A 233419-nucleotide genomic window follows, 5' to 3' on the forward strand; every position below is an offset into this window, starting at 1 on the left:
CAATGAGAAGGCCTCATGCAAGATGTATCTGATTTAGTGGCTGCATAGCGGTCACTGCCATGATGGAAGGCACATCTAGGTGACCTTTAATACTCACTGATTATACAGAAACTGGATATCGTGATACACATCCCACCCATTACCCTTAGGGATACATTTGGAAAAGGATTCTTATCAGTGGTCAGAGCCACAAGGTAGAAACAAGTGGGAGCCAAAGTACAACCCACAGTGTAACATTAAGCAAGTAGCTGGAAATCTTTGTCTCCCCAGATGAGAACAAACTTTGGTAAAACAAGGGCTTCACTGAAAACCAGGTGTTTTCCTTAGAAACCATCTCAAAAAGTCCAGCCTTGTATGCTAGTTCTGGATAGGGTGACCAGATGTCCCAATTTTATAGCGACAGTCCTGATATTCGGGGCTTTTTCTTATAAAGGTGCCTATTACCTCCCAGCCCCTGTACCGATTTTTCACACTTGCTATCTGGTCACCCCAGTTCTGGGTCATCCTGATAAGCACAGGAAGAGTGAAACATTGCCAGAAAGCCCAACTGGCTTCTGAAGCAGGCTTCCCTCAGCACCAGGATTCCCAACCACCTTCTGGAGCAGGCTTTCCTCAGTGCCATGAGGCCTAGTCATCATGGGGCTAGTTTGACACTCACATCCAGATCCTCAAAGGTCTGTAGGTGCTTAATCCTGTTCAAATCAATGGGAGTTAAAGATATTTAGGCACCTGAGGATCTGGGTCTCACTGTCTAGGTAGGGAATGGTAATTGGGGCTTGCTGGTGAAGGGTGGCCCTGGAAGGAGCCATCTTGAAAAGACTGTTTACTTTGTAACTTCTATTTTTCAAGTTTGCTATTGCCTGCAGCAATTCAGCAGCTGAAGTGGAGGGGGAAAAGATTTTTTTAAAAAAAGGCAAGAAGGAATGATAAAAAATAATGAGCCAGACTGAAGCATGTCTTAGAGGAAAGTCTATGATGTCCTATGGCTCAGTTTAAGAAAATAAGTACTGATTGCCTTAGTGCAAAACGGTCAGCTGCTTAATCGTCTTGGCCTAAGGCAGAAGCAGGGTAAGATACACCAGATGTTTCTCCAACACTTACGTCCTTTAGATAAAAGATGATGACATTTTAAGGAGATTTCTCAGTCATTTAAAACATTTCCCTGTCTTTGTATTTTTGCAATGACTCTAAGTGAATGCACAGTAAATCATGAGTTAGCAGGAAGGTCCAGTGTTGGGGTGGGGGAGAAGGTACTTAACGTGCCAAAACAAATGGAAAAGTTCGACCAAATAGGCAAGATCCTGAGAATTTAAAATTGTGTATGCACCAGATGCTGATCCTGTCACTCTATGGGTTTAGCACTGAAGTCGAGATAGGTATGTGGCTGTCAATGTATAGAGACTGGTCCAAACAAAGTCTGCATCTGAATACCGGCAAGATTTAGGATTTTTCTTAACGTGGATCTAAATTTTGGTGCTGACTCCTATTTCTAATAGACCAAACCTAACTTCCCTTTCTGAACAACTTGAAATGTTGAGGGATGAGGTTTCATATCCAGAGCAGGTCTGAATTTTGCAGCCCCTCTCACCTTATCAAGTCCCCTGGGCAGAAAACTTGGTTAACCTGGAGCTAAGGTTGAAATAATCTATCCCATAGTTAGCCAAAAAACCCCTTAAGAGAATATTGTACCTTTCTCAAACACCGCCCCCCACACACAAACATTAGAAAGCTGGAAACTTCCAAATTAAGGTTCCACTTTACCAAAAACAAAAATAGCCCCAAACATTTGAAAGCATGTTGTTAGTCTCACAAACAACCTTAACGCTGCCATTCTCTAGCAGCACTCTGAGAACAAGCGGAAACAGAGACATGCTTAGCTATCCATCATGCAGGTATATTATGTTCATATTTCTATGCCTGTTAATGAAGCAATCCTTCATGGTAGATAGAGAACGATGTTTTGGAGTTTCTGAATGTTTGCAGGAGTCCTAGGATTTTAGGTCATTTTTCCTATGGCTCTCTCCTATCACCAATGTTGTTGTGTTTGGATTCACAATACTGATGAAATTTACCGAAGGAAACACTATTTTCAATTTTTTTTTTTAAAGAAAAAGAAACAAAAACCTCTCAACTTCAAAGCGCTGCCTATGCAGCTATTTTTAGAGCACTAGCGCGAGTCTGAGGCTGTTGACCAGGGCTAGGATGCTCACTGCCACGGACCATGTAGATGTACCCCAAATAACACAGCTTGGAATGGTCTTCGGACATAATGCTCTCTGCCCAATTTATTTGTTAGAGGCCATGTGGCAGAAGTTAATGTTCTGTTCAGCCATTGCTCTCCTAAAGCACTCTGTCATTTGTGAGAGAAACACTGTGAAGGATGGTATTCACACCATCCTCGACAATGCTGCACATTTACTCACTGCAGTGTAAATGAAAATGTATGCCCATTTCTGGGTGGGAGCCAATGTTCCTATTGCTGCACAGATGAGGTATGTCTCCCTCCCATTAGTAAGTTATCTACTTCTCTCTACGATTCAAGAGAACCTCACTAAGGGCCCCATCCAGCTCTCTTGAAGTTAATGGAAAGACTTCCTCAAGAGTTGGATTTGGCCCTAATATCCCAAAGTCTGCCCTTCCTTGGAGAGTTGCAGACACATGGATTGGTATATCTCTGCAGTTACATACCTGATGTCTCCATATGGTGAGACCTGGTGTAGATACATCAAGCATGGAAGCATCATTCAATTTTCTTACAGATTTTTCAACCAAGATTTTAAGATGTGGAAGGCCTCTCCATCTCGCCAGACTCTGCACTTTCTCCTCTGGCAGTGGCGGGGCCTGGGTTAAATCAGCCCCACTTTAGACAGTGTTTGTCCTCCCGCTCCGTGTTCTCTTATCAGTCCTTTCAAAGTAGGCCTGAAGACAGGACCAAGGACGGTTCCTCCACCAAACAAAAAGGAACCAATTTACAAACACAAAGCAAAAGGGGAATACCTTTCCCATGCCCTCTTTGCTGGTGGAGGAGGGGAGGAGGGAGGTGTCCTGCTGTTGAGCCCGGGGTGTCAGTCCTTCCCCTAAACAGGCAATCCACCTTGGGGGTTTCCCCACAGTAGGGAGGAGAGCAGCCTCTCACCCTGGAGAAGCCTATTTCCCTGCTGCCATTAGCCCGGCAACAGCTTCTCTCTCCTCCCCTCTCTAATCAGAGGAGGTGCTTTTCAAGGTCTCAGGCAGCCCTTAATTGGACTCAGGTGTCCCTAATGGACCTGAGGTAACCCCTTCGCAGTTTATAGGAAAAAAGGCTCACATACCTGCCTTCCATGACTCTCTTGCAGCTGCCCAGCTTAACTTTGTCACATGGGAAACTTGGAACAATAATACCTAGCTCTTATATAGCACTTTTCATCAGCAGATTTCAAGGTGCTTTACAAAGGTCAGTATCATTACCTCCACTTTACAGATGGCAAAACTGAGGCATAAGGAGGGGACACGACTTGCCCAAGGTCACCCAACAGGTCAGTGGCAGAGCTGGGAATTGAACCCAGGTCTCCTGAGTGCCACTCCATCCTCTAGCCATTAGACTATACTGCCACCACTACACTAAGCACATTTTATAAAGTTCAGAAATGGTTTTTCTCCATCTCATTTGTCTTCAGACAGAAATCTCAGGCAGGGAGGCCGAAAGCGTGGTTTTGGAGACCGTCTGAACTGGTTTGATCTTCAGTCTCTAGAGGTGTTGGGCTGATTTATATGCTCAGACTTTGCATGTGGGAAAACTCTCTGGAAAAGTTTATGTAAAAGCTGTCACTCTCCTTTAAATGAAATATAATCTAAAGCTAATGGTTCCATATGTTGTTCTTGGAAGTATCATTCTAAGGTTGACAGCTATCATGTTTGCAAAAGACAGGAAATTCAGGCACATACTGTATACTGCAAAGATGCATGTAATGGAAAGCAATGAAATGTGTCTTAAAGCAACTGAAATTTTAACAGTTAAGGTGTTTTGTGCATTAATGGTTTCCCTTCCCAAAACAGGCCATCGCCCATCAATGAAAATATGCATCTGGAAACTGCATTTAAACGTGTTTTCCTGTTACATTCTGTACAGGTTAAAGCAGGCAGGATTCTCTCTTTGTTAACGAGCTACCGTAAGAGTATAGAAAATATGAGTCTGGTTGTGAAGTTTCACATCTAAGTGTCACTTAGAAAGTAATGGCTAATAAATAAATCACAACCATGATTTGTGAGTTTTTGTCTGACTCTTTAAAATACACTAGAGAAAGGGCACTGCTCCCCTCAGGAGGAACATTTTTAAAAGCGAGGAACTAGAATACTACTTTTACATGCACACTGCTTTTCATCCAAGTGTCTCAAAATGCTTTAACAACTATTAAGACCTAGATACCTAGACAGTAGCCTGGACTGTACACCCATATAATATGGAAGTAAGAGAAAGAGGTAAGTCGCCATCCTCCTGATGCCCCTGCATGGGCAATCCAGACCATGGGTCCAAGGATGCCGAGACAAGGGGTGCACCGTGCTACACACCTACTTACTCTCTCCCAGAGCAGCAATCTGGAGTCCGACTCCACCCTCAACGTACTGGCCAAAAGAGCTGAGCCAGCACAGCGTGGAGGGTAGCAACTTGCACTAGCAGCAAATTATTCTCCACCACAGGAGGGGGTGAATAGGGAAGGAACAGTGGCTCCTTGACACACAATTCCTTTCCTAGGATGGCTCATCAACATGCCAAGAGACCCAATTTAATCCTAATTAAGCCTCAAAACATCCCTGTGCAATAAGCACGGGAGAGCTAAGGAGCACCTCATCCACAGCTGGGGTGGACCACTGTAGCTGATTAGCTGCACTACAAAGCTGGAGAGGGCGGGAAGCATATCCACTGAAATCGAAAGGGGGGGGTGGGGGGGGAAAATCAAACCTTATTCTGAGAAGTGTAATAAGAAAACTAACATGATGACCAACCTGAGAGATATCCATTGAAGCCTTCAGAAACCTGCACGTTGACATTAGCTTAGGGGTGTGGTTAGGGGATCTTGGCCATTGTAATAGGTTCCTCACCCAAATTGCGGTTTGATGATTCATACCTTTAACAACTGTAACCCCTTCTCTGGCTTTCCAAAAAGCTGCTCTAAATCTCTCATTCATCCTATAACAGTGTTGCACCCACCTCTTGCGAGCACCCCCTGGCCGAGTATGTGTTTGTGGTGGGTCTTCGCTGACTCAGCCCTCCGGCCAAGTCAGACACCGTCTGTCTCAGGGCCTTGTCCTGGTGGAGTCCCAGCAGCCAGCCCAGAGCACCATCCACTCCCCTCCCGGTCTAGCAAGAAACCGAACTCGCTCTGGCCCTGCACCTCTTCGTATACTAGCCTGCTGGGCCTGACTGGCTGCTTCCCACACAGCCGCTCTAGGCAGCTTGGAGGACGTCTCTACTGCCCTTTTCTGGGGCGGGGTGTGGCAGGAACACTAGGTCTCCAGCAGGGGGCCTCAGGGCCTAGCCCACACTATCTCACACCCTCAGATCCCTCCAAGCACTTTCTTGTTTTGCATACAAAGAGTTTAAATAGACAGACTTACCTAAGATGGCTCATGTCTGGGAGGGTGCTATGGTCACGTAAAAGAACCTGGATAGAAAATAGAATCAGTGAGTCCAAGTAAACCACCTTTGACTTGATATTGGATGTGCAGGCCTCTCAAGTGCCGCTGTCTTCATTTTCAAGGCTCTTCATTACTGTATCCCATCTATCAATCTGCAACCATTTATCAATACCACATGGTTGTAATGCTCTTTATATAGTATGGGCTGGAATAAAGCACCACAACGGGGCCCTAACCCTGAATTGCTCCCAGCTTTAGCTGTTTAAAATCAAGCATTTTAATTCTGAGGTGAATTAGACATGCAATTCAGGAGCTGACTGCTGTAGCAGTTGGAGGGGAAACACCAAGTGCAACTTGACAGGTATTGGCACAACTGGAGGTTGGATATCACACTTGATGGACCAATTAACTGATCAAGCGTGGCAGAGAGTGTACATTAATAAGCCGTAGAACACATTGCCTCGTGAATTTTGGAGCACAAGTTCAAAGGCAGGATTTCCTTCAGCCCACTGAGAAACTCTGCAGCAGCACACGTGGGGACCCAGAGCCAGCTGCCTGAACTGGGAGCTGCAGTTTCCCTGTGAAGCCTGTTTGCATTGCTTTGAATTTCTAGCTTGAAAATGGAGAGGTGCATCTGGAAACCTGTTTTGGAGTTGTGAAGTAGTGTGGAGCTGGGAGTCCCAGGTGTGTGTTGTGTACTGGGCTCAGCCCCAGCTGTGAATTGCAGTGGCTGTCTCATCAGGAGTTTGGGGTGTGTTAAGCAAAGTTGAAGTGGGTGGGCTGTCAGTCTAACTTCAGAAAAGAGAAGGGGTGTGGTATTTAGAGGATGCTGTCAACTCAAATTTGGCCCAGAGTTTAGTCTCTGTGAAAACTAAGTTCCTTCAACACCCAAGAATAGTATAAATCAGTGATACTCAGACCTCAGTGGTTCAGGAGCCAAATTAGCCATCAACATTACCCAAAAGAGTCACAGTAGTGTGACTTCATTGTTTCCATTTACTGTAGTATTATTCATATTTAAACACAAGGGACTTTTTTTTTTAATACATATATAAAAAAAATTTAAAAAAAAACAAAACTTATCACAGTAGATAAGTTAATACCTTAGTGCAAGTTGATAACATAATTGGTCAATAATGAAAGCATCCCGATTGGTTAAAAATTAAATCACATAGTGCAGGGATCGGCAACCTTTGGCAGGCGGCCCGTCAGGGAAATCCGCTGGCGGGCTGGGACTGTTTGTTTACCTGCAGCATCTGTGGGTTTGGCCGATTGCAGCTCCCACTGGCTGCGGTTCGCCGTTCCAGGCCAATGGGGGCTGTGGGAAGCAGCGTGGGCCGAGGGATGTTCTGGCCGCCGCTTCCCACAGCCTCCATTGGCTTGGAATGGTGAACCGCGGCCAGTGGGAGCTGCGATTGGTCAAACCAGCAGACGCTGCAGGTAAACAAACAGTCCTGGCCCACCAGCGGATTTCCCTGATGGGCCGCGTGCCAAAGGTTGCTGATCCCTGATAAAGTGTTTTAATATCATGTTCTGCAAAGAGCTGCTGCTGCACACTCTGGCATAGCTTAACAATGGAGCATGGATCATTAAATAACCCTTTAAGAAATAGTTTTGTGAGGAATTATCCAATGGTTGTTTCCACTATGAAAGATACTTCCTAGAAGGAAAAAAATTCTAGCTTCTTTTCCCTACTAGTTTGACTACATTTCTTCTAATTTTTTTTCCTCTTCTTTCAAGTTTACCTGAACTATATGGACCCCATTTCCCATCCCCAGATGTTCTTCTAGCAGCATTTCATCACCCAGCAGCCACTTTCAACTCACTTTACCCAGCATCTTGCATAATTATATATACCAGTGCACAGTAGGTATAAAATGCTACCAGTGTAGAGAAACCCTACATAGCTAAGAGATTATACTTAAATTGCTTACCTTACAGAAACAACCAAATGTCATTATGTACTGCACCCTCTCTCATATGCTGCAACTGTCAAATGTTCTAGGGTTGTTGAGAATACACTGTGTTGCTGTTTTTATTTAATAGCTCTAGTGGCAATGGAGAGAAAAGGAATATTGTATCTCTAGTTTGCTGCCCCCTCTATGAAACCATGAATACACCACATACCAGAAATAACTTATGATGCAATCATTTCATAATGAACTTTAGTTTATTCAGGCTTGTGTCACAATTAGGCATAATAAATTACATGTAAAACACCACCTATTTACAAAGCGGTCATATACCATAGGCACCAGTACATATGAAAGCAGCAGAGTCTCACACAGAATGCAATACAAGGGTGAGTTGCTGAAATCAACAGGACTTATTCTGTTCTCAGTTATACCAGCATACATAAGGAGGAATTCTACACAAGCCAATAGTTATCCTGGCATAAAACTGGGGTAAAGTCAGAATCTGGACCACGGTCAAACCACACATTCAAGAGCTGCACCTGTAATAGGGAATACATCCCTAACCCAAATGGTATGTTTGAGAGGACACTGTCAGGTTAAAAAAAAAATGATGAGCCAAATTCAAAGGGGCTCTCTGATTAAGCTGGGTTTACAGGTGCTTTGTATGGCCAGTGTCAAAAAGCAGCTGAAACATATGAATGAATCTGGCCTTATATTTAAAAACCAAAACACAAGTGTTCTTATCTTCTTAGTAACAGCTTAGATTACTGAAACACATTGAAGTGTTTGTATAGTTTTTTACTGTTCAAAGTGCTGCACAAACATTCAATAATTAATCCTCAGAACACACTTGTGAGGTAGGTAACAGTATTATCTCTATATTACAAATGGGGAAACTCATTCAGGAAGCTGAAATGGCTGAGGCAAGGTGGCTAACTGAAGCAGTGGAAGAAATTAGACTCGGGAGTTGCTGAGACCGCCAGACCATGCTGCATGGAATAAAACAGATCATTTTTCAAAACTGAACAGACTTTGGATTGGAAGGGAACTCGATAGGTCATCTAGTCCAGCCCCTACACTGAGACATGACTATGTATTATCTAGACCAGTGGTCTCCAAAGTGGGGTCCGCAAGAAGATCCTTGGGGGTGCGCGGCAGGAGGAGCCTTTTTTTTTTTTTTTTTTTTTGCTTCGTCAGTTCAGGTGGGAGTCCGAGTGGCTTTTTCAGGGGGTGTGTGGTCAAAAGTTTTTTACTGATAGGGGTGCGCGATCAAAAAAGTTTGGAGACCACTGATCTAGACCACCCCACACACTAGCGCAGTTTTGTAGCATCTGGGCTGCAAACAATGCAGAAAAATGTTGGTCTAAACAGAACCCATTAATCTGATTTTTTTAATACTACAGAAATATTTTAGGGGTTTTTTTTTTTAAGCTTGCTTTTACAAAAACCTAAATTTGGGGTCAAGTTTATCTTTTTAGATTTAAAACACTGTATTTACAGATATGGTGAAATGCACTTACAGTGAATTTGGACATAAGGTAACTACTTTTGTAGTATCAGAGGGGTAGCCGTGTTAGTCTGAATCTGTAAAAAGCAACAGAGGGTCCTGTGGCACCTTTGAGACTAACAGAAGTACTGGGAGCATAAGCTTTCGTGAGTAAGAACCTCACTTCTTCAGATGCAAGTAATGGAAATCTCCAGAGGCAGGTATATATAACCTCGTTATCTCCACACTGATATATACCTGCCTCTGAAGATTTCCATTACTTGCATCTGAAGAAGTGAGGTTCTTACTCACGAAAGCTTATGCTCCCAGTACTTCTGTTAGTCTCAAAGGTGCCACAGGACCCTCTGTTACTTTTATAGTGAACTAGAATGAAAATCCCTGATGTCTTGTGATGGGCAAACTGCAATTCCAGGTAGAGTAAGAATGAAATTACTTCCCCAAAGGAAAGTATATGAACCCTCTGTTTATTTAAAAGCTTGTATTCTGAATATCAGGAAAGCTTCTCTGCCACTGTGCAACACTAATCACGTTACCAAACAAACAGAATTATTTATTTATAAATGATTTATAATTGGGTGTAATGTTCCACAGGACACATAGGAGCAGCAGTGCCTGCAAATCACTGCAGAAATGAGGAAACTCATTCTGCAGCTGTGGAATCATCCCTTAATCAAATTGCAGAGGGGTGCACGATACCAATGAACATGTAGCCCTGGAAATAAGAATACCTAGAACTTATATAACACTTCATATCTTTAAAGCACTTTACAAATGTTAGGGGCCCATTCAATGGGACTATTCTCAACTGAATCAGGATCATGGATCTGAGGTTTACAGGATCAGGCCCTTCACCAGTGAGAAATATTATTACCCCTATACAACCCTAGTGTATGATAGACAAACACGTGCAATTGAGGACACTGAGTGTTCTGGATTACTATACATAATACAGCACCCATGTGACCCAAATCATTAAGCTAGGGCCAAACCTCTCTCATATACAACTTTTATTATCAGTTTATCATTGACTGCACTGGAATTAACTGCTGATTTACACTAGTGTGAGAAGAGAAAAAAAACCCTTAATATATAAGGCTCGAACTGATAATTCTCTAGTTTTCCTTGTCAACTTCTGAAATCCAATGGGCTTTACTCATTTTTTCTCATCGGACATCCCAGCCCCAAACCTGGACACACCCTATTCTGATCTTGGAGCTGTGTTTTATTTGCACAACTTAAAAACACAATACACATCCTCTGGAATCACAAAACCATCCAAACAGTTTTAACTGTTGCACTTAGAAAAAAGACTATCCCATAGTTTAAAAAGATACCAATACTGTTCTCTTGGAGAATACCCAGCACTCAGTTGCACAAGCTCATGCTAGAAGGCATCTTCATCTGTATCAATGTCACTGTTTGCTTTGGTCAGTCTCTCAAGTTCCTCTCCATCCTACAGGAGCCGAAAAATGGAGGGGAAGAAGATAGTAACAGCATTAGCAAATTTTCTTCTTGTTAGTAATACTTACCCTGCAGCAGTCCAGTGACAACTGCAAAATCAAGGACCTGTACTTAAAAGCTTTTGTCCTGGGACACTAAGATCCTTGTTTAAGATACAACATATATAGCTGTTCCTGAAGGACAGTCCCTAGATATTTTTTATAGCTAAATATTTACCATTTTTCCATGGTGTCCTTCCTGAAATCTTACCAATTGCACTGTATTCAATTAATAGATGTGTCCCTTCCTATGTTGGCAAATACATAGGTGCTGAATAACTTGTACTGTAACTAATTAATTACATCTGCTGAAACATGCAGTGATTGATTTTACAAATGTGAGACTATATGTGTTATTTACTGTTAAATATCACTCTGCAATAGCACTGTGCAGAATTCCAAGGAAACATCGACCCTCCTCTTTCTGGGATAAATGAAGTTTCCCAGGACTAAATGCAGACAGTGCCCTCTGCTGCTCACAGACCATAAATACACTATAAATACTGCAGACTTATTTCTCAGTTCACCTGAATGTGAGGTCTGGGAGCAAGCCCCTTCCCCACAAAGATTTTCCTAGATTTTAAGCATCTGGATCTTCGTTCACAGAAGAGCAGAAATTATAGCAGGAGGCTGGAGGAACTGATTCATGAGGAAGGGGCAACTACCCTGTTGAAAATCTTACATTAAAAATATCTTTACCTGCGTTTCTTAAAAAAAAAAAAAAACTTACCTGAATTTCTTAAAACATCTTAGACTGTTAAAGCTGAAAATTTTTTAAATATCTAATTTATTTTCCTCCATTTATGCTATATGTTTACTTTCTGCATTTAGCTGAACCTGGGCTGTGAAAACAGACTAGTCAATTTTCCTTGTTTATAATCAGTTCCCCAGTATAATGCTGGGATATTTGGGTTTGATGGGGTATTTGGCTGCAAATGCTAAAAGAATGTTCAAGCCAAGATGGCTGAAGAATCATCTGAGGTCAGAGCAGAGAGGTAAAGCTTCAGCCAGGCATCAGGAAACAAGAGGAAGCTACACATAGAAGTACGGAGCTAAACAAAGATTTATTTACAAGACCGAGATTGATCTTGTGTCATTTAAATGAAAGTGACAATTTGGTTGAATTATGAGTCCAGCCACGCGTGTAGTGAACTCTGAATGGTCAACTGGGTAAACAGCCTGCGAGAAAGGGAGTCAACCAGAGACACAAGCATTTCAAAGCCTTACCCCGCTGGATCGCTCCCAGATCTCACCGAGGAGTTTGTTCCTCTCCTGCTGAGTGGCATATTCCAGGCCTTGATGTTTGCTGGCATTGTAGATAAATATGGAAAGAAGCACCACAGGTGCTTCCAAGAAGAAGTCCAGAGAAGGCTTGAAGTCAAAGATGACAATGGATACAATGGTGATGATCACAGTGGTGATCTGTGCAGTCAGGACGTGGAACATGTTGTCTCGGAACTTCAGAATGAAGGCCACGGACAGCCCCAGGAAGGCAGTGACAAAAATGAGAGCTACAGAGAACACATTGTGGCCATAAAAGAAGCCACAGTACTCTATCTGCCAACGGTTCTCAGAGCGCAGGCCCAGCATCAGCCCATTGAACAGCACCCCGAAGACATATAGCTTGCTGTTCTGCACAAATATACTTTCATTGAGCTGGTCCCCTTCCTTCAGGATCTTTTCATTATAGATGTTGGCCAAAGCAGAGATGAAACACTGCACTATTATCAGCAGATGGCCCAAGCCGAGGCGGAGAGGTTTCAATGCTCCTGCAGTGGTAGCAGTGACATTCCACTTGAAGCTGGGAAAGAACCCTGTTTCTGTACAGTTGTCTCCTCCCCAGCACTCTTCCTCCGGCCTGGTGTACTGAAGGCAGCGATTAGATGAGCTGAAAAACATGTCATGATGAAACCCGTGTGTGGCCAAGCTGTGCTGATTGCTTCCGGTCCCTGCAGTCAGGGCTATGATGGACAGGAACAAAATCAGTAGAGATGCCCACTGCACCCAGGAGAGCTGCCGTCTGCGTGGAGACAAAAAACCCCAAACCTTTAGAGTACAGGGACAGGTGTTCAGCATTTTGAAAACAAATGACACGTGGCACGGAGAAACCTCCACACCACAGGCAAACCCAGAGAGAGAGCAGGAAATCTCAGCTCCATTGAGCAGATAAAATTCCCATTAACTTCAATGGGGTGAGGATTTCCCTAGAGCTTCATCTCAGACACCAAAGAGGCAGTGTGCTCAAGTGCCTCCCCCAGCTGCCTAAGAGAAGCCCCTGCACGACTCACAATGGAGACAACATTACAATACAATAATGATTTTATTTATCCATTACAGAAGAATGAAGGACTGAGACAAATAAGCTGAAATTTAAACTTGTGGTTCCAATTAAACTAAGTATTTCATACCTACAGTAACAGTTAAACCACTTAGCCATTATTCGCGCTTGTATGCCAAAGACTACAGAAAATACAGAGTATTCAAAATACTATAGCCCTCATGTGGAGAGAAGGAATCCACATAACTTCCCCAATGTTTTATTTGCTTTCATAGCTACTTACTTTAGCACTATCCTGAATAGGAGCGCAGTTGTTATAATGATAAAATTTGAGAATAATACAGCCATGGCCTAGAAAAAGAAGACAGGGGAAAAATTACAATCCAGACAGAATCTGACCAACAAAAATCAACTCACAGTGTTCATCTATCAGAAGACCCCACAGCAAAAAGTGATCATATTGGGACAGACCTTTCACTCGGGGCGAAATTCACTCTTGCAAGGAGGAACCACACAAGATCCTAAATGCCAGTTTCACATTAATGGCTTAAGTGGTGCACAGAATCTTGCTAGGGTTTTCTGCAATGGGGCAGATTTCACCCTGGGCTAAACAGAGTTGGAAAAACTTCCACTGACTTCACTGAGCGCTAGATCAAGCACTTTGGGCCAATAAATTTCTTTTACAGCCATGAGTTAGAATTTTAATACATAGAATATTTAGTCATTTCAATTGTGGCGTACGTTCAGATTTTTTTTTGCTGTTTGTACTCTGACGTTTGAGCATTATTACAATCTCAAGAGTGCGCATGAAAACAGATGTATAAATCACAGTTCTACTCTGGAAAGTGACTGTGTAAAAATGGATCCTTCCTAATCCTATTTTCTGTGAGTATCAGAGTCAGATCTACAGATTTTAGTGAAAGAAAGAAAAAAAAAAGTGGAGTGCCTGCTATTTTTTACTCTGGCTAGCTGTGCATAACCAATACAGCTCCTGGAGTCTATTCTGGCTTACTCATCAATAGAATTATCAACTAGCTATCAATTACAAGACTAAGGCTTTGCCTACACTGGCATCTGAACAGCAAAACTTTTGTCTTTCAGAAGTGTTAAAAAAAAAAAACACCTCTCCCAAAAGACAAATGTTTAGTGTTGCTAAAAGCCGCGTAGTGTAGATTTAGCCTAATGCTGTTGCACAGATGTAACAGAGCATAATTTGAAGACAACGGGTCTGCACAGGTGTAACTGAAGGAAGAATTTGGTCTGCAAAATCTTCATTATTTGTGATAATGAATGGAAGGCAAGAACCCAGGGCAAGCTTGCAGCAGCATTAATTAAAACAACAACACTGTTTTATTTGGGAAATGGGAACAAATTTGATTTGGATACTTCATAAACAATGGCATTTTTCAGAGCAGAACCACAATTTAAAAAGTCTTAAGAGTCAGAAGATTCTCAATTCAGGTTCCCACGGGGATTTTCTATAATCTTAACCATGTCCTCAAAGTCATTCCAGGCTGACTTAGCTAGGAAGTAGTGGGTTCCCATTAATATGTCTGACATGCCATGACCCTAGTCTTTAAACATGAACTGCCAAGCAAAATTCAAAACTGAATTACTGCCCTCATCAACCAGGTCAAGGGATCATTGAAGACATCTGAGAATGCATCATTTATAGTACATCATTGGCACCACAGGAGCCAGTGGCCATATGAGACTTGTAGTATCTTATGTCCCAGAACAATGTTTTTCTGGTGCAACTCTAATGAATCCCGAACAGAAACAGAGGTTAAAAAGTATTTTAAAAAAATATTTTTCTGTCATATACCTCTCCTTATCTCTCAGCCTGTTTAACAAAGAGCGACAAACACAGAAATCTGGGTTTAACTTACCTTGAGTCTCTCCCTGCAGTAGACCTTTATGAAGAAAGATCTCTTCGTTACATAATAGATTTTAATCAAATATTTATATAAATAATTTCCATGTTGTGCGTATATTCTGACCTTCATGACTTATGTCTTTAAATTCACAACCCTAACTTTGCATTAATGTTGTCTTGCGTTAACCAGTAAAAGGGGCAGTTCCTTTCTATTATAATCCAGTGTATTATTTGCCAAGTAGCAGGTCACATTTTCCAGTACTGTGTTCCCATTTAATCAAAGATGCTAAGTGCAATGAATACACACAAGAGGTCAGTTAAAGTTTCCTCTGATTTTCTTGACTTGTGAAATTAAAGTCTCATTTTTAAAACTGTTACTAGACCATTAAGCATAAAATTTCCTTAGTTCTGCTTTTAAAAGTAAGAAAAATATTTGACTAGATAAGTGAATCCAGAACTGACAGAGGTTCTTCAAGAGATGGACTAGCAGATACAGGGACGGATACAAAATTGAAACATACGCTCCATTTACATTTTTGTTTTTGCTTTGTGGTCATCAATCAAAGTACAAACCAAAATTTTTATTATGTCCCGTCTCCAACAGCCTATGGTGCAATATCTACTGGATATTGTTTTCCAGTATTTATTTACAGATGTCCCAAGGAACAAGACAACAGGGCAGGAATCGGAGCCAAATCTACCAGAGACCACTACGCAACACATCAGATAACAGAACATGAAATTATATTTACAAGTCACATTAAATAATTAAGAACAGCCACTGCTCCAAGCATAGAGCCCTCGGTATTTCAGGCAGTCACTCATTCAAGTACTAGTAAGACCCATACCTACTTAGTTTTTAAAATCACAGGAGACAAGGCTTACATGCATCTTCTTTCATGCAACTAGCTACTGTCTCTTCAATTGCAGCTTATCATGCCTTCCAGAATTTATTCAGCCCAGGATGCACTTAAATATCGGAAATGTTATTATTCATTCTTGTTTTACCATTATAGCATTACAATTTTAATAAACCTCTATGAAATATACCAGATCGAAAGTTAAAGAAAAAATTATATAATGGAAATGGAGGGTTTTGAACAGCGTTCGCTCTAAGGGAAGAAATACAAATTACTAGTGTGTGTACAAGCTTGCTGTATGATCTTTATAAAAGATCCCCTCAACCAAAAGCCAAGTTGCTTATTTAAGAAAATGACTGCATGTAGATGTAATCTTTCAAACATTAGATTCTGTAATTATTCAGGGCATTATATCTGTGCTCACCTTTCAAAAGTTACTAAAGCAGTGCATATGTTATTTTAAATCACCCAGACCTTTTTCCCCCTAAAACCAGATGTTTGCAAACCAGGCAAAAGCAACAGTCCTGTTGACTACAGCTGTCCATGCCAGAAATTTGAGCCTTAAAGGACAATTTTTTGAGATAGCCTGAGAGTGAAAATAAAGGTTTAGATTGAGTTTAACTATAGTTTCTCTAGTGTCATGATAAATATATTGAGAATTCCCTGTTATTTTATAGTCAACACTAATAAAACTTGAACCAAAAAAAAAAAAAAATCATCCCAGGCTTAAAATGAAGATCACAATTTTTCTGAACATTTGTAGATTGATTCCAGGTTCTATGAATAAAAGCAGCAAATGTCAGTCACACTGGATACTAGCTCAGGTACGAGAGGTAATTAAATGCAAAAAAATCAGCATCCAACACTCTTTCCACCTCCCCTTCCTCTCACTTTTGGGGTTTGATCATAATGGTATCGATGCAAAATAGAAGAAAGCAAAATACAAAAGTGACTGAATGAAGTCATTCATATAAAGACATTAATGGTAGGAGCTGTATAGGGGATGGGACTCAAAATCCCCCCTTCAAATCAAACAGATATGCTGAGCTCAAGAAAGGAGAAGGAAGGACCAAGTCTTGCATCACTTTGAAGCCATTCAACGCTACCTCTAAATCAGGAAGGAAGAAGATAATTCAGAAAGATTCTCTCCCAACTGGAAGCTACAAAACAGGATCTGATGGGCAGGTGGATGGAAGGGATTAATAGAAACAGTCCTTGTGTACAGGGCAGCCTTAGACAGATCAACTGCAGGACCATGAAACCCCAACTAGCAAACCTCCAACAAGAGAGAGACTTGCATCATTTCAATGCTATTTTATTTGGTCTGTGTATACTTACTGGTTGGAGGTAGGACAATACATAGAAAACAATCAGGTTATCCAAAAAGTACAGAAAGGCCGGAACTGACCACTTCATGTAGCTATAAAACTCCCTCCATGAGGTGCATCCAAAATCACTATATGAACGTCCCTCTAAAAGAAAAGGAAAAAAAAAAAAATCAGTCAGTAAAATGAACTTGATTAGAATGATAAAAATCTGTGTAAAAGACTTTCCATGTTAATGGAAGTGTGTTTTAATCCCCATTTGACAGGACAGCAATTGCTTTTTTTGGTTTGTTTTAAAGCAAATGTAGCATTTGATGAATGGTGTCAGAATGACAGCCCTGGAGACCTTAGTCTTCCATTAATCCACAGGAGATACACAACACAAGCAGAGGCTAGCTTCCCCATACTCTCGTCAATCTGCCTTAACCGAGAACCTAAAGCAACAACCTCTAAGGAGAGGAGTTCAATCTCAACAGTCATTTGGTCTTCTGCCTCAGCAGAGAGACCATCAACAAGGCTGGTGTTCCTTTTGCACAATACTCACCAGGAACTAGGATAAGACCACCCTTCATTATTGATGCCTAAAGAATGACAGTCACATAGAAATGACTTTTGCTGACTACTGAGCATGCCTAGATTTGAAACAATAGCCTAGATGTAAGAGACCTGCATATGTAGCACCCAAAGTACAGTAGCATTTTACAGACAAAAAGACAGTCCCTGTTCTCAGAGTTTACAATCTAAATGAAGATATGACATAAGACAAGACAAAACAGAAGGTGAGCAAGGGGAGAAGATGCACGATTACACATGGTTTGTAAGCTTTTTGTGGCAGGGATCACCTTTTTGTTCTAGGTTTGTATAGAACCTAGCATGCTGGGATCCTGGTCCATGACGGGGGTGCCTACGTGCTACGGTAATACAAATTAAAAAAGAATAATAATTACATGTGCTTAAATGTTCAGGGGATGTGTGTCTTAAAACATAATGTAATTTTAAATGTGAATAGCAGTGAGGGTGCGGATGAGAGGAATAGGAAGAAAGAGATGTGTTTAAAGGCTCAAAAGGATAAGGAAAGGGGAAGAAGGTGAAGGGGGAAATTTAGGTGGGAATGGGCTGACTAGTTTCAGCTTCCCTTCAAACTATATTAGATTTGAGGGGAGAAAGTTTGGAAGATAAATGTACCCTTAGCATTCTCAATCAATAGTCTTTGAATGCAGGTGTGCGTCATTTCTTCTCCTCGATCTGACTACACTTTATTCCCAAAGCAAAGAATTAAATTGCTTAGTAAAAGTTTGTAAAGCACTTTGGAATGACAGGTGCTCTGTCCAGGAAATATACTGAAGGAGCAAAACAGCAGTATCAAACATAAGAACATACATAAGAATGGCCATACTGGGTCAGACCAAAGGTCCATCCAGCCCAGTATCCTGCCTACCGACAGTGGCCAATGCCAGGTGCCCCAGAGGGAGTGAACCTAACAGGTAATGATCAAGTGATCTCTCTCCTGCCATCCATCTCCACCCTCTGACAAACAGGGGCTAGGGACACCATTCCTTACCCATCCTGGCTAATAGCCATTAATGGACTTAACCTCCATGAATTTATCTAGTTCTCTTTTAAACCTTGTTATAGTCCTAGCCTTCACAGCCTCCTCAGGCAAGGAGTTCCACACGTTGACTGTGCGCTGTGTGAAGAGGAATGTCCTTTTATTTGTTTTAAACCTGCTGCCCATTAATTTCATTTGGTGGCCCCTAGTTCTTATATTATGGGAACAAGTAAATAACTTTTCCTTATTCACTTTCTCCACACCACTCATGATTTTATATACCTCTATCATATTCCCCCTTAGTCTCCTCTTTTCCAAGCTGAAAAGTCTGAGCCTCTTTAATCTCTCCTGTTCCAGACCCCTGATCATTTTAGTTGCCCTTCTCTGAACCTTTTCTAATGCCAGTATATCTTTTTTGAGATGAGACCACCACATCTGTATGCAGTATTCAAGATGTGGGCATACCATGGATTTATATAAGGGCAATAAGATATTCTCCGTCTTATTCTCTATCCCTTTTTTAATGATTCCTAACATCCTGTTTGCTTTTTTGACTGCCACTGCACACTGCGTGGTCGTCTTCAGAGTACTATACACGATGACTCCAAGATCTCTTTCCTGATTGGTTGTAGCTAAATTAGTCCCCATCATGTTGTATGTATAGTAACATGCAGTAGGTAGAAAACCTTCACCATCAGGGAGATGGATTGGATGACCTAATATGTCTTTCCACCTCTAGATCATCATCAGCGTGGATACTTGCCCATAAAGACTTTACTCCTTTAAACGTGAACTTTAAAAAACAGCATTTATTTGCTGAGCACATGGCAAAGGACACATATGCACAAGGCACTGGCATGTGTCATCCTCATCTTCTGTGACTGGGAAGCTGGAAATTCTACTCAGCTGATGCTGGTTGGTAGTGACATACCAACTACACTGTCCAGGCTGATAGCCCAACTCTTTCATGTGTGAACCTTCAAGTAAATACATGTAGCAGACATGTCACAGTGGCTTCTGGTTAAAAAAAGGAACTGATTGTTATATATATTTTGATACATAGTTGATTACGAGGGAAAAGGTCAACCTACTACAGTTAGGAAATCAACCTATTTTGGAAGACAGGCCAGTTTTATCTACCCCTTTCATACAATACCTTGTTGGGCGCTACAGTCGTGCGTGGGGAAAAAAAATATGCAGTTTAGTTTGTTTTTGAAAACACGGGCTGTGCACTGTATTTATGATCTACCTGAACTTGGTTTTTTCATTAACATTTGTGGAAACCAGTATTTCACTCAAGTTCCTTTTCAGTCTCTATTACAAAATGGTTGAAGTCCCACAAGGTTGTCGTTCTCTCCTGTACAAAAGTATCAGTCTTCTACTATTTTGCTTTATGAAATGGTGATGTTAACCACTGATCTTTTTCACTTTATGAAGAAGCTACAGAGAGGCTGGGTGGAAAAGAAGGAACTACAATCAACAAAAATATACTATTCTCTTGTGCCTTTCCTACGAGTCTCTCCAAGTGCTTTATAAACATTAAACAAGCCTTACAAAACTTACACTGGAAAAAACGGAGAACAAAGTAGTTAAGGGATTTGTTCAAAGTATACAGTGATGGAGCCAAGGAGCAGAACAAGAAATTCTTGTTTCCAATTCTACACTTGAACCACAGGACCACTCCCTTCTTTCTAAGGTTGAAGAATACTGTATCTAACAAACTACAGGGAGAATTTTGCTAGACAGAATATAGTTACCTAAAATGAAATTCAGGCAGATCACCATAAAATCTTTAATGACCACAAGTGATCAGAAACTGATGTCTCATCTGAAGAAAAAAAAAAGGGTACCCCAAGCAGCATGCACTGTGCTGGGACATTGAATCAGCACCAGCTCAGAAGGAAGAGTATAGCCTACTGAATCGCTGAGACACAGAGGCTGCTTGGCAAAGGGTCCCCTGTTCTTTGCAAACAGCTCACCTCAGACCTGACAAACTCACTACAGCAAACATGTTTTGCAGGATAATTATCCATAAATAGTAATATATAAGGTATCTATGGAAAGCTTGTAACTTGTCAAATTCATAACCATTGCAAGATGCATGTATGGGCAATATTTAAGGAACAATGTAGTTATACTGAAAGTATGCTTTATGGACTTGGAGCAGAAGTAAGTCACCAGGGGATAATGTATCTCTGTGATGGCTCATTCAAACAGGAAGGAGATGTCACCCCCTGTCCTGGTTAGCCAGTGATGAAGGCTCAATTGTCTAGCCTTGCTCCCTTCTCAAGATTTTCAATGGAAAACCATCGGAGGAAACTGCAAACTATCGAAACCACTTGGAGGTAAAAAAGAAACACTACAACAGACAGAGAATTACCCTGCCTATGAATAGAGACAAAAGATTGTTTCAGTACAAAACAGAGCACGGAGAGATACTCTATATACTTACACTGAGGAGGAAACATCTTGAGGCGCAGGAATGTTCTCATGAAAAATTGGATCCTGGTCTGTGAAGCCAGCCAGATCTGCCACAGACTGTACATTTTTTGGGGGTGGGGGGGGACCTACTTTTTTAGATAGGAAAGGTAATTATTCATGAACGTAGACCCAGGTTCATCCTTTAGGATTTTGCTTTGTATTTTAACCATTTGTTTCCACCACTCTCTCATTTCCAGTGGAACATCCATTCTTTCTTAATCTTCTTTTAAGTGCTCATAAATGCTGTGCATTATATAGAGGAGAGGATTTAAGATAAAACTAGTAAACTGCAGTACACTGTGCCTTTGGGGGCAGCGGATCTGGGATTTCTGACAGTAGCTAGTGTCGGGCTGGATATCACAGGGGACTCTTGAAGGGATTCAGGGACCAGGATGCACCTACTGTTAATCTGAAAGGTAAAGACAGGACTGGCATAGTTCAGAGGAGAGTGCTTCAGTGGCTGACAGGCTGGTGTTAGGGAGCTGATGCCCAGCAAGGCACAGGCAAGACTCCCTCATGCTGGAGACAGAGGGTAATAAGATGACTCACAGTCCTGGGTATCCAGAGAACCATAACAGTCGCCAGCAGCACTTTTTACAGCATTAGGTAACGAAGCCTGACCCTGGCTTAGCTTATAAGATCTGAAGAGATCACAGACCCAGGGCTTGTCTTCACTTCAGAGTTAACTCAAGTTATAACTTGAGTGTTGCCCCTAGCTCTAGTCCTGTCCATACACAAAAACCCTTCACTACAGTATGATGGTGCTTTTTACTTGAGTTGACTGCCTGTCGGGGTGTACAGACCAGGGTGGATAAAAAAATCAATGATTAAAAAAAAAAAAAAAAAAGCATTTTTTTTAATTAAATGCTTTTTGAGGGGGAAAAAACCTATCTAAAGAGTTTTAATTAAGATACATTATAGCTCAAAGATATCTCATCATGGAATAGGGATTATAAATTCTAATTCTATAGTATGACACAATACATTCATGTAATGTTTAAGAAAAGTTTTGTAAATGAGTTCCAATAGTTCATGGATTAGGGACCCAATCTTATGGGGTTCCAGGGGCTAATCTTTCTATCTACCCAATGGGACTCAGTGCTCAGTCTAGAAGATAGCATCAGAGATGCTTAGTTTTGCAGTTCTCAAACTGTGGATTTGTGTCTCCAGAGATATGCTTGTTAACAGCAAAAATGTTTTAAATAAATAAATAATACATAGAAGTGAGAAATAACAGACCTATTGTCCCTCTGCAAATTTGTGTGCGCAGAGTCAATCCCTTACCTCTCTCTAAAAGATGTGGACAAGGAGAAGTCTGGAGATAAATGTGAGAAGGGAGGGACAGGCAGTAGAAACGAAAGTGAAATTGTTTGAGCAGCATATTCCAAAAGTCTTGAGGTCTTTCTGAGTGTAGCCTTCATTGATTTGAGATCTACCATACTATTCTCTCACTAGAAGGGAAAACCTATAATGGCAGCAGTCCGTAAAAGAGACCCAGTTTGGGAATAAGAACCGTTCAAGAAATATATGTTTGCTGATGATGTTTTAAAGAAAGTCACACCAGTGAACTGGTGGAAATCACTTAAGCACTTGGATTCAGAGACTGTTGAAGTGATAATCTCACTTTTAACAGCAGTAGCTTCTTCTGCTGTTGTAGAAAGAATATTTTCTTCTTTTGGACTAATTCATTCCAAGTTGAGAAATAGTTTGAGACCTGAAAAAGCAGGAAAGCTTGTTTTTCTTTTCCAGATTATGAACAAACAGGAAAATTAAGGTGAAGACGACTGAGTTTACTGCATAAGCCAATATTTTATGTTTCTCACGTTGACCTTACTGACATAGTCGATTTAATTTTTTTGGTTTTTTTTTTAATATTTATCTATTTTAGTTAAAAATAATTTTAACAAAAACAAACCTGATTTTAAAAAACTTGAATGTTTAACTAAATTCAAAAATTAATATGCTTGTTTTGTAAAAATATGTTTGCTGTTGAAGAAAAAAATCCAGAATACATAAAGTTGTTTTAGTTAAATAAAACAATTTAAATGTCTGTCTGGTGATGTTCTCCTCCTAATACAGCATGGCAAGAATCCATCATACAAAAGCAGAGGAATTTAAAGTATAAGGTGAAGATTTCCTAACAGATTTTTAGCAATATGAACTTACCTTTTGTTGTTATCCAGAGTGCCACTGTCATACATAGCACCAGTTTAACTAGCTCTGAGCACACATTCACAGTTGCAGGAAGGTAATCGTATTTGTTATCTGTGAAATTCAGCAAAATTATTATAGCAAATAAACATTCTTACTCATCCAATTTTTCCAATCACATTTAGAGCAACAGAAAGAGCACAACAATTCCATGATAATCGCTTAAACACATCCATTAAAAAGTTTTGGCCAGGTTCCATAAACAACGCACACTTTGTAAGTTAAGGTTATGTTCATGACTTTAATTATAAATAATCCATATTTTCAATGGCACACAACTTCTTGAACATTTCACTTTCCAGGCTGAAGTTTTCCATGCTTAGTTTCAAGCTCATAAGTTTGAATTCTTCAGTAAAGGTTGAGTACAATTAGTTCAGCCATTATAGAGTGCTACTGAAAGATGAAAAATCGTACTTTCCCAATTTAATTAAATTTGAGCTTTTTTTTTTTTTTTGCTCACACAAAACAAAACTGACAATTTTACAAGTTTGAGGTTGTTAAGTTGGCTAACCCTTCTTCAAGGATTAGGCCCTTTCATTGTTATCCAGATAAGTATTTAAAATCTGTTTCACACATATTCTATCAGTTTTTGCTAAAATTGGCAGCCACAATACTATATAGTAACAAAAGGCCTGATCATGAAAGACTGACTTCTGTGGGAGTTGAGGGCATAGCACCTTCCAATATCAGGCACATCTAGGGCTAAATAAAAGGTTTTCAGCATAGAAAAAACTCTCTTTGCTGACAGATTCCAATGCACAATAACAACAACAACAACTAAGTCTTATATCACTCTTGTCATCAGTGGATCTGAAAGTGCTTTAAATGAAAGAGGTGCCATACCCCCATTTTACAGATGGGGAAACAGAAGCACAGACTTGCCCAAGGTTACCCAGCAGATCAGTGGCAGAATGAGGAATAGAATCCAGGTCTCCTGAGTCCAGTGCTCTATCCACTAGATCAGGGGTTCTCATAACAATTTTTTTGGTGGCCTCAGAGTGCGGCCACCAGCAAGAGTTGGTGAAAATTTTTCCTAAAATACTTAATTAACTTTAGGAAAAACAAATAAATATGCAAAGGTACATGTCCAAATCATTGCAATCTATCTATGTGGGGTGTTTTCTTTTTATAGAAAATAGAATAATAAAAATAGTGTACAGTTGTTTCTATTCTTTTTGGACCTAAACAGAATAGAAACACAAATAAGGTGTTTTGAACGTTCTTATCATTTTTCTTATTGTTTCTGTTGCTTTTTTTGGTTGCCTTTTTTTTTTTAGACTTGCTAGCTACTAAGTGTGCTGTGAAAAGTGATATTAACAAACATACAATATCACTTTTCACAACAGACTTACTCAGCCCTGGCAAGCAAGCCCTGGGACAAATTAAGCCTTGGTTGGGGAGGTAGGTACAGAGGCAGCAGGGGCCAGGGGTGATGGGGCACTGGGAGAGGCAGCGGGGGGCAGAGGTGATGGGGGTGGAGGATGAGCTTAGGGTCAGAGCCCATCACCACGCAGCCAGGGAATGGAGCCCAAAGCCACACGCCCAGGGGACAGAGCCCGAAGCCCCGTGGCTAAAGCCTGCCACCCGAGGGCTAAAGCCCGATCCCACTCTCCCTGGGAAGGTGGGGAACTCATTGGCTGCCTGTTCCTCCAGCTTGTCTCTCTTCGGAGGGAGGCAGGTCCCAACCACTCCTGGTGGCCTCTGGGGAGGGGCCACTGCTTTGCGCCTGCCCTGCCCCCTCTCCCCCCAAATCACCGCCCAGGAGGCTGTGGCCGCAAGAAAAGCCCCTGGTGGCTGCATTTGAGAAACACTACGCTAGACCACACTGCTCCCCCAGAAACAGATTCTGTATTAAAACATTTATGCTCCTAACAAATCTGCAGGTGAAAGGCAAGGAGAAACACACTGCTCGAATGGGACATCAAACCTAGTAAATATATTTGCAATAGAGTGGTTTAATCTCAGCATCTACATTGTCTTACCCCAAGTAGAAAACTAATTTCTGCAGGTAATACATTTTATATTAAACATCCAACCTTACCTTCATTGGCGGAATACTTCATCAGGAGAATACGACTTGAACCCAAGGTAACAAATGCTCCTCCTAGCAGGAATGTGTACAAGGCTGACTTGGAGCACCATAGAGACGGGCTGCAGCACTTGGTCTCCATTCTGCTGTCTGGCTGTCAATGCCCTTTGGACAACAAAACGAAAATACCTTGTACACGTATTTTCAGACACTGATAACAGATATCTAAGCACACGATTTTATTGCTTTCTGGAGCCCTACCATAGTTTCATTCGATTGCTGCTTTGGAAAAATCTCTGAGCAGCAGCAAAAGAGATACACAACATGCACTGAATGCTCCAGTGGAAGACCCAAAAAAGCAATGCTGGGAGAAGGATGTATTTGTACAATGCTGAATAACTACTGGGGTTAAACAAATGGCATAGTCTTGGTATCGATCTATTCTTTTATGACGTCTCACATTTTAAAAAACAATCTTGTTTCTACCGATGGCAATTTGCTATGTCTCAGGTGCTGAAACAGGATCTCATTCGTTTCCATAGAGTCCAACGATAGTAGTCCAAACCCCTACACAAACCTCTCAGTCTTACTAAACAGCATAGATTAACATCATCAAGACTTATGTTTACTATAATTCAGTTACCTGAAGCACTGAAATTAGGAAACAAGAATGCAAACAGAAACCCGCTCCTATTTCTTATTGGTGCTGCTAAGACAAAGAGCAGGAGAAGCCCCAAACTTTGTTTCACTAAGGGCTGGTCTATACTACGAGATTAGGTCCAATTTAGCCACTTTAGGTCAATTTTATAAGCAATGCGGCTACACAACCAACCCCTTCCGTTGCCCTAAAGGGCTCTTAAAATCGACTGCTGTACTCCTCCCTGATGAGGGGAGTAGCGCTAAAATCAACCTTCTTGGGTCAAATTTGGGGTAGTGCAGACACAGTGTTGTGCAATTAGACGGTATTGGCCTCCAGGAGCTATCCCAGAGTGCTCCAATGTGACCGCTCTGGATAGCACTTTGAACTCCGATGCACTAGCCAGGTACACAGGAAAAGCCCTGGGAAAATTAGAATTTCATTTCCTGTTTGGTCAGCATGGCGAGCTCAGCAGCACAGGTGACCATGCAGTCCCCCCAGAATTGCAAACGAGCTCCAGCATGGAGCGAACGGGAGATACTGGATCTGATTGCTGTATGGGGAGAAGAATCTGTGCAGGCAGAACTCCGATCAAAAAGAAGAAATGCAAATATATATATGTCAAAATCGCACAGGGCATGGTGGAGAGAGGCTACACCAGGGACACACAGCAGTGCCACGTGAAAGTTAAGGAGCTCAGGCAAGCCTAGTACAAGACAAAGGAGGCAAACAGACGCTCCAGATCAGAGCCCCATACATGTCGCTTCTGTGATCAGCTGCATGCCATTCTAGGGGGGGGCTCCTACCAGTACCCCACCACTATCCGTGAACACCTGCAAGGGGGGAGTCTCATGCAACATGGAGGAGGATTTTGTGGAGGAGGAGGAGAATGCGCAGCAGGCAAGGGGAGAATCCGTTCTCCCCGGCAGCCAGAAACTTTTCATCACTCTGGAGCCAATACCCTCCCAAGGCGAGTTCCCAGACCCTGAAGGTGGAGAAAGCACCTCTAGTGAGTGCACATTTGTAACTAAACTACAGGGGTTAAAAGCAATTGTGTTTAATGTTTGATTTGCCCTGAAGAATTGGGATACATTCATGGCCAGTACAGCTACTGGAAAAGTCTGTTAACATGTCTGGAGATGGAGGGGAATCCTCCAGGGACATCTCTGGAGGAGATTTGCTGTACTCCTCCCTGATGAGGGGAGGAACAGGGGCTGCTAACAGGGAGTTTCACAAGGGAGTTCTCCAGGTGAAGGAGGAGCAATACAGCACCCTTTTGGGGTAAGTGACTGTCTGTAGTGTGTGTTTGTTTGTGTTTGAGGGTTACTTGCTGTGTGCTGAGCTTGTGTTTGTCAGTCTGTTTGTTTGTTTTGGTTGTTTGAAGGACCGTGTGCTGTGGCTGGCAGTTGGAAGGTTTGAAAGCTAGAAGCCTCTGGTAAGTGGCTGAGCCTTCATCAGTGGGCGGGGCATTCATACAGGCCAGGGCTTTATAAAGCAGCGCACAAGCGACCAGGGAGCTTTGCGAACAGGGAGTTTCACAAGGGAGTTTGGAAGGGGAGCAGGAAGGGGGCGAGGGTCCCTTGCTGGTTCCATCCGTTTACTCTTGATTACCCTTAATACCTATAAAGCAACTACATTCATAACTTTTTGCTTAAACAACCCTTTCAGCTGACAGGGGGCTGCATACGGGAGTTTGACAGAGGGAGGCTTACGATGGTTAGGAGGACCCGCAACACCTGTGCCAGCACTGCTACTGTCTCCTCCACCTGTGCCTGTAGCCAGACAGAGTGCCTAAGCATGTATGCCTCTACCCAGATCCTGGTGTGGTTTTGCAAAGACTGTAACTTGCAATTTCCACTTACTGATATCCAGGCTGGGGGGACCATCCAATGTGAGAGGTGCCTGCTGGTGGAATCTCTCAGGCAGCAGGTGGGAGAGCTACAGGAGGAGGTGGCTAGGTTGAGGAGCATCCGTATCCACGAGCAATTCCTCGACAGTGTCCATGTGGAGACAGCTGAGGTAGCTGTCCCAGTACACAGGACTGCTGATACACCACTGGTGGAGGAGGAGATGGCTCAGGGTGGACGCTGGCAGCTGGTTACTTCTGGCAGCAGGCAGCGCTCCACCCTTGCTCCGAACCCTCCTGCCGTGGTTATAGGTAACCGTTATGCTCTTCTTGATACAGGAAAGAAGGAATCACTCCCTACAGTAAAGGAGGAGAAGCCTCGTACCCCTAAGGCTGGAGAGTCTGCTGCCACCACTGCGAATAGGAAACGTAGGGTAGTGGTGGTCGGAGACTCTCTGCTGAGGGGGACGGAGGCGCCCATCTGTCGCCCTGACATTTCATCTCGGGAGGTATGCTGCCTGCCGGGGGCCCGTATCAGAGACGTTACGGAGGCATTGTCGAGGATTATCCAGCCCTCTGACTACTACCCCATGCTACTCATCCATGTGGGCACAAATGATACTGCACGGTGTGACACTGAGCGGATCAAGAGTGACTACAGGGCTCTGGGAGTACGGGTGAAGGAGTTTGGAGCGCAGGTGGTATTCTCTTCAATTCTTCCTGTCAAAGGTAGGGGCCCGGGCAGAGACAGATGCATCATGGAGGTGAATGCCTGGCTGCGAAGATGGTGTCGCCAGGAGGGCTTTGGCTTCCTAGACCACGGGATGCTATTTGAGGAAGGACTGCTAGGCAGAGATGGCGTTCACCTTTCGAGGAGAGGAAAGACCCTATTCGGCCACAGACTGGCTAACCTAGTGAGGAGGGCTTTAAACTAGGTTTGACGGGGACAGGTGAGCAAAGCCCACAGGTAAGTGGGGAATATGGAGACCGGGGAGATGGGTCGGAAACAAGAGGGAGTGTGGGCTATATTGGCAGTGAGAAAGGAGAGTCAGGACAAAACTGGGAGGAAAGATCAAACAAGTATCTTAGATGCCTATATACAAATGCAAGAAGTATGGGGAATAAGCAGGAAGAACTGGAAGTGCTAATAAATAAATACAACTATGACATTGTTGGCATCACTGAAACTTGGTGGGATAATACACATGATTGGAATGTTGGTGTGGATGGGTACAGCTTGCTCAGGAAGGATAGACAGGGGAAAAAGGGAGGAGGTGTTGCCTTATATATTAAAAATGTACACACTTGGACTGAGGTAGAGATGGACATAGGAGACGGAAGTGTTGAGAGTCTCTGGGTTAGGCTTAAAGGGGCAAAAAACAAGGGAGATGTCATGCTAGGAGTCTACTACAGGCCACCTAACCAGGGGGAAGAGGTGGATGAGGCTTTTTTCAAGCAACTAACAAAATCATCCAAAGCCCAAGAATTGGTGGTGATGGGGGACTTCAACTATCCGGATATATGTTGGGAAAATAACACAGCGGGGCACAGACTATCCAACAAATTCTTGGACTGCATTGGAGACAACTTTTTATTTCAGAGGGTTGAAAAAGCTACTAGGGGGGAAGCTGTTCTAAACTTGATTTTAACAAATAGGGAGGAACTCGTTGAGAATGTGAAAGTAGAAGGCAGCCTGGGTGAAAGTGATCATGAAATCATAGAGTTTGCAATTCTAACGAAGGGTAGAAGGGAGAACAGCAAAATAGAGACAATGGATTTCAGGAAGGCAGATTTTGGGAAGCTCAGAGAGCTGATAGGTAAGGTCCCATGGGAATCAAGACTGAGGGGAAAAACAACTGAGGAGAGTTGGCAGTTTTTCAAAGGGACACTATTAAGGGCCCAAAAGCAAGCTATTCCGCTGGTTAGGAAATGTGGCAAAAGACCACCTTGGCTTAACCATGAGATCTTGCACGATCTAAAAAATAAAAAGGAGTCATATAAAAAATGGAAACTAGGACAGATTACAAAGGAGGAATATAGGCAAACAACACAGGAATGCAGGGGCAAGATTAGAAAGGCAAAGGCCCAAAATGAGCTCAAACTAGCTACGGGAATAAAAGGAAACAAGAAGACTTTTTATCAATACATTAGAAGCAAGAGGAAGACCAAAGACAGGGTAGGTCCACTGCTTAGTGAAGAGGGAGAAACAGTAACAGGAAACTTGGAAATGGCAGAGATGCTTAATGACTTCTTTGTTTCGGTCTTCACCGAGAAGTCTGAAGCAATGCCTAACATAGTGAATGCTAATGGGAAGGGGGTAGGTTTAGCGGATAAAATAAAAAAAGAACAAGTTAAAAATCACTTAGAAAAGTTAGATGCCTGCAAGTCACCCGGGCCTGATGAAATGCATCCTAGAATACTCAAGGAGCTAATAGAGGAGGTATCTGAGCCTCTAGCTATTATCTTTGGAAAGTCATGGGAGACGGGAGAGATTCCAGAAGACTGGAAAAGGGCAAATATAGTGCCCATCTATAAAAAGGGAAATAAAAACAACCCAGGTAACTACAGACCAGTTAGTTTAACTTCTGTGCCAGGGAAGATAATGGAGCAAGTAATTAAGGAAATCATCTGCAAACACTTGGAAGGTGGTAAGGTGATAGGGAACAGCCAGCATGGATTTGTGAAGAACAAATCATGTCAAACCAATCTGATAGCTTTCTTTGATAGAATAACGAGCCTTGTGGATAAGGGTGAAGCGGTGGATGTGGTATACCTAGACTTTAGTAAGGCATTTGATACGGTCTCGCATGATATTCTTATCGATAAACTAGGCAAATACAAATTAGATGGGGCTACTATAAGGTGGGTGCATAACTGGCTGGATAACCGTAGTCAGAGAGTTGTTATTAATGGTTCCCAATCCTGCTGGAAAGGCGTAACGAGTGGGGTTCCGCAGGGGTCTGTTTTGGGACCGGCTCTGTTCAATATCTTCATCAACGACTTAGATATTGGCATAGAAAGTACGCTTATTAAGTTTGCGGATGATACCAAACTGGGAGGGATTGCAACTACTTTGGAGGACAGGGTCATAATTCAAAATGATCTGGACAAATTGGAGAAATGGTCTGAGTTAAACAGGATGAAGTTTAACAAAGACAAATGCAAAGTGCTCCACTTAGGAAGGAAAAATCAATTTCACACATACAGAATGGGAAAAGACTGTCTAGGAAGGAGTACGGCAGAAAGGGATCTAGGGGTTATAGTGGACCACAAGCTAAATATGAGTCAACAGTGTGATGCTGTTGCAAAAAAAGCAAACATGATTCTGGGATGCATTAACAGGTGTGTTGTGAGCAAGACACGAGAAGTCATTCTTCCGCTCTACTCTACTCTGGTTAGGCCTCAGCTGGAGTATTGTGTCCAGTTCTGGGCGCCGCATTTTAAAAAAGATGTGGAGAAATTGGAAAGGGTCCAAAGAAGAGCAACAAGAATGATTAAAGGTCTTGAGAACATGACCTATGAAGGAAGGCTGAAAGAACTGGGATTGTTTAGTTTGGAAAAGAGAAGACTGAGAGGGGACATGATAGCAGTTTACAGGTATCTAAAAGGGTGTCATGAGGAGGAGGGAGAGAACTTGTTCACCTTAGCCTCTAAGGATAGAACCAGAAACAATGGGTTTAAACTGCAGCAAGGGAGGTCTAGGTTGGACATTAGGAAAAAGTTCCTAACTGTCAGGGTGGTTAAACACTGGAATAAATTGCCTAGGGAGGTTGTGGAATCTCCATCTCTGGAGATATTTAAGAGTAGGTTAGATAAATGTCTATCAGGGATGGTCTAGACAGTATTTGGTCCTGCCATGCGGGCAGGGGACTGGACTCGATGACCTCTCGAGGTCCCTTCCAGTCCTATAATCTATGATTCTATGATTGATTCTATCTCCATGAAGCTCTCCTGGATGCATTCTGAAAGCCTTTGCAGGTTTCTGGGCAGGGCTGCCTTATTTCTTCCTCCACGGTAGGACACTTTACCATGCCAAGCCAGTAACAAGTGGTCTGGAATCATTGCAGCACAAACCATGGCAGCAAATGGCCCTGGGTTTTGGTCGCATTCATGCAACATTCGATCTTTATCTTTCTGTGACAGCCTCAGGAGAGTGATATCATTCATGGTCACCTGGTTGAAATAGGGGAAGTTTTGTAAGTGAACAGTAAAAGGACCCCGTTCATGCTGGGCTGTTTGCACTTGGCTAAAATGGATCATCCTGAAGAATAGCCACACAGTGCGGGGAGGGGTATGCTGCACATCCACCCCAAAACCGCAGCCCCTCCTTTTAAATGGCAAACCCAATTGGCATTGCTTGCTATGGAAAAGGAGGGTGCTGCAGTTTGAAACCATTCTCACATGTTATGAAGGCAGAAGCCAACCCTGCATACCCTTTGGCTTACCATGGCTGCCCGGAAACCGAATTCTGTTGCCCAGCCGTGTGTGATGTGTCACCATACCAGCAGGCGCTCATTATAAAAGGCAAAATGTGACCTTGTACCTTAAGTACACGTGCTGTCTGCTGTGAATTGTTTGATTCACTATGAAAGAGTCTCCATTTTGTTCTCAGAAATGTATCTTCTTAAATTTTACTCTCCCTTTTTACCCCCCCTGCAGGTGCAAATGTTTCTATGCTCCCCTTATCATCTCCATCCCTGAGGTTATCGCAGATCAGAAGGCGAAAAAAATGCACTCACAATTATGTATTTTCTGAGCTCATGCAATCCTCTCGGACTGATAGGGCACAGCTGAATGCATGGAAGCATTCAGTGGCGGAGGCCAGGAAAGCATTCAGTGAGCATGATCAGAACATGCAAGAGGAGATGCTGAGGCTAATGGGGGAGCAAACGGACATGATCAGACATCTGGTGGAGCTGCAGGAAAGGCAACAAGAGCACAGACCGCCGCTGCATCCATTGTATAACCGCCTTCCCTCCTTGCCAAGTTCCATATCCTCCTCACCCAGACGCCCAAGAACGCGGAGGGGAAGGCTCCAGTCACCCAGCCACTCCACTCCAGAGGACGGCCCAAGCAACAGAATGCTGTCATTCAAACAGCTTTGATTTGTAGTGTGGCTGCAATAAGCAATGTGGCCTCGTCCTTCCCACCTCCTCCACCGCACCTGGGCTACCTTGTCAGTGATCTCACTTTTTAAAAAATAAATAAAGAATGCACGGATTCAAAACAATAGGGACTTTATTTCCTTTGCCTGCTGTGGTCGGAGGGGTGGAGGGGGAGAGAGATTGGCTTACAGGGAAGTACATTCAACAAAGGGGGTGGTTTTGCATCTGTCACACCATAGCCTGGCCAGTCATGAAACTGTTTTTCAAAGCCTCTCTTGATGCGCAGCGCTCCTAGCTGTGCTCTTCTAATCGCCCTCGTGTCTAACTGTTCAAAATTGGCCGCCAGGTGATTTGCCTCAACCTCCCACACCGCCATAAACATTTCCCCCTTACTCTCACAGCTATTATGCAGCACACAGCAAGCTGCAATAACAATGGGAATACTGGTTGCACTGAGGTCTAACCGAGTCAGCAAACAGCACCAGCAGGCTTTTAAATGTCCAAAGAACTTAACTGCACGTGCCCAGCCTATAGCTGAACTGCTCCTTACTACTGTTCAGGCTGCCTGTGTACGGCTTCATGAGCCATGGGAGCAAGGGGTAGGCTGGGTCCCCAAGGATAACTATTGGCATTTCAACATCCCCAACGGTAATTTTCTGGTCTGGGAAGTAAATCCCTTCTTGCAGCTTTTCGAATAGCTCGGAGTTCCTAAAGATGCAAGCATCATGCACCTTTGCCGACCATCCCACATTGATGTTGGTGAAACGTTCCTTGTGATCCACCAGTGCTTGCAGCACCATTGAGAAGTACCCCTTGCGGTTTATGTATTGGTTGGCAAGGTAGTCCGGTGCCAAGATAGGGATATGCGTTCCATCTATCGCCCCATCACAGTTAGGGAACCCCACTGCAGCAAAGCCATCCAGTATGACCTGCATATTTCCCAGACTCACTACCCTTGCTAGCAGAAGGTTAGTGATTACCTTGGCTACCTTTATCACAGCAGCCCCCATGGTAGATTTGTCCATTCCAAATTGATTCCCAACTGACCAGTAGCAGTCAGGCATTGCAAGCTTCCACAGGGCTATCGCCACTCGCTTCTCAAGCGTGAGGGCAGGTCTCATCTTGGTATTCCTGCACTTCAGGGCAGGTGAAAGCAACTCACATAGTCCCATGAAAGTGGCCTTACACATGCAAAAGTTTCGCAGCCACTGGGAATCATCTCATACCTGCAACAATATGTGGTCCCACCAGTCTGTGCTTGTTTGCCGGGACCAGAATCGGCGTTCCACTGTATCAACCAGACCCCCTGCCGTCATGATATCCCAACTGCCACATCCTATGCATTCAGGAACGTCTGTGTCCATGTCCTCCTCACAATCATCCTCGTGCTGGCGGCTCCTAGCCAAGTTCTGCACATACTGCAGAATAATGCGGGAGGTGTTTACAACGCTCACAACAGCAGTGCTGAGCTGAGTGGGCTCCATGCTTGCCTTGTTATGGCATCTGCATGGGTAACCCAGGGAAAAAAGTGCGGAACGATTGTTTGCCGTTGCTTTCAAGGAGAGAGGGAGGGAAGACTGACAACATGTACCCAAAACCACCCGTGACAATGTTTTTGCCCCATCAGGCACTGAGAGCTTAACCCAGCATTCCAATGGGCAGCGGGGACAGTGGGATAGCTACCCACAGTGCATCACTCTATGAGTCGATGATAGTCACAGTATTGAAGACGCACTCTGCTGACCTACAGTGCTTAGTGGGTACATACACGATCAACTGTATAAACTCGTTTTCTAAAGATTAATTTCTATAAAATCGACCTAATTTTCTAGCGCAGACATGCCCTGAGAGCCAAGCTGGCAAATTGCCTGGAGACCGATGGACTGAATCAAGTGTCAGTACAGAAGAGGCTGCAGGTGCCCAGAAATCGTAGGTACAAAGACGTGGCATGTGCAGCTGCCCGGCCCGGTGTTTATCCTAGAAAGCTGCTCCCGGGGGCCGCCCTGCTGCAGTACAGACGGGAGGCGCCGCCGGCAGCACGGCCACCCGCACGGGGCCGCCTCTGACGGGGAGCAGTAAATACCCAGGCTGGTGCTAGAGAGGGGCGCGCTGGGCACGGGCCGCCCTGGCTACCGGATGCCCCGACATGCCACCGGCGCGGATCGCCGCGGCGCGAAGCCAGAGACGCTTCCCGCGTAAGACCCGGGCCAGGGCAGCCGCGCCTCAGAGAGCGCCGCTCCCCGGGCTTCCGCGCCGGCCCCGCCGCCACCATGACGCCGCATCGCGGGCCCCTCGGCGCGGGGAAAGCGAGCGACACGCGCCCTGACAGCTCCCAGACCCCGCCCCCCCAGCTCACCAGGCGGCAGCGGCTCCCCCATCCAGCATCACCACTCGCGCACGCCCCTTGCCGCTTAGTCACGTGTTGGGGAGCGCCCCATACAGTCATGTGATCTCTTCCCCGTGCAGCCCACCGCGCACGTCCTTTCTCCTCTTCCTTATCCGGCCCCCCATTCTACGCGTGCGCGCAGGGAACTGGCCCTTCACGTGCGCATGCGCGTTCTGGGCTCTAGCCGGCAATCTGCCGAGCAAGCATAAAGCTGTGAGCGGAGCTTTTCCCTCTCTAGACTTCTGTATCACGTGCGTGGGGGAGAACAGGTCATGTGACTCTGGTTGGCGGTGGGCGCTGCTGAAGGCTTGTGGCGCGAGCGGGGCTGTGGGCGCTAGGGACCCCCGCGCGCGCCGGCAGGATGCAGAACGTCATCAACACGGTGAAGGGGAAGGCGCTGGAGGTGGCCGAGTACCTCACTCCCGTGCTCAAGGTACCGCCCGGTGGGGCCGCCGCAGCCTGACCTCGGGGGAGGGGGAGGGCCCGGAGGTGCCTCTTCCCGTCGGACCCTCCCCCCCCCCCGAGCGGTTCCCGCGGCGGCGTAGCCCGCTAGTGTCTGGGGCAGGCTGGTGTCCCAGCGAGAGCCGCGAAACGGCCCCCAGCCTGCTCCGTCCCCGTGTCGCCTTCATGTGCACGTCCCGCCAGCGGGGCCCCGGGGCCTGCGGGGCTGTCACAGCGCGGGGAGGGAGCCCGCTCTGCTCCAGGCCGGGAGGCGGCGGCGGGCGCAGCCTGGACACTGAGGGGCCCGGCTGGTGCCCCAAGCTAGGCTACAAGTGGGCAGGGAGCCTTTAACGGTGACTTGCCCTCGGGTACCGGCTCCTAGGCCTGGGCGATGACAGTTCTGGTGCCGGTGTTGCTGTGTTGGTTAGGGGCGTGACTTTGTACTGAGATGTTTACACTAGGGGTTGTACTAGTCTAGGTGCAGTTTCATGGGTGGAAAGGTGCCTTTAGGGTGACCAGATGTCCTGATATTATCAGCACCACCCTGATACTAAGGGCTTTGTCTTTATACATAACTATAGCTTCCTTGTCTCCTCCCAAAAATTTGTCCTGTTTTTCACACTTGCTATCTGGTCACCCTAGGTGCCTGAGGCTAGGTCTACACTACCCGGGGCGGGGGTTGACTTAAGATACGCAACTTCAGCTATGTGAATAGCGTAGCTGCAGTTGCGTATTTTAGGTCGACTTACCTGGCTGTGAGGATGGCGGTGAGTTGACCGCTGCCGCTCCGCCGTCGACTCCGCTTCCGCCTCTTGCCGCGGTGGATTTCCGGAGTCGACAGCAGAGCGATCAGTGATCGATTTTTATCGCGTCTTCACTAGACACGATAAGTCGATCCCCAATAGATCGATTGCTACCCGCCAATCCGGCGGGTAGTGAAGACGTGCCCTTATACCACTATAGCTTGTTCCCCTTCCTTTATAGAGAAAAAACTATGCTGGTATAAGCATCTGGGTATAACTGAGTCCACACTCCGTGGGTTGGCAGGAGGATTGTACCACTCTTATTATACCAGTGTAGTTTAAGCAGTACAATTTTTGTGTGTTGGCAAGGCCTTTAAATAAGGCTATATCTACACAGTAGCTAAACTACTGCAGCTGGCATGTGCTTGCTGTGGGTGTCTAGTTGCTCTGTTAGACCTAGTCTAATACTTGCCAAACCCTTGTAATGTGCAAATACTTTTATCTACTTCTGTGCTTTATGTAGCTGTGACACATGCAGGTACTTCTGTCACTTTAGTTCTTTGTTACATGTAGTTGTCCTACTGCAAAGTATTCTTGCCTCTGTTACTAATAATCCCTGGTATTAAAACTGATGATTTTTTTAAAAAATCCCCATTCTCTTCTCTTCCTGTCAGTTTAGTCTCTGGATTTTCCTCAGTCCAGGTAATGAAAACAGTGAAGACAGTTTTGCTTTCAGATCTTTACTGCATGCTTTCAGAAGAGTTGTTTCTACTGGGACCCTTTTAAGGGAAAAAACAAAAACGCATTCCTCTTGATCATTTCAGGCTTCTATAATGTAACTTCCTTACATATTTTGTACTTCACATCAGAGATCTTTGTTTGTAGACCACTTTATAGCATTCTTCATTCATAACCAAATTTTCTTGCCCCTGTGAAGTAAATATTAGGGTGTCCATGTTTTAACTAAGTTTTTGGAACATTGCCCATCACTATAACTGTGAGTATAGAGACAGAAACTGAGGCACAGGGAGTTGAAGTGACTTGTTTAAGTTTACTGAACGGGACACTTGCTGTGCTAGAAATAGAACCCAGGAGTTCTAACTTCAAATTTCCCCGTCTAACCCCTGTAACACATTGTATTAAAGGAAGACACATGCTGTTCACTATCCTTGCACTTTGAATAGCTTGTTGTGAGAGACTGGAATGCTACAAAACAACAATTGAAAACTAAATGAATTGTGGTGTGAATTGTTGGCTCTGTGTGTGTTCTTGCTGAGTGCTGCACAGGCTCTGACAAGATAGCTCGCACAGCAGACTTCGATTGAACTGCCCAAGAAGACCACAGACTGTTCAGTGGTGAAAGCGCTAGGCCAGGTTTATTGCCAACAAAGCACAGTATTAGTTCCGTATATGTGCTACGGGTAAACTTAATACATGTTTGCCCATGACAGAGAACCAGCAGCTGGACAAAGGGTTAAGGTGAAGCATTCCAGCATTTATAGACTGAAACAAACCATCTGAGATAAACAACTTGCATACAGTATTACCTTACGTGTTTCATGATGTTTATTACCACCCCTTGTACCTTTCTCCTGATGTTTTAGACAAAACATCACTAGTCATCACTTCTGTCAAGCCATCTTATCGTGTGCTAGGTTGGGGTGTTCTTGTCCTAGCCTGCGGGAATGTATTTACATAATCAGTATATTTTAGCAACGCTAGCAGTACTGGCGTCGAGTTCATGTACCGAACAGTGAACTTACAGGCAAGCATCTCCTTTTGAGAGGGCCTGACTTTTGCTCAAAGCATAACTTTTGCTGACTTTGATTCAGGTCTTGGACCAGGCCTCTGCTTCAGGCTCTCTTTCTACTACAGATGGATGGGATTTTAAAAATACCCACTAGGAATGCAGCATAATGTAGCCTTGCCTTCTAAAGAAGCTAAGCTTTTTACACTTCACTAAATTGACAGGAGATCCAGGCTGGTCTATTTTTGGCCCCACCCACTCTCAGGATCTCAGACTTGTATGTGCTATATGATGCACCTTGGGAATGAGTCCTAAGGTCATTGCATTCTGAGACTTTGATACGGTAACACAATGTACTGCCATAAAGTCTTGAGATTTATGTATTATTCCAAACTCTTAAAAGGAGAATTTTCATTGGCATGCAGTGTTGATATTCTATTGTCTCGCAGTGGTACAACAAGAGTTTTGCCTGTCTCATCTGAATCATGCACTTAAATTATATTTTTTTCCTTCATCTTTGGGGGGGCAGGGGGAGGAGAGAGACTAGATTGCTTATATGAAGACTTTGCTTTTTTCAGCTTCCTTGTTAGAAGGAGACAATTTGGACATCCTCGGACTTTGTGCCCCATGCTGTGCATCTATGGCAATTAACTCTGGCAGTGGAGGCAGTAGAATGTATGCTTAACTGAAGACTGAATGATGTTGGAGGATTGAACAGGATGGAAGTGTAGCCTAGAGTCAGAGTACTGGTTGAAAAGAGGCCTGAGACTTGATGATGAAATCTGAGGGCTGTTCAGGGCAGTAGAAAGGAAATCCACCACAAATATTACGGTGATGGGTGGCACATCCCAAATATGGATAACTACTGGTTCTCTCATTCTTGGGTAGTCTTAAAATTACGGGGGAAAACTTCTGGTCTTTCAGTGCTGATGTTATTTCTTCTGGAGTCTAAAATTTTCTGTGTATTCTGGGTTTACATGAGCATGAATTACACCTGTTCTTTACACTTAACAAACTTTCTAAATGTCTGTCTGAATGCAAAAGTAAACTGAAATCTTATAGATAGCAATGTACCTTGTCCAAACCGAGAACAAGTTAATGAAAACAGCATGAGAAAATTCAAGAAACTCAAAACTGTTTCCACGTGGCGCACAATAAAGGGATGGATATATACACCAAAAAAGCAAATAATAAAATCTCTACAGAATGGGTCCAAGGCACATTGGCAGTGGGAACAATCATTTGTCATTTCTGGACTTCTTTGCTTTTTGTAATCTCAAACTGATGCATTACGTTAATATTTTTTAGTTTAGTACTTAGGGCAGCTACACAAATCATGGCTGAGAGTGCCTGGTTCTGATTGGCTTTCTGCCTCTTAAGCAAGTATAGCATTGATCACAGGAGCTCTCCTATTAGCCAACTGAACTGTTTATAATTGCAGAAAAATATGCTTTAGTTATGTGGCAGTTCTGATAACCTCTTGGATTCTGCAAAGAACTACTTCCTTGCTAATGTTCTGTGCTATAGAAAATGGATGCAGGCTGGCTACAAACTAGGGTACTGACCCCACAACTGCCCTCAAGCTGGTGCACAGAGCTACCTATAGCAGGGGTTCTCAAACTTCATTGCACCGCAACCCCCTTCTGATAACAGAAATTACTACAGGAGCCCAGGAGCAGGGACTGACGCCTGAGCCCCACCACACTGGGTGAAAGGGCCAAAGCCTGAGCCCCACTGCCATGGGTGGTGTGGGGGGCCAAAGCTGAAGCCCAAGGGCTTCAGCTCCAGGCAGGTGGCCTATAACCTGAGCCCCGCCACCCAGGGCTGAAGTCCTCGGACTTCGGCCCTGGATCCCAGCAAGTCTAAGCCAGCTCTGGTGAACCCATTAAAATGGGGTCACAACCCACAGTTTGAGAATTGCTGACCTAGAGAGAAACAGTTGCAGGACCAGAGCCTAGCAGAGTTTCTTCAGCCTTGGAGAGTGGGATTCAAATGTCAACAGAGATATAAATGTTTCTGAATTGTCTTTATTCTAGGAGTCAAAGTTTAAAGAAACTGGAGTCATCACTCCTGAAGAGGTGAGTGTTCAGAACTTATAAAATGTACTTAAGGAAGCTATTAAAATAGTAATAACTTGTGGTAAAAGTTGCCATAACATTATAATCAATCTTAAATTGACTCTTGCAACTGCTAACTTAGTGAAAATTTGAGGATGTGATAGCTACTACTATGTGCAAAGTATTTCTGCTGTTGGAGTCTGTCAGCAACAGAATTCCTCTTGGAATGGAGTTTGGGGCGCAAGCCCTAGGCATCCTAATATAGGCTGAGGGAGAACCCACCCTTCTCTGAACATTGTATAGATCGGGGTGGGCAAACTACAGCCCGCGGGCTGGATCCGGCCCCTCAGGGCTTTGGATCCGGCCTGCGACACCGCCAGCGGCCTCTTGGCAGGGGGGCAGAGGGCTCTGGGCATTACCTCCAGGCACCGCCTCCTCCCCCCCCCAGCTCCGATTGGTCGGGGATGGGGAACCCCGGTCAATGGGAGCTTCGGGGGAGGTACCTGGAGGTGCAGCAAGGGCAACATACGCGGAGCCCTCTGCCTCCCCTCCCCCAGGGGCTGCAGCGCTTCCGGGGGCGGGGACAGGGCAGGCAGGGAGCCTGCCCTGGTCCCAGTGCGCGCTGCTGCCACCCCAGAGCCGCTTGAGGTAAGTGGGGCCAGAGCCCGAACCCCTCCTGTACCCTGCCCCCCAACTCCCTGCCCTGAGCCCTCTCATATACCCCGCACCCCTCCTGTACCTCAACCCCCTGCCCTGAGCCGCCTCTCACCATCCGCACCCCTCTTGCACCCTTGCCCTGAGCCCCCTCATACACCCCGCACCCTTCCTGAGCCCCCTCATACACCCCACATTCCTCCTCTGCCCCAATCCCTTGCCCTGAGCCCCTTCCTGCAACCGCGCCCCCTCACGCACCCCAACCACTGCCCTGCATACAATTTCCCCACCCAGATGTGGACCTTGGCCCAAAAAATTTGCCCACCTCTGGTTTAGATGGTTTGGTTTTCCTGGGTCAGCAGCTCCATTTTGCATTGAAGTTGGAGCAGGAAAGAGTTCATTGGATTGAAAACTCCGCCTCCGTTAAGCAATCCAGGGACCGCCATATGTTTTATTCACCTGCTGCTGAGTGTGTGGTGGGGTCACAACATATTGTTGGCCACCTGCCATGCACAAGCATTTTTCTGTACTCCTCTATAGGCTGCCCTTAGCTTGGCCATGTTTCCAGTAAGTGCCTGTAGTAGCAGCTTACAAAGGAGTCTGTTGTAAAAGGAAACCAGGATTACAAATTCCTGGCCTGTTTCTTCTCTGTATCGAATGCAATGGTGTTTTTTGGTTTTCCTCCTCTTCACACAAGGATGGGAAGGGCTAGCGTTTGAAAACTGTTGTCTCTGAAACTGTCTACGCAGAGACTACAAAAGAGTAAAATGAAAGTAGGGAGGATGAAGGAGAGAGGTAAGGTAAAGACAAATGCAGAGAAGGAAGGAGACAGAATCAGACAAAAATGAAGATAGTGGTGGCAAGGCAGACAAATAACATAGGAAGATAAATGAGGCAGAAATATTATACCAATATTGGCATCTGAAACATTTCTACTGAGCTACACTATGTGCCAGAGGAGATCATTTTTGCTAGCCTGCTGGAGTACTATAGAATTAACCAATTTGTTTAGTGCTAAACAATCTTTTGAGGTAGTTGTGTTTATTTTCTTCTAACTTCACGGTGACCACCCAAAAAAATTCTAGATAACTCTGAACCACTGACACTTAGCCCTATCATCTGTGGGGAAAAGCTGCACAGGAGTGCCTAATTAGAAGGGGTTTCCCTTTTGGGTCAGCTGGCTATATGCACTGGAGTCTTTGCTGTTTGCAACCTCAGATATAAATCCATGCCAGAGGCAGGACCTTAGATTTAATGGACCATTGGTGTGACATATGGCATACATTCTTCTTGCAGGATGTGTAAGGAGATTGCCTGTCCTCTAGACTAGTGGTCCCCAACGTGGTGCCCGCGGGCGCCATGGTGCCCACCTACTGACAAGGGAGGACCCTGCCGCCGAGAAGCGGCAACGTCAAGAAGCGTCGCTGCCGAAATGCCGCTGCTTCTCGGCGGCATTTCAGCAGCGACGCTTCTTCGCGTTGCCACTTCACGGCGGCATTTCAGCTGCTGCTTGTCCGGCGGCCGCGCTCTTTGGCGGCTAGTTGTCAGGCGCCTGCCACGCTGAAAAGGTTGGGGACCACTGCTCTAGACTCAAGGGTAGTGATTCCCAAGAGGTTGAGAGCTCATGTGCTCTCCATGTATCTTGGTAATTTGCTTTCAAAGAGCTACGGCTTTTTATTCTAACTCTGCCTTGGTGTATGTTGTATCAGTTGGGCCTCTGGTTCTGACTCTGTCTTCATAAACGTGACCCATGTTATTAAGATGCACAGAACAGCTCTGAGTCTTCTAAAATAAATTAATCGCTGTGAAAGTGTTTCTTTTTTAGGCAACATTGTGTCTTAAGAGACCCACATAAAGTATCTTCAAATGTACTGAGATAACCTCAATCTTTAGCTCCATGGAGGAACTGATTTTTGGTTGGTTCTTTGTTTGGCCATTTGGTAGGTTTCCATAGCTGAGTTTATTTTCTGCAGGGGTGTGGAGAGGGAAAGTGGAGGTGGGTCAAAAAGAACCAGTGAGAGACCTGCTTTAACAGGGTGTCTTCTCTCTATGGAAACAGACCATAGTAAAGCAGATGGTCAGAGGAGTAAAGTAGTGAATCATTGCACCAAGATTGGGTGCCTTAACCAATATAGGGTAGGATTTTTAAGGGTCAACTGCCATTTGTGCTTCTGAAAAATCTTCCTCCACTATCCCTAATCGTTCTAGGAGTTGTAGCTCTTAAAGAGAAATTCTGTCAGGTGTATAAGAGGCTGTCTCTTTAATGGTAGCGCCCATGTGCTCTCTTTGAGAGTGTCAGTGAACTGTAACGCAAACAAGCAATGAAGGGGTACCTACTGCCAGATAACTCATGTTTTGCTGGCCCACAAACTTGTACCACCTTGCTAATGCATTTCAATTCCAGGCTTGCATTTTTGTTGTTGTTGTTGTTGTTCCAATCTTTTGTCTCTGAAATGCTGATTGCAAATTATGATGAATTCTATGGCAGTTTTGTGACTTGGTCCTATGGTCTAAAGCTAGGTCTAATCATATCTCTTGAGGTGGCTAGCTAGCTAGTTTACCCACTGCATCACCTAGCTAAACTCCTATCCTGCCTCTTCTTGTTTCTAGTATATCAACAGATATTTGAATTCATTTTAGCACTTTTTTTGGATGTCACATGAGTATTCTGTTAAATCATTGCTAGTAACATTTCAAAAGGACACCACCAGACTTACTTTTATGAAATTTTAAATGTACACTTACTGAAAACTATTTGTATTAACATATTTAAGGATGTTTAAGTTAAACATTTTCCTGCAGTACTGTGAACACAAACCTATGTTCACAGGACTACTTCATGGAAATCAAAGTGAAACTGACTGCCTTAGTTTCACTGTAAAAACTGAAGGATGAAAAGCAAATGAGATTTAAAGTTCATTTTAGTAATTTACAGGGTTAACCCAGGTAAGAAAACACTTTAAAATGACATCTTATGTTGACGATGTCATTAAAATGGTTAGGATGTACCTATTTTCCTCACTTCTACAAGCAATCCATTCAAGTGTTTTAAACAAGTACAGGATTATAAGGAATGCTGCAGTTTTCTACATTATACAGAGTGTTCTCATGTATGAGTGAATGGCTTTATAGGTCTTCCCTGATTTTTTTTTTTTTTTTTAATTTTTTTTTAAACTGTTTTCCCCATTACGGTAAAACTTTACTTTTAATAGAGGTCAGTCTCCAGACATTTTCCTAGAAAGAGGAAATTACTTTTCCATGGAGTAAATCTATTATCCATACTGAACAAATGTTGTGATATTTTTGTTATGCTGACTAGCATTGTTTTTGGAGCACAAGAGAAAATGGTTGGCCAAACTATATACATCTCTACCCCGATATAACACAACCCGATATAACACGAATTTGGATATAACGCGGTAAAGCAGTGCTCCGGGAGGGCGGGGCTGCGCACTCTGGTGGTTCAAAGCAAGTTCGATATAATGCAGTTTCACCTATAACGCGGTAAGATTTTTTTTAGCTCCTGAGGACAGGGTTATATTGGAGTAGGGGTGTATCTGCAAGTTTAGGGTATCAAATGTAACTACCCATTCCATTAGATGAAGGGGGATCCTGCCCTTCCCCAAGTAGTATGAACTGGAGGAAACTACTCAAATGAAAATTCACTTTAGTTTCTGGGCCAAAACATGGGGTTTAACAAGGTACGGGGGAGTTTAGCCCTGTGTCAGAAGTAGTATTGTGCAAACTAGACCATCTTGATTCAGTATGGGTATTAGAGTAGTTGCTTTGTTTGTACAGCCTTCTATGGTGTTTCATCCCCCAAAGTGCTTACAAAGATTAAAAGGAATATAAAATTGTTTAATTATATTCAGACCCTTATATCTGCACTTAATCCAATAGTTAATTTGCCTGACAACTATTCTCACTTTTTTATAAAAGCATAGAAGTTATAAACTGATCCTTTGCTGGAACAGATTTACATAGAATAAAACACATCATACTTGTTTCACTCAATTATTTAAAAAAAATGTTTCGTTAACGTTTACATGTAGGATACATTTCAAATAATGGACCAGATGCCCCTATCCTGAACTTTGGTTGTTCCCTGGACATTAGGCATACAACGTGATTTGATTCTACAAAAAGTCCGTGCAAGTAGACCTCTACCCTGATATAACGCGACCCAATATAACACAATTCGGATATAACGCGGTAAAGCAGTGCTCAGGTGGGCGGGGCTGCGCACTGCGGCGGATCAAAGCAAGTTCAATATAACACGGTTTCACCTATAACGCAGTAAGATTTTTTTATTTTTTTTTTGCTCCCGAGGACAGCGTTATATCAGGGTAGAGGTGTACTATAGACTGTGACGCCATTCTGCAATGGGTTTCAGTCAGCTGAGTAGCATGTTACTGTGAAATAGTATTTTAAAATGGGGAAGCAGCTGGAACAACAGATGTGTAAGTCATTTGCAAAACTAATAACATTGTAAAGAACAAGCAAAACAAATTCACTATGGCTTTAAAACTTCAGCTGTTCCTTCCCATTATGAACAGAATAAAGGGACAAATAAATGATTGGATGAGACTGCATTAATATTCACTCTATGTAGCTCTTAAATGCTGTTGTTTTTTAAAATATACTAGAAACATAATTAAGAAATTTCTTTATCTCAGTTACTATTAACAGTTTATTAAAAGAGAGTTTTAAAAATCTAACTCTTCAGGAAAGGGACCTATTTTCATGTTTTCACTGCATCTAGCACACTTTGATATTCATTCATGATTGGCATCTCTGGGCACTGCCATACTATACTACTTGTATCCACTTCTTGCATTTCTCTCGACTTTAACAGTGAATAAGTGATGTCCGTTTCACTTTCAGTTTCTTCATGTTGCAGTGTTTGGTTTTGAACACTGCAGGGAAATGTTTTTAAGAACTTCTAGTTAAAATTTGAGAATGAGGAAATACTTCTATTTGGGTATTTTTTTAAAAAGAAAAGCTTTCACAAAAAATAAATGTCAATCCAAATTCTACTTGCCTGTACTGCTAACTATAACAAGCATTTATTTAATAAAGCAGCCTTGTCAAATCCTGATATAGGAGAGAGTAAACTTTCCCCATGGGCAAATAAAACTAGCTTTTTTCACCACTGTCTTCATAGTGGAGTGAACAAGTATCAGGGTTTCCTCCCCACTCTGAACTTTAGGGTACAGACGTAGGGACCCGCATGAAGACCCCCTAAGATTATTTTTACCAGCTTAGGTTTAAAACTCCCCTATTCCTTGGATTAAGTAACGCTGCCACTACCATGTGATTTAAACAAACAAACATTTAGGGAGGGCCACTTGGAGCCCTACCTTCCCCAAATATCCCCCCAAGCCCTTACATCCCTTTTCCTGGGCAGGCTTGAGAATAATCCCCCAAGCCCCAACACCCCCTTTCCTGGGGAGGCTTGAGAATAATATCCTCACAAATTGGTACAGGTGAACACAGACCCAAACCCTTGGATCTTAAAACGATGAAAAATCAATCAGGTTCTTAAAAGAAGAATTTTAATTAAAGAAAAGGTAAAATAATTACCTCTGTAAAATCAGGATGGTAAGTACTTTACAGAATAACAAAAAACTCAAGAACATAGGTTTTGCCTAGAGAGGAGATCCTCTTAAAGTTACAAATCTGGGGATAAATCTCCCTCTAGACAAAAACCTCCCTCTAGACAAGGAAAATTACAAGCCAAAATAAAAGTAAGCTAACACATTCCCTTATTATTACTTACTAATTCTAACTGAGTTGGATTGCTTGCCTTCTTGATCTGTCTTCAGCAAGCACACAGAACAGACAAAACAAAACCTTTTCCCCCTCCCCAGATTTGAAAGTATCTTGTCCCCTTATTGGTCCTTTTGGTCAGGTGCCAGCTAGGTTACCTGAGCTTCTTAACCCTTTATAGGTAAAAGGATTTTGTGCCTCTGGCCAGGAGGGATTTTATAGTACTGTATACAGAAAGGTGGTTACCCTTCCCTTTATATTTATGACAACAAGTATATTTTATCTAGCCTGGTAAATGTTCATAAACCTCTTCGGGTTTGCCATAAGGTATAGAGAAAACTCTTGGAAGTTCTGTCCATCTTTGCAGTTATGACTCTCTTTACTGCATGGTTCCTCGAGATGAAAGAAATCAGTCAGTGTCTGTCTACACCAGTTGGAGGAAACAGATGCTTTTTCTTTTCACTGCATCTCTAAAGCATAAAGCGCTATAAAGATTACATTGAACACACTTACAAAAATGTGATCTCTGTACAACTGAAATGTTAATATTGCTCAAGTTTATAAGAGTTTCCTTATACTACATACATATTTCACTTTTTTCTTTGTGCCCAAACAGTTTGTGGCAGCTGGAGACCATTTAGTTCACCACTGTCCTACTTGGCAATGGTAAGTAAAAGAGAATGAAGCACAAAGAGCTAGAGGTGCGGAAAGCTAGAGGAACAGCAAGTTTTTTTTGTCATATTACATTTGCATCAGATGCAAAAATGTATGGTATATCTCAATTTAACGTAGATGAGAACTAAATCTAGACATGAACTCTGGCAGTAGAACCCATGCCATTGATATCTTTGTCATGATCCAAATTACAGTCACTTTTGGGGAGGAGGCTTTTGTATTAGCTACCATTTGTAGCTGCAGTCAGGATGGTTTCTCTGAACAGACCACTCTGGTATGAATACTTTCAATTTCTAATGGTAATAGCAGGCTCATTCTCCCTTGGGCCTTTCTTGGCTCCGTTGGTTATTGGGAATCTGAAGTCTTGAGATCATGTTCTCTGTCATGGTGGCAGAGAGTTACTGAAATTACAAAGGGCTACTTGTAAAGTCATTGCCTTGATGTAACCTACATATTAAAAACAATAGCTTACACTACTTAAATTTGATCTTGAGTCCATATCCAGCTGAGTTATAGATCAGAAAATGCTGGTCTGTCTCTGAATGTACATGCCATAATCACTCTGAGAAGGCTTTTTTTTAACCTCTGGAATGCAATGAGAATGTACAAAAAATGTATTCAGTACATTTTAACAGGATCTTTCTTGCATCACAAAAATAAATCATGAAATGGTTAGTGGATAGAACATGACATTAGTGTCTAGATTATTATTGTTCAAGCCAAAAACCAATGCATGTGGGCAATATACGATTAGTAGATTTAGATTTGTCAGCATGGCAAGAGTCACAATAGGTTGTGAGGCGATTCTGCTGAAAGCTCTTAAATATACTTCTTCCCAGCCCCTTCCTGCTCACACTTGGGATCACCTCATTGGTCAGCTTGGTACATTTCAAATTGCAAAGAGATACTGCAAAAACAACCTATCTCAAGTTCTGCTACTACATATGTGGTAGTTACTAATCTCAAACCGAAGCAGGAAGGTGGTATTTTTGTCTTCTGGCCACACAGAATGAAAATAGAAGTGTTCTTGTCTACAAAACAAGTTTTCACTTTTTTGTGGTATGCTTTTTTTAAAGGGCTTCAGGAGAAGAATTAAAGGTCAAGGCTTATCTGCCAACAGACAAACAGTTTTTGGTAACTAAAAATGGTAAGAATGACTCTTAGTAGAGTTGAATGCAGTACAGCTCTTGTGAATGACTTGAGGGGAAAATAATTGTAGGCCTATTAGAACATTTAAGTTAAATCCTGGTGAGGGAAATAGAAAGGAGCATAAACCCAGCCTCAGCTCAGTGGAGATCTCTGACCCTCCCCCGCTTCTCCTGATTTTTAATCACCCTGGATTTTGGGGGCCAGATCATCAGTGGGACCCCAAGAGCCATAGTTCCATGGAGTCAGCACCCCTCTGCGACCACAAAGGGGAACATTGAGGCACGCAGTGGCAGCGGCAGGAGTGTGGCGCAGTAGGGAGTTGCAGCCAGCTCTTCGAAGGCACCCTAACCTCCCTCCACATCCCCCATCCCTTTCTGCCCCCGGCTCGGTTCTTGGCCACTGTCCACCAGTGGAGGATCTGGCGCTGTCCAGAACAGCTCCTCCTGGAGGAGATGGGGCCAGTCCCGACCCGGGAGTGACGCTGAAAGCACCAGCTACAGCCTGTGCTTTTCTCCGGAGACCTCCTTCCCCAGGCTTCCTCGGACGGATGCTGGGTCAAGCCAGTGCCTGATAGGGGGAGAATCCAGACCCCCGGAGCTGCATATGGGGCACCAACGGTCCCTCTAGCCCAGTGGGTCTCAAACTTTTGTACTGGTGACCCCGTTCATACAGCAAACCTCTGAGTGTGACCCCCCCGCCCCTTATAAATTAAAAACACTTGTTTATATATTTAACACCATTGTAAATGCTGGAGGCAAAGTGGGGTTTGGGGTGGAGGCTGGCAGCTCGCAACCCGGGAGAGGTTTAGGTTGGATATTAGGAAAAAAAATTTCACTAGGAGGGTGGTGAAGCACTGGAATGGGGTACCTAGGGAGATGATGGAATCTCCATCCTTAGAGCTTTTTAAGGCCTGGCTTGACAAAGCCCTGACTGGGATGATCTAGTTGGGGTTGGTCCCGCTTTGAGCAGGGGGGTGGACTAGATGACCTTCTGAGGTCCCTTCCAACCCTGATATTCTATGATTCTATGCTTGTGCACCCAAATTATACCCTATACATAAAATTGATAATGGAAACTAAACTTCCCTTGTATCTTCTGCATTTTAATTTTGTGGTGACACAAGCAGCAGATTGTCTGAACTTGAGTATCCAGATCTCTCTCCTCACAGAATCTGTCGTCACCGAGCATGAAGATGATAAATATATGCTTGGGGTCAGCATTGCAGCTTGGATTGTGAAATTGAAACCTTTAAGTCCAGAAACACTTACTAAATAGCCCTCCTTCTCTTTCCTTGCTTGCTTGCTTCCTCTAATCCTCTGCCTCTCTCCCCCCGCCCTTCCACACACAATGGTTAGCAATGGTGAGGTTTTAACTTAAAAATCTTCTTCCTTCACCCTCCCCAATACTGGATCTTCTGGTTCTTCCTGGCTTACTAAAGGTATTCCAAAATGCTTTACTTGGTAACACTCATACTTTTAATCTCATGCAAACCGTGTAACTCAGATCACCATATTAGTGAAACTGCAGAATTCTGCTGTGAAACAGCTCAACTGATGGTCACAAAATTAAAGCATTGTATAATGGTAGTGCTGACTGCCCCACTTTCTAAAAAAGAGGAAAACTTGCACCTGAGCCAAAACTATGGGGGAAGCTTTCTTTTCACAAAAGAAACATTGTCTTTTGTGTCAAATTTTGTCTATAGCAAAAATGCCAATGTAGCCCCCTCAGTTCTGGCTTGCAAAAACTATGTAATTGAAGGCCTGCAACAAGGAATTATGGCCTCATAAGGTGGCATTCCATGCTTTGACTTGACTTGCCCATTTTGGAGACTTGAAATCCTCAGTGGGCCAGTGGAATGCCCTGTGGTCTGCAGAGGACATAATTGAATTATTTACCACCCCACCCCCCAGTGCTGCCTACAGTTGCAATGAACTTGCTATGCAGGCAATAGCAATGACAGCATGGCTAAGTGATGTACTTGCAATTTCTGTGGGGTCTTCTGGTGCCCTTTCTCTCCTGGTCACTCTTCAGAGGAAGAAAATCCAGGATTCCATGTTTCTTGCGCTCAGTCGTCTGGGACCACGGTATACTGGTAACCTCTGACTTAAGTTAAATGCTTGCAGAAAAGATGCCACAGAGCACCCTACTAACCAGTTTCCAGGGAGTTGGCCTCTAGTTTTCATTTTGACCCTGCCCCCATGTCCTGTTTTTTTGTAGAAGGTCTACAGTCAGCTTATGAAGTGTAGCTCTTGTGTACTAATTCTCTTCTCCAGGGCTGGGTTTGAGTGTTGCAGCCATAATCTTTCTATTTATATTAATGAAAAGGTCAGTTTTGCCTTTAAATCAGATATGTACTATTACGCAAACTTTTACTGTGCCCCTAAGATCTCTTGTGTAGTCGCTCTATGGAGAGGCATAATTAAACCACCCCCAATGAGCAGCGGTAGCTATGTTGGCAGGAGACGCTCTCCCGCTGACATAGAGCTGTCCACACCAGCGCTTTTGTTGGTGCAACGTACGTTGGTCGGGGGGGGAGGTGGTTTTTCCCTCCACACCCCTGACTGACAAAAAGTTTGCCAATAAAAATGCTAGTGTAGACACAGCCTTATTTTAGAAAGCACAACTTGTACATATGCATATGATTGACAGTAAACTAATCTTGTTAAATAACCATGTTACTGTTAACAGCAGTTTTCCAGGTGACAAACTGATCTGTAACTTACATGACTAATGAACTTTAAGTGGAAGTCTGCCCAGCAGATAACTAGTAAAAGTTGCATGTTCAAATTCAGCCAAGATCTGCACTGACTAAAAGCTGCTCAGTGAAATGCCTGAAACAAATGGATAGGTAGGTCCCAGATACCACCAAATGGTTGGCAGTCTCAGAAAATCTGGAGACTCACACTCCCTTCTGACCCTTACAGGTCAGGGTTGAGGCACAATGACAAGTGGCAGAAAAATGTAAGATGATTGTGTGACCACTGCCTGGAATGTACCAGCTCTTTAACTAGAGTCCAAGTATCATCTTGCCTTCCCCTGCACTAAATTCATGTGAATAATTAAGGTTGGAAATCCTAAAAGATTAACCCAAATGTACTGAAATTGTATAATGTAAAGATATTTTGTCTACATTTGTATTTTTAACCTATTTAAAAAAAAAAAAACTTGTACGACAGAGAGCAAATAGGGGCTGGGGGAAGCTTATTCACTGCAGAATGCTTTGCAGAGTGAGTTTGTTTCTGCTCTGTCTAGTATGTGATTGCAATTATCCTATTACTTGTAAGAGTTTGCTGATCTTTACAGTGCCATGCTACAAGCGGTGTAAACAGATGGAGTATTCAGATGAACTGGAAGCAATTATAGAAGAAGATGATGGTGATGGGGGATGGGTAGACACATTTCACAATGCAGGTATTGAAACTCTTGATTTTAACTTTCCATTGCTAACTAATATTAAAGACCTTGACTCCTGAGTTACATTCCCAGTTAAAAGAAGAACAGGAGTACTTGTGGCACCTTAGAGACTAACAAATTTATTAGAGCATAAGCTTTCGTGGACTACAGCCCACTTCTTCGGATGCATCCGAAGAAGTGGGCTGTAGTCCACGAAAGCTTATGCTCTAATAAATTTGTTAGTCTCTAAGGTGCCACAAGTACTCCTGTTCTTCTTTTTGCGGATACAGACTAACACGGCTGTTACTCTGATTCCCAGTTAAATACCTGTGTGTGTGTGACATTAGCAAGTTGCTTAACCTCTGTGTTTGTTTCTGTGAAATGAGGTAATATCTCGGAGGTGTGGATGCTTAAAGCTTTAAGTCCTTTGAGAAGCACAATAGATGCATATTACTATATTTGGTAAGGTAAATATCCCATGCAGGGGACCAAACTTGTTACTAAAGAGATACTGAGAGAAATAAAAGCACCATTCTCTTCACCTTATTTGAAGAATAATGGCATACTGACCTCCCTTGTCAGTGAGTTTAAGTATGAGATGTGCAACAGTTAAGACTCTATCTCAGTTAAGCAGTGACACAACTGTGATATTGCCCCACCTTAGATTAGCCTTTGATCTCTAGTCCCAACATTTTAGTGTTGCTAGAAGGTATCTAAGGGCCCTCAGATAAATTGGGATGATAAAAGGAAACTGTAGTTAAGTACAGAAAATTGAGTTATACTTTACATAAATTTGAAAGCGTTAGTCATAGAGACAGGCTTCTCTGCTAAGTGGATGCCTTTGTCACCGTGAGAGAGAAACTAAAAATAACTGTTCATCTGATTCTACTGTGTAGTCAGTCTAACTCCCAACTGCCTAGCAAAATCTCTTCCATAGTATACTCCTTTCAGCTTTTCTTTTGAGAGTAGATGATTGTTTTAACACAGCCTGAGAAGGCTGACCTTTAAATTCCAGGATGAAGGTGTTTGAGAATAGCCCTTAAAGGTAAGTTTCTCTCTTTTCTATGTATCAAAAGTACTCAAACCATTTTCACCCCTTGCGTAATGCAACATCTCTCAGTAGCTCTGTAGCCTAGAGGCTTTCTAAGGGCTTATCTACACTGGCACTTTACAGCACTGCAACTTTCTCGCTCGGGTGTGAAAAAACACCCCTCTGAGTGCTGCAGGTTTCAGCACTGTAAAGTGCCAGTGTAGACAGTTCTCCCAGCGCTGGTGTCTATTCCCCTCATGGAGGTGGGTTGTTTTTTTGTTGTTTTGTAGCGCTGGGAAAGCTTTCTCCCAGCACTGGTGCCGTGACTTCACAGATGTTAGTGAAGACATGCCCTAAGAAAAACAACTCCTTAGTGTGATTGGAATACCCCAGAAGTTAATTTCTTTATCCTGTGTTTGCTGATGTTTTAACTCTTATTTTTGTCACTAGAAATCTTCCAGTGATTTTTGGGAGGTTCACTGATATTGTGAACCAGTTCTGTAAACAAAAATATCTGACAGTGCTAGGATATTATAGAGCTAAGAGTACCTTCAGTTCTGGCAGGAGAAACAATATGTAGGCATGACTACACCAGCCAGTTGAAATGATTGTTCCCAAACAGTGTTCATTTGCTGATGTGTTGCCAGTATGCTGGCTGTGTCTTTCCTTAGTGGTAAGACATGCTGTCTACTAATGGGTATTCTCCTAAGATAATGCATTGTATCTTTGAGGAAGTCATCTGAGATCCTCTTCCTCTTCAGTTGGTTAATTGGACCTGCGATTGTATTGAAACCGAGTGATATAATGTTACGGGACAGTGGAGAAGAACAGCAGTAAACAAGAAGTAATAGAAGGATAAGTGGGATGGGTTGAAGAGAAGCGGCAATGCATCGGGTGTTCCTTTTTCTGAATGACAGAGGCTCCGGCTATATTACAGCTTAAGTTGACATAAGTAATGTCGATCAGGGGTGTGAATTAGCCAACCCCCTGAGTGACATAAATGCCAATTTGGACAGCACTAAATTAAGTCAGCATATGTTGGCCGGAGAACATCTCTCCACCAACATAGCTACCACTGCTCGCAGGGTTGGCGTAATTAAGCCGATGAGAGAGCTCTCTCCTGTCGTCTTAGAGCGGCTACATTAACGTGTTTACAGGGCGCAAAGCTCTCTAGTGTAGCCACAGTATCAGCCTCTTCTCCTAATGCTTATTAATTGATAGTGGCAAGCTGCTACTTTTTAAATATAAGCTCCTGGGAACATGGACATGTCAGTATTTATTTGTTTGAATTATTTTATACACTTATGGCACTATAGAAATAACACTTGGCTAAGAAGGAAGCATGTTCAACCACAGTCAAGGCTGCTACATGGACAGGATGCTCTGAATGTACAGTAGCTCTTGCCATATACTCAAATTATTATTTTTGGAGTGCACCTTGCTTTCATGTGCTTGAGGTTACTATGTGTAAGGTAGTGTTCATGAGTAGTACAGTATGACTATTAGTCCATCTAGATTTTTATGTATTGGTAAGAGCTATCCATAATCAGTTAAAGTATTGCCCCCAACTCATTACTTGTGCAGAAACTGCTTAAGATTCCTCTATCAAAACTCTTATCTCATAAGTCTGCACTATGTGATTAGTCTGTACTAGCCTACATAAGTCTGCTTGGGGGCGGGATAATCTTTGTCCAGCTCTGAATAACGTGTCCTTCCAGTTTCTAAAGTTATTTTATAAAAATGTAATTGGAAGGATCACATACTCCTTTCTGAGCCATTTGTACCATCCTGGTAACAAAGAAACAGGCTCTTCTAATTTGGACTATTTTCAATGTTGATGTTCAATCAACAGGTATTGCAGGTGGGACAGAAGCAGTTAAGGAGATCACACTGGAGAGCAAGGTATTTGTTAGCTTGTGAATATTGACTTACTGTACTAGAAGGTTAAACTACAATAGATGTCTGATAGTATCCCTAAACAGCCATGTGAGCTAATTCTGTACATGAAAGAACAGTACAGAGGCCAGGAAATATGTGAAGGTGGGGTGAGCTATGAACTGAATTAGTAACCCCCTTATAATATCAATGTAAGCATGTATCCCCTCCCATTATCATGGAATGAGGCACTGTTCATCTGGAGTATTTCCATTCAACATACACATTCACTAATATTCCACATACACCTAGAAACTGATTTCACCTCAACTTTGAGGTGAGCATGTGCAGAGCTATTAGAATGCTGACAAATTGATAGATTTAAAAACAAAAAGTCCTATTATATGGTAAAATGGGGCTTATTCAACAAGTTTTATATAGTTTTAAAATCCTGGTCCCTTAAGGAGGTCTAGAGAAGGTACATCTTGATTTGGACAAGTCACATTTCTGCCAAACTTCTATCTCCAGTTGCTGAGGCACTAATGTAGCTAAATTCATTCTTATTTTAGTGCATTTATATTAACTGCCATCATACTTCTCAAATCATCATAGGGCCGAGATGAAATCTGGAAAACTTCCAGCTGCTCTCAGCTTCCTCTAAGGCTGAAGAGGCACTTAAGATAGCATGAACCTTTCCATTCTCAACAATAACATGTATATGTTTAAAAAGCATTATTGGGCGAAAGTCATCTGTAGAAATGCCTCTTAAAGGAACCTGACTAAAATGGAGTTGTGCCTCTGAGCTGCAATTGGAAGGCTTCTTTGAATCTAAAAGCAGTATAAATCTGGTGTGTGAAGTGGCGGGGGGGGGGCTGGTAAGGACTGCAACAGACCAGTGGTCCCTCGTGGTGCTTACAGGCCTATTGTAGCTGGCCAGCAACATTGTCTTGTACAACAATATTTTTACGGGGCCCAGGGCAAATACACACTTTTCAAGCAGAAATAAAAGCACTTGGCTTGCTTTTCACCTATTCTTTCAGAATGTGAAGTATCTGCGCTGTACATACTGCATTGTGTAACTGGCTTCATCAGATGCAAAAAAAAAAAAAAAAAAAAAATCTGCTTTTTGCAGGATACTTGGTTTGATGGGCCAGTGGCCCAATCCAGCATGGCAAAACTTTGCGTTCCTGTGTAATATTATTAGAACAGGATTTGCTTTTATGTAGTGTCTTCTGTACACGGGTACTGTATCCCAAAGCAGTTCATTATGCACTTAGCAAGCTTGTATAGAACCTTTAATGTTAGAACCTGTTTTATATGGAAAGGGAGGAATGTTGGCCATTGACACCCAGGATCTCTCTCTTCCAATCTTGGATCTCTAACTTGTCAGACTACGGATCAAAGTCTCAAACAAGCTGAGAATCTTGCATGGCTTTAAAACAAGTGTGGAATTATTGGACAACTGGCTTTTGCTATGGTACTAACAGGCTTTAAACCAGGTACTCAGTTTTAAATATAATTGTACTTGATTCCTTTAAATTGACTTGCCCAATGTACCAGCTCTGTATGTCTTCAAGTCACACTTCTCTTTGCTGACAACTTCTTCCTGCTAGCTGTCTAGTCTGTGTGGTGCCACTGAGCAAACTGGATTCTGTTATGGCTTGGGAAACAGCAGGCTTATCAGTTATGCTCTGACGGCAGAGTCTCTATCTTGGTGGTGATATAGGAGTAAATGTATTTTCAGAGCAGAATTTACAACATGGATAGTTACAGAAGTCATCCTTTGACTTTGAGCCTGAGCAGAGTTGATCTGGAAGCAAGAGAATACAGAATCTCATAACTTTCAGTGGATTTTTAATGTTGTACAAAAACCTTTAAATGCCTGAGAATGTAGTACTTACTAATGTGAATATCAGTTTTCTTGTTTATGTTGTTTGGCCTCATAGGAATAAATGGAAAATACTCATTTGTAAATAGACTTTCCAAGGCAGATGAATTGCATCTCTTGAATCCAAGTGTCTGTAAAGCATTGTTCTCACTTGCTTTCAATTTAACTTAAAAGGACAATATAAAACTGTCAGGACATCCAGCCTCTTGTGAAGATGATGAGGAAGATGAAGGGGAAGCAGCTGACATGGAAGGTATTTCCTTTTAAGTTGGATAGGATGCACTTTATTTCAGCCATGTAACCAGGGCAGCACTCTCTAGGAAAGCACTACTGCTTGTTTCCATGTAATGCCTATTAACAGTCCCATGTTGGACCTGATTCTCCTTTCGCATTGGGTTTACACCACCACAACTCCACTGGAATGCACAAGTGTCAGTGACTGGAAAATTAGGTCAGTAGGCAGCGGAATAGACAAGTCTAGCATGGCAACTCTGTGACTGTTTAGTGCACGAACTTCAGTTTCTGAAACCCACCCAGTGAAAAATGCTGACTTCCTAGAGGCTTCCATAATGAGTGTCTAGTGGAGCCACATGGTAGACAGTCTGTCACATTTACAGTATTAGAGAGTCTAGGTGTAGTTTAATGGTACTGGGAAAATTAGGAAATCTACTTGGATAAAGCATGTATATTAGATGCTTGCAGATTTTAAGGAGGCACTCTTGGTTGCATATTTTTAAGCTTCTGATGACCAATTACAAGCTTGGCATGAACTTGTAGACATTCTTTCTTTCCTTTCAGAATATGAAGAGAGTGGGCTATTGGAGACAGATGACGTGAGTGAACTGTTCTCTACCTCCTCCACAGCATTAACATCCTTTCTACTTTGTGCTCAAACTGGTAACACTGTCAAATGGCTAATATGCTTTTTTTTTTTTTTTAAATGCATTTACTAAAACTTTTAAAAGCACCAATTTTTGTTATAAATGAATATTATAACTGACACATTGATCAGAATACCATGGTCTTCAGATGCCTTTTTAGGTATGGGGCAAAGGTGAATAAAGGCATAGTGTTACTTAAATATTTGTTTTACTGTTATTGACTTTATTCTTTTATCTTAAATCTTTACACTCAGGCAACTCTTGATACAAGAAAAATAGCAGAAGCTAGCAAAGCTAAAGCTGATGTCGGAGGGGAAGATGCCATCCTGCAGACCAGAACTTATGACCTCTACATCACTTACGACAAATACTACCAAACTCCAAGGCTGTGGTTATTTGGATATGATGAGGTATTACCAGTATTTTTTTTTTCCTCAGTGTTAAGACTCACCAGTTAAGGTAGCACGGTCAATTTGTTGCAACTTGATTAAATATGTGTTTAAGGGAAGTGAGCAGATCAGTGTAAAGCCAGGACTTCAGCCAAGATTTACTGGGCCTGTGAGAATAAGTAAAAGCAATCTCACCACACCTTGAATGGCCCTGTAATTGGATCTTTATAACCAGTTGTGATGGTGCCCTTCAAAGAAAAGATTCTAGTTCTCTGAGCTGTTGGCTTTCCGTGGGTAACAAGAATGAAAACCAGTAAATCTGTTGTCAGTAAAGCAAGAAGGTGTGAGAACCAAGTGTACACAGGCAGCAGGAAGTTGAGTAACGAAGCATTCTTCCATTTTACACTATGGAATCTTGTAAGTTTGATGACTTAGTGATATAAGCCTCAGTCTAGAAATATCTAGGTTCCTTGGAACCACAGGTTCAGCTCCCAGTTCTCCCACAGTACTGTAAACAAAGTACTATGCAGTATTATATCTGCTCTGTGTGGATCCTATGGATCCTGCAGCATTTTTCATAAGAATAGAGGTTTGCCCGGTCATTAAGATCCCCTTTCTCGCTTTTGTCCCTATGGTTGCTTGCCACTTTTGATTTCAGTGCTATGTTTAGTTTATAAAGTACTCTGGGGTCCTTTAAGCAGAGATAACATATATACCTGCAAAATGCTACTTTAGTGCTATCCTACTTTCTGAGTAGGAGGAAAAGATTGTTTGTGCGACACTGTTCCTGCTACACATTTCTTTTCTTTTCAGCAACGGCAGCCTTTAACGGTAGACTACATGTATGAAGATATTAGTCAAGATCATGTCAAAAAAACAGTAACAATTGAAAATCATCCCCATCTTCCTCCACCACCTATGTGTTCAGTTCATCCATGCAGGTATCTTCAGTATTTCAGTATTTCTTTACTGAGCCCAGCTTATGGATATGTTTGTGAAAAGATCATTCTGTCTAATTAAAGTTGCCTTTTGTCCATCCTCTTGTGATCTATCAAACAATCATAAATTCCCATTTCCTGGACACTTGTCCACAGCTGTCTGTCTGCATGAGCTGTTCCCTTTTGCAGAGGGAAGAAAAGTCAGCAATTGTTTGAGCAGCCATCCCAGTGCTAAATGTGCATTAAGAGAATTGGTTTGGTTTTTCCTTTGTGCTTCTGTTTTGTAGTAGCGTCTCAAAACTGTATTCTCCATGAGTCTCCTCTTCTAGAAAGTCTAGAATCAGGCTATTCTCGTTTAGATCTTTTGCTGCAAAAAAATATTTTTTTATTCTACTCTAGCATGATCTTTTGGGAAGGTAAATTGTTTACCAAAAACCTATTGTATTTTGAAAGCTACTACAGGTTGTTTTTGTGTATCCAATTAAAAAAAAAAAAAAAGTCTCACAATTGCACTTTCACATCAACTCCAGAAGGTGGCAGACAGCTATGCTTAGACAAGTGGTGGGCAAACTTTTTGGCCTGAGGGCCGCATCGGTTTTTGGAAATTGTATGGAGGGCCAGTTAGAGGAGGGTGTGTGGCCTGGCCCCCACTCCGGGACCCCTGCCCTATCCACCCCCCCCTGTTCCTTGATGCCGCCCCCCCCCCCCGTTCCTTGATGGCCCCCACCCCGGGACCCCTCCCCCATCTACCCCCTTCCCCACACTCCCTGTCCCCTGACTGCCCCCCACCGCCTCATCCAACCCCCCCCCGTCCTTCCTGACTGCCCCCCCCAGGACCCCTGCCCCATCCAACCATCCCTCCTCCCTGTCCCCTGACTGCCCCCCGCCACCCCATCCAACCCTCTCTCCTTCCTGACTGCCCCCTGAGACTCCTGCCCCCATTCAACCTCCCTGTTCCCCACCCTCTGACCACCCTGACCACCACCCCCAAACTCTCCTGCCCTCTATCCAACCCCCCCACTCCCTGCCCCCTTACCACGCTGCCTGGAGCACTGGTGGCTGGCGGCGCTACAGCTGTGCCGCCCTGCTGGAGCCAGCCACGCTGTCCTGGCACTACGGACCACGCTGTGCCCTGAAAGCAGCCAGCAGCAGGTCCAGCTCCTAGGCGGAGGCACACAAGTGGCTCTGCGTGGCTCTTGCCTGCAGGCACCTCCACCCCAGTTCCCATTAGCTGGGAGTGCAGAGCTGGTGCTCGGGGCAGGGTAGCATGCAGAGCCCCGTGGCCTCCCCACCTAGGAGCCAGACCTGCTTCTGGCCACTTCTTGCTGCGCCTCAGGTGTCAGAACAGGTAGGGATTAGCTTGCCTTATCCAGGAAGCACCACTGACAGGACTTTTAATGGCCTGGTCTGTGGTGCTGACCAGAGCCGCCACAACCCGGTGCCTTCCATTCCATGACCCAGGATTGGGTCCGACCCACAGCCTGGTGGGGGGGAGGGAAGAAGTTGGAGCAAACAGCCAATGCTTGTGCAGCTGCTCTGCCAGCTTCAGTCTCTGGCTGGCTCCTCCTTGCAGTGTGTCCCCAGACCCACATAGGTGAGGTGAGGAGGGACACTGCAGGAGCCCTAGTCCCCCAACCTGCCCCTGGGGGTGGGGGTGTCTCCTAGTTGCAAAACTGCAGAGGGGATACAGGGAGGGGAGGGTTGGCACTGACAGGACTGACTTTTTACCCCTTTGCCACTGAGTATAGCAGTACCAGCTAAATTGCTTCTGTAGCTGTTACGCTGGCTCATCACTACCACTTCCTGTGGTTCTTGCCTCGTGTCTCTCTGATTAGAGGTGGCTTTCGTTGCACTGAACAGATCGACATTCTTGATGTGACCTGGTAGCAAACAAGCTTTAGTCTGAGACTGAGCATGGTTCAGCTTTTGGTCACTCACTGCTTATGTGGTGGGTGGGTGTGTGTGGTTGAGGAGCACTATCTCTGCCTCTGTGCAGCCACAGGATCTGCAGCCTGTTGGTCCTTTCAGACAGTGCTGTTAATGCTATTGCCACTAGACAGCACCGCAAACACCAGAGAAACTAGGGGTACATCTACACTACAGGGGGGAGTCGATTTAAGATACGCAAATTCAGCTACGTGAATAGCGTGGCTGAATTCGGCGTATCGCAGCCGACTTACCCCGTTGTGAGGACGGCGGCAAAATCGACTTCTGCGGCTTTCTGTCGGCGGCGCTTACTACCACCTCCGTTGGTGGAGTAAGAGCGCCGATTCGTGGGATCGATTGTCGCGTCCCGACGGGACACGATAAATTGATCCCCGAGAGGTCGATTTCTACCCGCCGATTCAGGCGGGTAGTATAGACCTAGCCTGGGAGTGTTTTGATTTCGCAGTGGGATAGCTTGCTGGCCTTTTTTGCTTCTGCAGTTGCAAGTTCAAATCTTACACTAGGTCACTTTCAGTGGTTTCAGCTTAGCCACTAATGAGTGTCTTAAGTATTCATATCTATCAGCCTCAAGAGAAGCTCAGAAGTATAACAGCAGAAGTGATGTAAGTCAAGATAGTCTATTGATGAAGTAGCACAGGGAAGTTCATACTGCTCTGCTCATTATATTGATTAATAAATAGTCCTGCTTGTCTGAAACTTGAATAACTTCTCTATAGAAAATAAACACTTTCACCTTGCTGGAGCCATCATGAAACTGTAAAAACTGGCGTAGCCATGAAGTTAGTGTTGCTTCTTCACCCTGTTGTAGATGAGAAATTATTGATGCTTACCAACCTGCATGTGTCTTGGTTGCATCTGACCCTAAATATAGGCGGTCTCATTCCAAGATTAAATTGGAGTGCAGCAACCGTATATGCAAGACCCAGAATCAGTTTAAAATAGACACGGCTACTGTTCTTAGATATACAGTTTGAGTTTTTGTCCAGCCTGGTGTTGGAGTTGCTGAGAGGGTCATGAGCACTGAAGTCAAACTGAAAAAGTCATCCATGTGGACACTTACGTTAACAAAGGGAGTCCATCCCACGGGGATTCTGTCTTCTCACACATGTGGTCCCACACTATGGTAGTGATTAGGGTGAGGATTACATACCTCAAGATGTAACATTACCTTTGCTCCTACTGGGTCCACAGGCCCTGTGTTGTTGGGCTGCCCTCTGACATTAACTGACCCATTTGGTTTGACCTCTATAGGGAAGGTATTATTCAGGCAGCAGTCCACTATCTATTGATATTGTAGTAGGATGCTCTAACCATTGACTGTCAAGTGGCTGCTAAATTGACCTCTCCTTGTATGCAACTTTTACAGGTCATCTTGGTACTCAGGTGACTGCAGTAGAGTAAGGCCTGGTCTACAATAAAAAATTAGGTTGGTTTAACTAAGTCCCCGTGTAGATAGCAGTAGGAACTGGTCTACACGACACAGTGAGGTCATTGTAAGTTGCCTTACATTGACCTAATTTTGTCTGTACATGCTACAGTTTTGTCCTGCCGATGGAAGGGTATGTCTACACTTACCAGGGATCAATGCTGTGGTGATTGATCCACTGGGGGTCAATTTAACAGGTCTAGTGAAGACCCACTAAATCGACCACAGATCGCACTCCTGTCAACTCGATACTCTACCGGAATCAGAAACATAAAGTAAGTCCCGTCAACCCAGTGCAGTGTAGACATTGCAATATGTCGACCTAAGCTATGTCGACTCAGCTATGTTATTCACCTAGCTGGAGTTGCGTAACTTAGGTCGACTTAACCCTGTAGTGTAGACTGCCCCAAGTGCTGTACTACACGGATACGATAACTCCACCCCCGCCAGAGGCATGGCATTTATGTCTTTGTAGTTAGGGCAACACAGTGTTACTTATTTCAGCTGTTGGTTGTCTTATCAATTTCCATGCTGGAGCTGTGAAATTGACAAGACAGCCTGGCTGCCCCCAGATCCCCACTCCCAGCTGGGCAGCTGCCTGGAGGCTCCCTGCTTAGGGAGGTAAGAAGCCCGAGAAATCTGGGCAGCTGCCCCCCACACTGTCCCCATCAGTTGGTGGAAGCGCTCCTGATGGGGATGCGCACCACTGACAGAAGGAGGGTAGTTACTGCTGTGGCTGTAAGTCGACCTAACTTAGATCAACTTAAGGCTGTAGTGTAGACATGCTCTAGGTTGAAGGAAAAATTCTTCCATTGACCTAGCTATCACCTCTCAACTCCCTCCCGTCAGCATAGGTAGTGTCTAAACTGAAGCACTACAGCGGCATAACTGCAGTGGCACAGCTGTAGCATTAAGTGTAGACATGCCTTAAATGTGAAAGGAGGTGGTCAGAGTATTGGGGAGAAATCATGGGGGTGATTGCATTAAAAAAAAAGTCATGTCTTATGCTGTGCCTATGATAGCAATGAAAAGTTGTCCTCTTGTATCACTTGAAGTCCCAACCAGCAGTTCCATCTGGGGCATGGATAGTATATTGCAGGGGTGGCCAACCTGAACCTGAGAAGGAGCCAGAATTTATCAATGTACATTGCCAAAGAGCCACAGTAATACGTCAGCAGCCCTCTATCAGTTCTCCCACCCCGTTCCCAGCACCTCCCACCCACTGGCAGCCCTGCCGGTCAGCACCTCCCCCTCCCTCCCCACACCTTCTAATCAGCTGTTTTGTGGCATGCAGGAGGCTCGGGGGGACCAGGAGGAGGGAAGTGAGAGCACTACAGGCTCAGGATAGGGGGCGGGAAGGGATGGAGTGGGGGCAGGGCCTGTGGCAGAGCTAGGGGTTGAGCAGTCAGCACCCCCTGGCACATTGGAAAGTTGGTGCCTGTAGCTCCAGCCCCAAAGTCGGTAATACAAGGAGACACATATTAGCTTCTGAATAGCCGCATGTGGCTCCGGAGCCACAGGCTGACCACCCGTGGTGTATTGAATCTAGCATGTCTGCTCAGTTGAATTTCTTGCTGAGAGGTGTTTGGGCATCCTGCACCTACCAGCATGAGTCTGCTGGCAAACAACATAACTTCTTCTCCAGCTGAATTTCTCTCACTCAGCAAGGTTCTAGAGATGGTGGATGGGGGAGGTTGGGATAATCTCTCAAGGGGAATACTATCAGTAGATACTGTCACACACCTTTCACCCTCCACACCCTTCCCCAGCAGAGCAAAGTGTCAGCACTCTTGTCAAGGAACTTAGGCCTGTGCTCAAGAAGCAGTTTTTTCATGCTGATAGTCTCTCCAATTGCTACTCTTCCTGTTTCGGGGGATGGTGGGTTGGAGAGGGAAAGCTGAGACTGTACTGAGACCGCTCCAATATTAACTGGCATTTTGATCTTCCTTGAGTCCTGTTAGTCTGGCTTCAGGCCAGAGTGTGGTACAGATAGCACAGGTCTTGTTAGTATATGTTCTGGCTGTGGACATGGGGCATTTAACTATTGCTGATTCTAGTAAATTGACCAGCTGCCTTTGATAGTGCTAATGCAACTACAGACTCTGGGAGGCATATACAGGGTTTAATTAAATAGCTGTTCTCTCAGAGAGTGGGATCTGGGCACTTGTTACTTGTTTAGTATGCAGTTTTCTGCCATCTCATCTGGCATGTGCCTGTGTGTCAGACACCCCTAGGGGAGACAGGCAGCTGGATTGGGCTTCAGAACCATCAGAAAATCAAGCTGAATTGTAAATGGTGGATTCTCTGTAACTTGAAGTCTATAAACCGTGATTTGAGGATTTCAGTAACCTCAGCCAGAGGTTAGGGGTGGATGAGGTTCTGTGGCCTGCAATGTGGACATGGTCAGAATAGATGATCATGATGGTCCATTCTGACCTTAAGGTCTATGAATTAGATGGTGTGGAACTGCTTGGTTTGGGGCAGAGGGATGCTGGAGGGGGTGAAAGGTGTCTATTGAGTGGGAATTGCCCACTCAGTCACTTAACTTTTGAAGTTAAAAGGGCCTGTTGGATTCCAAGCTGCTCCTAGATATTTCAGGTAGAAACAGTAGCTAGGGGTGCTGCTTTAATCTTTGCTTCACAAAGAAGTTCCAGTCTTTCCTCTCTTATCCCTGTCACTTCCTTGCCCACCCCATAAATTGTGCAATGTGGTGTACGTAGGGCTATGCTTGACAACTGGGAAAGTACCTGTTGGCTCACAACACTATGGCAGCCTGCTCACTCAGCAGTTTTTCTTTTGTCGCATGTATTGCCATGGTATTCTGTTTCAAAGGAGGAACTGAAAAAGGGATAGATACCATGGCAAGCTGCACGCTAACCACTTGTTGAATCATTACTTCAAACATTCTGTTCAATCAACATAGTCACACAAGTTGTGTTTTTGGCAATTGCTTGATGGGTAAAAGCAGTCTTTACTAACTTCCTGTTAGAAGTAATCAATTGGCAGCCGTTTAATCAATTTGTCAATAATAAATGCTGATCCACAAGTTTGTAGAAGTAGGAATTGAGCAATGAAGAGTGACTGAGTCAGGGAAAGAGACTCTGTAGCCTATGGGTTTGTTAGGGCATGCATCTAGGATGTGGGAGACCTAAGTTCAAGACTCCGCTCCAATAATTATTTACTTACAAAAAGTGGAACAGCTTCAAGATGAGAAATTGAGAGAGCCCCTTACCCAGAATATCCCTTGCCCCAGGGGCTAAGACTCTCTCTCCTACTATGTGGGAGACCCAAGTTCAAATTCCTTCTCTGCATCAGGCAGAGGTGGGAAATTGAACCTGGTTATCCCACATCCCAGTGAGTTTTAAGGAGTGGGGGCATCACCATTTCTGCCTCTCCTCTTATCCATCCCCCCCATTTTGTAGTTCTAGACCTACTTTCAGTGCCCAAAATCAAAATAAAAAAGCCTTGAGTCAGGTCAAAATGAAATGCGACTTTGACTTTTCCGAAACATTTTGATATTTGTTTGCTCAAAACTATTATGTGAACTTGAGATGATTTCACAAATAGTTTGTTGACCTGAAACTTCATTTTTTGGTGATTTAAAGAATTAACCAAAAAAATACTGATATTATACTGTCAACTGGAGGATTCACTCCTATGATCCAACTTTAGTGCTTTCCAAGATGGCTTGGTGTCTGTCAGTTTGGAGGTCCAGGAAGCTGCAGTTAAAGGTAATGCTGGTTTTGCTACTAGTTCTCATTCACTTCACTGTGTTTGAGCAGCTACAGAAATCACTTTCATAAACAGGTTCCACACTGACACACTTTTTATTATGGGGGAATCTTTGAATTTTCCCTACTTCATTATTAAAACTTCCTTTCCTGTTGAAGTTTGTCATGGTGAAAGCCCAAGAGACAAATCACTTTTGTTGGACCAGACTGTCCCGTTTCATTCCATTCTGGAAAACTTTTTTCTTTTGACCTAACCTTTTTTAATGAACATGAATTACACAATTCACAAGGTGTAACTAAACCACCAGGCCAGCTTTTTTAAACTTGAGTGCTTAAGTTAGTCACTTAATACAATATGTTCAAGGCGCACAGAAGTCTGAAAGATTTTCCTGGGAGTTCATTTGGTCTCCTACACGGGTAGGAAGAGGGTCCTTGGAATTGGGAGAACAAATTCTCAGTGAGAGAGCTTCTTACTGAGGCCTTTGTGTTAGGAAGCTTATTTTGATGGCTGTTCCATTTGTTGAAGCCCAATGCGTGACTGTCACCAGATCTTCTTTGGCAGGAGTAGCAATGTTTGACATCTGGATGAAAGTTCTTAGTCCTTTGTAACTAGTTAATTGATTGCTAGTTAATTTAAGCCAACTACTAGGATTGTGACATGTGTAGATCATCATTTGCTAACATTTGTTCTAGGACACAAATGGTTTTGGTCCAATCTAGGCTACAGGATGGATCAAATGTTTGTAGTGAAATAAGCATTAGTGGAGTATCTAGCTAGCTCAAGTTAACTGGCAAACATTTAACTCTAATTACAAAAGGACTAAACTCTAGATTAAACAAGGCCTTCAAGTCCCTTTTAGGTTGCAGTTCTTCAGATTGCTGTTTTCACATGGCTGCCTCGCGTTCCTTTTCATTCTCTTTAAAGTCCATACAGTGTGGTTTGATACAGGATAATGTCTAGTAAAGATACAATTTCCCATCTGTTCTTCAAAACTCTCCTGTGAGTCCAGGTAACCATCCTTTATCACACATCCAAAAGCATTTCCCAGGATTACTTTTTGTACATGTTTCACTTTAAAATTGTGAGGGACTATTGAGCCTAGAATGTCTGCCTTAGTCTGTTACAGACTGCAGGACTACTATCTCTTCTTTCTCTACTTTGAAGGGAGGAGGTTTGTGGCTGATATTGAAGTTATAAGATCTTTGCTTCCCTTTAAAAATGAAGTGCTCAAAGAAAACACTTCAGACCTTTCCAGTCTTAGTTCTGCTTTCACAAGTGTTTGTGCATATTTTTATAAAACTGTAGGGATGAAAGAGTGACACTAATAGGTTGGCTCCTATGGGACTGGTAATTATTGAAATCTGTCAAGTCTTGCATTCTAAGGAACACAGTGACAGCATTTTATGGCTAGAATGTATAATGAAAAATTGCAGTGCTATTGTAATAACTCTTCCACCAAGCTGCAGCATTGTTCTGATCATCTTGAGATGAAGTATTCAATGGCCATGGAATGAACTTCTTTACTTTCTGAACTAGAATGAAACAGCCTCAGCATGGCTGAACTGACATGGGAGAATTCAGAGAGGCTAACAGCTTGACTGTTCCTGAAATATATATGAAAAGCACCTGCTGTGTAAATTTTTGTCAATGCACTCTACAGTAGTATTGCAGTGGGACTAATAAAATATTAATGGGCTATGATTTCCCAGCAAGTGCATGTAAGGACAAGTAGTATAGCTTGTGAGAAAAATGGTCCTCTGATATTGCCCAACAACACTTCTTCTTTTTGACTCATTCCACTTCACAATATCCGTTTTAATAATGTGGTAACCACTTATTTGTATTCTCAGAATCACATGAGCAAGATGGCTAGACTTTGAGCTAACAGAGTTGACTGAATGCAGATTAATAGCCATCTACTTAAGCATTTATATAATGCTATCTGAGCCCTTTCATTAAATTCTGTAAGCTTCCCCTAAATGACAATCAGTTTGAGATGACCATTTTTAAAAAAAATCCTGTTAATTTCTTTGAGGTCTTCCCTTGGTTTGTCGTCTTAACCTGAGGATTTTTCACAAATTAAGGTTTGACTACAAAAACCTAAAATAAAAGCATAGCTAAAGCGATCTTCATGTAAAGCACCTCCTTTGTCGTTCTTGATGCATCCTTCTCTCCCCTGCAATCCTGATTGAGAAATATTGTCTGCTCAGTCCTCTCTCCTTCCCACTCTGTACCCCTTCTCGCTGCTGCTCCCTGCCCTACCATATCTACAAATGTTATATTGGAAACATATCAGACAGCCATCTTTACTTTGAGACTGTAAGTGGTTGTGAAAAGTTCTGATGCATTGGCAGGAGCATCTCTATGTGCAGCTACTGATGTTTCTCCAGATGTGTAATGGATCATTGTGTCAAAACATGGTGGCTTAAAGTGCCAAACACTTTAAAAGAGAAACATTTCCAGTGTTTAGAATGCCAATAAGTGAGTACATGTGGGCTCATATTTTGAGATAAACGAAAAACAGTGGTGATAGCTTACAAAAGCAAAGAACAGTTACTGAACATCAAATTACATAACTTAGCTTGCATGGCAGACGGTGTATGTGAAATGTAGAATTGCCAGTGGCTAAAATATTTCTTAGTATTTTGAGCATCAGATCTGGAAGCACAAGTTTGGATTCAGGCAGGGATGATCAAGCCCACCCTTTCTCTGGGGCAAATAAACTCAAAGTGAACTACATAGAGCTTTGACAAAATCTTTAATTGGGGTTGTGGTCTGCATGGACATATTGAAGGTCCCATAGCTATTCTTAAAAAGTAGTTTTTTGCTCCAGTGTCATTAGATGGAAATGTTCACTTTCTCCTCCCTTACAATTGTGAAACATATTTAAGCCCCTTCATTTTTAATTGAAACTGATTGAAAATATCCCAACTTTTACAAAAAGCATTATTTGTTTTTTTTTCTGATTTTCACCCTACTTTTGTCATTCAAATGTATAAAAAATAACTTGTTTTATTAGGAAAATACAATACATTGCAAGAGATATGTGTATTACGATAATACATTAGTTTGTGTATATGCAAAGCTGTCTGTTGAAGTAAGGCTATGTATTAGTCTAGAAGATACACACAATAAACAAGCATGCCCACAAGCTCTGAAGTGTGTACACATCTGAACATCCTGATGGCTCTCCCGCCCACCATGTACACATTTCAAGCTGTTAGCAGATAACGTTTTCAAGATCTGAGACACTAAAATGCAAAGAAAATAAAAACTTATCGGATTACGTTTCAGAACACAAGGAAGTATTTGAAAGTATTTACAAAAAAAGCAACCAAAAAACAGGAGAAAAGATGAAGTTGAGTATATGCACTGCAAACAGCGTGGCCCAATTATTAAATGTAAATATTTTTATAGGCTAATAGTTCTAAGTCTACAACAGTAAACTGTTTATTCAAATGAAAAGTTTTATCGGGATTAGAGATATTGTTTCCTTAAACTCAGAGGTGGCATTGTGTTTTAAGTTCTGCAGCAAACCACATTTGAATTCCATTCATCAAAGCATTAATCTACTGAATATTTTCCCCTTTCCTTCCGTCCACCAAAATAAACCCAATATTTACCCAGAAAAATTATTTTTCCATAGATTTTTTTTTCACCTGTTTTTGTTGTAGTAATAAATGCTGATAAATTCCTGGGAAAAATTAAAATAAAATAACTGAAAGCGAAGGGTCCTAAACATATTGTAATTGCTCTTGTCTCTCTGCAGCCTGTTTCAGTAGTGGATGAAGTGCTTTCTTCATAGTTTGAAAAGCACCATGTATGAAAGATGCTAGATGAAAATACACATATAAATAATTAGTGAACCTGATCTTAATCTCACTCTGGCCACAGTGCTCCATGGTCAGATTTATGCTAACAGCTAGTAAAATGACTTGATTAATCGGACTGTGAATTTAAACTGGCATTTGTGGAAGGGTTAAATGTAACTTAACCCCCCCTAAAATAAAATAAGAACATCTTACTGCAGTTTAAGGTGTTGACACAACTATTGCAAAAAACTGGAACTTTTTACTCTGATATGGCAGGTACGTAAAAGCAAGATCTGAGTTTTAAACTTGTTTTGAAAATGAAAATAGCTTGTAACTTTGAAGTGTATTCTCTTAGTATGATTTGATTTTAAAATCTTGTTGTGCATTGTCTGGAATAAGAATCTCAGCCATAACTAGCTTGAAGATTGCCATACTAAACCATGAAGTATGAGACTTAACAGTATGGAGGGCATCTTGTGGTTTAAAACTGGTCTGTGAAAACTCTCATGCATTGTTCTGCTTGCCCAGCACCAAAACTTTTTAAAACAATGTTTTAGTGATGGAAGCAACCTACCCCCAGGTGAGTTAATTCCAATTTATTCCACGCTGTCTCAACAATGTACTTCCTCTCTGACACAGTGCAACAATGTCCAGGGTGAAGTATGAAACTTACCGATAAGGATAACGTTCTTCAGGGTGTTTTCTGATGTGGACTAAGTATGCCCTGTTCTTTCAGAAGCCTAACCAAACAACAGTTAATTGGTTATAACTTCCTCATAGTTTGGAGTTGGTTTGACGCCAGTAAGCTAAAGGTTAAAAAATTTCCTATCCAAATGCCACTTTCCGTAGCCATCCAGTCATACTTCTTAAGGCTATTAATCTGCACAAATAATCTAATTTTATTGAGTTATGGAAGATTGAGTTGTCTTGGCATGATATCTCTAAGAGTCCCAATCTACTTTCAGGCATGCAGAAGTGATGAAGAAAATAATTGAAACAGTTGCAGAAGGTGGGGGAGAACTTGGAGTTCATATGTATCCTTTCCATGGAATGTCAGGAGACCTCTGAAGAATATGTTATCTAATAAAGGTCTAATCCATCCTCCGTCCATTCCTAAAACTTTATTTTGCAGGTAATTTGTGAGGCTTACTGCTATTGAAGTCACTTTTAGATTAGCAATAACATCCAAGGCACGCCAAGTTGCCATTTTTTCTTATGTGCAGGAATTGGGAAGTAGCATGCATGTTCTGACTGAGCTCCCCCAGCAAAATTCATTAGTGATCTCATGCTAGTTCTAAAACAAATGCAGTTGACCAACAGAACAGTGAAAATAATTCATATTAGAGCTAGTCACTTTCACTCTTCTGTTGGTCAGTTGCATTTGTACAAATAGTACTTTCTCTGATCTCTTAGTGAGATGAGGAATCTTAAGTGATACTTGTAATAACAGTAGGTATTAATATATTAGTACAACACTTTCAGACAGAAATGTCACTTTCAAGGTACCAGTGTCCCGTTAAATCCTTCATTTGGCTTTCCTGTTCTAAAACAAGAAGGGAAGGGGGGGCTGTGGTTCTGCTGAAAGCTCTGAACCACCACCAGCAGCTCTCATACCAGCTAGTCTTAGACCTTGAATAAACAAGAAAGTTGTACCAGTATAGATTACAGCTAGTGTAGGCTGATAACTAAGCTAACAGTGTGGGGTTTTAACCCTTCATGTGGCTCTGTCATTCTACTACAGTTTGAGATGGACACAAACTGTAGAAAGCAACAGAGGGTCCTGTGGCACCTTTGAGACTAACAGAAGTAAGCTTTCGTGGGTAAGAACCTCACTTCTTCAGATGCAAGTGATGCAAGTCTTGCATCTGAAGAAGTGAGGTTCTTACCCACGAAAGCTTATGCTCCCAATACTTCTGTTTAGTCTCAAAGGTGCCACAGGACCCTCTGTTGCTTTTTACAGATTCAGACTAACACGGCTACACCTCTGATACTTGATAAACTGTAGAGTCTGCTTCATATCAGCTACCTGTGGATGGGACAGATTATGTGGGGTAACATATGTCTAAAGCAAGTTAAACTGGAAGGTAAACCGTTGAAAGCAATTCAATGTACACACAAAGTATTTCATGCAAAACTGGCTTAGTGTTAGCAGGGTAAAGTTGTTTTTAAAAATAAGTGAATTTATTAAACTTGAAATAATACCTGATCATTCAGATCATAAGTTTTGAGAAGTGCCACTCTTCACTATATTATTGTATTGTTTTCTTATCCCCTTTAGACTTTCTAAGCTGTACTTTTCCTACCTAATGAAATACTAATATGATTCAGGCCACTTACAAAAGACATGATTTCACCTAGTTTTCTTGGATATAAAGTATTTAATTACTCTTTTTTACTCTGTTTACCTTAACTAGAGATTCAGGTACCTTCTTATTTTCTTGAAATTTGTACAAGCGGTCATTCCAACAATAGAATATGACTACACAAGACACTTTACAATGTAACTAGAAATCACAAATGTCTATGCTAATTACTGGTTCTGATTTTTTTTAAAAAAAACCCTATACATGTGACTTGTTTGTTCAGCATTGTACACCGTTTCTGTAACATTCAACTTTTATCAAGTTTATGCATCAAAATAAAAAGTTCCACTATCAGCCTTACTTTTTAATGAAGATCTGTGTGTAAAATAAACCACTTTTCATTCCTGTACTTGCAGTATAGGTTTTTATTTACACATATTAATCTAGTTAGTCCTTAAGCACCTTTTTTACTTATAGCTAGTAGCTCTTTCATATCAAAGGTTAAAACTTTGCTTTCCGGTATGAGTCTAAGCTTGATTCTTTTGGCTTCAGTAATAAAATGCTTTTTATTTTTCAAATAACTTCCAGTTCACATGTTTTTTTAAACTACATGGTGAAACTTGTGGTGATTTGCTTGAGTGCCTTTCTGAGAAGATGAAGGAGAAAAGGAAGTGCTTCATAGATTCTAGGACTGGAAGGGACCTCGAGAGGTCATAGAGTCCAGTCCCCTGCCCTCATGGCAGGACCAAATACTGTCTAGACCATCCCTGATAGACATTTATCTAACCTACTCTTAAATATCTCCAGAGATGGAGATTCCACAACCTCCCAAGGCAGTTTATTCCAGTGTTTAACCACCCTGACAGGAACTTTTTCCTAATGTCCAACCTAAACCCTCCCTTGCTGCAGTTTAAGCCCAGTGCTTCTTGTTCACCTTAGCCTCTAAGGATAGAACAAGTTTTCTCTCTCCTCCTTATGACACCTAAAAGGTATCTATGCTATTGTGTCCCCTCTCAGGCTTCTCTTTTCCAAACTAAACAAACCCAATTCTTTCAGCCTTCCTTCATAGGTCATGTTCAAGACCTTTAATCATTCTTGTTGCTCTTCTCTGGACCCTCTCCAATTTCTCCACATCTTTCTTGAAATGCGGTGTCCAGAACTGGACACAATACTCCATTTGAAGTCTAACCAGCGCAGAGTAGAGCGGAAGAATGACTTCTCGTGTCTGCTCACAACACACCTGTTAATACATCCCAGAATCATGTTTGGTTTTTTTTTTGTTTTTTTTTGCAACAGCATCACACTGTTGACTCGTATTTAGCTTGTGGTCCACCATAACCCCTAGATCCTTTTCTGCCGTACTCCTTCCTAGACAGTCTATTCCCATTCTGTATGTGTGAAACTGATTGTTCCTTCCTAAGTGGAGCACTTTGCATTTGTCTTTGTTAAATTTCATCCTGTTTACCTCAGACCATGTCTCCAATTTGTCCAGATCATTTTGAATTATGACCCTGTCCTCCAAAGCAGTTGCAATCCCTCCCAGTTTGGTATCATCCGCAAACTTAATAAGCGTACTTTCTATGCCAATATCTAAGTCATTAATGAAGATATTGAACAGAGCCAGTCCCAAAACAGACCCCTGCGGAACCCCACTTATTATGCCTTTCCAGCAGGATTGGGAACCATTAATAACTGAGTACAGTTATCCAGCCAGTTATGCACCCACCTTATAGTCGCCCCATCTAAATTGTATTTGCCTAGTTTATCGATAAGAATATTATGCGAGACTGTATCAAATGCCTTACTAAAGTCTAGGTATACCCCATCCACAGCTTCACCCTTATCCACAAGGCTCGTTATCCTATCGAAGAAAGCTATCAGATTGGTTTGACACGATTTGTTCTTTACAAATCCATGCTGGCTATTCCCTATCACCTTACCACCTTCCAAGTGTTTGCAGATGATTTCCTTAATTACTTGCTCCATTATCTTCCCTGGCACAGAAGTTAAACTAACTGGTCTGTAGTTTCCTGGGTTGTCCTTATTTCCCTTTTTATAGATGGGCACTATATTTGCCCTTTTCCAGTCTTCTGGAATCTCTCCCGTCTCCCATGATTTTCCAAAGATAATAGCTAGAGGCTCAGATACCTCCTCTATGGGCTCCTTCAGTATTCTAGGATGCATTTCATCAGGCCCTGGTGACTTGCAGGCATCTAACTTTTCTAAGTGATTTTTAACTTGTTCTTTTTGTATTTTATCTGCTAAACCTACCCCCTTCCCATTAGCATTCACTAGGTTAGGCATTCCTTCAGACTTCTCTGTGAAGACCGAAACAAAGAAGTCATTAAGCATCTCTGCCATTTCCAAGTTTCCTGTTACTGTTTCTCCCTCCTCACTGAGCAATGGGCCTACCCTGTCTTTGGTCTTCCTCTTGCTTCTAATATATTGATAAAAAGTTGATAATTCTGTCTAAGTTTTAACTCTTTGTACTGCACCACAAACAAAAATAGCTAGTCCTAGAACCAGCAAAGATAGCTTATATGAAATGTTGTTAAAGCATAGTGTTGAGATGGTGGGCAAGAAAGCCTATTTGCGAGATACATACTCTCATTCCTAACTTGGTGTGTTTTCTCTTGACCTCCAGATTAATCTTGAAGGTACAAGGAGTGCTGGTGGTATTTTAAGGAATCCTTATTGAGGTTGCAGGAACAAACCATCCCGATGTGTAGAAAGAATAGTAAATATTGCAGGCGACCAGCTTGGCTTAACAGTGGAAAACCTTGCTGATCTTAAACACAAAAAAGAAGCTTACAAGAATTGGAAGATTGGACAAATGAACAGAGAGGAGTATAAAAATATTGCTCAGGCATGCAGGAGTGAAATCAGGAAGGCCAAATCACACTTGGAGTTGCAGCTAGCAAGGGATGTTAAGAGTAACAAAAAGGGTTTCTACAGGGATGTTAGCAACAAGAAGAAGGTCAAGGAAAGTGTGGGCCCCTTACTGAATGGGGGAGGCAACCTACTGACAGAGGATGTGGAAAAAGCTTATGTACTCAATGATTTTTTTTGCCTCTGTCTTCACAAACAAGGTCAGCTTCCAGACTACTGCCCTTGGCAGCACTGTATGGGGGAGGAGGCGACCAGCCCTCTGTGGAGAAAGAAGTGGTTCAGGACTATTTAGAAAAGCTGGACGAGCACAAGTCCATGGGGCCAGATGCGCTGCATCCGAGGGTGCTAAAAGAGTTGGCGGATGTAATTGCAGAGCCATTGACCATTATCTTTGAAAACTCATGGCAATCGGGGGAGGTCCCAGATGACTGGAAAAAGGCTAATGTAGTGCCCATCTTTAGAAAAGGGAAGGAGGAGGATCCAGGGAACTACAGGCCAGCCAAACTCACCTCAGTCCCTGGAAAAATCATGGAACAGATTCTCAAGGAATTGATTTTGAAGCACTTAGAGGAGAGGAAAGTGATCAGGAACAGTCAGCATGGCTTCATCAAGGGCAAGTCATGCCTGACTAACCTAATTGCCTTCTATGATGACATAAGTGGCTTTGTGGATGAGGGAGAAGCAGTGGATGTGTTATTCCTTGACTTTAGCAAAGCTTTTGATACGGTCTCCCACAGTATTCTTGCCACCAAGTTAAAGAAGTATGGGCTGCATGAATGGACTATAAGGTGGATAGAAAGCTGGCTAGATCGTCAGGCTCAATGGGTAGTGATCAATGGCTCCATGTCTAGTTGGCCGCCAGGATCAAGTGGAGTGCCCCATGGGTTGGTCCTGGGGCCGGTTTTGTTCAATATCTTCATTAATGATCTGGAGGATGGCATGGACTGCACTCTCAGCAAGTTTGCAGATGACACTTTAAACTGGGAGGAGTGGTAGATACGCTGGAGGGTAGGGTAGGGATAGGATACAGAGGGACCTAGACAAATTAGAGGATTGGGCCAAAAGAAACCTGATGAGGTTCAAGAAGGACAAGTGCAGAGTCCTGCACTTAGGACGGAAGAATCCCATGCACTGTTACAGACTGGGGACCGAATGGCTAGGAAGCAGTTCTGCAGAAAAAGACCTAGGGTTTACAGTGGATGAGAAACTGGATATGAGTCAACAGTGTGCCCTTGTTGCCAGGAAGGCTAACGGCATTTTGGGCTGTATAAGTAGGAGCATTGCCAGCAGATCGAGAGAGGGGAATGATCACGTCCATTTGGCATTGGTGAGGCCTCATCAGGAGTACTGTGTCCAGTTTTGGGCCCCACACTACAAGAAGGATGTGGAAACATTGGAAAGAGTCCAGCAGAGGGCAACAAAAATGATTAGGGGGCTGGAGCACATGGCTTATGAGGAGAGGCTGAGGGAACTGGGATTATTTAGTCTGCAGAAGAGAGTATGAGGGAGGATTTGATAGCTGCTTTCAACTACCTGAAAGGGGGTTCCAAAGAGGATGGATCTAGACTGTTCTCAGTGGTACCAGATGACAGAACAAGGAGTAATGGTCTCAAGTTGCAGTGGGGGAGGACGGTGGTGAAGCACTGGAATGAGTTACCTAGGGAGGTGGTGGATTCTCCTTCCTTAGAGGCTTTTAAGGTCATGCTTGACAAAGCCCTGGCTGGGATGATTTAGTTAGGGATTGGTCCTGCTTTGAGCAGGGCTAAATGACCTCCTGAGGTCCCTTCCAACCCTGATATTCTATGAAGAACAAACTCAGTGCCTTAAGCTTTTGTTTTAAAAAGCTTATTTTCCATTCTAATATTTCAAAATGTTAACTGGCTTTTTAATGTGGTTCTCTATCCCCTAGTAGATTGGGTTAGTAGTCATGCCCACCAGTAGTCCATAAACTTCCACCATTATTTGTAAGTGAATTTTGCTCTGGTTGTGCTTGTGTTCCTTTTCTATTCTTTCCTGGATTGAAATACCTACCTGTTTCTTTCCTAACTGCTCATCGGAAGTGATGTTCAAAGTTGCAACTGCATGAAGCTGGGCCCAACAATTGTTAAATTCACCTATGAGTACTCTCGTACTCACCCAAACATTGAAACAATGCTATGTGCCTGAGATACCCCTAGTTGCAATAATTGATTAAACAGCTGTTCCAAATTAAATCCTAGGTGAAAACATTAATTATGGCTTATGGATTTGAGGGAAGTACAGTTAGTGGATACCCCCTGGCAGACAGAGGCTATACTTGTCCAATGCTGTAGTCTCTATCCTCTCAAACTACTATCATTCTGAATTCTGTTGTTGCTCTCCCTGGTCTTTTCAGTCCTCCTTCACCCTCTTCAAATATTTGTCACGTAAGTCAAGCATAATACCATCTGAAACTGTCAAAATTCCTCTGTCCCCACTATTTAAGCCATGTCACCTTCCCTCAGGCACTAGAGTTCCCTGAGAGGGGTATCTCCTGAAGCATTTGTGAGAAGATTCCTGGAAAGACCCTGCTGCTACATTTGGAAAGAGAAAGAAATGTCTGTCATCTGGGACAGCAGTAGCCTTGTCTTAGTAGGGTGATACCCTAGAAGCAGCCAGCTGCTGATGCTGCTGTTTTTCTGCAGTGGCAGAATCTTTAAATGCCTTCCTCTGCAGGGAAGATGATGGTATAATCTTCAGCAGCCTGCAATGGGGAGTTAGGTGGCAGCAAAATCTTCACCTGCACCTTCCCCAGGTACGCTAGAGGCTGACAATGATCCCATTCTTCTGGGCCTGGATGTAAGTGGCAGAATCAGCCACCAGCAAGAGCCAGGCAACAGAATTTTCACAAGTATACAAGAGGAACATGTAGTTTGATGCCAGCAGGAAAGTTGAGAAACAGTGATGCTGAAGTTAGTCAATGACTTCCATCAACACAATTATTTTGTTGCTCTTTGTAAAAGATGTCCATTAGGATACATGTATGGAAGAGAGAGGAAATTGAGCTACTGCCATCAGCCGATTCTAACACAGGCATTTCAATGGTAGCTTTCCATGCCCCTATGAGAATCTGATCTCTGGAACTCCTATAGGCTCCTGCCTTCATCTCAGAGAGGCTATGAAGGAGCCAAGTTATAGGAGCTCTCTTTGTCTATGGTTCATCTTGAAGCTCCTATGACTATACCTGTCTTTCCTAAGTCATCTGCCTCCTGCTTTATAAAATGTCTTGATTCCTATTCTCATGTCAGTTTTGCCTCCCTGCATGTGTTTTAAATTCCATAGGTGCTGCTGTGGATTGTATTAGCATCTGCATTGGGCCTCTGGTGTCTTGCCCATCTACTAAGTTCTGCATATGCTCCACAGAGAGCTAAAACTGAGGGAGACCAGTGGTGAAATCCTGACTACATTGAAGTCAATTGGAGTTGTCCCTGACTTCAGCAGAGTCAGCATTTCACCCTAGGAATTCAGGAATGAAGTAGGAAAGCTGCCTTGCAGAAGCTGGAATGCTTAAAACCATAGAGAGCTCCTACACTGGGTGGCACACTAGCTTTTAATGTATATCAAACATTTCAAAAATGTAAAGGGGGAAAAAAGGCGCGCACACACACACACACACCGCCTTCATTAGCCACAGGTAAGAGTATATCAGTAACTTAACAACACTTCTATCCCTATATAACGCAGTCCTCAGGAGCCAAAAAATCTTTCCACGTTTATAGGTCAAACCGCCTTATATTGAACTTGCTTTGATCCGCCGAAGTGCGCAGCTCTGCCTCTTCCCCCCCCTCCCCCGAGCACTGCTTTACCGCGTTATATCCGAATTCGTGTTATATCAGGTCATGTTATATCGGGGTAGAGGTGTATTACAAATATTCTTGTAACTTTTTTTTAGGTGGGGATTCTTAACTTTGACCTTATAATACTGCCTTGGAATGAAACTTTTTTTTTAAATATCTATTGGTCCACAGCAAGCAACTTAATCTAATCGATGACTGTAGAAACTAGAAAGCCTTGCTGTCAGTCATACAGGAAAAGATCTATCTTATAAATGTCTCATTAGACCAATAGCATACTAAGGCAGTCATTCCCTGCTGTACCCATACATGTTCTATCTGCCAGTAATTATGTAAGTAAAATTCAACACACAAATTTTTATCTAGGAATACAAGTCCCTTGGGCTCAGCTTGTGAAATTGAATGAGAAGACCAAAAGTTAGTTTGGTCACAAAACATTGTACTTGGTATGTATGTCAGAAATGAAGTTGCAAAACTAGAGCGTATTTTTTGATAATCAGCCCACCATTTACAAAAGGGTGTATCTCAGATAATACACATTACCTTAATTGCAAGCTGCTTTAGGTGTGTCTCTTCCCTTGGATGATCTTGACAGTGTGGATGTTAACTGCTGTACTATTTTGGTTTTTCTTACCCTTCATGACTACTACCTTTTCCATCAGAGATTGAGACCACATCTAGTTGAGTCTGCCTATCAACTGGCTTGGCATGTGAGCGTGAGGGCATTGGCTACTCTCTCAGAACAGCACGGTGGTGGATTTCTATGACTTCTTTTCTTTTGGGGAATTATACAGATTTTGAGCACATAAATGCTTTGGGGCCTAATTCTACACTGCACTGTACTTTGTGGACCCTTTTACACCAGGGCCAAGTGTGTGAAATGCTACTCTTCTAATTTGTTCACGCTTTGCACCAATGTAAATGACTGCAAAAGGTTTAGTTTGGAAAAAAGGCGATTAAGGGTGGACATGATAGTGGTCTTCAGATACTTGAAAGGCTGCCATAAGAAAGATGGAGAAGTTCTCTTTTTGCCACAGGGAGCAGGACAAGAGGCAGTGGATTCAAACCACAGCACAGCAGATTTAGATTAAATCTCAGGAGAAACTTCCTAACTGGAAGAACAGTAGGACGATGGAACAGACTGCCTCAGGAGGTCATGGAAGCTTTTTCACTGGGGGTTTTCAAAAGGAGGCTGGATCGCCATCTGTCTTGATGGTTTAGACTCAAATCCTGCATCTTGGCAGGGGGTTAGACTAGAGGATCCTTGCGGTCCCTTCTAACCCTATGATTCTAGGTGCAGGTTTGTCATCAGTAGATCTCAAAGCACTTTCCAAAGGAGTTCAGGTTCATCCTCCTAATTTTATAGATGGGGAAACCAAGGCACCAAGAGTGGATGTGACTTTCCTACGGTCACCTAGCAGAGCAAGGACTAGCACCCACATTGGTTAAGTTCCATGGCAGTGCTCTACCCACTGGGCCACATGGTTATCAAATAGGTAAACCACACTCAAACCCCTTTCTAGTAAAAGAACCTGCAGACCTCTCTTGTTTTTAATGCCTTTCTGTAGAAATGGTTATACCTATCTGATTGTTTCACCACTCCCAGTTTTGAAATGCATCCACTGGGCCTGGTAAGTCAGTCAGTCTCTCTCTCTCTCTCTCTCTCTCTCTCATACCTATGTTCAAAATCTTGCTGCAGCTAAATAATTAACTCCTTTATTTGCCCAAAAAAGTCTCCCTCGGGAAATGTTTGCTGGACGCATGTTTTAAATTGTTTTTATTTTTTTCTCAATTCTTTTTGTCTTAAGGCAGTTTAATAACTATTCTACAATTCTTTCTCTTCCAGGCTTGCTTACCTAATTTGGCGGTGCAATGGAGGCTTGTTATAATTTATTACAGGAATCTCTTCAGGTGTGGCACAAACATGGATATCCCTTTCCTGAACTGTTCTCCTACGTTTTCCCTTAGCTCATTTAGAATATAAACTTTTTAGGGCGCAGAATTTGTCTTCTACTCTAATTTTACAGGTTTCAGTGGTAGCCATGTTAGTCTGCACCTTAGAGACTAACAAGACTGGGAGGGATAGCTTAGTGGTTTGAGCATTGGCCTGCTAAACCGAGGGTTGTAAGTTCAATCCTTGAGGGGGGCCATTTAGGGATTTGAGGATTTAGTTGGGGATTGGTCCTGCTTTGAGCAGGGGTTGGACTAGATGACCTCCTGAGGTCCCTTCTATGATTCTATGAAGCTTTCGTGGGCTAGAAAAATACAGGAGCAGGTATAAATACATGAAAAGATGGGAGTGCTTTACCAAGTGTTAGGTCAGTCTAACAAGATAAATCAATTAACAGCAGGATACCAAAGGAGGAAAAATAATGTTTCAAGTGGTAAGAGAGAGGCTCATTACAGACAGTTGACAAGAAGGTGTGAGTAACAGTAGGGAGAAATTAGTATTGGGGAAATTAAGTTTAGGTTTTGTAATGACCCAACCACTCCCAGTCTTTATTCAGGCCTAATCTGAATTTGCAAACGAGATACCATCAGATTAGGTTTCTGAAGTTGGTGGCCAAGGATAAGAATCCACTGGTCATGCCGCATATCTGCACTAACACCACCACTTCACATGATACCTCACAGCTTATAGAGGACTTCGGGGAACTCGGAAGCATGCTGAAGGAGAGGAATGTCCAAGTGATCTTCTCTGAAGTCGTTCCTGTCCCAGGAGCAAAGGAAGACCGAAGACATTGGAAGTGAGCTGTTGGCTAGGTAAATTAGTGGAGGGTTTTAGTTTGTGGAAAATTGGTCTATCCTCTATGTAAGGAGGGGGCTGTACAATTTGGATGGCCTCCATTTCAGTAGAATGGGACCCAATCGCCTCAGACAGGCTGGCTACAGAAGTTAGGGGATTTAAACTAATAACAAATGGGGAAGATATGAGCACTCAGAACAAAATTGGGAGGAGGGGTGGGGGAGTAATCAAGGGACGTGAAGAGAAGAAATTCTGCAATTGCTTATACGCCAGCGCTAGGAGCCTGAATAATAAACAAGAAAAATTGGAATTGCTTCATTTATGAGAAAAAAATTGGATCTGGTTAGTGTTAATTAAACCTGGTGGGTGAGTCACACCATTGGAATATTAAAATCAGTGGTTATAACGTATTTAGGAAGGTTTAAGTGGGCAAAGAGGGGGAGAGAGTCAGTGACCGTTTGGAAGCAAATTATCTTGAATGTTTATGGATCGATGGTCTAACCAACAAAGCTCAAGATGGGAGTATTAACTGGTGTCTGCTAGAGACCATCAAATCACATTAGAGAACAGGATGACCACCTATCTATAATGTGAAGGGAAAAAAGCTCTGTGTGCTCATGAGGGACTTCAGCTTGAATGACACACACTGGAGGTCTCGTGTTCCCCTAAATGTCTAAAAATTATGACAGTTTCCTAACTCAAAAAGTATAGCATCCAACATTATATTAGACTTCATCTTAACCAATGGAGAGGAATTGATCACATAACTAAAAATTGCTATTTGCTTACAGGAGCGGATTTACCCTGAAACATACAGTGCCGTGGCACGGAGCCCCCAACAACAGGGGGCCCCAAAACATAGGCCCAGGGACTAGGGGTACGGGGGTGCTGCAGTATCCTCTCATTTTTTGCAGGGCTCTGCTGCCGCCCAGGGTCTTGGCTGCTGCCCCGCGCCCAAGGCTCTGCGGGCTCTGCTGCCCTGCACCACTGATATTAAAATCTATTGTTAGGAGCACAGAATCGCCTGGGTTCCTGGAGAGACAGGGAGGTGCCCGAGCCCAGCTACTGGGGCTGCAGCATGGCCGCGGCGGCTAAGGGGGATCGCAACCACCTGCTTTGCAAGGACCCAGCAGCCAGGGGAGGCAAGCAGAGATCAGCGCATGGAGGCGGCTCAGGTGGCCGTCGATGAAGCCGTGCTCCCCACCACCGCCTTCAGGGGCCGCCTAGCGCAAGGCCCCAGGATACCTGAAGCTGTCCTCAGCTATGAAGATCTTGGTGTCTCCTGTCTCCTTCTCCAGCTCCATGGCGACTCCGTTCATGCACTGCCTCCAGGGTCCCAGCTGCTGCCCCACATCCGAGGCTCTGTGGGCTCCATTGCTGCCCCACTGGGTGGCCAGAGACCTTTGTGGGCTGAACACCCACCTGAAGGGGGGGAGAGCACGGGTCCATCGGCAGCCACCTGAGCACGCTGCTGCCTCTGCACTCTGATCTCTGCTGGGCACTTGAAAAGCAGGTGGCTGCAATTCCGTCTTAACTGCCACAGCCACGCTATAGCCCCCATGGCCAGGCTCGGGCATCTCCCTGTCTCCCCAGGAGCCCAGGCAGTTCTGTGCTCCTAACAATGTTTTAACATAAGTGGCGCGGAGCAGCAGCAGAGCCCCACATAAAATGTGGGGGTGCTGCAGGACCCCCCCACACCCAGGGCCGCCGCCGAAGGGTAGGGGCAAAAGGGGCAGCTGCCCCAGGGCTCCCGGCCACCGATACTGAGGGGGGCCCCCAAAAATGAAGCTGCACACCGGGCTCCACTAACTCTCTAAATCTGCCACTGTTTAGGTGCAAGACTACGCTGATTAGAAAGCAGCCTGACTCTGAGAGAAGAAGTAAAAACAGCTGTAAAATTTTATATATAAATTATATTAATGGCAATCAAGTTCCCCTTTTTTCCATTTGTTATAATGACAAATGGGAAAAAGGGGAAGTTAATAGAAATTAACATAAATCACAAGTTAGCAATGGTAGAAACTTAATACAAGAAGCAAAAGAACACAAAGAAATCTTACTGTCCTTTATTTCTGCTTGCCATAGGAATTTTTAAATACATTAGGAACAAGAGAAATCCTACAACGATAACTGGTCCATTACTTGAGGAAATAGTGGCATTGTCAATAACTACACAGAAAAGGCAGATGTGTGTTTGATAAATAGTTCTGTTCTATGTTTGGGGAAGAAAGTAAAATGGTATTTTCATATCATATGATTGTGATGAAATACTTTCCATTCCAACAGTAACTAAGGAAGATGTTAAACAACAGCTACTAAAGTTAGCCATTTTTAAATCAGCAGGTCTGGATAATTTTCATCCAAGAATCTTAAGAGCTGGCTGGGGAGCTCTCTGGCCCCCTACTATTGATTTTGAATAAGTCTTGGAACACTGGGAAGTTCCAGAAGATGGGAAGAAAATTAATGTTATGCTAGTATTTAAAAAGCATAAATAGGATGACCAAGTAATTATAGGCCTGTCAGTCTGACATGGATCTCGAGCAAAATAATAGAACGACTGACATGGGACTTGATGATTACAGACTTGATGAGGGATAATATAATTAATGACAATCAACATGGGTTTATAGGTGACAAAATCTGTTTTCTCACTGGATATCTTTTTGGATGAGGTTACAAGTTTAGTTAAAAGTAGTAGTGTCAATGTAACATACTTAGACTTCTGTAAGGCACTTGACGTGGTATTTTAATTTGTTCAGAAACTAGAATGATACAAAATGAACATGCAACACATTAAATGGATTAAAACATAGCTCACTGATAGCTCTCAAAATGAAATTGTAAATGTGAGGAATCATCATCCAGTGGGTGTTTCTCTGGTGGAATCCCACAGGGATCGATTCTTCTGTTTTAACATTTTTGTCAGTGACCTGGAAGAACCTATATGGGGAACAAAAATTTGATAATGGAGTGCTCTTCGATCTAACAGACAAAGGTATAACAAATCCTACAGGTACCTACATGGAGAAGAAATTTCTGAACATAGACAGCTCTTTAATCTACCAGAAAAAGGCATTACAAAATCCAATGACTAGAAGTTGAAGCTAGATATTTTTAGACTGAAAACAAGATGCACATTTTAAATGAAGGTAATTAACCACAAGAACAACTTACTAGAGATGTGTTGGAGTCTCTGTTACTAGAAATCTTTAAATCAGGATTGCATGTTTTTCTAAAGGATGTGCTCTCATTCAACCATAGCTGTTGGACTTGAAGCAGGAGTTAATTCAGGCAAGTCCTATGGCCTTTGTCTTGTAGGCAGTCAGACTGGATAATGATAATGGTGCCTTCTGGCTTTAAAATCTATGCATCTGGGAGAGCCCGAGAATAGAACAGTGAAGCATGGACAAGTTCCCCTCCAGTGCCCTGTAAACAGTGATGAGCTGCCAAAATTTGAACAACCGGTTCCCTCCTCACTCCACAAGGGTGTCGTGACCTGCCCCCCCCGGGACCCCTGCCCCATCCACCCACCCTTCCCTGTCCCCTGACCACCCCTGGAACCCCTGCCCCTGACTGCCTCCCACCGCCCCATCAAACCCCCGCCCTTTTTGACTGCTCCCCTGGGATCCCTTGCCCCCATTCAACCCCCCTGTTCCCCGCCCTCTGACCGCCCCAAACCCTATCCACCCCTCCACCCCCCCGATCTCCCCTGCCCTCTATCCAACCCCCATTTCCCCACACACACACACTCCCTGCCCCCTTACCGTGCTGCCTGGAGGTGGCTGGCGGTGCTATAGCCACGTCGCTCAGCTGGAGCCGGGCCACGACGACGCCGTGGAGCACTGGGTCAAGCCGAGCTCTCAGCCTCCCCCCCCCCCCCCCCCCCCCTTCCTGCAAATCAGCTATTTGTGCGGGAAGCCTGGAAGGGCTGACCTCACCTCCCTTCCGCCTCTGCCACCCTGGACCTGAGTGCGACGCTGCCACTTGCTTCTCTGCCCTTCCAGGCTTCCCGCACGAACAGCTGATTTGCGGGAAGAGGGGGAGCGGGGGCGGAGTGTAGCGTTCAGGGGAGGAGGCGGAGCAGAGGTGAGCCCGGGCCAGGGTGTGGGGCGGGGAGCTGGAGCACCCACGGGGTCGGCAAGGCACCACTTTTGGATAATGTGCTCGGGGAGCGGCCACTCCCCTTGCTCCCCCCCAGCTACGCTCCTGGGTCACTTCAACTTACCGGTTGTTAAATTTAGAAGCCTTTTTAGAACCGGTTGTCCTGCGCAGGACAACTGGTTCTAAAGGGGCTTCTAAATTTAGCAACCGGTTCCTGCTCACCACTGCCTGTAAATGTATCCCTGAGCTAGAGTTTTTGTTGGTTGCTTACATCCAAAATTAATTTGGGAAAATTGCCAACATGTTTTTGGTTCAAAGTGTTTTAAATTCAGTCTAGTTTTCTTTGTTTTTCTGATTTTTGTTGTTTGTTCTTGTTGATTAAATTTTTAGCAAAGACACTGTCAAAAAGATTACTGGAACTTTGCATTTATCAAAAACCTAAATCAACTGTTTTTCTTTTACCTAAAAAAACCTGACATTGGGAGAAAACCAAAAAAAGTCAATAACCATTTTGATATTTGTGATTTGTTTTCAATGTAAAAAAAATCAACCAAAAGTATCCAAAAAACTTGAAAATGTTGATGTCAAATTTCAACAATGTCAACAAATTTTCATACAAAATTGTTTGAGACTTTAAAAAAAAAAAAATGTTCAAAAAATTTCAGCCAGCTCTACTCAAAGCTGAGCCAGAGGGGGTCGGTCTCTCTCTCTCTCTCTCTCTCTCTCTGGACAAAAGAGGAGTCAAGTCTCCCTGGCTCCTTTGGGTTTGGCATATTGCCTGCTAATAAAGGGAGCGTTTAATGTCTATTATCTGATTATGTGGGCGCTTGTCGACTAGGAGCTCCCGGATTCTCACAGGCTACCACAGAGCTTCCCTGAGGTAGCAGCTGTCAGTTTCTATTAACCTGCACTGGATTTGAAGTCTCTGGAGCCTGTCAGTCCCCAGGCACTGAACTATTTCTTGCTCTGTATCACCCAGCATGCCAGGTTTGCAGGATGTAGGATCTTTCCCCCTCAAAATTGGAATAATCCCTGACATCCAAGGACATGTGGCATCCCTAGCCAGCCCTGCCCCCAGTGCCAGCACTCCACCTATGCTTCATCACCCTGCAAGTCAGCCACATAAACCGTTCCTATTTGGGTTGCTGCCCCTAATACTCTACTGCCCTAGTAGGCAACGACCCAGCCAACCAACTCTGCCTTATGTGGTTGAGGCTGCTTGTCCTTTGTGCTTGGCACACAGCAGGGAAGATGTGGCGGAGGAAGGAAAAGGCAGCCTGAACAGCTGTTTATCTCCACTCTGATTCCTGTCAGCAGCAGGAGGAGGTGAAGAGCAATGACCTGGGTGTCACTAACACCATCATCACCTCTTGCATCACTAACCACAATGAAAGCATTTCTCCAGCATTAGCAAAAGCAGCAGCCACTGCCTCATGTGTCTCCCAGTGTGGCATCAGCAGGAGCTTGCACCATGGGGTTCTCCTGCACGCACCACCTTCTCTTGATGCTGCTTGGTTTGTGGTGGCCAGGTTTGGCATGGCATCGGGTGGGAGCAGCTCAGGTCCGGGAACACTACATAGCCGCAGAAACTACCAGCTGGAGCTACAGACCCCAGTCCAAAGAACAGTCCAGGTAAGTGCGGGAAGATGTGGAGGCAACCAGCCCCCTCCTGGGCTGAAAGGGACTTGAGTCTCCTGAGGAGTTTGTGCCCAGCTGGGCTTAGGGACTGCTCCAGCCTATGGAAGTTGATAAGAGTCTTTGCATTGACTCCAGTTGGATAAAGCCCTTAATTCAGATCAATGCTATCAGCTGTTTTATTCACACAATGTAATTTTTTGAGCAGTTTTTATTGATGCCATTTTGACAAAGGCAAACTTGGGCTCACTCCCACATCCTCTGTACTCCCAAAACTCTCACTGGGGTCAGTCCTACAGTGAGAATTTTTACATGAGATTTATGTAAGATTTGGTGTTTTCTCACAGCCTCAGCTCCTGTGACTAGGTGAAAACCTCAGAATCTCAGCTTTCATTTCAACAATAAAAAACTTTTTCTGGCCCCCACAGTTGTGTAGAAAAGCTCAAAGGCCACAAGGCAAATAAAAAACCTCTCAACATTATCTGTTTAAAATCTCATCATTTGGGGGGAAATTCTGAGTTCTTTTTATTTGCTTTTTGGTCACACACTCTTCACATTTTCAAGTTTTCTCTGCAACCACTAGAAATATGCTGTTTTGTGTTTTTGTTTTAAAAGCTGAGATTCTCATGCAAACTTTTGATTCAAGTGGCTGGGGCTTTAAGAAAAAACATCAAATGTGGCAGAACTAACAACAACAAAAATCACCAGTGTTGGCAATTCTACATATTTTTAAATAAGAAAAGGTCCTTACAAAAAACACCATAGATTTTAAAAAATGTAAATGAATAATCTAGTTTACTTTCTTTATTGTTGCTTACTAAGTACATTTCTTCAGCTGAGGTGATGAATACACAATAGTCAGTTTCACCATGTTCCTGCTTTCCACATAGTTTCACTTTCAGGTTCCCATGGCAGCATTGACAAATTTTGTGGGTGTGTGTGGTTGGTTGGTTGGTTTAAAAAAACAAAAATAAAATTTACCAAAAGGTAAATGACTTACAGCTCATATATGCTGCAGAATACTGCAAGCTTCATGGGATCTCCAACAAATTATGCAATTTTACAACTCTTCAAAGCTGCAAGAACAGACAGTACAAAACCAGACAGTACTATATAGGCATAACACAGTACGGTGGAGGTAAGTGGGCTGTAGTCCATGAAAGCTTATGCTCTAATAAATTTGTTAGTCTCTAAGGTGCCACAAGTCCTCCTGTTCTTCTTTTTGCGGATACAGACTAACACGGCTGCTACTCTGAAGTAATAATATAGGAGACCTATGTGAATAGGGAGGGGAGGGAAGGACCCAGGAGGGAAAAGGTGGAGGAGTTAGGTGGAATGGAAGTCTGACATTCTTTGAACAGTCTGAATGGTTTTTTTTATTCAAACATATCTAGAAAGAGGGCCCAAAACTTCTTTGAATGCATTTAATTGATTTCTAAAGTGATAATCTATTCTTTTATTGGCTGTTAACTCAGAAAGAAGTTGGTCCAATAAAAGACGTTCTCACCCACCTTGTCTCTCTCATATCCTGGGACCAACATGACTATAACAACACTTAAAAAGAACCCAGGTCTGAATACGTGACTGCTCTATTTTGGCATAAATTTACTCTTCCATTTTGTTTTTAAAAATATTTTTTTAAACAATCTCCTGGTTTTTAACATTTGAGGCTGGCAGTACTGTATATGATATAACCAGGTTTAATTTTTCAATGCTCCCTGCCCTCCAAATATACACCGTTTGGACTTGCATGCACATGTCCATGACGTTTCCAAGCTGCTCTTTGGTTTCTTTTGTGCTACATGTATGTCTCCCACTCATCTCTGTGTATAGAAACCAAGCTGGCTAGAGGTTTGGCTCTGTTTACACATGCTGGTCAAAGATTATTTCTGGCTGTACGTTATTGCTAATCCTGGCAGAAACGTTTCAGATTTTTGAAATTTCAATTAAATATTTTCATGAAAAAATGTCAGGTTTTTCTAATGATTCCATTCCTTTTGTAATAACTTCTTTATGTCCCAGGGTCAGACAGGTATGTTCCATCTAATATCATTACAGGAGGTCACATATCACCTTCATGAGGACAAACTGTTGCAGGGAAAAGCTCCGCAGTGAGCTCCATAGATCAGAGCCTTCTCTTGCTGACGTCATCCAGGTTAACTCAGGGGGCCCAATTCTGCTCCCCAGGGAGTAGAAACCTGTGGCATTTCTGCCTTATTCTTTCCTTGCTGGGAGAGTGATTTAGGGTAATCCACAGCCTTGCAGGGCAGCAGATCTGCTCTGAACTCAGAGGCTGGATCCTGAGCCATCACCATGGGCTGACCTCCCCTTCATCCAGCTGTCCTGCCTCCCTGTCTGTGCGCTGCCGTCAGCTTCCCCCTACCAAGCCTGTGCCTTACCTTCCTGAAAGGAAGATAGGAGACTTTGAGGGGGAATTGGTAGCTACTGGAGTGGGGGTGCAGCAACAAGAAATCTACCAATCAGCTAGGGATGCATGACACAAAATGTAGCTGCTCTGCTCCTCCAACCTTCATTTTAGCTCAGCACCCATCGTCCAACCGCCACGTGCTCTCTTCCTTTTGCCTGCTTGGGTTTCTTCTACAGCACCTAGCATGGGATCCATTTGATCATATACTTTTATGAATCAAAAGGTAAAGACAGTTGCCACATTTCCCAAGAAGCAGTTTCCTGAATGGCCTTGATCCCTGGGCTGCCTTATAAGAGACCAGTTTGCTCTTTCAAAGGGGAACGAATCACATTTTCTATTTTACCTAAAAGTCACGGCAGTTACAGATAATTGCCACGCTGAATGATTGTGCTGAGATCATTGCAGGTGATCTTGAAACGGAAGCACAGAGATGGGGGATCCAGATTCTGCTCCCAGCTCTGCAATACACATCCTGTGAGACTTTGGGCAGGTCACTTCAGCTCTCTGGGTTCCTATTTCCCCAACTGTGAAGTGAGGAAACGAATACCAACCTCACAGTAGAGCCAAAAGGAGCTACAGCATAGCAAAACATGGTTTGTTACCTTATTAACAAACTTATTATTAAACTGTATCACAATAGTGTCTAGAAGCCCCAGCTGCAATCGGGGCTCCATTGTGCTAAGTGCTGAATAAAGATGTAATAAGAGAGTCCCTGTCCAAAGAGCTTACACTCTAAATGGACACAGGGTGGGAGGGGAAACAGATGAAATGATTTACCCAAGTGACAGAGCCAGGAATAGAAGCCATGTCTCTAGAGGCCCACTCTAGTGCCCACTCCACTGGACCACACTGCAGAGCTAAGAAGCTTTACATTTAATTTTTTTTTTTAATACTTCCTATTGCAGATTAGACAAATCAGAGCCTGTGTTTAAGAAAATTGCCTATCGAGAGTATGAAGCAGATTTTCAGACAGCAAAACCAAGAGATACTTTCTCAGGTAAGCAGAAAATAACTTTCAAAGCCAATTTCTTCTATGTGCAGGAAAATGTGCCTATATTTGTATACCCATCACTAGCATGTACTGCAAGCCAAGCAAATAGAGAATTCTCTATAGCACAGGAGCCAAAAGCCCAATCCTTAAAAATATTGTCCTCTGTTATCCGTATTGATTAAATTGGAGAGGGGTCAAAGAAGAGCCACAAGAATGACTACAGGGTTAAAAAAACCTGCTGTAGAGTGATTGAGTTCTCAGAGTCTGTCTATTTAGCGTAACGACGAGAAGGTTAAGGGGTCACTTAATTACAGTTTATAAATATCTTCATAGGGTACAAATATTTAATAATGGGCTCTTCAATCTAGCAGAGAAAGCTATAATAGGATCCAATGGTTGGAAGTTGCAGCTAGACAAATTCAGACTGGAAATAAGGTGTACGTTTTTGACAGTGAGAGTAATTAGCCATTGGAACAATTTACTGAGGGTTGTGCTGGGTTCTCCATCACTGGCCATTTTTAAATCAAGATTGGGTGCTTTCTGAAAGATCTGCTCTAGGAATTATTTTGGAGAAGTTCTATGGCCTGTGTTGTACAGGAGGTGAGACTAGATCAACGGTTCTCAAATTGGGTTGGGACCCCAAAGTGGGTCATGACCCTGTTTTAATGGGGTCGCCATGGGCCGACATTAGCTTTGCTGGGGCCCAGGACCGAAGCTCATGGGCTTCAGCCCGGAGTGTGTGGGCAGGCCCTCAGGTAACAGGCCCCCGCCTGGGGCTGAAGCCCTTGGGATTCAGCTTTGCCCCCCCCCCCCAAGGGATGGGGGGCTCTGGCTTTTGCCCCCTGCCTAGGGCAGCAGGGCTTGGGCAGGCTCAGGCTTTGGTCCCCACCTCCTGGGGTCGTGTATCAATTTTTGTTGTCAGAAGGGGGTTGCAGTGCAATGAAGTTTGAGAACCCCCGGATTAGCTGATGACAATGGTTCCTCCTGGCCTTGGAATTTATGGATCAAAAGTGACTAGTAATTGGAGGGTTCCCATTTTTGGGTCACTGATTTGAGATGCCCTAAGAGGGACTGATTTTCTGAACCCCCCCTACTCAGCACTTTTTGAAAATCAAGCCCCTTTACAGTATTTCAAACTGGGCACCCAAAATCCCTAGACACCTTTGAAAATGTAAGTCATTGACTGTTTGCAGCTTCACAACCAGGAGATTTCCACTGTCTTCCTTATTCTGTTTCTCCAATATACTGTTATGATCATACTGTTGCAGAATGATCCTTCTGTGGGATCATTCGTGCTCCTGGAAGGTCATCTGTGTGATGGGTCTGTATTGGTGCCATTGCTGGCCAGAATACAGGCGTACACTATTGCAGCATTTGCAGAATATATGGGCACCCATTTTTGGAGGCTGGTTTCTGTATTTCCAGAACTTGAAAAAAATTGGATGTTGCTCCCTTCACTTCTACTGCTATCGATCTCCCCACGTGTAGCGCTGTGCAAAACAGTCACACTGATCACACTCAGTCCTCTGATTGACACCATTTACCGTCCCCTGCCTGGGCTCATGATGGATCAGTGCACAGCTGCAGAGTCTCCCCCCTTACTACTCCCCATTATGGATTCCACCACTCCTCCTGGAAGAGATCTAAGGTCACCCCGGGGACAGGTTCTGGGGTGTATTAGCAAGTGGGGTGCGTTGCTGTAGGGGGGTAGAAGTGGAGGAGTGGCTTGGTGGGGTCGTTCCCTTTGACTTGGATTTTCAAGCAAGCCTGTGTGGGGGACTGCACCCCTGAACCTCCACTATTGATTTTGGATAAGTTCTGGAACACTGGGGAAGTTCCAGAAGACTGGAAGAAAATTTATGCTGGGGTTTAAGGAGTGCTGGCGTCCAGTTGCTGTGATCCAACCTGCAGGGTCGAGTTTGTGATTAGATTCCTCCTGGGTTGACACTGTAGTCTCTGGGAACTCATCCTCCCTTCTCCTTTGGAGCCACTGACTCATTTCCTCTCTTTCAATAACAGAGCAGGAAAGGAAGTGAGTAATTGGCTGGTCGCTCGTTAGACAGGACCAGTTGTTACCAAGTGGGGAGCAAGGCACTCGCTCTGTAAAGCAGTTTGTAATATGGCAGGAAGAATGTCACAGATCTGGTTGGGCACCCCCTGCTGGCCACCCACTAGACTGCTGTGAGGGGAATCCAAGCCTCTGGGTCCCTGGATATGTTAAGGCTCTGGGACCTGAAGACAGTCTAGCCCCTGCCCCGATCTTGGAGTCCCCAGACATGCACTCAGGGTGCAGACTTTCTATCTGGCACCTCCTTATGAGAGCTGGAACCCACTCTTGAGCTGCCAAGCCCCTGGGCACAACGGGGACACTTCAGACTCCATAGTACTTAAATACACCCTCTCCCTACACTCCACTCCAAGGTGAAAAGCTTCTGGTTTATAGATTAACGGGAGGCATGTGATAATTATGAAGCAGATAACGCATTCTCACGCTTTGCACAGAGCCTAGCACAATTGCTCCTTTACTTAATCACATAAAGCACAAGACAATACAGATCATATAGAACACAAGAACCATCCTAATCACAATGCACCTCACTAGCTCACTCCTCCCTTCGGAGTCCTTGGAGGGACACCTGTGTCCAGGAACATAGGCAGGCAGGGTTTCCCCTGCCTTATGCAGGCTGTTCTATGCTGGGTGGCTTATCCCACATGGAGTTTCCTTCCCCCAGCCCCTGTGACCTTGCTCTCTCCTGCACAGTGCTTCACCTTCCTCTGTGGCTCTCTGCATTGATATGCCCCCTTCCAATACTTGGCTTCCTTTGTTCTATCTTTTGGTAACTGTTCCTTGTTCCATAAAAGCCCTCCCCTCAGACAGGATGGGTAAAACTGGCTTTTCCCTAGGATGCAGTCATTGGATGGAGTCAGGTGCTACATATTTACAGGTAAATGTCTTTTAAAAAAAAAAAAAAAAAAAACCACCTTTGCAAAGGCTTGATCCATTTTTGGATTAATGTCAATGGAAAAAATTCTTTTGTCTTCAGTGGAAGATGCCTCAGGCTATCACTACTATACCTTTCTTACCAACCCCATTTCCACAGCATGCGTTCTGTGACTGAAGGATCTTTTCTTCCCTGATTGTGGGTATGTCTACACTGCACTGTGAAGTGTGATACCAGCTCAGGTAGACATATACACGCTAGCTTAAATCTAGCTAACATGGCTAAAAGTATAAAAGAAGATGCAGGAGCATCGGCTTCAATGTGGGCTCCTAGGTATGTACTTACATTGTTAGCCTGAACCTGGGTCTGTGCTCTTGCATCTTTTTCTGATTATTCTTAGCCGTGCTACCTACACTAAAGCTAGCATGGGAATGCCTTGCCGAGCTGCAACTGCATATCCCACTGCAGTGGAGACAAACCTTGTGTTGTAAAAGCTGTTGCTCTGGATATCACATTAAACACTCCCTAAGACTTCTGTCTGCTTTCCTAAAACTATGCTAGTACTGGTGACTAATTTGTAAGGGGAGAAAACCCTTCCCCAACCTTTAAGCTGTCTGTTCACTAAACTTTCCATAGCCAGGAAACAGCCTTCTCGCTTCATGTGCAGAATTTTCCTATGAATTTCAGTGTCCTTTGCTGAATATATAATTCACGGCCTTATTTACATTGGGCCACATCTGTTAGATCCTTGAGGGCCTTTCTACCATCCAGGTATTTCACAGCTAAATCACTGGATAGGATTAATCCTCATTGCACTGGCATTAAATCCTCTGATTTATTTTGTGCAACTTGTCCTTTAACAGGAGTTCATTCTCCCATTCAGGAGAAGGTGACTTTCTCTTTCAATAAGATGTACCATTTGATGCTCATTATCGCTTTTTATTTTTAATACTGAATTTCTGCAGGACTTCTGGGACCAACTCTGCGTGCTGAAGTGGGAGACACTTTAGTAGTTCACTTTAAGAACATGGCCAACAAACGGCTGAGCATTCACCCACAGGGCATTGCTTACAACAAACTGTCAGAAGGTATGTGCTGTAAAATGCCATCTATTCTTTTTTTCTACTCAAGACTATATAATCTTAGATCGAGAAGGGCCTAAAACCAAGTCCAGGGTATGGACACCATCGACCTTTGATTTTTGGATCTGAATCTACATTTTGTGGCCCAACCTCATCTATTATTACATCAACCATGTGACAGCCCTGTTGTCTGAGATGTGTATACTGCTGAATGACTCTTCACTTATGCTGGTGACATAGCTGTTTTGCCCAAAGCTGAGAACCTGGAGAACAAAAGTAACTGGTCAGTTAAAATACCCACCCTGAAGAAAGGGAGGAGGGAAGTTGTCAGCTGCTGCAGGCTGACACAAACTGACTGGCCTGGTCTACACCTAAAATTTAGTTCGAGCTAGCTACCTCGCTCGGGGCTGTGAAAAATTTCACGCTCTGTACAAACAGTTAGATCAACCTAATCCCCGCTGTAGATGCAGCTAGGGCAATGGAAGAATTAATCCGTCGACCTAGTTACTGCCTCTCAGAAGGGTGGACTAACAATCTTAATGGAAATCCCCTCGTGTCAATAAGGAAGCGTTACACTTCAGCAGTACAGCAGCAGCACCACAGCTGTGCTGCTCCAATGCAGATGTATCCAGAAGAGAGTCAGGGGCAGCAAGCAGGATGTAATTTGGTCCCCAAGAAAACATGGGCTCCAAGGCTACCTAGGGGCTTGAGGGGAATGCCTAGTGTAGGTAAGACAGTATGTGTATAAGCCTTATTTTCAATCCATCTCTGAGTGCTGTGCACCTTTTGGCAAACAAATCATACTTTTGTTTTGAAGAGGCTGCTTCTGTGTCACTGCGTACCACCACTGATCACAGGCTCCCAAGGAGAAACTCTTGCAGGTGCCACGCCATTGGGCTTGCTAGATATCATGGTTGGCAACCAGGGAGGTGTGATCCAGAGACCAAATCGAGGAGTGGTTGGATCAGGGGATCTCACCCCAAAAAGAAATGGAGGCACAGCCCTGTCACTTGAAAGAGATGCAGTCGGGGGACTGAAACAGGGTCTCGGAAGGGATGGTCTACCCAGGGACTATGACAAAGGGTACTTGGTATCTCCCAGTAGGAGCTCAGCTTCTTGCAAGATCTGGCCTTTGGCTGTCAGCTCTTAGAGGTGTGGTACTAATATATCCTGCTGGTTTCCTAGAATGCCATAGAGACCAAATCACACTTGAGTAAAGCTATCAGTTTAAGACACTGCCACTCTATCCTGCCAAATGATTTACCAACATCCATTAATAAAATTAAGGATGGAATCCAATTTGATGTTAACTTCTTCTAACTGGCACTCAATCAGCTTGATTGCATAGAGCTGCAAGTGCAACAAGGGGGTAGAAAATATAGTGGTGAGGGAGGAAATACTCAGAAAATCCCCCAAAGACTGATGTTATGTGACCTTTGAATCCAGTCTGTGGCTGTTTGTGCACTAAATGAACTGCACGACATTGTCCTGCCTCCTCACGCTGTTTACTCCAAATAGCTACAGTGTTTTCAGAAAGCACCTTATCCTAAAGATTGGGAACTATCCTCCCATATAGTAAATGTTTAAGTGTGTGTGTGAAAGAAAATGTATTTGTATTCTTTCAGTTCCAAGGCTTTAGAGTTCAAGGCATTTGCCACCATTGGTAATGGGTTATTTATTACTTAATATGTGCCCAATTTGTACTTTGTGTCTCATTTTCACTACTGCAAAGTGAATGTAAATCATGTCAGAAATGGTAGCATTTTACACTCCCTATGCACTGGTGTCAATGACTGCACCATTGTAAAGCTGGTTCAGGTGAGAGAAGAATCAAGCTCTCTGCGTATGGATGGCAATGATAGTAAAAACCCTGTGCACACGTTCATCAACCTCTCCCTCAATGCCACCTCTACCTCCCTCTCTCGACTTCTACCTACGCAGGTTCCCTGTACGCTGACAGAACATCTTCATTTGAAAAACTGGATGATGCTGTGCCTCCAGGCCTGGTGTATAAATACACATGGGAGATCACTGCGGAAATTGGGCCTAAAGAAGCCGACCCACCCTGTCTCACCTATATCTATTACTCACATGAGAACATGGTGATGGACTTTAACTCCGGTCTGATTGGAGCATTGCTTATATGTAAAAAAGGTAACCAAAATGCTTTGGGTAGACAAAAGCTATAAAATGTCAGCTGGTCTACTCTTTCAGTGGCCTCGCACATTCTGATAGTGTTGTTTTCTGTTATGGTAACGATAAAAACTAAAAAACACATAAAAATCAAGCTTGAAGATTGTATCATAATGTGAGAAGGCATTTCATTTTCCTCTTTCCTTCTCGTGTTTCTGTGCAGGCAGTTTAGAGGAAATTGATTTTTGTTTCCTGTGTCTTTATTTTAGGCCTTAGGGTTACAGTGTTCTGGACTAGCTGTAATGCACACTAGTTTCTTGAATAATTCTAATTGTAGGTAGTGCTGGTAACACCACCTTATATTAAAGTTGCCTGACACTTCCCATTTTGAGACCCCCAGCTTCAATTGCTTATAACATTGTCAAACTTCAACTGTTCAGGCTGGAATTTACCATTCCAGGTGTCTGCCTCAGATTGAATTCTTTTGGAAAGTTGTAGCCAAAGCTGTTTAACTGTTTCCAAGAACAAGGCTAGGAAAAAACACCTTGTTTTGCCCATATTAAAAATGCTCCCTGTGCTGAACCTGTTCTGTGAATGCTAGAGGCCCTCAGTCTCCAAAGCTGCCAGTCCAGCACCTTTCCCCAGAACTAAATTCACCTCAAACACATTTTGAAAAAACATCCTATGTGGCCAGGTGCTGCTCGCACGTGCCGCAAGCTCATGGAATAGATCTGGATGCCTTTTAGTTGATGTGAGCTGTTTTTATTTTTGCCTTCATCTGATACCTCTTGTTTCCTCCCACAGGAAGCCTGAAGGAAGATGGGACACAGAAGCTGTTTGACAGAGAATATGTGTTGATGTTTGCTGTGTTCAATGAAAGCAAAAGCTGGCAAAAATCAACCTCTCTCCTGTACACGATTAATGGTTACGCTAATGGGACATTGCCAGGTACTGTACGTACTCGTGGGGTCCAGCCAGAGTCCACAAACTGTATTATTCCTCACTGCAGCATACCCTAGTCAGCTGTAGAAAGCAAACAGAAGAAGTAGAGTGGCACAGCCTCGTGTGTGACCGTACGATGAGCATCTGGTTCCACAAGGGAGCATGTGTGCACTCCCAACCACCGCCGCTTTCCCCTGCAGTCTGACCTTGGTGCTGAGAGCACATGGCTTCCAAGGCCGTGTCTGTTCGTGCGGCGAGAGAATTAAATCTCTTCCTGCCACCCGCTGGATAAGGAGTGAGGTTTTTCAAAAGCACCTAAGTGAGTTAGGCACTCAATTGACTTTCAATGGAATTTAGACTCCTAATCCATTTAAGTACTTTTGAAAATCTCACCCATGGCCTGTACAGTATCCATCCTAGACATGGCCTTCAAGATATCAGAGAGACTTGATTGAAAGTGCAGAGCGGGTATTCACTTTTGACCTACCAGTGGGAATTAATTAACCATCCTGTGATTCTGGGATGATTTACCTGTGTTCTTAACCCTGCTGTTCTGTTTCAGACCTAGGAGCTTGCACATACGATAACATTAGCTGGCATTTGATAGGAATGAGCTCCAAACCAGAGATTTTCTCCATCCATTTCAATGGGCAAGTCCTGGAACAAAATCGTCGCAAGGTCTCGACCGTCAACCTTGTGGGAGGTGCATCGACCACAGCAAACATGACTGTGAGCCAGAAAGGAAGGTGGCTGATATCTTCTCTTGTTCAGAAGCATCTGCAAGGCAAGGGAACATCTGTGCAGGAGGCAATTGTGCAGTTGCAGAGAGTGTCATTCTTGTGTCTTCCTCCTTATCTCCTAAAGTGCTGCTAACTTTGTCAAATGTGGTGGCTAACACATTTGGAATCATCCTAGGAAATCAGTGGAAAACAGTGCATTTTGTTTGAATTAGGATTGCAAGATGGGGTTCATTAGGACTACTGCTGCAAAGGGGCTACAGGTCAACAATGAATCTAACTCTGTTTTTAATTTTTTGGGAGGTGCTCAGATGAGCCTCATTATAAAAAACCTCGAGATTGACCAGCTTTTTCAGGAGAAACAGAAAACTTTTGCAGTTCAGTGAGCAAAAAATCTTTTCTGCTCATCTTTAACAGTGGATGTTAGTTTCCCCCTAGAGTGAAGAGATCTCTGTTGTAATAGATCAGTGGATTCCCTCTTGTAAAGGTTGGAGGGCTCATTTAACAGAAAAGGGGAAGTTCTTGCTGTCAGTTAGGCTGGTTTTTTCAAAGGAGGCTATGCGAGTTAGTTGCTGAGCTCTCATTGACTCCCACAAGCCCCTTTGAAAATACCACCCTTAATGCCTGCGCTCTTTTTTTTTTTTAAACTGAATAGACTCAGGTCAATGAGTGAATGTTTGCATGCGTCCTTAGCTGATGGGCTGTAGAAATGCACTGTTCATAGGACTAACAGTAACCATTGTACTGTCTCTATATAACCAGCTGGAATGCACGGTTACCTCAACATAAAAGAATGTGCGAGGAAAGACGTATTCAATAAGAAATTCTCCTTTAAGGAAGGGCGTATTAAGGACTGGGAATATTTCATTGCTGCGGAAGAAATCACCTGGGATTATGCTCCAGAAATTCCAGAGACCATGGATAGGTAAAATGGTGAACTGTACCCTGTTGATGAAATGTTAACTTGGGGCGGCTTAGGAAATGCTATATATAATGTAAAGTCCTAGCCCTTAAGAACTTCTTCTGCATATTTTTCACAGGAACTCAATCTTGTAGAACAGGAGGAATATTAGAGGCAGGGTTGCATGGTATTTATGGAATGCACTATCTAGAAGTCCTAGTGCATGGCTTCTGAAGGGCTCTACCAGGCTGAATAAGTGAATGTGTCAGGCTCTGGGTTCTAAGTGGTCAAGCCTGGTGGTTGGAGCAGTAGTCGAAGCCGGACATAGAGTCGGGACAGGTCAGTGCTCAAACTAAGGTCCGGGGACAGGCAGTGGGTTAGAACCAAGGTCAGAGTCCATAGATGAGCTCAGTCAGGATCACAGTCAGATACCAGAAGCAGGCCAAAGGTTGAAGCCAGGTTGGAGTCAGTCGAAGGGGGTCAGGAGGTGGGTACAGGGTTAGAGCGGGTCAGGAACATGTCTGGAGCAGAGTCAGAATAGGGCACAGAGAAGACTGGATCAGGCCGGAACAAATCCTGGGCAAAGCTGGGGCCAGAACAGGGACAGGATCAAGGGCAGGCTGGAAGCCTAGGGAGTCTGACACCACGAGGCAGCAGGAGGTTTCCTAGGCAAGTGGTGCTGTTGCGCAGACTAAGATCCATGTCTATGCGACAAAATTATGTCGGCCTAAATTACATCAGCATACAGCCGCTGCAGTAATTGTATCGTTTTTACGTGTCCACACTACGCTCGTTTTGTCGGCTGTCGGCGTTCTCACTAGCAGCGCTTGTATTGATGCAAAATGAGTCGCGCAGGGGTAACTTGGAACACGATTTCAACGTCCCATAATGCAGTGTTCTCCATCCCATAATTTCATCTGCATCCCATAATGTTGTATGCCTCTTTTCAAAATCCCCACAAACCTGTGCATCCCTCCTCGCTGTCCACTATCTGTGTCAGAAGCATGGATCCTGCACAGCTCTGCACTGTTGTGACGAGTGTTGTGAGAATGGCATGCCTGATCCTGCAGTATTTGCAGAGCCGCCAGAGGAGCTGCAGGGAACATGACAATTTCTTGGAGGCTAGATTGCTCTGGGACATAGAAAGAAACAATTCAAAGTTGTTGATGGCATTGATGATGGAGCTGGAGGTGGGCCGGAGAAAGAAGCACTGATGGGTGGGATCACATCAGGTTTGGGAAGATGAGCAGTGATTGCAGAACTTTCGGATGTTCTTGGATCTTTGTGCCGAACTCACCCCGACCCTCCTGCGCAGCAACACCAAAATGAGATCTGCACTGACAGTGGAGAAGTGAGTGGTAATTGCACTGTGGAAACTTGCAATGTCTGACTGCTACCGATCAGTCAGGACTCAGTTTGGAGTTGGAAAATCCACCAAGTTGCCAAAAATAGACGTTTATTCCATACCCAGGCAAATAGAGAAAAAATTATAATTGAATAAAACTGAAATAAAGGGAAAAGAACTTTTGGAGGGGAAAGAACAGTCATTTCCATTTCAGAAACACATACACTGACCTGTGAGAGACCCGGTTGGTGTATGTGCAGCTGTGATTCTCCAGGGTGGTGTGGAAGGATAAGTGCAGTGGCTCCAGAGGTCCCAGAATGCAGTTCTCTATGGGCTGCAGAAGGAGGCGAGCACAAGATGGTTGAACCTGAAGGTCAACGAGAGTCTGCAGCATGTCTGTTTGCTGCTTGAGAAGCACTAGCATCTCCTGCTGCACGTTGGTCCTTTTCCTGCACCTTTCTGCTCTCTGCTCTATTCCTGGGCTGCTGTCCGCGAGGGTGAACATCCAAGCCCCGGGCTTGGTATCCAGAGCAGCAGAGGTTTGCAGGATCTCTTGGAACATTCCATCCCTCATCTTCCTTCTCCTTCTTATCTGGCTGAGCTGCTCCGCTGCTGTGGATGGAGAGACCCCCCAAGGCCACATTTCCAACCGCAAAGGGTACAATGCACAGGGGTACTGTTGTGAGTGTGTTCACGAGATAAATGGAAACTTGGTATACTGAACTCACTCCCCTTCATCCACACAAGTTGCAAGCACTAGGTTCTCATTTTTCCTTGCGATTGATACAGCCCGGCTGCAGTCCAGCCACGGTGAGTACAACCATGAAGGGAAAGGGGGTGGGGCAGAATGAAGGGGGATAGCTCACAGGCATGAGTGTATGCATATAGGGCAATTGAACGCAATATACTGGCACTGTTTTCCACAGGCGGTGGTGATTTTAGCTGATATCTCACTCCTGAGGGTAATGGAGGCTGGAAGGGAACAGATCCTGCAGGCGTCTGGCTGCAAACCAGGGCCGTGTGCTGCAATGGTTCCGGCTGAAGTAATCGCTGAGTGGCGTAGGAAAGTGTCCTATCGCAGCGGAAGAAATAAGGAAGCCCTCCCCAGAAACCTTTGACAGAGGCCTGCACACTACATCCAGAGAAGTTTCCTGACGATCTCTATGGAGGATGCACAGGACATCCTGATGCGCACAAACTGTTCTGCAGGGACCCTCTGCCAAACTCTAGAGGGGGATGAAAAGCAGATAGCAACTTTACCTCTATTGGTTGCTACATTACCTCACCTAGCATAAGTAAAATAGAATAAATCAACAGACGTGGCCTGCAACTTTGGGCGTTCCATCCCTGCAATTTCAAAGCAAACTGCATGCTCACGAGACATTCCTTCCCCTGCATCAGGCTCACCTGTGTTGGACCGTAGGGACTAGCTGGACTGCGCAGGACTCAAAAACGTGTCCTGGCTTGCTGCGCCGCTGGATACCTTGGTCGCCTGTCCCCATACTCCTCCTCCTCCTCCTCGCTGTTCAAAATTACAATATTGATGCAGACTGCCTCGATTTCTAAACTGCCTGTTCAGCTATTGTTGATTCCAGGTACTGTGGAACTGTGATCAGTGATCCTCTTAACTGAAAAATGTGGCCTTGGAGGTGGGGGGTAGGAGGGGAGTCTCTCCATCCCCACCAGCGGAGCAGCTCAGCCATATAAGGAGGAGAAGGAAGCTGTGACTCAGGCTCCTCCAAAGAATCCTCAGGGCTCTTGAGGGTGGTGGTGGGTTCTCCACCGAGGATAGAATGCAGCTCTTTGTAAAAGCGGCAGGTCTGCAGCTCCACACCAGAGCAATTGTTGGCCTCCCTTGCCTTCTGGTACACCTGCTGCAGCTCCTTGGCATTCGCACAGCACTGCTGTGGGTCCCTTGTGTAGCCCTTTTTCTCCCAATTTGAAGGACATGTTCTGTACTATTCAGATCTAATATTATTTGAAGCCCCCTTTGACGATTCCATCCTAAAACAGAAACTCCCTTTCGGGCTACATGGATTTTTTTATTTTCTCTTTTGGGATTACTGCTTTTATACTCTATGGTAGCTGTAAAATAGTCACTGATTGGGATGGGAGACCCACCATAGCCTTTGGGGTATGTCCGCAGCATGCAACTCAGGTTGGGAGTTGGCAAATAGCAGAGTGTAGAGTTGATTGGGAATAAAGAATGTAGATTTAGGAGCTTTGCAGGTTGCAGTCTTGTATCAGATTGTATTAACCTGTAGGCTGGAAGACATCTGATGTTGCAGAAAGCGACTTAACACGGTGGATGGTGCTTTCCAATTGTCAGGCAGCTTCTATGGCTTTCTACAAGGTAAGGCCTTTTACCATGGGGAGTTGTTCACAAATCTTGGGGGACCTTGTTGTCTTCATGACAATTTGATCTCTGAATGGCATACAACCAAAACCAGACCTAGCGAAAGCCGTTTGTGATGCACCACAGCCTGACAAAAAGGACAATCTTCAGTCCCCCTTTGGATTATGCCAATACCATTCAAAGTTTATAAAGAAGTTTGCTGTGAAAGTAGTTCCATCGAGTCCTCTCCTAAAAATGGACACACAAGGTCTGAATGGGTTGAACTGTACAAGAACAGCTTTAGCCAGATCAAATATGCAATGTCCACCATCCCAGCTTCAAGCCCTTTTGATTCTGTGAAACAAATAATTGTTACAACAGAAGTTTGTGAGTAAGGTCTTGGTGCTGTCTTGACTCAGCTTAAAAATGGAGAGGAGTCACTATTGCATTTGCCTCCAGAGCCCTGACTGATTCTGAAAAAATCTTATTCTTTCATTGAGAGAGAAGTTCTGGCATGTTTCTGGACAGTAAGACACTTCAGAACTTACTTATGGGGTGGTGGGAGATTTATCTTAAGATCTTATTATAAGCCTCTTTCAGCTTTATTAACCACATAAGGTTCTGGAAAAGCAACTCCAAGAATTGCCAAATGGGCCACCAAACTAATGGACTTTGATTTGCTGACAGTGTATCTTCCAGGAGTCAACACCACCACTGCAGATTCTGTCTTGCTTGCCCATATCTTACCATGAGGGGTGCAGTAGAGCCAGATGATGAAGAGATTGTCCTTGCATAAATTTCTGCTACAACTCAATCTCAGAGTGGGTAACAGCCATGAGAGAAGACCAGGTACTTCAGGACTGTGATGGGGTTGCTGTACTCACCGCTGGATGGCACCGCTTCATGGCGGTCCTGGGGGTTAGCTCAGTCAGCCCAATGCCCCTCCTGGCAATTACACCCTGTCAGTTTCTCCTCTGCAGCCCTCCCCACTTCCGGGAGCTGCAGCGTCCCCTTTTGTGACTCAGCCCTCTAGCTAGGTCACTACTGTGGTTTCCCCTTCTAGGTGCTAGAGTGTATCAATGTTCCTGCTCTCCAGCAGTCTTCCGCTTCATTAGCTCACGATGCCACTCCTGCAGTGGCTGGTGGGGGAACCTGGGCCCATTCTTTACTTCAGATTCCGGCTCAGGGACTCTCTACACAACAGCCAAGATCAGTTCCCTGCACCTTGCTGCCTTTCCCTGAGCCGCTTTCATACCTCTTGGCCTGCCCCCCTCCTCTGGATTTGCCAGTCCCTTCACTCCCTCCTCCCAGGGAGTAACCATAGGCTACGTGCCTCTGTAGCCCCAGCCACATCTCCCTTCTTCCGGGAAGTGACTGCACATATCTCCCTGCTAATTTCCTGTCTTTTGTAGAAGCCCCACCTCTCTCTCACAAATGAGCTTCTCTCTGATTAGCTACCTCCAACCCAAAGCTCCCCTATTTGCAACCTAATTAGCTGATTGGACCTATTGCAACTCTTGCAGTTTCAGTGTGGGGCACACACCCCATCACAAGGACCTAAAGACTTACATAGACCATAGATGGTCTTACATGACAATGATACCAGAACACTTGGAACCATATAGATATGTGTCACATGAACAGTCCTTTGTAAATGAAGGGGTTTTGAGAATTGACCATCTTGTTGTGCCTACACTTCTGAGAGAACGATTAATTCACCTGGCACATGGAGGACTTATGGAGATGAGTCTAACCAAAAGACAATTGCGATAAGACTTCTGGTGGCCAGGGATGGACAAGGAAGTGCGGAAGTAATCAAGAATTACATGGCTTGTCTTAGAAGTGATAAGTCACAGAAAACCTGTTATCACGCTTCTACAGCCTTTCTCAAAAGAGTCTAGGTACAAAACAGCCACAGCTCATGGCTAAACCACAACTGCTCACCTCACTTCATGAATGCTACCTATTCTTAGCCATCATTGGGAATTCCACTGTCTTTGAAACCTTGATGTAACATTGATTAAGTCAAGTCTCTTGATTTGGATTCAGGATATCAGAGTTCAATTCCTGGCTTTGCCACAGACTGTGACACCTTGGGCAAGTCACTCAGTCCCTCTGTGCCTCCTTTTCCTATTTGTAAAATGGGAGACGTAATACTTCCTCTCTCCCCTCCTTTGTTTGTCTTGAAAATTTTGATTGGAAGCTCTCTCATACTATGTGTTTATATAGTGTCTAGCACAATGAGAACCCTGGCCTTGGTTGGGTCTCTAGCTGCTACTGTAGCACAAATCATAATAATCTATTTTATAGAGCTGTGTCTAATCTAGATCTGTTTTTTCCCATGTAATGGGCTTCTGCTATTTCCCCTGGGAGAGTATTCTACCATCTAGTGGCTCTCACCATTAAGAAGATATTATTGATACTTTTTCCCTTTTTTTTTTTTTTAAGGCAATATAAAGCTCAGAACTTGGACAACTTCTCAAATCTCATTGGGAAGAAGTATAAAAAGGCTGTTTTCAGGCAGTATGCAGATGCCAACTTCAGTAAGCGTCTGGAGACTCCCCAGCCCAAGGAAATGGGAATTCTGGGCCCTGTTATCAGAGCTCAGGTTAGAGACATAATCAAGGTAAATGGCGAGGGCCAAATACAAAGACTGTATGTACTGTGGTCTAACTTACTGTAAATGCAAACTAACTTACTGTAAACAAGAAACAGCTTGTGTTGTATTCTTTGTCAGATAATGTGTAATGATACAAAGAGTGGCCATATTTGAAGGTATGAGCACAAGAGGACAGAGTTAAGTTTAAGTTTGCAATCTTGTATCTGCCATCCCTGACTTTGGGTGCTGGGTTTATCAATCTTAACTTTGCATTGATTTTTGTAAAGAATATTTAGAATAGCTGGTCCAAAACCCCAACTCCAAACACACCTGAACTTTGGGGAAGTTTGGATCTGTCTGAACTTTATGAACCCATAATCTCTACCTTAGAGACTAACAAATTTATTTGGGAGTAAGCTTTCGTGGGATATATCCCACTTCATCAGCTGCATGAAGTGGAAAATACAGTAAGCAGGTATAAATATACAGCCCATGAAAAGATGGGAGTTGCCACAAGGACTCCTCATTGTTTTTAAGGGATCCCAGTGATTCCAATCTGTGGCTCAGCACTCTCCATGGCTTTGTGTGCCTGGCAGCGTGGGAAGATCTCCTGAGGACGGCGTTCTCATCAGCCGCCTGAGACCAGGCAGAACAAGAGCAACCCCAATCCGTGGGCTCCACAAATGTTCATGTTGCAGTAGAGCTTCTGGTTTAACGTCCCCAGATTTTTCTTTGAAGGAGCGTTTCTTCCCCTGAGCACTTTCGGTGCTGAAATCTGCAAGTTTCGCTCTCACTGGGATTTGTAGCAATGTACCCAGACCAGGGTTCACTGAATGCTGAACTCATACTTTCTTCATCTTCATATCTACGTAGATTGTGTTCAAAAATATGGCCAGTCGACCCTACAGCATTTACCTCCATGGAGTGACGCTTTCAAAGGATGCAGAAGGAGCCACTGACCCCCTGGATTCCACAGGTCAGAAACTGTTCACATTTGCACAATATCAAAAGTGTTACTTTGTTTAGGGTCTCTCTTTGCCTTTAGGGGGTCATGTAATTGATTAGGGCACAGGAGTGGGAGACCTGGGTTTTGTTCCCAGCTGTGCCACTGACCTGCTGCATGATTTGGGGTAAGTTGCATCTCTTCTCCGTGCCTCACTTTCCCCATTGGTAAAATGGGGATTATGTTAAATGCCCACTTTTGTAAAGTGCTTTGAGATCTACAGATGAAAAATAAAATGTAAATATGCTAAGCAGCACTATTTTTAAAAAAAAAAACTGTGTGGACGTGTTCCTCGACTTCAATGAGCTAATGTCAGTTTACACCAGCCAAGGATCTCACCCAACATAAAATAAGAACAGCCATACTGGGTCAGACCAATGGTCCATCTAGCTTCGTATCCTGTCTGACAGTGGCCGGTACCAGATGCTTCAGAGGGAATGAACAGAATAGGGCAATTTCCAGTGATCCATCCCCTGTCGTACAGTCCCAGCTTCTGGTAGTTGGAGCATGGGGTTGGGACCCTGACCATTTTGGCTAATAGCCATCGATGGACCGACCTGTCCTCCATATTCTTATCTCATTTATTTTTTGAGCCCAGTTATACTTCTGGCCTTCGTAACATCCCCTGACATTGAGTTCCACGGGTTGACTGTGCGTTGGGCAAAGAAGTACTCCTTACTTTTGTTTTACACCTGCTGCCTATTAATTTCATCAGGTGATCATTAGTTCTTGTGTTATGTGAAAGGATAAATAACACTTCCCGCTTCACTTTCTCCTCACCATGCATGATTTTATAGACTTCTATCATATTCCCCCCTTAGGCCTGGTCCACACTAAGCCCCCACTTCGAATTAAGATACGTAACTTCAGCTACATGAAGAACGTAGCTGAAGTCGAAGTACCTTAGTTCGAACTTACCGCGGGTCCAGACGCGGCAGGCAGACTCCCCCGCTGACTCCACGTACTCCTCTCGCAGAGCAGGAGAACTGGCGTCAACGGCGAGCACTTCCGGGATCGATCCCAGAAGATCAATTGCTTACCACCGGACCCGGAGGTAAGTATAGACCTACCCTTAGTTGTTGCTTTTCTAATCTGAAGAGTCCCAGTCTTTTTAATCTCTGCTCCTACGGAAGCTTTTCCATACCCCTCATCATTTTTGTTGCTGTTCTCTCCACCTTTTCCAATTCTGAGAGATCTTTTTTGAGACAAGGTGACCAGAACTTCACAGTTCAAGATATGGGTGTATCACGGATTTATATAGTGGCAGTATGATATTTTCTGTTTTAATATCTATCCCTTTCCTAATGGTTCCTAACATTCTGTTCACTTTTTTGACTGCTGCACACTGAGTGGATGTTTTCAGAGAACTAACCATATTGACTCCAAGATCTTTCTGAAGTGGTAACAGATAATTTAGACCCCGTCATTTTGTATATATAGTTGGGATTATTTTTTCCGATGTGTATTATTTTGTATTTATCAACATTGAACTTAATCTGCCATTTTGTTGCCCAGTCACCCAGTTCATTGAGATCCCTTTATCACTATTCAGTCAGTTTTGTACTTAACTGATTTGAGTGCTTTTGTCCAGCTGCAAATTTTGCCACCTTTCTGTTCACCCCCTTTTCCAGATCATTTATGAAAAGTTGAACACATTTCCCAATACAGATCTTTGCGGGAACCTGCTATTTACCTTTCTCTGCTGTGAAAAGTGACGCTTTATTCCTACCCTGTATTTCCTATCTTTTAATTAGTTACTGATCTAGGAGAGGACCTTCCCTCTTATCCCATGACTGCTTACTTTGCCTTTGGTTAGGGACTTGTCAAAGGCTCTCTGAAAGTCGAAGTACACTATATCTTCATATTCTTTGCATGGTTAAATAGTAACGGAGGAGAAGAAATATTAGAAAATATTAAGAAGCATAGCTAAGGGAAAAAGAGAAATGTTTTCTGCTGTGATCTGAAATGAGATGGGGCTGAGAGATACAGAAAGAGCAGAAGTAGTAGCAGGAAAAGTCATCAACAGTGGCAAGACTGTGTATCCACCATCTTGGATAGTGAGGATGCTCGTGCTGGGCGAGCAAACGAGTGACTACACAGAAGTTAAGGGCTATAAAATAAGCTGTAGCCAGTCCATGGAAGGCTTTAGAGAAGGAAGAGGGGACGTTTTATTTCCTGATTCCTGTAAGGAATGGGAGTCAGTGGATTTGTTCAAAGACCGGAAAGATGTGATTGCACTTGTTTGTATGAGTCAGACAGCAAGCAGCATTCACAGTGGTTTGCAGTCAAGATGGAAGGGTGTATCAAGTGGGGTCTGGTTCTATTCAATATCTCCATCAGTGATTTAGATAATGGCAGAGAGAGTATATTTATAAAGTTGTGGCTGATACAAAGCTGGGAGGGGTTGCAAGTGCTTTAGAGGATAGGATTAAAATTCAAAATAATCTGGACAAACTGGAGAAATGGTCTGAAGTAACTAGAATGAAATTCAATAAGGACAAATGCAAAGTACTCCACTTAAAAAGGAACAATCACTTGTGCAAACACAAAATGGGAAATGACTGCCTAGGAAGGAGTACTGCGGAAAGGTGATCCACTGTGACCCCCAGTCCAAGCTAAATATTAGTCAACCGTATAACACTGTTGCAAAAGAAGGCAAACCTCATTCTTGCATGTATTAGCAGGATTGTTGTAAGCAAAACACAAGAAGTAATTCTTCTGCTCTACTGTGTGCTGATTAGGCCTCAACTGGAGTATTATGTCTAGATCTGGGCGCCACATTTCAGAAAAGATGTGGACAAATTGGAGAAAGTCCATAGAAGAGCAACAGAAATGACTAAAGGTCTAGAAAACGTGACCTTTGAGGGAAGATTGAAAAAATTGGGTTTGTTTAGTCTGGAGAAGAGAAGACTGAGGAGGGGACATAAGTTTTCAAGTACATAAAAGGCTGTTACAAGGAGGAGGGAGGTAATTTGTTCTCCTTAATCTCTTAGGAGAGGACAAGAAGCAATGGGCTTAAATTGGAGCAAGGGAAGTTTAGGTTGGACATTAGGAAAAACTTCCAAACTGTCAGGGTGGTTAAACCTTGGAATAAACTGCCCAGGGAGGTTGTGGAATCTCCTTCATTGGAGATTTTTAAGAGCAGGTTTGATAAACACCTGTCAGGAATGGTCTAGATACTACTTAGTCCTTTTCATGAGTACAGGGGGCTGGACTAGATGACCTCTCGAGGTCCTTTCCAGTCCTTTGATTCTATTTCTGCAGCATTAACTTCAACTGATTAGATGCTGTTTTATGGGTAATGGTTTGGTATAGGAAGAATGTAGTGAGTAGCAGGTTTGTTGTAGAAACAGAATGGAGCTGCCTCTAGCCAGGACGTATGCTAGAGCCAAGGCAATTCCTTCTGAATCTGCTTCCCCACCAGTGTGCAGTTCACGGTCACCTTAAAATGTCACAATTAAAATATAGAATGTTCTGCCCCAGATATGAACAGTCCTTGTTCAACAGGTTTTTTTTGCCCTTCTGTAGTGCCTTTCATCCATGGATCTCAAAGTGATTTACATGCATCATTCATTTAGCTTCATGACAAGCCTCTAAATTAAGTGTTATAATTCCCATTTAGCACATGGGAGCTTAGCAGTCAGAAAACGCAGTGACAACATGTTTTGCATTCTGCAGTGGACATGAGGCATGTCTCCAGGCTGTGCTAAAGCTTTGGCCGGTCCAAGGCTTTAACTTAACAGAGCATAGTTAAGTTTCTTTCTGCACTGCAAACAGGAACTCTGTTTAAGCCACATGGGACAACTATGCTGTATCTAGGTCCCCGTACTCAGTTGTTTTTGAAGTGTAGATCTGCCCAAAGTACATATTGGACTTCAAGTGCCTGAAGGTGCACTGACTTCATCGGAGCTATGCCAGTTTACACCAGTCATGAATCTGGCTCTAGTTTGTAAGTCCTAATAAAGTTTCTCTCTTTTTATTTCTCCTTCAGACAACAGCACTCTGAGTAAAGCCGTTCAACCGGGGGAAACCTACACGTATAAATGGAGCATCATGGACACCGATCAGCCCACTGCACAGGATGCCCAGTGTCTAACGAGATTATATCACAGTGCTGTAGATGTAACCAGGGATATAGCCTCTGGACTGATTGGCCCACTTCTGATTTGTAAAAGAGAAGCCCTGGACAAGAGGGGTGTGCAGGTATGATCATGTTGTACAACCTCTGAGGGGGCGGGGGGAAGGGGGCTCCTGTCTGTGTGTGGTGTTTGAACTACAGGGGAATTTGGTTTCATTGATTGATCCCTTAGAGAAAAGGCCTCTAGAACTGAACTGGGATCGGGTCACTAGGCTTCTGTAGAAGTCAGTCTAAAAACCTGTAGAATGTAATGAGATATGAGATCTGTAGGGTGGTTCAAAGAACTTCTCCAAAGGAACTCCCTAGTTGGGACATTAAATTCTATAGGATGAGTCAAAAACCCTAAAATAAGGGGATTGTTTTCTATTAAATTCGATAGGACTTTTCTATAAGGGTTGCTTGCAGTGATAGCTTTTAGCTGCCTGCTGGCATATTTGGCCCCAGATTTAGTGTGCTCGTTGGGGCTTTCAGTTAGAAAGATCAGGCTGCTAGTGATTTCTTTCATGGTGCTTTGTTTGCCAAGACAAGAAATTGCAAAATCCTGGTTCTAGACACCACCCTAAATTTCCCCAAAGTTTGAAGGTATGCAGGGAGAAAGGGAGGAAGTTCTGACCCCAATCTATCATAGGTTTAACCTAGGTCTGAAACCCCAAACTTTGGGGATCCAGAAGCATTGCAAGGGGGTTGCTGGGAGAGTTCTTCTTCCACTTCCCCTCCATGGGGCCAAAAGAAGGAATCTACTTTGGCAGTGGCTCAGACACCAACCACTAGTGAGTGGAAGCAGTGAATAAATCGCCTGCACGTACAGCAACAAGTGCCCCACTAAGGGGAGCCCAGCTCATAGCAGCCATGCTAGTAGCTGGTCCAGTGTCACCCAGTGAGTCAGTTGCAGAGGTAGGAATGGAACCCAGGAGTCCAGAACCCCAGTCCCTTGCTCTAACCACTGGACTGTGCTTCCATTCACTTGAATGGGAAGTTTGCCTCTGGAGGGATGGCAAGATTAGGCCCTTAATATACCCCACTATGTATCAATTAGCTGCTTGCAAAACTTACCCTGCCGTGTCTGCTGTCTTTTTCAGAAAAAGGCAGATGTAGAGCAGCAGGCCGTGTTTGCCGTGTTTGATGAAAACAAGAGTTGGTACTTAGAGGATAACATCAAGCAGTACTGCAGCAACCCCTCCAGCGTTAAAAGGGATGATCCCAAGTTCTACAGGTCTAACGTAATGCACAGTGAGTGGGAAACTAGGCCCAAGGGGAAGTGAATGTGGCCCCTGCCCTGAGATTGTGCTGAAGGATGGATGTGTGCTGAAAGCACGAATGAGCAGAGTTCTGGTTCTGGCTTCAAGGATCTGCTATTTCCAGAATTTCATAGGGCAACTTAGGCACAAACAAGCTCATCATGAGCCAGGCAAACGTAAACCAGGAAGGGGAAGTAAGAGTGGTCTCAGCAGCCCTGCATGGGCTTCTGGGCCACCAACTGCAGTCCATTGAGGTAGCACCTGGAGGTGGGGGGTGGAGGTATCCGTGACTGTGGGAGGCAGAGAGGTAGAGTACCTGGGTGAGGGACTGGGGTTCTGGTAAATGTCTGCGTAGAGCCTGGCAGAGGGGAATGGATACTGGGGGTGAGTGGTTATAGTGGGCAGGAGCTGGCAGGGTTCCTGGGGTGGTGACAAGGAACAATCTATGATGCTGCATCTGTTTGCCCTGGGGTGGATGGGGGAAGGAATCAGGAGGGAACTAAAGGGAGGGATGTTGGGAAGAGTCCAGAAGTCAGCCAAGCAGCTGCATGCCTCGTACTGCATGCTTTTGGGTTTGGAGCAAGCTGCAGCTATGAGCATGGCACTAAGCAATTGGTAAGTGTTAATGAATCTGTTAACTTGACAGTGGGGAGGGGAGCCTGGCTGCACAGCCCTGTCTGGGGCCTCAGTGCATGTAGTTCTGAAAAGCTGCCTCCTCAGAGCCACAGCACAAGGGAATCAGGAGGGAGCATGTGGTCCAGGAACACACAGGATAGCAGAGCAGCCAGAGAAACTGCTGGGGTTTCTTCCAGTGTTTGACTCTAGCTTGTGAATCTGAGCATGTGTCCTGAAGGCATGTGCCCGCCCACAATAGCTGGTGACTATGATTGCACAAGCACTGGGAGCCCATTTCTCACCCTCCCCAGTGTACCCGGCCCAGGTCACCCACAGACCTGTGTTATACAGTGAGTAATGCAGAACCCAAAAGTGAGAAGTAAACATAAGTGAAATTGACTCGTAGTCTATTTTCACCCTAGCTAGCTGAGAGAAATGTATAAAATAAACAATTTTTAAAATATATATTTGAATTATTTCACCCTGAATCCAATATAGGGTGACTAGGAACAGAGGTAAGGGAATGTTATTTTAATATGTGATTTATTTATTTTTTTTTTAAACCTAATGGTGTCCCTTCAAATGAAGGTGACTGGATTGCAGCCCAATTTCATTAGAGTGCCAATAATCTTTCTGTCTGGATACAAAGATGTCAGTTACATCCCTGTTGTCACTCCATTGAAGGCGTGAATTTAGCTTACCGTCTTGCATGCTGGTGAGGCTTTAAGGTGCAGTAATATCATATCTTGTGCTTTGTTTTAGCAATAAATGGCTACATGTCTGACAGCACTGAAATCCTGGAATTTCCCCATGACAGAATTGTACAGTGGCACATCTCCAGTATTGGCACCCAGGATGAGGTAGCGTCCATACACCTTTCTGGTCACACTTTTTTGACTCAAGGGAAGTATGAAGATGTACTGAATCTTTTTCCCATGAGTGGAGAATCGGTCACTGTAGAAATGAACAATGCTGGTAAGTGGCAGACTGCTGTGTTTAATGATCTGCTAAGAGATTTCGTAGCTAGAGTCCATAAGGACTTTGTATAAATTGCATACAAAATTTCAGCCCATCTAAATCTTTCCCTAGATTACAGCAAGAGTGATTGACACACATGGGGTATATGTATGCTGGCTGCACATGACACAGCAGTGCATATGCTATACTTAGTGATGATTCTCTATTGCTTTTGAGCACTCCCCAAAAAAGTCTTTACTGTGGGACTAGTTGTATAACTGTCATTTGAGGCACAGTATTGAAGTTCTCTGTAAAAATAATACGTAGTACTTTTTTTTTTTTTTTTCAATTGCAGGTACGTGGCTTTTTGCATCCTGGGGTTTCCCTGAGATGAGCCATGGCATGAGGCTGAGGTTTAGAGATGCCAAGCGTGAAAAAGATGTAGATTATTCTGATGAGGGTGGCCCATATGATATCATAGAATTCCCCTCTGAGAACACTCATCAAAATGTGCCTGTCACCTCACCCCAAACTGGAGGAGAAACAGAAAAAAACCAGCAGTCTTCTGATGATTTTGATTACCAAGATTTTCTGGCCTCAAGTTTGGGACTTCGGACATTTGGGAAGAAATCAAAGGTCCAGGAGGAAATGCTGAATCTTACTGCTCTGGCCATAGATGAGAACTTTGGCACCAGCACTAAGAGTGCTGATGTGGCTGCTGGCTCAGATCCGCCATTCAGTGATACCTTGGACACTGATGTGCTCTTGGAAACTCAAAGTACTGCTCCTCTCCCAACCAAGGCTGGGTCCCTCCATAAAAATTACACAGTGGCAGAAGAACAGTCACTTCCAGTCACCACAACAGCAGTAAGTCCTGGCTTGGCATCTGAAGCTGGAAACCAAAGTGACTATGAAGCAAATCGGAGTCAGATGTCAGGAAATTATGAGAAAACACTTGCAGGTGAACTACTGAGGACCAGGAAAGAAGCCCAAACAAAAGATGCAGCAGAACTGTTACCTGACAGAGGGGACAGCATGAAGTCCTCCTTTGCAACACTCTATTCAGAGGAGCCTCAAGAGGAAAATTCAGGAGGAGAATACAATTTCTCCAGTTCAGATATGTTAGGGACGGACCAATTTCCAAATGAATATGTTGAGGACCAGGATGCGGAGGAAGTAGAGGAGGAGGAAACCAAGAAAGAAAATGCTGAATTTCCCAAACATGCAGATAACTTGACTTTTGCTGTGGGACACAGGGCAGAAAACAATGAGTTAAACATGTTCAATCTCCCGGACTTAGAACTACCCAAAGATAAACAAGAAAGAAATTTTACTCTAGATTATGCATCGGATATCTTAATTTCTACTCGCAGCCCAGTGGTGGCAAAGGACATGCTGGGAAAGCTGTCGCCAAGAGATATGAAGTCTCCATCTAAAATTATGAATGAGAAAAGGAATTTGGCATCTGGGAAGGAGAGTTATGGGATGGAGACAAATTCAGCTCAGGCTACTGATAAATTACAGAATCGTTCCAGAAATGCTACAATGCCTACAAGAGAGAGTGTATCCCTGAATAAGAAGAAGCAAGGAAAATTCAAAGGCTACTCACAGTTTACAGAGGGTCATTGGAAAGTAAGCAGCAAGCATCCAACTCTGAAAGGGGAAGAGAGAAATGTGAATGGCACCTTGAGTACATCTGTGACTCGCATCAAGACCCGAAGGAGGAAAAAGGATAATCAAAACTATAGTAGTCTCTCATTGACACCCAGAGGTGCGAGACCCCCAAAGATACCTGGAGAGCAAAACTGCACATTATTGTCCAGTGAGGCCAGCTACACAGTGTCCCTTTGTGAGACCAACAATACAGTATTGCCCAGTGAGGCCAACCTCCCGGTTTTGCCAAGCAGGGCTAACTACACGCTGACCCCAAGACAATTTAAGCCAGTCATCATAGGGCTTCCCAGTGGGAATGGGGACTCCAAGGAGCATGTTCCAGGAGGCTCTGACCGTTTGGAAATTGCAGATGACCAATATACAAGGGACCCCAGATTCAACATTAATAATGTCCGTAACCCTGATGACATTGCTGTGCATCATCTACACAACAGAGGGAACATGAGGAGATACTACATTGCAGCCGAAGAGGTCTTCTGGGACTATGCAGGACTAAAGAAAAGGTTGGGCCAAATTCTTCCTCTCTTGCCTCACACCCTGTTGCTAAATACCAGGCCACTGATTCAGGTAGCTGTCCCACAGCAAAGCTACTGTTGAAGGGTTATGGGATTTCTTAAACACAAGTGCTGTTCAGTTTAACAATCTGTAATGCAGTAGGTGAAGAGGAAGAGAGGAAGGACCAGTGCTTTAGGGCACTAGCCTGAAATTCAGGAGACCTGGGTTTAACTCCCAGCTCTGCCTGAGACTTCCTGTGTGACCTTGGGCAAGTCACTTAGTCTCCCTGTGCCTCAGTTCCCCTTCTGTAAAACGGAGATAAAGCTCTTTCCTACCTCACAGGTGCTTTTGTGGGGATAAATGCATTGAAGATTGGGAGGTGCTCAGATACTACAATAATGAGGTCCACATCAATACCTCAGCTTGGTGTCTAAGTACGTGTAGATGGGATGGTTTGGGGCTCAGTCAAGAGAGAGCCTATAGGTTGCTAGTTTAAATCCAGCTTGGGTAGGTAGGGACTTAGGTCACTTCGAAAAATCACCCTAACACCCTTAGGCCCCACTGAAAATTCCAGCCTTATAGTTCCCACCATCTGAAGTGGTGTTCAATCTACAGTACAAAATGAAGAGTTTGACTCTCAGTCCAGTTCCCAGCAGATAAATATCCACATCATGCAAATCACCACCACCATAGATGATTTTAATTAATCCCCTTGTTGCTAGTCTTAGCAGAGATCAAGAACTGATTGGACCATCGCGCATGAACCCCAAATTTGAGATGTTCACCTTTTTGTTTTGATTTGGAAAAAGTGGCTTTATTTCCCAACAAGAATTTGTAATCCCGTTTTTCTGAGAGAGAAATTCAACCTGTTAGAAATTTGAAATTTCATTGCAACGAAGATCAACGTTTAAATCAAACCATGCAAAATTACCAGTGATTGCATATTTCTTTGCAAAATCTGCCTTTTTTCCCCCTAAAATTGCTACCCACAAAAATATTTGCACAGCCTGAATTTTCATTGTCGGGTGATTTAGGACAGGAGCAGAAATAGTTTCACTACAGCAAATTCAGTCTCCGAACTGTGTATTTTTCAAATTGTATTTCCTGGCTACTTGACAAACTTGTCTATTTCCCCGTTCCCAACTTTCCCCATGTAGACCCTGCTTCAGCGCCACCTTCATTATTTGTATTTGCAAGAGTACCCAGAGGGCTCTGAGTTCTCCATGTGTAAAAATCCTGAAGCTCAAATATTGAAATGATTTGCCCTGTGTGGGGCAGACACTCAGCTGCTGATATAAATGACCATAGCACAAGCGAAGTCAATGATGCTGTGACAACTTCCCCCAGCTGAGGATCTGTCCCTGAGTCTTTGGAAGAGTTGAGAATAGAACCTACATCCATAAGAAACTGAATCAGCACTTAGAGTTTTGGTGAGGCAATAAGAATCCAGCTCCCTCTCCCATAGATGTATCGGTACTGGAGAGCTAATGGGAATAAAGGGTGTATTTAGTTATCCGCTATAATTCAGAGCCGCATGAGCAAGAGATGATCCCCAGGCCTTCGCTCTAGGCACTAGAGGAGTAGTGCTCTTCCACTAAGGGTACATCTACACAGTCTGCGGCAGCAAGCCTTCCAAGTGCAGCTCAACATACTTGGCCTTGTGCTAACATTATAAAAATAGCTGTGTAGACAGTGTGTTGAAATTGAAGCACAGGCTGGCACTTGGTCTCTGACTCCCACCCCCCTCCCTAGCCTTCAAAGCCGAAGCCACATCTACACAGCTATTTTTAGTTGGGTAGTGCAAGCCCGAGTCTGCTGTGGGCTGTGTAGTTGTACCTTAGGTGACTGAGGGACTAAACTCCTATTTCTCCGCAGTTCAGTTGCATTTTTAAACGTGGTTGTGACCAAATGGCAAATATGCAACGGGACACCTTCTCACTGAGCTGTCAGCATCACTTCCTCATGTGCCTCTTAATTATAGCTGATAACTAATTACATCCTTTATTCCCATTAGCTCTCCAGTGCCGATACATCTGTGGGAGAGGGAGCTGGATTCTTATTGCCTCACCAAAACTCTAAGTGCTGATTCAGTTTCTTATGGATGATGGTGTAAGAAGTATAAATAGCCCAGATGGATTTTCAGATATTAGAGAAATTTTTCATCACTGGTGGTTAGAAAAACTATTTTAGGATTTGCAAACTGAGCAAATTTGGTGTGGAATCACTGTGGAGAAAAACGGAATGTAGTGATATCATTTTGTAGTCACTTTAATACCCTGGATCATACATTTTTCAGTGTGAATCACTGACATTTGTGCTGATTCTTTTTCCTCCAAAGCATTCCAACACTAAATGTAACTGTTTCTCAGACTACATCTTGAGGGGGTTTTATGTGTAGGTCTTTAATTTTCATCATAAGATGTCCATTTTTCTAATTCCATGATGTTTGTTCCATTATGTTCTAATTCCATTATGTTCCCCTCAGCACAATGAGGAATGACAGAACCAGACATGGTGGGGGCAACACCATATACAAAAAAGTGATTTTCCGAAGCTATGTGGATAGTACCTTTACAACTCGGGAGCCTGAAGGGGAGTATGAAGAACACCTGGGTATCCTGGGTCCTGTTATCAGGGCTGAGGTAGATGATGTCATCCAAGTAAGTCAAGGCTTCAGGTGTTTGGTGCATGAAGGTTTCTTACAAGGATCTGAAGAGGCTGAGCTAGAACTGGTTGAAAAATATCAATCATTTTTGGTGGGACATCTTGAAGAAAATTTTTTTTTACAACTTCCCACCAAAAAAGCTTTGTTTTTAACACAAAACCAAAAAGTGGGCGAGGGGAGGGAGATTTGCTTTTTGAAATCATAATTTTCCCCAAAACTGAACTGAAACATGAATTTTTCACTGAAAAACCTGAAACTTTAGACAAAAATGAAAATGTTTATATTTGTCCGAAAAGTCCTTTTTTGTCTTAAAAATACTTTGGTGTGAAAATGTTGAGCAGTTCTAGTGTAAATGACTCTCTGGTCAGTATGTGTTACAGGTCCCCCCTCTGAGCCAGAGGATAGGAGTTGTCACAGTCCCCCCCCACACTCACAGCCAGGTATGGAGCTTTAGCTCAAGTTGTAGCCACTCATGCTTTTAGTTCTGGAGGTTCTCACTTCAATCTCTGCATGGTGGCCAAGATGCCGGCCATCACATAAAGATTAAGGATGCTGTGGAAGCAATACAAATAATAAATACGATACAAAGGATTATAGCTAGTAGTAACAGGGGAATATTACAAAAGGGCACATTTCCTGTGAATAAGCTCTTTGAGACGGTGGAATAGTCTTCCCCAAGAGAAGCGGTCACTATCTCTTGGGACTTAAAACTGGGCAGTGTATTAGAATATTTACTGTAAGGAAGGTTTTGACCTCTCATGGGATGGACTGAATGAAACAGGTGGTTCTTCGAGTAGTATCCCTTAGCGCCGTCAATTGGAGATGTATGGTAGCAGTGTCCGCGTGGGTCGCGGGTGTACAGTAGGTGTCTCGTGGTGCCGTTGGTGCTGTGTGTAGCATGCGCACAACCCGAGCCCTCCAGCTCCTTCTCAATGTCTTCCGCTAAAAAGGGAGCGAAGGGGCAGTGTTAGCATTTCTCCCTAAAACCGTTAAGCAATAATTTTTAGATAAATATTTAGATAAGCTGTTGGGGAGTTAGTAAAACAAAAACAAATTTCTTGTTAGTTCATTAGACAACATTTCCGCCCCCCCCCCCCCATTAAGGGACGGTTACTAGTTAAAATTCCGGGGTCTCCAGGCTTCAAACAATGCAGCTCCTGCCATGATGCCATGCCCGTTTCAGATGGATGCTCTTTATGCATACGCTGCCTGGGTGAGGGGTATATTCCAGAGAAATATTCCCACTGCAGCAACCTGAAAGCCAGAGCCCAGTAATACAGGGATCTCCGGCTTAAAATAATCTTGATAGAGAAGTCCCTCCAGCCTGAGGAGAACAAGCAAACAGCCTCTCTAGACACTCCTCAAGATGGAAAAGGAGACCTACCTGCTGAAAAAACAAAAAATTTGGGCTCAAATGTCTCCGCAGAGAGGTCTGCGAAAAGAGAGGCGGTCTCCTGCCAGGACACTAGTTGTCGAGGCAGTAAATCACCGTAACAAACAGCCACAATTCAAGGTTACACCCCATGTCAAAGAACACAAAAGACTCGACTCGTTCGGACGTAAGATATATTCCTCCGGTGTCCTTCAGTTTCGGGTGGCCGATTATTCTGCGCTACTGGCCAAATATGACTACGACAACTATGGGAAACTGGCCCAGTTCACCTCTGAGCTACCAGAGGAAAAACACACAATTCCGGGCTGTCATCACCGAGGGCCAGCTCAGATCCAAAACAGCCCTTCAGGCAGCATTGGACACAGCAGACGTGGCAGCCAGAACGATAGCCACAGCCTCAGTACTGCGCCGAGCCTCTTGGCTTCCGGCCTCGGGGATACTAAAAGAACTCCAGACAAAAGTAGAAGACTTATCTTTCGACCGGGAACAACTCTTCTCTCAGAAGACGGACAGGGTCCTTCATTCAGTGAAGGACTCTCATGCCATGCTCTGCACTTCGAGGATTTACACCCCCCCTGCAAAGAGAAAGAGATACCATCTCAGAGACCTAGAGACTCCTCAAACAGGCAACAACACCAGCGTCAACGATCACAACGTCGGCGACCACCTCAATCTCAGGCGCCGACTTCTCAGGCGGCACTTCCAAAACCGCAATTTTGAAAAGTTGGTCGAGGGTTTGAACGACCTCCCTCATGAAACAGCGCTCATGCCTGACCCATTCCCAATTTTTGGCCATTGACTCCAGCCCTTTTACCACATCTAGGCCACCATAACATCAGACCAGTGGGTGTTGGAAGTTATCAAGTCAGGATACACTGTCCCCTTTACCTTCCACCCACCTACCCAACCCCCTATCCTGTCCCTTTTCAGAGACCCTTCTCATGAGCACCTACTACGACAAGAAGTCAATCATCTTCTACAACTAGGTGCTGTGGAACAAGTATCCCTACAATTCAGAGAGAAGGGATTCTACTCCCATTACTTCCTGACCCAGAAGAAGAGCAGGGGATGGAGACCCATCCTGGATTTACAGAACCTCAACAAGTTTGTCAGATCCCAAAAATTCAAGATGGTCACGTTGGGTACGATACTCCCAGTGCTGCAACAGGGGTATTGGTTTTCAGCCCTCGACGTCCAAGATGGGAGGGATAGCTCAGTGGTTTGAGCACTGGCCTGCTAAACGCAGGGTTGTGAGTTCAATACTTGAGGGGGCCACTTAGGGATCTGGGGCAAAATCAATACTTGGTCCTGCTAGTGAAGGCTGGACTCGATGACCTTTCAAGGTCCCTTCCAGTTCTAGGAGATAAGATAGGATGCTTATTTCCATATCACCATTCATCCTGCTTACAGGAAATGTCTACGATTCACGGTAGACGAGAACACTTCCCATATGGAGTACTACCATTCGGCCTATCCACAGCACCAAGTCTCTTCTCCAAAACTCTAGCGAGGTTAGCGACTCATCTGTGCAAACAGGGAATAATGATTTTCCCCTACCTGGACGATTGCCTACGAGACACAATGAATGCAGTCCAGTCCACTTTCACACTATTCCAGGAGCGGAGTCTACAAAAAAAGAATGGAAATCAACCATAAACCCAGTCCAACAGCTAGACTTTATCGGGGCACACCTTGATGCCATAGAAGCCAAGGCATCATTACCCCTTACCAGATTCACAAATGTCACAAACCTCATTTCAGAGGTACAAGTCAGTCCTCAAGTTCAGGCTCACACGATCCTACAATTACTGGGATACATGGCAGCCACAATGTTCATGGTACGACATGCAAGACTACATATGCGAAGTCTACAAGGTTGGGTAAACACGGTATACATACCAAGCAAACACAACCTACACAAACGGCTCACAGTTCCACCAAATGTCCTCAACTCATTACAATGCTGGACAAGACCACAAAATATCTGTATGGGTATCCCTTTTCAACAGAACTCCTGACAACAGTGATCACCACAGATAGGCTGGGGTGCTCACATGAGTCAACAAACGATACAAGGCAAATCGTCTCCGTGACAGACTCCACTGCACATCAATTTTTGCTAGAGCTATGAGCAGTTTGCAACGCCTGCAGGCACTTCCTACCTTCTATATGGAACAAATCCATTTGAATTACGACCAACAATATCGCCTGCATGTTCTACATCAACAGGCAAGGAGGAGCTCGTTCACATTCTCAATGCACAGAAGCCGTGAGACTTTGGAATTGGTGCATACAACACAACGTAAACATCTCAGTGTTACCTGCCAGGCTGTCAGAATGCGACAGCAGACACACTCAGCAGCTACTTCTCCCAGGATCACGAATGGGAGATGAATGGAGAGGTCTTGAGTTCAATCTTCAAACAGTGAGTCACTCCCACCATCGATCTGTTTGCATCCCCAACGAATCGCAAATGCGCAATGTTCTGCTCAAGAACAGGACTGGGACTACCGGTCATTAGGCGATGCCTTCCTCATCAAATGGGAGGCACCGCTCATGTATGTGTTTCCACGATACCAGTCATATCACATGTGATACACAAGATACGAGCAGACAGAGCCAAAGTTATCCTTACAGTCCCGACATGGCCCAGGCAGGCATAGTATCCTTACCTGTTATGCATGGCGATATGCACCCTGCAAGCTCTCCCTCGCCGGTTGGATCTGCTGTCTCAACACAATGGTCACACTCTCCACCCGACTGGAGATACTCCACCTACAGGTGTGGCTTCTGAATGGTTCCACCATGACGAAATAACCTGCTCGGAACAAGTCAAACGTGTTATTAAACGGCAGGAAACTGAGTATGAGAAACACATCGCTTCAAAAATGGAAGAGGTTCTCTGCCTGGTGTCAAGGAAGACACTTGATGAGCGATACAGCTGCGCTACCATTAATCTTAGATTGGAGCTGAAAAGCACTGGCTTAACGATGAGCTTGATCGGAGTCCATCTTGCAGCCATTTCAGCATTCCACCGAGAGATCGATGGAACTTCGACATTTGCACACCCAACTACAAAACGCTTCCTCAGGGGTCTCAGAAATGTTCACCCAGATGTGTGATGACCTACACCAACATTGAGACCTCAACCTGGTATTGAAATGCCTCACCAGACCACCATTCGAACAATTAGCCACCTGCTCATTATCTCGAACTTCTTTGACCAGGCTCTCTCGTACATCGAGGGAACAGATGAGTTGCATAAAAATCAGGAACAAGAAAAGGGGAGACAAAAGCCAACCCTAATCTTGGAACTCCATCCTCTGAGTGAGGGAGAAAAGACCAGCTCCTTGCCCTGGCAGTCCACCTCTGGGATGAGGGAGATGTATAATAGAGACACTCCTATTGACATCAGTGGGAATTACATACACTAGGATCTAGTATTACTGTAGAACCAGCTTGTGCCCCATCTAACACAGCCACCCAAGGGTGTAAGAAAGAATAAAGGCTCCCTATCCCCCTTGTGCAACCCATGGTAGACCTGCCTGGAATTGGGGTTCTCAGAGGAATACAGGGGCTGCTACCAACTTGCTCCCTCTTGGGAACAGTGCTGAAAAGGGGGCAAGGAGTAGGCGGAGCCATTACCCTGCTCCCCACATACTACTAGCTATGCACAGTGGAGTCTGCTGCACCCCAGAAAGATGGGTCAGGAGTTACACTCCCCACCTCCAACCAGGCACAATCTAGCCCATAATCAGTGGACAAATCTGAATCCTGAATTTGTACTTTACACAGTTCATGGGTGTTTTATGCCTGGAGTTTTGGTTTAGGCCCAAATCTGCTAATCGAGAATCTGCCTTTATTTATTTTCTAGGTTCATTTTAAAAATCTGGCATCCAGACCATATTCCCTCCATTCCCATGGGCTTTTCTATGAGAAATCCTCTGAGGGAAGGAGTTATGAAGATGAGTCTCCAGACTGGTTCAAAAAGGATGATGCAGTTCAGCCAAATGACACCTATACCTATGTATGGTTTGCAACCAAGCGGTCTGGACCTATACAACCTGGGGCAGCCTGTAGGTCCTGGGCCTATTACTCCGGTGTAAACCCGGTAAGGAAATCTAAGCAGAAGGGTGCTGGAGTCTGTTGGATAACAGCTACTATATCTTGTTGCTGAAATACTGGTTTCACAGCACTTTGCATTGCTTCCTATTGGGCCTGATTCGTGACTCTTGTTCCTCATCTAATCATTTATGCCTATGGAAAGTGAATATAAATTGCTGCCACTGGCATGAGTGGGTGGAGAACTCTGATTTGGTAGCATTTCATAGCCACTTTGCATAGAGTTCAGTAACTACACAAGGCAATGGGGAATCAGACCCTCTATCCCAAATTTAGGGCCTGATCCAAAGTGTTTCTGTTGAGTTAGTAGACTTTGGATCAGGCCCTTAGTTAGGAATATAGCATAGCTGAGAGATTCGTCCAGCCCCCGTGTTTGCAATGTGATGTGCAAATACATCTTGGATCTGGGTTCCTCATTTGTAAAATGGGACCTTTACCCAACCTTTATTAATTAAGTCTTACTTCTCTACCTGGTAAATTGTGTGAAATAATCATTCAACTAGAATAAATAAAAGATCTGGAAGATCATGGTATGATAGGGTCTATCCAGCATGGTTTCTGAAAAGGAAAGTTGTGTCACTAATCTGTTAGAATCCTTTGAATGTGTCAGTAAAATAGCGGATAAAGCAGAATCAAATGGCATATTTTATTTACACTTTCAAAAGGCCCTTGACCAGGTCATGCACAGGAGGCTACTGAAGAAAGTAAGTAGTCATAGACTGCAAGGCTGAGTATAGTCATGGATCAAATACTGGTTAAAAGAGTTAACAAACAGTGGGATTAAAAGTATCAGAGGGGTAGCCGTGTTAGTCTGAATCTGTAAAAAGCAACAGAGGGTCCTGTGGCACCTTTGAGACTAACAGAAGTACTGGGAGCATAAGCTTTCGTGGGTAAGAACCTCAAGGTCAGTTTTCATGATGGCAAAAGGCTAACAGCAAGGGGTCACAAGGTTGTGTATTAGCTCCAGTGTTGTTCAATACATTTTTCTAATGACCTGGAAAGAGGGGGAGGTGACTAGTGAGGTAGCAATATCCATTGATGACACAATTAATTTAGGTTCGCCAAGTCCAGAGAAGACTGTGAGGAACTTCAAAGGGTCCTAACCAAGCTAGTTGAGTGGGCAACATGATGGTAGATTAAATTCAGTATTGATGTATACAAAATTAACATTTTCTGTCCTGTATGCATTAACTACTTGCACTTTATGTGGTTCTAAATTAACCATATCAACTCAGGAACGGTACCTGAGCATCACTGCAGACAGATCAATGAAAAGCTCTGCTCAATGTGCAGCTGCAGGTGAAAAAGCAAACAAAATGTTATGATGCATACAGAATAGGAGGGGGAACAATATATAATGGCATTATAATCGTTCCTGTAATCAGTGGTACAGCCTCCTCTGGATACTGTATGTGTGGAACTGGCCACCCATCTCAAAAAGGATATTGCAGAACTAGACGGGGATCACAGACTGGCAGCATACATTTAGGGTTATTTAAAAAACATGAAAAAAAATCTGGCACTGGCCATTGCTGGAGACAGGATGCTGAACTGGACGGGCCTCGCGTCTGATCCAGTCTGGCAATTCCTGTGCACCAATCTTAACATTTGTAAGGGAAAATCCTCAAATGAAAGCCCCTGTGAATATGCAAATTGTTATTAATGACGTATTTTGGGAAACCCTAATTTTTACTTCTAATTTGTATTTATTGCCTTCCAGGAGAAAGATATTCACTCAGGCTTGATTGGTCCAATCTTGATCTGTCGAAAGGGAACCCTCAGTACAAGTAACAGGCCAGTAGATACCCGAGAGTTTGTCCTGCTTTTTATGGTCTTTGATGAAGAGAAAAGCTGGTACTTCAATAAGCATTCCAAAAGGACTTACACTAAGAAGACCTCAGAAGTGCAAAAATACCATAAATTCCATGGTACTACTGTTTTCCTTTGTCGGTTATTCATGTTGGGAGGGAAGAGGAAGGCATTAAAGACTTCAACCCAGCTTCTCTTGGTGCACTTGCAAATTTGCACGCACACATCATTTGCATGCACCTTTTTTTTTTAATATGCAGTATTCCTTGTGCATATAAAAATAGAATATGCATATAGACTAGAGCTGGTTGGAAAATGTTGACAAAAACAGAAAATATGTTTTTGTTAAAATTTTTCAAAGAAAATTTTGACTTTTTTTCAGGTTTTGAACAGGAAGTTTTCAGTTTTGGGCTGAAAACCATAATCTCCCTGGTTCTTCAGGATTTTCAACACAAGTTGAAGTTTTCCATGGAAAACAGAACCTTTTCTGTGTGAATTTCATTTAAAAAAAAATCAATTTTCCATCAAAAAGCAGTTTCAAGAGAATTTTCAGCCAGGCCGCTCCATCTGTGTGGGGTGTGTGTAGGGAGGGGTGGAGGGGTTGTTTGGCAGGAGAGCTGGTAGAAAACTTCAACTGAAACAGCGTTCAATTGAATTGAAAATGCTGATCTGATTACACCAAAAATTTTTGCAAAATTGCATCAGTTTTAATTAATTTCCCACAAAAATGCGTTTTTGTGTTTCAGAAAAATTGTGAAATTCCCCATGAAACAGAACATCCTGGTTTCAGCCAGCTCTAATTGGCACAGATGGAAGTTTGTGCATAGGGGGTGGATTTTCAGACGTGCTTGGCACCCACAACAGAATCTGGCTTTTCAGAAGAGTTCAGTTCCCGCTTAGATACCAAAAGAAGTGGCCAATTATTCCAAAGAGCTCAGGACCCAGCAGCTCCCCCCATTCACAACAATGAGAGCTGTTGGGTGATGCACACTTTTGAAAATCTGATCACTTCATTTAGGTGCCTAAATGGGAGACCTCTTTTGGAAACTTGGCCGGTTAGTACTACTATTTATGTGAATAAGTGATCGTACGCAAAAATGGAAGCCACATTTTTAAAATGTGATCCTTAAAGTCAGGCACAAGTCAGATCTGTTGACATTAATAGAATCTGTCTCATTATATTCAATCCCCTGTACTCTACAGCAAGCAGTGCTTAAATCCCGTGGCCTGGTCTCTGAATTCTCTGGCATTCAGGTGCAGCAGGCTGTGAATTTTGTGGCACTTCCATTTAAATTTGAAAAATGGAGTTTTTCTGAATTTAATATGATAATGAATATTGCCATCAACACAGGAACCTCTGTTAGTTTATTTTAATATTAAATCCCCCAACCGAGGAGATGAGAGGCAGTTTGGGATTGGAATAAGCACATTCGCTGGATGTTTCCACTAAAATGATAAGTAGTGAAATAGTTAACAAAGTTGACTTTTAAATCGTCACCTTTACATTTCAGAATCAATGCACTATTCAAATGAAGTGGATAGGTCACACCTCTCAGAGCTATTGCTTTAGGCTGTTTGCAGTCTCAGGCAGACATATGGGTATTGAGTAACACTTGATTAATATTTTTGAGACTTTTTTTCCCACGGCCAGTAGGGACCCTGGGGGGTTTTCCCTTGAAATTTTCAGAGTTGCAACACCCACTTGATGATGTTCCTCCCTTTAAGAGGAATCAACTTAATTTAGGCCCCCTAATATAGGGTTTATGGGGTTAGTTTGGCTCACAAACCTAATATGAATCAAGCTGGCCTCATGTTCGACTCATTCAAACAGATAAATATCAACACTATCTACTTTTGGCTGTTCAAGAGTTTCTGGGGCTTTTGTTCATTTTGTTTCTACCAGGAAGGTAGAAAGCATTCTCGCTTATTTGAATGACCATCAATTACACTTGCAATGACACTTAATGACCTTCTCAGGTAATAAATTATTATATGTTGACACTAGAGATTGGCATGGACCAGGACACCAGATCTGAAACTCTATAGGCTTTGGGGACATTTGCATCTAGATCCAATCTGTATCCTCTGGTCCAATTCTAGTTGACATCTTTATTGTCTCTCAGCTGGAGTGTTTGTAGTTTCTTTTATCCCTTGTAATATTTTTCTTTTCAGCCATTAATGGGATCATATATCACTTGCAAGGACTGAGGATGTATAAAGATGAACTGGTCCGATGGCACTTGTTGAATATGGGCGGGTCAAAAGATATTCACGTGGTTCACTTTCATGGTCAGACCTTCACAGAAGTCCCTGGGCATCAGCTTGGTGTCTGTCCTCTCCTTCCAGGTACATATCAGCTCAGTGGTCTTGTCATTTATACTCCTAATTATGAGGCTAAACCCTACACTTGGTAATTTTGGGGTGACTCTACTAAAATTCAGTGTCATTAGATCAGCAGAAGCAGAAATTGGTTTGGGCCCATTAAGATAGTGATGATTAAGTCTTGTGTTTCCAGGTACTTGCTGTTCATTTCCTGTGAGGTCGGAAAGGACTTCCCCAACCCCAGCATCATCTACTTCCGGGTTCTGAAACAGGGGGTTGGGACCCCTCAGGGGGTTGCGAGGTTATTACATGGGAGGTCGCAAGCTGTCAGTCTCCACCTCAAACCCCGCTTTGCCTCCCGCATTCATAATAATGTTATATATTAAAACACTTTTTAATATTTTTAAGGGAGGGTCTCCCTCAGAGGTTTGCTGTGTGAAAGGGGTCACCAGTACAAAAGTCTGAGATCTACAGATCTACCTCATTGAGTTGGGGAGGTGGGACTGGAGAGGAGGCCGCCCTCCTCTGAAATGTAAGTTACTGGGTAAGGTTGGAGATGGGATATGGAGTGCATGGACTGATGTCCTGATCAGGCACAGCAGGTTTGTATAGGGGAGATGGAGCTGGTAGGCCGTGTTGTCTGGGGTCTGTTCCCAGCTATGCCACTGCTGTGTGAACATGGGCAAGTCCCTTCCCTGCTCTGTCCCTCAGTTTCCCCCATTTGCAAAATGAGGACAATAATGCTGATTTCACTTTGTAAAGTGCTTGGAGACTTGTGGCTAGAGAGCTTAGTATTCACACTGAAAAGAGACTCCATGAATAACTAGTTAATAATCACAATAGAGCTCTTTTTTGTTGCCATTAAAATGCTTTTCATACAGTCCCATAAGACATTCCCATAACCAAACTAGGGAAATTACTATAAGGTGGGCGCACAACAAGTTGAAAGACGGTACTCAAAGAGTAGTTATCGATGGTTCGCTGTCAAACCGGGAGGGCTTATCCAGTGGGGTCCATCCGGGGTCAGTCCTGGGTCCAGAACTAGTCAATATTATTTTCATTAATGACATGGATAATGGAGTGCTTGTAAAATTTGCAGGTGGTACCAAGGTGGGAGGGGTGCAGGACAGGATTAGAATTCAAAATAACCTTAACAAATTGGAGAATTGGTTTGAAATGAATAAGATGAAATTCAATAAGGACAAGTGCAAAGTATTTCACTTAGGAAGGAAAAATCAAATGCACAGCTACAAAATGGGGAATAACTGGCTAGGTGGTAGTACTGCTGAAAAGGATCTTTGGGTTATAGTGGATCACAAATTTAAAACGAGTCAACAATGTGATGCAGTTGTGAAAAAGGCTTAAAATCATTCTGGAGTCTATTGACAGGAGTGTTGTATGTAAGACTTGGGAAGTAATTGTCCTTCTCTACTCAGCACTGGTGAGACCGCCGCTGGAGTACTATATCCAATTCTGGGCACCATAGGTGCAGACTCTGTGGGTGCTCCAGGGCACAGAGAAAAATTAGCAGGTGCTTAGCACCCACCGGCAGCTAAGCTCCACTCCCGCCTGCCGCTGGCCCCTGCTGATCAACTCCTACCCCGCCCTCCCAGTGCCTCCTGCACACTGCTGAACAGCTGTTCCGCAGCGTGCAGGAGGCGCTGGGAGTGGGAAAGGGGTGTGCTCGGGGGAGGGGTCAGAAAGAGGTGGGGGTGGAGTGGGGGTGGGAAGAGGCAGGGAAGGGGTGGAGGTGGGGCCGGGGGCTGAGCGGTTGTTGAGCACCACTGGGGAAAATTAGAAGTCGGCACCTGTGCTGGGCACACACATTAGGAAAGATATCTGAGGGGTAGCCGTGTTAGTCTGGGTCTGTAAAAAGCAAGAGAGTCTCCACAGGACTCTCTGTTGCTTTTTAGGAAAGATGTGGACAAAATGGAGACAGTCCCAAGGAGACCAACAAAAACGATAAAAGGGTTAGCAAACCTGATCTATGAAGAATGGTTAAATAATGGTTAAATAAACCTGGACACGTTTAGTCTTGAGAAGAGAAACCTGAGGGGGCGACCTGCTAACAGTCTTCCAGTATGTTAAGGGCCAGCATCAGCCCTTCAGAGTTACTGTTACCACAGCATGAATCCGTGTAAAAGGTTAGGTCATTCACTACATGACCACACAGCCCATACTGCGTATGCAGTATTCTACAAAATATGTGCATGCATCCAAGGTTATGTGAAAAGGTAAATTTCAAAGTGGTGAAGCTTGGATTCAGATTTGAACTTTTGATTCCCACATGTCTCTAATTAGAACCCCTTTCTTAAAAGGAGAATGATGTTGGTATCTGCTACGCTTTCCAATAGGCGCAAGATATTAGACTCTCATTTTGTCAAGCCACCAGAAATGGGCAGGATCGATAGGCCTTGGTTTATCCAGCCTCACTGTTCTGTGTCAGCCAATCTCCTGCTAACGTTTCAATAGATTAGCTGTGATTTGTTTTTCTCCTCTCTATTTTAAAGGCTCATTTCGAACTATTGAAATGACCCCACCAAAAGCTGGCATGTGGCTTTTAGACACCGAAGTGGGGGAATATCAGCAAGCTGGAATGCAGGCCTCCTTTATCGTTGTAGAAAAAGGTACTGAATCTAATCATGATCATTCTAATATACAGGAGTCTAGTTACAAAGTTCTCTCTCCCTTTCAGGGCATGGGACAGTAATGGCGGAATAGAATCTGAATTGAGGAAACGGCTATATTATAAAGGGGGAGCTCATGGAGTGATTATAGTAAATTGAATTTTAAAAGAAGTGTTGTATAGCATTCAAAGCACTAACTTTACATTCGTTGATTCCCTAAAACCACCTATGAATTCTTAATTGAGGGAATTGAACGCAGAGACGATTTTGATCCTGTGGGCATACAGAGCGCTCTCTCTCTCTCTTTTTTAAAACAGTGATGAAGTCCCAAATGTGCCCTATTGGGAGTTGGTACGAAGGGTGATCTCATCAGAAAGGCCCAGCCAGCTCCTCAAACATGACTCTGAATGACCCTCTTTTTCCTGATAAGTTATGGAATGCAGCTCATCAGTCATCAACCATTTTTGTGTTCTCTCTAGAGTGCAAGTTACCAATGGGCCTAAAGAATGGACTTATACTTGATTCACAGATCAGTGCTTCTCATCACATAAGTGAGTTTAAACACATGGTAGAAGAACATTTTATTATTTGAGAAGATCAGACATGGTCTTCAGTAATACGACTTGGCACCAGGCAGTGCAATTGTAGATTTTCTCTGCCTCTCTGTGTTTCATGCATGCTACTGTCTTTTGGCATCATTTCAGTAATTAACAGGCGGTCAGACTTCAGAAAGCTCTTGGTTCTGCAGGCCCAGAGTCGGAGCAGGACTGAGCAGTCCAAGGCCATGTGTACACTGCAGAGCTTGGCTGGCATAGCTATGCTGACAGAAGGAGTTCTGATGGGATAGCTACACTGCCTCCCTGAACAGCATTAGCTATACCTACAGAAGACTGGGGGGGAGGAGGTTGCCAGCATAACTGTCAGCTAGGCAATGTGATTTCCCCCTTCTGCCCTCCCCCTCAATTAACAGAACTATGCTGACAAAATTTAAGTGTGTAGACCAGGCCAATATCACTGTAGTCTTCTGACAGTGAGGTAGGCTTTTCTGCTCCTCCTGTTCTATGTGCTGGCTAATGTAAAGGACAGGGTTGTCAGGAGACCTGGGTTCTATTCCTGTCTCTGCCACTGGCCTGATGAGTGGCCTTGGACAAGTCACTTCTCCCCCCAATGCCTCAGTTTCTCTAGCTGTAAAATGGCATTGAGGATGCATTGCTATTTTTAAGGGGAATGAGAGGTAGAAGTGCAGTGTATAAATATTGTAAGGGAGTAAAACGCTGCAAAATGACATTCCAAGCAATGTTGGGGTCTTTTTTCTCTCACTTATTCCCATCCCAAAGGTGAGCTTTTGATGGGGAGTTTGGTAACGTTCCATATACCCATGGACGGGTACTCTTTTCAGATGCTGTTTCCTCCCCGAGATAATAAAGAAATGGCTTATTTTGATGACTTCAAACTTCCTGTGGATTTAGCTCTCTATGAAGGACAGATGTCTCTGAAGGCATTTGCTTTAGAAGTAATCAAGTCACACACATTTGAAAATTACCTATCAGACAAGAGAAACAATTGATTTTTAACAATGCCCTTCCCGAGGGGTTGCTTTCTACAGTGGATGTTGAACGTGGTTTGGCTCTGCCTCCACCGCTAGCTCTGGCTGCTGCATGTTGTAACTTGACTCCAACCCCTAATGCTGACAAAGCCAAAGGAAGTAGTACGTTCAGTAAAAGGGTGCCATGGGAGGCAGTGTTTCCCAGTGGTTAGAGCACAGGACTGGGGCTCAGGAGACCTGGTTTTATTTTTAGTTCTGCCACTGGTCTGCTGGGTGACGTTGGGGAAATGACTTCACTGTTCTGGGCCTCCGTTTTCCTCATCTGTAAAATGGGGATAATGATACTGATCCCTTTTATAAAGTGCTTTGAGAGCTGCTGATGAAAAGTGTTAGGTAAGCGCTAGGTATTATATTATTTTTAAAGCCACTTTTCTGGCTATAATCATGTTTTCAGAGATCAGTCAATTTTTATTTCATAACATCCAATGTCTCTGAAGCTTTTGTCAGCTTTACAGCTTATCGGGTATTTGTACTGGAGTCTCTTTCTTTAGGACAAACCAAAAAAGAACTGAAGTATGCATGCTGAGAAGCAAGTGGCTTTCTAGTTTTCCTTGATTTTTACCATATATCCTTCTTCCTTTTTTCCACCTAGACTATTGGGAGCCTAAATTAGCTAGATTAAACAACGCTGGAAAATATAATGCTTGGAGCACTGACATGGAGCAAAGTGAATTTCCATGGATCCAGGTATGGTTGGTATAATACATACTTGCTCACTGTGACACACAGACCAGTTAGCTGATGCCTGCAGCCACACCACCACACACATGCTGGGTTTATTTGGGGTCTCGTGTGTTAAACAAGGTCAAACTATAACTAGACCTTCCCAAAGAGGCTGCCAAGGAAAACTCAGGGGTCGCAGGAAGTGGTACTGATGGTTCAGTAGGTTGCACGCTCCTCTTCAAGTGAATGCTGAGCCCTGCCCCAGTATTGTGTCAGGGTCGTGGCCTGTTGTCGGGCGGAATTGTTGGGAAGTTTGCCCTGCCGCTGCCTAGGGTATAATCATACTGTAGATAAACAGCCTGTCCTTTTCCTGTCCCCGTCTTTCAATGTGCATATGTATTCACCCCTTGCTGCGTGACCAGCTAATCCTCCACTCTAGTCATGGGTTGGACATCTTTCTACTTCACTACACAAACTGTTACATGGGGTGAGGGGGGGGCGTTAATGCATTACAAGTTGTTTTGTACTTTAAGCTCTTCCTGTTCAGCTTCTGGTGGCTTTCCAGATACCCCAGAACAAGTGGTCAGGTTCTTGGAGAAGCTCAGCGACCTGTTAGGCCCCTAAAGACTTGGCCAGATGTTCAAGAGTGGAGACTTCTGGGTGCGGAGTACTTCTGAGTATCCGGTCACTTCATTTCGGTGCCTAACCGGTGGTGGTAGCTGAGCTGTTTTGAAAATCAGGCCCCCACTGAGTATTTCCTTAGAACTGGCTGTAGCACTAGAAGATTTTGCAGAAATTGCCTGTTTGTTGTTGTATCTGCTCTCTGTAGCTTGACAGACAGTATGTCCTGCATGACACTGCAGCTCATGCTCCTAAATGGGACATGTGTGATCCCTAGGCAGCTGCTTTACCAGGTGTGGCAGACCGGAGCCTCCCAGACTCCTTGCTCAGCCAGTCAGAGCTGTGCTAAGCCTGTCTCCTCTAAAAATTGCCTCTTCGCTCATCTTACTGGATCAAAGAGAAAGTTTCTATAAGCAGCTGCAGGTTATTATGGATGTTCAATTAAAACTGCTGCTAAGGAGGAACTTAACAGCTCACAAGATAGATAACAAGATGTGCTGGCTTTCCCTGCAATGTCGCTTGTCTGAATCCAGCCTGGTTTTGCTGGAGCCAGAAAATCACAGCAGAGACCTGTGTATAATGAGCTAATGTTCTCAGTCCACATCCCAAACCCATCCCTTCTCCCACCAAAACTGGTGCTAACTGCCCTCCTTGCTCAGAAGAGAGACCATGGACTGGATGGGCCATGGAGACCGAACACCCATGTGAGCCCTGGGGATGGCACCTGCGGCTCAGGGAGGAGGCCTGTTGGTGGGCTAGCGTGGGGGAAACTTGCACTATCACTGCACATGTTGGCTGGATAAATAGAAGATTCACTCTCCCCGGAGCTATCAGCCCAACACCTTTCCTCTCCTCTTTCTTCCCCCCAACACTTTTGAAGTGATTATAGTCAACATCATTTATTTATTAAAAATACACAAAAACAGTCTAGCAGCTGTGAAGGAGTTAATGGCTCTCATGTGACTTGCTCAGTAGAAACCAGGGTCTGTGGTTACAGATGCCTTCCAAATCCCCCTGAAATCCATGAAAAGAATTGCTTTTCTTTTGTAAGGGCAGGAAACTTGGAGAGAGAAATAATCCGTTTGTGCTTGATGAAGTGGGGCTGAAAACTCCCTTTAAAATAATTGCTCTTTCTTCAGCTGATCAGAAGAACCCCCTCTCCCCCCGCATCTTTCTTTTCCTGCACAGCTTCGCTAGTAAACAACATCACTGACCTTTTCACTGTGTGCATCAGAAGGCCTAAGGGGGGAGGAAGGGTCCTCTGGTGAAGGCACTCACTCCCGGGAATCGGGAGACCTTGGCTCTGCTACACAATCACCGTGTGACCTGGTGCAAAAACTTTCAAACGTTGCTCGTGGTTGGTTTTTTTGGAGGGTGCTTCTGTGCCCAGTTTGAGACACCAGGTTCTAATTTTTCAGTGGTACTGAGCACTCATGGCCTCTGGTGGCTTCAGCTGGAGTTGTGGGGGCTCCACATCCCCAAAAAACAAGCCCTGGTTATCTCTGGGTGGACGCTCAAAACCAGAGGCTGCTTTGGAAATGTAGGCCTTACCCATTCTGTGCCTCGCTCTCCCCGTCTGTACAGTGGAGATAGCAACACTCCCCTGCTTCGCCCAGAGACGCTGCGAGGATGGATTCATTAATGTTTGTCAGGTGCCCAGATACTGTGGTGATGGGCACCCCAAAAATGCCTATAAGTAAATACACACATCAATAAAATACGTTAGGACACAACTCCTCATTTGGACTCTTGCATCAGCTTAGACACCCCGTTATCCAGCTTGAGTAGAGCCATTCTGAGTGCCAATGGAAGTGCCATTCTGAGTGTCTAAATGCAGGCCTGGGCCCCACTCCCTAGCTGCCAGAGGATGAAATTGGGTTCATGGTTCAGCTTTTCTTACAGTTTGTGTATCTTGCTGTTCTACAGGTGGACCTGCAAAGGCAAGTTCTGATCACAGGGATACAGACGCAGGGAGCCAAGCAGTTGATGAAGTCCTTGTATGTCAAAGAGTTCTTTATGACTTACAGCAAAGACAAACGGAAGTGGATCACCTTCATAGGAAACAGCACTGGGGGACAGAAGGTCTGCCTGCTCGTTAATCACCACAGCCTCCCCGGCTTTACGCAGCTGTAAGCGGGTGGGATGGCTCAGCAGAAAGTACCACACAGGCAGCCATCAGGGGCTTTTCTCAAGGAATAAGGGGTCTGATTTTTAAAGGTATTTAGGTGCATGAAGATGCAGATTGGAAAATCCCACTAATTCCAAAGAACCTAAGTGCCTAAAGGGGTTTTTGAAAACCGCACTAGATGCCAATCTGCATCGTGAGGCACCTAGATCCCTTTACTAGTCTGGCCTGGTGTGTATAACACAGCAGAATACAGGATCGTAATAAGAGATAAAGAATCTCCCCAGCCTGGGCTTCAACCCAGCCCCGTAACCCTGGTTGTGCAGCCCCACTTCTGCACAGGCCTCTGTCCCCACTTCTGGCTCACGGCCCTTCCCCTGAGCACATGTGCAAGGAGAGTGGGACGCTGGGCTGAACTCATGCCCCGGTTCAATGCAGCCCAGCCCTGGCACCCTGTCACAATAGTACTGCTAATATTAGCAGTAGCTACCTAACCCATGTGCAACCCAAGTGTCCATACAGCACCTTCAGGGGTCTCCTATCTATGCCCAAACTCCCCTTCCCTGCCAGCTGGAGCTCAACTCTGAGGCCAGGTTTCCACCCAAAAATTAAACTGACTTAGCTACATTGCTCAGGGCTCTGAAAAATAGCACACCCTGTGCAATGTAGTTAGCTCAGCCTACGCCTCACTGTAGATGCAGAATTCTTCCATCGACCTCTTGGAGAGGAGAATTAACTACACTGATGGAAAACCCCTTCCAGCGACAAAGGAAGGGTGAACACTATGGCACTACAGTGGTACAGTCCCAGCACGCTGCACCTGTAGCTGCAATAGTGTAGCCATATCCACAGTGTCATGGTGTTTGTATGATAGGTGTTAATGAATGTTAAGTCTCCACTGGTCTTAGTTGTCTGTCTATTAATATCCTAATAAGGGTCTTTACTGCGCCTAACACACTGGGTCCTGGTTTAGCCTCTGGGTGCTATACTAAGGCAAAGATAAGGATGATGTGTTTTTAGGTTTTGCTGTAATGTGAGTAGCCCCATTGAAATTGCATAAGTAAAGACTTAATCGCATGATGTAGGGTTTGCAGGATCAAGCTTGTAATTGCTTTTAATTAATATCGTTATCTTTTCTGAAATCTTAATTGCTTTTTTCTGTTTTACTAGTTGTTTGAAGGTAATTCAGATGCCCATGGGATAAAAGACAACCATATTGATCCACCTATCATTGCTAGGTATATTAGGGTTTATCCAACTGATTCCTACAACAGGCCTACTCTTCGCATGGAACTCCTGGGCTGCGAAGTCAAAGGTGAGCAATGAGAACTCACTGGTACTTGTTTCCCCTCTACCCCTTAGAAAAATACGCTCAACTTTTTTTTTTTAATGGGGCAAGATGTTTGGTGCCTAACATGAGACATCTCAAAGGGGCCTGATTTTCAGACACAGTTCTGCCCACCCTCTGAAAATTGGGTTTCTCAAGTTGGGCATCCAAAAATCACAAGATGCTTCTGAAATCCTTGGCCCTAATTTAGGGAGCGAATTTTTTTTTTTTTTTTTTTTTTTAAAGCATCTAGGTACCCAACTCGCATTCAAAGCCATTGGAAGTTAGTGTTTTTTCCCATTCAGTGCTTTTGAAAAGCCCATTGTTAGCACTGGTGTTTGTATTTGGATTGACAGCTCTGGCTTTTCTCTGTTTATCCACGGAACAGGCAAGGCATGGTCAGTGGCAGTGCCAGCTTCCTGCACACTGCCTTCTGTATGTGCCTTAACACAGACCTGGGGAAACTTCCTCCGGGCGTGGGAGCAGAGTTTAGTCATGTCTCATTCAGTCATAGGCCTCTCTGAGAACAACAACAAAGTGGCCATTAGCATGCTGACAGTCAGCACCACCTGAAGTGGTGATGTGAGCTCACGGCCAACAGGAACAGGACTGAGTCCGTAAATCTCATTTCACACAAGCCATTGCACAGTCATTGCATGGGTGACTTGCAGTTACGCCTGCCCTGGGCTGGATTCAAACCTGCAACCTAGAAATGAGAGGCTGTGGATCCCCTTTCCCAGTTCCCTGGACAACAAGCCCCTTGTTAGTTTATTTGAATGGCAATATAAGAATACAGAGTGGGACTTTCAAAAGCGCTCAGAATTGGTCTAACTCTGGGTGCTTTTGACAGTCTCGCCCACAATAGGCAGACGCACAAACCTTTCATTTCACAGATCTGCTGGCCTTAGTTTTCATGATGACTGGGCAAAGAGAGCTCCACTCCCTGACTGCAAATGTATGCTCTTCTGCCACTCCCTGAGCAGTTAGAATGTAGATAGCGCTTCACAACTTCAAAGTGCTTTACACGTTTTAACTAATGAATGCTCACAACAACCCTGCATTACCCCCTTTTTAAAGATGGGGAAACTAAGGCACAAGGGAGGTTACAATGACTTGAGCAAGGCCATACAGCAAGTCAGTGGCAGAGACGGGAATTCCTAGCCTGTTGCTTATTCCTCTAGTCCACTGCTGCTCAAGAGATGAAATGGAGACCTGCTGCTATTCTCTTAACAGGTTGCTCTCTGCCACTGGGAATGGAAAATGGGGAGATCAAGAATGCTCAGATTAGAGCTTCTTCCTGTAAGAAATCCTGGTATAACTCATGGGAGCCTTCCCTCGCGCGTCTCAATCAGCAAGGGAGGATAAATGCCTGGCAAGCGAAGGTAAGAAGCAAACAAAAGACAAAACTGCTAAGTCAAAGCAGCTGCCGTTAGCAAATGTGCTGCTGCTCCGGTGTGTGTCTGTGCCTGCTCCGTGTGCCCCCTCCGTGCTGTGCTCTGGTTTGTTCTATCCAGTCCTCCAGTGAAACGCCTGCTTAGTTCCCTTCCAGGGGGAGGTTTGTGACATGCTCGCAAAGAGGGTTTTTTTTTTTTTCTTTAAAAAAAGAACATTTGCTAATTTCATAATGTGAAATGGAAAGCAATGAAACTATGTGGAGACTGGCAGCTGGTCCAGCATGCTCAACTTGATGGGCCTGACCCTGCAGCCGTTACTCATGGGAGTGGTCTCTTTGGACTCAGTGGATGAGTAAGCGCTGAAGGTAGGTGGCCTGTGAGCCAAATTCATCTGGTGCAATTCTGTTGGCTTTACTGTTGTTCAGCAGTACTGCTTAGTGACTAGAGCATTGGAGTGAGACTCAGGAGGCCTGGGTTCTATAACCAACTCTGTCACTGGCTTGCTGGGTGACCTTGAGAAAGTCAGTCCCCCCCCCCCATGTCTCAGTTTCCCTATCTGTAAAATGGGGATGATGTTGATACTTTAAAGCGCTTTGAGATCTATTGTTGAGAAGCGCTTTATGAGAGCTACATTAATTCACCAGGGATGAATTTGTATTGCTTTTCATTCTGCGCTGGTGATGGAAGTGAATGCTGGATGGAGGGTCAGCGTGTATCATCTGCAGTGATTAAACGGATCTGTGGCCAGCAGAGAATGCTGGTAGCGCTTCCCTTAGCTTTGTTTGCAGAGGTTTGAGGTTCTGGGTGGGTGGATGTCTTCATACAACTTTAACTGTTATTGAGCAAAGTTTCTGGTTGTGCTAATATTGGCACAAACACGCATTTGCTCACGCATTACTCTTTGTATTGTTTGTAGTCAAACAACAACCAGCAGTGGCTGCAGATTGATCTCCTCAAAGCGAAGAAGATAACTGCTATCACAACCCAGGGTTGCAAGTCCATGTCTACGGAGCAGTTTGTGAAAACCTTCGCCATCCTTTACAGTGATGAAGGCACAGAATGGAAACCTTATATGGATGACTCCACTTCAGTGGGAAAGGTACCATTTTAAACTTGGAGAACTCTGTCCATTTCTGAATCCCGAGCACTTTGTCATACTTCTCCAGGCCCAAATGAGGGACAGCCCCAGAATGAGGGGCACAAAAAATTGTTCCTGCAGTTGAATTTGAAATGCTGGTGGAGTGGTTCTTCTCTTATAGAGGACTCTACAACTTTCCTTTCATGGCTCTTTATTTCTGATGTAAGTAATTTTCAACAATAAAAGGGAGGGGATGCTACATTTGTGTGTAATGCCGTTGAACCTGGGATGAAATCAGTGGCATGCCTTTTACAGAGGAACATTTCAAAGGAATGCACAGAATGTGTACGCGGAAGCCTCTGCCAAACTTCACTGCAAAATATTTTTTGCTTTAATTTTTTTAAGAGAATTTAGGGCTGGTGGAAGGTCCCAGATTGACAGAGCTGACACCTCCCTACATCCATAGGCGCCAACTTTCCCTGGCACCACTGGGGGCTCGCGCCCCTCCAGCCCCGCCCCGACTCCACCCTTTCCCCACTCCTGCCCCACCCCCATTCCAAGCCCTTCCCCAAAGTCCCCGTCCCAGCTCCGCCCCCTCCCTGCCCCTATTGGACCCATTTCCCAAATCTCCAACCCCGAAGCACTCACGGAGTCGGCGCTTATGCCTACATCCACACAGCAGGTACAGCACTTAGAGAATCCCCCAAGCCACCTTGACGGATGTGCTTCAATCCCGACCTGCAGGGACCACATCTAGGGATAAGAGAGGGGGGATTTGTCAGTCCCCAGCCAACACAGGGGCCAGTTAGCACCAATTGTGGTGATGGTTTTTGTGATGTAGACAGAAACAGAGACCATGAAATCATTTCACCCAGACCACAGTTTGGATTTGACTGGATTTGAACCAGTGACCTAGAGGAGGAAGGCTGTATATACACCACTGGAGTGATCCAGTCCACCTCCCTGTCCCCTAACGCAGCAACTCTGAAGTATTTAGATACCTTTAAAATGCTGCCGCTTTTTTTTTAATAATTTTTTTTCACTAATTCATTGTTTTGTTTACTTTCAGGTATTTGTGGGGAATGAGAACAGCAGCGGACAGGTCAAGCATTTCTTAAATCCACCCATATTTTCCAGGTTCATCCGCATTGTTCCTAAAACCTGGAATCGAAACATTGCTCTTCGGGTAGAACTCTTTGGCTGTGATCCTTCCTAGGTGCTGGACGCACAGAGTACACATGAACAAAGGATTGCCAAGTCTGGACGCTTTACACCTTTCAGCAGTCACTATGCAGAACTACATTTTTTTTAAACTCTTTGAGTGGTCATATTTGGTTTTTCTGAAGTGCCTTTCCTCCAGGGATCTTGGTGTTTTGCCAACGTGAATTAAAAGAGATTTCATTGGCAGATATTTCATTCATATTAATGTACATTAAGGATACAACGGCACAGCAGCTGGGAGGGCGCTTCCCAGAGCGGGTGGGTGGACACGTGCTTGCTCTGCTTGACCTTGTGTGCTCAAGCAGCAGCGTGGGTGGCAGCTCAGGCTGGCCAACCGCATATGGACGCAGAGGTCAGGTGGGATTGTTCTCAGGTGGCTAGCCCGAGCCGCAATAGCCATACTGCTATTTTTAGCACGCAGGCTGGAGCAGAGCTAGCACGTGTCTGTTTACCTGCACCGACCCAGCTGCAGTGTAGACCCACCCTTAAAAAGAGAAAGTAACAAACATCAAATCCAGAAAACATGCAAGATTGACATGCCCCTTTCCATGGGAATCTGTGCACCCAAACACATTCCCTCCATTTCTCTACCACTGTCTTCTTCTCCTAGTCACCCACAATGGTCTGTTCTCTTTTTGTCCTGGTCCTGACCTAATTTTAGATTAAATCTCTTGAGGGCAGGGACCTTGGGCTTAATCCTGAGCCCAGATTTGCTCTCTCTGTAACCCTCTCACTGCTGAAAGCTATCAGATGTCTCTCCCTAGACATTCCCTTTGAAGGGGGAGTCCCCAGTACACACACAAGCCCAGTCTACACCACTATCCAGTAGCCGCTGGTGTTGGGGCTGGGAAGCGGGTGTGATGCTGCACTCCAGCAATCCCTGGCTGGTAGGTGGTCCCTTGGAGGGTCATAGCCAGCCAGTGTAGAGAAGAGAGGCCTCCACTCTGCTCTGATCTCTGCTGGGGCTAACATAGAAGTAGCCTCTCAAGATCAAGGATCTGCAACCCCTTCTCTGAGAATCTAGGGCCTTCATCTTTATATTTGCTTTTTAAACATCACGCATGCCTCTGACACTATATATCGCAAATAACCATTAATCTTCTCAGCACCCCCAGGTGGGGATCAACAGTATCTTTATAGGTGGTAGGAAAGAGGCATAAAGAGACAGTGATTTGCCCAAGATCATGGAAGGTCAGTGGTAGAATCAGAAATAGGATTCATGGCTTCCAGTCCTATGCTCTAACAGCTAGAAGCTAGGCAATGCTGTTTTGTTATCCCTACTGGAAGAAACAAGCCTTCTTGGCTGTTGATGAGAAACAGAACCTGATGGTAATAAAATGAGATTGGATAACACTATATGGTAAAGACACCTACACCTTGTCTATGCTACAGCATTTGACAACATTATCGCTGGTGCAGCTGCTGTGGTGCAGAAAACATTTATGGATTTTCTCAGGATGGATGCACTCAGTGAGAATATATTTGCTGTCCTTGAATATATCTTTTCAGCAGAGTTTTAGCTAAGCTTTTAGTACTGTCCTAGGCTCCAGTCTTGTCAGCAGAGGACTCCCTCTGCTCACATGGGTCCTCATGGCCTGGGGCAGAATATCATCAAGAACCCAGGGCCACGTTTTGGTCTATAACCTTATAAAGTGTTGTCTCAAGCTGTTTCAAGAGAATTAGAGTTTTCATAACAAAAAATGTATGCGTTTCCAAGTAGAGAGATTTTTAAAAAATGAAATAAAATTAAAAAACCTCAATCAATATTATTTTCACATTTTATTCTGCCTTTTTAAAATATTTCATACTGTCACCATTTTCCACTTGAAAGTACAGCTGAATTTCTGGAGTGTAGAGTAAAATGTGAACATTTCTGATTTTCCATATTTTCAAAGGCAACTTTGCTAGGTGACAAAACCATCACCAAAAATGAAATGTTTGCATCACAAAATGGCCTGGAGCAAAATCACCAAAGTGTTCATGTGAAAGTTTTCAAGTTGATTGCAGCTAAAATTTCCTAATTTCGGAGATCCTTTCATACTGTGAAACAGTTTTAATAACTGCATATTGTTAAATGATCAGTTGTTAAAACATTTTATAACAGCTTTTAATAACGGTTGTATGTTCAACCTGGCCATGACTTCCCAGACAAAAACATTTTTGTTTAAACAAACAAAAGTTCTGGAGTGAAGTCCTAGCTCCAGTGACATCAATGGCAAAACTCTGACTTCAGTGGGGCCAGATCACCTCAAACCATTCCCAAGAAAAGAGGTAGATGTTGCAGGCATATCCTGAAGATTAACAGATCTAAATTCATATGGGAAATGGGGAAGTAGGTTCCAGAGCCGAGGGATCTTTGCCTCCCTGTCAGTAGCCTCTTTCCATGGAAATCTGGAGGGTGTTCCACTTCTGTTGTCTGTTGATAAATCAGAGCACGCGTGTTACATGCTCTTGTCATGAAAATACTTAATAATCGAGCAGCTACACTTTATACCAGCTCCAGATTCAGGGTGATCTCCTATTGTCACATTTTGTATAGCCCAAGGTGATGGCATGGATTACTGTGTAGCAAGGGCCACACTTTTCTTGCCAGACACTGGTGAGGGGGGGGGGGGAGCACTTTTGGCCTCACAGCTTCTACCTGAGTATCCAGAAGCAGCCTGAGATTTAACAAGGCTGCTACCATGATGAACTTAAGAACATAAGACCGGCCATACTGGGTCAGACCAAAAGTCCATCTAGCCCAGTATCCTATCTTCTGACAGTGGCCAATGCCAGGTGACCCAGAGAGAATGAACAGAACAGGTAATCATTCCCAGCTTCTGGCAAATAGAGGCTAGGGACACCATTCCTGCCCATCCTGGCTAATAGCCATTGATGAACCTATCCCCCATGAATTTCTCTAGTTCTTTTTTGAACCCTGTTATGGTCTTGGCCATCACAACATCCTCTGGCAAGGAGTTTCACAGGTTGACTGTGCGTTGTGTGAAAAAATACTTCCTTTTGTTTGTTTTAAACCTACTGCCTATTAATTTCATTTGGTGACCCCTGGTTCTTGTGTTATGAGTAAATAATACTTCATTTACTTTCTCGACTCCAGTCATGATTTTATAGACCTCTATCATATTCCACCTAAGTCATCTCTTTTCAAAGCAGAAAAGTCCCAGTCTTAATTTCTCCTCATACCGAAGCTGTTCCATACCCCTAATCATTTTTGTTGCCCTTTTCTGAACCTTTTCCAATTCCAATATACACCTCTACCTCAATATAATGCAGTCCTGTGGAGCCAAAAAATCTTATCGCGTTATCGGTGAAACCGTGTTATATCAAACTTGCTTTGATCCGCCGGAGTGCGCAGCCCTGCCCCCCACCCCACCCTCCGAGCACTGCTTTACCATGTTATATCAGAATTTGTGTTATATCGGGACGCGTTATATCGGGGTAGAGTTCTAACTTTTTAGAGAGGGGCAACCATATCTGCACACAAGTTTCAAAATATGGGCATACATACCATGGATTTATATAGAGTCAATATGATATTTTCTGTCTTATCTGTCCCTTTCTTAATGATTTTTAACATGTCACGGTGCTGGTGGAATGGCAAGGGAAGTTTTGGCAGCCCCTGCAGTTCTGTGCTCCTAACAATATGTTTTAACATAAGTGGTGCGGGGCGGCAGCGGAGCCCCACATAAAACGTGGGGGTGCTGCAGCACCCCCACTCCCCCCGCACCCAGGGCTGCTGATTGGGGGGGGTGGGGAGGGAAGGGCAAAAGGGGCAGCTGCCCCAGGGCTCCCGGCTGCCGCTACTGAGGTGGGGGTCCCAAAAATGAAGCTGCACACAGGGGCCCACCAACTCTAAATCCGCCACTGTTTGTTTAGGTGCAAGACTACGCTGGTTAGAAAGCAGCCTGACTCAGAGTAGAAATAAAAACAGCTGTAAAATTTTATATATAAATTATATTAATGGCAATCAAGTTCCCCTTTTTTCCATTTGTTATAATGACAAATGGGGAAAAAGGGGAAGTTAATAGAAATTAACATAAATCACAAGTTAGCAATGGTAGAAACTTAATACAAGAAGCAAAAGGACACAAAGAAATCTTACTGTCCTTTATTTCTGCTTGCCATAGGAATTGTTAAATACATTAGGAACAAGAGGAATCCTACAATGGTAACGGGTCCATTACTTGAGGAAATAGTGGCATTGTCAATAACTACACAGAAAAGGCAGATGTGTGTTTGATAAATAGTTCTGTTCTATGTTTGGGGGAAAAGTAAGATGGTATTTTCATATCATATGATTGTGATGAAATACTTTCCATTCCAACAGTAACTAAGGAAGATGTTAAACAGCTACTAAAGTTAGACATTTTTAAATCAGCAGGTCTGGATAATTTTCATCCAAGAATCTTAAGAGCTGGCTGGGGAGCTCTCTGGCCCCCTACTATTGATTTTGAATAAGTCTTGGAACACTGGGGAAGTTCCAGAAGATGGGAAGAAAATTAATGTTATGCCAGTATTTAAAAAGCATAAATGGGATGACCAAGTAATTATAGGCCTGTCAGTCTGACATGGATCCCAAGCAAAATAATATAACGACTGACATGGGACTTGACTTAATGAGGGATAATATAATTGATGACAATCAACATGGGTTTATAGGGTGACAAAATCTGTTTTCTCACTGGATATCTTTTTGGATGAGATTACAAGTTTAGTTAAAAGTAGTAGTGTCAATGTAACATACTTAGACTTCTGTAAGGCACTTGATGTGGTATTTTAATTTGTTAGGAAACTAGAATGATACAAAATGAACATGCAACACATTAAATGGATTAAAACATAGCTCACTGATAGCTCTCAAAATGAAATTGTAAATGTGAGGAATCATCATCCAGCGGGTGTGTTTCTGGTGGAATCCCACAGGGATCGATTCTTCTGTTTAACATTTTTGTTAATGACCTGGAAGAAGCTATATGGGGATCAAAAATTTGATAATGGAGTGCTCTTCGATCTAACAGACGAAGGTATAACAAATTCTACTGGTACCTACATGGAGAAGAGATTTCTGAACATAGACAGCTCTTTAATCTACCAGAAAAAGTCATTACAAAATCCGATGGCTGGAAGTTGAAGCTAGACATTTTTAGACTGAAAACAAGATGCACATTTTAAGTGAAGGTAATTAACCACAGGAACAAATTACTAGAGATGTGTTGGATTCTCTGTCACTAGAAATCTTTAAATCAGGATTGCATGTTTTTCTAAAGGATGTGCTCTCATTCAACCACAGCTATTAGACTTGAAGCAGGAGTTAATTCAGGCAAGTCCTATGGCCTGTGTCTTATAGGCAGTCAGACTGGATAATGATAATGGTGCCTTCTGGCTTTAAAATCTATGCATCTGTGAGAGCCCGAGAATAAAACAGTAAAGCATGGACAAGTTCCTCTCCAGTGCCCTGTAAATGTGTCCCAACCCTAGAGTTAGTTGGTTACATCCAAAATTAATTTGGGGAAATTGCTAACATGTTTTTGGTTCAAAGTGTTTTAAATTTAACCTAGTTTCTTTGTTTACTTTTGGGGGTTTTTGTTTTGTTTTTAATTTTTAGCAAAGACACTGTCAAAAAGATTACTGGAACTTTGCATTTACTAAAAACCTAAATCAACTATTTTTCTTTTACCAAAAAAACCTGACATTGGGAGAAAATCAAAATGGTTATTGACTTTTTTGGTTATGTTTCTGATTAGTTTTTGATGTAAAAAACACAACAAAAAAACAACCAAAAATATCCAAAAAGGCATGAAAGTGTTGATGTCAAATTTCAACAATGTCAACGAATTTTCACACAAGAAAATCATTTTAGAGACTCTTTGTTTTTACTACAAGAACATGTTCAAAAAATTTCAGCCCGCTCTACTCAAAGCTGAGGTAGAGGGACTCTCGCTCTGGACAAAAGAGGAGTCAAGTCTCCCTGGCTCCTTCAGGTTTGGCGTATTACCAGTCCCGGTTTACAGTGGCTCCATGGAGCCGAGCCCATGCTCAGAAGGCTGCTCTACTTGCACTGCTCCACTTGCACTGCTCCCCGAGACCCCTCTAGCTCCCCCCGCCCACCACTTGCTCCTCTTGGCCTGCCCGCCTGCTGCCTCCTCAGCCCCACCCCCCCCGCTCCTCTCTGCCCCCTGTTCAGACCCCAGTGCACCTCTGGCTCCGGCAGTCTCTGCTTCCCACCACCTGTGGGGTCCCACCTGTCTCCCCAGAGGTGAGCTGCCTGGGACTGGTGCAGAAGCCTGGCCAGTCGCAGTCTGGGGATGGAGGGGAGGGGACAGTGCGGGGAGCTTGGCTGGGCCCCTCAAGGGGAAGTGCATCTTGAGGGAACCCGGCTGGGGCAGGCCCTGGCCTGGCTGATCATGACACTCCCGAGGGACCAGAGCAATTCCCCACCCCGGGACCAGCTCTGGCTGCACTGCCGGCTCAGCCTGGCAGACACAGTTGCCTCCCAGCAGGGCCAGTGAGTGCAGCCGGGAGCCAGGGCATGGGGGAGTGGGTTTCTTGCAGGGGAAGGGGTGCTGGGCTGTGAGGGGGCAGGGAAGATCTGTATGTTGGGGCACTAGGGAGTGGGAGTTCTGTGGGGGGTGCAGGCAGTTGTGGTAGGGCTGTGGGCAGGGGGGCGCTGGGCCAGGGTGGTGGTGTGCAGGGCACTATGCATTTGTGTGAAGGAGGTTTGGGGTGGGGGGGGGGTGCTGAGCATAGTGGGTCTGGGGGGCTCTGCCCATAGGGAGTCCAGAGGATGTTGTGGGGGGAGGGGCTGTGTGGCGTGGCATGTGCCCGCCCCCTGAAGGGGCAGGCTGGCAGCACAGGACCAGGTGGGCCCCTGTGTGTCTGGCAACTGCCAGTTTCTAAATAGTGCCCTTGCACTGGGCTGGACAGAACAGGGAGGCCCATGCCATGCCCCATTGCCCCTGGCTGGCCCCTTGCTCTGGGGATTGACCTCCCCGCGCCATGCTCCATTGCTCCCACAGGAGTCCATAAATAAGTTTGGCGCCAGGCCACAAAAGGTTAATCCAGCTCTGCATATTGCCTTCTAATAAAGGGAGCATTTAATGTCAATTATCTGATTATGCGGACGCCAGGGCCGGCTCCAGGCACCAGCCTGGCAAGCAGGTGCTTGGGGCGGCCGCTCCAGAGAGGGGCGGCACGTCCAGCTATTCGGCGGCAATTTGGCGGACGGTCCCTCACTCCTGCTTGGAGCGAAGGACCTCCCGCCGAATTGCTGCCGCAGATCGCAATCGCAGCGCTTTTTTTTTTTTTCCCCTTCCCGCTGTTTGGGTGGCCAAAACCCTGGAGCCGGCCCTGGCAGACGCTTATCGACTAGGAGCTCCCGGATTATCACAGGCTACCACAGAGCTGTCCTGAGGTAGCAGCTGTCAGTTTCTATTAACCTAGACTGGATTTGAACTAGTACAAGTCTCTGGAGCCTGTCAGTCCCCAGGCCCTGAACTATTTCTTGCTCTGTATCACCCAGCATGCCAGGTTTGCAGGATGTAGGATCTTTCCCCCTCAAAATTGGAATAATCCCTGACATCCAAGGACATGTGACATCCCTAGCCAGCCCTGCCCCCAGTGCCAGCACTCCACCTATGCTTCATCACCCTGCAAGTCAGCCACATAAACCGTTCCTATTTGGGTTGCTGCCCCTAATACTCTACTGCCCTAGTAGGCAACGACCCAGCCAACCAACTCTGCCTTATGTGGTTGAGGCTGCTTGTCCTTTGTGCTTGGCACGCAGCAGGGAAGATGTGGGGGAGGGAGGAAAAGGCAGCCTGAACAGCTGTTTATCTCCACTCTGATTCCTGTCAGCAGCAGGAGGAGGTGAAGAGCAATGACCTGGGTGTCACTAACACCACCATCACCTCTTGCATCACTAACCACAATGAAAGCATTTCCCCAGCATTAGCAAAAGCAGCAGCCACTGCCTTGTGTTTCCCAGTGTGGCATCAGCAGGAGCTTGCACCATGGGGCTCTCCTGCACGCACCTCCTTCTCTTGATGCTGCTTGGTTTGTGGTGGCCAGGTTTGGCGTGGCATCGGGTGGGAGCAGCTCAGGTCCGGGAACACTACATAGCCGCAGAGACTACCAGCTGGAGCTACAGACCCCAGTCCAAAGAACTGTCCAGGTAAGTGCGGGAAGATATGGAGGCAACCAGCCCCCTCCTGGGCTGAAAGGGACTTGAGTCTCCTGAGGAGTTTGTGCCCAGCTGGGCTTAGGGACTGATCCAGCCTATGGAAGTTGATAGAGTCTTTGCATTGACTCCAATTGGATGAAGCCCTTAATTCAGTTCAATGCTATCAGCTGTTTTATTCACACAATGTGATTTTTTTTGAGCAGTTTTTATTGATGCCATTTTGATAAAGGCAAACTTGGGCTCACTCCCACATCCTCTGTACTCCCAAAACTCTCATTGGGGTCAATCCTACATTGAGGATTTTTGCATGAGTCTCTCTAGATTTGGTGTCTTCTCACAGCTTCCGCTCCTGCAGCTAAGTGAAAACATCAGAATCTCAGCTTTCATTTCAACAATTAAAAAAAGTTTCTGGCCCCCACAGTTGTGTAGAAAAGCTCAAAGGTCACAAGGCAAATAAAAAAAAACCTCTCAACATTATCTGTTTAAAATCTCATCATTTGGGGGGAAATTTTGAGTTCTTTTTATTTGCTTTTTGGTCACACACTCTTCACATTTTCAAGTTTTCTCTGCAACCACTAGAAATGTGCTGTTTTGTGTTTTTGTTTTTTTTAAAAAGCTGAGATTCTCATGCAAACTTTTGATTCAAGTGACTGGGGCCTTAAGGGAGAAAAAAAACAAATATTGCAGAAATAACCTCAAAAAATCACCAGAGTTGGCAATACTACACCTATTTTTAAATAAGAAAAGGTCCATACAAAAAACACCATCAATTTTTAAAAATGTAAATGAATAATCTAGTTTACTTTCCTTATGGTTGCTTACTAAGTACATTTCTTCAGCAGGGGTGATGAATACACAATAATCAGTTTCACTTTCAGGTTCCCATGGCAGCATTGACAATTTTTTTGTGATTAGTATTTTATTGATTTTGTGTGTGTGTGTGTGGTTTAAAAAAAATAACCAATAAAAAGTACCAAAAGGTAAATCACTTACAGCTCATATATGCTGCAGAATACTGCAGGCTTCATAGGATCTCCAACAGAATTATGCAATTTTACAACTCTTCAAAGCTGCAAGAACAGACAGTACTATATAGGCATAACACAGTAGGGTGGAGGTTACAGTAATAATATAGGAGACCTATGTGAATAGGGAGGGGAGGGAAGGACCCAGGAGGGAAAAGGTGGAGGAGTTAGGTGGAATGGAAGTCTGACATTCTTTGAGCAGTCTGAATGGTTTTTATTCAAATGTATCTAGAAAGAGGGCCCAAAACTTCTTTGACTGCATTTAATTGATCTCTAAAGTGATAATCTATTCTTTTATTGGCTGTTAACTCAGAAAGAAGTTGTTCCAATAAAAGACGTTCTCACCCACCTTGTCTCTCTCATATCCTGGGACAAACATGGCTACAACAACACTAAAAACAACTCAGATCTGAATACGTGACTGCTCTATTTTTGGCATAAGCTTACTCTTCTATTTTGTTTTAAAAAATCTCATGTTTTTGAACATTTGAGGCTGGCAGTACTGTATATGATATAACCAGGTATAATTTTTCAGTGCCCCCTGCCCTCCAAACATACAACGTTAGGGCTTGCATGCACATGTCCATGACGTTTCCAAGCTGCTCTTTGGTTTCCTTTGTGCTACGTGGATGTCTCCCACACAGCTCTGTATAGAAACCAAGCTGGCTAGAGGTTTGGCTCTGTTTACACATGCTGGTCAATGATTATTTCTGGCTGTATGTTATTGCTAATCCTGGCAGAAACATTTCCGATTTTTGAAATTTCAATTAAATATTTTCATGAAAAAATGTCAGGTTTTTCTAATGATTCTATTCCTTTTGTAATAACTTCCTTCTTCCTATGCCCCAGGGTCGATCTGGCATGTTCCATCTAATATCATTACAGGAGGTCACATATCACCTTTGTGAGGATAAACTGTTGCAGGGAAGACTCCACAGTGAGCTCCATAGATCAGAGCCGTCTCTTGCTGAAGTCAATAACAAAATTCCTGTTAACTCAAGGGGCCCAACTCTGCTCCCCAGGGAGTAGAAACCTGTGGCATTTCTGCCTGATTCTTTCCTTGCTGGGAGAGTGATTTAGGGTAATCCACAGCCTTGCAGGGCAGCAGAGCTGCTCTGAACTCAGGCTGGATCCTGCGCCATCACGATGGGCTGACCTCCCCTTCATCCAGCTGTCCTGCCTCCCTGTCTGTGCGCTGCCATCAGCTTCCCCCTACCAAGCCCGTGCCTTACGTTCTTCTTCGAGTGCTTGCTCATATCCATTCCATTAGGTGTGCGCGCGCCGCGTGCACGATCGTTGGAGAATTTTCTACCCTAGCAACACCGGCGGGTCGGCTGTGGAGCCCCTTAGAGTGGCGCCTTCATGGCGCTGAATATATACCCCAGCCGACCCGGCGCCCCCTCAGTTCCTTCTTACCTCCCCTGACGGTCGTTGGAACTGTGGAGCGCGGCGTAGCTGTTCTCCACTCTCCCTAGCTTATTCCGTTTATTCACAGTTATAGTTATAGTTCTAGTTGTATATAGTTAGATAGTTGTTTATTCACTTTGTTAATAGTTGTTATATAGTTAAAGGGGATTAAGGGGGTTGTCTCCCCCTTTTTCCCCGGCGCGTGGCCGGGCTCATGCCCAAGGCTCCCGGCTTCAAACAGTGCGCGTCCTGCGCTAAGCCTATGCCAATGAGTGACCCGCACGACTCATGTCTGAAGTGCCTGGGGGAGTCCCATCAGACAGATAAGTGCAAGATCTGTAAGGCCTTCAGACCGAGGACCAAGAAGGAGTGGGACTTTCGGCTTCGGCAACTCCTTATGGAGGCGGCACTTAGCCCGGACGCTCCATCGGCGCGTCAAGCCCCGGCACCTAGCGCCTCGGTGCGCAGTGCCCCGGCGGCACCGACCATTCCGACCACGTCGGACAAGCCTCCACGGCACCGGACCCCGTCGGCACCGCACTCACAGCAAGTGCCTCGGCGCCGTTCATCATCCCCGGGACATAAAAAATCCCATAAGACGGGGACTGCCGTGCCGAAGACGCCGGCTCCCCCGGTGCCGGGGGTAGAGCCGCGTCCGCCTGTGGAGCACCGAAAACAGGTGCCTCCAGCACCGTCGACTCCGGCTCCGAGGCCGTTGAGTCCGGTGCAGACAGGGTCTCCACCGAGACCGGCGGTGATACAGTGCCTCCCGTCGACCCCAGAGACCTTCGCGACGGCGAGAGACTTGATCGCTCTCACGGAGCCGGCACCGCCCCAACCACCGGCACCGTCGGCACCGTTGACTCGTCCGGTCCAATCCAGGGGGAAACCTGCCTTGATGCGCCCTCCATCGCAGGGGCTGGAACCATGGCACCGGTCCAGGTCCCGAAGCAGGTCCCCACGCCGCTCGCAGTCCCGGCGCCGGATATCACCTCGGCACCGGTCGTACTCGCGGCCAAGATCATCGTCGCGGCACCGCTCTACGTCTCGGCACCACTATGATCGTCGGCACCGATCGACATCGAGACGTAGTTCTCGGCACCGATACGATCGACGCTCGACGTCGAGAGGCCGCTCCCGGCACCGGGCCTACTCAAGATCACCTTCCAGGTCCAGGTCGGACTCTCGGCACCGTCGCGGTCATCGGCACCGATCCCGATCTCGGCACCGTTCGCCGGCACCGCACAGGGACCGTTCATCTCCGGACCGGCACCGTACGGCACCGTACCTTCCGGAGCTCGTCTCGGCGCGGTCGGCACCGCCATGGCCATCTAGATCAGTGTCCCGCTCCTCCGATGGGGCATCGAGATCGGCATACCCCCCTCAGGGACAGGCCGATGATCCGGACATGGGCCACTGGCAGGAGATAGCGGAGGATCCCGCTCAGGGACCTTCGCACTGGTCGTTTTGGACCCCGTGGGCGTACCACCAAGCGCAAGGGGCTCCACCACCATCAGCCTCTCGCTCGGTGCACTCTGAGCGAAGGGCCCCAGAGTCCACCATCTCTCGCCCTCCTCCAGGGGGCATGGAGGCTTCCGTGCCCACACCACCTGACGTCCTGGACCCAGGGGCAGGTGATGCTCCGCTCCAAGGCTCATTGGACCAGGCCCCGCCCTTGGATCCCTTGCCACCTGAGGCATCTTCCTCATCTTCCCCAGATGAGGCAGTGGCGGGCACAACAAGCACAGGTCCACCCCCGATAGATCTCCGGGCACACCAGGACCTATTACGTAGGGTGGCACGTAATATGGACCTTCAGGCAGAGGAGATAGTGGAGGTGCAAGACCCCATTGTGAACATCCTCTCTGCGGATGCCCCATCCAGAGTGGCGTTGCCCCGATCCGCACGATCCAGGCTAACGCCACTACGATATGGCAAACTCCTGCCTCTATCCCACCCACAGCGAGAGGGGTGGAAAGAAAGTACTTTGTCCCCTCAAAGGACTATGAGTACTTGTATACCCATCCCCAGCCGTGTTCACTGGTGGTGTCATCAGTGAATGCAAGGGAGCGCCACGGTCAACAGGCCGCAGCGCCCAAATCGAAGGAGGCTAAGCGCCTCGATTTGTTTGGCCGTAAAGTTTATTCAGCCAGAGGGCTGCAACTTAGAGCGGCTAACCAGCAGGCGCTCCTGAGCCGCTATAACTTTAATTCCTGGAACTCTATGGGGAAGTTCAAGGAATTGGTTCCCCAAGACTCCAGGGAGGAGTTTGGGGCCTTGGTAGAGGAGGGTAAGAAGGTGGCTCGGACCTCCTTGCAGGCCTCCTTGGACATAGCGGACTCGGCTGCGAGAACCCTGGCTTCAGGTATCGCTATGCGGAGGATCTCCTGGCTTCAGGTTTCGGGTTTGCCTCCGGAGCTGCAGCAAACCCTACAGGATCTGCCCTTTGAGGGACATGGATTGTTCTCGGACAAGACGGACTCTCGTCTGCAGAGCCTCAAGGACTCGAGAACAATCATGCGCTCCCTGGGGATGCATGTTGCGGGTCCCCAGCGCAGACCATTTAGGCCCCAGCCTCAACTTTTCTACCCCCCTCCGCCTCGTCAGAGACAGGACTCTGCCAGAAGGCGGGGGCGAGGTGGTAGGAGAAGGTGGACTGGCCCTCAACCCGGTCAGAACCAGGGGCCACCAAGGCCACCTTCAGGCCCCAGGCAGAACTTTTGAAGGTGCGGTCGAGGACGGCGCCCCAGTCATCCCCCAGGATCCAGCCCCCTCCTTTCGGGATCGCCTTTCCCATTTCCACCGTGCTTGGTCCCTTATAACCTCGGACCGTTGGGTCCTTCGCACGGTAGAGAGAGGATACGCTATCCAGTTTTCTTCATTCCCCCCCTCCCACCCCCCCTCCCCGTCCCTCTTCAGGGACCCTTCTCACGAGCAACTTCTTATACAGGAGGTTTCCACGCTCCTATTGACGGGGGCCATAGAGGAGGTTCCTTTAGAGTTAAGGGGCAGGGGATTTTATTCCCGCTACTTCCTGATCCCCAAGTCCAAAGGGGGTCTGCGACCCATCTTGGACTTGCGCGGACTCAACAAATTCGTAGTAAAGTTGAAGTTCCGCATGGTCTCTTTGGGGGCCATTATCCCTTCCCTCGATCCTGGAGACTGGTTCGCCGCCCTCGACATGAAAGACGCATACTTTCATATTGCAATTTACCCGCCTCACAGGCGCTTCCTGCGATTCGTGGTAAGCAGGGTGCACTATCAATTTGCAGTCCTTCCCTTCGGCCTATCCTCGGCCCCAAGAGTGTTCACGAAATGTATGGCTGTCGTGGCAGCATACCTTCGTCGGCAAGGGATACAGGTGTTCCCGTACCTAGACGACTGGCTGGTACGCGGTCGCACCAAAGAGCAAGTTCGAGCTCACGTCCACATAATAGTGCACACATTCAACGAGTTGGGCATCCTACTCAACAAGGACAAATCCACTTTAGAACCTACCCAGAGGATAGAATTCATCGGCGCAGTCCTAGACTCCAGACGTGCACAAGCCATCCTGCCAGACAACCGCTTTTGTACCATCACGAGCCTTATTCAAGGGCTCAGGGCCTTCCCAACTACCACGGTGAGGTCGTGCCTCACCCTACTGGGTCACATGGCTTCCTGCACGTACGTAACCAGGCATGCCAGACTTCGGCTTCGCCCACTCCAGACCTGGGTGTCATCGATATACCGCCCACATCGGGACAGCCTGAACATGGTGGTCACGGTCCCGAACTCGGTCCTGACCTCCCTCACCTGGTGGCTAGATCACAATGTGGTTTGCGAGGGGATGCCATTTCACGCCCCACAACCCTCCCTGCACCTGGTCACAGACGCTTCATCTCTGGGTTGGGGCGCCCATCTCAACGAACACCATACCCAGGGCCTGTGGACTGCACCCCAGCTAGCCCTGCACATCAATGTTCGGGAACTGATGGCGGTGCGCCTGGCGTGCCAGGCATTTCTCAATCTCCTACGTGGCCGCTGTGTGTTAGTTCTCATCGACAACACCACGGCCATGTTTTACATCAACAAGCAAGGAGGAGCACGTTCGTCAATTCTATGCCAAGAGGCCATTCGCCTGTGGGACTTCTGCATCGCCCACTCAATCCATCTCACGGCATCGTTCCTCCCTGGAGTCCAGAACACTTTAGCGGACCGACTCAGCAGGTCCTTTCAGACGCACGAGTGGTCTATCCGTCCGGACATCATACATTCCGTCTTCCAGAAGTGGGGATTTCCCCAGATAGACCTGTTTGCATCTCGAGACAACAGGAAGTGCCACGTGTTCTGCTCCCTGCAAGGTCGAGCTCCGGGCTCCCTCTCGGATGCGTTTCTCCTTCCCTGGAAAGACCACCTGTTTTATGCCTTCCCTCCATTTCCTCTGGTCCACAAGGTACTGCTCAAATTGCGCAGAGACCAGGCACAGGTAATTCTGGTCGCTCCAGCGTGGCCGAGACAACATTGGTACACCACACTGTTGGAACTCTCGGTTCAGACACCGATCCCGCTTCCATTATGTCCAGATCTCATCTCTCAGGACCACGGCCGGCTGCGTCACCCCGACCTGCAATCTCTTCACCTCACGGCGTGGCTGCTCCATGGTTCACCCAGGCAGAGCAACAATGCTCACTCTCGGTCCAACAGATTCTGTTGAGCAGTAGGAAGCCCTCAACACGAGCCACGTACTTGGCCAAGTGGAAGCGGTTCTCCTGTTGGTGCGAACAACGAGCCACGTCCCCGTTACAGGCACCTATTCCTCTCATATTGGAATATCTCCTCTCCCTAAAACAGCAGGGGTTGGCGATATCTTCAATTAGAGTTCACTTGGCCGCTATATCAGCCTTTCACCCAGGGGAGCTCGCGTCCTCGGTATTCTCTAATCCGATGGTCGTTAGATTCCTCAAGGGCTTGGACCGGATGTACCCACAACAACGTCAGCCCGTTCCGACGTGGGACCTCAACCTGGTTCTCTCCAAGCTCACAGGTCCTCCATTCGAGCCACTGGCCACCTGTTCACTTCTGTACCTATCCTGGAAGACAGCCTTCCTCGTAGCCTTCACTTCAGCGAGGCGCGTTTCTGAACTCAGGGCGCTTACATCCGAGCCCCCTTACACAGTTTTCCATAAGGATAAAGTGCAGCTTCGTCCACATCCTGCCTTTCTCCCTAAGGTGGTTTCTCCATTTCATATCAATCAGGATATATTTCTCCCGGTCTTTCATCCTAAACCACATGCTACTCGCCAGGATCAACGTTTGCATTCTCTGGACGTACGCAGGGCCCTGGCTTTCTATATTGACCGCACAAGGCACTTTAGAAAGACGACGCAACTCTTCGTTGCAGTGGCCGACCGAATGAAAGGCTTACCGGTCTCCTCACAACGCCTATCCTCCTGGATTACGTCTTGCATCCGGACTTGCTATGACCTGGCAGGTGTCTCAGCACCGCACCTCACCGCTCACTCCACGAGGGCTCAAGCTTCCTCGACGGCTTTCCTGGCGCAAGTTCCGATCCAGGACATTTGTAGAGCTGCGGTTTGGTCATCAGTCCACACATTTACAGCTCACTATGCACTAGTGCAGCAGTCCAGGGACGATGCTGCATTCGGATCAGCGGTTTTGCACACAGCAATGTCTCACTCCGACCCCACCACCTAAGTTGGGCTTGGGAGTCACCTAATGGAATGGATATGAGCAAGCACTCGAAGAAGAAAAGACGGTTACTCACCGTTGTAACTGTTGTTCTTCGAGATGTGTTGCTCATATCCATTCCAAACCCGCCCCCCTTCCCCACTGTCGGAGTAGCCGGCAAGAAGGAACTGAGGGGGCGCCGGGTCGGCTGGGGTATATATTCAGCGCCATGAAGGCGCCACTCTAGGGGGCTCCACAGCCGACCCGCAGGTGTTGCTAGGGTAGAAAATTCTCCGACGATCGTGCACGCGGCGCGCGCACACCTAATGGAATGGATATGAGCAACACATCTCGAAGAACAACAGTTACAACGGTGAGTAACCGTCTTTTCCTGAAAGGAAGATAGGAGACTTTGAGGGGGAGTTGTTGCTGCACCCCCACTCTGGTAGATTTCTTGGTAGCTACTGATCAGCTAGGGATGCATGACACAAAATGTAGCTGCTCTGCCCCTCCAACCTTCATTTCTGCTCAACACCCATTGTCCAATCGCCACATGCTCTCTTCCTTTTGCCTGCTTGGGTTTCTTCTACAGCACCTAGCATGGGATCCATTTGATCATATACTTTTATGAATCAAAAGGTAAAGACAGTTGCCACATTTCCCAAGAAGCAGTTTCCTGAATGGTCTTGAGCCCTGGGCTGCCTTATAAGAGACCAGTTTGCTCTTTCAAAGGGGAACGAATCACATTTTCTATTTTACCTAAAAGTCACGGCAGTTACAGATGATAATTGCCATGCTGAATGATTGTGCTGAGATCATTGCAGGTGATCTTGAAACTGAAGCACAGGGATGGGGGATCCAGATTCTGCTCCCAGCTCTGCAATACACATCCTGTGTGACTTTGGGCAGGTCACTTCAGCTCTCTGGGTTCCTATTTCCCCAACTGTGAAGCGAGGAAACTAATACCAACCTCACAGTAGAGCCAAAAGGAGCTACAGCATAGCAAAACGTGGTTTGTTACATTATTAACAAACTTATTATTAAACTGTATCACAATAGTGTCTAGAAGCCCCAGCTGCAATCGGGGCTCCATTGTGCTAAGTGCTGAATAAAGATGTAATAAGAGAGTCCCTGTCCAAAGAACTTACCCGCTAAATGGACACAGGGTGGGAGGGGAAACAGATGAAATGATTTACCCAAATGACAGAGCCAGGAATAGAAGCCATTAGAGGCCCACTCTAGTGCCCACTCCACTGGACCACACTGCATAGCTAAGAAGCTTTACATTTAATTTATTTTTTTAATACTTCCTATTGCAGATTAGACAAATCAGAGCCTGTGTTTAAGAAAATTGCCTATCGAGAGTATGAAGCAGATTTTCAGACAGCAAAACCAAGAGATACTTTCTCAGGTAAGCAGAAAATAACTTTCAAAGCCAGTTTCTTCTACGTGCAGGAAAATGTGCCTATATTTGTATACCCATCACTAGCATGTACTGCAAGCCAAGCAAATAGAGAATTCTCTATAGCACAGGAGCCAAAAGCCCAATCCTTAAAAATATTGTCCTCTGTTATCCGTATTGATTAAATTGGAGAGGGGTCAAAGAAGAGCCACAAGAATGACTACAGGGTTAGAAAACATGCTGTAGAGTGATTGAGTTCTCAGAGTCTGTCTATTTAGCGTAACGACGAGAAGGTTAAGGGGTCACTTAATTACAGTTTATAAATATCTTCATAGGGTACAAATATTTAATAATGGGCTCTTCAATCTAGCAGAGAAAGTTATAACAAGATCCAATGGTTGGAAGTTGCAGCTAGACAAATTCAGACTGGAAATAAGGTGTACGTTTTTGACAGTGAGAGTAATTAGCCATTGGAACAATTTACCAAAGGTTGTGCTGGGTTCTCCATCACTGGCCATTTTTAAATCAAGATTGTGTGCTTTCTGAAAGATCTGCTCTAGGAATTATTTTGGAGAAGTTCTATGGCCTGTGTTGTACAGGAGGTGAGACTAGATCAGCGGTCCTTAAACTGGGTTGGGACCCCAAAGTGGGTGATGACCCTGTTGTAATGGGGTCGCCATGGGCTGACATTAGCCTTGCTGGGGCCCAGGACCGAAGCTCAAGGGCTAGCATGGGAATGCCTTGCCGAGCTGCAACTGCATATCCCACTGCAGTGGAGACAAACCTTGTGTTGTAAAGGCTGTTGCTCTGGATATCACATTAAACACTCCCTAAGACTTCGGTCTGCTTTCCTAAAACTATGCTAGTACTGGTGACTAATTTGTAAGGGGAGAAAACCCTTCCCCAACCTTTAAGCTGTCTGTTCACTAAACTTTCCATAGCCAGGAAACAGCCTTCTTGCTTCATGTGCAGAATTTTCCTATGAATTTCAGTGTCCTTTGCTGAATATATAATTCACGGCCTTATTTACATTGGGCCACATCTGTTAGATTCTTGAGGGCCTTTCTACCATCCAGGTATTTCACAGCTAAATCACTGGATAGGATTAATCCTCATTGCACTGGCATTAAATCCTCTGATTTATTTTGTGCCGCTTGTCCTTTAACAGGAGTTCACTCTCCCACTCAGGAGAAGGTGACTTTCTCTTTCAATAAGATGCACCATTTGATGCTCATTATCGCTTTTTATTTTTAATACTGAATTTCTGCAGGACTTCTGGGACCAACTCTGCGGGCTGAAGTGGGAGACACTTTAGTAGTTCACTTTAAGAACATGGCCAACAAACCGCTGAGCATTCACCCACAAGGCATAGCTTACAACAAACTGTCGGAAGGTATGTGCTGTAAAATGCCATCTGTTCTTTTTTTCTACTCAAGACTATATAATCTTAGATCGAGAAGGGCCTAAAACCAAGTCCTGGGTATGGACACCATCAACCTTTTGATCTTTGGATCTGAATCTACATTTTGTGGCCCAACTTCCTCTATTATTACATCAACCATGTGACAGCCCTGTTGTCTGAGATGTGTATACTGCTGAATGACTCTTCACTTATGCTGGTGACATAGCTGTTTTGCCCAAAGCTGAGAACCTGGAGAACAAAAGTAACTGGTCAGTTAAAATACCCACCCTGAAGAAAGGGAGGAGGGAAGTTGTTAGCTAGGGTTACCATATTTCAACAAGCAAAAAAGAGGACGGGAGGAGCCCCGCCCTAGCCCCGCCCCTGCCCCTCCCACTTCCCGCCCCCCCAGAACCCCCAACCCTCCCCCCGTTCCTTGTCCCCTGACTGCCCCCTCCTGGGACCCCTGCCCCTAACTGCCCCCCGGGACTCCACTCCGTATCTAAGCCTCCTTGCCTCTTGTCCCCTGACTGCCCCAACCCTTATCCACACCCCCACCCCCAGACAGACCCCTGGGACTCCCACGCCCCATCCAACCACTCCCCACCCCCTGACAGCCCCCCCCCAGAACTCCCAACCCATCTAAACCCCTCTGCTCCCTGTCCCCTGACTGCTCCGATCCCTCTCCGCACTCCTGCCCCCGACAGCCCCCCCCCCCAGAACTCCCAACCCATCTAAACCCCTCTGCTCCCTGTCCCCTGACTGCTCCGATCCATCTCCCCACTCCTGCCCCCTGACAGCCCCCCCCAGAACTCCCGATCCATCTAAACCCCTCTGCTCCCTGTCCCCTGACTGCTCCGATCCCTCTCCGCACTCCTGCCCCCGACAGCCCCCCCCAGAACTCCCAACCCATCTAAACCCCTCTGCTCCCTGTCCCCTGACTGCTCCGATCCCTCTCCCCACTCCTGCCCCCTGACAGCCCCCCCCAGAACTCCCGATCCATCTAAACCCCTCTGCTCCCTGTCCCCTGACTGCTCCGATCCCTCTCCCCACTCCTGCCCCCTGACAGCTCCCCCCCAGAACTCCCAGCCCATCTAAACCCCTCTGCTCCCTGTCCCCTGACTGCTCCGATCCCTCTCCCCACTGCTGTCCCCTGCCCCCCCTTACCCTGCTGCTCAGAACAGGGTGTTGGGCTCTGTGCCAGCCGGACACATGGCTGAGCTCCCCTGCACAACACAAAACCCGGTCCCTGGCCCTGCACAGGGTTGCCGGAGCGGGCTGCAGGAGGAGCTGCCGGCCGGCTCAGAATGCAGGGAGGGGGGGTGGGAGGAGGAAGCTGCTCCGGAGTCCAGCCCGGGACTTTCCTGCAGCCCTCCCAGCCGGGGGAGGGAGAAATCCCGGACATTGTGAGTGCTTCACAAATTCCCCCCGGACGCTATTTTTAGCACACAAAAGGAGGACATGTCCGGGTAAATCCGGACGAATGGTAACCCTATTGTTAGCTGCTGCAGGCTGACACAAACTGACTGGCCTGGTCTACGCCTAAAATTTAGTTCGAGCTAGCTACCTCGCTCAGGGCTGTGAAAAATTTCACACTCTGTACAAACAGTTAGATCAACCTAATCCCCGCTGTAGATGCAGCTAGGGCAATGGAAAAATTAATCCGTCGACCTAGTTACTGCCTCTCAGAAGGGTGGACTAACAATCTTAATGGAAATCCCCACGTGTCAATAAGAAAGCGTTACACTTCAGCAGTACCGCAGCAGCACCACAGCTGTGCTGCTCCAATGCAGATGTATCCAGAAGAGAGTCAGGGGCAGCAAGCAGGATGTAATTTGGTCCCCAAGAAAACATGGGCTCCAAGGCTACCTAGGGGCTTGAGGGGAATGCCTAGTGTAGGTAAGACAGTATGTGTATAGGTCTCTTATTTTCAATCCATCTCTGAGTGCTGTGCACCTTTTGGCAAACAAATCATACTTTTGTTTTAAAGAGGCTGCTTCTGTGTCACTGCGTACCACCACTGATCACAGGCTCCCAAGGAGAAACTCTTGCAGGTGCCACGCCATTGGGCTTGCTAGATATCATGGTTGGCAACCAGGGAGGTGTGATCCAGAGACCAAATCGAGGAGTGGTTGGATCAGGGGATCTCACCCCAAAAAGAAATGGAGACACAGCCCTGTCACTTGAAAGAGATGCAGTCGGGGGACAGGAACAGGGTCTCGGAAGGGGTAGTCTACCCAGGGACTATGACATAAAGGGTACTTGGTATCTCCCAGTAGGTGCTCAGCTTCTTGCAAGATCTGGCCTTTGGCTGTCAGCTCTTAGAGGCGTGGTACTAATATATCCTGCTGGTTTCCTAGAATGCCATAGAGACCAAATCACACTTGAGTAAAGCTATCAGTTTAAGACACTGCCACTCTATCCTGCCAAATGATTTACCGACATCCATTAATAAAATTAAGGATGGAATCCAATTTGATGTTAACTTCTTCTAACTGGCACTCAATCAGCTTGATTGCATAGAGCTGAAAATGCAACAAGGGGGTAGAAAATAGAGTGGTGAGGGAGGAAATGCTCAGAAAATCCCCCTAAGACTGATGTTATGTGACCTTTGAATCCAGTCTGTGGCTGTTTGTGCACTAAATGAACTGCACGACATTGTCCTGCCTCCACACATGCTGTTTACTCCAGATACCTACAGTGTTTTCAGAAAGCACCGTATCCTAAAGATTGGGAACTATCCTCCCATACAGTAAATGTTTAAATGTATGTGTTAAAGAAAATGTATTTGTATTATTTCAGTTCCAAGGCTTTAGAGTTCAAGGCATTTGCCACCATTGGTAATGGGTTATTTATTACTTAATATGTGCCCAATTTGCATTTTGTGTCTCATTTTCACCAGTGCAAAGTGAATGTAAAGCACTTCCACATCAGAATGGTAGCATTTTACACTCCCTATGCACTGGTGTCAATGACTTCAAGTGGGCTGTCAGCTTGCAAATATTTAATTGCATTAGGGTTGATGTCAGAGGTGGTTGAAATGTTTTGAATCTCGAAACAATATCTGGAAAAATGTTCTCCCTTTTCAGCAGCTCTCAAGGCGGTTGGGATTTTTTCCAGATTTTAAAATTTGTTGAAATTTCAAATTGTGTGAATACATTTTTTGCAAAAACGTCCAAGATTCCTCCCCCCCCACACACCCGTTCTAGATCATCTTGTTCTTTGCTATTAATCAGTTTGTCAGGAGAGCTCGCTGAGGTTTTGTTTAATGCCTTGTTCATATTATGGGCCCAAGAGGAGTTTTGCTCTCAGCTGAGTGGGAGCAGAGCCGAGCCCTGTGTTGAGGAACTATCACATGTCACTGAAAATCTCCAGTTCCGTTTGATGATGGTTCAGGTTGATATTTCACTGATTTCTGATTGTATTTGCAGCTAGAATTTTGATAACCTCCATGAAGCCTTCTTGTTAAGTCAAAATTTTTATTGGCTGTAGATAATGCAAACAAATTAAATACATAAATGCAATGTTATCACCATTCAGATTTGTAATGTGCAAAAGTCATAAGGCTGCAGTAGCTCCTACTGGGCCAGTGTTATGGAGGGAGGCTGGACCAGGATCAGTGGAGAGCTGGCGAATTGGGCAGCTAGTACCTTCTAGATCGCTCCTGAATCCAACCATGGAGAAGCTGAACAGTTGTACTATGCTCCCCCACCACATCAGCCTGGGTAAATGAAACAGAGTACTGGTCTTGATTCTGCTCTCAGGGACACCAGTGAGGATCGGGAGCAATGATCGTAAAAACCCTGTGCACACGTTCATCAACCTCTCCCTCAATGCCACCTCTACCTCCCTCTCTCGACTTCTACCTACGCAGGTTCCCTGTACGCTGACAGAACATCTTCTTTTGAAAAACTGGATGATGCTGTGCTTCCAGGCCTGGTGTATAAATACACGTGGGAGATCACTGCGGAAATTGGGCCTAAAGAAGCCGACCCACCCTGTCTCACCTATATCTATTACTCACATGAGAACATGGTGATGGACTTTAACTCCGGTCTGATTGGAGCATTGCTTATATGTAAAAAAGGTAACCAAAATGCTTTGGGTAGACAAAAGCTATAAAATGTCAGCTGGTCTACTGTTTCAGTGGCCTCGCACATTCTGATAGTGTTGTTTTCTTTTATGGTAACGATAAAAACTAAAAAACATAAAAATCAAGTTTGAAGATTGTATCATAATGTGAGAAGGCATTTCATTTTCCTCTTTCCTTCTCGTGTTTCTGTGCAGGCAGTTTAGAGGAAATTGATTTTTGTTTCCTGTGTCTTTATTTTAGGCCTTAGGGTTACAGTGTTCTGGACTAGCTGTAATGCACACTAGTTTCTTGAATAATTCTATTGTAGGCAGGGCTGGTAACACCGCCTTATATTAAAGTTGCCTGACACTTCCCATTTTGAGACCCCCAGCGTCAATTGCTTATAACATTGTCAAACTTCAACTGTTCAGGCTGGAATTTACCATTCCAGGTGTCTGCCTCAGATTGAATTCTTTTGGAAAGTTGTAGCCAAAGTTGTTTAACTGTTTCCAAGAACAAGGCTAGGAAAAAACACTTTGTTTTGCCATATTAAAAATGCTCCCTGTCCTGATGATGTAGCTGATGTGATTGTGTATATGAGTATTTTGGAAATATTTATTTTCTTTCCTTGTGTCAAGCTTCTCTAAATTCATTGATATCTGTCTTAGTCCTGTGTTCAGTGCTTAATGTCTGCCAGAACTGAGCCCCGGCACCTCTGGGCTGAGCAGTTCACAGCCCCGGCACCTCTGGGCTGAGCAGTTCATAGCCCTGGCACCTCTGGGCTTGCCACATCAGTTATAAAAGTAACAAAATTGCTTGAGCCCCAGCACCTCTTTTGTTACAAATTAAGCACTGCCTGGGCGACACAAGTCAATTAATAAACTAGCAATATATTAAAACCAAGTTTGCATTTCTGACATCTCTAATCTCACGGATGAAACAATGAGATGACACTAGGTTTGGGTGGGATGGCAATACATATGTGTATAAAAAATAAATGCATCTCACCTCTAGGTCACCAGTCCTATTCTCTTCTATTTAGGTTCTTATAATACTCATCACTGCAGTATCTGCCCATGGCAGTGATGACCAAAAATCCTTACCATGTGAAGGCTGCTTGCTTGTCTGTGTGAAATGATTTGGGGGTCTCAGTCCAGTACCAAGGGGGCAGCTGTCCACATTGGCAGAAACTCAACTATACCTGGTATTAATCTGGTAGTCCCAGAAGAGAAGCCAAGGACTGAATAGGACCTCAAGATAGATCTCCTCTCTCGCGGTCAGAGATAGTCCCTGTGGCACGTTACTGGAGTAGTTTAGAGGGAGCATGTACTGATGCTCCCTGTGCTGAACCTGTTCTGTGGATGCTAGAGGCCCTCAGTCTCCAAAGCTGCCAGTCCAGCACCTTTCCCCAGAACTAAATTCACCTCAAACACATTTTGAAAAAACGTCCTATGTGGCCAGGTGCCGCTCACACGTGCAGCAAGCTCATGGAATAGATCTGGATGCCTTTTAGTTGATGTGAGCTGTTTTTATTTTTGCCTTCATCTGATACCTCTTGTTTCCTCCCACAGGAAGCCTGAAGGAAGATGGGACACAGAAGCTGTTTGACAGAGAATATGTGTTGATGTTTGCTGTGTTCGATGAAAGCAAAAGCTGGCAAAAATCAACCTCTCTCCTGTACACGATTAATGGTTACGCTAATGGGACATTGCCAGGTACTGTACGTACTCATGGCGTCCAGCCAGAGTCCACAAACTGTATTATTCCTCACTGCAGCATACCCTAGTCAGCTGCAGAAAGCAAACAGAAGAAGTAGCGTGGCACAGCCTCGTGTGTGACCGTACGATGAGCATCTGGTTCCACAAGGGAGCATGTGTGCACTCCCAACCACCACCGCTTTCCCCTGCAGTCTGACCTTGGTGCCGAGAGCACATGGCTCCCAAGAGCGTTGCAGTTCGTGCAGAGAGAGAATTAAATCTCTTCTTGCCACCTGCTGGATAAGGAGTGAGGTTTTTCAAAAGCACTTAAGTGAGTTAGGCACCCAACTCCCATTGACTTTCAATGGGATTTAGACTCCTAATCCACTTAAGTACTTTTGAAAATCCCACCCATGGCCTATACAGTATCCATCCTAGACATGGCCATCAAGATATCAGAGACTTTATTGAAAGAGCAGAGGGGTATTCACTTTTGACCTACCAGTGGGAATTAATTAAACATTCTGTAATTCTGGGATGATTCAGCTGTATTCTGAACCCTGCTGTTCTGTTTCAGACCTAGGAGCTTGCACATACGATAACATTAGCTGGCATTTGATAGGAATGAGTTCCAAGCCAGAGATTTTCTCCATCCATTTCAATGGGCAAGTCCTGGAACAAAATCGTCGCAAGGTCTCGACTGTCAACCTTGTGGGAGGTGCATCGACCACAGCAAACATGACTGTGAGCCAGAAAGGAAGGTGGCTGATATCTTCTCTTGTCCAGAAGCATCTGCAAGGCAAGGGAACATCTTGTTCAGAAGGCAGTTGTGCAGTTACAGAGAGTGTCATTCTTGTCTCTTCCTCCTTATCTCCGAAAGTGCTGCTAACTTTATCAAAAACGGTGGCTAACGCATTTGGGATCATCCTAGGAAATCAGTGGAAACAGGGCATTTTGTTTGAATTAGGGTCGCAAGATGTGGCTCAAGTATCAAAGGGGTAGCCGTGTTAGTCTGGATCTGTAAAAGCAGCAAAGAGTCCCGTGGCACCTTATTAGACTAACAGACGTATAGGAGCATGAGCTTTCATGGATGAATACCCACTTTTTCGGATGCATGTAGTGGACATGCATCCGAAGAAGTGGGTATTCACCCACGAAAGCTCATGGTCCTATACGTCTGTTAGTTTATAAGATGCCACAGGACTCTTTGCTGCTTTTAAAGATGGGGTTCATTAGGACTACTGCTGCAAAGGGGCTACAGGGCAACAATGAATCTAACTCTTAGCTTTTAACTCTTTGGGAGGTGCTCAGATGAGCCTCATTATAAAAAACCTCGAGATTGACCAGCTTTTTCAGGAGAAACAGAAAACTTTTGCAGTTCAGTGAGCAAAAAATCTTTTCTGCTCATCTTTAACAGTGGATGTTAGTTTCCCCCTAGAGTGAAGAGATCTCTGTTGTAATAGATCAGTGGATTCCCTCTTGTAAAGGTTGGAGGGCTCATTTAACAGAAAAGGGGAAGTTCTTGCTGTCAGTTAGGCTGGTATTTTCAAAGGAGGCTATGCGAGTTAGTTGCTGAGCTCTCATTGACTCCCACAAGCCCCTTTGAAAATACCACCCTTAATGCCTGCACTCTTCTTTTCTTTTCTTCTTCTTTTTAAACCGGAATAGACTCAGGTCAATCAGTGAATGTTTTCATGCATCCTGAGCTGATGGGCTGTAGGAATGCACTGTTCATAGGAATAACAGTAACCATTGTACTGTGTCTCTATTCAACCAGCTGGAATGCACGGTTACCTCAACATAGAAGAACATGCCGGGAAAGACGTGTTCAATAAGAAATTCTCCTTTAAGGAACAGCGTATGATTAAGGACTGGGAATATTTCATTGCTGCGGAAGAAATCACCTGGGATTATGCTCCAGAAATTCCAGAGACCATTGATAGGTAAAATGGTGAACTGTACCCTGTTGATGAAATGTTAACTTGGGGCGGCTTAGGAAATGCACTATATAATGTAAAGTCTTAGCCCTTAAGAACTTCTTCTGCATATTTTTCACAGGAACTCAATCTTGTAGAACAGGAGGAATATTAGAGGCAGGGTTGCATGGTATTTATGGAATGCACTATCTAGAAGTCCTAGTGCGTGGCTTCTGAAGGGCTCTACCAGGCTGAATAAGTGAATGTGTCAGGCTCTGGGTTCTAAGAGGTCAAGCCTGGTGGTTGGAGCAGTAGTCGAAGCTGGACATAGAGTCGGGACAGGGCAGTGCTCAAACTAAGGTCCGGGGACAGGCGGTGGGTTAGAACCAAGATCAGAGTCCATAGATGAGTTCAGTCAGGATCACAGTCAGATACCAGAAGCAGGCCAAAGGTTGAAGCCAGGTTGGAGTCAGTCGAAGGGGGTCAGGAGGTGGGTACAGGGTTAGAGCGGGTCAGGAACATGTCTGGAGCAGAGTCAGAAAAGGGCACAGAGAAGACTGGATCAGGCTGGAACAAATCCCGGGCAAGGCTGGAGCCGGAACAGGGACAGGATCAAGGGCAGGCTGGAAGCCTAGGGAGTCTGACACCACGAGGCAGCAGGAGGTTTCCTAGGCAAGTGGTGCTGTTGCGCAGACTAAGATCCATGTCTATGCGACAAAATTATGTTGACCTAAGTTACATCAGCATACAGCCGCTGCAGTAATTGTATCGTTTTTATGTGTCCTCACTACGCTCATTTTGTCGGCGGTGCGTGTTCTCACTAGCAGCGCTTGTATTGATGCAAAACGAGTCACGCAGGGGTGATTAGGAACACGATTTCAACGTCCCATAATGCAGTGTTCTCCAGCCCATAATTTCATCTGCATCCCATAATGTTGTATGCCTCTTTTCAAAATCCCCACAAACCTGTGCATCCCTCCTCGCTGTCCACTATCTGTGTCAGAAGCATGGATCCTGCACAGCTCTGCACTGTTGTGACGAGTGTTGTGAGAATGGCATGCCTGATCCTGCAGTATTTGCAGAGCCGCCAGAGGAGCTGCAGGGAACATGACAATTTCTTGGAGGCTAGATTGCTCTGGGACATAGAAAGAAACAATTCAAAGTTGTTGATGGCATTGATGATGGAGCTGGAGGTGGGCCGGAGAAAGAAGCACTGATGGGTGGGATCACATCAGGTTTGGGAAGATGAGCAGTGACTGCAGAACTTTCAGATGTTCTTGGATCTTTGTGCCAAACTCACCCCGACCCTCCTGCGCAGCAACACCAAAATGAGATCTGCACTGACAGTGGAGAAGTGAGTGGTAATTGCACTGTGGAAACTTGCAATGTCTGACTGCTACCAATCAGTCAGGACTCAGTTTGGAGTTGGAAAATCCACCAAGTTGCCAAAAATAGACGTTTATTCCATACCCAGGCAAATAGAGAAAAAATTATAATTGAATAAAACTGAAATAAAGGGAAAAGAACTTTTGGAGGGGAAAGAACAGTCATTTCCATTTCAGAAACACATACACTGACCTGTGAGAGACCCGGTTGGTGTATGTGCAGCTGTGATTCTCCAGGGTGGTGTGGAAGGATAAGTGCAGTGGCTCCAGAGGTCCCAGAATGCAGTTCTCTATGGGCTGCAGAAGGAGGCGAGCACAAGATGGTTGAACCTGAAGGTCAACGAGAGTCTGCAGCATGTCTGTTTGCTGCTTGAGAAGCACTAGCATCTCCTGCTGCACGTCTGTCCTTTTCCTGCACCTTTCTCCTCTCTGCTCTATTCCTGGGCTGCTGTCCGCGAGGGTGAACATCCAAGCCCCGGGCTTGGTATCCAGAGCAGCAGAGGTTTGCAGGATCTCTTGGAACATTCCATCCCTCATCTTCCTTCTCCTTCTTATCTGGCTGAGCTGCTCCGCTGCTGTGGATGGAGAGACCCCCCAAGGCTAGGGTTACCATACGTCCGGTTTTTCCCGGACATGTCCGGCTTTTCGGCAATCAAACCCCCATCCGGGGGGAATTGCCAAAAAGCCGAACATGTCCGGGAAAAATACCGGCCAGGCACTTCCCCTCCCGCGGCTGCTCTGCTCCTCCCCGGACTCAGACTTTGGCTCTGTTTAAGAGCCGGGCTGCCCCAGTGCTACCGGCTTCGGGCAGCCCCCATGCCTCCGGACCCTGCGCCCCCGGACGGGCACTTCTCCTCCCCGGCTCCAGCTGCTCTGCTCCGGCGGCGCAGGGTCTGGAGGCAAGGGGGCTGCCTGAAGCCTGTAGCGCTGGCTCGGGCAGCTTGGCTCTTAAACAGAGCCGAAGAGTCGGGGAGGAGCACAGCAGCTGGAGCCTGGGAGGGGAAGTGCCCGGCTGGGGGCGCAGGGTCCGGAGGCATGGGGGCTGCCCGAAGCCCGAGCGCTACTGGCTTCATGGTTTGCCGTGCAGTCTCCAGACCCTGCGCCCCCGGCTGGGCGCTTCCCCTCCCGGGCTCCAGCTGCTCTGATCCTCCCCTGACTCTTTGGCTCTGTTTAAGAGCCAAGCTGCCCGAGCGCTACTGGCTTCGGGCAGCCCCCGTGCCTCCAGACCCCGAGCCGCTGGCCAGGCACTTTCCTTCCCGGGCTCCAGCTGCTCTGCTCTGGCGGCTCAGGGTCCGGAGGCAAGGGGGCTGCCTGAAGCCCAAGCGCTACCGGCTTCATGGGTTTGCCGGGCAGCCTCCAGACCCTGCGCCCCCCGCTGGGCGCTTCCAATCCCAGGCTCCAGCTGCGTTGGGGAAGCGCCGGCTTCCCCAACGCAGTAGTAGGGGTGGGGCCAGAGACCATGGAGTGTCCTCTTTTTTTTATTTTTTAAATATGGTAACCCTACCCAAGGCCACATTTCTAACCGCAAAGGGTACAATGCACAGAGGTACTGTTGTGGGTGTGTTCATGAGATAAATGGAAACTTGGTATACTGAACTCACTCCCTTTCATCCACACAAGATGCAAGCACTAGGTTCTCATTTTTCCTTGCGATTGATACAGCCCGGCTGCAGTCCAGCCATAGTGAGTACAACCATGAAAGGAAAGGGGGTGGGGCAGAATGAAGGGGGATAGCTCACAGGCATGAGTGTATGCATATAGGGCAATTGAACGCAATATACTGGCACTGTTTTCCACAGGCGGTGGAGATTTTAGCTGATATCTCACTCCTGAGGGTAATGGAGGCTGGAAGGGAACAGATCCTGCAGGCGTCTGGCTGCAAACCAGGGCCGTGTGCTGCAATGGTTCCGGCTATAGTAATCGCTGAGTTGCGTAGGAAAGTGTCCTATCGCAGCGGAAGAATAAGGAAGCCCTCCCCAGAAACCTTTGGCAGAGGCCTGCACACTACATCCAGAGACGTTTCCTGACTATCTCTATGGAGGATGCACAGGACATCCTGATGCGCACAAACTGTTCTGCAGGGACCCTCTGCCTAACTCTAGAGGGGGATGAAAAGCAGATAGTAACTTTACCTCTATTGGTTGCTTCATTACCTCACCTAGCATAAGTAAAATAGAATAAATCAACAGACGTGTCCTGCAACTTTGGGCGTTCCATCCCTGCAATTTCAAAGCAAACTGCATACTCACGAGACATTCCTTCCCCTGCATCAGGCTCACCTGTGTTGGACCGTAGGGACTAGCTGGACTGCGCAGGACTCAAAAACGTGTCCTGGCTTGCTGCGCCGCTGGATACCTTGGTCGCCTGTCCCCATGCTCCTCCTCCTCCTCCTCGCTGTTCAAAATTACAATATTGATGCAGACTGCCCCGATTTCTAAATTGCCTGTTCAGCTATTGTTGATTCCATGTACTGTGGAACTGTGATCAGTGATCCTCTTAACTGAAAAATGTGGCCTGGGGAGGCGGCGGGGGGGTCTCTCCATCCCCACCAGCGGAGCAGCTCAGCCATATAAGGAGGAGAAGGAAGCTGTGACTCAGGCTCCTCCAAAGAATCCTCAGGGCTCTTGAGGGTGGTGGTGGGTTCTCCACCAAGGATAGAATGCAGCTCTTTGTAAAAGCGGCAGGTCTGCAGCTCCACACCAGAGCAATTGTTGGCCTCCCTTGCCTTCTGGTACACCTGCTGCAGCTCCTTGGCATTCGCACAGCACTGCTGTGGGTCCCTTGTGTAGCCCTTTTTCTCCCAATTTGAAGGACATGTTCTGTACTATTCAGATCTAATATTATTTGAAGCCCCCTTTGCAATTCCATCCTAAAACAGAAACTCCCTTTCGGGCTACATGGATTTTTTTTTTCCCCCCTTTTGGGATTACTGCTTTTATACTCTATGGTAGCTGTAAAATAGTCACTGATTGGGATAGTAGACCCACCATAACCTCTGGGGTATGTCTCTGGGGTAGGTTGGGAGTTGGCAAATAGCAGAGTGTAGAGTTGGTTGGGAATAAAGAATGTAGATTTAGGAGCTTTGCAGGTTGCAGTCTTGTGTCAGACTGTATTAACCTGTAGGCTGGAAGACATCTGATGTTGCAGAAAGTGATTTAACACGGTGGATGGTGCTTTCCAATTGTCAGGCAGCTTCTGTGGTTTTCTCCAAGGTAAGGCCTTTTACCATGGGGAGTTGTTCACAAATCTTGGGGGACCTTGTTGTCTTCATGACAATTTGATCTCTGATCATTTCATCTGTTAAATTGACGAATTCACGCAGCCTATCCCTGGGCTGGGCCCAGGTCAGATAACCCCAAGGCACAGGTATTTCACTCTCAGTGCCAGAGCCTCAAGTTAGGCCTGGTCTACATTACAGAGATAGGTCGATGCAAGGCATCTTACGTTGACCTAACTATGGAAGTGTCTACCCTTAAATTTCAATCCCGCTGAAGTAACTGCCCTGCTGTGCCAAATAAACTCCACCTCCATGAGCAGCGTAGAGTCAAGGTTGATGTAGTTAGGTTGATGCAGTGTCAGTGTAGACACTGCGTTACTTACATCAACTTAATGGCCTCAGGAGGTGTCCCACAATGCCCCTCCTTGACCTCTCACTGTTTTGAACTCCACTGGACGTATGCAGGAAGCTGCCCCTCCCCTTAAAAGCCCCATGAATTTTTGGAATTCCATTTCCTGGTTGCCCAGCTTGGAGAGCTCATCTAGCAACTGACCATGCTGGCTACATGTTGCAGGCACACTCCTGACTGTACTACACAGGAGGTGTTCAATCTCCTGGATCTGTGGGGAGAAGAAGCTGGTCAGGAACAGCCCCAATCCATCTGCAGAAACTTAAATATCTACAAGCGGATCACTTGGGGCATGGGAATCAGACTTTCCAGAAGTTTTCACAGATACTGAAGGTGTTGCAAAAAAAGTTCAAGCACAAGATGCAGCTACAATATAATGTGGTGCCTGTACAACATAAAATGCAAAACATACCAGTTGCAGTGAGACAACCACTCGAGGAGATTCTGAAATGACGTAAAGCAGATACAATTGAACCAGTTGATTAATCAGAATGGGTTTCTCCTATCATTCTCACCACGAAGCCCAATGGTGCTATTCACATGTATGTGGACTTGAGAAATTTAAACTCCAGCATAGTTGTGTATTGTCATCCTCCTATCCAACATCAGTGAAATGCTGCTCACCTTGAAGGAGGCAAGAGTCTTTATGACTCTTGATTTATGCTCGGCTTACCACCAGGTCCCCTTAATGGAAAAATCCCGCAAATACACAGCTTTCATCACTGCAGAAGGTTTTTTCCAATTCAAAAGGACGTTGTTGTTTGGGATTAGACTCTGCAGCACCAGTATCCCAGAGAATGATGCATGCAATCTTTGGCGAGAGAATGGGCGTTACATTAGAATGTCATCTTGCAAGTAAGTATGGCAAAGATGAATCTGAACATGATGGCATGCTAAAAAAGCTTCTAGAAAAACTTTGATACAGATTTACCATTAGCAGGAAGAAATGTCAACTCCGTACCAACTCAGTGACCTGTCCAGGACATAGAATCTCTCAGAATGGCATACAACCAAAACCAGACCTAGCGAAAGCCGTTTGTGATGCACCACAGCCTGACAAAAAGGACAATCTTCAGTCCTTCTTTGGATTATGCAAATACCATCCAAAGTTTATAAAGAAGTTTGCTGTGAAAGTAGTTCCATTGAGTCCTCTCCTAAAAAAGGACATATAAGGTCTGAATGGGTTGAAGTGTACAAGAACAGCTTTAACCAGATCAAATATGCAATGTCCACCATCCCAGCTTTAAGCCCTTTTGATTCTGTGAAACAAATAATTGTCACAACAGTAGTTTGTGAGTAAGGTCTTGGTGCTGTCTTGACTCAGCTTAAAAATGGACAGGAGTCACTATTGCATTTGCCTCCGGAGCCCTGACTGATTCTGAAAAATCTTATTCTTTCATTGAGAGAGAAGTTCTGGCATGTTTCTGGGCAGTAAGACACTTCAGAACTTACTTATGGGGTGGTGGGAGATTTATCTTAAGATCTGATCATAAGCCTCTTTCAGCTTATTTTTATTCACCACATAAGGTTCTGGAAAAGCAACTCCAAGAATTGCCAAATGGGCCACCAAACTAATGGACTTTGATTTGCTGACAGTGTATCTTCCAGGAGTCAACACCACCACTGCCGATTCTGTCTTGCCTGCCCATATCTTACCATGAGGGTGCAGTAGAGACAGATGATGAAGAGATTGTCCTTGCACAAATTTCTGCTACAACTCAATCTCAGAGTGGGTAACAGCCATGAGAGAAGACCAGGTACTTCAGGACTGTGATGGGGTTGCTGTACTCACCGCTGCATGGCGCCACTTCATGGCAGTCCTGGGGATTAGCTCAGTCAGCCCAATGCCCCTCCTGGCAATTACACCCTGTCAGTTTCTCCTCTGCAGCCCCCACCGCTTCCAGGAGCTGCAGCGTCCTCTTTGTGACTCAGCCCTCTGGCTAGGTCACTATTGTGGTTTCCCCTTCTAGGTGCTGGAGTGTATCAATGTTCCTGCTCTCCAGCAGTCTTCCGCTTCATTAGCTCATGGTGCCGTTCCTGCAGTGGCTGGTCGGGGGAACCTGGGCCCATCCTTTACTTCAGATTCCGGCTCAGGGACTCGCTACACAACAGCCAAGATCAGTTCCCTGCACCTTGCTGCCTTTCCCTGAGTCGCTTTCATATCTCCTGGCCTGCCCCCCTCCTCTGGATTTGCCAGTCCCTTCACTTCCTCCTCCCAGGGAGTAACCATAGGCTACCTGCCTCTGTAGCCCCAGCCACATCTCCCTTCTCCCGGGAAGTGACTGCGCATATCTCCCTGCTAATTTCCTGTCTTTTGTAGAAGCCCCACCTCTCTCTCACAAATGAGCTTCTCTCTGATTAGCTACCTCCAACCCAAAGCTCCCTTGTTTACAACCTAATTAGCTGATTGGGCCCACCTGACCTAATGCAACTCTTGCAGTTTCAGTGTGGGGCGCACACCCCATCACAAGGACCTAAAGACTTACATAGACCATAGATGGTCTTACATGACAATGATACCAGAACACTTGGAACCATATAGACATGTCACATGAGCTGTCCTTTGTAAATGAATGGGTTTTGAGAATTAACCATCTTGTTGTGCCTACACTTCTGAGAGAACGATTAATTCATCTGTCACATGGAGGACATATGGAGATGAGCCTAACCAAAAGACAACTGCGATAAGACTTCTGGTGGCCAGGGATGGACAAGCAAGTTGCGGAAATAATCAAGAATTACATGGCTTGTCCTAGAAGTGTCAACCTTAGCCTAGATCAGTCCACACAAGCGGTCCATTTCCTGGACACTACTGTGCTAATAAGCGATGGTCACATAAATACCACCCTATACCGGAAACCTACTGACCGCTATACTTACCTACATGCCTCTAGCTTCCATCCAGGACACGCCACACGATCCATTGTCTACAGCCAAGCTCTAAGGCCTGGTCTACACTAACCCCCCAATTCGAACTAAGGTACGCAACTTCAGCTACATGAATAACGTAGCTGAAGTCAACGTACCTTAGTTCGAATATACCGCGGTCCAGACGCAGCAGGCAGGCTCCCCCGTCGACTCCGTGTACTCCTCGCGCTGAGCAGGATTACCGGAGTCGACGGGGAGCACTTCTGGGTTCGATTTATCGCGTCCAGACAAGACACGATAAATCGAACCCAGATGTTCGATTGCCTGCCGCCGAACCAGCGCATAAGTATAGACAAGCCCTAAGATACAACCGCATTTGCTCCAATCCCTCAGACAGAGACAAGCACCTACAAGATCTCTATCAAGCATTCTTAAAACTACAATACCCACCTGCTGAAGTGAAAAAACAGATTGACAGAGCCAGACGAGTACCCAGAAGTCACCTCCTACAAGACAGGCCCAACAAAGAAAATAGCAGAACACCACTAGCTGTCACCTTCAGTCCCCAACTAAAACCTCTCCAGCGCATCATCAAAGATCTACAACCTATCCTGAAAGATGATCCCTCACTCTCACAGATCTTGGGAGACAGACCTGTCCTCGCTTACAGAAACCCCCCAACCCGAAGCAAATACTCACCAGCAACAACACATCACTGAACAAAAACACTGACCCAGGAACCTATCCTTGCAACAAAGCCCGCTGCGAACTCTGCCCACATATCCATTCAAGTGATATCATCATAGGACCTAATCACATCAGCCATGGCATCAGGGACTCGTTCACCTGCACATCTACCAATGTGATATATGCCATCCTGTGCCAGCAATGCCCCTCTGCCATGTACATTGGCCAAACCGGACAGTCCCTACGCAAAAGAATTAATGGACACAAATCTGACATCAGGAATCCTAACATTCAAAAACCAGTAGGAGAATACTTTAGCCTGTCTGGTCATTCAATGACAGACCTGCAGGTGGCAATTTTGCAACAAAAAAGCTTCAAAAACAGACTCTAACGAGAAACTTCTGAGCTTGAATTGATATGCAAATTAGATACAATCAACTTAAGCTTAAATAGATTCAATGTTTGTAATGGCTCAGCCATTCCCAGTCTCTATCGCCCCATGTAAGTACTCTCACACTTCTTATCAACCAGTCTGTACTGGGCTATCTTGATTATCACTTCAAAAATTGTTTTTTCCCCTCTTACTTAATTGGCCTTTCAGAGTTGGCAAGACAACTCCCACCTTTTCATGCTCTCTGTATGTGTGTATATATATCTCCTCACTATATGTTCCATTCTATATGCATCCGAAAAAGTGGGCTGTAGCCCACGAAAGCTTATGCTCAAATAAATTTGTTAGTCTCTAAGGTACCACAAGTACTCCTGGTTTTTTTGGTTTTTTGAGAAAACCTTCGGCCTCCTTCTCACACCAGTTCTTGATCCCAATTGTCCATGGGAGAAACTGGCTCCTGACCTAATGGGAGCATTTGAAGATCAGCCTGTTACACAGAGGTTTGTCATAGGAATGGTAAACTATCATTCAAATTGGCCACAAGTTACATTCACTGGTAAGGTTACCGCTGAAATAGTAAATAAGTTTAATGTCATCAGTTTTTGCCCGAGAAGGGTTTCCCAAGGAATTGGTAGCTGACAATGGAATGCAAATAACTTCTGCTGAAATGCAACACTACCTCATTAGCAGTGGTATCAAACGCAAAACGGTTTCTTTATACCATCCAAGAGCCAGTGGTCTACTTGACCAGGGAAAGAAGCTTTACATGAAACACTGTTTGCTTACGGGACCACTCCACAATTAACACCAGGAGTATTACCCTTTGAACTGTTAAGAGGACACAAGGCTGGTAAATGATTTACTACCTGTCAAGGGCCTACATGTTCTCCTTTTTCAACCAAACCTTCTGATGAAACTAATCCTGAATGTGTTAAGAACAAACAGGAGAAATATAGGCAGTGTGTATACTGTAAGGTGCTAAACCTCACAAATTTGAAATTGGAGATCTTGTTCGTGTGAAGCTGTCATACAAAGTCAAAAAAGAACGTTCAAGATATTCCTTTCCTTTGCAGATAACAGAAAGCTGAGAAGATTCTGCTGGATTAATAGATCAAAAGAAATAGAACACTTTGAGATTCTCCACAGCTCATCAGCCAGCAGCTGAAGAAGAGAATGCTGATTTCCACCTTGGACCAGAGAACGTTGATGACACCAATAATAACGATGGACAATCTATAGTAGTAGGAATTACTCCACTACCCGATCTTGTTCCTGCCTCTCCGGGTATTAGGAGAAGTGTGAGACAAAAGAAACTGCCTAAAAGATTGGAAGACTTTGTTACTGGACTCAAGTGATGGTCTGGAAGTGACTGAAGTTTTACAATGGTTATTCTAAAGGGGGAAGGTGTGTTGTATTTAGTTAGATGCAGATAGCTATCACAGTGTGTGTTTGTAAATTTGTTCCTAGGTGGCTCCTGTAGCTTTGAGTTCAGGAATTACAATTCCCAGGATGCACCAGAAGAGAGGGAGAGGATTGAGAGGAGAAGGAAAGGAAGAGAGTGAGGGGAATAAATCTTACCTTTGCTGTTATCATGCTTCTACAGCCTTTCTCAAAAGGGTCCATGTACAAAACAGCCACAGTTCATGGCTAAACCACAACTGCACACCTCATTTCATGAATGCTACCTATTCTTAGCCATCATTGGGAATTCCACTGTCTTTGAAACCTTGATGTAACATTGATTAAGTCAAGTCTCTTGATTTGGATTCAGGATATCAGAGTTCAATTCCTGGCTCTGCCACAGACTGTGACACCTTGGGCAAGTCACTCAGTCCCTCTGTGCCTCCTTTTCCTATTTGTAAAATGGGAGACGTAATACTTCCTCTCTCCCCTCCTTTGTTTGTCTTGAAAATTTCGATTGGAAGCTCTCTCATACTATGTGTTTATATAGTGTCTAGCACAATGAGAACCCTGGCCTTGGTTGGGTCTCTAGCTGCTACTGTAGCACAAATCATAATAATCTATTTTATAGAGCTGTGTCTAATCTAGATCTGTTTTTTCCCATGCAATGGGGCTTCTGCTATTTCCCCTGGGAGAGTATTCTACCATCTAGTGGCTCTCACCATTAAGAAGATATTATTGACACTTTTTCCCTTTTTTTTTTTTAAGGCAATATAAAGCTCAGTACTTGGACAACTTCTCAAATCTCATTGGGAAGAAGTATAAAAAGGCTGTTTTCAGGCAGTATGCAGATGCCAACTTCAATAAGCGTCTGGAGACTCCCCGGCCCAAGGAAATGGGAATTTTGGGCCCTATTATCAGAGCTCAGGTTAGAGACATAATCAAGGTAAGTGGCGAGGGCCAAATACAAAGACTGTATGTACTGTGGTGTAACTTACTGTAAATGTAAACTAACTTACTATAAACAAGAAACAGCTTGTGTTGTATTCTTTGTCAGATAATGTGTAATGATACAAAGAGTGGCCATATTTGAAGGTATGAGCACAAGGGGACAGAGTTAAGTTTAAGTTTGCAATCTTGTATCTGCCATCCCTGACTTTGGGTGGTGGGTTTATCAATCTTAACTTTGCATTGATTTTTGTAAAGAACATTTAAAATAGCTGGTCTAAAACCCCAACTCCAAACACACCTGAACTGTGGGGAAGTTTGGATCTGTCTGAACTTTATGAACCCATAATCTCTACCTTAGAGACTAACAAATTTATTTGGGCGTAAGCTTTCGTGGGATATATCCCACTTCATCAGCTGCATGGAGTGGAAAATACAGTAAGCAGGTATAAATATACAGCCCATGAAAAGATGGGAGTTGCCACAAGGACTCCTCATTGTTTTTAAGGGATCCCAGTGATTCCAATCTGTGGCTCAGCACTCTCCATGGCTTTGTGTGCCTGGCAGTGTGGGAAGATCTCCTGAGGACGGCGTTCTCATCAGCCGCCTGAGACCAGGCAGAAAAAGAGCAACCCCAATCCGTGGGCTCCACAAATGTTCATGTTGCAGTAGAACTTCTGGTTTAACGTCACCAGATTTTTCTTTGAAGGAGCGTTTCTTCCCCTGAGCACTTTCGGTGCTGAAATCTGCAAGTTTCGCTCTCACTGGGATTTGTAGCAATGTACCCAGACCAGGGTTCACTGAATGCTGAACTCATACTTTCTTCATCTTCATATCTACGTAGATTGTGTTCAAAAATATGGCCAGTCGACCCTACAGCATTTACCTCCATGGAGTGACGCTTTCAAAGGATGCAGAAGGAGCCACTGACCCCCTGGATTCCACAGGTCAGAAACTGTTCACATTTGCACAATATCAAAAGTGTTATTTTGTTTAGGGTCTCTCGCTTTGCCTTTAGGGGGTCATGTAATTGATTAGGGCACAGGAGTGGGAGACCTGGGTTTTGTTCCCAGCTGTGCCACTGACCTGCTGTGTGATTTTGGGTAAGTTGCATCTCTTCTCCGTGCCTCATTTTCCCCATTGGTAAAATGGGGATTATGTTAAATGACCACTTTTGTAAAGTGCTTTGAGATCTACAGGTGAAAAATAAAATGTAAATATGCTAAGCAGCACTATTTTTAAAAAAAACCTGTGTGGACGTGTTCCTCGACTTCAATGAGCTAATGTCAGTTTACACCAGCCAAGGATCTCACCCAACATAACATAAGAACAGCCATACTGGGTCAGACCAATGGTCCATCTAGCTTCGTATCCTGTCTGACAGTGGCCGGTACCAGATGCTTCAAAGGGAATGAACAGAATAGGGCAATTTCCAGTGATCCGTCCCCTGTCGTACAGTCCCAGCTTCTGGTAATTGGAGCATGGGGTTGGGACCCTGACCATTTTGGCTAATAGCCATCGATGGACCAACCTGTCCTCCATATTCTTATCTAATTATTTTTTGAGCCCAGTTATACTTCTGGCCTTCGTAGCATCCCCTGACATTGAGTTCCACAGGTTGACTGTGTGTTGGGCAAAGTAGTACTTTTGTTTTACACCTGCTGCCTATTAATTTCATCGGGTGATCGTTAGTTCTTGTGTTATGTGAAGGAGTAAATAACTCTTCCCTCTTCACTTTCTCCTCACCATGCATGATTTTATAGACTTCTATCATATTCCCCCCTTAGTTGTCCCTTTTCTAAGCTGAACAGTCCCAGTCTTTTTAATCTCTGCTCCTACGGAAGCTTTTCCGTACCCCTCATCATTTTTGTTGCTGTTCTCTCCACCTTTTCCAAATCTGCGATATCTTTTTTGAGACAAGGTGACCAGAACTGCACAGTTTAAGATATGGGTGTATCACGGATTTATATAGTGGCAGTATGATATTTTCTGTTTTAATATCTATCCCTTTCCTAATGGTTCCTAACATTCTGTTCGCTTTTTTGACTGCTGCACATTGAGTGGATGTTTTCAGAGAACTAACCATGTTGACTCCAAGATCCTTCTGAAGTGGTAACAGCTAATTTAGACCCCGTCATTTTGTATATATAGTTGGGATTATTTTTTCCGATGTGTATTATTTTGTATTTATCAACATTGAACTTAATCTGCCATTTTGTTGCCCAGTCACCCAGTTTAGTGAGATCTCTTTATCACTATTCAGTCAGTTTTGTACTTAACTGATTTGAGTGCTTTTGTGTAGCTGCAAATTTTGCCACCTTTCTGTTCACCCCCTTTTCCAGATCATTTATGAATAAGTTGAACACATTTCCCAATACAGATCCTTGCGGGAACCCGCTATTTACCTTTCTCTGTTGTGAAAACAGACCCTTTATCCCTACCCTGTATTTCCTATCTTTTAATTAGTTACTGATCTAGGAGAGGACCTTCCCTCTTATCCCACGACTGCTTACTTTGCCTTTGGTTAGGGATTTGTCAAAGGCTTTCTGAAAGTCCAAGTACACTATATCTTCATATTCTTTGCATGGTTAAATAGTAACGGAGGAGAAGAAATATTAGAAAATATTAAGAAGAATAGCTAAGGGAAAAAGAGAAATGTTTTCTGCTGTGATCTGAAATGAGATGAGGCTGAGAGATACAGAAAGAGCAGAAGTAGCAGCAGGAAAAGTCATCAACAGTGGCAAGACTGTGTATCCACAATCTTGGATAGTGAGGATGCTCATGCTGGGCGAGCAAACGAGAGACTACACAGAAGTTAGGGGCTATGAAATAAGCTGTAGCCAGTCCATGGAAGGCTTTAGAGAAGGAAGAGGGGACATTTTATTTCCTGATTCCTGGAAAGAATGGGAGAGTCAGCGGATTTGTTCAAAGACCGGAAAGATGTGATTGCACTTCTTTTTGTATGAGTCAGACAGCAAGCACAGTAGTTTGCAGTCAAGATGGAAGGGCGTATCAAGTGGGGTCTGGTTCTATTCAATATCTTCATCAGTGATTTAGATAATGGAAGAGAGAGTATATTGTGATATAGCATGGCCAGAGGGCAGCAGGAGAGTGATCGATGGGAGATATGTAAGCCCCAGGATGAGGAGAGTCTTATTCCCTGTAGAGGGAAGAGAGGCTGCTACAGATTAGAGCACCTGAAACCAATTAAACCAATTAGAGCAGCTGAAGCCAGTCACCTGATTAACCCCCCCCCCTGCTTCAATCAGACAGTTGGAGGAGTTGAAGCGGAGTGGTTTGGTGTTGGAGCAGAGAGCAGTTTGTAGGAAAACAGTTTGAAGGAGTTGAAGCAGAGAGGTTTGGGGTAGGAGTGGAGAGCAGTTTGGAGGAGAGCAGTTTGAAGAAGTGCTGTGGCGGGCCAGAAGACCAAGACCCTAGATAAAGGGAAACCCGGCTTGCGCAGACCAGAGGGACTCTACAGGCGCAAGGGATTGGGAGAAACTTGGCCCAAGCGGAGAGAGGGCAGGAGGTCATAATAGTGCCGGTAATTTGCCACAATATTTATAAAGTTTGTGGCTGATACGAAGCTGGGAGGGGTTGCAAGTGCTTTAGAGGATACGATTAAAATTCGAAATGATCTGACAAACTGGAGAAATGGTCTGAAGTAACTAGAATGAAATTCAATAAGGACAAATGAAAGTACTCCACTTAGAAAGGAACAATCACTTGTGCAAACACAAAATGGGAAATGACTGCCTAGGAAGGAGTACTGCGGAAACCCCCCACTCCAAGCTAAATATGAGTCAACCGTGTAACACTGTTGCAAAAGAAGGCAAACGTCATTCTGGCATGTATTAGCAGGAGTGTTGTAAGCAAAACACAAGAAGTAATTCTTCTGCTCTACAGTGTGCTGATTAGGCCTCAACTGGAGTATTGTGTCCAGTTCTGGGTGCCACATTTCAGAAAAGATCTGGACAAATCGGAGAAAGTCCAGAAAAGAGCAACAGAAATGACTAAAGGTCTAGAAAACATGACCTTTGAGGGAAGATTGAAAAAATTGGGTTTGTTTAGTCTGGAGAAGAGAAGACTGAGGAGGGGACATAAGTTTTCAAGTACATAAAAGGTTGTTACAAGGAGGGAGGTAATTTGTTCTCCTTAAACTCTTAGGATAGGACAAGAAGCAATGGGCTTAAATTGCAGCAAGGGAGGTTTAGGTTGGACATTAGGAAAAACTTCCAAACTGTCAGGGTGGTTAAACCTTGGAATAAACTGCCCAGGGAGGCTGTGGAATCTCCTTCATTGGAGATTTTTAAGAGCAGGTTAGATGACCATGCCTGACAGGTGTTTTAGATATTACTTAGTCCTGTCATGAGTACAGGGGGCTGGACTAGATGACCTCTCAAGGTCCTTTCCAGTCCTTTGATTCTATTTCTGCAGCATTAACTTCAACTGATTAGATGCTGTTTTATGGGTGATGGTTTGGTATAGGAAGAATGTAGTGAGTAGCAGGTTTGTTGTAGAAATAGAATGGAGCTGGCTCTAGCCAGGACGTATGCTTAGAGCCAAGGCAATTCCTTCTCAATCTGCCTCCCCAACAGTGTGCAGTTCACGGTCACCTTAAAATGTCACAATTAAAATATAGAATGTTCTGCCCCAGATATGAACAGTCCTTGTTCAACAGGTTTTTTTGTCCTTCTGTAGTGCCTTTCATCCATGGATCTCAAAGTGATTTACACGCATCATTCATTTAGCTTCATGACAAGTCTCTAAAGTAAGTGATAGAATTCCCATTTAGCACATGGGAGCTTAGCAGGGACAACTATGCTGTATCTAGGTCCCCGTACTCAATTGTTTTTGAAATGTAGACCTGCCCAAAGTACATATTGGACTTCAAGTGCCTGAAGGTGCACTGACTTCATCAGAGCTATGCCAATTTACACCAGCCATGAATCTGGGTCTAGTTTGTAAGTCCTAATAAAGTTTCTCTCATTTTATTTCTCCTTCAGACAACAGCACTCTGAGTAAAGCCGTTCAACCGGGGGAAACCTACACGTATAAATGGAGCATCGTGGACACCGATCAGCCCACTGCACAGGATGCCCAGTGTCTAACGAGATTATATCACAGTGCTGTAGATGTAACCAGGGATATAGCCTCTGGACTGATTGGCCCACTTCTGATTTGTAAAAGTGAAGCACTGGACAAGAGGGGTGTGCAGGTATGATCATGTTGTACAACCTCTGAGGGGGCGGGGGGAAGGGGCTCCTGTCTGTGTGCAGTGTTTGAACTACAGGGGAATTTGGTTTCATTGATTGATCCCTTAGAGAAAAGGCCTCTAGAACTGAACTGGGATCGGGTCACTAGGCTTCTGTAGAAGTCAGTCTAAAAACCTGTAGAATGTAATGAGGTATGAGATCTGTAGGGTGGTTCAAAGAACTTCTCCAAAGGAACTCCCTAGTTGGGACATTAAATTCTATAGGATGAGTCAAAAACCCTAAAATAAGGGGATTGTTTTCTATTAAATTCGATAGGACTTTTCTATAAGGGCTGCTTGCAGTGATAGCTTTTAGCTGCCTGTTGGCATATTTGGCCCCAGATTTAGTGTGCTCGTTGGGGCTTTCGGTTAGAAAGATCAGGCTGCTAGTGATTTCTTTCATGGTGCTTTGTTTGCCAAGACAAGAAATTGCAAAATCCTGGTTCTAGACACCACCCTAAATTTCCCCAAAGTTTGAAGGTATGCAGGGAGAAAGGGAGGAAGTTCTGACCCCAATCTATCATAGGTTTAACCTAGGTCTGAAACCCCAAACTTTGGGGATCCAGAAGCATTTCAAGGGGGTTGCTGGGAGAGTTCTTCTTCCACTTCCCCTCCATGGGGCCAAAAGAAGGAATCTACTTTGGCAGTGGCTCAGACACCAACCACTAGTGAGTGGAAGCAGTGACTAAAGCGCCTGCACATACAGCAACAAGTGCCCCAGTAAGGGGAGCCCAGCTCATAGCAGCCATGCTAGTAGCTGGTCCAGTGTCACCCCGTGAGTCAGTTGCAGAGGTAGGAATGGAACCCAGGAGTCCGGAACCCCAGTCCCTTGCTCTAACCACTGGACTGTGCTTCTGTTCACTTGAATGGGAAGTTTGCCTCTGGAGGGGTGGCAAGATTAGGCCCTTAATATACCCCACTATGTATCAATTAGCTGCTTGCAAAACTTACCCTGCCGTGTCTGCTGTCTTTTTCAGAAAAAGGCAGATGTAGAGCAGCAGGCCGTGTTTGCCGTGTTTGATGAAAACAAGAGTTGGTACTTGGAGGATAACATCAAGCAGTACTGCAGCAACCCCTCCAGCGTTAAAAGGGATGATCCCAAGTTCTACAGGTCTAACGTAATGCACAGTGAGTGGGAAACTAAGCCCAAGGGGAAGTGAAAGTGGCCCCTGCCCTGAGATTGTGTGCTGAAGGATGGATGTGTGCTGAAAGCACGAATGAGCAGAGTTCTGGTTCTGGCTTCAAGGATCTGCTATTTCCAGAATTTCATAGGGCAACTTAGCCACAAACAAGCTCATCATGAGCCAGGCAAATGTAAACCGAGAAGGGGAAGTGAGAGTGGTCTCAGCAGCCCTGCATGGGCTTCTGGGCCACCAACTGCAGTCCATTGAGGTAGCACCTGGAGGTGGGGGGTGGAGGTATCAGTGATTGTGGGAGACAGAGAGGTAGAGTACCTGGGTGAGGGACTGGGGTTCTGGTAAATGTCTGCGTAGAGCCTGGTAGAGGGGAATGGATACTGGGGGTGAGTGGTTATAGTGGGCAGGGGCTGGCAGGGTTCCTGGGGTGGTGACAAGGAACAATCTATGATGCTGCATCTGTTTGCCCTGGGGTGGATGGGGGAAGGAATCAGGAGGGAACTAAAGGGAGGGATGTTGGGAAGAGTCCAGAAGTCAGCCAAGCAGCTGCATGCCTCGTACTGCATGCTTTTGGGTTTGGAGCAAGCTGCAGCTATTAGCATGGCACTAAGCAATTGGTAAGTGTTAATGAATCTGTTAACTTGACAGTGGGGAGGGGAGCCTGGCTGCTCAGCCCTGTGTGTGGCCTCAGTGCATGTAGTTGTGAAAAGCTGCCTCCTTAGAGCCACAGCACAAGGGAATCAGGAGGGAGCATGTGGTCCAGTAACACACAGGATAGCAGAGCAGCCAGAGAAACTGCTGATGCAACGCTAGCCTCTGGGGTTTCTTCCAGTGTTTGACTCTAGCTTGTGAATCTGAGCATGTGTCCTGAAGGCATGTGCCCTCCCACAATAGCTGGTGACTATGATTGCACAAGCATTAGGAGCCCATTTCTCACCCTCCCCAGTGTACCCGGCCCAGGTCACCCACAGACCTGTGTTATACAGTGAGTAATGCAGAACCCAAAAGTGAAAAGTAAACACAAGTGAAATTGACTCGTAGTCTGTTTTCACAGCTAGCTAGCTGAGAGAAATGTACAAAATAAACAATTTAAAAAATATATATTTGAATTCTTTCACCCTGAATCCAATATAGGGTGACTAGGAACAGAGGTTATTTTAATATTTGATTTTTTTTTTTAAACCTAATGGTGTCCCTTCAAATGAAGGTGACTGGATTGCAGTCCAATTTCATTAGAGTGCCAATAATCTTTCTGTCTAGATACAAAGATGTGTCAGTTCCAACCCTGATGTCACTCCATTGAAGGCATGAATTTAGCTTACCGTCTTGCATGCTGGTGAGGCTTTAAGGTGCAGTAATATCATATCTTGTGCTTTGTTTTAGCAATAAATGGCTACATGTCTGACAGAACTGAAATCCTTAGATTTTGCCATGACGATATTGTGCAGTGGCACGTCTCCAGTATTGGCACCCAGGATGAGGTAGCGTCCATACGCTTTTCTGGTCACACTTTTTTGACTCGAGGGAAGTATGAAGATGTACTGAATCTTTTTCCCATGAGTGGAGAATCGGTCACTGTAGAAATGGACAACGCTGGTACGTGGCAGGACTGCTGTGTTTGTTTAATGATCTGCTAAGAGATTTCGTAGCTAGAGTCCATAATGACTCATAAAAATAGAAAAGCTTTGTATAAATTGCATACAAAATTTCAGCCCATCTAAATCTTTCCCTAGATTACAGCAAGAGTGATTGATACACATGGGGTATATGTATGCTGGCTGCACGTGACACAGCAGTGCATATGCTATACTTACTAATGATTCTGATTTGCTTTTGAGCACTCCCCAAAAAAATCCTTACTGTGGGACTAATTGTATAACTGTCATTTGAGGCACAGTATTGAAGTTCTCGTAAAAATCTATAGAAATGGAAAAATGTCCACATCTAAACCAGCAGGCTTGATGCCTTGAAGTAGAAGGGTTTAGATCCCTTAATTATTTATCCTGTTTAAAGTACCTGTGAATGTTCTCCTTGTCCATATAAATGGCTAGTTCTCTGCTAACTTCTTGGCTCTAGTGATACCTTCTGGCAGTGAGTTCCACAGGCTAATTATGCATTATGGTTACTTTTTTTAAAGGAAAATGTTTACATGAAGCTGGAAACCTCCATCAGACTTAACAGAAATCTCCAAAGTCGTACTTTTGTACTTCTCCATCATTATTGTTTGGTTTTAGTATTTGATCACCTCCTTCCCTCCCTAGACCTTCTTTTCCAGTTCTTGTAAAATGTGTTCATTATTGTTGACTTTGGAAATAATGTAAGGAAAGCAATGCAATTCTGTCACTTAAAATATAGAGGAGGTAGAAAATTACATCTGGCATCTTTTTCAGGTAAAAGCCATTTTTGTCCCTCTCTCCCATGTTTTATTCTGGGACATGCCATGAAATGCAAAGAGCCTGGAGTCAATTGATGCGCTGTGCCCATTTATTCTCATGTAGGCCAATCTAATGTGGAATTTCACTGTCCTATTAAAGACCTTCACCCTCCAGAGGGTTTTAAATTATTGTAACATATCTGATTTTGAAATGATTTAAAATGCCTGTGAGGATTTTTATCATGATCAGTATTTTCTCATCCTTAGGTTTATACACATAACACAAGAGACATAACCCAAAATCCCAGTTCAAACTTTGCAAAGTTTGGATCCATATCTAAAGTTCACAACTGTCCTCTTGTTTCCATCTAGTTTTGGTCTCTTATCTCCCTTTATATCACGGGTTGTACCAAACACTGGAAACCAAATAACCCTAAACTTTAGGGAAGTTGAGATCCACATCTGTTTCTGAGCTTTATGGGTCAGTTGTATTCAGTATTCATGATTTATTGCTACGGTTATGCCTAGGAATCTCAATCAAGGACCAGAGCAATATTGTGGGGTGCTGTACAGACTAATAACACAGAAGACAGCCCCTGACCAGGAGAGTTTACAATCTAGACGGGACATGATAGGTGGGGGTCAAGCTATACAAATAATATGTAGTACCATTTTTTTTCTTTTTTCCCCAATTGCAGGTACGTGGCTTTTTGCATCCTGGGGTTCCCCTGAGATGAGCCATGGCATGAGGCTGAGGTTTAAAGATGCCAAATGTGAAAAAGATGTAGATTATTATTCCGATGAGGATGACTCGTACAAAATCATACATTTCTCCTCTGAGAAGACTTTTAAAAATGTGCCTGTCACCTCACCCCAAACTGGAGGAGAAACAGGAGAAACATCAGAAAAAAACCAGCAGTCTTCTGATGATTTTGATTACCAAGATTTTCTGGCCTCAAGTTTGGGACTTCGGACATTTAGGAATAAATCAATGGTCCAGGAAGAAATGCAGAATCTTACTGCTCTGGCCATAGATGAGAACTTTGGCACCAGCACTAAAAGTGCTGATGTGGCTGCTGGCTCAGATCCGCCATTCATGGAGAACAGTGATACCTTGGACACTGATGTGCTCTGGGAAACACAAAGCACTGCTCCTCTCCCAACCAAGGCTGGGTTCCTCCATAAAGATTACATAGTGGCAGCAGAAGAACATTCACTGCCAGTCACCACAACAGTGAGTCCTGACTTGGCATCTGAAGCTGGAAACCAAAGTGACTATGAAGCAAATCAGAGTCAGATGTCAGGAAATTATGAGAAAACACTTGCAGGTGAACTACTGAGGACCAGGGAAGAAGCCCAAACAAAAGATGCAGCAGAACTGTTACCTCACAGAGGGGACAGCATGAAGTCCTTCTTTGCAACACTCTATTCAGAGGAGCCGCAAGAGGAAAATTCACGAGGAGAATACAATTTCAGTAGAAATAGGGAAAGGCGAGACCTGATGGAGACTAAGTTTTACGCCATTAAAAAGATGCGAGCCCTCTTCGATCGTATACAGCAAAATAAAAGTTTTTCCTCTCTTGGCAACACCAGTTCAGACAGAGCATCTCTTTCTGCTCACCATGCAGAGAATATCTCCAGTTCAGATATATTAGGGACTGACCAACTTACAAATGAATATGTTGAAGACCAGGGCGTGGAGGAGGAAGAAGAGGAGGAAGCCAAGAAAGAAAATGCTGAATTTCCCAAACATGCAGATAACTTGACTTTTGCTGTGGGACACAGGGCAGAAAACAATGAGTTAAACATGTTCAATCTCCCGGACTTAGAACTACCCAAAGATAAACAAGAAAGAAATTTTACTCTAGATTATGCATCGGATATCTTAATTCCTACTCGCAGCCCGGTGGAGACAAAGGACATGCTGGGAAAGCTGTCGCCAAGGGGTATGAAGTCTTCATCTAAAATTATGAATGAGGAAAGGAATTTGGCCTCTGGGAAGGAGAGTTATGGGATGGAGACAAATTCAGCTCAGGCTATTGATACATTCCAGAATCATTCCAGAAATGCTACAATGCCTACAAGAGAGAGTGTATCCCTGAATAAGAAGAAGCAAGGAAAATTCAAAGGCTACTCACAGTTTACAGAGGGTCATTGGAAAGTAAGCAGCAAGCATCCAACTCTGAAAGAGAGAAATGTGAATGGTACCTTGAGTACATCTGTGACTCGCATCAAGACCCGAAGGAGGAAAAAAGATAATCAAAAGTATAGTAGTCTCTCATTGACACCCAGAGGTGTGAGACCCCCAAAGATACCTGGAGAGCAAAACTGCACATTATTGTCCAGTGAGGCCAACCACACAGTGTCCCTTTGTGAGACCAACAATACAGCATTGCCCAGTGAGGCCAACCTCCTGGTTTTGCCAAGCAGGACTAACTACACGCTGACCCCAAGACAATTTAAGCCAGTCATCATAGGGCTTCCCAGTGGGAATGGGGACTACAAGGAGTATGTACCAGGAGGCTCTGATAGTGAGGAAATTGCAGATAACCTATATTCATATGAATACGCAGACTTCAATGATCCATACACAACAGACCCCAGATTCAACATTAATAATGTCCGTAACCCTGATGACATTGCTGTGCATTATCTACGTAGCAGAGGGAACATGAGGAGATACTACATCACAGCCGAAGAGGTCATCTGGGACTATGCAGGATTAAAGAAAAGGTGGGGCCAAATTTTTCCTCTCTCTTGCCTCACACCCTGTTGCTAAATCCCAGGCCACTGATTCAGATAGCTGTCCCACAGCAAAGCTACTGTTGTTGAAGGGTTATGGGATTTCTTAATCACACAAGTGCTGTTCAGTTTAACAGTCTGTAATGCAGTAGGTGAAGAGCAAGAGAGGAAGGACCAGTGCTTTAGGGCACTAGCCTGAAATTCAGGAGACCTGGGTTTAACGCCCAGCTCTGCCGGGGACTTCCTGTGTGACCTTGGGCAAGTCACTTAGTCTCTCTGTGCCTCAGTTCCCCTTCTGTAAAACAGAGATAAAGCCCTTTCCTACCTCACAGGTGCTTTTGTGGGGATAAATGCATTGAAGATTGGGAGGTGCTCAGATACTACAGTAATGAGGCCCACATCAATACCTCAGCTTGGTACGTGTGGATGGGATGGTTTGGGGCTCAGTCAACAGAGAGCCTATAGGTTGCCAGTTTGAATCCAGCTTGGGTAGGTAGGGACTTAGGTAGAGATTTTTCAAAGTGACTTAAGGGAGTTTCAGTGGAGCTGGTGCCTAACACCCTTAGGCCCCACTGAAAATTCCAGCCTTATAGTTCCCACCTCTGAAGTTTTATTCAATCTCCAATACAAAATGAGGAGTTTGACTCTGTCCAGTTCCCAGCAGATAAATATCCACATCATGCAAATCACCACCACCATAGATGATTTTAATTAACCCCCTTGTTGCTAGTCTTAGCAGAGATCAAGAACTGATTGGACCATCGCGCATGAACCCCAAATTTGAGATGTTCACATTTTGTTTTGATTTGGAAAAAGTGGCTTTATTTCCCAACAAGCATTTGTAATCCCGTTTTTCTGAGAGAGAAATTCAACCTGTTAGAAATTTGAAATTTCATTGTGATGAACATCAACACTTAAATCAAACCATGCAAAATTACCAGTGGTTGCATATTTCTGTGCAAAATCTGCCTTTTTTCTTTCTTTCTAAAATTGCTACCCACAAAAATATTTGCACAGCCTGAATTTTCATTGTCTGGTGATTTTAGAACAGGAGCGGAAATTTCACTACAGCAAATTCAGTCTCCGAATTGTGTATTTTTCAAATTGTATTTCCAGGCTACTTGACAAACTTGTCTATTTCCCCCTTCCCAACTTTCCCCATGTAGAACCCTGCTTCAGCTCCACCTTCATTATTTGTATTTGCAAGATTGCCCAGAGTTCTCCATATGTAAAAATCCTGAAGCTCAAATATTGAAATGATTTGCCCTGTGTGGGGCAGATACTCAGCTGCTGATATAAATGACCATACCACAAGCGAAGTCAATGGTGCTTCCCCCAGCTGAGGATCTGTCCCTGAGTCTTTGGAAGAGTTGAGAATAGAACCTACATCCATAAGAAACTGAATCAGCACTTAGAGTTTTGGTGAGGCAATAAGAATCCAGCTCCCTCTCCCACAGGTGTATCGGCACTGGAGAGCTAATGGGAATAAAGGTTGTAATTAGTTATCAGCTAAAATTTAGAGCCACATGAGGAAGCGATGATCCCAGGGCCTTTGCTCTAATCCAGGGGTGGGCAAACTACGGCCCGCAGGCCACATCTGGCCTGCGGGACCGTCCTGCCTGGCCCTCGAGCTCCTGGCCCGGGAGGCTAGCCCCGGACCCTCTCTTGCTGTCCCCCCTCCCCCACAGCCTCAGCTCGCAAGCTTGCTCCGCTGCCACCGGCGCAATGCTCTGGGCAGCAGGGCTGTGAGCTCCTGGGGTAGCGCAGTTGCAGAGCCCGGCCTGACCCGGTGCTCTGTGCTGCGCGGTGGCGGCGTGGCTCGACTGTAGCACCGCCAGCGACCATTGCTCAAGGCAGCGCAGTAAGGGGGCAAGGAGTGGGGGGTTGGATAGAGGGCAGAGGAGTTCGGGTGGTGGTCAGGGGGTGGGGGTGTGGATGGTGGTTGGGGGGGAATGGGGGTTGAATGGGGGCAGGGGTCCTCGGGGGGTAGTCAGGAAGGAGGGGGGGTTGGATGGGGTGGCAAGGGGCAGTCAGGGGCAGGGGTTCCAGGGGCAGTCAGGGGACAGGGAGAAAGGGTGGTTGGATGGGGCAAGGGTCCCGGGGGGAGGGCATGTCAGGAATGAGAGGAGGGGTTGGATGGGGCGGCAGGTGTCCGGGGGCAGTCAGGGAACAGGGAGCGGGGGGGTTGGATGAGGCAGGAGTCCAGGGGTGGGGGCAGATAGGAGTTGGAGGCCGGGCCATGGCCCCCTCCCCTAACTGGCCCTACATACAATTTATGAAACCTGATGCAGCCCTCAGGCCAAAAAGTTTGCCCGCCCCTGCTCTAGGCACTAGAGGAGTAGTGATCTTTCCACTAAGGGTACATCTACACAGTCTGTGGCAGCAAGCCTTCCAAGTGCAGCTCAACATACTTGACCTTGTGCTAACATTATAAAAATAGCTGTGTAGACAGTGCTCTGAAACTGAAGCACAGGCTGGCACTTGGTTTCTGACTCCCACCCCCCTCCCTAGGCTTCAAAGCCCAAGCCACATCTACGCAGCTACAGTCACTCCTCACTTAACCTTGTAGTTATTTTCCTGAAAAATGCGACTTTAAGTGAAATGATGTTAAACTAATCGAATTTCCCCATAAGAATTAATGTAAATGGGGGGGTTAGGTTCCAGGGAAATTTTTTTCACCACTCACACACACACACACTCTCTCTCTCTCTCTCTCTCTCTCTCTCTCTCTCTCTCAGTTTTAAACAAACAATTTAATATTGGTACACAGCGATGATGATTGTGAAGCTTGGTTGAGGTGGAGGAGTCAGAGGGTGGGATATTTCCCAGGGAATGTCTCCCTGCTAAATGAACTAGCAATTGACTGAGCCCTCAAGGGTTAACTTTCACACTCTATGAGGCAGCAGGAAAGGAGGGAGGGCAGACAGAGACACACACCCTGTGTGTGAGAGAAAAAATGCGCATTTCCCCTTTAAGTAGCTAAACCCAGGCTTAAGTACACTGCCTTGTTAATTAAATCAGGTTGCTGAGATCTCCATAGTGTGTCCCCCCCCCCCGCACACTCTATGGAATTTGGGGTAAGCGGGGTGCAGGGAGAGGGGGAGACACCTTACATTAGCCCTCCTCTTCCCCCTCTCCCCCGTACAGCAAGTAGGAGTCTCTGGGAGCAGCTCCAAGGCAGAGGGCAGGAGCAGCACATGGCAGTGGGGGGAGGGACACAGCTGAACTGCAGGCAGCTGCTGTACAGGGAACTTAGGGGAGGGGGGAGCTGATAGGGAGGGCTGCTGGTCCACCCTGGTTCCAAGCCCCGACGAGCTTGCTCCAACAGGCTGCTCTTCCTGCAAGCAGTGGACAAAACAGGCGGCTGCCAAACGGCGGTTAGAAGGGAGCATTTCACAACTTTAAACGAGCATATTCCCTAATTGATCAACATAACATCGAAACAACGTTAACCGGGATGACTTCAAGTGAGGAGTTACTGTATTTTTAGTTGGGTAGTGCAAGCCCGAGTCTGCTGTGGGCTGTGTAGATGTACCTTAGGTGACTATGGGGGACTAAACTCCTATTTCTCCACAGTTCAGTTGCATCTTTAAATGTGGTTGTGATCAGATGGCAAATATGCAAAGGGACACCTTCTCACTGAGCTGTCAGCATCACTTCCTCATGCGGCTCTGAATTATAGCTGATAACTAATTACATCCTTTATTCCCATTAGCTCTCCAGTGCTGATACATCTGTGGGAGAGGGAGCTGGATTCTTATTGCCTCACCAAAACTCTAAGTGCTGATTCAGTTTCTTATGGATGATGGTGTAAGAGGTATAAATAGCCCAGATGGATTTTCAGATATTAGAGAAAATTTTCATCACTGGTAGTTAGAAAAACTATTTTAGGATTTGCAAACTGAGCAAATTTGGTGTGGAATCACTGTGGAGAAAAACGGAATGTAGTGATATCATTTTGTATCACTTTAATACCCTGGATCATACATTTTCAGTGTGAATCACTGACATTTGTGTTGATTCTTTTTCCTCCAAAGCATTCCAACAGTAAATGTAACTGTTTCTCAGACTACATCTTGAGGGGGTTTTATGTGTAGGTCTTTAATTTTCATCATAAGATGTCAGTTTTTCTAATTCCATGATGTTTATGTTCCATTATGTTCTAATTCCATAATTTTTCTAATTCCATTATGTTCCCCTCAGCACAATGAGGAATGACAGAACCAGCCATGATGGGGGCAACACCATATACAAAAAAGTGATTTTCCGAAGCTATGTGGATAGTACCTTTACAACTCGGGAGCCTGAAGGGGAGTATGACGAACATCTGGGTATCCTGGGTCCTGTTATCAGGGCTGAGGTAGATGATGTCATCCAAGTAAGTCAAGTCTTCAGTGTTTGGTGCATGAAGGTTTCTTACGAGGATCTGAAGAGGCTGAGCTAGAACTGGTTGAAAAATATCAGTCATTTTTGGTGGGACATCTTGTAAAATTAATTTTTTTCTCAACTTCCCACCCAAAAAAGCTTTGTGTTTTAACACAAAACCAAAAAGTGGTGGTGGTAGGGGGGGAGATTTTTAGTTCTACAAAAGTTTGCTCTGTGAAAACTGAAAATTTTCCCCAAAACTTAACTGAAACATGAATTCTTTACTGAAAAAAGTTTTTCAATGAAAAACCTGAAACTTTAGAAAAAAATGAAAATGTTTCCATTTGTCTGAAAAGTCATTTTTTGTCTTAAAAATACTGTGATGTAAAATGTTGAGCAGTTCTCGTGTAAATGTAACTCGCTGGTCAGTATGTGTTACAGGTCCCCCCTCTGAGCCCATTCTCAGAGGACAGGAGTTGTCACAGTCCCCCCACACTCACAGCCAGCTATGGAGCTTTAGCTCAAGTTGTAGCCACTCAAGTGAATGAGCTCTTTAAGGCGGTGGAACAGTCTTCCCCACGAGAAGCAGGGGTACAAGTTAGTCCTGAAGTTCGGGCTCACACTGTCCTACAATTACTAGGACACATGGCAGCCACGACGTTCATGGTACAATATGCAAGACTACATATGCAAAGTCTACAAGGTTGGCTAAGCATGGTATACATACCAAGCAAACACAACCTACACAAATAGCTCACAGTTCCACCCAATGTCCTCAGCTCATTACAGTGCTGGTCAAAGCCACAAAATATCTGTATGGGTATCCCTTTTCAACAGAAACCCCGACAACAGTGATCACCACAGATGCCTCACTGATAGGCTGGGGTGCTCACATGTAGGAAAGAATAAAGGCTCCCTATCCCCCTTGTGCAACCCATGGTCGACCTGCCTGGAATTGGGGTTCTCAGAGGAATACAGGGGCTGCTACCAACTTGCTCCCTCTTGGGAACAGTGCTGAAAAGGGGGCAGGGAGTAGGCGGAGCCATTACCCTGCTCCCCACCTACTACTAGCTGTGAACAGTGGAGTCCGCTGCACCCCAGAAAGATGTGTCAGGAGTTACACTCCCCACCTCCAACCAGGCACAATCTAGCCCATAATCAGTAGACAAATCTGAATCCTGAATTTGTACTTTAGACAGTTCATGGGTGTTTTATGCCTGGGGTTTTGGTTTAGGCCCAAATCTGCTAATCGAGAATCTGCCTTTATTTATTTTCTAGGTTCATTTTAAAAATCTGGCATCCAGACCATATTCCCTCCATTCCCATGGGCTTTTCTATGAGAAATCCTCTGAGGGAAGGAGTTATGAAGATGAGTCTCCAGACTGGTTCAAAAAGGATGATGCAGTTCAGCCAAATGACACCTATACCTATGTATGGTTTGCAACCAAGCGGTCTGGACCTATACAACCTGGGGCAGCCTGTAGGTCCTGGGCCTATTACTCCGGTGTAAACCCGGTAAGGAAATCTAAGCAGAAGGGTGCTGGAGTCTGTTGGATAACAGCTACTATGTCTTGTTGCTGAAATACTGGTTTCACAGCACTTTGCATTGCTTCCTATTCTTTTGGGCCTGATTCATGACTCTCTTGTTCCTCATCTAATCATTTATGCCTATGGAAAGTGAATATAAATTGCTGCCACTGGCATGAGTGGGTGGAGAACTCTGATTTGGTAGCATTTCATAGCCACTTTGCATAGAGTTCAGTAACTACACAAGGCAATGGGGAATCAGGCCCTCTATCCCAAATTTAGGGCCTGATCCAAAGTGTTTCTGTTGAGTTAGTAGACTTTGGATCAGGCCCTTAGTTAGGAATATAGCATAGCTGAGAGATTCGTCCAGCCCCCGTGTTTGCAATGTGATGTGCAAATACATCTTGGATCTGGGTTCCTCATCTGTAAAATGGGACCTTTACCCAACCTTTATTAATTAAGTCTTACTTCTCTACCTGGTAAATTGGTTGAAATAATCATTCAACTAGAATAAATAAAAGATCTGGAAGATCATGGTATGATAAGGTCTATCCAGCATGGTTTCTGAAAAGGAAAGTTGTGTCACTAATTTGTTAGAATCCTTTGAATGTGTCAGTAAAATAGCGGATAAAGCAGAATCAAATGGCATATTTTATTTACACTTTCAAAAGGCCCTTGACAAGGTCATGCACAGGAGGCTACTGAAGAAAGTAGGTAGTCATAGACTGCAAGGCTGAGTATAGTCATGGATCAAATACTGGTTAAAAGAGTTAACAAACAGTGGGATTAAAAGGTCAGTTTTCATGATGGCAAAAGGCTAACAGCAAGGGGTCACAAGGTTGTGTATTAGCTCCAGTGTTGTTCAATACATTTTTCTAATGACCTGGAAAGAGGGGGAGGTGACTAGTGAGGTAGCAATATCCATTGATGACACAATTAATTTAGGTTTCAGAGTAACAGCCGTGTTAGTCTGTATCCGCAAAAAGAAGAACAGGAGTACTTGTGGCACCTTAGAGACTAACAAATTTATTAGAGCATAAGCTTTCGTGGACTACAGCCCACTTCTTCGGATGCATATATGCATATAAAGCTTATGCTCTAATAAATTTGTTAGTCTCTAAGGTGCCACAAGTACTCCTGTTCTTCTTTTTACAATTAATTTAGGTTCGCCAAGTCCTGAGAAGACTGTGAGGAACTTCAAAGGGTCCTAACCAAGCTAGTTGAGTGGGCAACATGATGGTAGATTAAATTCAGTATTGATGTATACAAAATTAACATTTTCTGTCCTGTATGCATTAACTACTTGCACTTTATGTGGTTCTAAATTAACCATATCAACTCAGGAACGGTACCTGAGCATCACTGCAGACAGATCAATGAAAACCTCTGCTCAATGTGCAGCTGCAGTTGAAAAAGCAAACAAAATGTTATGATGCATACAGAATAGGAGGGGGAACAATATATAATGGCATTATAATCGTTCCTGTAATCAGTGGTACAGCCTCCTCTGGATACTGTATGTGTGGAACTGGCCACCCATCTCAAAAAGGGTGTTGCAGAACTAGACAGGGATCACAGACTGGCAGCATACGTTTAGGGTTATTTAAAAAACATGAAAAAAAATCTGGCACTGGCCATTGCTGGGGACAGGATGCTGAACTGGACGGGCCTCGCGTCTGATCCAGTCTGGCAATTCCTGTGCACCAATCTTAACATTTGTAAGAGAAAATCCTCAAATGAAAGCCCCTGTGAATATGCAAATTGTTATTAATGACGTATTTTGGGAAACCCTAATTTTTACTTCTAATTTGTATTTATTGCCTTCCAGGAGAAAGATATTCACTCAGGCTTGATTGGTCCAATCTTGATTTGTCAAAAGGGAACCCTCAGTACAAGTAACAGGCCAGTAGATACCCGAGAGTTTGTCCTGCTTTTTATGGTCTTTGATGAAGAGAGAAGCTGGTACTTCAATAAGCATTCCAAAAAGACTTACACTGAGAAGACCTCAGAAGTGCAAAAATACCATAAATTCCATGGTACTAATGTTTTCCTTTGTCGGTTATTCATGTTGGGAGGGAAGAGGAAGGCGTTAAAAAGACCTCAACCCAGCTTCTCTTGGTGCACTTGCAACTTTGTGCTCACACATCATTTGGATGAACCTTTTTTTATTTTTTTTATTTTTTTTAATATGCACTGTTCCTTGTGCATATAAAAATAGAATATGCATATAGACTAGAGCTGGTTGGAAAATGTTGACAAAAACAGAAAAAATGTTTTTTGTTAAAATTTTCCACAGAAAATTTTGACTTTTTGCCAAAAAAAAAATGAATTTTTCAGGTTTTGGACAGGAAGTTTTGGGCTGAAAACCATAATCTCCCTGGTTCTTCAGTTTTTCAACACAAGTTGAAGTTTTCCATGGAAAACAGAACCTTTTCTGTGAGAATTTCATTTAAAAAAATCAATTTTCCATCAAAAAGGAGTTTCAAGAGAATTTTCAGCCAGGCCTAGCACAGGCTCCATCTGTTGGTTTTTTTTGTTTTGTTTTTGTTTGTTTGTTTGTTTGTTTTTTAGCAAGAGAGCTGGTAGGGAAATTTCAACTGAAACAGTTTTCAATTGAATTGAAAATGCTGATCTGATTACACCAAAATTTTTGGCAAAATTGCATCAGTTTTAGTTAATTTCCCACAAAAATACATTTTTTGTGTTTCATAAAAATTGTGAAATTCTCCATGAAACAGAACATCCTGGTTTCAGCCAGCTCTAATTGGCACAGAAGGGAGTTTGTGCATAGGGGGTGGATTTTCAGATGTGCCTGGCACCCACAACAGAATCTGGCTTTTCAGAAGAGTCCAGTTCCCACTTAGGTACCAAAAGAAGTGGCCAGTTATTCCAAAGAGCTCAGAACTCAGCAGCTCCCCCCATTCACAACAATGAGAGCTGTTGGGTGATGCACACTTTTGAAAATCTGATCACTTCATTTAGGTGCCTAAATGGGAGACCTCTTTTGGAAACTTGGCCGGTTAGTACTACTATTTATGTGAATAAGTGATCGTACGCAAAAATGGAAGCCACGTTTTTAAAATGTGATCCTTAAAGTCAGGCACAAGTCAGATCTGTTGACATTAATAGAGTCTGTCTCATTATATTCAATCCCCCGTACTCTACAGCAAGCAGTGCTTAAATCCCGTGGCCTGGTCTCTGAATTCTCTGGCATTCAGGTGCAGCAGGCTGTGAATTCTGTGGCACTTCGATTTAAATTTGAAAAATGGAGTTTTTCTGAATTTAGTATGATAATGAATATTGCCATCAACACAGGAACCTCTGTTAGTTTGTTTTAATATTAATCCCCCAACCGAGGAGATGAGAGGCAGTTTGGGATTGGAATAAGCATATTCACTGGATGTTTCCACTAAAATGATCAGTAGTAAAATATTTAACAAAGTTAACATTTAAATCGTCACCTTTACATTTCAGAATCAATGCACTATTCATATGAAGTGGATAGGTCACACCTCTCAGAGCTATTGCTTTAGGCTGTTTGCAGTCTCAGGCAGACATTTGGGTATTGCGTAACACTTGATTGATGTTTTTGAGACTTTTTTTTTTCCCACGGCCAGCAGGGATCCTGGGGGATTTTCCCTTGAAATTTTCAGAGCTGCAACACCCACTTGATAATGACCCTTTAAAAGGAATCAACTTAATTTAGGCCCCCTCATATAGGCTTTATGAATCAAGCTGGCCTCATGTTCGACTTGTTCAAACAGATAAATTTCAACACTATCTACTTTTGACTGTTCAAGAGTTTCTGGGGTTTTTGTTCATTTTGTTTCTACCAGGAAGGTAGAAAGCATTCTTGCTTATTTGAATGACCATCAATTACACTTGCAATGACACTTAATTTATTAACTGAGAAGGTCATTATTATATGTTGACACTAGAGATTGGCATGGACCAGGACACCTGATCTGAAACTCTATAGGCTTTGGGGACATTTGGATCGAGATCCAATCTGTATCCTCTGGTCCAATTCTAGTTGATATCTTTATTGTCTCTCAGCTGGAGTGTTTGTAGTTTCTTTTATCCCTTGTAATATTTTTCTTTTCAGCCATTAATGGGATCATATATCACTTGCAAGGACTGAGGATGTATAAAGATGAACTGGTCCGATGGCACTTGTTGAATATGGGCGGGTCAAAAGATATTCACGTGGTTCACTTTCATGGTCAGACCTTCACAGAAGTCCCTGGGCATCAGCTTGGTGTCTATCCTCTCCTTCCAGGTACGTATCAGCTCAGTGGTCTTGTCATTTATACTCCTAATTATGAGGCTAAACCGTACACTTGGTAATGTTGGGGTGACTCTACTAAAATTCAGTGTCATTAGATCAGCAGAAGCAGAAAATGGTTTGGGCCCATTAAAATAGTGATGATCAAGTCTTGTGTTGCAAGGTACTAGCTGTTCATTTCCTGTAAGGTCGGAAAGGACTTCCCCAACCCCAGCATCATCTACCTCATTGAGTTGGGGAGGTGGGACTGGAGAGGAGGCCGCCCTCCTCTGAAATGTAAGTTACTGGGCAAGGTTGGAGATGGATGTGGAGTGCATGGACTGATGTCCTGATCCGGCATAGCAGGTTTGTATAGGGGAGGTGGGAGACAGTCTGCCACTGACCTGCTGTGTGAACATGGGCAAGTCCCTTCCCTGCTCTGTCCCTCAGTTTCCCCCATTTGCAAAAATGAGGAGCAGGGACCAGCATCAGCCCTTCAGAGTTACTGTTACCACAGCATGAATCTGTGTAAAAGGATTTATTTTTCTCCTCTCTATTTTAAAGGCTCATTTCGAACTATTGAAATGACCCCATCAAAAGCTGGCATGTGGCTTTTAGACACCGAAGTGGGGGAATATCAGCAAGCTGGAATGCAGGCCTCCTTTATCGTAGTAGAAAAAGGTACTGAATCTAATCATGATCATTCTAATATACAGGAGTCTAGTTACAAAGTTCTCTCTCCCTTTCAGGGCATGGGACAGTAATGGCGGAATAGAATCTGAATTGAGGAAATGGCTATATTATAAAGGGGGAGCTCATGGAGTGATTATAGTAAATTGAATTTTAAAAGAAGTGTTGTATAGCATTCAAAGTACTAACTTTACATTCGTTGATTCCCTAAAACCACCTATGAATTCTTAATTGAGGGAATTGAACGCAGAGATGATTTTGATCATCTGGGCATACAGAGCACTCTCTCTCTCTCTCTCTCTCTCTTTTTTTTTTTTTTTAAACAGTGATGAAGTCCCAAATGTGCCCTACTGGGAGTTGGTACGAAGGGTGATCTCATCAGAAAGGCCCAGCCAGCTCCTCAAACATGACTCTGAATGACCCTCTTTTTCCTGATAAGTTATGGAATGCAGCTCATCAGTCATCAACCATTTTTGTGTTCTCTCTAGAGTGCAAGTTACCAATGGGCCTAATGAATGGACTTATACTTGATTCACAGATCAGTGCTTCTCATCACATCAGTGAGTTTAAACACATGGTAGAAGAACATTTTATTATTTGAGAAGATCAGACATGGTCTTCAGTAATACGACTTGGCACCAGGCAGTGCAATTGTAGATTTTCTCTGCCTCTCTGTGTTTCATGCATGCTACTGTCTTATGGCATCATTTCAGTAATTAACAGGCGGTCAGACTTCAGAAAGCTCTTGGTTCTGCAGGCCCAGAGTCGGAGCAGGACTGAGCAGCCCAAGGCCATGTGTACACTGCAGAGCTTGGCTGGCATAGCTATGCTGACAGAAGGAGTTCTGATGGGATAGCTACACTGCCTCCCTGAACAGCATTAGCTATACCTACAGAAGACTGGAGGGGAGGAGGTTGCCAGAATAACTGTGTCAGCTAGGAGATCTGATTTCCCCCTTCTGCCCTTCCCCCCAATTAACAGAACTATGCTGACAAAATTTAAGTGTGTAGACCAGGCCAATATCACTGTAGTCTTCTGACAGTGAGGTAGGCTTTTCTGCTCCTCCTGTTCTATGTGCTGGCTAATGTAAAGGACAGGGTTGTCAGGAGACCTGGGTTCTATTCCTGTCTCTGCCACTGGCCTGATGAGTGGCCTTGGACAAGTCGCTTCTCCCCCCAATGCCTCAGTTTCTCCAGCTGTAAAATGGCATTGAGGATGCATTGCTATTTTTAAGGGGAATGAGAGGTAGAAGTGCAGTGTATGAATATTATAAGGGAGTAAAACGCTGCAAAATGACATTCCAAGCAATGTTGGGGTCTTTTTTCTCTCTCTTATTCCCATCCCAAAGGTGAGCTTTTGATGGGGAGTTTGGTAACGTTCCATATACCCACGGACGGATACTCTTTTCAGATGCTATTTCCTCCCCGAGATAATAAAGAAATGGCTTATTTTGGTGACTTCAAACTTCCTGTGGATTTAGCTCCCTATGAGGGACAGATGCCTCTGAAGGCATTTGCTTTAGAAGTAATCAAGTCACACATATTTGAAAATTACCTATCAGACAAGAGAAACAATTGATTTTTAACAGTGCCCTTCCCGAGGGAAGAACAGGAATACTTGTGGCACCTTAGGTTGCTTTCTACAGTGGATGTTGAACGTGGTTTGGCTCTGCCTCCACCGCTAGCTCTGGCTGCTGCATGTTGTAACTTGACTCCAGACCCTAATGCTGACAAAGCCAAAGGAAGTAGTACGTTCAGTAAAAGGGTGCCATGGGAGGCAGTGTTTCCCAGTGGTTAGAGCACAGGACTGGGGCTCAGGAGACCTGGTTTTATTTTTAGTTCTGCCACTGGTCTGCTGGGTGACGTTGGGGAAATGACTTCACTGTTCTGGGCCTCCGTTTTCCTCATCTGTAAAATGGGGATAATGATACTGATCCCTTTTATAAAGTGCTTTGAGAGCTGCTGATGAAAAGTGTTAGGTAAGCGCTAGGTATTATATTATTTTTAAAGCCACTTTTCTGACTATAACCATGTTTTCAAAGATCAATTTTTATTTGCTGATAACATCCAATGTCTCTGAAGCTTTTGTCAGCTTTACAGCTTATCAGGTATTTGTACTGGAGTCTCTTTCTTTAGGACAAACCAAAAAAGAACTGAAGTATGCATGCTGAGAAGCAAGTGGCTTTCTAGTTTTCCTTGATTTTTACCATATATCCTTCTTCCTTTTTTCCACCTAGACTATTGGGAGCCTAAATTAGCTAGATTAAACAACGCTGGAAAATACAATGCTTGGAGCACTGACATGGAGCAAAGTGAATTTCCATGGATCCAGGTATGGTTGGTATAATACATACTTGCTCACTGTGACACACAGACCAGTTAGCTGATGCCTGCAGCTACACCACCACACACATGCTGGGTTTATTTGGGGTCTCGTGTGTTAAACAAGGTCAAACTATAACTAGACCTTCCCAAAGAGGCTGCCAAGGAAAACTCAGGGGTCGCAGGAAGTGGTACTGATGATTCAGTAGGTTGCACGCTCCTCTTCAAGTGAATGCTCAGCCACTGCCGCAGTATTGTCATGGCCTGTTGTCGGGGGGAATTGTTGGGAAGTTTGCCCTGCCGCTGCCTAGGGTATAATCATACTGTAGATAAACAGCCTGTCCTTTTGCTGTCCCCGTCTTTCAATGTGTATATGTATTCACCCCTTGCTGCGTGACCAGCTAATCCTCCAGTCTAGTCATGGGTTGGACAACTTTGTACTTCACTACACAAACTGTTACATGGGGTGAGGGGCGGGTTAATGCATTACAAGTTGTTTTGTACTTTAAGCTCTTCCTGTTCAGCTTCTGGTGGCTTTCCAGATACCCCAGAACAAGTGGCCAGGTTCTTGGAGAAGCTCAGCGACCTGATAGGCCCCTAAAGACTTGGCCAGATGTTCAAGAGTGGAGACTTCTGGGTGCAGAGTACTTCTGAGTATCCGGTCACTTCATTTCGGTGCCTAACCGGTGGTGGTAGCTGAGCTGTTTTGAAAAGCAGGCCCCCACTGAGTATTTCCTTAGAACTGGCTGCAGCACTAGAAGATTTTGCAGAAATTGCCTTTTTGTTGTTGTATCTGCTCTCTGCAGCTTGACAGACAGTATGTCCTGCATGTCACTGCAGCTCGTGCTCCTAAATGGGACATGTGTGATCCCTAGGCAGCTGCTTTACCAGGTGTGGCAGATGAGAGCCTCCCAGACTCCTTGCTCAGCCAGTCAGAGCTGTGCTAAGCCGATCTCCTCTAAAAATTGCTTCTTTGCTCATCTTACTGGATCAAAGAGAAACTTTCTATAAGCAGCTGCAGGTTATTATGGATGTTCAATTAAAACTGCTGCTAAGGAGGAACTTAACAGCTCACAAGATAGATAACAAGATGTGCTGGCTTTCTCTGCGATGTCGCTTGTCTGAATCCAGCCTGGTTTTGCTGGAGCCAGAAAATCACAGCAGAGACCTGTGTATAATGAGTTGATGTTCTCAGTCTACATCCTAAACCCATCCCTTCTCCCACCAAAACTGGTGCTAACTGGCCCCCTTGCTGGGAGTCTCAGAAGAGAGACCATGGACTGGATGGGCCATGGAGACCGAACACCCCTGTGAGCCCTGGGGATGGCGCCTGCGGCTCAGGGAGGAGGCCTGTTGGTGGGCTAGCGTGGGGGAAACTTGCACTGTCACTGCACATGTTGGCTGGATAAATAGAAGATTCACTCTCCCCCGGGCTATCAGCCCAACACCTTTCCTCTCCTCTTTCTTCCCCCCAACACTTTTGAAGTGATTATAGTCAACATCTTTTATTTATTAAAAATACACAAAAACAGTCTAGCAGCTGTGAAGGAGTTAATGGCTCTCATGTGACTTGCTCAGTAGAAACCAGGGTCTGTGGTTACAGATGCCTTCCAAATCCCCCTGAAATCCATGAAAATAATTGCTTTTCTTTTGTAAAGGCAGAAAACTTGGAGAGAGAAATAATCCGTTTGTGCTTGATGAAGTGGGGCTGAAAACTCCCTTTAAAATAATTGTTCTTTCTTCAGCTGATCAGAAGAACCCCCTCTCCCCCCGCATCTTTCTTTTCCTGCACAGCTTCGCTAGTAAACAACATCACTGACCTTTTCACTGTCTGCATCAGAAGGCCTAAGGGGGGAGGAAGGGTCCTCTGGTGAAGGCACTCACTCCCAGGAATCAGGAGACTTTGGCTCTGCTACACAATCACCGTGTGACCTGGTGCAAAAACTTTCAAATGTTGCCTGGTTGTTTTTTTGGAGGGTGCTTCTGTGCCCAGTTTGAGACACCAGGTTCTAATTTTTCAGTGGTACTGAGCACTCATGGCCTCTGGTGGCTTCAGCTGGAGTTGTGGGGGCTCAACATCCCCAAAAAACAAGCCCTGGTTATCTCTGGGTGGACGCTCAAAACCAGAGGCTGCTTTGGAAATGTAGGCCTTACCCATTCTGTGCCTTGCTCTCCCCGTCTGTACAGTGGAGATAGCAACACTCCCCTGCTTCGCCCAGAGACGCTGTGAGGATGGATTCATTAATGTTTGTCAGGTGCCCAGATACTGTGGTGATGGGCACCCCAAAAATGCCTATAAGTAAATACACACATCAATAAAATACGTTAGGACACAACTCCTCATTTGGACTCTTGCACCAGCTTAGACACCGCGTTATCCAGCTTGAGTAGAGCCATTCTGAGTGCCAATGGAAGTGCCATTCTGAGTGTCTAAATGCAGGCCTGGGCCCCACTCCCTAGCTGCCAGAGGATGAAATTGGGTTCATGGTTCAGCTTTTCTTACAGTTTGTGTATCTTGCTGTTCTACAGGTGGACCTTCAAAGGCAAGTTCTCATCACAGGGATACAAACGCAGGGAGCCAAGCAGTTGATGAAGTCCTTGTATGTCAAAGAATTCTTTATGACTTACAGCAAGGACAAACGGAAGTGGATCACCTTCATAGGAAACAGCACTGGGGGACAGAAGGTCTGCCTGCTCGTTAATCACCACAGCCTCCCCGGTTTTACGCAGCTGTAAGCGGGTGGGATGGCTCAGCAGAAAGTACCACACAGGCAGCCACCAGGGGCTTTTCTCAAGGAATAAGGGGTCAGATTTTTAAAGGTATTTAGGCGCATGAAGATGCAGATTGGAAAATCCCACTAATTCCAAAGGACCTAAGTGCCTAAAGGGGTTTTTGAAAACCGCACTAGATGCCAATCTGCATCGTGAGGCACCTAGATCCCTTTACTAGTCTGGCCTGGTGTGTATAACACAGCAGAATACAGGATCGTAATAAGAGATAAGGAATCAACCCAGCCCCATAACCCTGGTTGTGCAGCCCCACTTCTGCACAGGCCTCTGTCCCCACTTCTGGCTCACGGCCCTTCCCCTGAGCACATGTGGAAAGAGAATGGGACGCTGGGCTGAACTCATGCCCCGGTTCAGTGCGGCCCAGCCCTGGCACCCTGTCACAATAGTACTGCTAATATTAGCAGTAGCTACCTAACGCATGTGCAACCCAAGTGTCCATATAGTACCTTCAGGGGTCTCCTATCTATGCCCAAACTCCCCTTCCCTGCCAGCTGGAGCTCAACTCTGAGGCCTGGTTTCCACCCAAAAATTAAACTGACCTAGCTACATTGCTCAGGGCTCTGAAAAATAGCACACCCTGTGCAGTGTAGTTAGCTCAGCCTACGCCTCACTGTAGATGCCGAATTCTTCCATCGACCTCTTGGAGAGGAGAATTAACTACACTGATGGAAAACCCCTTCCAGCGACAAAGGAAGGGTGAACACTATGGCACTACAGTGGTACAGCCCCAGCACGCTGCACCTGTAGCTGCAATAGTGTAGCCATATCCACAGTGTCATGGTGTTTGTATGATAGGTGTTAATGAATGTTAAGTCTCCACTGGTCTTAGTTGTCTGTCTATTAATATCCTAATAAGGGTCTTTACTGCGCCTAACACACTGGGTCCTGGTTTAGCCTCTGGGTGCTATACTAAGGCAAAGATAAGGATGATGTGTTTTTAGGTTTTGCTATAATGTGAGTAGCCCCGTTGAAATTGCATAAGTAAAGACTTAATCGCATGACATAGGGTTTTCAGGACCAAGCTTGTAATTGCTTTTAATTAATATCATTTTCTTTTCTGAAATCTTAATTGCTTTTTTCTGTTTTACTAGTTGTTTGAAGGTAATTCAGATGCCCATGGGATAAAAGACAACCATATTGAGCCACCTATCATTGCTAGGTATATTAGGGTTTATCCAATTGATTCCTACAACAGGCCTACTCTTCGCATGGAACTCCTGGGCTGCGAAGTCGAAGGTGAGCAATGAGAACTCACTGGTACTTGTTTCCCCTCTACCCCTTAGAAAAATACGCTCAACCTTTTTTTCTATGGGCCAAGATTTAAGAATATAAAAATGGCCCTACTTGGTCAGACCAATTGCCAGGATCACCTCTGGAGCCCTTTTTAAAAATTGGCAGCACATTAACTATCCTCCAGTCATCTGGTAAAGAAGCTGATTTAAATGATAGGTTACAAACTACAGTTAGTAGTTCTGTAATTTCACATTTGAGTTCCTTCAGAACTCTTGGGTGAATACCATCTGGTCCTGGTGACTTATTGCTGTTTAATTTATCAATTTGTTCCAAAACCACCTCTAATGATATCTCAATCTGGGACGGTTCCTCAGATCTGTCACCTACAAAGGACAAGTCAGGTTTGGGAATCTCCCTCACATCCTCAGCCGTGAAGAGAGATGCAAATAATTCATTTAGTTTCTCTGCAATGGCCTTATCATCCTTGAGTGCTCCTTTAGCACCTCGATCGTCCAGTGGCCCCACTGGTTGTTTAGCAGGCTTCCTGTTTCTGATGTAATTTAAAAAAAATTGCTATTACTTTTTGAGTCTTTCGCTAACTGTTCCTCAAATTCTTTTTTGGCATTCCTAATTGTATTTTTACACTTCATTTGACAGTATTTATGCTCCTTTCTATTTTCCTCACTAGGATTTAACTTCCACTTTTTAAAGGATGCCTTTTTGCCTCTCACTGCTTCTTTTACTTTGTTTAGCCACGGTGGCTCTTTTTTGGTTCTCTTATTATGTTTTTTTAATTTGAGGTATACATTTAAGTTGAGCCTCTATTATGGAGTCTTTAAAAAGTTTCCATGAAGCTTGCAGGGATTTTACTTTTGGTGCTGTACCTTTTAATTTCTTGTTAACAAACCTCATTTTTGTGTAGTTCCCCTTTCTGAAATTTAAATACTACAGTGTTCGGTCGCTGTGGTGTTTTTCCTGCCACAGGGATGATAAATTTACTTATATTATAGTCACTATTACCAAGCGGTCCAGCTATATTCACCTCTTGGACCAGATCCTGTGCTCCACCTAGGACTAAATCAAGAATTGCCTCTACTCTGGTGGGTTCCAGGATCAGCTACTCCAAGAAGCAGTCATTTAAGGTCTCAAGAAATGTTATCTCTGCATCCCATCCTGAGGTGACATGTACCCAGTCAATATGGGGATAATGGAAATCCCCCATTATTATTTTCAACATGAGACACCTCAAAGGGGCCTGATTTTCAGACACAGTTCTGCCCACCCTCTGAAAATTGGGGTTTCTCAAGTTGGGCATCCAAAAATCACAAGATGCTTCTGAAATCCTTGGCCTTAATGAATTTAGGGTGCGATTTTTTTTTTTTTTTTTTTTTTTTTTTTTAAAGCATCTAGTTACCCTACTCCCATTCAAAGCCATTGGAAGTTAGGGGTCTTTTCCCGTTCAGTGATTTTGAAAAGCCCACTATTAGCACTGGTGTTTGTATTTGGATTGACAGCTCTGGCTTTTCTCTGTTTATCCACAAAACAGGCAAGGCATGGTCAGTGGCAGTGCCAGCTTCCTGCACACTGCCTTCTGTATGTGCCTTAACACAGACCTGGGGAAACTTCCTCCGGGCGTGGAAGCAGAGTTTAGTCTTCATGTCTCATTCAGTCATAGGCCTCTCTGAGAACAACAACAAAGTGGCCATTAGCATGCTGACAGTCAGCACCACCTGAAGTGGTGATGTGAGCTCACGGCCAACAGGAACGGGACTGAGTCCGTAAATCTCATTTCACACAAGCCATTGCACAGTCATCGCATGGGTGACTTGCAGTTACGCCTGCCCTGGGCTGGATTCAAACCTGCAACTTAGAAATGAGAGGCTGTGGATCCCCTTTCCCCAGTTCCCTGGACAACAAGCCCCTTGTTAGTTTATTTGAATGGCAATATAAGAATACAGAGTGGGACTTTCGAAAGCGCTCAGAATTGGTCTAACTCTGGGTGCTTTTGACAGTCTCGCCCATAATAGGCAGACGCACAAACCTTTTATTTCACAGATCTGCTGGACTTAGTTTTCATGATGACTGGGCAAAGAGAGCTCCACTCCCTGACTGCAAATGTATTCTCTTCTGCCACTCCCTGAGCAGTTAGAATGTAGATAGCGCTTCACAACTTCAAAGTGCTTTACACGTTTTAACTAATGAATGCTCATAACAACCCTGCATTACCTCCTTTTTAAAGATGGGGAAACTGAGGCACAAGGGAGGTTACAATGACTTGAGCAAGGCCATACAGCAAGTCAGTGGCAGAGACAGGAATTCCTAGCCTGTTGCTTATTCCTCTAGTCCACTGCTGCTCAAGAGATGAAATGGAGACCTGCTGCTATTCTCTTAACAGGTTGCTCTCTGCCACTGGGAATGGAAAATGGGGAGATCAAGAATGCTCAGATTACAGCTTCTTCTTATAAGAAATCCTGGTATAACTCATGGGAGCCTTCCCTCGCGCGTCTCAATCAGCAAGGGAGGTTAAATGCCTGGCAAGCGAAGGTAAGAAGCAAACAAAAGAAAAAACTGCTAAGTCAAAGCTGCTGCCGTTAGCAAATGTGCTGCTGCTCTGGTGTGTGTCTGTGCAGGGCCGGCTCCAGCATTTCTGCCGCCCCAAGCTAAAAAAAAAAAAAAAGCCACGATCGGCGGCGGCAGTTCAGCAACAGGTCCTTCGCTCCTAGAGGGAGTGAGGGACCTGCCACCCTGAATTGCCGCAAGTGCCGCCCCTCTCCCTTGGCCGCCCCAAGCACCTGCTTGTTAAACTGGTGCCTGGAGCAGGCCCTGTGTCTGTGCCTGCTCCGTGTGCCCCCTCCGTGCTGTGCTCTGGCTTGTTCTATCCAGTCCTCCAGTGAAAAGCCTGCTTAGTTCCCTTCCAGGGGGAGGTTTGTGACATGCTCGCAAAGAGGTTTTTTTTTTCTTTTAAAAAAAGAACATTTGCTAATTTCATAATGTGAAGTGGAAAGCAATGAAACTATGTGGAGACTGGCAGCAGGTCCAGCATGCTCAACTTGATGGGCCTGACCCTGCAGCTGTTACTCATGGGAGTGGTCTCTTTGGACTCAGTGGATGAGTAAACACTGAAGGTAGGTGGCCTGTGAGCCAAATTCATCTGGTGTAATTCTGTTGGCTTTACTGTTGATCAGAAGTACTGCCTAGTGACTAGAGCAGGGGTTCTCAAACTGGGGGTCGGGACCCCTCAGGGGGTCGTGAGGTTATTACACCTGTCAGCCTCCACCCCGAACCCTGCTTTGCATCCAGCATTTATAATGGTGTTAAATATATTAAAAAGTGTTTTTAATTTATAAAGGGTTTTACACTCAGAGGCTTGATGTGTGACAGGGGTCACCAGTACAAAAGTTTGAGAACTACTGGACTAGCACATTGGAGTGAGACTCAGGAGGCCTGGGTTCTATAACCAGCTCTGTCACTGGCTTGCTGGGTGCCCTTGAGAAAGTCAGTTTCCCCCATGTCTCAGTTTCCCTATCTGTAAAATGGGGATGATGATGATACTTTGTAAAGCGCTTTGAGATCTATTGCTGAGAAGCGCTTTATGAGAGCTACATTAATTCACCAGGGATGAATTTGTATTGCTTTTCATTCTGCCTTGGTGATGGAAGTGAATGCTGGATGGAGGGTCAGCGTGTATCATCTGCAATGATTAAACTGATGTGTAGCCAGCAGAGAATGCTGGTAGCGCTTCCCTTAGCTTTGTTTGCATAGGTTTGAGGTTCTGGGTGGGTGGATGTCTTCATACAACTTTAACTATCATTGAGCAAAGTTTCTGGTTGTGCTAATATTGGCACAAACACGCATTTGCTCACGCATTACTCTTTGTATTGTTTGTAGTCAAACAACAACCAGCAGTGGCTGCAGATTGATCTCCTCAAAGCGAAGAAGATAACCGCTATCACAACCCAGGGTTGCAAGTCCATGTCTACGGAGCAGTTTGTGAAAACCTACGCCATCCTTTACAGCAATGAAGGCACAGAATGGAAACCTTATATGGATGACTCCACTTCAGTGGGAAAGGTACCATTTTAAACTTGGAGAACTCTGTCCATTTCTGAATCCCGAGCACTTTGTCATACTTCTCCGGGCCCAAATGAGGGACAGCCCCAGAATGAGGGGCACAAAAAATTGTTCCTGCAGTTGAATTTAAAATGCTGGTGGAGTGGTTCTTCTCTTATAAAGGACTCTAGAACTTCCTTTCATGGCTCTTTATTTCTGATGTAAGTAATTTTCAACAATAAAAGGGAGGGGATGCTACATTTGTGTGGAATACCGTTGAACCTGGGATGAAATCAGTGGCATGCCTTTTACAGAGGAACATTTCAAAGGAATGCACAGAATGTGTACGCGGAAGCCTCTGCCAAACTTCACTGCAAAATATTTTGCTTTAATTTTTTTAAGTGAATTTAGTGCTGGTGGAAGGTCCCAGATTGACAGAGCTGAGACCTCCCTCATCCACACAGCAGGTACAGCACTTAAAGAATCCCCCCAAGCCACCTTGACGGATGTGCTTCAATCCCGACCTGCAGGGACCACATCTAGGGATAAGAGAGGGGGGATTTGTCAGTCCCCAGCCAACACAGGGGCCAGTTAGCATCAGTTGTGGTGATGGTTTCTGTGATGTAGACAGAAACAGAGACCATGAAATCATTTCACCCAGACCACAGTTTGGCTCTGACTGGATTTGAACCAGTGACCTAGAGGAGGAAGGCTGTATATACACCACTGGAGTGATCCAGTCAACTTCCCTGTTCCCTAACGCAGCAACTCTGAAGCATTTAGATGGGAAAAAAAGCAGCAGCATTTTTAAGGTAATTTTTTTTCACTAATTCATTGTTTTGTTTACTTTCAGGTATTTGTGGGGAATGAGAACAGCAGCGGACAGGTCAAGCATTTCTTAAATCCACCCATATTTTCCAGGTTCATCCGCATTGTTCCTAAAACCTGGAATCGAAGCATTGCTCTTCGGGTAGAACTCTTTGGCTGTGATCCTTCCTAGGTCCTGGACGCACAGAGTACACATGAACAAAGGATTGCCAAGTCTGGGAGCTTTACACCTTTCAGCAGTCACTATGCAGAACTACATTTTTTTTAAACTCTTGGAGTGGTCATATTTAGTCCTTCTGAAGTGCCTTTCCTCCAAGGATCTTGGTGTTTTGCCAACGTGAATTAAGAGATTTCATTGGCAGATATTTCATTCATATAAATGTACATTAAGGATACAACGGCACAGCAGCTGGGAGGGCGCTTCCCAGAGCAGGTGGGTAGACACGTGCTTGCTCTGCTTGACCTTGTGTGCTCAAGCAGCAGCGTGGGCGGCAGCTCAGGCTGGCCAACCGCATATGGACGCAGAGGTCAGGTGGGATTGTTCTCAGGTGGCTAGCCCGAGCCGCCATAGCCATACTGCTATTTTTAGCACGCAGGCTGGAGCAGAGCTAGCATGTGTCTGTTTACCTGCACCGACCCAGCTGCAATGTAGACCCACCCTTAAAAAGAGAAAGTAACAAATATCAAATCCACAAAGCATGCAAGTTTGACATGCCCCTTTCATGGGAATCTGTGCACCCAAACGCATTCCCTCCATTTCTTTACCACTGTCTTCTTCCCCTAGTCACCCACAATGGTCTGTTCTCCTTTTGTCCTGGTCCTGACCTAATTTTAGATTAAATCTCTTGAGGGCAGGGACCTTGGGCTTAATCCTGAGCCCAGATTTGCTCTCTTTGTAACCCTCTCACTGCTGAAAGCTATCAGATGTCTCTCCCTAGACATTCCCCTTGAAGGGGGAGTCCCCAGTACACACAAAAGCCCTGTCTACACCACCATCCAGTAGCTGCTGGTGTTGGGGCTGGGAAGCGGGTGTGATGCTGCACTCCAGCAATCCCTGGCTGGTAGGTGGTCCCTTGGAGGGTCATAGCCAGCCAGTGTAGAGAAGAGAGGCCTCCACTCTGCTCTGATCTCTGGTGGGGCTGACATAGAAGTGGCCTCTCAAGATCTGCAACCCCTTCTCTGAGAATCTAGGGCCCTCATCTTTATATTTGCTTTTTAAACATCATGCATGCCTCTGACTCTATATATCATAAATAACCATTAATCTTCTCTGCACCCCTGGGTGGGGATCAACAGTATCTTTATAGGTGGTAGGAAAGAGGCATAGAGAGAGACAGTGATTTACTCAAGATCATGGCAGGTCAGTGGTAGATCCGGAAATAGGATTTGTGGCTTCCAGTCCTATGCTCTCTAACCCCTAGAAGCTAGGCAATGCTCTTTTGTTATCCCTACTGGAAGAAACAAGCCTTCTTGGCTGTTGATGAGAAACAGAACCTGATGGTAATAAAATATTAGATAACACTATGGTAAGGACACCTACACCTTGTCTATGCTACAGCATTTGACAACATTATCGCTGGTGGAGCTGCTGATGTGCAGAAAACATTTATGGATTTTCTCAGGATGGATGCACTCAGTGAGAATATATTCACTATCCCTGAATATATCTTTTCAGCAGAGTTTTAGCTAAGCTTTCAGTACTGTCCTAGGCTCCAGTCTTGTCAGCAGAGGACTCCCTCTGCTCACAGGGGTCCTCATGGCCTGGGGCGGAATATCATCAAGAACCCAGGGCCACATTTTGGTCTATAACCTTATAAAGTGTTGTCTCAAGCTGTTTCAAGAGAATTAGAGTTCTTATATCAAAAAATGTATGTATTTCCAAGTAAAGATGTATAAAAAAAGTGAAATAAAATTTAAAAACCTCAATCAATATTATTTTCACATTTTATTCTGCCTTTTTAAAATATTTCATACGGTCACCATTTTCCACTTGAAAGTACAGCTGAATTTCTGGACCTTAGAGTAAAATGTGAACATTTCTGATTTTCCATATTTTCAAAGGCAACTTTGCTAGTTTGACAAAACCATCCCCAAAAATGAAATGTTTGCATCACTAAATGGCCTGCAACAAAATCACCAAAGTGTTCATGTGAAAGTTTTCAGGTTGATTGCAGCTACAATTTCCTAATTTCTGAGATCCTTTCATACTGTGAAACAGTTTTAATAACTGCATATTGTGAAATGATCAGTTGTTACAACCGTTATTAAAAGTCATTATGAAATGTTTTATGTTCAACCCAGCCATGACTTCCCAGACAAAAACATTTTTGTTTAAACAAACAAAAGTTCTGGAGTGAAGTCCTAGCTCCAGTGACATCAATGGCAAAACTGACTTCAGAGAGGCCAGGACATCACCTTATGTCTCTCAAACCATTCCCAAGAAAAGAGGTAGATGTTGCAGGCAGGTCCTGAAGATTAACAGATCTAAATTCATATGGGAAATGGGAAAAGTCAGTTCCAGAGCCGAGGGATCTTTGCCTCCCTGTCAGTAGCCTCTTTCTATGGAAATCTGTAGGGTGCTCCACTTCTGTTGATCAATCAGAGCACCCGTGTTACATGCTCTTGTCATGAAAATACTTAATAATCTAAATACTTAAACACTTTATAACAGCTCCGGATTCAGGGTGATCTCCTATTGTCACATTTTGTAGAGCCCAAGGTGATGATGGCAAGAATCACTGTGTGGCAAGGACCACACTTTTCTTGCCAGACATGGGTGGGGGGAAAAAAGCGCCTTTGGCCACACAACTTCTACTTGAGTATCCAGAAGTGCCCTGAGATTTAACAAGGTTGCTACATGATTAACCTGTCTCAAGAACATAAGAACGGCCATACTAGGTCAGACCTAAGGTCCATCGAGCCCAGTATCCTGTCTTCCGATAGTGGCCAATTCCACAAAAGCCAGAGGGAATGAACAGAACAGGTAATCATCAAGTGATCCATCCCGTCATCCATTCCCAGCTTCCAGAAAACAGAGGCTAGGGACACCATCCCTGCCCATCCTGCCTAATAGCTACTGATGGACCTATCCTCCATGAACTTATCTAGTTCTTTTTTGAACTCTGTTAGTCTTGACCTTCACAACATCCTCTGGCAAAGAGTTCCACAGGTTGACTGTGCGTTGTGTGAAGAAATACTTCCTTTTGTTTGTTTTAAACCTGCTGCCTATTAATTTCATTTGGTGACTCCTTGTTTTTGTGTTATGAGGAGTAAATAATACTTCCTTATTTACTTTCTCCACACCAATCATGATTTTATAGACCTCTATCATATTTCCCCTAAGTCATCTCTTTTCCAAGCTGAAAAGTCCCAATCTTATTAATCTCTCCTCATACAGAAGCTGTTTCATACCCTTAATCATTTTTGTTGCCCTTTTCTGACCTTTTCCAATTCCAATATATCTTTTAGAGAGGGGCAACCACATCTGCACGCAAGATTCAAAATGTGGGCATACGTACCATGGATTTATATAGAGGCAATATGATATTTTCTGTCTTATTATCTAACCCTTTCTTAATGATTCTTAACATAGTTAGCTTTTTTGACTGCTGCTGCACAGTGAGTGGGTGTTTTTGAGAGAACTATCCACAATGACTCCAAGATTTCTTGAGTGGTAATAGCTAATTTAGACCACATCATTTTATATCAGAGGGTAGCCATGTTAGTCTGTATCCACAAAAACAACAGGGAGTCCAGTGGCACCTTAAAGACTAACAGATTTCTTTGGTCATAAGCTTTCCTGGGTAAAAAACCCACATCTTCAGATGCATGGAGTGAAAATTACAGATGCAGGCATTATTATACATTGTGACAAAGTTCCTCCTCTATCTTGGTGGGTCCTGCGCTTATTGGCGGATTTTCTTGCCTCAGAGATTCACCATGTGGGTTGGGGAACAGCCCAGAGACCTTCCCCTCTGGAAGAACCCACAGTCCAGGTCAATTGGGAGGTTTGGGGGGAACCCAGGCCCGCCCTCTACTCCGGGTTCCAGCCCAGGGCCCTGTGGACTGCAGCTGTCTATAGTGCCTCCTGTAACAGCTGCATGACAGCTACAACTCCCTGGGCTCCTTCCCCATGGCCTCCTCCAAACACCTTCCTTATTCTCACCACAGGACCTTCCTCCTGGTGTCTGATAACGCTTGTGCTCCTCAGTCCTCCAGCAACACACCCTCTCACTCTCAGCTCCTTGCACCTCACACTCGCACCACAAACTGAAGTGAGCTCCTTTTTTAAAACCCAGGTGCCCTGATAGCCTGCCTTAATTGATTCTAGCAGCTTCTTAATTGGCTCCAGGTGTCCTAATTAACCTGCCTGCCTTAACTGGTTCTAGCAGGTTCCTGATTACTCTAGTGCAGCCCCTGCTCTGGTCACTCAGGGAACAGAAAACTACTCATCCAGTGACCAGTATATTTGCCCTCTACCAGGCTCCTGTACCCCACTGGTCTGGGTCTGTCACAACATGAAGAAAAGGGCGTTACCTTAGTAGTGGAGAACCAGTGTTGAGAGGGCCAATTCAATCAGGGTGGATGTGGTCCACTCCCAATAACTGATGAGAAGGTGACAATACGAAGAGAGGGAAAGTTGCTTTTGTAGTGAGCCAGCCACTCCCAGTCCCTATTCAAGCCCAAATTAATGGTGTTAAATTTGCAAATGAATTTTAGTTCTGCAGTTTTTCTTTGAAGTCTGTTTTTGAAGTTTTTTTGTTGAAGTATGGCTACTTTTAAATCTGTTACTTCAATCTCCCTGGACATTCTATATTCTTCTGCTGGCTTATGTATGTTACCATTCACTACAAAAGCAAGAGATGAATGTTATGGAGACTCAGAGCTGGGTATCACCAGTGTATTGGAGACAATGTAGACCATGTCTCCTTACTAACCCTCCCAGAAGCCTCCTCATATGCACATTAAACAGAAGCAAAGCTGAGAAAGCCTTGGGGCATTTCACATGACATAAGCTTAAGCAACACGGAACTGCAGGGGGAATTTTGGGTAGGCAGAACCTAATTAGGTAAATTTGGCCAGGAAGCAGAGTGAACTAAATACAAGTTGAGACAGATTATTAAGCGTTTTGATATCCTGAAAAATCTTCTTTTGAACCCTCTCTTCTGGCGTTCAAACAACTCCCTAACGTTGCCAAGCTCATCATCAGAAGCAAATTCCCCACAGACCAGGATACACTAACTCAAAGGGGCACCAGGCCCTGCCTGCACAACAGATGTAAAACCTATAGATATATATCCACTGCTACAATGATCAGCACCCCCTCAACAAACCTTTCAAGATCCATGGGTCCTACCCATGCTTATAAAAACACATGGTGCACCTCATACAGTGCATCGAATGCCCCAGTAACAACTATGTGGATGAAACCAGACAATCGCTATGCTCTCAAATGAACTCACACAGAACAATGATAAAAGACACAAACATCACATCACCCGTGGTGAACACTTTTCACAAAGTGATCACTCCATATCTGATCTTTCAATACTTGTCCTCAAAGGAAAGTTGCACTATACCTTCAAAAGCCTGGGCTTAACATGGACACTGGTTTTATGGCTCATTGCAACAATTTGTGACACACCTCACTGCCTGCTATCCTTAATTGCCCATTTCAAACCCTTTATGCATAACAGTCTAGCCCCTAACTTTTCAAGTGACCACCTCCAACATGTGTTACCCCTTCTGCTTAACAATCTGTTCCAACTTGTATTTAGCTCAGACCCTCTGTTTCCTTCCCCTGACCTGACAAGGAGCTGTGTGTAACTCGCAAGCTTGCACCTTCCACCAGCAGAAGTTGATCCAATAAAGAGCTATTACCTCACTCACGTTGTCTTTCTGTTTATAGTTCATTTCACTTTTCTAGCTGAGTTTTGTTGTGTACTGGTTCACAACGGTGCACAGGCCGCTTTAAATACAAAAGTTATCTTTGTAGTGACAACTTATATAGACACGTTTCAGGAGAACGTGTCTGCACATGTGAGATTTTTTTGTAAATCCTTGCTGTAAACCACAGACCTAAACTTGACTGCCTCCCCTTTAATGTACTTCTCAATGAACTCAGAAGCAGTTCATGAACTGGGTAAGATGTAAGTTACAACTATGTTGTTGTTGTCCCTCTGGCAGCATTGTGCTTTCATATGAGTTATTCAGGTTTCATGCTGACTAAGAACATCCTCTAGGGGTGATTGCACCCTAGATCTAGGACAAAAAATGCCGCTTAGTTACTAGGAGCACTAGACAAGGCGGAACCAGGATGGGCTGATGTGATTTTTGCCTTCCAATAGGCCTGCAGCAATTTCTGAGACTTGTTTAAAACCATGTGAGTGCTGAACAAGCTCTGCCAAGTTCTGGGCTGACCTAGTTCAACATCTCACACAGCAAACACTTAAGATGAAAGTCACCCTGGTGTGCAGGGCAACCGGAAGGCCTTCTGCAGCACTGAAGCCCTATGTCAAGGTGCTAGTGGAGTGGCATAGGGAACTTTTGGCAGCCCTTACGTTTGCGGAGGGGTGGTGGGGAAAGTGTGGAGGTTTCTCTGTGCAGCCACATAGCCCAGCACAGAGGTGAGCTGGGGATGGGGCAATAGGATCCAACAACTATGTGGATCCACTTGAGAGGGCCTGGCATAGTAGCAAGGTGGGGAGCGCTACACTACAGGCTTCAGGCTTGGAGGTAGATTTTGCCTCCCTAAGTCTATGACCTTCCCCACCCAATTATTTGCACTATACGTGGGTGAAGTGAATTTCACATTTGAAATTCAAGGACCTGGTTGTGCTTTCTAATATGTCCACTCGGATTACATGGGTGTAATTGAAATCACAACTGAGCCCTACACTCTTAAAGAGTTACGGCCAGGATACTGAATACCCTTGGATTTCCACCAGTACGGAAGTTCTTATCTTCAAAATCACATCCATTTACACTTGGCAACTTTCCTCTCATTTTCATGTTGAAGCAGGTGATGTATCCTGTCATATCCTCTTTATGTTGCATGATGTATTTGTTTATATAAAATAGTACTCACAAGGATATGCTCAGGAGATTACCTGCATACATTTTAGGTGGCTCCCAACAGACAGCATCACACATTCATTATGCTGGCTTGGTGTGACAGCCAGGATTCATATGACACAGTGTAGAAACAGTCTCCCTGGTAAGCCTCATGCTATATATTGCAACTTTGAAAGGGTTTGTCAAGGCTGATTCCCCACTCTGGCACTTGGAGTGCAGAAGGCGGGGGCCCGCAAGGATTCTAAAAACTAATACTGGTCACTCCAGGCTTGTATTAAACTCCCAAGGTTACAGCTTCTCTCTGACTTTGGATGCTGCCACCACCAAAGTGCCAAAAAAGTCCCCTTTGGAGCCAGGAAGGCGCACTTGGGAATTCCTCCCTGTGGAGTACCCTCAAGCCCTTTCACCCCCACTTCGCGGAATAGCTGAGAAAGAAAACAAAGGAAATCAGCTGTTGTCACAAGCTAATTAAACAACATATGCATAAATCTCTTAGGACACAAAAACCCAATCCTCTCTTAAGAAAGGTACATTTTATTTATTTTATTAAAAACAAAAAGAAATAAAATACATTTGGAACTTAGGCTATTGCTAGATTTTAAAAGAGCAAATATAATAATAAGCATCAAGAATGGTTTTCTTGAGGTCTAGCTTAATGGTTACAAGCAAAACAAAAGCATTTGGGGGTTAGCACAGAGAGGTCCACAAGCCTTACAGAAATAAGAGAGAAACCTAATGGCGTCTTCCTAGACATTCCCTTATCTACTTACATATCTGGGGTTTCAGATAAGTAATTCCTAGGTATGATTTGATGATTTTTCATACCTGGTTTAAAGCTACATACAGCATTGCTGCTCTGTGTCTTCTCTCTCTGGAGACCAACAACAGCCAGACAAAAGGAAAGTTTTTTTCCCTAATTTTTAAAAGTTCCAACTCTCCCATTGGCTTTTTTGGTCAGGTGCCCACTCCCTTCCTTTTACCTATGGGGTTTTTAACCCTTTACAGGTAAAGCAAGTAGAGAACAGCTACTACAAGCGATTTTGTAGCTAACTGGCTGGCTGGGTGTCCATAAAAGGGAGCTACCCCCCACACAATTCATTTATTACAGGGTTCATTTGTGCAGAGCTACTACATCCACAGAAGTAATAATGTTCAGTGCTCATAATAAGATAAACCGATAGAGCAGTCAAATTTCTGACTGGAAAATTAGAAACAAAATCTTGTGACAATGGAGGGAAGTCCCTATTTTTCATATTTATTTACTATTTTCCAACTGGAAGAAAAGGATAAAAAAAAGTGAGAATATTGTGTTTTCCCAACTTTCAGGCACTTTTTAACCTTTACCCTCCTTTTTCCATGGGAAAGAAGGAAAAAAGAATAAAAAGGGAGAAAAATACAGTGGGAACAAAAATCCAGAAAACTGATGATGTAATATTTCTAACCTAATAGATAAACCTGCAACCAAAGTAGAGTGGTTTGGTAGGTGGAGTTTCTGTAGACCCAGACAAAATGGGCATTCACCTTCTCACCAGCCTCCTCATGCAGCTTCAATTACTCTTCTGAATTTATCTCTCACTCCTAATAAAACCTTCTAGCCCTACATTTCTTTGCATCAGTTTTGCTTCCCATTCTCAAATGTCCCCAAAATTTCAGTATCTTTAAGTCTATTGTGTGTGAAGTAACAATATACTGTATTAAAGAGTGCAGAGAAAAATTACTAATGTCAATGGGGCTGCTATGGTGGGATTTGAATTGTGTACAGGAAATGTCAGTGCTGCTCAGAGGAGCATTAACTTTCTGTGGGGGGAGAATGAGAGGAGAATGAACTAGGCCAAATGCCTGCCTAGTGTTAGGGTCACAGAGGGTCTCCTCCTGGATCCACCTTCTCCTAGCATAGAGGGTCTACCCTCAGCCGTATCTGTTTGCAGTATCCCTCCCACCTTGGACCTCCCAGAGGTCCCTTCAGAGGGTGAGGGATCCATAGCTCTGGAGGCAGGGCCGGCTCTGGCTTTTTGGCTGCCCCAAGCAAAAAAAAAAACAAAAAACCTGTGGCGCGGCCAGAGCGCGGGTGCAGGGGGACCGGCTGGGGGGGGGGGAGAGGGAGCAGGCGGGAGAGAGAGAGAAGGGTGAGGCCAGGGCTACAGCAGGGGCGCTGCCACGTGGCCCCTCCTGCCGCCTGCCGCGAGGGCTCTGCTCCGGTTGGCGGGGAGGGAAGGAAGAGGACTGCCCTGCAGGGCGCTCTGGTTCTCCATGCCGCCGCCCCCTACAGGGCGGCTGGAGCAGAACAACAACAACAAAAAGCGGCCGTGCCGCCCTAGGATTGGGCGGAATGCCATCTCGAACAATCTGCCGCCCCAAGCACCAGCTTGCTCAGTTGGTGCCTGGAGCTGGCCCTGTCTGGAGGGGCAGTCTAGGGGGGCCGGAAAAGAGGAAGATGCATATAGTTCCCTCCAAAACCCTGAAGAAAAGCTGGCAGCCAGATGATGTAGTATAGGGCTTAATTAACTCTTCAACAGGCCCCTACACTCTAGTAAAGGGGAGCACTGGGGAACAGCAGCTGAGTGGATCCCTTGTAGTCTGGCTTCAATGAAGTAACCCAGTGAGGGAGCTGTGGAGAGCAGCAGGGGCTATCAGTGGTGGCACAGGTCCTGTGGGATCTGTGGTAGAACTGCTACTTACTTGCTGGGTAAGGGTTTCAGGGTCACAAAGTTCAATCTCCTACCTCCAGTCTGCTGATTTCTGTGTGAGGAGATGATCCCAGCCAGCACCAAGATCCTCAACCCTTCCTCATTCTAGCAGGCCAGGCCTCTATGCTAGGGCTATGGCGGGAGAGGGGGCTGAGGAGCAGCAGGCTTGTGGAGGCAGCTCGCCGCCGCTGCAGGTTGTTGAGGGTCACCCCCTGCCTGCCTGCCCTGCTCCTCCTCGCCCTGCAGCCTCTGCCTGGTGGGGTTTTGGACGCTCAGCCGGAACCGCGGCGGCTCAGGTCCCTGTAGCCCCCGCACACACCGCACTCCCCACCCCGCGCCGCAGTCTGAGCACATTCCCCGGGCCTGTCCCCACTGGAAACAACTTCCGCGGCGCTCGGTTCCGATCCGCACGGGGCTGGTGGGGCCGCAGGGTCAGCAGGGAGGGGCGCTGGGGTGACTCCGTCCCCAGACCACCTGGCCTGTATTAAGGGGCACCCTTTGGGGCCCAAAGTCCTGCACAGAGGTGGTGCGTTAGGACGTTCTGCCCATCAAACATTTGACCAGCTCCAGCGCTTGGGGGGAGCCTGTCTCTGTCTGTGCTGATCAATGCAGGGTTTTCCCTTGACTTCAATAGGGGAAGGGGCAGGATTTCACCTTTCCTGGTTTCTGAGCAATGCCTGTGACTTACCACACAACGTCTTATGGTGCCAGGTCTCCCAACAATAACCTTTGTCCTCGATTTTTCATAGGGATATATCCTGGATGGCCTTGAAAAGCAGGTGATTCCCTTACTAGTGCTAATGCCAAGCAATCAAAAAATCATGAGGCAAACCCCCAAATATCCTGAGATTGGCTTAAAAATCATGAGCTTTTAAAATATAATACAATTGGGGTACTTTTTATTTGCCTTCTGTTTTTTGAGCTTTTAGGGTTCCTGTTTTCCAGCTTTACCCCTCTCCCATGAGGGCTAGTATCTAGTATTTGTTGTTGTTAATGATAGCTGAGATTCTCACATACTCACAGGCAGGGCCAGTGCTACCATTAAGGCAAACTAGGCGGTTGCCTTGGGTGCCAAGATTTCGGGGCGCCAAAAAGCAGTGCCCCCAATTTTTTTTTACAGCATTCCTGAGCTGGGCTGCTGGCGGCATGCTGAATACGGCTCAGACTCCCTCTCCCAGCGCAGCGGCCGCTCCATGCAATTATTATCATTGCCGGCGGGGGCAGCGTGCTCGGGGAGGGAGCGTAGCAGAGGTGACCTGGGGTGGGGAGCCCTGCGGCAGCTCCCGCCCCCCCCCGGCCTGAGGCACCTCCCGCCGCGGCAGCTCCCCACCCCCCGGCCCGGGGAGCCGTGCGGCAGCTCCCCACCCCAGGTCATCTCTGCTACACCCCCTCCCCAAGTGCGCAGTTGCCGCTCCACTTCTTCCGGCTTGCAGCGCCAATCAGCTGTTTGGCACCGCAAGCCTGGGAGGGGAGGAGAATTAGAGCGGGGGTGGTGTGCTCGGGGAGGAGGCGGAGCAGAGGTGAGCTAGGGTGGGGAGCTGCTGCATGGCTCCGGGGGGAAGGGGGAGGGAACTGCCGGGGGCGGGGCGCCTCAGGACAGGGGGGGCGAGTTGCCGCGGGGGAGCGCCTCAGGGCGGAGGGGGGGCGGGGAGCTGCTGCAGGGCTGGGGGGGGGGGCGCAAAGTGGAAGTTTTGCCTAGGGCGCGAAACTTCCTTGCACCGGCCCTGCTCACAGGCCTCTATGAGGTGAGGCTCTAAAAAGAATAATAAATGTCACTAGATCAGTGTTTAATTTGTAATGAAAGGTGCCAGGGCTCAAGCACTTTTTTTACTTTATAACTGATGCAGCAAGCCCAAAGGTACCAGGGCTATGAATTGCCAAGCCTACAGGTGCTGGGACTCAGCCTTGGCAAACCCTTGCACAAATTTAGAGAGAGAGAGAGAGAGAGAGAAATTGGTTAAAAACCCTAGCTTTCAGTACTCAGTGTTTCAAAAATGTTAGACTGCCAACCTATGTCATAGAGATGTCTTTTATTTAAAAAACACCCCATGAATAAAGCTACTTTAAGGGAAATTACTGCTTTGTCCAAGCCCGAAGAGCTATGAGATCTTTGCTCACCAATTCTCATAAACTTGGGCCTGGGCTACACTATGACTTTAATTCGGATTTAGCAGCGTTAAATCGAATTAACCCTGCACCCGTCCACACAACGAAGCCATTTATTTCGAAATAAAGGGCTCTTAAAATCGATTTCTGTACTCCACCCCAACGAGCGGAGTAGCGCCAAAATCGATATTGTCATTTCGAATTAGGGTTAGTGTGGCCGCAATTCGATGGTATTGGCCTCCTGGAGCTATCCCACAGTGCACCATTGTGACCGCTCTGGACAGCAATCTGAACTCGGATGCACTGGCCAGGTAGACAGGAAAAGCCCCGCGAACATTTGAATTTTATTTCCTGTTTGCTCAGCGTGGAGAGCACAGGTGACCACAGATAGCTCATCAGCACAGGTAACCAAGCAGGCCGATAATCGAAAAAGAGCACCAGCATGGACCGTACGGGAGGTACTGGATCTGATCGCTATATGGGGAGAGGATTCAGTGCTAGCAGAACTTCATTCAAAAAGACGAAATGCAAAAACTTTTGAAAAAATCTCCAAGGGCATGATGGAGAGAGGCCACAATAGGGACTCAGATCAGTGCCGCATGAAAGTCAAGGAGCTCAGACAAGCCTATCAAAAAACAAAGGAGGCAAACGGTCGCTCTGGGTCAGAGCCACGGACATGCCGCTTCTACACCGAGCTGCATGCATTTCTAGGGGGGCCGCCACCACTACCCCACCTCTGACCGTGGATTCCGAGGCGGGGATAATCTCATCAGCTACACCTGAGGATTCTGCGGACGGGGAAGAGGAGGAGGAGGAGGAGGAGGACGAGCTTGCGGAGAGCACCCAGCACTCCATTCTCCCCAACAGCCAGGATCTTTTTCTCAGCCTGACTGAAGTACCCTCCCAACCCTCCCAAGCCAGTATCCAAGACCATGACCCCATGGAAGGGACCTCAGGTGAGTTTACCTTTTAAAATATAAAACTTGTTTTAAAAGCAAGCATTTTTTAATGATTACTTTGCCCTGAGGACTTGGGATGCATTCGCGGCCAGTATAGCTACTGGAAAAGTCTGTTAATGTGTCTGGGGATGGAGCGGAAATCCTCCAGGGACATCTCCATGAAGCTCTCCTGGAGGTACTCCAAAAGCCTTGCCACAAGGTTTCTGGGCAGTGCAGCCTTATTCCGTCCTCCATGGTAGGACACTTGACCGCGCCATGCTTGCAGCAAGTAATCTGGTATCATTGCATGACAAAGCCTGGCAGCGTATGGTCCCGGTGTTTGCTGGCATTCAAGCAACATCCATTCTTTATCTCGCTGTGTAATCCTCAGGAGAGTGATATTGCTCATGGTAACCTGGTTGAAATACGGGAATTTAATTAAGGGGACAGAGGTGGCCGTTCCTAGTGGGCTGTTTGCCTGTGGCTGAAAAGAAATCCTTCCCTGCAGTTAGCCAAGCGCGGGGGGAATTGGCCCAGAGCTTTTCACGTTTGGCTAGCAGGGATCTTCCCTGATACCAGCCACGTGGTGGGGGGAGGGATAAAGCGATCATCCAGAGAATTGGATGGGGGGGGTTAGTTTGTTTTCTGCCGCTGAAGGTTAACAGGAAAACCGCAGCAGTCAATGGGCTTTGCTTGGTATGTGGGAAAGGAGGGCGCAGAAGCCAAAAGACAATGGCTTACCATGGCCGCATGCAAGCTGAATTCTGTTGCCTGAACCTGTGTCTGTGATCTCTAGCAGCAAAGCCACAGGCACTCAATATTAAGAGGCAAAATGCGACCTTGCACAGAAATCACATGTGCTATGTAATGTGAATAGTGTTGGTCACCGTGAAAGAGTATAAGCATTGTTCTGCAAAATGTATCTTTTAAAAAAAATTTCTCCTTTTTTCCCTCCCTCCAGCAGCTGCAAATTCTTCAAGCCTCCCTCCTCCGTCCCGAAGGCTATCTCAGATAAGGCGTCGGAAAAAGAAGACGCGAGACGAGATGTTCGCAGAAATCATGGAATCCACCCGCAGTGAAAGAGCTCATCTGAATGAGTGGAAGGACACGGTTTCAAAGTATAGGAAAAAAGCCAGTGAATGTGAGGACAGGAGGGACCAACATGAGGACATGAGGGACCAACGTGAGGACAGGAGAGATGCTCGAGATGAGAGGTGGCGGCAGGAAGATCAGAGGAGGCAGGATGCAACGCTGGGGCTGCTGCGTGAGCAAACAGACATGCTCCGGCATCTGGTGGAGCTTCAGGAACGGCAGCAGGATAACAGAGTGCCGCTACAGCCCCTGTATAACCCACCTCCCCATGTTCCATAGCCTCCTCACCCAGACGTGTATGAACGCGGGGCGGGGGGGAGGCTCTGTACACCCTCCCATTCCACCCCAGTGGACAGCCCAAGCAAAAGGCTATCATTTTTTTAACCTTTTTTAATGGCCTTTTCCTTCCCGCCGATCCTCCTCCCAAACCCCACCCGGGTTCTCTCCCTCTTTTTATAATCAATTAATAAAGAATAAATGATTTTTAAACAATAGTGACTTTATTTCCTTTGAAAGCAAGCTGGGGGAAGGGGGAGGGTGGGTTCCTTACAGAGAATGAGTCAATAAAGGGGGCGGGTTTTCATGAAGGAGAAACAAACAGAAGTTTCACACTGTAGCCTGGCCAGTCATGAAACTGGTTTTCAAAGCTTCTCTGATGCACAGCGCTTCCTGGTGTGCTCTTCTAATCGCCCTGGTGTCTGGCTTCGCGTAATCAGCAGCCAGGCGATTTGCCACAGCCTCCCACCCCACCATAAAGGTCTCCCCCTTACTTTCACAGAGATTGTGGAGCACACAGCAAGCAGAAATAACAATGGGGATATTGGTTTGGCTGAGGTCTGAGCGAGTCAGTAACGATCGCCAGCGACCTTTTAAACGGCTAAATGCACATTCTACCACCATTCTGCACTTGCTCAGCCTGTAGTTGAACAGCTCCTGACTCCTGTCCAGGCTGCCTGTGTATGGCTTCATGAGCCATGGCATTAAGGGGTAGGCTGGGTCCCCAAGAATAACTATTGGCATTTCAACATCCCCAACGGTTATTTTCTGGTCCGGGAAGTATGTCCCTTGTTGCAGCCATTTAAACAGAGTAGTGTTCCTGAAGACGCGAGCATCATGAACCCTTCCCGGCCAGCCCACGTTGATGTTGGTGAAACGTCCCTTGTGATCTACAAGTGCTTGCAGCACCATTGAAAAGTACCCCTTGCGGTTTATGTACTGGGTACCCTGGTGCTCCGGTGCCAAGATAGGGATATGGGTTCCATCTATCGCCCCACCTCAGTTAGGGAATCCCATTGCAGCAAAGCCATCCACTATGACCTGCACATTTCCCAGAGTCACTACCTTTTGTAGCAGCACCTCAGTGATTGCTTTGGCTACTTGCATCATAGCAGCCCCCACAGTAGATTTGCCCACTCCAAATTGATTCCCGACTGACCAGTAGCTGTCTGGCATTGCAAGCTTCCACAGGGCTATCACCACTCGCTTCTCAACTGTGAGGGCTGCTCTCATCTTGGTATTCTGGCATTTCAGGGCAGGGGAAAGCAAGTCACAAAGTTCCATGAAAGTGCCCTTACGCATGCAAAAGTTTCGCAGCCACTGGGAATTGTTCCACACCTGCAACACTATGTGGTCCCACCAGTCTGTGCTTGTTTCCCGGGCCCAGAATCGGCATTCCACGGATAGAACCTGCCCCATTAACAACATGATCTCCAAAGCACCGGGGCCCGCGATTTGAGAGAATTCTGTGTCCATGTCCATATCACACTTGTTGCTGCGCTGCCGTCGCCGCCGCCTCCTCACCTCGTTTTTCTGGTCCTGGCTCAGCATAAACTGCACAAGAATGCACAAGGTGTTTACAATGTTCATGATGGCTGTCTTGAGCTGAGCGGGCTCCATGCTTGCCGTGGTATGGAGTCTGCAGTGTTCACCCAGGAAAAAAGGCACGAAATGGTTGTCTGCCGTTGCTTTCATGGAGGGAGAGGTGAGACTGTACCCAGAACCACCTGTGACAATGTTTTTTCCCCATCAGGCACTGGGATGTCAACCCAGAATTCCAATGGGCGGGGGAGTCTGTGGGAACTATGGGATAGCTATGGGATAGCTACCCACCATGCAACGCTCCAGAAATCGACGCTAGCCCCAGTAAATGGACGCACACCGCCGAATTAATGTGCTTATTGTGGTCGCATACATTCGACTTTATACAATCTGTTCCCAAAATTTGAATTATATAAATTTGGATTAATCCCGTAGTGTAGACATACCCTTGTATTTGTCATGCCTTTTTGGTGACTTTAGTATTACGATCTATGATAAATGTAACCCTTCTGCCCATCTGAGTTGGCAGCAACAAGGACCGGGTTCAGTATCTAGGGGTTCTGTTTCAACAACACAATGCAAAACTGGCTTGAGCTCCCACTCAGTGACCTGGGACAATTATATACCACCCCCCTGGGCGCCTCTAAGGAGGCAATACTTCCCCTCTTGCAAGCACGGAGTCTGAGTGTAGCAGAAAATGTTTAATAACATGAGGTAAACGACATCAGCAGTAAATTGGAAAAACACCACAAACAGGATTCATAACACAAACTCTGAGCAAAAGACCCACCCCAGCAAATTGAGCCGTGTCCAACATCCCAAAAGTCTCTGCCCCTGGTCAGTGCAGCCCCAGAGTTCAAAAGTTTATTGCAGGGTTTTATCCCCCCCAGCCTGGGTGGAAATGGGGGGGGAAAGGAGGCACACAGGGTGTTATGGGGCACCTTTCGTGGTCCGAGGCCGACTGCCCGCCTCTCCATGGGGTTCCGCTGCAGCCTTCACCATGAGCCACTCCTACTGCCCCACAAACTGCTCCGCTCTACCAGCTCCTCCAGCCGTCCCCGCAAACTGCTCAGCTCCACTCCGCTGTTCCATGGGCCACTCCACCAGCTGTCCTGCAAACTGCTCCGCTCTGCCAGCCACTTAGCAATATAGCTTCAGGCTCCCCCACTAGTTAACACAGCACTCAGTGATCTCAGCTCTTAGTAACTTTAGCTCTTTAGTGACTTCAGCGCTTAGTGATTCCAGCTTATAGTAGGGGAGCCCCAGTGCTGGTGCACTATTGGCCCAAAGTGAATTCCATCTAGCAACCTGTAACTAGACTCTCAATAGAATCAAAATTAGCTCTGCTATTCAATAGTGAAGAGAGAAGATGGTGTAATTGGTGTATTAGGTCCTCAAAGAAGGTCCATACTACCAAGCACAAATATTTGTCCCCATCCTCTCTCAATTCACTGTATTTTGGAATCCATGTCCCTTGTCTAGCGAGTGCTACTTAGGTGATGGTGAGACCCTCTGTCATAAAACAGTTTCATTGTCCTTTATTCACATAATCAGGGTAACAACACTTTATTCCTCCTGTCCCAATAACAGAGAAACTGGGGATCCCACAGCAGCCAAAGTGACCATTTTGGGCTTCCGTAGGCTCATGGCTAGGCGGGGTGGGTATGCCTATGCAAACAAGATCAGCCCCTGGATTTCTTTTCCACACTTGCCATAATTCACCACCAGATGTCAGGGTAGAGCTCATCCTGACTCTGCTTACATCAATAAAGTGCATTTCATTGATTGATTTTAAAATGAAATTAGTAACTGGAAAAAATGGCCAGTATTTTTTTAAAACCTGTGACAATTATAAGCTACTGTATTCTGTCATTTACTTTCTAGCATCTAAAGTATATCTAAGTATAATCTAAAGTTCTCCTGCGAAATGCCGGCTGTGCAAACCCTTCCATGGCTGGATCATTCTTGTGTTTTTATTTTAAGTACAAAATAAATATGTATAACGAATTTAAAAGTATGTAATTAGTAATTTGATATGTCGGGTGGCGCCTTTTTTTATATGTTCACTCCCCCTGATGTTAGAACCTGGCTATGCAACTGGTACAGGGTGCAGAGAGGGTGTTTATGGCTTTGTGACAGTGAGGACACATTTTTGTTCATTTCTCGTATTACAGCTCTTGCTTCAGTCACAATTTCAGTTTGTTTCACACTGATGAGGCTTAAGAGAGCAAAGGTTTCTTAAAAACAGAGGGGATAAGTGCCTATTTTAATGGGCCTGGGAGCTCATTCCATCTATTTGGGGCTTGAGTGAATTATTCCAAATTAAAGAATGGCCTGGTGAAAAGGGATCGCTCCCTCCTTGTTCCCATGTCCCATACACAAGAACAAGGGGACGCAATGATATTGAGGGGCAGTAGCCTTAGAGCTACTGAAAAAGAAATTCTGCTGCTCACAGAGGACAGACAGCCTGCAAAAATCACTGCCATAGGAGGATGTGGATGGTGACAAAATGTTTGGCTGGGTGCTATAAAGAGCTGGCTAATATTATGACACTCATAACTTTTGCAGCTATGCAAGTGAAGATATAATGATGGAGAGGGTGAGAAAAACCCATGGTTCTAGGCATAAGAAAATAACTTATTACACGAGTCATCAAGATACAGTAGGTGCATTATGAAGGTTTATTCTGCTTCTTCCCTTTCACGCATCAGATATTATTAACCCTAGCTAGAAGCAGGATACTTGATTGCATGGATGAATGGTACGACCCAGTCTGGTAAATCCTATTAAGTCTCCTATTGTATTGCAGCTCCCTCTTTGGGGAGCAAAGCATGGATGGAAGGTAACAAAGCATAGGAACTGCAGCAATGCAGGTGTGAGCTAGAAAGCAGAGCACAAGGGGAGATGGAAAAACAGGGAGTTCCTGCAATGCTGCAGGATGGATCTGAACTGAGAGCAGAGAACAGCAAATTATCTAGGAAATATGTATAAATTGTATAGAATAGCTCCAATCAGAGCTTAGAATGAATTGTTCTCTTTCCTCCTTTCTTCTCGCTCTGAAATATTATTTCATGTGATCATTATCTCATTCTCTGCATAATATTTTCTTGTTCTGGCTAGTAAGACAGTGAGGAGCTATTTTTACTGAATTTGAGGAATGCTGCCAGCTCTGATCTTGCCTGGGGGGGACGGGGGAAGTGCTGGAACTCACCCTCTGAAGTTCAAGTTGCACCCTGCTGGAAAAGAATGAGGACACAATGGAAGATAAAAGATCCCTTTGTTAAAGCCTTGTGACTCAGGGCAGGTCTACACTAGAAGCTCAAGCTGGCTGCTATGGTGCATCATGGGAGACAGGGAGCAAGTTCTCCCATTAGCTGGGAGAGGGATAGCTCAGTGGTTTGAGCATTGGTCTATTAAACGCATGGTTATGAGTTCAATCCTTGAGGGGACCACTTAGGGATTTGGGGCAAAATCAGTACTCGGTCCTGCTAGTGAAGGCAGGGGGCTGGACTCGATGACCTTTTGGGGTCCCTTCCAGTTCTAGGAGATAGATAGGGATAACCACCTCTAGGAGAGGCGGTAACTATCACACTTGGGCGTGGCTGAGTCACACCCCTGAGTGACAAATTATACTGACATAACCTATTGTGTAAACAAGCCCTAATCCTTAAGGAAAGAGAGGGAGCGGGGGAACTCCTGAAGGTGATTCATAATGTGAGATGAGCAATGGCTGTGTATATGGTATTGTGTTTTCCTGGGGCATAAGAATAGGGATGCCAAATTCATTTAATTTCATTCCATTTTAAAGTATATTTCATGGGCCAGGGGATAAATTTGGAAATTATTACATCCTAGGGGTGTGGTTTTTTGTGTTTGTTTTTAAACAAACAGCTTTCACAACATATAAGATCTTAAAAAATAAAACGGAGACAGCTACTGTCTAAAATTTACCTATGAATCACCAAAAAATCCTGAGCACAAACTGACTCCATAGACAGGAGTTTTTTTAAACCCTCTGCAGACTTTTGTGCATTTTAAGTACTCAAATACACTTGTTTTCTTTTAGCTTTCCTTAAAATTCTCACAGACCCTGCGTGCTGTCTTCTGTCTTTGTCTGCTGCATGGCAATATCAAGTAACATGACCTTACTTATCTTCTTTAATAAATAAATGGAGATATCCCATCTCCTAGAACTGGAAGGGACGTTGAAAGGTCATCAAGTCCAGCCCCCTGCCTTCACTAGCAGGACCAAGTACTGATTTTGCCCCAGATCCCTAAGTGGCCCCCTTAAGGATTGGGCTCACAACCCTGGATTTAGCAGGCTAATATACCACCTACATCTGACCTGTTTGCCTGCACCATTTGCCTGTGACGACTGCCAGATCCATAAAATCTTAGACTCTTCATTCTCTAGAGCACTTGCAATTCGCTGGTCATAATATCGCAGGGTGAGTTTAAATCCGTACTTGCCACATAGTCTCCATTGCAGACTCTTGGCAACCTCATTGTGTCTGTTCATATATTCTCTCCCAACCAGGCTCCTGCAGGTGATCAGCACATGCTGCATCATCTCTTCCTTGTTGGAACAATTCTGCAGTTCAGGGAGTAGTTCTGTTGGTCAATTTTATTTCAAAATTTAAGCTTTGACAAATTTTCTGCGCTCATAATGAGGCTCTCTGTCTTTCCTTTGAGGTCTCCTTCTAGAAGCCATGAGTTTGTTAATCTTTCATCAGTGATTGGTTATTAATTATTTAATAATAATAATTTGTATTATTTATATTACGTTAGCACCTAGGAGCCCCAGTCATGGACCAGAACCCCATTTTGCCAGGTGCTGTACACAGAACAAAAAGACAGTCCCAGCCCCAAGGAACTTACAATCTAGGTATAAGACAAGAGACAGCAGATGGATATACACAGGTATGAGCATACAAGGAAACAATGAGATAATGTTGGTCAGCATGACAGGCAGTGGTCTCTGCACACCAGCAACCTAAATAGTTCACTTAGTCCACAACTTTCAAGGGTGGAACACAATCTTTATAAAGTAATTAAACTTTTAGTTATTATAATTATTTGCAACAACTTATTGTCATGATCCACATCACTCCAGGGGCAAATATGTCCACCTTTAGGATGACCACTATCTCTGCACAGTTATTCCTCCGTCCCCATTCTCCTTCCTGTTTTTCAGCCTCTTCCCTATCCTTGTAGCTCACCTGCTTTCTTCCTGCTACCTTCACTTCCCTTAGTAATTTCCTGTTTCCACACTGTGGGCTTCATTCCCACTCTCTATCACAACTGACCTGCTAAAATAACCTGCAATGACATAGTCAATATTGACACTGAAGTATCATTACTATGCTTCAGAGT

At 44.9% G+C, this 233419-nt stretch overlaps 5 protein-coding genes and 1 long non-coding RNA gene across 12 annotated transcripts; 4 read left to right on the forward strand and 2 right to left on the reverse strand.

Moving 5' to 3' along the window:
* Positions 1 to 9585: 9585 nt before the first annotated feature.
* SLC35A5 (solute carrier family 35 member A5) lies at positions 9586 to 35232 on the reverse strand. Of its 4 annotated transcripts, XM_065573728.1 has the most exons (9): positions 35092 to 35232; positions 33962 to 34153; positions 32370 to 32504; positions 25160 to 25312; positions 23074 to 23172; positions 16891 to 17024; positions 13100 to 13167; positions 11766 to 12558; positions 9586 to 10492 (listed from the first exon to the last, which is right to left on the reverse strand). In XM_065573728.1, the coding sequence occupies exons 4-9, from the start codon at positions 25287 to 25289 to the stop codon at positions 10424 to 10426; spliced, it is 1293 nt and encodes a 430-aa protein (XP_065429800.1). In that variant the 5' UTR covers positions 25290 to 25312; positions 32370 to 32504; positions 33962 to 34153; positions 35092 to 35232; the 3' UTR covers positions 9586 to 10423. The 4 variants fall into 4 exon arrangements, with proteins under 4 accessions (XP_065429800.1, XP_042708800.1, XP_008174945.1 ...); XM_042852866.2 differs by lacking the exon at positions 32370 to 32504 and having other exon boundaries at positions 11792 to 12558; XM_008176723.4 differs by lacking the exon at positions 32370 to 32504.
* Positions 35233 to 35248: 16 nt separating this feature from the next.
* Positions 35249 to 72379, forward strand: ATG3 (autophagy related 3). 3 transcript variants are annotated; one of them, XM_005294523.5, is made up of 12 exons: positions 35249 to 35554; positions 40089 to 40130; positions 47149 to 47198; positions 48284 to 48354; positions 51660 to 51767; positions 54632 to 54681; positions 56717 to 56795; positions 57341 to 57375; positions 57678 to 57833; positions 58626 to 58753; positions 70633 to 70701; positions 72090 to 72379. In XM_005294523.5, exons 1-12 carry the CDS (start codon positions 35483 to 35485, stop codon positions 72169 to 72171), a joined length of 942 nt encoding a protein of 313 aa, XP_005294580.1. In that variant the 5' UTR covers positions 35249 to 35482; the 3' UTR covers positions 72172 to 72379. The 3 variants fall into 3 exon arrangements, 2 of the variants coding, with proteins under 2 accessions (XP_005294580.1, XP_065429818.1); XR_010594011.1 differs by having other exon boundaries at positions 35308 to 35554; positions 70633 to 71385; positions 71606 to 72379; XM_065573746.1 differs by having other exon boundaries at positions 35331 to 35372.
* LOC101934608 (uncharacterized) lies at positions 71585 to 84730 on the reverse strand. Its single transcript, XR_010594012.1, has 3 exons — positions 84592 to 84730; positions 84236 to 84357; positions 71585 to 71693 (listed from the first exon to the last, which is right to left on the reverse strand). It is a non-coding gene; the product is annotated as an uncharacterized LOC101934608 (long non-coding RNA).
* A 2020-nt stretch (positions 84731 to 86750) lies between these two features.
* On the forward strand, positions 86751 to 143767 carry LOC101935267 (coagulation factor V-like). Of its 2 annotated transcripts, XM_005294524.4 has the most exons (25): positions 86751 to 87150; positions 90487 to 90578; positions 94480 to 94602; positions 96538 to 96750; positions 97534 to 97677; positions 98234 to 98455; positions 99171 to 99333; positions 105438 to 105615; positions 106462 to 106564; positions 110583 to 110794; positions 111809 to 111959; positions 113345 to 113557; positions 113895 to 115716; positions 118194 to 118368; positions 123641 to 123877; positions 125609 to 125816; positions 127870 to 128043; positions 130530 to 130646; positions 131126 to 131197; positions 132845 to 132939; positions 135463 to 135618; positions 136832 to 136976; positions 138222 to 138370; positions 139299 to 139481; positions 140530 to 143767. In XM_005294524.4, exons 1-25 carry the CDS (start codon positions 86990 to 86992, stop codon positions 140674 to 140676), a joined length of 5655 nt encoding a protein of 1884 aa, XP_005294581.2. In that variant the 5' UTR covers positions 86751 to 86989; the 3' UTR covers positions 140677 to 143767. The 2 variants fall into 2 exon arrangements, 1 of the variants encoding a protein (XP_005294581.2); XR_010593998.1 differs by lacking the exon at positions 138222 to 138370 and having other exon boundaries at positions 140530 to 142445.
* Positions 143768 to 148546: 4779 nt separating this feature from the next.
* On the forward strand, positions 148547 to 214257 carry LOC101941765 (coagulation factor V-like). The gene is made up of 25 exons (XM_065573709.1): positions 148547 to 148854; positions 158285 to 158376; positions 159638 to 159760; positions 163641 to 163853; positions 165410 to 165553; positions 166113 to 166334; positions 167313 to 167478; positions 178578 to 178755; positions 179602 to 179704; positions 183764 to 183975; positions 184989 to 185139; positions 186531 to 186743; positions 188220 to 190254; positions 194467 to 194641; positions 195907 to 196143; positions 197984 to 198191; positions 200261 to 200434; positions 200984 to 201100; positions 201598 to 201669; positions 203346 to 203440; positions 205960 to 206115; positions 207312 to 207456; positions 209849 to 209997; positions 211342 to 211524; positions 212357 to 214257. The coding sequence occupies exons 1-25, from the start codon at positions 148694 to 148696 to the stop codon at positions 212501 to 212503; spliced, it is 5871 nt and encodes a 1956-aa protein (XP_065429781.1). The 5' UTR covers positions 148547 to 148693; the 3' UTR covers positions 212504 to 214257.
* Positions 214258 to 224241: 9984 nt separating this feature from the next.
* On the forward strand, positions 224242 to 227610 carry LOC135983876 (uncharacterized). Its single transcript, XM_065597464.1, has 2 exons — positions 224242 to 225154; positions 226098 to 227610. The coding sequence occupies exons 1-2, from the start codon at positions 224875 to 224877 to the stop codon at positions 226505 to 226507; spliced, it is 690 nt and encodes a 229-aa protein (XP_065453536.1). The 5' UTR covers positions 224242 to 224874; the 3' UTR covers positions 226508 to 227610.
* The last annotated feature ends 5809 nt before the right edge of the window (positions 227611 to 233419 follow it).

The sequence above is a fragment of the Chrysemys picta genome, chromosome 1 (genome assembly GCF_011386835.1).
Source record: "Chrysemys picta bellii isolate R12L10 chromosome 1, ASM1138683v2, whole genome shotgun sequence".
NCBI classification, from domain to species: domain Eukaryota; kingdom Metazoa; phylum Chordata; order Testudines; family Emydidae; genus Chrysemys; species Chrysemys picta.

Coding starts and splice junctions, on each gene's coding strand:
- SLC35A5 (XM_008176723.4), bottom strand. CDS start 25,289: ATGGAGACCAAGTGCTGCAGCCCGTCTCTATGGTGCTCCAAGTCAGCC. Junction 23,173..25,159: donor GAAGTATTCCGCCAATGAAG/GTAAGGTTGGAT, acceptor TGAATTTCACAG/ATAACAAATACGATTACCTT. Junction 17,025..23,073: donor ACTCTGGATAACAACAAAAG/GTAAGTTCATAT, acceptor CTTTTCTTTTAG/AGGGACGTTCATATAGTGAT.
- LOC135983876 (XM_065597464.1), top strand. CDS start 224,875: ATGCCGCTTCTACACCGAGCTGCATGCATTTCTAGGGGGGCCGCCACC. Junction 225,155..226,097: donor CCCCATGGAAGGGACCTCAG/GTGAGTTTACCT, acceptor CCCTCCCTCCAG/CAGCTGCAAATTCTTCAAGC.
- LOC101941765 (XM_065573709.1), top strand. CDS start 148,694: ATGGGGCTCTCCTGCACGCACCTCCTTCTCTTGATGCTGCTTGGTTTG. Junction 148,855..158,284: donor CAGTCCAAAGAACTGTCCAG/GTAAGTGCGGGA, acceptor TTCCTATTGCAG/ATTAGACAAATCAGAGCCTG. Junction 167,479..178,577: donor ATTCCAGAGACCATTGATAG/GTAAAATGGTGA, acceptor TTTTTTTTTAAG/GCAATATAAAGCTCAGTACT.
- ATG3 (XM_005294523.5), top strand. CDS start 35,483: ATGCAGAACGTCATCAACACGGTGAAGGGGAAGGCGCTGGAGGTGGCC. Junction 40,131..47,148: donor GAGTCATCACTCCTGAAGAG/GTGAGTGTTCAG, acceptor GTGCCCAAACAG/TTTGTGGCAGCTGGAGACCA. Junction 48,355..51,659: donor GTTTTTGGTAACTAAAAATG/GTAAGAATGACT, acceptor TGATCTTTACAG/TGCCATGCTACAAGCGGTGT.
- LOC101935267 (XM_005294524.4), top strand. CDS start 86,990: ATGGGGTTCTCCTGCACGCACCACCTTCTCTTGATGCTGCTTGGTTTG. Junction 99,334..105,437: donor ATTCCAGAGACCATGGATAG/GTAAAATGGTGA, acceptor TTTTTTTTTAAG/GCAATATAAAGCTCAGAACT. Junction 118,369..123,640: donor AGGTAGATGATGTCATCCAA/GTAAGTCAAGGC, acceptor TTTATTTTCTAG/GTTCATTTTAAAAATCTGGC.